Below are 223,409 nucleotides of genomic sequence, written 5' to 3'. Positions count from 1 at the left end.
TAGCTCTGCTTCAAAACCACATCTGTTACCATCATTGCTAAATAAATATAAGATTAATTTATGCAATCGAGTAAATTGCATTTACAATTGTCTGTTAGGTATAGCTATGTCATGAGGTCGTAACACGCACACACACACACACACACACACACACACACACACACACACACACACACACACACACACACACACACACACACACACACACACACACACACACACACACACACACACACACACACAGTTTAAATCTCTACTAATGGGGTGGTAAACCACCTGTTTTTGAAGGTTTAATTGTGTATATGGGGTGCACTGTAACATGTGTTCCGGCTTCGTTTGAATTTTTACTTATTTTACCTTTATTTTACACCGTTTTCCCATTATCCTAAAAACGGCAGTTGAGTTCCTAGTTCTGTGAAGCCCCTCCCTCAAAAATACGCAATATGCTTAGATTGGTTAGCCCTAATCTTTAACCACCTACTGCACTTTGTCCGAAAATGTCACGCCAGAATGAGTGTAATATCTGCTGCCAAAACTATGACCCCATAACAAAAACAAACCATGGCTTTACTTCAATGGCCAGTTGGGGTTTGTGATGTCACTAACCCAGGAAGAAGCTCACTATAGTTTATCCAGCCATTCATTTGTAGTTTAGGTGAAGCAATTAAAGAAAATATATCCCTTTGCATCAAACTTTGAGCGTTGTAACTTTGCAGATGTTGTTTATGCTCAAACAGCAACATTAAAATATGGTGTGTGTGTGCGTGTGTGTGTGTGTGTGTGTGTGTGTGCGTGCGTGTGTGACCTTGCTGTTGTAACTAGAGTTGTGCAGACTGGGCTGGTACATATATAGCTCTGAAACTCAACACTGTTGTAGTGTCTGCGGTTCCACACAGACAAGACAATGACACCAGCAGAAAAATGTGTGTGTTTGCGTGTATGGGACACAGCAGATGATGCTGTCCTTGACAACAATAGAAAAGCTGTGTGTGTGTACATTGTAGGAGAGTAAATGCACTTATGAGAAACACTGTAGAAGTTTATTACAAACAGTAAAAGTTCTGTATAATATCTGAACGGAATCATTTCCCACACTTGATTGATTCAATTGCCATTATATACATGCTAGTATTTATAACACAGGAAAGAACACTTTTAACACTTTTTAAATGTGTATATCGTACTGAACCAATTTTGATTGACCTTTATTTTGTGGCCAATTCTGTCCAAATAACGATTGCCATCCGGAGTTCAAGAGTGAGTAGGTGCCCAGTTTGGCCACCAGGGGTAGTTAAGTCAATGAACTAGTTTTAACCAGAAAAGCTGAAAGAATTAACAAACCATAGTACATTGAGTCTGCTAGAGTGCAATACTGTAATCCAAGAGCGTTTGAAAAGATATACTAGAGGCGCCTGTTTCAGTGGCCAAACTGTCTTTCAGCCCCGAGGCAGGGTATAGAAAGAGTATTTGGCTTTTTCATTCACCAAAATTAGTCTGAAAAGTTGGAGAGCTTCTGTTTAATCAGAGAGGGGAACTTGAGCACTGCTTTGGCGAAGGATTAGCCACACACACAAAAACCCATACACCGCAACTCCAAAATACCAGCAAAACCATCGGCCCCATCCCTCACCGAGTAATGTTACATGGGCTTAAACAAAACAACATAATGAGAGAAAAGCACTCCCACCTTACATCTACTGCAATTCTCTAAAATCAAGTTAAGGGGAATACAGATGCGAGTTTTGACATTAATTGATCAAAGCATAAATCAGAAGGGTCTTGAAATATCACAATATTGCGATAGCCATGAAATAAACAATCCTAAGGTCGAAGGGCCTTTAAACAGAACAGCCTTGTCAACAGCCAGAATTATGCAACAACAAATTCTTATATCTGCACTCTGTGTAAGAGACACGATGTCTGTGTAAATCAAAAACAAAAAAGACGCAAGCTGCAGTTTTTAAGGATCAAATGTTCAAACCTTTTTGAGGTGAAGATCTGAGCTGCCTTAATCATTTGTGTGCTCTGTAATTACCAATGCCTGCTTGTTTAAAAATCCCACTTTGTAAAAACACGCAAATAATAAAATCGACTTTGTCGTCTGGCTAGTATGGATGTATAGATGCTTTGTCTGTGTCCTGTATGAATCGGAGGTTTTGCTACGTCGCTCACCGTCCCTTCACCCCAAGACCTTGTACATTTACCCTTGTTGTTGTTTCTCAATCTTTTTTGTGTACTTGCAGAACATTTTATAGTATTATTTATTACTGGCAAGCCTTTGCATTTGCAAATAATAAAAAAAGAAAAAACAAGAAAGATGGTTCTTTGAACAGGGTAGCAAGTGGCAGCCAAGCTGTCCAATGAAAAGTCTGTATGTTTGTTTTTGTTTATTTGTTTGTTTTCTAAATTAAGGAAGGAAACAGCAAGAGCAAAAGAAAAAAGATTAACTTGTCTTTTGATTATGAAGTTGTTATAAAACTTGTTGCTTTAAAATGTATCATTTTTTGTGTTGTAACAGTATTTGTTTAATCCAGTGAATTGCTTATTAAAAAGAAATAAATAGAGGCACACTCCAGTTCTCATTTCTCCAAGAGTCTTCATTTTTTTTAAATGCAACAGAGCTACTAAGATTAATTATTTTGTTATTTCTTGATGTATACGTGTGGTAGTTGATTATCATTTGTATTGTATAGTTCTACTACATTCTGCATGGTTAAACTATGGTCCATGTAGCGAGACAATGGTACATTTTAGGTTTCTGGTTTTACTACAATTACCATGTGGTTCTTGTAGTAAAACCATGGTTAATTTTCATAAGGGTTGTACTGAATCCATAGTAAAACATTACAGCAAAAACAATGATGGGTTATTCAAAAGAGGCCCAAGCTCTTTATAGGATACAGATTTACTAAAAGCATAAAACAAAGCTACAGAGAAAAAATCTTGAATTTACATCAAGTCATTAATGCACATCTGCCCAACTAATGCCAATACAAACACACATAAATTTCAATCAGTTATCAATGAAACATACAAGGGTCATTCTACGGAAATGTCAATTTTTCTCTCCCTAGCATTTACAGAAATATTACACTTGAAACACCCTTTAGGGTTACAATTTTTTATATTTTAAAATGAGACAATATGTTATTTGAACAATTATATCTTCTTGAGCCATCAATGTAGCAATATTTGATTTTTAATAATTAATTAGAATTCCAAGCACCACAGAAGTGCTCGTCCCCACAGTCATATACAGAGGGAAAATGCTTTATTTTGAGATCAAAAACAGTGTTTTCTTCCATTTAAAATACAATAATGTGTCCATAACTATCAAATATATGATGTATATTACATTTAAAGACAAAATACTAAATAAATATTATAAAATATATAATGAAAGTAGTGGTCCCCTGGAGTTGTGTCACTGGTGTTACCGTTTAACAAAAAAGCTCTTATTGTCAAATAAAAATCACACTGATGACATAACTTGACTTCCTTCTTTCAATTTCCTGGGGATCTATGAAGAGACGCCCATATAAGTCAACTGACTCTTTTCACTTATCAGAAATCTTCTCATTTATCTCATGATTTCATATGAAGCTTTTAGTTTAAGTCACTGGTATGACCTCCCTTATTGTTTGGGACTTGCAAAAAACTAGAATACAAATGGATTAAACGACTTAATTTAGTGAATATACAATGATTGACAACCTGTGGTTTGACACTTTGCAGCAGAAATTTTGTAAAATGCAGTTTTTTCATGAAAATTGTCACTGGTGTTACTGTCATTGGTGTTACCTTCCTTATGGAATGAGATTCAAAGATCATTGAAACTGAGTGTATTTATCTCAATGAATGAGTTTAAGCTGTACCTCAACAGAACATTCCAAAATGTCTGCACTTGTTCTTAATCTTATTTTATTGTTGGGATTATTGTTCTATGTACTTAGTTTGTTTTTATGTTGTCTATTGTTCTGCTACCTTGGCCAGGGCCCACTTGTAAATGAGATATCTGTCTCAATGTGATTTTCTTCCCTGGTTAAATAAAGGTATAATAAGAAAAAGGGTAACAGCAGCAAAGATAGGTAACAGCAGCGAAGATCAGTAACACCAGTGACTGGTGATTTGTTGTGTCACTGGTGTTTTTTTTCTTTCACATTAAATAAAATCTTTCACATGTGACATGAATGATGATAATTATTAATTCATTGAATTCTGCTACACTTAAGAATTAAGCTTTAACACCTTCATAAACACATTTTAATATTGCTAAAAAAATAAGGTAACACCAGTGACAAAAAAGGTCTATGCAGTCTTGAAGTAAATGCACAAATTTTTTTAAAAATAATTAAGCTGTCATTTATGTGTACTTATAAAGTCAAAGAGTAATCTAATAATGTGGTCTTAGTTTAAATGTTAGAAAAATAAATAAATTTTAAGACATCTTGCCCTGCCAAAAGTGGACGTTTCTGTTGAATGACCCACAACACAAGCTAACGTTACCACCCAGTCCAGCCTTAATACAGAAAGACACTGGCTAACTTACCTTTGCCTTGGCTGCTACCTGCGGCTGATAAGGGAACTAATTGACATTTGTAGTAAAAAAACATTCATAAGGGGATGTGCTGGCGCATTTAAAATGAATTTAAAAATATTTTCAGTCATTAAAAAATGATTAATGACATGGGATGAATAGCCATGTAAAGCTGAGATCGTTACGGGTGCTGTAGAGGGCCACATTTCGCATCGCCAATGTGTGCGGAAGTGCTGCTGCCTTCCAGACGCTCACAGCTGGAGTCGCTTGGTACCGAAATCCGTAAACTCGATCAAACTACTGCGTTAAGTGCCAAGAGTTTACAAGATGGAGGGTAACGCAGCACTGCATTTTGCCAACTTTAGCACACTGTTTGTGTGCATGGTGTTGAAATTCCCGCAAATATTCGTGCTGATGCGGGCTAAAGCGACCACTGGGTTTAGTCTGAAGAGTCTACTGCTGGAGCTGGTAGGGTAAGAGTTGTACAGTTATCACAGGATGTGCATCCCTATTTGATGTTTGAAGATTTTGGTTTAAATGGACGCTTTGAATGAAGTTTCACCAGCATTTAATAAACGTCAATTTAATCACACGCACAACGATAAAACATGCAGCAGTATCGTGTGTGTGTGTTTCATGGTGGTCTGAACATTTTGGGCTTTATGTTTACAACTCTTTTCCTCTTCTTCCTGCGAGTTCAGTTTCATCGTGTTCATGTCGTACCAGATGTACTATGACTATCCACCTGTCACATACCTGGAGTATCCGATCCTTGTAGCACAAGGTGAGTTCAGACGAAGTTTTTAGACCTTCTAAGGACGCGACCTAAAAAGGCGAGCACTCGTTTGAAGGTGGCAGCAGAAGAGAACTAAAATGAGATCGTCTAGCCTTCGGAGGACCCATAATTTGCGTCACCTGCTGAATATGACACGTTGATGTAGACAGGGGCGCCGTTAGGGGGGGTGCAGAGTATGCAAGGCATATGGGCCCATGAGTACGCTAGGGGGCCCCACCGTCATCACTTTTCCATTTTTTTTGTTGTTGTACACGTTTAATTATTAACACTATAGTAAAATGTGAAGTAAATGAATATAAAACTAATGTAAATGACTTTGTGATAAGTCAAATTGAGACACTTTTTAAAACAGCGTGCAAGCATGACCTAGTAGATGCAATTACATATTTTGCGGTTCTGGTGGTTTTTAATTTGATTGTGCAGGTATGGATATGGGTGGGTAGGCAACATTTTGGTTTGGGATCAGGGATGCAAACCTTTTAAGTTACCACAAACAGTCGAAAGCCCTACTGTTTGGCATTTCAAGGTAAGATCTCACATGCCACTAAAAAGCGCTCATGCTGATCCGTAAACCGTAAAATGTTTCATGAAAAATAAAAATATTTGTGTTAAAACAAAAGGACAGCAAGGCCTTTATTTAAGGAAATATTAGGATAGCGACTGCTGAAAAATATGCCATTGCATTAAGACGGACAATTACTTAATAGGCGTAGTTAAAAATATTATTTTCTGCAATTGTGGACTCTTTATTAAATAAACATGAAATAGGAGAATTGTCTTAGCCATTGTAATTGAGTTAAATTTTAAATGACTAAGAGCTGGTTTTAATGTGACAGCGCATCATTTTCAAAGTGAAAGTGATTCATTTTTATTCAGGTTTGCAACGTAGGTTTTGCCCTTAGTGCAGCTATTATAAACGCTATATCAGATTGTTTTAACATGTATCCGAATAGAGAATGTCTGTTCTATATTTATGTTTAAGTATTGTTTTGTTAAAATATTGTTGTAATGTTGTTACTGTTTTGTTTCAATTTAATTCGATTATTAAGACTGTAATTTTAAATGCTATATATTGGGCGTTGTAATGGATTAAATGCTAATATGACGGTAAAAATAGAGTGAATCATAAGACATAATTTTCGAGTTTAATTTAAGTTTTGTTTGCTTCAAATGTTTGCTTAAAATAAATTTTGTTTAATATAATTAGTCTCTTAATTTTAATGAATGTTTTGTTGATAAGTGTTGTGAATATTAAAGAAAAAGAACATTAAAAAGAACACCGTGCATCATTACGTATATATAAACTACTGCAATATGCTATCAAATGCCAAAACATGCAGTATTATTTTTGTAATAATATAGTTGTTGTTGGATGTGCAAAATCATATTAGGGAGTATATCACTTTTATCGCTTTTCAAAAAACAGCCTTCAGTGCACAGAAATTAAATGCCCATAAGCAGCACATTTGATAAATTTGCGGCATGCTTTTGACTGAAAATCAACGTCATATTTAAAACTTTAGCCGATTGTGCTTTTTGCAATTTCTGTGTCACTGGCTAAGGGCGTGCGTGGGCGAGACTACGTCAAAAATCTACGTCATATTAATTTTTAAAACTTTTGCCGACCACGCTTTTTGTCATGAGCGGAGGACGCGTGTGGGGGTTGTGGGAAACACATACCACACGCACAGAGAACAACGACATAAAGAGAATATAAGTGGTGTTTTCTGATGAATACAATCGGTTTGTAAGAACATTTTTAAATGGACTAAATGGACTATAAAGATCATCAATATGAATTGAATTGAACTCTGAAGAATGAACTATTATAGGCTAAACATAAATGTACACATTTCGCTTCTAAAACCGCACAGAAAACTTGACTGCCCTGACTTTCAAAGCGCCTTCCATAGATTTCCATAGATTCAGAAATGCATCTCCATGCATTATTCTTCTTTTAGTGATCTCTTTAAAATCAGTCATGTAAATGTTTTTTGCAATTCCAGATTAAAATGGTATTCGTTTTTCGAATAGCCTAAATCTTTTTTTTTTCGCTTCATGCATTTATTTTTAGGTGCAAATGCGACTTGTAAAATTAAATAAACGCACTCAATTGAGTAATTTTCTATAGCTACACATTATAGTATGAAAATCAAACAATCATCTAAAGAAAGGGGCCCAAAATTCTGTCTCGCATACCCCCCTTGAAACTGTTCATTGCGCCCCTGGATGTAGATTAAACGAAACAACAGTTTCTAATCAACCTTAGAAATATACGCAACATACACAGAATAAAAACATAACTAAAGCAGTGACAATTACCTTATTTTTCTAAATACACACTTTTATTAATAAAGATATAAAATATGCAGCCGTCATATTCAGCCGTTACAGGTGCGTAATGAATCTTGGGATAGCCTAGGCCAGTGGTTTTCAAACTGGGGGCCGCAAGATGGTGCCAGGGGGGCCCCAGTTTTATGACATTTTATGAAATACATTCATTTATCATGAATTCTGTGTAATTAAACCTAAAAAAAATAAGGCTACTAACCAAAAGTACTACTTTTTTGTATAATCTAATGTATTTTTTATTAAAATGTTGAGTTTTAGAACAGTTTTTTGTCACAAATTTTCTTTGGGGGGGCCGCGAAGGAATGCACCGTACACAAGGGGGGCCACACGCTGAAAAAGTTTGGGAACCACTGGCCTAGGCTGTGAAGGATCCATTGGCCATTTCTCACAACGAAGGCTGCAGCCTCCGGAGGTCGCATTTGTAGTCTGTATACGTCATCAAATCTTATTTCAGAATACTAACAATTATAAACTTGACTGTTATTCTTAGTTAATCGTAAATTGTTGTAATATGTTTATGACTTGCGATTGTATTGCTCAGTTAACTTAAATAAACCAGGCTTAATGACCTCCGGAGGCTGCAGCCTTCGAATTGAGAAACGGCCTACATTGCGCTGCTGTGACCCAATCGGTCTTAGAATTCGTCCTTAGAAGGTCGCAGCCTTTGAATTGGGACACAGCTTTCATGTGGGAACAGTGACACGTGACAGTTTGTGTTAAACTCAATGTTTGCAGATGTCATTGTGCTGCTTTTGATCCTACATTACAACAGGAACCTGAAGCACAGCCTTATATACGCAGCAGTGTATCCTTGTTGTTCTCATCAAGATCATCATCAAGATGATGTAAAGAACATTCTGTGAAAATATAACCTTGATGTCTTTAATATTGTCTGAGTAAGGCGTGTCAAAAATTGAAATCAATAATTGAAATCAAACTTTAATCTTCCTAATCTCATTTAGATGATAAAACTTTAAACTGGAGTTCACAGACAAGGTCACATTTTTATGCACTGCACGTTTTGAACTGTGACAGGTGCACAGTTCACAACGGAGTCGGGAAGTGATTTTCGAGAAATAGAGTTCCACCTCAAAGTGATTAGAATTTTTGAAATGGTGGAATTTTGTCAATTTTGTTTTGTCTTTATCCAAATTTGTATATGTATTTAATGTATATGATATAATTTGATTGATCCCTAACTTAAAGAATCAGGTTTATTGGTGGATGGCAGCTGCTTACAGTTCAGAAGTGGGTGATTGATCTAGCCATGGTGAGAATACTCCACTACTGCTTTACCTGAGATTGAATTAGTTTCATAAAAGTCTATTTAAAAAGCAAAGGTATTTTTGTTCATTTGGAAAAAGCATAAGGTTTCTCAGTTTTTCCTCTTTTTCCTTTCAGAGTCTTTGCACATTTATTAGTGCAGGCAGTAAACTGGCGCAACTCCAGTGTCTGTGGCAATCTAAGGACTCCAGACAGGTCAGCGCTCTCACCTGGGGTCTGGCCACATATACATGTCTGGGTAAGTGACACAAAGAATTGTTTACACACAAGCAGGCTAATGCATTACATTCCGATACTTTGCTTTCTAACAGTTAATCATGTAGATATTGAATGTTTGCTCTATTTTTCAGCGAGGATCTTTACTACCACAATCACCACAGGAGACACACAAGGTGAGTAAGAGGTGATTAGATGTTGTTTGCTTTTGATTTTGGTTAACTCTTTCATACTTTTTATTGCAGTCCTTGTTCGGTTTGTCGTGATGAGCATGCTGAACTTGTGGGTCACAGCTACAGTCATCTATTACAAACCTCGGGCTGTGAAACAGGATTAAAACATGTTACTATGGTTACAAGGGCACTTCCTGTTACATGCAGTATTCCTATATGTGCAGTATACTTTAAGAGTGAACATCGGAATTGGATTCAGCCCAGATGTTATTTTTATAGCATTTTCTGTATTGCTGTGTAAAAGAGTGTTAAGGTTTACTGATTTGTGGTAAAAGTTTTACACAACTTTATATCATGATGCGTTCTTATACTCAGGGTTTTCATAACATATTGCTTTACGTAGGTTTCTCACTGGCAGTAAAATAGTCAAAAATAGTATGCATTTAATAATTAAAATCAGCCTTTTATCAATTTAACATAATTTCTAATCAGACATTCCCATGCAGGGAGAGGTCTTGCAACGTGTTTTTCCAGCAATAATTTTGTGATTTCAAAAATTTTGGATGCAAAAAATGTTCTGTTTAGATACATCTCTGACTCATAACAGTGTTATGAAAGTAAATACATTCTTACTGATAATCAGTTCCTGAATTTCCCTTTAAAGGGACACTCCACTTTTTTGAAAATATGCTCATTTCCAGCTCCCCTAGAGTTAAACATTTGATTTTTACCATTTTGGAATCCATTCAGCTAATCTCCAGTTCTGGAGGTACCATTTTTAGCATAGCTTAGCACAATCCATTGAATCCGATTAGACCATTAGCATCGCACAAAAAATAACCAAAGAGGTTCGATATTTTTCCTATTTAAAACTTGACTCTTCTGTAGTTACATTGTGTACTAAGACTGACGATTAAATGAAACTCTTTGGTTATTTTTTTAGCGCAATGCTAATGGTCTAATCAGATTCAATGGATTATGCTAAGCTATGCTAAAAGTGGTACCGCCAGACCCAGAAATCAGCTGAAAGAATCCCAAAACGGTAAAAATCTAATTAAAAAAAAGTGGAGTGTCCCTTTAACTCTTGACCTGTTCACACTTCCTGATCATTCCAATGAGATTTCTCTCCAATATTTACTTGTTTAAAAGTGTTTGCAGTGTTTATTGATGTACAATTAGTAACATGTACAATTTATATTATACCTTATTGGTTTAGTTAAATACTGCAGGAACTGTAAATTGTATTTTCCAATCAGTATATTCAAATAGTACTATAGTTTTTTGACAGGTGCACAGTTCACAATAAGAACATTTTTGATTATATACCATAGTTCACAATGGGATATGTTTGCTATTTGTATACTTTAGTATTGAGCAATATCTTTGTAGAGCAACATGCTAATATACTGAATACAGGGTTTCTGAACTGAACATTTCAAAAAGATTGCAGTTGATTTTCCAGGGGCACAAGTAATGTTTAAAAATTAAGTTATTTGATTTATCTGCCACCTTTTGCATTTTATAAACTACTGAATCTATAAACTACTTTTGTATGGTCTCTTTTTTTAACTATATGGACAAAATGAAACTGCTGATAGATTGAACACTATACACCAGTGGTTCTCAAACTGGGGTCCGGGGGGCCGCGAGATGGTGCCAGGGGGCCCCCAGTTTTATGACATTTTATAAAATACATTCATTTATCATGAATTCTGTGTAATTAAACCTAAAAAAAAATAAGGCTACTTACCAACAGCACTACTTTGTATAACTTAATGTTTTGTTTAATTAAAATGTAAAATTTTAGAACAGTTTCTTGTCATAAATTTTCTTTGGGGGGGCCGCAAAGGAATGCACCGTAAACAAGGGGGGCCGAAAATTTGAGAACCACTGCTATACACAACTATATCTGTTAAAGTGGCTTGGTTATATTGTAAAACACCCTAGAACATTGGTATACCCACAACTAATATTCCTTTAAATTTTAAGTGATGAAGATTAACATTTCAGAAAAACGTTTTATAAATTGTTCTCCAACTGTGAACTCCAATGTATATGCAGTGTGTGTGTGTGTGTGTGAGCATGTGATTGAAGAACGGTTACAGACCAAAAATTTATATTAAAACTTTACTTCCTTTACTACATTCACAGCTATATACTTCTTTAACTACTTTTGTGTACAAAAATAAGCAAATGTTATACAGGGTCTCCAAACAACACGGCTACATATGCTTCAATTTATGCTCAAACAGTACATCAATATAAAACATGCAAATCTGGAGGCAGCCTATCAAAATAAAAAAGTGCCCAGACCTGTATAAATAGCAAACCCACTGGTAGGATGGCAGGTCAAATATACGCTGTATATTCATATATATATATATGAATACACTTATATAAGTGTAAAAGAACACAAGGATTTGTATCCATAGCACACCCAGAGATACACAGCGTTTGCTAGAGTGACAATTCACACACACACACAAAAAAAATCGACCACTTCAAATCACCAATAAAAATAGTAGTGAACCTAAGCGTGTGGTTTACAGACATTCTTTCATCTTACGAATAGTTCAGTCATGTGCTTGCAAGGTTAATCAGTTTTTGGCCAAGTTCTTCTTTTAGGGTACGAGACTCTGTTTTGAATCACAAATGAGAGATGCATTTTACATTCCCAGATAGCAATAGACTCCGGGCGGATCGGATTTAAATCTCAATCCCTGTTACAGTACATTTACAGTTATGTTCTGCTCAGACTACATTCAACTCATGATGTGGTACACAACTCCGATCCTAAAAGGACACAATCCTGCAGAATTTAGTTCCAACCACTACTCAAACCAAGGTCTTCGATATTACTTTTGATTAAGGTTGAAGCTAAACTCTGCAGGACTGTGACCCTTCAGGATCTGAGCTGAACCCTGATGTTGGGAATCAGTACGGGATGCATTTATGATAAGAGAGAAAATAAACACACAATACATTGGGGTGGGGTAACCAAAGATGTAAAATAAAATACCTGTAAAACTCTACAATAACTAGTTTCATTGCATTATGAAAGTATTAAAATTTTTATATAGTGGTGTTTTGTAGCCACGTTTATCTTGTACTACTGTCTACATTCGGCCATTAAAGTCAAACCCCCCCCCCCAAAAAAAAACACTACGATCTGATCAGATCGGGTATAGTTGTCATCCACATTCTTTTGCGAGTCCCTAAGGCGGTCCGATGAGGTTCTGTCCAGCTGAACTCTGGCCTTCAGTGAATAAGATGTTTGGTGTGGTTCTGACCTCCTTGTTCTGTGTAGATCTGTTGTGCGCTCCGAGTAAAAGCAACCACATGCCCAGAAAATAAAAGTCTTATCACGACAGCAAACCTGCATCAACATTTGTGCATCTTTCACTTTTTTGGATATGCCAAAACGTGCGGAAAGTTATGACAAAGGTCTTTTGTTGGTGCGACAGGAAGAACCCCAAATCACCATGTAGCAGCACCAGATTCCCAAAATAAGGTTAACTAGAGAAGAGAAGGAAAATCGAGAAAAAAGAAAGGGAGAAAGTTAATTTCACCGCATTTAAACAACCCAAGAAGAAATAAATGAACCACAGCATGCATGCTTAAAAGAGGCATATTGAAACACCTGCAAATTCACACAAAACAGGGTCACAAATGTTTATTGCAAAAGGTAACAATAAAATAAAAAAATACTATTTTGATGCACATTCTCTCTTATTCTCTTTTCCTTTTACAGTACAGATGAAATTACTTCTTGACAGTTTGTTAAACACACACATATTCACACAGACTTATTTGTTCAGAATGCTGTTGGTGGAGTCTGCTCGCCTCATCTTTGGCACGTCCAGTCTGGTGGGACTAGGGCAAGAGGGTCAAAGGTCAAACAAGAAACAGGCCAAATTCCAATTCTCTGAACAAACCTCCCCTCCTTTCGAAGTAAGTAATACGATTACACTGAATGAATTGTTGGGGTCGATATTCAAGAGCATTTGAATTTTTTGAGGGTGGAGAGGGTGTTTATGAGCAGAGCAATTGGTATATGTTTGGTTTATGGCAAACTCTCCATTTCCCATCTTGGCCACACAAACAGAACACACACGCACATGCATACACATCTGCTTTAACAGCAACCAAATCCCACTGTACGCCAAAATAAGCGAGCACTCCATTGCCATGTCCCACAACCTAGTGAGCAACCTTGCTTTCTATAGCCTACTTAGGCAGCATCTTAACAGAACGGTTTAACCTGATGCTTAAATATTTATGTCATTTCTTTCTGTAGATTATCTTTTTTTTATTGAGTTCTTTGCAGTGCATCATGGGATTGTCTTCTTTGCATAATTCACATAGCTTGATACCTAAGAATTTAGCCAAAAATAGCTTTCATGCTGACCTAAAATGCTTCCTAGATAGGGAGCTGACTAGGTTTTGGAACAGAGCTTGTATGTGTTTACCCTGATACAACCCTACGCTCCTTAGAAATTAAATGTGTGGTCATAATCTACATCGTCCACGTCATCCAGAGCCCAGTGCCAGTCCTGAAGCTCTAAATCGGGATTCCTGCAGGTGGAGGAGAGAGAGCATTCAACTAAACCTTTATCGATCTCCCACAACACAAAGTTTACTGGTATGGTTTAGAGGTAGTTGAAGGTGAAGATACACCTTGGCACCTTAGAGGTAATCTGTGTAGTTGAGATGAACCATTTCACCTCCCAAAGCTTCCTGAGGTCAACCAATATGGTATTTGTAAAGGCAGCATATCTGTGCAATAAAGCTATAGGTCTATGTGAAAATGTGTAAAACCTGCACCAAATTTTATGATGCATACTTGAGTGCGTGAAATTGTTAGTGCACAAGCTGTGGCCTTGGATTCACATCCAACTCAGTATTCCCAGCAGTTTAATGCAATACTGTTCAAGCTTTTTGTATGACACCTGGTTAGCCGGAATTTGCAATAACAATGTGTTAACATGCGAGGCAAGCATCACGACTGTAACCTTTAAGACTTAAAGGTTTTTGCCGGTTCAGAAGCATCCTACAGCCATCCTGCCCAACAAAAAGCAATACGTCCCCATCCAATATCCAGGTCGGCCACGTTCTCCTCTCACCCAGCGGAGAACTGGGGGTTGAATTGGTCTGGAGAACATGGTCTGAGATCTTCCTCTTTCCTGTCCATGTGCTCTTTGTGGCATTTGATTTGACATCTCTGACATTCCAGGGCTAGAGGTGGTTTGAACATGTTCCACAGGGGTTTGGTACAGGCATCGCAGTTTGCAGGGAAGTGGTAGAATAAAGGCATAAACTCATGACCCTTGTGGTAGATGAAGCCAGATTTCTCCACGCACGCTGTAGGTTCCCTTACGGTGCTTACAAACCTGTGTATCATATAGAGTAGCGCTCTAGTCCGTAACCAGTGCCGAATACTGTTGCTACTAAAGGAAAGTTGCTATTTTATGTGTTGCCATGTTGGAACCAGATCAAGATGTTAAAAGAAAAGTTCACCCAAAAATGACATGTCACATACAAGTATAATTTGCTTTCATCCAGGAACACAAAAGTTAGACATTTGTGACCATCTGTGAACTCCAGGCTTAAGTCTCAATTATGTCTGAGACATAAAGGTGGGTGATAAACCAGTGCATATGATAAACTGGTAGAAATTTGTCAACCAGAAGAGTTTTTGAGCCTCTACTGAGGTTACGCGGCCACCGGGCCACGTCACATTGCTGTGAGCGTGGTCACGAAAACGTAACATTTGTACACATATTTAAGCACCACAGTTTTAAAACCACCTGGTGGATAATAGCGGTATTATGAATTGCCAGAAATACTCATTGGCAGGGAAGTGTTTTCTCTTAAAAGAGTTAACTCGTCAATGGCGGGGAAAGAGTTAAGGGAGTATCTGGCAAACGTGAGTGTCTAATATCATCGAAGTGTTTGCAGCAGGCACATATTTTGACATGATGCGTGACGCACATAGGTTAACATGACACGCCAAACACATATTTTGACATGACGAACCACACACATGAAGGGCTAAATACATGTTTTGACGAGCTTGGCATCGTGCGCCCTCAATAAAGAAGTCACCAGCCGCCACTGTCAGTCATACAGGTTCATATTAAAGGATTAGTCAATTTTCTTAAAAAATCCAGATAATTTACTCACCATCATGTCATACAAAATGTTGTCTTTTTTTGTTCAGTCGAGACAAAATTATGTTTTTTAAGGAAAACATTCCAGGATTTTTCTCATTTTAATGGACTTTAATGGACCCCAATACTTTTTAATACAGTTTTAATGCAGTTTAAAATTGCAGCTTCAAAGAACTCTAAACGATCTCAAATGAGGCATAAGGGTCTTATCTAGCGAAACAAATGCCATTTTTTTTAAATATGCACTTTTAAAGCACAACTTCTTGTCTTCCTCCGGCTATGTGACGAGACAGCACGACCCCACGTAATACGTCATCACGTCAAGAGGTCACGGATGACTTATCAGAACATACGCCCCAGAGGACCATTCCGAAGTTGTTGTATGTGGAATGATACTAATTAATGTCTGTGTGTAGGTTTATTGTTTTAAATGATCCGCAAATGTGCCTTTCATATATGTAACATATGACGTTTCCACTGCATTACGCAATTACGTGAGGTCGCACGTGACACTTCACACAGCCGGAGGAAGAAGAAAAGTTGTGGTTTAAAAGTGCATATTTTTTATTTTTCTTGCCGAAAATGACAATCGTTTCGCGAGATAAGACCCTTATGCCTCGTTTGGGATCGTTTAAAGTCCTTTGAAAGTGCAATTTTTAACTGCATTAAAACTGTTAAGTATTGGGGTCCATTAAAGTCCATTAAAATTAGAAAAATCCTGGAATGTTTTCTTCAAAAAACATAATTTCTTCTCAACTGAACCAAGAAAGACATCAACATTTTGGATGACATGGTGGTGAGTAAATTATCTGGATTTTTTTTTAAGAAAATTGACTAATCCTCTAACTATAGGGTGAGTAAATAATGCCAATTATCAATTTTGGGTCAACTATTCCTTTAAGAAATGTCATAGATCTGGCTGCCAGACATGTGCATAGTAGCTTTTATGTAAAGTTTTGGCTCAAGACACTGATGCACAACTGATGTTGTTCTGTACAATGTAACAGTACAGCCTAGGCTCTAATAGGCTAGACACAGGTGCTTACACAGAAATCAGGACATCAAAGCTTCATCCTCACCTGGGTTTGCTGGGTGGTATTTGTCGACTGGGTCTTCTCAAGGATTGACTGGCTTGTACTTTACTGGGAACTCTGGGTGAGGAGCGGTGAGGGGCATCCGGTGCCGGAGGTTTCTTAGGGATTTTCTTTATCAGTCGACCAACCCACTTTTGCTGTTCCTCTTGAGATGTGGCTAACAGCAGCAGGTTTTTAGCCGTAGACACATCGTAGTTGACTGGGAACCGAGAAGCAAAGAAAAACGTGTGAGGAGAAATGGGGAACGTTATGTCCTGTAGCTAAATTCACTATAATCGCTAGTAACGCCAAGGTCATGGATTTGATTCCCAAGCAATGCAACTGCTAATAAGATGTATAGTTTGAATACATTTTAAGTCATTTTGGCTAAAGGATAAATCAGGAGTTCAAATGCAAAACCCTCTAAGTGCATCCGACATGTTTTCTTATAAATGACCACCGTTTCCAATTTATCCTATTAATCTTTCGTGCACTGGTTTGTTGAAAAATCGATGCCAAGGATTAAGTGGATATGAAGCAAATGTATTTGATGAACATATAATACATGCCGAGAGCATTCGGTTTATAATCTAATTTTTGACGTAGGTGGTGTTTAGGAGCTTTTGCTTCTGAGCTTCTCAAGATTCTAATGCATTCAGGTATTAATCTAACAATGAATGAATAAACCTGGTGGTCTACCACTAAACTGACTATGTTAACCCAATATACTTTAAAAGACACGTTATATGTTTTTTGCCGCCAGATGACACAAAACACTGGCCTAACTTGATGATGCTATAAAGAAGCGTGGAAGGATAAAAGTTGTGGTCTTAACCATTTTAATGCAAAACCTTTATATTTTGTGCCAGTAAGACGTATTAAAACAACCCCTGCTTACCTTTGCAGGGAGCAATGATTTCTTCCTTCTTGTCCATGTGGTCTTTGTGGCACTTGATGTGGCATCTCCTGCACTCCAGGGCTGGAGGTGGTTTGAACATATTCCACAGGGGTTTGGTACAAGCTTCACAGTTAGTGGGAAAGTGGTAGAGGGTGGGAATGAACTCATGACCCTTATGGCAAATGTAGCTGGACTTGTCCCCAGGAAGAGCCTCTTCTTGTTCCTTCTTGCTCTCGCCCTCATTAGCATACAAGATCTGGGAAAACCAAGTGATTTAATGATGTCATACACAAACTAAAAGCCACCGGAATTGGAATTAGGAATATATTATGTTAAGGTGGGTCAATGGCTATACCTGGAATATTCTGGGGATCTCTTTGGCATCAGCACGATAAACGTCAGTCTGGGTTACCGATCGTACATGGAAAAGTTTACTGTCAGAAGAAAAGCAAAGAGGACACAAACCAAGATTAAAGAAAGCAATCCAATGCGTGTAAACAAAGACAACAACTAAACTGAGAACAGTACAGTATGTGTTCAAAGAAAATGATTCAACTTACTCTATGTCTAACACCATGTAAGGATTGGAATGCTCTTTGTCCTGTTCGCTGTTGTAGAACAGAATCTTCTTGCTGCTCACCACAACATACTTGAGGAATGAGAAGAAGTACAAGATTCACTCAATTTCGCTGTGATTAAGAACACATGGGATTTCTGATGCATGTGATCGGAATCATGGTACATGACTAGCTTGTAACTCTGCTGAGTTGGTTCTGTTGTTGTCAAAACTAGGGCTGCCAAACGATTAGTCGCAACTAATCATTTGCAGAATAAAAGTTTTTGTTTACATAATATATGTGGGTGTACTGTGTATAATAATTATGTAAATATAAATACACATACATGTATAATTTTAAGAAAAAATATATTTATATAATAAATTATATATAAATACAAACATGTATACACACATGCAAATGTTTCTTAAATATATTCATGCATGTGTGTATTTATACATAATTATTATACAGTACACCCACATTATGTAAACAAAAACTTTTATTCTGCAAACGATTAGTCATGAATAATCGTTAGTTTAAAGCTTTAAGTCCTGATAATTAATATGTCTTATGTTTGCACACACGATATAAGAAAAAATGTAAAATCTTATTTTATTCACTTTTATTACACATCTCGATGGAATAGTTGATACTGGTTGGCCAGTCGCAACATTTGCAGGTTTGTTTTTCCAGATAATAACCAATTAAAACTAATAACAGGCGGTAACCCGGATGCTGCAAATCATTTTGACAGGTAGAGTTTAATATTACAAAAAATTGTAAAAAAAAAATTATCTGTATCGGGGTTGAAATCAAAATGACATCAAACTGACATTTCCCACAAAATCATGCCCAACAGCTGATACTACAAATTATTATAATTATTATAAGCTTGCCAAATCGCTGTAATATGAGAAAATTATGGAGGTTTTATGTACTTGCTCAATAACTGAATTTACAAATTGCAGCTTTAAAGAAATGTTGACTCAAGAAATATTGTTATTATACTGAGAACTAAAAAAATACAAAAACATTAGTATTTGTGCTGACTTATATATTTTAAATGCATCTTCTTGGAGTCTCTTTAGAAAAGACACATCTGCACAGAGCATAAATGCAAAATGAATATCTAAAACAAACCTTTCTTTCCCATCCAAAGCGTTTTGTGTTGTTCCTCACTGGTAAAGACAACCAACCCTCCAACCTCGTCTCTGCACAGAGAAAAATAATGTATAATGCAACAGACAAGCTTTATAAAGAAATACACAAGCTCATGCGAAAAGCCTTCAAGGTTTGTTTTAAAAGAGTGAGGTCCAGTAAGGTCTTAATGTCAAAACGTCATGCACTGAACTCCATGCAGGTCACCTGTGTGTTCAGGCTGAGCAGTAAGGTGAAAGGTGAAAGATCAAGAGTTGCATTGAGAATCTGATCGAAACTGAACAAGGACAATAGATGGTGATATGGAATAATACAGAAAAACAAGAAGAAAGTGAACAAAGAAAATGTTGTGATGGAAAAAATATGCACATTTGTGCCAGAAACAATTCCTTACCTGCAAGTGACTCATCGGTGTCTATATCTGGACCACTGCTCATACTGACAGAATCAAGTGAGTGGACATTAAGAGAGTTCAGCAGGCTGCGAAGTTGCTCAATATCGCTGTCTTTACTATCCAGAGCCATCTGAAGCTCAATGCGCACCTGCGACTCATCTGCCAGTTGCTGCAGGAGATGAAGCAGAGTAAGAAATACAATATTTGTGGAAGAGAAGTCTGAAATGGAGGTCTTTGCTTAATGAATTTATGCTAATACACCTCGTAGGATGTAGCAAAATGTAAACAAACAAAGTACAGTATACTCGGGGCTGATGAAATGAAATAAATAAAGTAGCATAGTACCGCTTGCATGTCATTAATTTCTCTCTGGTATTTAATAATGGAGCTGTTGAGTTTCTCCCTCTCGGATCGAAGTTCCAGCTGCAACTTCCTGTTCTCTTTCTCCTTCCTTCTGACATCTGTATCATTTCCACGCCGACTGCCACCACCTCTGACCTCCTTCCTGTTCATAATCTCTGCCAGTTTATTCACCGCCTGAAAAGGCAAGGAGGATGAAATTAATATTTATATGTACCAATTACATAAGAATCACATTCCTGCAGCCATGTTAAAGCAGCAAACATCGATTATTACACCAGAATGAGAGTATAGTTCCTAGACATATCTGCCTAGAAAATCAAGTCAAGTTTTAAATAGGAAAAATATAAAAAACTCTTTGGTTATTTTTGAGCGCGATGCTAATGGTCTAATCAGATTCAATGGATTATGCTAAGCTATGCCAAAAGTGGAACAGCCAGACCCGGAGATCGGCTGAATGGATTTCAAAACGGTAAAAATCCAAAATTTACCTCTGGGGGAGCTGGAAAATGAGAATATTTTTTAAAAAAGTGGAGTGTCCCTTTAATGAAACAATTAGTATGTTGTGTGCAAGTCATGAAGTGTACCTGTGTTTTGAGAGTTTTCTCCACCTGCAGCTGTTTCTCAAGAGTGAGTTTTACTTGCGCAACGGACTGCTCTTCATTTCTAATATTCTGCATGTCTGAGAAATTTAACGAAAAATTTTCATTAATCACAATGATTCAAACTCACATCAGAGACATTACAGAGGCACTGTAAGAGCTGTTATCTAGCTTGAAATGAGATTTCTGTGAAAAACCTCTATTACACATTTAATACGTTAAAAGTACAACATGAAATGACTTACTGTCTTGCGCCTCCTTTAGCTTGTTGTTAAGTTCTTCCTTCTCATTGGCCAGGTTTGCCACATCATTCGTCAAAGTGCGATTCGCTTCTTCCAACTGTTTTAAAAACAAGACCATCAATATTGCTTATTAGAGAGAGACCGACCAGCATAGACCACTGAGATTACAGCGACACTGGTGTGTAACTCACAGAGGTGATGGTGGTGTCCTTCTCAGAGAGCTCCTGCCTGTGTCTGGCCATCATCTCTTTGATCTCCAGCTCCTTCATAATCTTCTCTTTCTCCAGGTCGGAATACTGTTCCTCCGCGATGGAGCGTGCCAGCTGCTCGGAGTCAGCTTTCGTGAGTGTGATCTCCAGCTGAGCTGCGAGAGAATCCCTGGGAGAGAGGTTCATAGAAATTAGACTCGCGCGCAAATCCAGGAAGATTTTCCAAACTGAAAATGTTATTTCTAGGGTTGCTCCGAAATGACCAATAATGGCCATGCATCTCACCTCTCCTCCTGCAACTCTTGTAGATTCTGCTGCATGTCTTTATATAGCTTATTTTTTTCTTCACACTCTTCTTTCAGCTCTCGCACCTGTGTCTTATACAACGTCTACAGAGACAGAAAGAGGGAGAGAGTCTGGTTAGATCTTTGTGCTTGGATGCTACATGGGTTTGAGATGTTAAATAATCTTACAGAGAAATACTGCTCGGCCTCCAACTGATCCTGAAGTTCCTTCATCTGCCCATCAGAGTCCTGACGCTCCCTAAACACACACACACATGTGCATGGTATGATTTTGGTTTCTTTAAATTAAATAAATTTTTTGCCTACATCACCCATCCCACATGAGAAAAGCATTAATGAACGCAAATGTTTGTCACGTACTTGCGCAGTTCCATGTTCTGTTTCTCCAGGCTGCGTTTGATGTCCAGAAGGTGGTTGATCTCCTGCTTTAGTTGTTTTTCTGACGTACGCAGAGTGATGAGCTGCTGGTTCTGAACCTTCAGGTCATTCTGAGTCAAAGAACGTTTCTGCACCTCCTGTTCGATCTTCAGAGACAGATTCTTCACCTAAACCACAGACAGAGATCAAATCTATGAGTCAAGAAACAAACACTACACAGTGTTATCCACACACAGAGCGCGCACACACACACCTCTTCTGTGAGTCTCTCCTTGTTTCTTCTCAGTTCCTCGAGCTTCTGCAGTGACTGTTTGTAGTCACAGTCGAGCATGGAGTTTTTCTTCTCCAATTCCAAAACCCTGTTCTCCACGCGCTGTTTAGAGGACCGTTCTTCCTGCAGCTTCTGCTCCAGATCTACACAAACACATACAATATGAAATTCCATCAAGCTTTGAAAGCCAGTCATCTTTCGAAGACCACCTGCTCCTCTTCTCTGCTACACCCTTTACATACCTTATTATTAAACATCCATAGAACCAAAATAAATTTTGTGGTTTTTAATCCATGTGTTACTTTTGGAACCACCTACTGTAGATGCTAGCACAGAGGTTTTCAAACTGGGGTACGGGGACCCCCAGTGGGCCTCCAGGAGATCCCCAGGAAAAAAAAACATTTGCTTTGTTCCTTTCTAGTTCCTTATAGGGATGCACCGATACTGGTATCGGCCTCGATACCACATTTTCTAAAGTACTCGTTAAAAGTCCCCCGATACCTGGAATCGATACCACGGTCTGAGAAATGTCTATGTTTGAGAGGCGTGTAAGGGGTTAATGCCTCTTGTGTTGTCCAAAGAGGCAGAGTTTACAACAAACTGGAAAACTAGTCCTTTGTTTTTTTGTTAAATTATATGACTAAAGCTTTTACCTGTAAATTAAAATCATGTTTTTTTATTAAGTACTCGGTATCGGCAATTACTGAAATGCAAGTACTCGTACTCATACTCGAATTCCAAAAAAGTGGTATCGGTGCATCCCTAGTTCCTTATTACAGTTACCTTTACCTCACATACTTGGGGTCTTAAAGGCAGAATTCCCTGTAAAGCTCCTATGAAACAAGATCTGAAGTACAAATAAATTTGAAATTGTATTATTTTCTTCAGGTTTATACATCCAGTGTAGCTCATCGTAGCTGGTTCATCATATTTGGGGGACCTTAGTATCACAAAGTTCAAAAACCCCTGTGCTAGCTTACTAGAATCTAACTAATTTAGAAAACACATTTAGATGAAAATTTTTTTTTACCTGGTAAAAGAAATTATACAAAACTATGGATACATTGACAATGACCTGTAAAATGACAATATATCTTTTCAAAAAGATATAAGCACCACCTGCCTACGAATAACACAACATGATCTCACAGAAAGTCGTGTTATAGTCACGGAAAGTCGTGTTATAGTCTTGAAAAATGTGATTAATTTATTCGTGTCCATGGCACGAAATTCAGCTTTTTTCGTGCCTTGAGCATTAATGTCTTTTTTGTGTCACGAATTTCATGTATTGTTTTGTCTTTTTTTCCTATTTTGGGGGTTAGATTTGGGGTTTGGGTTAGGATGTACTTTTATGTATTGGTTTCTAGATGTTTTTTTTTTTCACTTTTAGAACTACTCTGGCCTGGAGTTGAGGTTTGGGTTAGGATGTCTAAAAATGTAACAAGAAGTGATTCTAACCCCAACCCAAACGACAATGGTAAGAAAATAGAAAAAAACTGAGGAAAAAAAAGTTGTGCAACAGACACGAAAAAGTATTTATAGAAATTGACACGAAAAAGACATTCGTGCTCAAGGCACAAAAAAATCTGAACTTTGCGCCATGGACACGAATAAATTAATAAAAAAATTTGTGACTATAATAACACGACTTTCCATAATTTCAGTCTGGACTAACAATAGGTATTGGTGATAACAGATTTGGCAATTATGTAAATTAAACAATATTGGCCTTTAAGACAAGCCCTTCGATATTTAAATGGAAATGTGACATATAATAAGCTATAACACCGGGTTTAACACTAAACTCTCGTACCTTTCACAGCCTCAGATTTGGCTCCTTCGATAGACTCGCTGATCTTGTTTTTGTCTGCGAGTCGAGCTTTTGTTGCTTTGTGTGCCGCTTCCTCCTGCTCCAAGCCCTGCTGTAACACCTTCAGCTTATAGGTCATGTCAATCTCTTTATTGCTCTTCTCCTATTGGACACACACATGGAAAAGGAAGGGCATTAAAATTAATACATTTTTTATGATTTTCCAGAAAATATTCTTCTTTAAATATATAAACATACAATATATCAAATGAAAGAACAGACCCTTTGCTTTCAAACAAAGAAACATTCATTTGTTTTTATCACCTCTCAAATATGGGTAGATTTATAGAAAAATACCAAGTTTTGAGCAAAAGCTGAGATAATTGCATTTTTGTGAAAGAATTCTGATAGAAAGCCTATTCAAAGGCGATAATCAAAACATATGCTGTGCCTGAACTGTTTTGACATGAGCTGTTGCTTCCGGGTTGTACAAGTTGGATGAAAGCGGTATTGCGGAGTGCCGGAAAAACTTGTTATTGGCAGGGAAGCGTTGTCTTTTAATTGACGAGTTAACTCACATACAGAAGTACACATCAAGTCCATTTTTTCCTATAATTCATTGGCGTACACAACTTTTGTTGGGAAGTAAAGAATGCTGGGAATGCCAAACTTGACCTAGGATGAACGTCTTAAAGAGATACTTTCTAGACAGAGAGAGATTCTGGTTACCTTTTCCAGATCTGTAAGTTTCTCCTGAAGTTGTCTCTTTTCTGTCTCAGCTTTGGACAGAGCCTGTCTCACTTGTTTAACCTCATCCTCCAAACCAGAGATCCGTGCTACAAACACAGAGGGTACAAAAATTTGTATACAACAGGCTTGTGCCTACAAAGAAATCACATCCGTGCTGATATATTGAGTTTAAAAGCACTCCTGCTCATGTGAGTCGTGACATGCTTGAATACTTGAATGCATAGCACAGGTCCAAAAAGTCAGACCTGTAACTCTTACCTTGCAGATCAGAGATGGTCTCAGAGCCCTGGGTGTGCTCTCGTTTCTCTGCGTCCAGCGCGGCCTGCAGGGTGATATTTTCTCTCTCCAGGGTGAGCTTGCTGTTCTCCAGCATGCAGTATTTATCCTGCAGTTCTCTCACATTACCCTCCATCTGCTGCATCTGTTTGGAGCTCTCCGCTTGGGCTTTACGCAGTCGTGCAGCTGCGTCAGACTCGGCTCGCAGTAATGCGTTCGCCTCATCCAGCTGACATAAAGAGAGACAGGTTTGTGTATAGGGAATAACTCAACACTCACTTCGTGATGAGTCTTCGAAATGTCTCTTTTCACTAAATAACAGCATAAATGTTCACATTCTACACAGACTTTACTATTCTGATGTTCTGATGACCAGATGCTCTTAAATAAACTTTCCATGATGACCTGAACGATCTCAACGTGCCGCATACAAACCTGTTTCTGCAGGTGAATGTTCTTCTCATTGGAAATGTGCGAGTTCTGGTTCTTCTTTTTCATCTCATCCAGCTGATCTCTCAGACCGTTCACCTCATTTTCCAGGCAGCGTTTGCGGTCAGCTTCGCTTTCGGCTCTGCGGTGACTTTCCACGCTCTTGTGCTGCAGCAGAGCTTTCTCTCTCTCCAGCTGTCTCAGAGACGTCTCCAACACTTTCCTGCCATTTATCTACAAGCACATGTGCAAAAACACATTATAAAACCTGTGCTTTATTCTAATTGGATAAGTTATTGCTGATCTGTGATTTAACAATTGCTTCTGTGTTGATTGGCAACCATAGATAGCCTACAATAATACAATCGTGTATATTTCTAGAGGTGTAGCACACACCTCTTCATCAAGCTCTTTGGTGATCTTTTCCAGGCGGCTGAAGTTGCTTCTGTATTTTTGCTCCAGTTCATCTTTGGCCTGCATCTCAATATTGAGCTGCTCCTCCAGGGAGTGAAGTTTCTTCTGAAGCTGAGCAGAAAACACATAGGATGGTTTAAAAAACTCGTACAAAGTACGACATATGTGATGTTTATGTATGAAGATCAATACTTACAGCTAAATTGTCCTGTAGAGAGAGAAAAAAAGAGAAAAAGTTAAGATGAAGTTTCCAGAAAGTCTTATCATCAGCTTAGTGTCAGACCTACTACTAGAAATAGCTTCAGGTGTTGTTCAAGTCTAATATAAAAACTTGACCCAGTCAAATTAAGGCGCAGTCATAATATACCTAACGCAACCAAACAGTGCCCGATTGCAGTTGTCCCTCCTCTCTACTCCCCCAGAAGCACGCACTCACTGTACTTACTTACTTATTCATTTAGCTGACGCTTTTATCCAAAGCGACTTACAATTGCTATACATGTCAGAGGTTGCACGCCTCTGGAGCAGCTAGGGGTTAAGTGCCTTGCTCATGGACACAATGGTGTGTCACAGTGGATTCGAACCCGGGTCTCTCACACCAAAGGCGTGTGTCTTATCCACTGCGCCATCACCACCCCCTTTGACCGATCCAAGCATGCTTTCGTCATTAGGATGCAATGAAAACAAGAAATAAAGCACTTTCTTAGTCTGTGTTTTTTATTCGGAGTCGTTTGGGGCGTGATGACACACAGCCCTCTCACATGCCTACAATCATATTGCTTAGCTGATCTGTCCCTTGTGCAGCACAGACATTCATGTAACCCTCAGAAGTGTTTTTTACAAAGGTAGATAGGCAAGCGGTCACACAATTGACATCTCTCCTTTTGAACCGTGCTCTGGCACAATTTGCGATCACACTGCGCGTTCTGCGCCCAAGTAAACTGTGCCCGAGCCCACCTCTGCAAGAGGGCCAAAGCGTTATTAACCAAACCACACATTAGTCAATTGAAACAGGCTTAAGGAGTCAAACAAACTCGGGCGTGGTTTTGTTTAGATAATGTGAGTGTGCCCTTAGTGTCTACTGTAACAGTAAATAACATCAACTCCATTTCCTAAAGGCAGTGTTACAATGTCAACTTTACTGCGTGTTGGTAAGGGCAAGCAGTTGTGTGTACCTCTATATTGCTGGATGTGGGATGATCATTTCTCATTGCTGAACTGTTGACATCTTTCAACAACCTGCAACAAACACACGTCAGAAAATCTACAGCAGAATACATACAAAATGAAAACACTTTGTTTTGAAGAGTCGTTCTGTATCAGAGTAAAAGCCCAAGAGTTGTGTGGAGTAAGAGTTGCCTTACTGGTCTTCTTTAAAGTAGGTGAAGCCAACAAAGGGCAACTGATTGCCAACAAAGGCTTTGGTTGTAGGAAAGGTCTCAACTTCTCCTTTATCCTCTTCTATCTCATCAAAATTACTAGTGTCTATATCACTGCTTAGTTCTGGAACCACAGGAGCTGAAGCTGAGGAGAAAGATGGCAAGTTAAAAAAAAACTGCATATATTTAGCAAGTTACAGGGCACTGACTGAAGAAATTAAGCTCTTATTCAAAATGTTTACTTTCTTTTGAACTCAAATGCTTAAAGGAATAGTCTACTCATTTTCATTATTAAACTATGTTATTACCTTAACTAAGAAGAGTTGATACATCGCTCTATCATCTTAGTGCGTGCACGTAAGTGTTGTGGGTCGTAAAGCTTTTCTAAGCGTATTTAAAAGAGGAACTATATTTTATGGCAGAATAGCACTTTTGGGAGTACCTCGACTCGCCTGAAAAATCCGCTCCCCTTCTCCCTCTCATAATGGGAGAGGGAGAGTGTTACTGCGCCGAGTCGAAGTACTCCCAAAAGTGCTATTCCGCCATACAATATAGTTCCTCTTTTAAATCCGCTCAGAAAAGCGCTACGTTTTATTTTGTACCACCATACTTGCTCGTATAACTACTCGTCTTAAATAGGAAAAACGTTGATGTGTTTGGTCACTTCTAACTTTATCTCTGTTTGGTACCATTGAATGAATGGGGCTAAGCTAAATGCTATCGAAGTGTCGCAGCGCGCCCCAGCGCTTACGTGCACGCACTAAGATGATAGAGGGATGTATCAACTCTTCTTAGTTAAGGTAGTAACATAATTTAATATTGAAAATGGATAGACTATTCCTTTAATTTGGTTTCACACCAGTTGACAACAAAAAAACGAATATCTTTTTTTGTAATTCAATTTAGTTTATTGCATGTTTACAATATAATTTCTGTTCTTTTGTAAATTCTTGCTTTCATTTTTAGCTAACAAAAAATATATATTCTTTGTGATGAAATGGAAATGCATGTACACCAAAGCGTTTAAACATGGCTTAAACTCGCCACCCAGATGCCAACTTTAGGCGCCTGCCAGCTTTGGTTGCTATGATACTTCTGCTTTGTTTATCAGTTGTTAAACGAAGTGCCGGTTGGTTGTTGTGATATTTGTCCTGTCCTCCACTTGGATTGAAAGGCCGAGTGAGAAGTGACATTGACGAGTGTTTCAAACAATGTTGAAAATTTTTCAAATCTTGGCGCTCAAGCGTTGAAAAACCACTGAGTGCTTTTATTGGAAAGAATACAAAAATACGACAGCAGCTGGCGTAAGCGCCTTGGTGTGCACACCCCCTTACTCACTCTCTCTAATGGTGCTGAAGGTCCACTGGTCGTTTTTGAAGAAAGGGTGTTTTTTAATTTCCTCTACACCGCTTCGACCAAGCCGAATTTCTCTGTGACACACAAACATACTTTGTCAAACCGGTGTAAACTTCGAAAATCTAGAATTTAAGTAAGTACATGAGTGCATTTGTAAATGTGTGCATCCACGCAGGAACTTACCTGTCTGTTAGGAAGGCGCAGATGATGTTTTTGGCTTCTTGAGAGATCTCAACATCATCGGGGAAGTTAAGCGAGTTCTTATGATCCATAATCTTACTGTAGGTCCCCACCAGAGAATCAGCGTAAAATGGTGTATCACCTTCACACACAAAGAGCACAGAGCCATTTATCTTATCAAAATAAATATTGCAAACCCACACTTTAAACGAACACACACACTCACATTCCCGACTCACCGACCAGCATCTCGTAGATAAATACTCCTACTGACCACCAGTCACACTCCCGGCCGTAGCAACCATCCCCTCCTTGAGACTTGAGTACCTCTGGTGAGATGTAATCCGGGGTACCAACTGCAGTATCACAGTGAACCATCCCTGTCTGTAAACATTTGATCAAATATTGAGGTCTAGTACGAAGACATAACTTGTATCAGTAACCAATTCAAAAATCTTCTTAGTGTGTAGTACTGCATCTGTACTGTAGATGGCACCATATCCTCATACAACCAGTATGTCTGTGTGTGGAACTGAAAGAAGAGCTTAGTATTTAACCTCGGGGCAAAACCTCCTCTTTGACACTATCAAACTTATAATGCGTGCCAAAACAATGTCCTTTGAATGTCATATATGCAGCTTACATATGCAATGTTATATAAATACCACATGCAGAAAAAGCACTATATAGATGGGTCAAAATGCTGTCTTCAATAGATTAAACAAACACATGAACTCTTTTGTCTGTAATGTTGACTATAACACTAAAATAGATGAAAAATGTGTATTGCAACTGTCTGCAAATCTAAGGTTAAAGGTAGAGTGCGTCTAAACGTATGTCATTATTTATTAACCCCCCTTGTTCCCTTCAAACCCATATGACTTTCCTCTTTCAACTAAGCATTTTTTAAAGACGACAGCTTCTTAACCTCAGTCTGACTCTACGACCTTTGAACCAACCTGAAGACTTCCTCACTCGGACATTCAAGAATGAGAGGACAGAAAGTCGAGTACGGACAAGAACCGGCATGCATTCAAGGTATTTACCATGCAATTACACCCGGGCAGGGCTCTACAGTCCCAGTATTCATATCACCTGACACGCTCGAACTCTCACCTCATCCATTTTCATGCATGTCCCGAAGTCTGCGAGTTTAAGGTGCCCGTTGCGGTCCAGCAGCATGTTGTCCGGTTTGACGTCTCGATGAATGAAGCCCATGGAGTGAATGGCGTCCAAAGCCAACACGACCTCGGCCGTGTAGAACTTTGCCCACTTCTCAGGAACGTCATACGTGCTGGTGAGATTGACGAGATCTCCTCCTGGCATGTACTCCATAACCATATAGAGCGAGCGGTCATCCTGGAACGCACAGCACAGCTGAGGACCAGGAAGAGAGAGGAAAAGAAAGTGTGAGGGCGGAACAGATGGTTAGGAACGCATGTGTTTATCAGTTTATTGAGATCGAATGCTCTCTGCATATCTCACCTGTACGACCCACGGACTGTCTGCAAATGCCATGATGTCACGTTCCTCCCAGAAGAAGGCGGAGTCTGAACGTTTGATCATTTCAAACTTACTGAGCACCTTCATTGCATAGACCTTCTGAGAGGCTTTATGCCTAACCTACACACATATACACACACAAACAAAATGCTTACTTCATGCAACTTATATTTTACTAAAGCCTCATTCACATTGACTTGAGGTTACTGTTGGCCGTGAGTTATTGGTATGGCTGACCATAAGATCAAACCACATCACACAACTTCTGACAAGCCTTGTTCCTTACTGCTTCTAAACACCCATTGAGAATCTATTTGCCTTTTAAACAAAAAAAAGTCACATTTGAAAACGCCCTCTGTTGTTGTGTTTCAGGCGTAACGCACCCACACAGCCCGTCTGAAGACTGACGGAGGAGAATACTGTGTGATCATGTTGTTTGCGTGGACAGGCTTGTTCGGGCGCATCCCTCCTCTGACGGTCACAAACATACACCCAATATAAAACTACACACAGTAGCGTTTGTACCCATGACAGAATGTGTGACTGTTAGGTGCCATTTCACACAAGCTTTGATGATGAGTTGAATTACATTATTCAAACGTCTAAATGACTGCTAAATGTCCCATCTGGTTTTGATTCATAAATTACCAAGCCTTTCTACATCCATAAACAAATCTAAACAGAATTGAACCTGTTCAAAAAGTAGACACATTAACTGTAAAGTTTAACAGCAATTAACCTATTTACTTAATTTCACAAGTTATGTATGCAGTAAATTTACGTTTAAACCCCCAGTCGTTGTCCCAGCCTTTGTTCACACGGCACACATTCCGAGACAAATCCCACCAATATTACTAGGTCCCTATCCCTGGATCAATCCCAGGATGTGTTTGTATTCATACAGAATGCACTCTAGCACTTCTATGGCAATTTTCTGGGGGCTTTGTGTGAAAAGGGTTTGTGATGGGTTGTTATGGTCAGGGCAATGGCCCACATTCTTTATCCAAACAGGAAACAAGACATATTGTTTCTGTGAATCATTTTGCTAATTAAGGGGACAGAGTTGTTCATTTGTTACTTAAGTATAAATACTGATAAGACATTGCACATAGTTAACTCACCAGCTGAACTTCTCCAAATGCTCCTCTACCGATCACCTTCACTCTTTCGAAATCCTCCGGCTTCATCTGGAGTTCCCGAATACGACACATAACCTTCTCATCTGTACACACACAACAGCACAAGTCCTTTATTTATGTTTGGCATGTTAATTAACGATGTGCCACAATCCATCTTTAGTGAATTTCCAGGTTCCTTCATACAGGATTCAGAGTAACTTAAAGGAAAACACCACCATTTTACTATGTTCTTACCTAACTTAGATTAATTAATACATACCCATCTTTTTTCAATGCATGCATTTAATCTTTGCACAGCGTGTCGTGACTCTGTTAGCATTTAGCCTAGCACCTTTAATTCCTTAGGATAAAAAAATATGAATTTAGAAGCCACCACACACTTCCATGTTCCATGATGTGCAGGTTGATAAAAATGAGCGAGTGCCTGTGGTCACCTGAGGTTACGAGTCATCCAAAAAATATTTTTATGAATTTTATGAATATATATATAGTTGTTTATACATTGAACTCACTGATGAGCAAGTATGGTGGCACAAAACAAAACGTTGTATTTTTTAAGCGCCCGAGGTCGAAGTTCCGCAAACGAAGTGCTTTTCCGCCATACAATATAGTTCTCATTTTTATCCACTTAAAAAAAAAATCACCACGTTTTGGTGGTGTGACACGGCCATTACTCGTGTAACTACTCATGAAAGTGTCTTTACATAGGGAAAACATGGAAGTGTTTGATGGCTTCTAAATTCATCCCTGTTTAGATCCTAAGGAATGAATGGGGCTAGGCTAAATGCTAACACATTCAGGACACACTGTACAAAGATTAAGTGCACGCATTGAAAAAAAAAATAGGTATGTCAGTGTTTCCCACAGATCTGAAATTTACTTGTGGTGGTAGCTGGTGAAAAGGGCAAGCATTATTATCCACCGACAAAAAATGGTCTACTATACATGTAAAAAAGAACTAATAATGTGTGACACAACACAATACTTTGATTTATAAAACATTCATATTAATTTCACATTATAGTTCATTAATCTAACCACCCCAAACTTTTTTTGCCATAAACAAAGCTGACACTGTTTGTCAAAGCACCACGAAAACACTTTATGTTTTTGCACTGATATATGAAGCAATTTGATGACCCCTTTTATCAAACTCAATATATACAATACTATGTATACTATAGCCTATATAGACAGTGCAGGTCTATAGATTATAAATGTGACTGATGTTATAATGTTAATAACTTCTATAAGATGCACTTTTACTGCTTCTGCTTTCTATTTCTCTTTTGCCGATTAAAAAAAGCTTAATCCACTAATTATTTCAGATTTAAAAGTCTACTTGCTGTCCCGATGACAGACTTTACATTACAGCTTTGCGTTTTTTTATATCCTGAGTCAGCTAGAGCTTTGCTCGTTCAGTATTAGCATTGCTTTTTCTACAATCTCTGTGCAAACTGTTTAGATTTTAGTAAAGATATTTTCTATTAATAGTAAGAATATTAAAAAATGGGATAAAGAAAATGAAGCGGCGCGTGGTCGTCACAAGAGCCAGTTGCTATCGCCATAGAAACCGGAGGCACGCTAAAACAGCACTCGAGCTTTAGCGCGGTAGCGCTCACGGCCGTTCTCCGATCGACTCTGGTTTTACACACAATATTAATCAGACTTGGGACCCGAAGTAATGAACTAGGACCGACCCGGACCCATCTGACCATTTAAACTATAAACCCGGAACCGTACGGCTCCCGCGTCCTCAGTGAAGAAAGACCTCTAATGGTAAAACTCTGCTCAAGTTCAGAAACATGAAAGGATACAATGTGACACTGAGGTTGCTTCGCGTCGCGCCCAATTCATTGAGAAACAGAGAGCACGTGAACGGACACTCAACTGGAGAGACACGACGCGCTTGCACGCAAAATGAAGCCAACTTAGATGCTATAAACACATATGCACATAAGCATATGCGACCATTTTGGTCGCAGTGTGTTCCCTGGCTGCTCCGTATGTGCTGCTGCAGTTGATCCAGTTTGCCGCGCTGGATGATGAGTTTATGACGCGTGCATCATCTTCACGGTCACCCGACCCCCACCTCACCTCTCTCTTGCGCTCTCTCTTTCGCTCTCTCTCTCTCTCTCTCCAAAACACGGGTCATCCAGTCGAGTTCAGAAATACGGAAATTCGTAAAGTGATTTTTTTTACCTGGGCGGGTCGCAATTTACCTGGGCGCAGCGCCCAAGTAGAGCCTATGTATGGGAAACACTGTATGTATTTATTTGTCTAAGTTGAGGTTAAAACATAGTTAAATATTGACAAACGGTGGTGTTTTCCTTTAAAGATATAGCTTAGCAGAAAATGAAAATTACCCCATGATTTACTCACCCTCAAGCTATCCGAGATACATATTCCCATCATCTTTTAGATGAACACAATTTGAGTTATTACAGGTATGTCCTACTTAGGGGTGGGCGATAAACCGGTAGACAAAATTAACCGGTAGAAATTTGTCAACCGGTAGAGATTTTGGACTATCGTTTCTATCGAGGTTACGTGCCCACGTCACGCTCCTGTGTGTGTGGTCGCGAAAACGTAACGTTTGTACACGTATTTAAGCACTGCAGTTTTAAAACAAGTTATTTTAAGCCATTGAAACACAGACAACAGATCTGTATGCGTGCGTTCTTTCTGTGTGTCAGGAGCGGACAAGTCGCGCAACCGCTGCTCTTTCTGTCTGTGAGGAGCGCGCAAGTCGCGCGACCTCTGCTTATTAAGCTCGTGAGCATTTTTCCCGCTTTATTGGCCTTAAATACACATATGCGTCAAAATTCCCGTCTTTGCAAGCATCATCATAAACACGACCAGTAAGGTCTTAAGAGAAAGTAAACAGCTAAAAGAGAAAGCGCATGTGTAACAGTGTATTGGATCCGGACTTTGGTCTTAAAGGGGAAGTTACCTAATTTTGCTCCTGTCTGTCACTCGTGTTAATCAAACAGCATTGAGAAAAAAATCTCTCACTGCTCCTGATTTTAATCACTTTTCTACCTTAAATAAAAATATATATAGGCCTATACATACATGCATAATTATTTATTATCATTCTTATTGACTGTGTATCTTCAGAGAGCTTGAGTTTTGTTTGTTTTTATCTTCTTTCTATGCTTGTATATGTTTTTTGTGAGAATTATGAACATTTCTATGGTATTAAAGATTTAAACCTTATTAAAACATAAAAAACTCTACCGTGATACATATCGTTATCATGATATAAAATTAATCCTATCGTGATAGAAGATTTTGGTCATATCGCCCACCCCTAGTCCTACTTCTTTAAAGCTTTATAATAGTAAAAAACAGGGTCCACATCTTTCAAACAGCAAAAGTGCATATTCTTCAATGAAATAATCCACGTCTTCAGGGGGTTTATAAAGGCCTGCTGAGGGTAATCGAGGCAATTTTAAAGAAAAATATTTGTAAAAATATAATAACTAGCTTCCGGTAGCAGCCAATGCGCACTTCTGTGAAGGATGAATGCACTTTTTTGGCTTGAAAGTTGTGTACCCCGTTTCCTACAGCTATAAAGCTTGGACATTTTCTAAAATAACTCAAATTGTGGTTGTCTGAAAGACAATGGACATGTGTATCTTGGATAGCTTGAGGTTGAGTAAATCATGGGGTCTTTCATTTTTTACTAAACCATTCCTTTAATATCACAACACATGAGGTACAGTTATTTATTAAATGAATCAATGAGCACACTTTAATGTGACATCTGTATCAGAGGCAAGTTCAGAGAGAGTTCACAGTCTGGAAGAGAGGACTGTTGAATCACACTCTCCTTGCCAAACCACACATTATAACGTCCACACGACCCTATGGTCTCCATGGCAACAAGCAGAATTGAGAACAGATCGAGACTAAAAGTCATAATTAGCCAAAAGTTTAACAGCACATGAGTGGAAAACAAGTCATATAAAGGCAGACATATAAATCATATTATTTCACCATAACATTAGCAATGAACAACAGGTGACGCATGTAACAAGACAAAAAAATCCCAAGCCCTGATCTGCATTACACTGCATGGGAAGTGTATTAAAAACAACAGACTAAAATGTTGTTTTCACAGTATTGTTAGCCAAGTATTCACTTTCAAATGCTGACAAGATGTTGTGTTGTAACGGATCCAAGGTAAAGGAATATCAACTATTCAAGTAAAAAAAGGAAGCAGGAAGCAGCCTAACTTTAAAACATGATGACATCATTTCCCTCTTATATGGAGAACACCACAGACCCAAATCAGATAGAAAATCAGTGGGCACTTAAAATTTTAACAGATACTTACATCTGTTTAAGAAGGTCTCTATGTTCTTATTTTTACGTAAGGCCGGAAAGTCCAGGTCCAAGATCAAAGCATTCATGGAGTCCTGAAAACACAAAGACAAACACTTTGGGTCAAACATTGGACACAATCCTTAGAAAATAAATTCATTTAAGTACGTGTTTATCCATTTAAAAACACACTGAAAAATGTCAAAGAGATAAGTCTCTATTTAAGGCTTGAGTAGAATGTAAAAAAGGAAGTTAAATGACCAGGCAGAAATTCCAAATCCTTGGGATGACAGATCATCAAATAAGCTTTACAAAAAGTATGCAGAAGAACATCTGTCTGCCGATAAGGCTGGATCTGATAGGTCATTTATTATATTTTTATTAAGGTCTGTTACGCCTAGTAGTACACCCTTTTTTGGGTATCTGGATGACAGGCTGTCCAGAGGGTGTGCTCCGTATAATGAACGGAAATGCATTTAAAACAATTAAGAAGGCATGGACGAGACCACCAAGCCTGGGGATTTCTTTCTGCACATAGAGAGTGACATAAGGACTGGTTTGAAAAGTAAAGTGGTTTGAAGCAATACCATGTTATGACTGACATGCATGACAAGGTCTTGCTGGAAAAACCTTCTAGAAATTAGAGGTCGACTGATATTGGATTTTACTGATACAGATAACCAAGTTAGTCTCTACCTGCCGATAACAGATTAATCAACTGATACACTCTTAGAAAGGATGTGTTAATTTTTTACACATCATTGTGCGTAAGCTTTAAACACATTATATGTAATTTTAACACATAATGTGTCATTTTGTGTTGATTTTGTTAAAATATAACACATGTTGTGTTAAAAGTAACACAAAATGTGTTGTTTTAATAATAACACAGAGATGGGTGGATTCTGGGACAACGCATTTAGTGTGTTGTCCCAGAATCAACATTAATGTGTTGTTTTTTACACATTCGTTCTAAGAGTGTAGTTTTTAAAATGGATACTGGATAAAACTCAAATTGAAACAGTGCTGAAATGTATTACAACAGTACTAAACCATGAAAATGTGCTAAATTAAATAAATGTATAAATCAATTATATTAAGTAAATACTTCTGTGAAGTACGCCCACTGTTAAAATTCAATTGATGTAAATGTATATTATATGTGTAGTCTTGTGCTTTATTGTTCTGTTTTAACACTTTAACAAAAGATGTATTGCAGTGATCATAAAAAAGAACTGCGATCAGATTTTGATTTATTGGATATGTTTACGTAGACGACAGCTGCATACAGTTTGCTTTCTCTCGTTATTAATAAAAATATGGATGAAGTAACCACCTGGAAATAAACTAATGCACATCGATTGTAATAATCATGACATTTGGGTTGGATTTATCTGCGTGTATTTTTGTGTAACTGTTTGAGGTACTACTTATATTATTGTCCTGTCAGCCTTGATGACAAACAGGTTCCTGTTGTTGTTTCTCTGCTAATGCAGCATCTAGTCAGAAACTTAATTACTTCATAATGATATAAAGCAATGGATGCACTCAGAAAAACTATCAGCATGGATTTTTTGCTGATAGCCGATTGTTCCACCAATTAACTAACAGGTGCCGATTAATGCATTACTGCTGAAAATGCATTCCAAATGTCCAACAGCCACACCCACTTCTTTTCTCTATTTCTCAATTGTATTAACATTTATGCACATTTTATCCAAAGCCAGTTTCAGTGCATTTAAGGTTTCCACATATGCTCCCTGGGATTCAAACCCATGACCTTGGCATTGCTAGGTAAATGGGCTGCATTTATATAGCGCTTTTAGCAGACCCATGGCCATCCAAAGCGTTTTACAAGTTGTCTCACATTTACTTATTCAATCACTCATTCATACACTGACTGCGGTGTCAGCCATGCAAGGCGCCATCCAGCTTGTAGGAAGCAGCTGGGGTTAGGTGTCTTGCCCATGCCCATTTAGCTGACGCTTTTATCCAAAGCGACTTACATTTGTTAAATGTAACATGTCAGAGCTAGGGGTTAAGTGTCTTGCTCAGGGACACAATGGCGTGTCACAGTGGATTCGAACCCGGGTCTCTCACACCAAAGGCGAGTGTCTTATCCACTGCGCCATCACCATCAAATTATGCACTAAATTATGCACTTGTTACTAACCTCACTTTATCATGTATATTTTTCACCTACATACCTTGGGTCACTTGCAACAGCATAAAACGTTTACTTAAATGAATACATACCTCTCTTTTCTCAATGCGTGCACTTAATCATTGTACAGCGCGTCCATTTAGCCTAGCACCATTCATTCATTAGGATCCAAACAGGGATGTGCTCGTTTATCGGTCTGGCTAGTGACTAAACTGACCTCTGGAACACATATATTGTTGAAAAATGTTTTGCTTTCCTAAGCACGAGGGGTGATGGCGAGCATGGATCACTGCTGTGCGAAAAGAGATTTGGCACTTGGAAGCCAGGCAAGAATTAAGTGTAATAGTTGATACGCTTTAGCTATAATTTACTTTTTATTTATTTAGCTTGTTATGAGAAATAACCTGCTCTAAAAGGACTTGATTTTGTTGTAATTGATTCTATGCAGAAGTTAAGTTTGAACCACAAAAGCTGTTTATGTTGTTGCCGCTGAAACGGCCTATAATGATATTAAAATGTTCTAGCTACATCAAATCACACACAAACACACACAGGAAATGACACATGCCACCACAAGCTGTAGTTTCATCATCCAGTATAGCGTTGACATCATTTCCTCTTTCTGTTAAACAAATACAGACAGACATAAAAGGAAACATCCACATTAACTATCCACATACATCTAATGTGAGGTGCGCTAAAAACCTTACTTCTATGTCCAGCAATATTGAACTCATTCTAAAATGTAACCCACATAGCACATCCATACAAATATGCAATAAATTCCTCTAAAATCATCTAAAATGAATAAACCCCACTTGACAGGCACAAACCACGAAGTTATGAATAAAACCGTCTGCCATTGTTTAGAATTAAGAAAAACATGCAGTCCTGTGTCAAAATCAAGCCACTGGTTGAGCTTAATGTTGCTATGAAAGACTGTTCAAACAAACAGAGCAATGTTTTCCAAACACTAGAGCCGCAACCTACAATTGGCGTTCTCTCTGCACCATAAACAGGAAACAGAATTTTAACACTTTAAAATTAAATCTTACAAAACTGATCCTAGTAAAGTGCTGGGTGAACTTGACTTGACAAATTCTTGTCCTCTGCACAATAAACCTATCAATATAAACACATTCAGGTCTGGCTCCATTCAGTTTTAACATCTCAACAGTTCAAGGCTTGCTGAAATAAATAAACTACAACTATATAAATCTAAAAAATACCTGTGTCAGATTGTAATAACATCATTGCTTATTATTTTATTATGTTATTGGTCAAATAAGAGTTCAGAAAGTCGCACGAATGAAAAAAAAGATTGTTATGAAATATGGAAATGCATAACGTAAAGGCAACTGAAAGCAGTGAACAGGGAGTGGGAGTTAATATAGCTTCTCTATGCTTCAACATTACATCACATAGACACACAGACTGAGTCACGCTCTCCCACACATATACACACAAAAACAACCTCCACCAACACGAACACTGGCAAATGATTATCCAGCTTCACCAGACGCACTTTCACTGTTAGAAACATCTACATTTATTAGTTTGTCTGTGATTCACATTGATTTTAAGAATATTAAATCAATCAATATTTTGCATTTTGAGATTATAGGGATCCATCAACTAATCGTACATCTGAGATCAGGCAACTCCATACATCAAGTATATATTTTGTAAATATCATAGTCAATTTACAGTAAATAAGGACAAAAAAAGATATACTGTCAAAAACTGTGGTTTTATGTAAACTTAAATTACCCTACTTACCTCAGGATCAACTACTTGGCAAATTATATATTTATTTTTTATATTTTTATCTTTATTTAGACAGTGTAGTGGAGCACAGACAGGAAAGTGTTGGGTGGAGATCGACAAGGTAGCGGGATCGACAAAGGACCTCAAAGACCGTAATCCAACTCAGGTTCCCATCAGCACACTGGTGCTATATGTCAGCACACTTACCACGGGGCTATCTGCGATTTATTCTTTTTTTATTACACGGTTCTCTAAAATGCTAGATTCTGATTGGCCAGTAGAGATATTGCAATAACCCGGATGCTGCAAATCATTTTGACAGGAACAGGTTAACATTACATAAAATTTAGGGATGCGCCGATCAGGATTTTTGCAGCCAATACAGATTCAGATTTTTTTAAGCTGATATGCAAGCTCTTTGATGACTGTAACGGTTAACATTTTTTCTAGATAAAGTAATACCACAGATGTTGCTTATATATTACTTGCAGTAATTAGATATATTAGTGTTTTAATAGAGAATCAATTAAATATGCACAACAAATATTTCTTCTGCAAAGAGATATCTCTTTAAAATGGTTTATGTCCGTTAAAAGAAATAAAAATAAAACACATAACATCACAATCTTTACTGTATGAATTAAATATCAACGCTAGGGATGCTCCGATCGATCGGCCGCCGATCGGTATCGGTCGCCGATCGGTATCGGTCGATAATGGCATTAAATGACTCGATCGGTGCTCGCTAAATCTGCCGATCTCATAAACCGATCTTTCTGTTTACTTTTGTCATCAAAAGGATCCTGAATGCGGTTGCAATTAAATACATTTTTTACGTAGCGCGAGCTTTTTACAACCTGTTGCTCATGTGCAGCGTGCAGATTTGTATGTCTCTCTTTGCCTTTACAGAGATATGCGTATGAGGACGCGCTCCGGTAAACAGCGCGAGGCGTCTTCACATCCCCATCAAACAGCGTATACAACACATATCTATCACGGACAATTGCATCCTCATGCCAAAAGTTTCTTATTTGCATGCGTCTTAAAGTTTTGAGCGTTTAAACTTTTATTTTCCTCACAGCTGCTTGTCTGCGTTCAGCCGCCGCCCACACACAGCAGCTTGTCATCAGTGCACGTGAACAGAGCGATCTCTCTCTCTCATGTCTTAAAGCTGCAGTAACCTTATTCATCTCTCAATAAAATCACTCTCTGCTCTTGACTAAAGATTTTTTTTATACTTCATATGAATGCGTGTATATTTAATTAATACAGTAAAGTCTGTGAAGTGTTTTATTTTCAGTAATTTTAGGAGACATAAGCCTTTTTAAAGCCATATTACATTTATCTTTGCAGAATAAATATTTGTTGTGCTTATTTATTTGAGTCTCTATTAAAACAATAATATACCCAATTACTGCAAGTAATATAACAAAGGCAACATCCGTGTTATTATTTTATTTAGAAAGATTGTAACAGTTAGTCATCAAAGAGCTTGCATATCAGCTTTAAAAAAATCGGTATCGGAATCCGTATCGGCTGATCACGAAGATTACAAATCGGTGATCGGTATCGGCTGCAAAAATTCTGATCGGAGCATCCCTAATCAACGCACTCGTATGAAGTACAACAGTTCTTCAGTGAAGAGCAGAGAGTGATTTTATTAAGAAATTAATTAGGTGACTGTAGCCAAGACGTGAGAGAGATCGCGCTGTTCACGTGCACTGATGACAGGCTGTTGTGTGTGTGTGTGTGCGTTGGGTGTACGTGGACAAGATAAGCTGTGAGGAAAATGAAAGATTAAATTCTCAAAACTTTAAAACGCATGCAAATAATACACTTTTGGCATGAGGATGCAATTGTCTGCGATAGATATGTGTTGTATACGCTGTTTGATGGGGATGTGAAGACTGTTTGCGCTGTTGACCGGAGCGCTTCCTATTAGAAAATATACATATCTCTGTAAAGGCAGAGAGAAATCCAAATCTGCATGTCACACATGAGCAACAGGTTATAAAAATGCTCGCGCTACGTAAAAAAAATAGTCTCCAATTGCAGCCGCATTCAGGATCCCTATGATGACAAAAGTAAACCGAAAGATTCACGAGATTTGCAAATTTAGCGAGTACCAATTGAGTGCCTTTATCGGCCGATACCGATCAGCAGCCACTTGATCGGAGCATCCCTATTAAAATTAAATATATGTCTTTTAATAACATATCCGGCATTATATATACAGTACAAATTAATAAACCAAACAGTGTGTTGGTGACATTTGGACGTCTTGTGTTATCTTAAAACCGAAAGTAAACGTGTTTCACGGAAGGTCTGTATTCTGTATAACTAAGTAAATAAAATATTTCAGATCAATACTTAATGCTCCTTATCTTACTTGAGGTAAATAGCTGTGTATTAAGCAGGATAACGTACAGAATTATAGGGGATATGTCCGCAATAACGAATGCAAAATCGCCCAACTTGTCAGTGAACTATGGCTTTGTGTAGTAAATGCCGCTTCATCTGAAAGCAGGTGATTGCGATTAACTACTAATCAAGGAACCAGCTTTACCGACAAGATGCATCTCTCTTTTTGTGCAAAAAGAGATGTTTATGGTCATGGTCTAGGACAGAGGCGTTTAGCAAAGGTCTGGACCGTGTCATCCTGCGCACAAGCAAATGTCTCTGTGCACCTTCCAAACCATACCCAAGCATGGACCCACATGCAGTACAAATGATTTCTCATACAAATGATTACTTAACATACCATCAGGGCAGCAATAATATGCATCATTTACAGGCCATTCACAAATTAAGGATAAAAAAAAAAGAGTCGAAATGTCTCTAGGCAACATTTTTTTTCTTTTAACAGATAATAAAATCGTCATAAATTCTTACCTTCAGTTAACCTGTCAAAATGAATTTTTGTAGTAACACCTCAATTGAGGTTCCAAACGAGCAGTACCGATACTAATATGTGAGGTATAAACACTGCAGATCACCATTATTCTTCATTATGCAAACAAGAGAGCAAGGCAATGTGCTCAAATCATTATTATTAACATTGCAATGTGTGCACCTGTAATGAGTCACATCGCTGAATATGCAAAGCATTTAAAAACAAATGTTTTGGATACCTATCTCAGTGTTACACTATACAAGAACGGTTTGGAGTGGCAGAAAGAAATCACAGATTTAACATTTTACCTTGGGAATTGCATGGTGGTAAAAATTAATACGGTTCCAAAGAACATTTCAATAACATGATCAGGGCGCTAGACAAGTGTAAAACCATCGCACAACTATATTTCTCAAGTTGCCAATCCAGAACTAAACATAAATTCAAGGCAAAAGTCAAATCCTCTCCAACAGAGCTTTACAAGTCATCCAGTGAAGCCATCCTTTAGTTATCTTATCGCAATATCAGTTTCCACTGATATCATGCGGCCCTATTATGCATGCAAAAAAAAGTGTGGAAGAGTTCACATGAGTTTTCCTGGCATCTTAACAAGGTTAACATTGATAACTTAGATGAAAGCATACCTAAAATATTCACTAGAAAACAGAACATGATAAATGTAAGATTAAGACTACATGGAAGTAGATCAACTATAAGTACAGTATCCTAACGCGTTGAAGGCATATAGAAAAAGTGTCACAGAGGGCAGAACACTGGGAAAAGGTTTCCTGGTTGTTTTGACTGAGGGGGCGAAAGGAGCAGCTGCTGTTCCCGGGTAAAAATGGATAAGGCCACTATCACACCACCTTATATGGCAGTGTTTCTCCTATCTGACCAGAGAGAGAAAGAGAAAGAAAGAGAGAGAGACAGAGAGTGAGAGAGAAAGAGAGAGAGGAAGAATGAAAAGAAGGAGGGACATGATAACCTCTGGAAAGAATTAAATTCTGGAAGACTGCGAATTTTAATATTTTCATTTAAGGCAAACACACACACGCTTCACGGAGATCTGAAAACAAAACAAAAAAGCCCATTCTTGACATTCAGCCCGTTTAGAATCTATAAATAGCGTAAAGGATGTTTATTAATAGATTTTTTTGTATGTTTACATCTGTTAAACCAGTATTAGGGCAACTAGTACAGATTTACACTGCACCAGAAATTCCTTCAACTTCTCTACATCACGTGGAGAAGTAACACAAAGGTTGGCTGAAGTGACACTACTTCAAGTCAACCAAAAGATGAGAAAGCTTCAACTTTTCATCAACCTTTAAAAAGGTTATCATCAAACATCCTATTCGCTGTATTCCCACTTTATTTTAAACACAACTGACTCTCTCAAAATGGATCTTACGTAGTCTTATCCTTCAAACACTCCGTCACAGTATTCCCTTGTGTGTAAACATCCTTAGGACAAGAACCATGTGTAGTTCTTCTTATCCATGACTTTGTGGAGTATAATTTATAAATGAACCCAGGAACCATTTCTATTTGTGGCATAGTCTCCCTTAGAAGTAAAACACAATCATGCTGAGTAATGGAAATAAAGTGATCCACTCGTCTATCATTATGTAGTGGCTATTTAGTGGATTAAAAAGTACTGATGATAAATTGAAAGTGTTCCTGCTTCCCAGTAAAGCTAATGGATGCAGACAGACACAAATCAGCCACATGAGGCCCTGAGAGGACCAGTTTGTCCACCTGTAAAGAGCACAGTTATTTTAATGCACTGGCTCTGTCTAAAAACTAGTGAGCTGCCTGTGTCCCCAAGACTCCCAGCTTTCAGTTAAAAGATCCACACATTTCAGACAATTTGTTAATAACGTGCACATGCTTCATGCATTTGGATATACTTTAATGCAAAGTGACTTACTTTGTATTTTAGCTATAAACTTTTTCAGTATGTGTTGCCTTGAATTGAACTAACAAACACAAGCAATGCTCTACCAGTTGAGCTATATGGACAAGTAAATTAATGTCAAGTAGGGATGTTCACAATTAATTGATCTTTGATTAATTAAAATCAATAAACCTTAATGATGGTCGAAAAAGCAAGATCATGCACGTGCGACGCCTGCGCAAAACACATACGCAGGAGAAAAAAAATGAAGCAAGCGCATAGAAGTTAAACTAGCCATGATCACAACGATGCTTGATGACAAACACACACCTGAGATTTTTTTAACTTCATGTGAGACGAGGCTAACTGCGAACGCAACAAAATGGATTCCACAGCTGATAGGGTGCAATATAGAAAATGCTAATACGGTTAGCCTACTGAAAGCAAAGCCCCTCTGTAGGGAAGCCTGCAAGCTTAGCATTAAAGTGTTGCTAACGCTGCTGCTATACTAGGGATGCACCGATACCAATACTGGTATTGGGTATCGGCCTCGATACCACATTTTCTAAAGTACTCGTTAAAAGTCCCCCGATACCAGGGATCGATACCACGGTCTGAGAAATGTCTATGTTTGAGCGACGTGTAAGGGGTTAATGCCTCTTGTGTTGTCCAAAGAGGCAGAGTTTACGACAAACTGGAAAACTAGTCCCTTGTTTTTTTGTTAAATTATTTGAATAAAGCTGTTACCTGTAAATTTAAATCATGTTTTTTATTAAGTACTCGGTATCGGCAAGTACTGAAATGCAAGTACTCGTACTCGTATTCCAAAAAAGTGGTATCGGTGCATCCATATGCTATACACAAGGAAGGAGACCAAAGGTTGTTTTTTAAGGAAAAGATTCAAATATAAACTTAAATTTTTGCAAGAAACTGTAAAATATAAACTGTAACTGACTGTCGAATACTCTTGAATGCCGGCAACATATATCACGGATTATTATTGACTGGCTGAGGAGCTGCACGCTAGCAAAGTTGACTGTTGAGGGTTTTCTAATGGTAGAATAGCAAAGTTGCTTTAATGACGCGAATGGATTAATGGCATCAGTTTTAAGAAGGCTGCGGTCATGACAGTGTTGCCATTGGTTTTTTTTTGTCCACCAATCAAGTGACTTGTCATAAATGAGTAAAAATGAACAAATAAATAAACAAACAAGTAAACGACTGCCCCACCCCTGATCCTATGGTGTACCGGCGATCTCACAGGCTGACAATAGGACGATCTCAAAAGGGGGCATATCGCCCAACACTATCATGAATCATTTCAGATTCTGAAGTAACACTGCAAACTCAACAGTCCTGAATCACATACCAGCACTGACAAATCACTGAGGTGTTACATGCTCCATTACTCATTCAGACGGTTTCATTAGTTGAATTTCCTAATGCCAGCTGTCCCATTAAAATGTGCTTCATCATTGAACATCTGCTCATAAATAACATTAAGAAAGATCATTTTCAGCAATAATTCCAACTTTATATAAAATGTTAAAGAAAAATTTTAGTTAAATCTAAATATATTTTTTTATTTACTTATGTTAAACTTAAGATTAAGGTTTTATAACACACTCCCTTACTAATTAGGGCACATGTATTGTCCTGCATGCCAATCAGATAATACATAATGATAAACAAACAACCAGGGGTTGGGACTCTCAGCAGTACAATACCATAAAATAACACGGTACACCTGGTTGACAAGTGTGAAACAAAGTCCATAGAGAAAACTAAGAAGCTTGGATTGGAATACAGTGCACATCCTATTGCAATTTCCTTCAACCAAGAGCTCAATAGCTGGTTAGTTACCATGATGCTAGACACCACTACTCATTTTGGAGTGAAAAAGCATCTCTCTCTGTGTAGCGTAGGTTTGCTCGATGACGCACAAGGGTAAGCTAATGTTGCCAATCAAACAATGACACTAGTAGTGACGATTCTTTCTGATCAATCAGTGATCTGCATTGTTAAATGTCACTCTAAAAAGTATTAGGTATGGGAGAGCAGGGGCAAAAGTACTATTTTTTTTTAAAAGGTCATTTTAAAAGATAATGTTTAAAGCTGGGTACACACCACAAGATAATCGGGCTGAATTTGGGCCGATCCCCCTTATGACAATCCTAGGTAATGTCCCGATCATCTTCGTGGTTGCACCGATTTCTTAACAGATTTTCCAGTTGTGCATGATGTGTTAAAGGGACACAAGGCAGCATTTTTATGTTAATAAATCATCTTCGTAAGTCGGTATATGGTTAAATGACTCATTACATGACGAATGAAGACTCTCTCGCCCGCCCCTACCGTCTGTAGGAAGAATACCCCACTTGCAAGTTCGCTGTATCCGACCCGGTGTCCTTCAGTCTTGTATAGTCTTAGATATAGAACGCATTTACTCCCAGACACTAGGGGGAGCTAGTAGAGAAATAATACTCAGACTTGCCTTGTGTGCCTTTAAGAACGTCTAAATCTGCTCGGAAGCACGTCGGGACAGCTACGATCACAAATCATAACTATTAAACAAATTGAATATTTACAGACAAACGGCCACACACGCTGTAGATTGACACATGAAACGAAACGATACCCAATCAGAAAGCGAGCTGATGAAAGATGAAACCATATCAACTACATGATGGCGCAGCATGCACAGTCCAAAGTGAGATAGATCAGAGAGTCCATTATATTAATGCCATTTCTTTATGCCCATGTTCGCCACGTTTGGCCACCAGAAATATTCCGAGATCTCTGCAAGATTGTTTCTGTGATCTCAGCTGAGAGTCCCGTTGTTTGTAAAGTTAATCTGGTGCATGGTGTGCTGTGATGACCACATAGTGGCACTCCACACATTATAGGAACAAACGTGTTAAATCTTAGATTTTTTTTCATCATGTTTGCGGTCTCTCACATTTTGAAAATCTGATAAGATTTAAAAAATCTTTTGGTAAGGCCCTTGCTTAAGACAACTTCAGTATAACAACTTTACTACTTTGAACATCAGTAGCGCATTGTTACTTTTGACCCTGTCAGCTGGGATGAAAGTAACACAACAGAACAAGATAGATTTTTGTGTTACACTTATTTTTAGTAAATATACATGACTATGACCTTCTTAATATGCAACTTCAAACATAATTTGTCATTTATCTTTGCAACAAAAAATTATTAAATGACATTTTAATTTTAAATTTCAAAATGTTTACACTTTGAGTATGAAAATTAAATCGAATAAGCAAGAGTATAAATTTTCAATATAATGCAATACTATTAGCAACGGGACAAAAGTAACAAGTGTCGTCTGACAAGAACTCATCACATTTAAACCCGATTTACTTTTATTTTGAAAAAGTTTAAGAAGTTAAAACTTCAGGATGTGTTACAGCACTAAATAACCTGTAGATGAATTAGTACTGTGACACATGAAATGAGAAACACAACGTGTTATTAGAAAAAATATTGCATTAGGAATTTACTTTCAAGCCCTAAATGTTTGAAACGATAACAAAATAACGCAATATTTTTCAGCTCTGTCAAAGGTTGCGTGCTAAAGATGCTTTGAAGAGTTTGAAATGCAAATGTAGTCAGGGCTCCAAGAAAATGGCTTTGTTACTTTTGTCCCGCGTTTCGTTGCCCCGGTTCTCCCCTACTAGGCACTGTACACAGTGGAAACCCCCCAAAAGTGAGGAGTACCGAGCCGTACTATGCAATGGAAAGGACCAAAAGACATGATACAATATAAAAAACATCTTGCTCTGAAGAAACCATCTGTCCAACAGTTTGCTATACAGAAACACATTTGCAAAGCACTTAGAGGTTAAATATTAAATTGGTACTTCTGCAACCACTGTTGGGCAGTTTGCAATGTGGTTAAGGCATTCTGGCATAACGTATTACGAGTCTGGTGTTAAGAAACCACAGTGACCAAACTTTTCATTTCAGTCACCATTTCTATTCTAGAAAGGTTTTTTCTTATTTATGCAATAAAAAGCTACTTATTCAATGTACAAATCAAAAATCACATAAAGTCTAATTTACAGCAAGTGAATGCAAGACAATATTTTACCATATTTAAATATTACCACAACTTAAATTTATTGCATGCTATTCATTTCAATTTGTAAAATAAAAGTTTGCTCAATCCATTTGCAACAACATAATTCCTACTGCTTAAGTTGGATTGAGGATTTCCAGATCCCGGTATGTTTTACATGGGACTTGATGGTGAGAATAAATGTTTAAATTAAGTGTTATATGCAGGGTTCCCACACTTTAGTTAACTTCAAATTTAAGGACCTTTCAAGGACTTTCCAGGTCCAGTACCCTCAAATTCAAGGACTAAATGTGGGGACACATTTCATGTTAGAGCAAGGTTACATAATTTTACCTTTTAAGATACATTGTTACAGTTCCCTTTCGAGGTTACTGTGGTGACACTTTGGGGACGCCTTCAGGGATAAGTGCATCAGAGTGTGTATATCAAATTCAACCAATGGTGAGGCTTAAGTTAAGACAGGGTGACGCGGGAGCCAGGAAGTATATCGCTATCTGAAATATTGCCAAAGATGGCGTTACAGGGACGCAGGAAGTATGGCAAGGAAAATGCAGCGTCTCGTGGCCTCTCAGGGAACAACAGGTACAAACGTTACCGAGACGTTTTCGTTAACCCTTTCGTCCCGTATGAATGTACCATAACAGGAGCATTTGTAGTGTGTTACTTCAAACACCTAAAGAACAACAATGCTTTTGAGACTTCTAGTGTCATGTCTAAAACTGAAGAAATCGAAATATAAAACCCTGCTCAATAAACACACATCACTTTCTGCCTCCAGCCTAAAATGCCTTCAAAAACACAAACAGACAAAACATTACAGAAACACAACAGGTCTCATGAAAGAGCTCCTATGATTTTTTTGTCCAATCAAGCAGGGTCAAAATAGTAGCGGCTGCTAATGGTGTTGAGACATAAACAACACAATACCCAGCTTTACCAGCACAAGACAAAGGAAGTTTATAAGTATGTCATGTGGACTGTAGAGTAAAACATCCAATGATATTCAATATCCACCACACAGTGAGAAAAACCGGACAGGAATAGCATCGATGCTGTCCTCACAAAATCACGTGTCCTCTCCGGTTCCAGATGAGATTAAACCTGTTGTAGACTGATAAGATCCAACAATGACACCAAACAATAACAGTATCAAAGTACAGCCGGTCTTCAAATTATCCCAGATGTTCCTGGATAAACCTTACAAGTGAAACGGCTTTAACAGATGTGCGTGTTTGTGTCACAGGGAAGACCAACCATGTTCAATGTGGCCCTATTTCTGTGTCTAGTGCAAAACCATGCCAGTGATAAAGCTACAGTAAGGAAAAGATGATCTGATTTCAGCTAGACATTAGCAGACAGATACATTTACAGTAGACGGGCTTAGAAACTATACCATTGCAGGTGCCTGGTTGGCTTTTAAAGGTGATTAATTTGCTAGTTTTGCATTACTTCTAATGCGTGTATATGGAACGAAGGTGGGATTTGAAAACAGTTGACATCATCTCTACCGCAAGCACACAAACTACAGAAGCAACATAAGCAGACGCTATCCACACGCACCTCAAGGGAAGAAGGGAACACAGATAAGACCCATCAACATTCCAGCAAACAGCGTGACTGCCGGTTATCTTAGCCAGACCCGTTCAGGGTTGCAAACTAAGCACCTAAAAACACTCCACAACTTCTGGGGATCATTTTAATTTGACCAAATTTGAGTAGCAGGGGATGTAGAGATACTAACAATTTGGCATTTTCCTGGGTTTGTGTGCTGTAAAATTATCCGTATAAGCAGGGCATTGCCTGTCTGACAGTCTCAAAAAAATGACACAGAGGTTACTCATTAACCTTTCTCTCCTGAAGCAGACCTTTGCCCTTTTCTCAGCCCACGCTACCACCTGGCCATCTTAAAGGCAGAGTTAACCAAAAAAATGATGTTATTCCCCCATCAGCTTTTCATAATGCACAAGTAAAGAATAGCCAAATTTATAAGCTGCTGTAGCTGAAGACAAAAAAGCATCATACGAGTATACAACTATATATATATGCTATGTACAAAGTAAAGCAACATCTCCATTTTGGTTACACAGAAATAAGCCGTGAGGGTGAACCCATGATGACAATACGAAAATACGATAAAACGTGACCCTGTAGGGCTGTGAAAGTATTTAGGTGCGTGCAGTGGTGAGACGCAAAGAATTACTGGAGAAACAAATTGGTTTTGCTGTGTTTGTTGTCATGCAGCGTTCGACCAATCAGCATATGACATCAAAGTGTCGCAACAGTGAGACAAGACCAGCTTCCAGATCGAGTAGTGCTTAAATAAATCTTTATTAAAAGATGGTCTTAAAAGATTTAAAGAAACTGAAGTTCTGACTGAAACAGTCGACATTCAGGAGGAGATGGAGGAAAATTTTAAGCGCCTGTGATGTCAGTTCATCCATTGCCGGTAGGAAATACCATTTTAATCCGGAATGGGAGATAACTTTTCATTGTGTCCCTTAAATTAATTTTATGTGTTCCTAAGGTAGCAGATTTTCTCCTTGGAGGAAAGTAGTGAAAGAAGCTTTAACTGTACAATGATCGAGGCACAATATATTTCGGCATGCTGCTTAAGTAAAGAAGATTTGAAAAAACATGCAAGTGTTTGAAGTTTACACTTGGCATTAACATGCATTTTCATTGATCGGATTGATTAGACAACGTTAATTCCAGGTGTAAACGGTGTTCAAAACTTTTTGAACGCATCCAATTTCGACTAGCTTCAACCATATTCAGAGGTAGTCAAAACCCCTTTCGCTCGGCCCGCACTCGACCGCCTTCTCTCCGCCCATTTATCTAATCTGAGGTACTAAACACAAGTTTTACGTCTTTTCTGACTTCTGGCGCAAACACACTGTGTACAACGCTATTTTTAGCCATTCATTGATAAAACTAAAGCGTCTGATCTCCGTAGTTTCATTTTGAAAGCGTGTGAAGGTTGCCCGATCCTATTTTATCAATTGCGCCGAAAATTCTGAGATAGCTTTAACATATACAAGTAGAAAACACTGTGCAGCATGTTTACTTGCTAAATAAGCAGCGGACTCCGACATAATATTAGTTTGCGTCCATATAAACTCATCATTACTCCCGCTCGTGTTTGAATGACAGCAGAGAGACTCGCCCACCATCTCGACAGACCGCCCTTTCACAGTATTCAGGACAGAAGCGGTCGAATGTGGACAAAAGAGACGGATTTAAATACCAGGTGTAAACGTGATGTATTTCTCTCGTCCACTTGTGATCCGATCGATGAAAACACATCTTAATACCAAGTGTAAACAGCCCCTTAGAGAGAAAAACACTTTGAACAGTTGACTAATTTTTTAAACACACCTATTTTAATAGCTGCCCTCTAAATTTAGCAGAAACATTACATCATCTTCAGGTGATCCACTAGCCTCAGGAATGTCAGTAAGGAATGCTATCACAGGGAAATGTTAGGCCTCTGTTAACTGAACTAAATCTACAAACAACTAAGTGTTGGTTGCTGCATTTTCAGTCCATGGGTCTGGTTTGCACCACAATCTCATTTTAAAATCTGAATCAGGCTGAAAACTTATGGGAAACATTTTTGCAAGCCTATGGAGCAAGATCTCTGTACTCACGTACCCGGCTTACATTGCACAGTAAACGTAGGAAGAATGCCTTTGGAAAATTACCTGGAAAATTCCAAAAATTCCTTAATTCATTTGGCATCACATTGGCGCACACACACACTGGCTGAAGAGTGAATAACCTCAGGGTGAAATGCTTGGTTTAAAGACCCGAAAACAATCGCATTATGCTGGATGCATTACGCATAACTCACAGTAATCAGATTGAGCTGGAGTTAATGACAAGTTAAATGAGTTCATAAGCAGGTTAGATAAAAGCAAGCGGGTGAAAGACAGACAAGGAGGCAGAAACAGATAGAGTTTGGACAGGAAAGGTGGTGGCAATTCTTCCACTTATTGTAAGTCCAGACCAAGCATGGTTATGTCATAATGCTGTATTTTTTAGAAGTGTCTAGATCACCCTATTATAGCGAAACACACACAGAGCTATCTCCTGCCTTGAGCTACACCAGAAAACGACTTGAGCTATAAATGGCAGAAAGAGAGAGAGAGAGAGAGAGAGACCAAAAGAGATGTGTGCGGCCTGCTCACTCTCCCACCCACTGCTTCCCACTTCTCTCTGCTCATCTTCTTCTCAGGAAACACACATTCTTAAACTGTGGAAAAACTCTCAGTTTGTTACCAACACACTAAGGATGGACAGAACACAACACACGATTTATCTCAGAGTGGTTCATCTATCAGTCAGTCCATTGACAGTCGGATGGATATTACTTAGATTTAGTACATATTAACTTTCAAACAGATCCTTCTACCAGAAGACTTTACGTATTAAGGGTAGTTATTATTTCACACACTGTGCATCTGCTATAAAGCATGCACATAAAAAAAATGCTATTTTGCTTGTAAAGTCCGATGGTTTGACTAGATTACATAAATATCTGCATGTCAGTCAATCAATCACTAAAACTGACTTTCAATAATTACTGTTTTTCATAATAACTACCTACTAACTTTTAAAAACATTTTGAACATTTAGAAAACAACAAAATAAGAACATTTTGTATTTAGTGACTTTTAGATTTAACTATTTCGTCTCTTTGTAAAAGTTAAGGTCAAAAACAAGCACACCCACACCTCTGCATCAACTTACCAGCTAACCAAATGGCAGATTTGTTATGATGATGAGATATGTGCATGTTTCAACCATGGTATCTGCAGTAAAATAATGCAAATCAATCTGCAAAAACTCAATTTTGCCAAGACTTTTACTATAGTAAACCATACTCCAAAAAAAGTGTACTGCAGTATGCTTTAGCTGTAGTATGTTACAGTAATTACTGCACATTGTTAATGTACGCTAAAGTATTATGTGCTGTTAGTGAATTGTTAAACTGTAGAAAACAATTTAGTATACTGCAATTTTTACTATGGTAAAATTCAAAAACACTATTATATCTAGAAAAATAGCTACAGTTTATTATAGTAAATATTAAAGTATCCTATAGTATTTTTATGGAGAGATGGTCAAATGACTTCACCTGCACGAGCATGCCAGTTAATAGCAGTCTCCCTTTCCAGAACCAAACAACCCAGTAACAGCAGGAAGGGGGAATTACGAAATTGTCATGTTGCAGGCCAAGAATATTACTATATTTGGTGTGAGGCTACAGATGAAGTCAGAACTTGACGCAGCACAGTTATTCAAATATGGCAAGTCTACAGAAAACAGTTTAATAGATGATTAAGGCTTCTGCTTATCCAAGACTTGTTGACAGGGAGTCTAAGAGCAGGGTGCGATGCTTATGTCTAAACATCGAGCTTATGAAATAAGACATCCACATGCACACGAATCATGACACATTGTATTTCCCATTAGGTTAACGATGCAGTGCAACATTGGTAACATAAACTAACACGTCCATTGCTTCAAAGCAACACTGCAGTTACCGTTTCTTCTTCCCAGGCAACGGAGCTTTGAGGTGCATTAAACATTCATGAAACTTACCAGCAAACTTTCCAAGTTGATCGCAGACCGCGGGTCTTTGATCATGGCTTCCAGCTTTCTCAGCCGGTTTTCCATCCTTCTCTCCGCTCCCAGCGACATTTTTCTCTTCTCCTGGCGCCAGGCTGAGCGATGAGGAGCGATCTGCCCAACTTTTCTGGTTCACATGAAATATACAAGACCTTCGTTCAAGTTGTCGAGCGGTGGCCGTGGGCCTAGACAGCCTCGGACTCGCCGCCCTCCAAAAAAGATCCCCGGACTTGTCCAGAATAAAGCGGAAAAAATAATCCAATGGGAGCAGCGGAGGTTTTCCCAAACCTCCCTCGAGCAGTTTATAAAGTGGATTTGTAAAAAACCAAGCGCGTTCAAACTTTCCAACCCATCGTGACAGAGTTGTACCCTACAGTCAATGGCGCGATAAAGTTTTAATTTTTAGACGCTTCAGCAGCAGGGCGTTTTCTGGGCGCCCCTCTCCTCCCGCCTCTCACCCCTCTCTTCTCTCCTCCCCTCCTCCTGTCTCCCCTATTCTCCCCCTCTCCTCTCCTGGCTGATCCTGACTTCAAATCTTCCCAGTTCATAAACAACCCAGCAGTTTTCAAAAGTGATAATCTGTTGAGTTTAGCAGATCACAAACTCCAAACGCATTCCTGCAACACGCCAGCGCGTTTTATTTGATCCTGTACAAGGATTTCCGTATAAATTGGATTATTTTAAGTTCCTCGCAAGCGTTTTCCAAAGCATGTGTGTCCACATCTCGTCAGTAGAGTCGATAGATCCGTCTGCCGGTATTGCGGATCCGTTCTTCAATATTCCAGCTCGAGTTTGTGACTCTGACATCAACACGACGACAGCAGCGCTCTTTACCCATAAGCCTCTCTTCTCTCTGTCTCGCCCACGAGCGGCAGACACCGGAGAATAGGTGTGTTCGACTTTCATGATGCGCTGCGCAGATTTAGCGATATATGGCATCACAATACCGCGAGAGCGCTTCGATAGATGTGTTTTTGTGTTGAACTCGCGGTACTTTGAAGTCATGCACCAATCGTTCTGCGCAGCACCGCATAGAATCGAACTCACCTAATGTAAATAATCTCCTGTGGATTGTGTTCTGACCACCCACGACATAATAAAATGTTTATCACATTATTTTGCGATAAAGAGCGTAAACACTGAAGCAACGAAATAATTTAATTTAAGAATTTAATGTTTAATTTTTATAAAAAATATATATAAACGTGAATGGGGATTTATTTATTACATTATGAAATGGACGATTTTTTTTGTTTTAAAAAAGTGTGTCTCTTTGCCAGCCTCAAATCATACTGAATTCAGTCAGATTTTGGAGAAAAAGTGCACGAGGAGAATTGATTATGGGCAATAACTTCCTAATAAAAAGTGTAACAGTGACCTCTTGTGGCGGTAACTAATGCTGCCGATGAACACATTTTATCCACTAGAGGACGTGTTTTCCTTATAAGTTTTTTTTTTCAAATAGCTATAATCGACATATTTAGGTATAGTATGGGAAAAATTACAGTATTTACATGTTGTGGGAAAAGAACGTTAACACGTGTCAGCATTTTCCCTGCCGTGATGGACAAGTTAATGTGTACTAGGTTAAAACTTACAGGATATTATAGAGACAAAAATGTAACAGTATGTGACACATGTAAGCTTTCTTTTCTACTAAACAGGGAATACTATACATGAGAGTAGGCATATCATTTTCATCTGTCAGCCAGAATGTTTTTCCACTCACAATGGATCATTTTAGACAAAAATAAAAACTTAAAACTTTTGATCGTATCTACAAACTATTTTAACTATGTTAACAATTTTTTTTAGTAAACCACAGTAAAAAATTACATCAACTAGCTGAACCAAGGACAACACAAGTGGATAAATCAAGCAATTGGATGAAAACAACTAAGCACACATTTCTTACAAAAATCTACAATATTCAAATATTCTGTTTATTATTGCTAGAAATATTGTATTAAACACTTGAAAACAAACATAAATCTTGTGATTTAATTTTCTAAATATAGCAGTCATGAAATTAACCTTTCATTTCTAATACAACTTTATACATAAATTATAATTTGTTAAACAAATTTTAATCTAAACATAAACACACATTCAAGCACTCTTCAATATAAAACACACAATATATATATTTGTTTAAAAGAAAATAACTTTATTTGAAGAGGCAATTTGGCAAGATTTTACACATACATTTAAGTGGTATTGGCAAAAAATGTCTCCATTAGTTACTGCTATTTGTAAACTTTTAATAAATGTACATAGCTTTGTTTTTATAACATAACGAACACAACTAACACACCAAATGCATACAAACATACACAATGACTTATGCATTTATACATTAAAAAAGCAAAAATTGCATTTATCAAATTTGAATTTGATGTTCCTTTAAAAAACTGACAATGCAAATAGTCTTTTTTTATAGAAAATTCTTAATCAATCACCATAAATTACAGATTTTGAAACTCTTGAAAGATGCATTAATGACAACACAAAATGTTATTTAGCCACCCATAAATGCCTCTGCCAAGCATTAAAAAAAACCATACATACAATATACAACCAAATATTTAGAAGTTGGCAGAAAAGATTTGGTCTGTTTAAAAATATAGGGCTATACCAAAATTATATCATCATGAAAACTGCTGTATAACAAAAATCATCCACTAAAGCATCAAAATAAGGAAAGTTTGTCTAAGCACATGGGTGGAGGCAGGAAAACAAACAGAAAGTCCCACGAGAAGATTTCTAGAGAATGGAACAGATCTTTGCTAGAACATTAGAGAGTGTTACTTAACAGATCCTAAACTTAGCAGGGTTGCATCTCTGGATTCCTTTTGGACTTTCGGTGGTTTGCTGTCAGGGTTATCAGTTTGTCCATTCGAATCAGCTCCTTGCCCAGCTCAGTGTACAAGCCACTGCCGAACATTTGGTTACTGGTATTTGGGACTCTATCTGAATACAAAGACACAGAGGTGGGGAGAGGAGTTTCTGTACGCGGATGACCCTGTGTGAGCAGCAATTGAAAAAATAAACAAAAACATAATTCAGCAATTTAATTTGGTTTATTTGTCACACAAAAACTTGCAGTGAAGTGCAGGTAATGGAGGCCATTGGTTTGCTGTCATTGACATTTAAAAAAAATATTCCCCTCAAATTAAAGGATAGCTTTATCATTTTGGCATCTTTAATTTAGTTCCCTCTCTGTTTAGTTGGACCTTTCAAATGTGTCATCATTAAAACTGTTATTATAAGAATAACATATCACTGATAAGAGAGAAAGTTACCATCTGGTCAAAGTTCTTCAGAAAACTCCAGTTCTTCTCCCTGTTATAAAACAACCATTAAGCATTTTTACAACAGAATATGCTATACTATCTCTAGATCGTGCAAGGCAAAAAATTGTTTAGAAACGAAACAGTGATAGTTTGCGATAAAAGCTTTATGATTGTTTGTATACAGTAACCACGGCTTTATAATGTACTTTACTGTGTAAAGAACAGGAGCCGCGTAACGCACACCATCCAGGGGGCACCTGGTCAAATACCATCCGTATCAAATAACGGGGCAAACAATGGCACAGTTCAGTGGTGAAAGAGAAGATTTGTAACATAACTCCAGAGAAAGTCCGCGACAAGTAGGCAATTGCAATTATAATAAATTCAATAAAATTCGTTTCTTACCATTCCTTTACGCCGCTCCGCTCGGTGCGCACAAACTCTCTCCAGATCTGGTCCTGCTTTACCGGATCACGGGTATCATCGTGTTGCGCCGGAGTCTCACTGGTGTTTCGTGTCCTAACTGCTGAATGTCTAAACACTGAGACAGAAGACTGAGAAGCGAGAGGGCCGTTGGGTCGGTCCGGTAAACGATATCCAGCTGAAGTTGCGCGCCGCATGTTCCCTTTCTTATCCATCACTTACAGAAGATCTGTGAGCTTGTAAATCAAAAGCAAACGCACATTTAATGTAATCCACTGTGAAATAGTTTTCAGCAAAGAAACATTAACTATAGACTTAAATTCAATGACGTTTAAGCTTTGCCCCTCTTGTCTTGCTATGAGGCGCATGAAACTGTCGGGCGCGCCAATTCCCAGCAATCACGACGCAAGAGCTGCTGGCAGCAGCAGCCCGGTTGCGCGGAGATTCGTTGTCTTGTTTACGCGGGCCGTTTCCTCGGAAACATCCATGCGATTCAAGGATGTCCTCTTAAAAACTTTGGTAATTCACCAGAAGGCTAGACATCCGCTGCAACAATGAGAACAAAGTATGATCACAAAAGCCAGAGAGTGACAGTATGGTGACAAACAAACAATCCAGGCAACGCGTTTAAATCATTGTTAATCTCTGACTTTATGATGCTCACAGACACACAGTAAATTGGTTAAATCTTTATCATATGATGATATTTCATTGCCTCTCATGTAATATTTTGAGGTTTGGCCGGATGTTCTAAAAGCTATGAGCAATTATTTATTATTGTAGGGTTCAATAAGGATTTATCCAAGCTGGGCATAACACTGCAAAACTCACACAGGGATCAGAGATTAGTAGTTAATTCATGCAAACAAATACCAACTTTGTTTGTGATAAAAGATTTAAAAAAAAAATTAAACTCTAATGAATGAGGTTGTTTCTGTTGGAAAAAATATATTATTTAATCAAGTTCATATCTCCTACCTTAATGGCACCTTTGCAAGTCTTGTGTAATCGATTCATGTTTTTTTTTATTCACAATAAATTATTTTCTTTTATTCTTACAAAAAACAATCCACTGAAATAGCATCAAGAGTGGGCACTGTCTGTAAAGGTGTTGTGTAAATGTTTTAATCCTTTATAATATTTGAATATTTTTTTACATTTATCCTTTTATCAATGCCATACTTTGTATTTTTGTTTATGTCCTCAAGGGGGCGACATACTGCATTTTTTGCGTCTTCCAGCATGGTCTGAAAGAAGCAGCAGCAGGTTGATAAATCGCACAAATTAAATTGCAAAAAATCCATAATTAAACAAGCAAATTTAATTCAACTTTATAATTATAAATGTGTTGTATAATTAAACGAGTAGGATTATCAAATGCATTTTACTTGTACATTTTCAAAAAGCAGATATCTTTCTCTTTTGCGCTGTGGGCTGGAAATAATGTTAAATAATTTAACCAAGTCCAGTAAGTCTGTGATTTGCTGTGAAAGGAACATCTGACTATAGCTTTTGGGGTGCAGATTTTGTACCTGCAGTGAAGTCCAGTATTGAATACAAAAGAACATCTCTGAAAAAAAGTGTTTCCACATCAGAAAGAGAAATTTTCCCAAATATTTAAGATGAATCTATTTTACCAGTAACTTTGAAAGAAAACTTTGTAATTTATAATAAATAGAAACATAATTTAGTGAATAGTCTATAGTTTAGCAATTGTGAACACACAAACAACAAAATTTTCCACTGAATCAAATAAAGTATCCCATTATGTTACTGATGATGATGATGATGATGATGTGTAATTCAAATTATGAAGATACAAAGTTCCCAATACTTTGTTTGAATGTGTTGGCCTTTTGACTTTTATTCATGTACCCTATAGTGCTAAAATTTAGAGAGATTGTCATTGTTATCACCTTACTTCAGCAAGGTGCAAAAAATATTCAAGATTTAATAAAAACTTATTTAATTAGCATTTTCTTGTATAATATCAATTTATCTTGAAACAAGGTTAGTTGTAAATTAATGGTTTAAAAATTCTTATACCTCATTGACTTTACATTTTGTCAAATGTTTGCAAGAAAATATCGCTAGTATAAAAAAGAAACATAATTCAAGATATATTCCCTGAAGGTCATAATAGCTTATGGTCAATCATAGGCTGTACAGTCATACTCTTCAGCATTAAACACCCACCATATTAATTTGCAAGAGCTTTGTTTGGAGCAGTCTCATCACCCCCAACCAATAACCGCCTTTCACTGTGAACGCATTTAATGAAACGATTAGAGACTATTATTCCTATGGATAGATATCCGACTCCTGAGGCGCAACACCCACATACGTCTTCCCATAAGCATCACTTAAAGTGACAAAATTGTTGAGAAAGGTAAATTTCAAAAGAGTAAAGAGAGATTATATTCTTTGAACTTAATAATTAATTCAGGCTGGATTTACAAATGTAAAACTTTTATGGTCTGTTATTTAAACTTTGACAGATCCATAGTTTTGTCAGGAGAGTTCTTATCTGATTTAGTCTGTGGGTACTGCCAAATAAGTATTTCCTAGACTCAAAGGACCTCCTACACAATCACAGTGTAACTTTACACTCTTAAAAATAAGGGTGCTATAGAGTTCCATATAAAAGAAGAACTATGATAACCATTAAGTCAAAAGGCTTTAAAATAATAATTTTTTATCACCTTTTTATTGTCAGTAGAACCTTTCACACTACAATGCATCAAAAGTATATGCGTGTGTGTGTGTACCTGGGAATTATCACGTTGTGGGGACCAATTGTGGAATTTGAGGAAACAAGCTTATAAATCAAACAGAATGATGTTTATTGAAAATCTAGAACTTTTTCTTTGATGGTTGGGTTAGGAAATAAAATATACAGTTTGTACAGTATAAAATGCATTACGTCTATGGAATGTCCCCACAAAACATGTAAACCAGAATGTGTGTGTGTGTGTTTGTGTGTGTAAATTAAATATAAGCTTGAGAAATGTTCACTGGCATGAGAAATTGTGTGTGTGGGTGTTTGGAGAGAGATGCGCTTTCTTTTGTATCATTAATATCTCAGATATTTTAATTAAACATTACACCCAGAGCAAACCAGACACCTGACATAACCAGAAATATCCTACATCTTAATATCCTACATGATAATCATATAACTATGCATGAAATAAAGCAATAATATACATATCAGTTGATATGATCAATCTGATGAGGTGTCTTTTCTTTTTACTTGCATAAAAATACATTTAATACATTGTACCTATTGTGCACATGTGACCCTTGACCACAAAACCAGTCTTAAGTAGCATGGGTATATTTGCAGCAAAAGACAAAAATTCATTGTATGGGTTAAAATGAAATCTTTAGGATATTAAGTAAGGATCAGGGGTCTCATTTATAAAGCGTGCGTATGCACAAAACGGGGCTGGAAACGTGCATACGCCAGTTCCCATGTAGAGGTTGTGATCTATAAAAAACAAACTTAATGGGAGAATGGGCTTGCAGGGTGGGATCTGAGGATGATTCATGAATGCACACTTGCAGGTGATCTGTGATTTATAAAGGGAACATTGCTTTGTTTTATATGTTTTAATATTTTTTTGGCATATGCCATTTTGGCTTTTGTGTGTACACTTTTAGTTAGGATCGTACGCACAGGTTCCATGAATATATTTAGTAAATCTCCTATTATAAATATATACTTTTGTAAGTGAATGCAGTTTTATTTTTTGCACTCTCAGATTTTTTTAATAATTGTATCTCAGCTAAATATTGACCTATCCTAACAAACGTATTTATTCAGCTGCATATGATGTATAAATCTCAATTTCAAAGTATTGACCCAACTGTTTTTTGTGGTTTTGTTTAGAGTTATGAATTGGGGCAAGAGTGTATTTACATGAAAATACTTATAAATATATACAGCATGTATTTGTACAATAGTTACAGCGTATTAATTTGTCTTATATGTATAAATAGACATTATAGTAAAAGGCATGATAAATGGCCCCAAGCTGTCACCCTTTAAAAGTTCCTAATATGTACTATTTAGGGACCATTGTTTTGATTGTAAATGTGAAATTGTGAATTATTGTCCTGCAGGTTCTTGTTTAAAGTGTGATCATGTCTGACAGCAGGCAGCACTCTTATGGTAAACTAAATAACAATAATTAAATAAATCCTGAAGAGCACCTACGTGTAACCACTTAGTTGCAGAAGATCATTCGCAAAAAAACCTTCAATGCTTTTAAGTTGCTGATCACGTGGGTGTTGAACAGCGGTGGGTTCTCTCTTTATCCGCTTAAAGACCATCTGGAGGACGTGTTGTTCCTAGCTGCTCTCAGACACACAGTCTTAATATAAAACACCTCAGAACAGACAGTGAGAAAAATAAGAGATGGACAACTGAAAATGAACGGAAACTCCAGGAGTTCCTTCCCCATTTCCCATCATTTCCACCTGATCACAGGTCAGCCGACTGTAAGAGTGTGCTGACAGGCCTATCATTAAATTTACCTTGTTTTAAATCACTGATCTGGAACCTGTGATAAAAATACATTGGAAAATGGGTTTCAGTGGAGCAAAAAATAAACTGCATTTATTCTCAAGAACATAACATTGAAAAGTTGACACTGTATGTGAAATTTCACATCAAATGTTCAAACAACAACCGAATAATGATATTTGGCTTCCTATCACAGTTAGCGCAGAACTGCACAGCAGTGGCTCAGGGGGTAGCACTGTTGTGTCACAGCAAGAAGGTCCCGGTTCCGGCCCCGACTAGGTCAGGTGCCTTTCTGTGTGGAGTTTGCATGTGCTCCCATTGTCAGCAAGGGATTACTCTGGGTATTCCGGTTTCCTCCCAAATGTCAAAAATATGCAAGTTTGTTGAATTGGAGATACCAAATTCCCCTTTCCCCAACCTGTGTGTGAATCAGCTTGTGGATTAACCAGTTCTTGCCATGAATATAGCCATAGATGCTGGAATGCTGTGTAAAGAAATAATTTTTTTTTTAACAAAATTCAAATCTACCTTTGTTTTTCATTAAAACCAGACTATGATGAAAGTGCAAAAGGGTGGCACAAATCCCTGGCAATCAAAATCTCACTTGACTGGAAATCACTTGTCTTTTTATAGCAGCAGGAAAGCTTTTCGTTTTTAATCTCTGATGGAGCCCATCACTGAAGGCTTCCAAGCAGAATGTGTGGAAGCAAATAAAAAGGTCTATTCGAGAAACAGTTACTTTCACAGATTAAAAAAATATTTTGGGATCTAAATGATTTGTTCATCAATCTGAGTCAACTCACTGATTTGGTGACTGCATAAATAATTCATGCAACTGTTGCAGTTAACAGCTCACTGGAGGGGAACATTTAACATGAACATCAATTTAATTACAATCTGTTTCTCAAACAAAGCCACGTTGTGAATTTAGAAAAACTGTGAGAATATAGTGCACAAGTTATTTGCATTACTTTTATGAAACATGGTGCTTTTTGGACAGCCCTGGTCCTCATTTACCATCATTATATGGAAAAAAGTGAGAGGCCACATTTCATTCTTTTGTGATTCATAAAAGAAATTACAGGGGATTGACAAATTATTTCTTTTAAATAAAATTTATATGATTACTTTTCATAATAAAATTTGGTTGCCCAGATTTCAAAATGAACACCCCAGGATGACATCATGAAAGTGGGTCATTTATGCAATCGAAATTATGCGAGAGCAATCAAACACTTTTATCCAAAGTGACTTACAGTGCATTACAAAGTATCCAATTCTTTTTATCATTACGAGTATTCCCTGGGGATCAAACCCAATGACCTTGCACTGCTACCAATTAAGCTACATGATCACATCATTCCATCTTCTTCCATTTTCTAAGATTTTCTTCCCACTCACAAGATGGGGGCTTCTTCCACAGAAGACGCTGACCCTGACTGATGCTAATGAATCTGGGAAGGCCTCCTCAGTTATTTTTTTCAGCAAAATGGTCTCTCAGGGTTGCAGTCCATTGACCCAGTAAAGCTGTTATATAATTGCTATTTTTCTCTGCATTTTCTCCACTAAGAGATGGAGGCATGATGACTGTAATTATCCTGCCGCACAACAGACAAAACGGGCGAGCGCCTGCTGCCCGCCTGGCTGAGGATCGCTATTTACCGATGCATCTCACTTATTTTTACTAGACGTCTGTTTCATTCTGTCCGTTTCAAAGACAATGCAATGCCAATGTATATTACATATATTTGTGTGTGCGCGCACATTTAAGCCCTATATGTGTACATGAAAGATGTCTAATGTGTAAGATGTTGAAGTGTGTTTGTGATAAAGTAATGGGGTGGCACAGTGGGCAGCACTGGATTTTGCCATAAATATAGCAACAGAAGCTGGTATGGTGTTTAAATAGAAAATAAATTAGTAAATGTATTATTCTTACATGTGTAAATTCTTTGCAAAACTAATTTTTTTTTTTTTGCATTTTCCAGTGAAAACTTTCCAACTTGTTTTCAAACAAAATACAACAAGGTAGGCATATTATATATTTATGCTGTTATAACCAGGGTTTATTGGCAATGGGATAAGAAATTGAGAATAATTTATACATGTATTCTCAATATAATTATTTGCTTTAAAAAAACTAAATATACAGATTTAAACTTTTTGAACTGAACTGAATTAGTACACTATTCATACACTGTAAACCTGACAGTTAACTTAACTCAAACCATTTAAGTAAAATGGTTGCATTAGACCATTTAAGTTTTAAAACACATAAATTTAAGTACTGTGAACTTGAGTCATGTAGTGTAGTGTGAGCTTAAGTATAAGTGCATAACTGCATATGTTTAAGTTCACAGTACTTAAATGTATGTATTTTAAAACTAATGCAACCGTTTTACTTAAATGGTTTGAGTTGAGTTAACTTTTAGGTTTTACAGTGTATAGCTCATCAGGTCCATTGCACTAAAAGCACAAAATGTTTGATTCCTAGGGAACATACTGATAAAAATGTATAGCTGAATGCACTGTATGTCATTTTGAAAAAAAGTGCCTGCCAAATCCATAAATGTAAATAACCTTTGCAGTTGAATTTAGCTCCTGCTTCAAGCTTTGCCTTAGATACGACTGATTGACCATTTAATTACACAGGCCACTCTTTGTATTCAGCTTTTATGGGCTTTTACATGCTTGAAGACAGTAATTAAATAACAGCATGAGAGAGAGAGAGAGAGAGAGAGAGAGAGAGAGAGAGAGAGAGAGAGAGAGAGAGAGAGAGAGAGAGAGAGAGAGAGAGAGAGAGATTTAAATGAGGAGCATCGCATTTAAAACAACAACATTACAAGTGTATCATTTATTTTAAGGAGATTGTGAACGTGTGCATCTCTGAATTGAGTTTTAGCTCCTTATTTTCCTTCTAACGCCTCAAGTTACTTCAGGCGACAGGAAGCTTGAGCATACGACTCGGTAACCAAGCAACAACATACCAACCACGCTCTAAAATTAGGGAAGTGATGACGTCAAGGCGATCAAAACAAAATCATGAGAACATTAAAATGCACACGTATCAGTAAGGAGAACATTCAAATTGACCGCAGCCAGTTTTCAATCAACATCATGTACCTCCATCATTTTCCAACAAAAAGGACAAAAATAGATCTTCTGTAGAGCTGCACGGCACCTCACAAAAGAAATACCAACCGTCACAAAGGAAAAGCCACTGTTTTATTTTAGTAAATTGGCGATCAGATATTGCACCACTTATGGAACAAACAAGGTTTAATCTTCTGTTTCAAATTGCTGTAATTACTGTGTTAATCTCTCCAAATGAGATCTGCCCAGAGTGTTTGCTTTGTTAATCATTCAACAGTAAAATCAAAATACTAGATGATGGTTTTATTTAAATCTCAGGTAAAAGCAGGGACTTACTTTGTCAATTCTGAATATAAAATTGTTTGTCATGTTTTTTTCTAGTCCCTTTATATGCAGTAATGCTTACATTGTAAAAAATAATACGCTGACTTTACTTAAAAATATAGTGCATCATTTTTGCATCCACTTTTTTAAATACATTTAATATATTAAATTTTAAGTAATTGCATAAATAGATGCAAAGCATGCACTATATTCTTAAGTAAATCCAGCCTTAATTTTTTTGGTGTACCTGGCTTATATAGAGAACAACAACAAAAACATATGAACAAATGTATGTTTTACATTTATATAATCAGCTCCCTAAATCAGAATGTACACCATTCAGTTGGTTGCCATCACAGTTTTTGACAAGCCTTTACAGTGTGTTGGATTGTAAAATATCTTCTTATTCAAAGCTCCGATTGGGAATTTGGCGTTGTACAGCAAGTCAAAGTGTTTGTCTTTAAAATCAGTATGAAGGGAGCACCAATTAACAAGATATTTATTTTGCATATCAAACAGACACAAGAAACATTTTAGCTGAGCATCTCTTACTCCCACGTCATCAACTGCTGCACCTTTAAAAATAAAGGTGCTATAAAAGCACTTTCTTTGCAATGATGCCATAGAAAAAAACATTTTTGGTTCCTCAACGAACCATATTTTTTATCAGTTGCGGCTGGTGACTCCTTTTATCGAGGGCGCCAGATGCGAAGTTCGTCACAACATGTATGTAGCCCGTCATGTGTGTGGTTCGTAATTTCAAAATATGTGTTCTGCGCATCGAGTGATACTATGTGCATCACGTGTCTTGTCAAAATAAGTGCCTGCTGTAGATGCGTCTAAAGGGTTTATGATAAAATAGACGCTCATAGTTGCCAGATACTCGCATAACCTTATCCATAATCAGAGTTTACTGTTTAGGGAGTGCCATGCGAATGTTTTGTGAACGTGAGCGTCTCTTTTATCATAAACGGTTTTGACGCGTGTGCAGCAGGCATTTATTTTGACAAAACACGTGATGCACATAGCTCACATGATGCAACAAACACATATTTTGAAAACATGAGCAACACAAATGACACTCCAAACAAATATTTTGAATTTGCGCCCCTCGGATGAACAGTCACGAGCCGCCATTGTTTTTTTTTAAGAAGAACCTTACCTTTCTTACCTTTATAAGGAGTATTTTCCACTACAAATAACATTTTGTGAACAATTATGTTAAAGGTTCTTTATGGAACCATACAGCCAAAAATGGTTCTTCTATGGCATCATGTAGCACCTTTATTTTTAGAGATCACAGACTCACAATTTAGCTTTAGAAATCAAATGAAATGACTTTCCATTTCCAAGAATTTCAGACAGCAAAATCATGGCAAAAAATGCATGCTGTGCAAGCAACATTACATTCACAGATGGTTTAGCTGCCTAGTCTGACATTTTACCCAGTATGTGATCCAAAGTACATTGTAGGAGTTTGACCTTAACCCTTTATAATAACTCACAGTGGATAGAAAAGAGCTCTGCTGTACTTTACCTCAAAAAACCAAAGTGTTTTTTTTTTTTTTTTTGGACTGTATTGATCACACAATACCCATAAATGCCAAGTCTAGAGTCCTAACAGTTGGATACCGTATTCAGGATTCGCAGGGTAAAAGCACTAAGTAAAACCAGATGGCCACTAAAAGAGTTTTTCTATATTAAGGAAAGAGTGAATGTAATGTGTGTGTGTGTGTGTGTGTGTGTGTGTGTCTCCACCATTATAGAATATCAAATTGGTTGAGCATGTGTGTTGTGACGGTCAGATTTGAGAATAGGGGATAATTATAAGTCTGTTAAAAACACTAAAAGTGTATAAAATGAGGTGGCAGATGGTTTAATAGGGTCGGACTTGTAACCTGAAGATGACTGGTTCGAGTGTCACATCCGGCAGGTTGCTTTGGGGTGTCCTTGAACAATGCACCTTATCTCCAATTGCTCCCCGGGCACAAATTTTTTAAAGGTAAGTGGTCGCAATACAATTTATTTAAGCAACAATTAAACAAAAAAATTTGAAAAACAAAACAAAAAACTTTTGTTCAAATGTAGCTTAAATAAATTGATTGCAACAACTTAAAAAAAAAAAAAATGTAGTTAATTGAATGAATAATTTTTTCAGCGTAATAGTGTAGCTGCCCACTGCTCCGGGTGTGAGTGCTCAGTGTGTGTGTGTGTGTGTGTGTGTGTGCGTGCGTGCGTGCGTGTGTTCACTTACTTCTCACTGGGATGGGGTAAATGCAGAGGTCACTTTCACATGAGATAAGTAATAGTTAAACAAAGCTATGCGTGCATCTGTGTGTGCCCTTGACTTAGGCCCTTGACTCTCCCACTCTTTTGCGTTCTCTCTCTCTTTCTCTACAGTTAATCCTTTTAGAGTTTAGACCTTCACACCAGACCCCGCTCGGCTCCCGGCTCTACAACACAGAAGGAATCTTTCCCAAGACACAGAACAAACAGATTCACTCACAAGAGAGAGCAAACGATGCTCAGTTAGAGGACCGAAGGATGATGGAAAAGAAACCATGAAAAGATAAAGGATATTCAGAGGAGGAGAATTTTTTTTTTGGCGAACTGGTTAAGTGTATAATGTGATTTTAAAGGACATTTAAGGACTTCAAGGAGTGAGGACTATAAAGATCATTTACTCAATTTGTTAGCAAGTTTTTGCACTCAGGTTTTTCAAGTAAATTTCACACTTGTTAAATTAAGTAAAATTTACTTTAATTAAAAAAAGAAACTGATTTAAATCAACAAAGTAAACTCTAAAAACAAACGGTGCTAAATAGCACTAAAAGTGGTTCTTGGCTCGTAATCATAGAGGAACCATTTTAAGTTCTATATAGCACCTATGAATCACCTATGAAGAACCATAAAGGGGTCATATAGCACCACATATGGTTCTACACAGGTGCTACACTGGTACTTCATTGGTGCTATATGGCACTTAAAATGGTTCCTCTATGATTATGAGCCAAGAACCACTTTTAGTGCTACTTAGCACTGTTTGTTTTATAAATACATAATGAATTTTTTTTTACTTAAGATTACTGAAGTAGAATTACACTGTTAAAAACGTGATATTTACCTAAAAATATTTTAAGTACTTTTAAAGAGTTACCTCTTCCTGATTTAATCACGTAAAATGTCTTATTTTCTGTATATATTTATTATTATATACCACATTATGATAAGCAAGTAAGAAGAGACAGGTCTCATTGCTGGCATTAGCACAGTCATTGCTCATTGAGTGAATCACCACATCATGATTTTCATCGTGTCACCTACAGTCAAGCACCACTCTTCTGAATGATGATAACCACAAAACTCCAAGAAAAAACACAAACTCTTCTAAATCTCAAAGATAAATGAACATTAAACACTAACAAGTCTTTGTTTTTAATAAAAACACATAAATAGCATTTAATTTTAAATTTTGCTCTCCAAATGCCATCCCATGCAAAGCATGCTGGCAACTACAAGTCCACTGCCTAGTTATATGTAAAATCACTTAAACTAATACAAAAAGTATTATTTTTATATTTATGATAATATATATATATATATATATATATATATATATATATATATATATATATATATATATATATATATATATATATATATATATATATATATATATATATATATATATATAGGCCTATATATATATATATATATATATATATATATATATATATATATATATATATATATATATATATATCTTTCTGTTTTATAGTTATAAGCAACTGTCTGATCATGGCCATCATTGCACAATAATCTGTTTTAATGTAAGATCTTTTTGAGGTAGACTAGGGACATATAAAGTATATATTTGCTTTAAAATTCATAACAGATCTTACCTTTAACACTTTACGATAAGATTGTATTAGTTAACATTACAAACAATGAAACAATACTTCTTCAGCATTAATTGATCTTACTTTATGTCATTTCAGCATTTGTAACTGTTTACATAAGTTAGGGCACAGTAAACCAACAAAAAACAATTGCAATGCCATACATATAACATTAACAAGAATACATAAATGCTTACTAATGTTAACAAAACAATTTTGTTGTAAAGTGTTACCAAGAAATCTGTTTCTAGGCATTCAATTAGACTTTAAATTTAGACTAACTGCAAAAAGATCATTTCTTAATTTATAAATTTGCCTTTTTAGATCCTTCTTCCAATGGGAGCATTTTTTGAAATTAATTAAAATAGGTCTGAAATAAAAACAAGTACTAAAGAAAACATCAAATAGAACTGCAGATGGTCTCTTTACCGCATGATGTGGTTAACCTACTGTAGAGCACTCTCTGAAGACGTTTCTCATTAAAGTTTAATGTGCTAAAGTTACCAAAAGTATCCCGGGATCTGTCTTTGGGAGTTTTCCTTAGAAATAGGTGTCTGGACTATTCTGGAATAAATAAATAAATCTGCAACTGTAAACAGTACACATCTTAATAAGCAGTTTGCTTATTATACACAACCTCTGATCGCAAGATAAAAGCATTTTCAGCACATGCAAAGAAAGTGTAATATTTATAGTGCTCCTTTTGAAATATTGAGAGGCTTAAGACACAATTTTAGACTGTATAGCACGAGTACATGGGGGACGGATATTTTTACTCTTTTATAAACCACTCCAAAACTCCAGTATTTATATTTTATCAAAGTGTCCCATAAACAATAACTTTGCCATTTAAAAAGACACTAAAAGGCATCTGCCGCCTTCAGAACAGATCTGAGGTTCTTCTGTCAAACTCTCAGGAAACATTTATACACCAAACAATAAGGACACAGTCAAACAGACTGTTTGTGATGCAGCACAGATGGATTCAACAGGTTGTTGGTTATTAAAAGTTTGAAATGATGATTAGAGTATTTTTAGAGTAATGCAGCCTATTCAGGACAAGAACTAGGGACAAGATATTTTGTTTTTAGGGGTGCTTAAAAAGACAATAGTAAGCAATAGTTGTACAAAATACCATGAAATTAATAAAAATGTATGTGTATAGATCTAAATTTATTACAGTCATGAAAGTTTGTTCCTTCAAGCTTTCAAACATTAAAACTCAAATTGGATGCCAAATGTCAACACGATTCATTTCTAGGAAAACAGTTCATGTACTGTATTGATAGACGCTGCATTTAGTCTTTTTCTTGTGTTGGATGAGAGATGTTTACAGATTCTTAAATAAGTCTAAAGGTCTTCTTTTTATACTTTAAAATACTCACAAATATCTGACTCACTCACTCATTTTAAAATTGCCTGAGGTCTGTGAGACAACCAAATGTTTCTTTGCCAATAAGAGATGTACTGTATAATTTTGCACATATTTCATTGTCTTTCTGATGGTGGATGCCAGTTACCATCATGGATCTATCACGTTTTTTAAAATATTGTTGTTTGTTTTAATGAATTCCCCAAACACCTGCTTTATCTTTGTCTTCATTGACAAACTAATCGCAGTCAAAAATGATTGCCTTAGTTAATTTAACTAAATAAAATGAGTAAATTCTATTTAAAAAAATTAATTCTTGTGAGTCATTTAGGTAATTCTAACTGAACACATTATTGAGTAAATTCAACTAAATTGTATTATGTAAATCCACTTAAATTTGTAAGAAGGAAATTAACTTTACATTAAATATTTTGTTGAAACTACATACCATTTTTTGTAATGTTTAGGGATGAGCGGGGAATAAACTAACACGGGGTTAGTTGTAACGCAGTTGCTTTACATATTTCTACAGGGCCGAGAAATCTGTGGTTTTGGTCTTTTTCTCTTAAGCCCTTTTCACACAGACATTCCGGAAAATACACAGAAAATGCATCCTGGATTTTTCCGGGATCGTTAGATTTTTGTTCATTCACACTGCCATGATTTGCCGGCATCTGCAAGGTCCCGGAAAGACACGTGACCTGTTCAAAGTCCTGCCCTCTCTTCTACGCAGCGTCTGAAGTTTGCAAAGTATTTATTATTTCTCTCTCCAGAAACAACTCGCGTACATTTTGTTTATGATAAGACTATAAAGGTTTATATGAATTTAGTTTATATTAATTTAAAACCCGCGATTTGAGGAGCTGAACGATATATCTTGTTGGGATAACGCGCGGGCATTTTCGTTTATTATAAGCTCAAATGAGCATGTGACGCGATATTCATTTATGCTGCTGAATGATCTCCGTTTCAACGCAGTAAGTGACGAGCTAACTTACCTGATATCTGCTTAAGTCCAGTTTGCTGACATTTCTCATCGTGAATGTTGTAAATCTCTCATTTTAAAGAGTTGAACCAACTTCATGTTGCCATCCTCATTACGGCACATGCGTCATTGTTTATGCGTCTCATTTATAATTTCCTGATAACTACTTCAATCTAGTTTGTGACATTTCTCGTGGTGAATGTTTATATGCATGTCATCTCTCATTTAAAGGAGCTGAACCATAACTTTTGTTGTGATGACGCGTGCGTCCTTACTATGACACGCCCATTACGGCATTGTTTCGGCTTCTTGTTCACACAGAGGGTTTTTTGTATATCTTACTAGGTCCTCTTTCCGGCAACGTTCCCTGAAGATTAACGGACATGCTTGTGTTCGCACACACGCTTGTGTGGCTATTTTACAGGTATTTTCTGGGATCAAAGGTCTGTGTGAATGGGGTTTTACTGTCAGAAGAAGTAAAACTTTTTTGATGTGTTTTGGTTGCATACAAGTAAATTTCTTCATCATAAGTTTTTATTTATTTATTTATTTCTGAGTTGGGTGTGTAAGTCACCAAATCCAACCGTATATGATTTTAATCACTGTCTTAATTTCAATCTTAAAATGCTCCCATTGGAAGAAGGATAAACATAACACCATTGCTGAAACACTTCAGCAACTCCTAGTCACTGATAGTTGGGATTGAAATTATTTTTTACACAGCGGGATTAGTTTTAAAGGTGCAGTGTGTAATTTTTAGAAGGATCTCTTGACATAAATGAAAAATATTATACAAAACTATATGATCAGGGGTGTATAAAGACCTTTCATAATGCCCCGTTATGTTTTTATTACCTTAGAATGAGATGTTTTTATCTACATACACCGAGGGTCCCCTTACATGGAAGTCACCATTTTGTGCCGCCATGTTTCTACAGAAATCCTTAACGGACAAACTTTTTCTTACTTTGTCGTCTCAGACGATGACATTTTTCTGGGGGCGGCTAGCGTAGCTCTTCTATGCGTTTTAAAAGCGAGGGGTGAGCAGTGGACTTAGCCGTTGGTTGCAATGTGCAAACTCAACACTAGATGCCGCAAAAATGTACACACTGAACCTTTAACACAGTGTTACAACCAAGCCTCCAGTATACAATGATAATGAAATGAAAAAATGTAAATACTACTCACCAAAATGATAACTGTTAATACAATATCAGGGGGAAAAATGAATTTTTTTATTTTTTTGTCTTAATTGTGCAGCCCTTTCAAAAACATCTATTTATATACATTGATGCATAATACAAAGATGGTTTGATGAAGGATCATGGATGGATAAATATCCACACATTCATCTATTATAGGCAGATAAATAAACAATAGCCTACCCACTTTTTGTATATAGACAGAATTGTATTGAATTATTTGTCTTTTAACCAAATTTTCTAGCAGGTGTTACAATAAACCCTCTGTTTGTTACAATTAACTCTATATGGAATAAGTTGTTATGTTTGCACTCCTGTCACTTTCTGCGTAATTGTACGATAACAGTAGGTTCCACAAACAAACTTGAAGTGTTGATTTGTAGCAAAGATATGTATGATGATTGTGTAAAAAAATTATTTAGGCCTATCTAACTTAAATATTGTTTTAAAGGTAGAGCCAAAGTCAAAAAGCGTTGTGCCCCGCTCTCCCCTACTATCTACTTCATAATTTACTCATCTGCTACAATAACACGTTTTTTTAATGATCTCTATTTTGATTAATTTAATACAATTTAATTCACTCAATAGAGCAATAGAGGTTGATAGCTAATCAGTAACAAATGTAACCTTTTTAGAAACAGAAAAACATCTGAACATTGAAACACTTTTCATAAAAACTGACAAAAATGTATTCACCTTTATCCCTCCTCCCGACCATCACAGCATCCAAGTGACGTGTATAATCACTCCAAAATGGCGTTGTCCAGGCAACAAACCCCCCAACCCTTCTCTCTTCTGCCATGCATGCATGTTTTTTGTAAAGAGCTGTTATTTAAAGCCCTGGAACAAAAGGGAAAAACAGGGGGCAGTCATAACGGACCGTCTGCACTTTCTACATCCAGCCTCAAGAGTGTTGCATTTTTTAAAAAATGGTCGAGTTACATTACTTCTGACTCTCTTGTACTGAATTGTCTTTTAAATCCATCTCCTGGATACTCATTTTGTTATAATTTCAGATCTTGCATCGGTGAATCAGCATGTGATTCATTCACGCTACTCTTCCAGACTAAATACAGGAGACCTCACAATCCAGTCATCAGGTAACTGACTCCCACACACAGGTGAAAGACTCTCCTGTCTCTCTGCCTCTCTTTGCCTGTCTATCTACCTGTCAGACCAAGCAAACACCCGAACAGAAAAGCCATGAATGCCAGTAAGTTTATTTATATGGAGTACAGAAATAGAAAGAGAATATGGTTCACACAAAAATAAAAGATCTGTGCTAAATTACTCTAAAACCTTCATGTTGCTCCAAACTTCTGACTAGTTGTTTTCTGCAAAGTTAACTTTTGAAAGAATATGCTGACAGCTCCTTTTCATATAAGGAAAGTAAATAAAGAGTAAATGAGGCTGTCAAGGTCTAAAAGGACATAATCTACCACTCTCCAATGATCTGATATCATAAAAAAGTTGCATTGATGCCATTTCATAACATATTTTTATTAAAAGACATTTATTGATAAAGAAAAAGTACCAACATTAAAAGTTGATCCACACTTCTGCAAATTTTGCAAAAGTCTTGCCAGAAACCTTATCCTTTAGTTGCAGTCTGACTGCATTAAGCTCAAGTCAAATGTGTTTACTGGGGATAAACAAACACTTTAAAACTCAGTGTGTGACAGCATCTCTCCTCTTTTACCTCTGGTGACAAAGAATGTGTTTCCTCTCCGTCTCCTGTGCTTAATGATCACTTTATGGGCTGCACACACTGGTCGTTTTCTTTTAAATTATTCTGACCTTGACTTCAGCACTGTAGGCGTGCAACACGCTGAGATCTCATTTAAAGTTCCCCTAAACGGTCATTTTCTCTGAAGAGTTTGTTTTTCTAGTTATTGTTTTACAAATTCCAGCCCTTAAACGCAGTTTCCTAGCATTTGACGAAGTCTATACGACTGCATTGATCTAGCACAGTTAAAGTTCATGGTATACTCTTAAGAATGCTTAACTGTGTTTGTATTGATCCATCCATGTTGGCATGCTTCCTCTCACTTACGCTGTAATTTGTGTTGTCAGGGGCAAATCAATTTTAATGCAGGACTAGACACCTTAATCACAACAATGAACTTCAGATATAGATCCTATAGAAAGATACCGATAAGTCTCATGAGCTGAGTAAGGAGAGATAGAGAGGTTCGAGATAACATTAGTATATAGACCTTTTGTGAGTATACGTCACTGCAAGGTGCGCATGCAATGTGGTGGCAGAAAAACAGTGGAAATGAATTACAGTGAAACGAGAAAGATAACTCACTAGAAAATGTCTTGTTGTGCTGTTGAGTGTCAAAATAGAAATACCAAAAAAAAGATGGCCTTCATTTTTATAGAATGTCATCGTCGAAGACACCATTATAATCGTAAGTGTTTATGGTAGCAATAAGCCCTTAAACGGACAAACTGTAGTAATAAAATCATCTGAAAATTTTTTAATAATTAAATAGAAAATAATTAATGATGATGTCCGGTGTTTTGTTGATGTCTGTTCCCTTTATGTGTTTCTTGAATGGGTTATAATAAAAAGGCAATAATATCCCAATTTATTACATATTTCATAATTTTTCCATTTTCTATTATTTCTTTTTACCTTATATCTTAGCCTATGTCTTCTTCCTGTTTGTTCTAACATTATTATGTTTACATACTAAATAAATATATAAATATAGCACACACATGATGTAAAGTGTTATTCATATATAAACAGGCCTATGCATATTAATTTGTATGTTAACATAATAGTTTTATAATAACAAAGTTTTAGTTTAGAACAAACATGTAGGCTATATATATATGGAAGAAACATGAAAATTATGAAATATTTAATAAATGGTATTATATAGAATACATGATAGTATTGCTTTTATATATACTTTAGCGATTCATTTTGTAAAAATATTTTTTTTGATTTACCAATAAAGAACAATAAATATACATTACATGCATGCACATATATCAGTAACCAAGTCATTTAAACTTTTATTTTTTTTAAAGGTCTAGACATGAGAAGCTCTGATACAGTAGAAAAAACGAACAGTATAAGTGACTTTTAATAAGAGAATAAAACATAAAAGAATATTTTTTATGTTTACGCTTACATAAAGGAAAATATTCTGTCAATGGAGAATTAAACAAAAAGAGACGGTTGTTGTTTAAGCAAATTTAAATACATGTATAAATAAGAGGCAAAGATGATGTCCAAAATTTAAATTTCGAGGGAAGATTAGTAAACATGATTTTGCTTGTATGTGTTAAAGAGAAAAATATATGCAGTGATAAAATAAATTAACATGGCTCTTAGAGACTGCAAAAATCACACACTATTGGAAAAAATGGTCAAAAAATGGACCTAAGCTGTCACTTGGGTGGCATCCTTTCAAAGGTCCTACATTTGCACATCTTTGGTACCAATATGTCCTTCTGAGGTACTAGTATAAACCCTAGGTGCAAATGTGTATGGTACTGCCTCAGTGACACGGGATTGCATTTTTTTATAATTTTTTTGAGACCCTACATGAGACTAAACATGAGATAAATACTAAAAACCTTCAACAAATTCAAAATAGATCAAACACATAATTACCTATCGACTGGTTTTATTAGTATCATGTTTAATTAAATTAATTGAATTTTTTCTGTGTGTGAACCATTCAAACTACAAATGGCATGTTAAGAGAAACCTAAAAAGCACTTTTGAATGTGAAGAAATGTTTTTTCCAGAAGTGGTTGAAATGTTACACTGTTGCCCAAGGGATTCCTGTTAGTTTACAAGCGATATCGCTCAAACAAAAGTAAGTGCCCTTATAAACCGCAGCAGTGTTAAGAGGGAAAATACTCGAAGCCGCACAAAGATGGGTGGCCTTCACTCTCTCCACAGTCACTTCAGAGCTGTTAAAAAGCCATTTAGAGTCTAACTGCTGAGAAGTGAAATGTTAACCACACCAGAAGAAATAATGGTAGAAGTTAAACGTTGTAACAGTTGCATGGGCTGCAGTTAAGATTAGTTAACAGGTAAAAATTTGGGGTAATGCTATAGACACAGACTTAAAAAAAAATGTGACCCATGATGTGACTACAGTTTACTGAGATTCACTGTCATTTCATGATAAATAATTATTTTATTTGATTAATTCTTAAAAAAGCTTAAAAAAATAAAAAGTTGCAAACACTATGCAGATATACTCTTTCATTTACGTTTTCCTGGTGCAAATAGAAAATATATCAAATCTGCATCAAAAATCCTGCAAATCACTTTGAAACATGACTGCTCAACCAGATGTAAATTTTTTGCCACAAAAAAAACTTCTATTTCTATTTGCTTTAAAATAGAAAATGCATTCTGTATAGGTCACTATAAGGAGTCCCATGACTCTCTCAAAGCCCCTAAAAATACACAGAGATTAAAGATGAACTCCGAGTCCTTTCACAAAGACTCTACTCACAGTGAAACCCTACGGTCTTTTACTTATCTTCCTGCAGTACCTGTGCCTCAGGCCCAGTATAAATATGAACAAAATCTGTAGCATCCGTATTGAAGTGGATATTTTATACATTTTCAATGAACTTCAACACTCATATGTCACAGATCAAAGTGCTCCATTCTTCACTTAAAACTCTTATAGCTTGTATTGAAAAATAAAACCGCCCAAAAGCTGTTTAGTAATGATGAACAACACACAGCCCTCTCTCAAACCTACACAGCGAACTACCTTATAGCAGTGCTCAACATATGTATAATTTATGTAAGATTAATAAATCAAATGTAAACAGCTAGTCTTTTTACACAGCTCTTGGAAACGGTATCGCAGAAAATGTTTTTAAAACCTCAGTATTGAAACTGTTAACTGACCCATGCCTAATAATATATATATATAGTAAAGTATTAATACCAGTGGGTAATTAGAGCAGAGGTAGAGGTCAGTGATAAATTGATGAAGGACTGGCGATGTGTGAGTAATTTAGCCGTGTCTTAACTTCCTTCATTAACCTCTTGCCTTGCAGACCTGCTTGACCAAACCCTACTGAAAATAGGCAGACAGTCTTATTAAACGCACATCGCGATACACACACATAGCATCTCAGCCATATACATGCACAGACTCTTGTTCTTAATGGTTTATTTTCAAGCATCAATTTACTGGTTGTGTGAAAAGAAGACACAGTGCGTAACCCTGCAAATCATCAGGAATAGATCAAATAGGAAATGGATGGACTTTAACCTGAAAAATGTGTAAACGTTCTCGAAATTTTATCATATACCTATAGCCTATACGTTCATTTTTATTCACTCTTGTATATTCGTCTCTGCAGCTTGAAAATGGAGTGGTAAAATGAAAGAGTGTAATAAGCTCTCCATATAGTGAATAATAATTATGGATTGAAAAATCACTTTCCTGCCAAGTAAAGCAACATGATCATGGAGCTCTGATGTCACAGATCGGCTGTTGAGTCATTCATCTCCCACATACTGCTTGCAAATCTCCTGCATCACAGACATAGCTCTTAAAGTTAGATCAGCAGTTTATAACGGCGTGTGTCTATGTGTGTGAGTGCTTTAATTACTGATTCATGTCTATTACGGGTGATGCTTTGAACTGTGGCAGCAAAAAGGTCAGAAAGAGAGAGAGGTAAAAAGAGAGAGTTAAAGGCACACTCCACTTTTTTTGAAAATAGGCTCATTTTCCAGCTCCCCTAGAGTGAAACATTTGAGTTTTACCGTTTTGGAATCCATTCAGCTGATATCCAGGACTGGTGGTACCACTTTTAGCATAATCCATTGAATCTGATTAGACCATTAGCATCGTGCTAAAATTAACCAAAGAGTTTTGATATTTTCCTATTTAAAACTTGAATCTTCTGTAGTTACATCGTGTACTAAGACCGACAGAAAATTAAAAGTTGCGATTTTCTAGGCAGATATGGCTAGGAACTATACTCTCATTCCTAATAATCAAGGACTTTGCTGCCGTAACATGGCTGCAGCAGGCGCACTGATATTACGCAGCACCTGAAAATATTCCCTTAGGCAACTTTCAATTTTAAAACAGTAAAAATCAAATGTTTAACTCTAGGGGAGCTGTAAAATGAGCATATTTTCAAAAAAAGTGGAGTGTCCCTTTAAACATTCTTGAAAGATTATAAAACTATAAAGCCAAAACTGGTTCTTCTATGGCATCGTGTAGCACCTTTATTTTTTATTTGTTGTTTTTCACACATAAGGCTAGCTTTATGTGCACTTTTTATGTTTGGGTAGAAATAGATGTAGTATGACTGCAAAAAGTAATGATTTCTAGTGAGCTGCACCAGTCACCAACAAAATTCCTCTGAAACTCAAATATTAAGACCATGAGACAAACCAAAACTAAAGCTATGAGACAGCATAATAATTTCGTTAACATAAGGATGAGTGGACTGGCAGAAGGCCTCCTGCAGCTCCCCACGTCCATCTGCAAGAGAAAATTCTGTCTTTATCTTTTTCACCGAACACGCACACATACACCATCATACAGAGACCTCTCCCCTGAGCCCATGGATTATTGATCAATGTAAAGAGCACAGGCTAGAAAACATACACCCTTTCATGAAAAAGAATGAAAAGGCACTTTCTTTTCTAACATATTCCATCTTCTTCGGCCCAGCAGGAATCTTCAAATGCCACCAGACCGTTCAGCAGAGAAATTAAATGGAAAGAGAGGCAGGGTGGAAGAGACAGAGTGAAGAATGTTGTTAAAGGGTTCTGAGAGAGGACAACTAAAGGTCAAAATAAAATAGCCATTCGGTTTCACTACTTTCCTCTGACAGACCATATAAATAACACAGATGGAAAACAGAGAGAAGATTGATACTGTATTATCCATAATACTGTTTCAGATCAACATAAAATAAAAAATGAACCCATTTTAGATTAATTCCCCATTAAAAAAAGATTTATGCATTGTTTCTGATATTGTGTAATTCTGGGTGACATCACAAATCATCCATTTTCCATCTTAAACCCCTCCCACCACTTGGCTCCAGATCACCAATCATGTTTCCTTACTAAATATCCTGTTAAAATATGTCAGATCATGGAAATAAAAGTGGTTGTAATCAAAGCCATTATTTACTCATCCATATGTTTGTGCCAAACCAGTAAGACTGTATACAGAAACAGCATTTTACCCATAATTTAACTACAAACGTAACATTGAAATATGGTTAATGTTACAGTTGTAAATTTGTAGTTTACTACAAACACTAAAGCTGAGTTATGGTACTGCAGTAAAACTATGTTTTTATGGAAGAGAGTTTACTGTTGAAGAGGAGAGGGGAGAATAAAGATCCCGAGCAGATGAACAGAGCAAGACATTTGTTCATGTTCTCCTGCTGTCATTAATAATGTAACACATGGCATCTTATAAATCAATCCCTCTCCCACAATCACTCTATCACATAGTAACGAAAACTATGTATATTCAGAGATTAGACAAATTTGTGTAAGTGGCGTGTAAGAGGCAGTTTGTGTTGTGATCGATGACTAATGACTGATTAATTATAATCAATACAATAATTACAGAGAGTGAGCAGTGTGGAAAGGTGAATCAATATCACTGGTCATTGTGGTACACATGGTGATTTAAAGGGATAGTTCGGCCAAAAATGATATTAAACCCATGATTTACACACCCCCAAGCCGTCCGGGATGCATATGTCCATCGTTTTTCAGACGAACACATTTTCAGTTATTTTAGAAAATGTTTTAGATCTTTCAGTTAATCAAATGTAAAGTTACAGGGTCAACTCCTTCAAGTCCAATAAATGTACATCCATAAAATAAATCCAATCTGCTCCACGTTGATAAACAAAGGCCTTCTGAGGGTAACCCGCGCCGCTTGTTGTAGAAATATCTATAATTGAAACTTTATAAACGAAAATAACTAGCTTCCGGTAACGCCACCATCTTAGATGCGTCCGCATTCAAGATAAGAGCGTATGCAGTTTACGGAGGGTTCTGTGCTGCTGCTCTGTGCCTCCGCCCTCCGAATTTGTCATACGTCACTAAGAAAAAATGCGTACACTACACTGACACTCTCTCCTGAATACAGAGTCTAAGATGGTGGCATTACCGGAAGCTAGTTATTTTCGTTTACAAAGTTTTAAAAATTGATATTTCTACAACAAAACAGCGGATTACCGCCAGAAGGTCTTTGTTAATCATTATGGAGCCGTTTGGATTTATTTTGTGAAGGATGGATGCACATTTATTTAACTTGAAGGAATGGACCGTGTAACTTTACATTTGATTAACTGAAAGATCTAAAACATTTTCTAAAATAACTGAAAATGTGCTCGTCTGAAAAATGAAGGACATATGCATCTCGGACGGCTTGGGGTTGAGTAAATCATGGGTTGAATATCATTTTTGGCCAAACTATCCCTTTAATGAAAATCTGTTGGTTTTCATATCTCAATCCTGCAAAGACATTATTTTACCGAATAAGTTCAGAAAGGACATCAAATGTGTTGCATTGTGGGTAGTGTATATTAAGCGTGTGATGGGTTTAATGTAACGATCTAAAATGAACTCTATGATGTAGAAACTCATTCACAGAACAATCACCTGAGATAAAATCATCAAAGCATTCAGTGAAATGTCTGTTCTGGGCCTAACACAAGCTCAGAGAAAGCATTATAAAAGCATCATCATCAAAATTCAATAGGTCCACCTCATGAAACTCTTGATTTAAATGATTCACCGGCACTTTCACTTATTTTATCTACAGATGGCCTGGGGGAATGTTAATGACCTAGCACTTTATTCTGCAATAAATAAAAGAAAGTATTGCATTTACATTCACATACATACTCAAACACCGCATTGCAGCAGGACTTGCCATGTTAGAGCTGTTATACTGCAGAAATCTGCATCGCACACATCCAAACAAACAAACATACTGACGCACAGACCCTGCCTTCAAGAAACACAAACACACACACACACACACACACACACACACACACACACACACACACACACACAGGATGCTGTATGGAAACCTCTGCCGGCTTGACCGCTTTGCTTATCAAAGTAATTAACCTTCAGATAAACAAACTGAACCACGCTCTCTCTATCTCTACAGTATGTCAATCTCTCTCTTCCACCTCTGCCCATGTCTAGAACTCCCAAGGGTGCTAAACAATTTTACTTTATCATAGTTTGGTACAGTAAATTTGTTTACTGAGGGTAAAGATAGATGGACAGAGAGAAACATTTAATATACCTTTTATTTAACAAAATGCATTACTGCTTCAAATAAATAAGAAAATGTACTACAGAACAATGATGGAATCAGATAATCCACATAAAACGAAAAAATTAAGTTTAATTGATGTTTTAAATGTTTGAGCAATATCAAAGTGGTTCCAAAGTGACAGCCTGCAGTCATAATTTCATTCATTTAATTTTATAACCACATTGAATATTATTTAAGGGACACTCCACTTTTTTGGAAAATATGCAAATTTTCCAGCTACCCTAGAGTTAAACATTAAACCGTTTTGGAATCCATTCAGCTGATCTCCGGGTCCGATGCTACCATTTTTAGCATAACTTAGCATAATCCATTAAACCTGATTAGATCATTAGCCTTGTGCTAAAAATTAACCAAAGAGTCATGATTTTTTTCCTAGTTTAAACTTGACTTTTCTGTGGTTACATCGTGTACTAAGACCGACAGAAAATAAAAAAATTTCTAGGCAGATATGGCTAGGAACAATACTTTCATTCGGGCATAATAATCAAGAACTTTGCTGCAGGAGGCACAATGATATTACGCAGTGCCCGAAAATAGTTCCCTGCTATTGAAAGTAACCAAAGGGATTATTAAGAACACCTGATCAATTTCTCATTAATGCAATTATCTAATCAACCAATCACATGGCAGTTGCTTTAATGCATTTAGGTCAAGACATTCCTGGTCAAGACAATCTCTTGAACTCCAAACTGAATGTCAGAATGGGAAAGAAAGGTGAATTAAGCAAATTTGAGCGTGGCATGGTTGTTGGTGCCAATCTGCTCAGTTACTGGGATTTTCACACACAACCATTTCTAGGGTTTACAAAGAATGGTGTAAAGGGAAAAACATCCAGTATGCGGCAGTTCTGTGGGCGAAAATGCCTTGTTGATGCTAGAGCTCAGAGGAGAATGGGCCGACTGATATAAGCTGATAGAAGAGCAACTTTGACTGAAATAACCACTTGTTACAACAGAGGTATGCAGCAAAGCATTTGTGAAGCCACAACACGCACAACTTGAGGCGGATGGGCTACAACAGCAGATGACCCCACCGGGTACCACTCATCTCCACTACAAATATGAAAAGAGGTGACAATATGCACGAGTTTACCAAAATTGGTAGACTGGAAAAATGTTGCCTGGTCTGATGAGTCTCGATTTCTGTTGAGACAATTCAGATGATAGAGTCAGAATTTGACGTAAACAGAATGAGAACATGGATCCATCATGCCTTGTTACCACAGTGCAGGCTGGTGGTGGTGGTGTAATGGTGTGGGGGATGTTTTCTTGGCACACTTTAGGCCCCTTAGTGTCAATTGGGCATCATTTAAATGCCACAGCCTACCTGAGCATTGTTTCTGAGCATGTCCATCTGTTTATGACGACCATGTACCCATCCTCTGATGGCTACTTCAGACTAACTACAGAAGAGTCAAGTTTTAAATAGAAAACATATCGAAACTCTTTGATTATTTTTTAGCGCAATGCTAATAGTCTAATCAGATTCAATGGATAGTGCTAAGCTATGCTAAAAGTGGTAGCGCCAGACACAGAGATCAGCTGAATGGATTTCAAAAAGGTAAAAATCAAATGTTTTACTCTAGGAGAGCTGGAAAATTAGTATATTTTCAAAAAAAAGTGGAGCGTCCCTTTAAAACTCTGAAAACAGATTTTATGCCCACATAAACAGATAGAAAAATGTTAATAGCATAATGGTGACAAAGTACCATAGGGCTGCACAGTTTATATATATATATATGTGTTTATACCAGGTATTAAGATGCATCTTGGCTGATCAGATCACAAGTGTACAATGCTAAATACTGGTGTAAACGAAGTGTGAAACGTTTAGAGGTCGACCATTGTCGAATATATTCAGAGGTATTCATCCGGATTGCTTTTGTGGTATAGATGCGCGTGTGGTCGAATGTGTTTGAACAGCCAATCGACCAAAACCCATCTTAATTCGCGGTGTAAACAGCCTCTTAGCTCAAAGCTGATGTTATTTGAAGAGTCACTTTGAAGATAAATGAGAAATTTTTTTGGCTCTACGTGACATAAGCAAAAACAAGTTTACGATCCAGAAACTGCAGCTATGCCCTTGAAATTAATTTTCTGGAACAGCTGGAGCTGTTGTCTATGTCTTAATGAAGTTATCGGCCCTTGTGGAAATGAATTCAGACACTTAAATTTTTGTCATAACCATGAGGTGTCCCCTAGAGTATAGATTAGTGTCTGCTGGACTGGACTTCAGTACAGTTTCACCAACTCCGCACTGATCATTAAAGTTATAATGTTGGACATAAAAACAGATTCTACGGCATTTAAGCAAATGTCCAATCTGTTCGTTTGAATATAACATTTAGTTTTAATACCTTTCTTAGTGGACCTGAGGATTTTTATGGTGATCAGCTCTCTGGAGAATATGGTGCAGAGTTAAATTATGCTTATATGGGAAGACTGAAAGCACATCTAAGAAACTAAGAAAGAGATGATCTCCATTGCTTTTATAACCCCATAAACCACATGCAAATTTCTCTGTTTTTCTTCCATCACTGAACCAAAACAGCAGCTCAGTTTGGCCCCTCTGGCTGTCGGTGCTGTGGGGAAGATCATTTATTTTTCTTTTAATTTTGTGCACAGCTTTTTAGTTTCTTAGTGAGAGAGATGAGTCGTCTTATTAGCTTCTGGCTATATTGGCTTCATGGGGTGAAAGTAAAACATTGGAAGAAATTTGAAAGTAAAGAGAAAAAAAGAAAGATGTGATGAAAGACCAAAAAGATGGAGGGAGTCCACATTTTCCTCCAATTATCTCAAACAGCCTTTAGACATTTAAGTCTGATACACTTCCACAAAAAAGCAACATGGTTCAGTGATGTCCCCACAGCATGTTTAGAGCTTGAGAGAAACATTTACCACTCTTTATCAGAGGTCAGAGTTAGGTCGGTTTGAGATATGTGATTAAATTTCCTAGGTTGCTTTGTCGCATTGAAGTGCAGAAGCGGTCGTGCACCTTATTGGAATTGATCTATATGGTGCCATTGATCTGTTTCCCACTCACTCATTATGGTCATCAAACACAAACCACCAACAATCTGATTAAAGACTGCGTAAGAAACGAGATTAGTAATCACTTTAAGTTAGGGTTGACTGTACATTAACTTCCAGGTCTCCAGAGACTCCGCTGTCAATTGAAATAAAATTACAACATCCCTGTAAATTCCTTTAAGACGCTCTAACTAAATCAACTGGTGGTTATTACTTTACTCACAAGGTAAGCATGCAAGTTTTAGAAAAGTTAATATTGTCCAATATACAATCTAAAAAAAATGCAGGATTATTTTTAATACAGTATTGGGTCAAAAAGGGGTGAACCCAGCCGCTGGGTTTATATTAAATTACAACCCATCGAGCTGGGTTCATCCCCCTTGGACCCAATGCTGGGTTGAAAATAACCCATCAATTTGAACATGGCATTTTAGCATCTAAAAATATACTGCAACTGTTATACCAAATTGATAATAAAAATGAAATGATAAACTATGTGTAATCACTTCTCAAAGAACCAAGAAAGTAATTAAGCTACTAAACACTAACAGCATTTCTAACTATTAAAATGACAAAAACAGTAATTGCATTGTGTTGGGTAGAACAAATGACATTCATTAAATCTGATGTGTGAAGAAGCACAAGATACACAATACAAGTTAGAGAAAACATACAAGTACTACATCGCAAACTCTGTTACACATACAGAAATGCCACGTTGCCAATTTTTCCAATCTTTGCACATGACAAGCTGCATGTAATTATTTAAACAAAGATTGAAGGTACTAGTCCAGGCGGGGTGAGCACATACTACAGTAATATCAGACACGGTTGAATTTACCCCTCTTCAGCACCTACACTAAAAAATGTTCAGTTATTTCAACCCAGTGTTGGGTTAAAAAGGGACCTTGTGTTAGAGCTGTAATCGGGCCTTAAAAGTTAGGCCCGAAATGTCCGGAGCCCGACAGAATGCAGCCCGAACCCGAACGTACATTTAGATTGACAGCTTTTTAAAAGCCCGAACCCGTTTACAGCCCGACATTATTTAAATGTGCGCACACACACAGCTTTTGTCAAAAATGAGAAATTTACACAGGTTTTAACATTATTTATTCATGACTAATAATCTACACGCCACTTGGAAGTTGAAACAAAGAAATAAGTAATATGTAACATTGTAACATCTCATTCTAAATAGGCTTATGCAATACACTATAAATATGCCAATAAAATTATTATTTCTTAACGAATTAAATTAAGATAATACATTCTGAATTAAGATGGGTATTTGGCAATAACGAAATTAAGAGGCAGGCTCCGCGGAATTTGCGTCGGCACTTCTCTCCATTACTGCCAACATTAGTCTATATCCTCTGTCTAAATTATGTAAGACTCGATTAATATTTAGTTATACATTGAAAAACCTACTCACCAAGATTAGGCTACATGTTTTTGATGAGGAAAATCATTAAATCCACTGTAAATGAATTCAGCGCGATCCTGCGCTACTGATTTGAACTTGACCGGTCATTTACCTCACAAAGCCGGAGCGGAAGCCCGAGCCCGTGTAAAATGTTAGAAATGAAGCCCGAACCCGCCGGAGCCCGTCGGGTCCCGACGGGTCCCGTCGGGTTCGGGCAAAGATCTTCAGCTCTACCTTGTGTTGTAATTTAACCTATGCTGGTTGTTTCACTACAAAATGCTGGGCTGTTTTTCCCCACTGTTGGGTCAAATAAACATTTTCTGGGTTAATTTAACCCAGCGTCTATGCTCATCCTTTTTTGACCCAATGCTGGGTTGAAAATGACCCAGATGCATAATCTTAGATTATGTCCTGAGATCCTGTGGCCATGAATTATGTTAATTATTGAAGAAACACAGTTGTATTGTCATGACATCGACAGACTGATCTAAAGGAAAGTCGTGTTATAGTCATGACTTTTTTATTTTTTTATTTATGTCCGTGGCACGAAATTCAGCTTTTTTGTGCCTTGAGCACGAAAGTCTTTTTCGTGTCCATTGCAAGACTTTCTTTTTCGTTTAATTTTATGTATTGTTTTCTCATTGTTATGTATTTTCTTACCATTGTCATTTGGGGTCAACTCTAACCCCAGGCGAGAATAGTTTTAAAAGCGGAAAAAAAACATGTAGAAACCAATATATAAAAGTATATCCTAACCCAAACCCCAAATCTAACCCCAAGCGACAATGATTTAAAAATAGTGGAAAAAATGAGAAAACAATACATAAAATGCCACGAAAAAGAAAGTTGTGCTACGGACACACAAAACTATTCATAGAAATTTGTGTGCGTGACATGAAAAAGACATTTGTGTTCAAGGCACAAAAAAGCTTAATTTAATGCCATGGACACAAATAAATTAATAAAAATTTTCGTAAATTTAACACAATTTTCCGTGAGATCATGTTGGACATAGAATGAATTTAAGCATGTGGGTCTTTTCTAAATACAAAAAAATTGCGAAGAGTATTGAAGACTTACTGGTAAATATTACAGATGTTTTTATAGATTTCTCCATCTGTTCTCCGTATCCTGTTTAATTTGTTTGCAGTGTAAAGGATGAAGCTGTATTTTAGCCTGTAGAATGTCAGAAACAAAAACATCGGATTATTCATAAACCTGTATTATAATGCGACTTCTCTCAAATGTCACAGTAAGATGAAAAACTTGTAAACATCAACTAACACACAAACACCATTAAAAACAAAAACATTCTATAGATTTCTATAGTTTTTATAGAGCACTAGTTAGAGTGAGTTGCCCTAAAGTGGGACACTGCCTTATGTAGGACACCTAAGTTGTAGTGTTTGGAGGTCACCCAAAAATACATAAATGCTAGTAAAACTATAATATCACAAAAATAAAAATTGCATGACCTCTTAAATGACCAGTCATGGATGAGGGTGAGCAATCATCAAATAGGAATTTCATTTCACAGATGTCTAAAAATCTAAAATTGTCCCACATTAGGGCAATTAACTATAACCTAACCCACACTCTAACCCTAAGAGACAACTGGCATTTTGACCATTTAAAAAATGTAACTTTATTTACTTTATTTTTATAAAGATTGAGGATGTCCCCAAAGGGATGTATTGATAAGGTTTTGCTCACATTTGGGTTCAAATCCATCCCCAAAATATAGTTCAGTACTTTGCCTGCGCATTCAGAATCTTATGATTAATGGTAAACGAACTTGGCTTGCTGTCCTCAAAGGGAGCTCTGTACCTGAGCTCTGAACTTTCAGAGAAACCTGAGCGAGCCCCAAGTTCAACGCCCCTGCAACAGAACTGCACAGAGGAAGAAAGAGAGCAGTGAAGGAAAAGATGGGGAGGAGGAGGGATAATTGCAGCTATACGCTCATAACAATGATTGACAGGCCTGAATGTTTAGGCTCCTCCCGAACCTACGTTTAGAACTACATTTAAGGGGGTACTTCAGTGAATAGTGAAAATTACCCCATGATTTACCCATCACCCTCAAGCTATCCTCAATGTGCACATGCACTCTTAGAAAGGATGTGTTAATTTTTTTACACATCTTTGTGCATTAAGGTTTTAACACATTGTGTGTAATTTTAACACATTTTGTGTTGAACTTGTGTTTAAATAAAACACAAGTTGTGTTAATTTGTTGTTTCAATAATAACACAGAGATGGGTGGATTCTGGGACAACGCATTTATTGTGTTGTCCCAGAATCAACAGTAATGTGTTGTTTTTAACGCATTCGTTCTAAGAGTGTGAATATCTTTTTAAGACAAACACAAACAAAGTTATTTAAAAAAAAGTCCTTGCTCTTCCAAGCTTTATAACATTAGGAAACAGGAACAACAAGATCTCATGGCAAATCGTGTTATAGTCACAAAAAATGTGACTAATTTATTCATGTCCATGGCCAGGGCCGGTGCTACCTATAGGCAGAGTAGGAAAATGCCTAGGGCCTCAAGCTTGGAAGGGGGGCCTCCATAACTGCTAAGTCCATGTGCGCTAGTTCGACAATCACTACTGACAGCATTAAATAAAGTTTTAAGGTGAGTTCAACTTTATGCTGCGCTGACACCGCAAGAACCGCAGGCAGATGACTCGTGAAGTTAAAGAAGCCTAGATAAACAGCATTCAAATCGCTGCAGCTGACCGACTTTAAGTGACTGAAAGCGGCTATCACGTCTTTTGTTTCCTGCTTCGCAAAAGCGTCATGCAAAGACAGTGCAGTATATGATGCAGGTATTTTGAAATAATGCATTTTAAAAATAAACTTGGCTTTGTTCTGTGTATCAATGTAATTTCAGGACAGATCAAACTTGAGTGTTGCTGACTCTGTTTAGACACTTTGAATGCGTGTGCACGATAGCATTGCATTGGGAGCTGACTATCAAAATAGTCAAGTTAAAAATGGTGGTATTTAAAGTCAAACAGCAAACAAAAATGGCGTTACCTAAAGTAAACTGTCTGTGTATCTTTTAAGTCCTCTACCCTTTATTTTAGTTTTGAAATCATGAAAGTAGTTTGTATGTTTAACTTCTAGTGGCAGCTGATTTGTATGGATATTTAAGGTAGCCTATAAAAAGGTATTGCCATCTATGAACATAGTCTGATAGATAACTTTATACTGTATATTGGTTCAGTAAGAGGGAAATTCTTTTTTATACCCAGCTAAAATAAAAAACAATAAAACTTTTCTAGGAGGTGTTCACCTGTATTTTTTTTACGGTTAGGGTTTTTGCAATGTACTGTTGTCTTTTTAATTTTACTCTTTGGAAATTATCCCAAAAAGGTGTTTTTAATAAATTTGACTGCTTTAAAATGTTTAATACATGTGGTTTTGCATAATTTCTAATAAAATTTTAACATAAAGTTAATCAATTTGTTGCTAAAAACATAAAAAGGAAAAGTAATGGGGAAAAAAAATTTTAATAACTGTAGTGCTTAAATGATTTCTTACGAGGTAGAAAAACACGTTCTCATATTATTCTGACAATTAGAGGGGTGTATAGGGCCTCCAACATAAATTTTGCCTAGGCCCTCCAAATATCTAGAACCGGCCCTGTCCATGGCACAAAATTCTAACACAGTCTCACCCCATTTCGTCAATATTTGACGACACTTGACCATTCGTCATATGTTGACGTGAAGGGTATACCTTTCGCGTCATTTTTTGACGAACTGGGGACTTCAATACTATTACGTCCGTTGCATTCTTTTTCCTATTTTATTACCATTTGCGCGTCGGTTTAGGGTTAGATTACGCAAAATTAAACAGTGTACGCGAAATTAAACAGTGTACGCGAAATTAAACAGTTGTCACCTGGCGTTGGGGTTAGAAACAGTTGTCACCTGGCGTTGGGGTTAGAGTTAGGTTTGGGTAGGGATGCCATTATGTAAATCTAACCCTAAACCGACGCGCAAATGGTAATAAAATAGGAAAGAGAATGCAACGGACGTAATAGTATTGAAGTCCCCAGTTCGTCAAAAAATGACGCGAAAGGTATACCCTTCACGTCAACATATGACGAATGGTCAAGTGTTGTCAAATATTGACGAAATGGGGTGAGACTGGGTTGAAAATTCAGCTTTTTTCATGCCTTGAGCATGAATGCTTTTTTCTTCATGTCCGTGGCATGACTTTCTTTTTCGTGTCATTTTATGTATTGTTTTTAAATCATTGTCGCTTGAAGTTTGGGTTAGATTTGGGGTTTGGGATGTCTAAAAATGTAACAGAAAGTGATTCTAACCCCAACCCCAAGCGACAATGCTAAGAAAATAGGAAAAACCAATGAGAAAACAAGGCCTTCTGAGTGTAATAGATAAATATCCATATTTAAAACTTTAGAAACTATAACAACTAGCTTCCAGTGACGTAAGAGAATTGCTTTAAGTAGGTTCTCTCACACACACACACACTCCAACACAATGCACTGCTTTAATCTTGTCTTTACTGCTAAATATTAAAAAAATTATTGTAACAGTAAAACTCTACTTGCATTAAAACATCTAACTGCTGTGATGCAGAATCACAGATTTAAAATTGTCTGACAAAAATTCAAATTAACTTTATACTGCACCCTCTCGGTCTTTTCCTGCTGCTTTCATCTTTAATAAAAGCTCCAGACTAATTAACTTAGAAAAGTGAATTACAATGACAGTGTTTGAGCTAGGACATGTTTCTCATATACAGCACTTCTGCAATCAAATAGAGCAAAATACATTTTGAATTTGCTTTTGTTCTTCCCATTTGATTGTTTCAATTGTTTTAGTTTCTGATGTTGTACATCAAGGTTCCTTTTGCAACACTCTAGGCACTTGTGTAATGTAATGAAGAAAAATGTAAAATCACACCATATGTTTCAAAAGATTCAAACACATTATGCCAAGATCGACATGAGACGCACAATAGCATTTGATATCATCAAAGCCAAACATGGTGAAATGATAACAATTTAAATTAAGTTTTAATATTTTTTTATATTTCATGGGAGTAGTTCATTGAAGAACCCCATGTATAACCAAAACAACAACTTCTTTAAAAGTTTAAAATGTCATAGAAAATCACATACAGTGAATCTCAGAGCCTCAACACTGAGCCTTTTATAATATGAAAGTCATACAGTACATACAGAAGACTTCTCAAGAGAAAGTGCTTTGAAAAAGTGACTGAGACAGGAAAAGAGTATACGAACTGAGGGTTTAGAGAACTTCAGACTAAAATGTCACAGCCTGAATATTTCAGCAGAAAGGAGAACTAAGAAAGATTCACATCGTGGAGATTGATGTTTTCTGTTGTGTGTTAATCACTATTCCCTTGTGAATACAGCACTAGATCTGCCTGTATGTCATTGGCAACAATCATTTTCAATGAGAAACAATCATTTCTCTTTTCTCGCTCTAACAGGAATGTATTTGTTTTCAGTGCAAGCGGATTTACTGTGTGAAACCACTTTGTGTTTGTTAGTTCAAAAGAATATAAATGAGGCAGGAGTTCAAAGCCAGAACACAAGCCGGATAATTTATTTTATGTCTTATGGCTTGTTTTTTGTGCATTGTACTTCCAAAGCAATGTTTTCATTCTCTCAGTGTTATTATTAAGTTAGTAATGATATTACTCATATTTCTAATTTTCACTTACTTTTTGGATTTTAATTTGTTTGTTATTGCTGTTATTTTTGTTATACACAATACACACACTTTTGTTTAATCAACTCAGACTTACAAGTTACAAGTCGTTTTTGTTAGGATCCTGTCAGAATCATGTCGTGAATTATATCTAGTCTTTGTGACAGGGTCCTGGCAGTATGTTTTATGTGGGAGATGCGTGGTTTTAGTATTGGTTGATTCTGACCACGCATTTCCCGGGTCTCGTCACTTTTTCCCCGATCCTACTTGTAATGATTTCCAGGTGTATGTAATTTATTTTGTCCCTATTTAAAGTCCTTGTGCTTGATGTTCTTTGCTTGTGCGTTTGTCTTTCTTATTGTGAGTATCGTGTCCTGAAACGATCCTGTTTAGTTTATTGTTATTTTAGTAGAGTTTGTTTGTAAGTTTCTAGTTTAGTCAGTGTTTTGTTATCTTGTATTTGTGATGTTTTGCCCCCTCGTGGGTTTTGTTTTTCTGTTTTGTCTCTTTAATTAAACTCATCAGTGTTTTTTTGTATACATCCGTCTGCACCTGGGTTCTTGTCTTGACACCCGTGACAGTTTTAACTTATTTATATTGAGTTATTACAGCTTATAAAATGAAGTTGACTTATTTCAACTATATTTTATAAGTTATAAAAAACCTAATCTCTAGTCAAAATAAATAATATTAAGCTTAAACATCTTACATATTGCCCTGACATATAGATCTGTGCAAAAGTATTAGCCACTACCACCAGCTTTGTTGTTTTAGCAAAGGTTTAATGTCCATCCATATTTATTTTTTAATACAAACAGAAAATACAGGAAATATGTACACAAATTGAAACAAAACAGAATTACATTTTTTTTCTGGCATCAGTCAGTATTTAGTGCGACTTCTCTTGGCACGAAACACATCTTGAGCTTTTTTCAGAAGACTGAAGTCCTGAAGTCATTTGATTAGAATTAGAAATTAGGATTTAATTTTATTAAGGTGAAAGGGGAGTTTACCCTGAATACTTGACACTTCAGCTTATACTTTTATACAGTATTTTGAAACTACAAATGTGCTGTATTCTCTGGTTGTATTTTAATAAAGAGACTGAGAAATAATTATATGATCACTATACAATTGCAAAAACAACAAATGCATGATGGCCTAAGACTTTTGCACAGTACTGCATCTTAATATACATCAGTGACATTGTTTTGTCTCAAGATGCACACCAGTATTGTTTTTGGTGAAATTATGTTTGTATAAACTACTTAATGTCCTAATATAACTGAGACCTAGTCCTGGATCATGATGTTAAAACATGATTAGAGCTTAACTTGTCTTAAACCATGAACATTTCCCTGATGTTAATGCACGGAGAGAGATAGGCTATGCAGTTACCACACAGACTCTGAGAGCTGTCATGTTTTATACAAGCGAGTCTATTAAGTCTGCTGTAGTCTCAGTGAAATAGTTCACTCTCTCATAGTCTGTCTTTCTGTCTGTTTAGTCTTTTTAACAGATTCAGATAAATTGAAGTTCCTCTATTTCACTCACCCATAAGTGAGGCGGTACCACTCACAGGCTCGTGTGGGACACAATGCCTTGTAAGTTGGGATGTCACAGACAACCCACTGCGTTGTCAGACGTTTTGAGGAGGCACAGAGGCATTATTATCTTGACATTACCATGGAAACAGAAAGAAACAAGTCCTCATTAAATGAGAAAATGACACACAAAAAGCCTGCACACACTGACAGAGAAAAATAACATTAGTTGATGGAATTGGATGCTGACAAATAGGCACGCATATTTTACACAAACAAACACAATTGCAAAGTCAGGTAGAGAAAGAGAGCGGTGATAGAGAGATAAGAGTTGATACAATGAAAAAGGTATAAAACCATCAAATCTAAATCTGTTTTGGCCCTTCAAATGCTATTATTTTTATTACTCAATTTCAAAGTTTTTAAATGATAAATGCTTCAAAGCTGAATTCTGATTGGTTAAGCCGTGCTGTTGTAGATATAAATGTTAATGAAGCCGATATAAATGTATCAATTTGCCAAGCTGCAATGTTGCTTGGCAACATAAACAGCTAACACACTCTCAGAAAAAAATGGTACAAAAGCTGTCACTGGGACGATACCCTTTAAAAAGGTCCTTATATGTGCTATTTAGGTACAGATGTGTATATATTTGGTACCATTATCTTACCTTTGAGCTACTAATATGCACAATAATTTAGGTGCAATGTGTAATTTAGAAAATTAAAGAAATACAGATTTGGATTAACTTGAGGGTATGAGTAAATAATAACAATTTAAATTTTTCAGTGAACTATCCCTTTAAGTCCAAAATTTAAATTGTTGAAATGTAATAAAATTTTATTTACACCTCAAAGAAAACAATTACCAGTTTAAACAGCCTGTCAAAACATTTTATGTAACAAAAATCCAACTGTGTCAGTATAAATTCACTTTGTCTACATCTTTTAAAAAAGAAAAAAAACTCTTTCAACCCCTATAAACGTTAAGAAACATGTCTTACAAAATACTTGAAATAGTCACGCATTATTTTGCCTTAGTTTTGCGTGCCGTTGTCACGTATTTCCACCATTTTACGTGCCCGTGCCATGCATTTCTTTGCCGTGCCAGTGTCACGTATTGGTTACTCAACTGTTTTTCCTATTTTCTTACAATTGTCGCTTCGGTTTGGGATTAGAACAACTTTCTGTTACATAAAATGACATCCTTACCCAACTCTAACCCTAACGTCAGGTGACAATGGTTAAAAAAGCATACGAAAAAAATTGTATAAACCAAAACTTAAAGTGACATCCTAACGCAAACAGCAAATCTAACCCCAAACCGAAGCGACAATTGTTTAAAAATAGGAAAAACAGTTGAGTAACCAATACGTGAAACTGACACGGAAACTAAATGCGTGGCACGGGCACGTAACTTGGTGGAAATATGTGACACGCAAAACTGAGCAAAATAATGTGTGACTATTTCACGTAAATTTGTGTGATCGTGCTGACGTTAAGTCTTCATAGAACTTTTCCAAAATACAAAATACTCTTACAACTGCGTGATAGTTTTTTTTTTTATGGGGTTTAGCGTTTTAGTCTGTCATTTTAAAATACTGTCATTGAGTTCCTGTGACATTACTGCAACATTACACATTACTAGGTAAGACAACACAGTCTGTCTCATGGAAAATGGCAAGTATAAGGTATACACACACAACAAACCATCCCACATCACAAGTCTTAAATTCACACTGAGAGAGTGAAACGTGTGTCTCCTATTGTGTCATTTATGTAGTGTGTGTCTAAGCTTACTGTCTTCACAGGGTTTAGAGGGGTGATCACAGCTACACACTCCATTGGAGCAGCAGACGTCTGTATACACACCCTGCTCAGAAGCATCAGGGATCTGCCCGCACATAAAAAGACATTAGCACCCCACTGAGCCAACAAACGCTTCTCCAGAAACCTGCTGCTCCCTGATCTCACCAGAGAGAAATCGGTGGACTGTGAGCATCAGGTATGTCTGAGTCCTACACAGGTTTGTATTAAAACGCACCTGTGTTTCTGAATGGGTAATTAGTTTGAAAATAGAATCTGAAACCACATTAAAAATGTCATGATTTTCAAAGACAGAACCCAAATGCAGACAGCTCTCAACAAAAATTAGTTTTAGAAAATAACAGAAAGCACTCGAGGAAGCAAACAAGACAAACCGTAATGTGACCAAAGTAGCAAAACACATTGAAGACAATGAACGAGTACAAGACAGAAAACACATTAAATAGGGAAACTAATCAAGGTAAACAGGTAAGAGGAGTAACTAATAATGAATCATTAATTGATAACAATGGGGCGGGGCCAGACTCAAAACTGGGAAACACTTCGCCCACAAGACATCATTACAGAGAGGTACCAATGCCATGATCCTGTCACAATAAACAAGACACAAAAATATATGAAAGCTGACAGGATTGTGACAGTTTCTTCATTTTAACCTTGATTTAAAGAGAAAATATGTTTTAAAAACCACTAGTGTTATATATTTGTATGTTTTACATTATCCCAAATGTTTTCAGCAATGTTTGAATTAAGAGAATTTGCACTAGCAAAACACCCCTGTTCAGACACTGTCAGGAAAAAAAGGTAAAAAGCTACCACTGGGTTTATATCTGTACATAAATTGAACATATTTGGACCTTATTAAAGTGTACGTCCCAGTGACAGGCTTTTGTCCCTTTTTTATTGACATTTTAGGATCGCTTGTCAATAGTATTATGTTCGGTTTATCCTCAGTTTCTGCTTTTTCTGCCTGATTGGTGTGTTTGACTTCATGTGGCACTGCACAGACAGATCAGCGTGTGACATCAAAATATCGCAATTCAAAAGCTTACCGTTGCGTGGCTATGTGATACTTACTGTAGCGTTATGAAGCTACGCCATTGTTGTTGTTTAGGGGTGACCATACGTGCCATTCTACCCGGACGCATCCTGTCCAGGATTTCGGTGCGTCTTCCGGAAGTCGTAATTGTTGACCGCATACGCCATTCAGTAAAAAACAGAAGACATACAATCGTAGTTTCATTCTTACCTTAAAATGTAACAGTTGGTTTTCTGTAATAACAATAATAATAATCCTATATGACGTATGCGGTCGACAAATACAACTTCCGGAAGACGCACCCAAAATCTTGGACAGGACGCGTCTGGGAAGAATGGCACGAATGGCACCCTATTGTTGTTTAGCTAATTCTATAATGGCGAAAATGACATATTGTGCCTTTAAAAACAGGTTTGTTCCTGCAATATCCATAGGTCACTGACTCGTCAAATTTCAGATCTTGATTTTGTTAACTCCATTGTAAAGGTCTTTTTGAAGATTTCCTATTTCCTTACTGTCACACATGACCATCTTTTGAGCATTCTCAATTCATGGTGAAAAAACACGAAGTTTTAACACCAATTTGTTTAGCTTGAATACAAACAGTTAAAATGGTGATAATATAATTTGTAAAAAATATTTGTAAGATATAAAAAAACAATACACAGGAGCCTGACCATAAGTAAATAACTCACTAACGCAGATCTACACAAATCATACATCTTTGTGATTGTGAATATAAGCCAGTACACTTTTTTTTCGAGGAAAGAAAGGAGGAAGAACTGCGTAAACAGCTTTAGCAAATACACACCAATCAGACCACTTGCTTCCACGAAATAAATGTGCATTAGGGCGGACAGAAACCCTGCAGGCAGAATTGCTTCAAAGCTTATTTACTGTGTGCGTGTGCGTGTGCGTGTGCGTGTGCGTGTGCGTGTGCGTGTGTGTGTGTGTGTGTGTGTGTGTGTGTGTGTGTGTGTGTGTGTGTGTGTGTGTGTGTGTGTGTGTGTCAGTGCCTTTCGCCCACATACTGTCATTTTCACACCTGTTTCTATGTGATAAGAGTCTTCTCTTTAATTTTACTCTCATGATAATAAGGGCTTGTGTCTTGTAAAAATTGACAAACACATGACAATACAGTTACCTAAACCTAAATAAAATACATAATCTAAATATAATCATATTTGATTAGTTTACTGTTTTTGAATGAATTAAGTTGTATATCCAGCTTAAAGCTTTAACAAAAAATACGCTGGATGCCGGAAAAACACTTTCATAGAAACACCGCCTAATGCAATGATTTAGCTTTCTTACAATCCTTAAAATAAAGGTGGTAAAGCAGTGAGGCCCTAAAATTATCTTTTTTGGTTTTCTAAGAAAATCTTCAGTCAAAGGTTCTTAAAATAACCATTTGTTTCTTTAGGAGGTCGCATACCGAGCAGCGCTGCATCATGTCGCAGTCAGGCATCGCACATCGAACACGCACATTCTCAGCCTATGTTAGTTAACGATTCGGGACAAATATGATTTGCATCATAATTTTTTGCATTTTATTTGTGCAATAGGAAGGTTCTGTGGTGTTAAAGGTTCTTGATGGAACCATACAGCATGACAAAGAACCCTTTGATAAACCTTATTTTTTTAATGGTGTAGGCAGCTGAATGTCCTTATACAAAAACGCTTAAATGCACAAACACACACCACCGATGAACTCATTCTCTTACCTCATTGCCTGATTACAGAGCATTTCATCTTTTAATCTAATAGCAGTTTCAACAGAATGCACACTCTTTGGCATGTGACTTACACGTGTGCGTTTGTGTCTAAGTGATTAATGGTTTATCAATATAAGTGTTTGACTGACTGTACTCCATTTACATTTAGCAGACGCTAAAGCGACTTACAAAAACTAGGAAACAATAAAGGGATTTGTCATAGGGAGACAATAATACAAGAAGTGCTTATACTACCAAGTAAAAGATTTCACAATTCCAAAACAATACTTGGAGGGAAAAAGAGCGAGAGAGAGAGAGAGAGAGAGAGAGAGAGAGTTAGTGCTATGAGAGATGTGGTTGACCGCACTACCATTGGAAGATCACCAGCAAGGAGTAATGAAGGAGAATGAGTTGGAAAGTGATTTAGTGCCCTTTCGGGAAGGTATCACAAGGTGCCGCTCATTTGCTGAGGTTCTGGATGGGGTGTAGGAATGTAGGAAGGTGTAAAAGTATACTGGTGCAGTGCCAGTGGTAGTTCTGTAAGCAGTAGTGACTACACAGTATTTCTCTTTCTGTTAGCATTCAATTAATCTCTGTGATGTATTAGTGGGACACAGTTTTGTCAACATTGCTCTATGATTAACACAAATGTAAGTAAATTATGCATTAAATGAGATACCAAAAAATGACACAATAAAGATGGATAAGGTCAATACTTTAAAGACAAACATTAAATACATCTCAGTCGGTTTCAGCACATAAAACAAAGAACGCTCTCAGAATGAGACACCAGTGCAACCAAATTTCAAAAGCATCACTGCTCCCAAATAAATTTGTTTTCGGTGAAGCACAAACCTACACTTTATCTCCTCTCCAACCTATTCTCCAGTGGTGGCCAGTGACATATTTTTTAGAGGGCACTTGATGGAAGTTCGTCAAAACATGTATGTAGCCCGTTATGTGTGTGGTTCCTTTTTACAAAATATGTGCGTGTCAAGTGATCCTATGTGAATCACATGTCTTGTCAAAATAAGTGCCTGCTGCAGATGCGTCTAAAGGGTTTTTGATAAAAGAGACGCTTTATTGCACTGCTCACATTGTAAAAACTGACATGGGCTGTTTATTTTTGTTCTCAGTCTATTCCTGTATAGGGGCAACAGAAAATGTTTATTTTTCACAGCACATATGACTATAGCCAGCTGTCTAGCATCCTTTTCTCTCTTTAGAACCTACACACACTCGCACAAGTCTTTGAAAGGCTGAAGATGCAGATCACAACCTGGAAAGGGATTATGGGATGCCACCCACTCCACTCAGACTTAAGGAGAAGCACAAAGGAGAGCAAAGCAGTGCTTCAGGTTCAGCATAGAGAATGTTCAACTTTCAACAAAGTAAACAAGGAGCACTGATACATTAAAAAACTATACGACGTAATGCAGATTATAATAACTAATTTTACTATTTACGCAACATTAACACCACAGATTACTACAACGACTATACTTCAAAGAAAAGTCAGAATCAATGAAAGTCACCAGTGGAAAAACTAAAGAATAACAATTTATTGATTTACCATAAATCCACTGTAATCTTATATTAACAAAGGTACAGCTGCGCTTAAAAGATTTCATACATCTTGCAAAATGTAAATAAATAAGAAATTATCTATTTAACTTTTCAACAGTGGTTATATGATGTTGAGATCCATATAACACTTTGTTAAGTGACTCTTTGTTTAAAGAGGAGAAACATGTTGACTGTCAGATTATATTGATCTAACTGGATTAATGGTTTCCAGTAAATACTACTGCGAGACAGACACACTCAGGGAGAAATATAGATAAATTTAACCAGATCAATCAGCCTTAAACAATTCTAAACAAATCATATATAATTGTCATTGCCAGATAAGTCCCGCCCACCGCCCCACCCTCCACAAGCACTTACAGATCAAATCAACAAAAAACAAAGCTCCACGTCAAAATAAGTCTGGAAAAGATGCCAGCATTGGTTGCAAGACTGTTCAATTGTCTTTTGTCAGCCGATTACTGATGTGAGTAACTACACAGTCCTTATGACCAATTAAATGGGACCATTCATCTTTCCTTCCAGCAGTTTCAATTCCTGCACCATTAAACAGGTTAATCGAAATGAATAAAAAGTTATTCATTGTTCTTCATCCCTTCAACCCTCTCTCTGTTATTTCTAACCTTAGCAGATTTATAGTTAGATACATAATAAATTGCTTTTTTTCTTTTCAGTCGTCTGTTGCTTCCTATCCATGCTGTGTCAACAGCAACATTAGTAGTTATAACGGGCCACCATTCGTCAAACTTTTATGACCCCCTCCCCCACCCCGCTGACAGGTCGTGTTTTATGACCCTTTGACAGGGGGGCGGGCCCATCAATCAAAATCTGTACAAGTTGTCAACTTTAGACAGAAAGTATTTAATGGTTTTATTGCCGGTCATTTAGAGTGATTGTTTTTCCTGAGTGTGTTTTATGTCACGCGTATGCTGTTATGTTTAATGACGGCTCGTGTTTCGACATTTGCTGTTTATTGACATTTGATGTCAGATCTCAACCATCCTCCCTCCTGTGCTCGCCCCGTGCGCTTCTCAATACTGACTGTCACACCGCGGGTGTGTTGTTGAATCTAAAGTTTTGCAACAGCATAAGTTTATTTAAAGGCAATCACGAAATATATATATATATATATATATATATATATATATATATATATATATATATATATTAGATGTACCTGGCTACGCTTAAAGCCGATATTTTCTATCGAACTAGTCTATTTTCTGTTCAGACACAAAGTTTTCTGATGATGATATTATGTCAGTGTGTGTTTGTGTGGGGTTCGTGTGATGTAATCTTTGAAAGTTTATGACCGAACTTTTATTGGGGAGCGACAAGAGATCTCCCGGACTCAGGTTGGATGGAGCAGAACTGTTATACTCAAGTCTATTGGTATGTATGTGTTTCGCTGTGTTCGTTCCAGTATTTTGTCTGATTTATTTAAAAACTAAAAATTCGATCTCTGGTATTGCAGCGAAATTGTCTAAACTGGTATTAACTATTCCTGGTAAATCGCGGTGAAGAGTGGAATGAACAAAAAAGTCAGACCGAGACTAGAACCACCAGCAGCGTAACACGGAAATCTTGGAACAAAGAGACACCGAGTGGTTCGTGTTGTCCGGTGTGTATTTATTTAATCATGTTACAATAGATTTAAACAAACTGGTTTGTTTTAATATTTTCTAATAACATGTGTTATCTGTTTTAAAGGTTTGGATATCAGCGGTAAAGCGAACGTTGTGTGTACTATTGCAAAATATATAGCGGATCTCCACGGTACGTTTATATTGTATAAGAAAAAAGTTTTAATTGTTTTATTTAGATATTTGTCCTAATAACTTGTTTTTATCTGTTTACAGGTTAGGATACAGACCACAACGCTTTGGACGTATCTTTAAAAAAGAGAAAAATCAGAGACTTTTTGGATTTGTCTGGGGGACATTTTAAACATTTTGTGACAAATTGGATTTAAAACATTTCGGATATTGGATACCTAGTTTGATATGTCCACAGAGATTGTTTAAGACGTTTTCACCTCATTTTAGGGTTTATTTTTAATTAAAGGCTTCTTAAAACATGTATGAAAATGTGTATATTATACAATGAGTCTTATATTGTCTGCTCTGACAAAAATAAATTATTATTTTAGATTTTAGGTCAAATGACTGCGTGTGTTTTATGTCAAGCGTATGCTGTTATGTTTAATGACGGCTCGTGTGTGACAGCTCGTGTTTTGGCATTCGATGTCAGCACTCACCCCTCCTCCCTACTGTCTCACAAGCCATGCATTCATTCACAGGGGTACGTGTTGTAAAGCGAGTAAAGATTTCTAAAACCCATTACGGGGGTCAAAAAAGTAAATGTTTATTTTAGATTTAGACAAATCATGAACAATGCTATAATTAAAACTTTTGTTTGTAACATCACAAGTTATTTAATTAAATATTCCATATACGGGTATAGTTTAAGCAAAGACCTGAGTCATTACTACAATCTTTAGACGATAGTCTAAACTAAATAAAATTTTAAACGGTTTCAGGAACTCTGTGAACCTTTTCATAACCTGCTCTATAGTTTCACGAGTATTAAAGATCCGGCGGAGCCTGACAAAGCGCCGGGTGTGTGTTCATATATGCCGTTTTAAAATAACCTTAATAAAATGTAATTTTGTCCACTATGGCAAAATAGGGGTTTTATTTTAGATTTAGGGGATTCTTTAACCAAGGATCTGATTAACACATGCACCGATGGTGTCAGAGAACTTGTATCTGACGTTAATAAACTTTTTAAATGTTTTTAAGACGTCTTAACCACATTTTAGGGTTTATTTTTAATTAAAGTATTCTTAAAACATGTGTGAATATGCGCATATTATACAAAGAGTCTTATATTGTCTGCTCTGACAAAAACATAAATTATTATTTTAGATTTTAGGACAAATGTCTGCGTGTATCTTATAAATACAACTTGATAATACGTTTGTTTTGTCAAGAGACTTTTTAAAGTCACACAAGAATAAAATATTTTAGTTGTAACTGGTTACCCTTAAATGTACTATTATCTATTTAACTATAAGCTATATTTTTCTGATAAGCCTTAAACAGAAGCTGCTCTGTGAGCGTCTGGGTGTTTGAGATAATTCACATTAGGGGGCTGCTTGTAAACTAATGTCTTTTAAAACTGCCGTGGTAATGTGTAATATGATAACTCTGTCAAAAAGTAAAAGGTTTATTTTAGATCACAACCTATTTTATGGCAAACAATGCAGTATCTAAAAGTTTGTAACAACACAATTTTATTTAATGAAATATTCAGCATGGGTATAGCACTGTGCCAAAACCACCGGGGTCCGCCAATAACACATTCTTTAGATTAAGGCTTTTTATTTTTAACTAAATAAAATCTTAATCTTTTCATGCACAATATTCTGTTCACACCATTAGATTGCGGTCCTGCGCTTACAATAGAGAACATAAGCGGATGCGTGTTCATATCCATACGTTAAGAAACTTTTTTAAACGATTAAAGACATTGTCAATTCATCTTCTGGGGTTTGTTTTTAAAAAATGACACCTTAAAATCAACTGTGAATATGTGTTTATTACACAATAAAATGTAATTCTGTCCGCACCGTTATAATAAGGGTTTTATTTTAGATTTGGGACTTTCTTTAACCAAATGCGTGTACCAAAGTTGTCAGAAAACGTAGGCTGATGCTCTCTTATATATGGTGTTAAGACCCTTTTAAACGTTTTAAGATATTTCACACCCTCTTCTGGGTTGAATTCATTAAAGTCATCTAACATCCACATGTGTACATGTGTATTTACGATAAATGTAACACGGTAGGCATTGTCAAAATAAAAGGTTTCTTGAACATGTTATTCCAGCGTGTGTTTCTCGTCTTGCGAATGTTCGACATATTTATTGATGTGGAAAAAAGTTTGTTGTTTTGGACGATCAGTTTCAGTCTCTCTCTATCACAATCCGTTAGCAACCAGCAGACAACCCCAGCTGTCTGAACAGCGATGATGTTCAGCGGACCGTATAGCCTACTGTTTCTAAAAATCTGTGTTGGTAAAATAAGTGTAATTCACCCCACCCATTGACAATAACTAAATGGGTTATTTAAGATTTTAGATAGAGCACCAGAGCCTATTTTTTTATTGCCAAACACGGGGGATCTAATAGTTTGTAACAGTACAAAATTATTTAATGAAATATTCAGTACGTTTATATTTAAGCAATGAATTGTACCAAAACCTCCATAGGTCTACTATTCTTTAGACATAAGTCTATTTATTTTAAACTAAATAAAAGCTGATTCGCATCACGAGATCTGTGAAGCATTTCAAGCAGAGGGTTCTGTTCAAGCCATTAAAGATCGGGGCTCCGGCGTTCACAATAGAATATACGCAGATCCGTGCATATATCGGCCATTAAGAAACTTTTAAACGATTAAAGACATTTTCATCTCATATTCTGGGTCTGTTTTAATATCATGACACCTTAAAACCAATTGTGAATATGTGTTTATTACACAATAAATGTAATACTGAGAGCTATGGCTATATAAAGTTATTTTAGGCATATCATTATCTCATACTAATAAGATAATGATTAAAGCATGTTATTGCATAGCGCAATAAACACATGCACTCACATATCTATGGTTTTAAAAACAAAACTTTTTAATGTTTAAGACATTTGGACCCCATTTCCTGGTTTTTTGTCCGCTGTGGATACCAACCTCTATGTGTTTATTATACAACAAATGCAATTCTGTCAGCATTTCTAGTTTTAGAACGCCTCTGATTTAAACATGCGGGTTTTTAAAATGAAACGGCCATGTGACTTTTATGACAAAAGCTATTCGATCTTAATTTTTTGTTTTAACATCCAAAAGTTTTTATACACATTCCATAATTAAACATCTAGGTGTGTATGAGTAAGTTTATATCTAATGTCACACGAGCGGTACCAAGTCGCGCTTGTGTCTGTGTGTGTGTGTGCATCCAGTCTGTTTTTGTGGGGGCGTGTTTATGAGCCCGTGTCTTTGCAAGGTGTGTGTGTGTGGGTGTGTGTGTGTGTTTGCATGGGGGTCTATGATGTCTCTGTTTGTTACTAAAACTTTGATATTAAGTCTGTGTCCTCATTGACAATAAGTAAGGGTTTTTAGATGCAGGCTTCATTACACAGATACTGATTAAATCATGTTATCCATTATTTGCGATTTAAAGAAACTTAAAAGGTTTAAGACATTTTATCTCACATTGTGGTGTTGTTTTTAATTAATGTAACCTTAAACCCCCTCTGTTATCCATTTAGGGAACAATAAAATGTTAGCAAATATTATTTATCAAAGTTGACGATGTTATAAGCCAGGATGTCACTAACGTGACAACAAACATTTTCTTTAAAGACAAAACATCTAACAAAATTGCCAAGGCTTACAGAGACACACTAGACTTTTTTTTTTTTTGTTGTGTGTGTGTGTGTGTGTGTGTGTGTGTGTGTGTGTGTGTGTGTGTGTATGGTTTTTGTTAAACATGATTGTGTGCTACCATTAAACTATCTATATCAACAACACCAGATAGGATGTACCTCTACATAACAGTAAAATCATGTACATATATTAATTAGGTAAACCTTAACACTTATTTAAAAAATAAAAATATACTATTCGAACATCCTAACCTGATATAGGATAGATTAGGTTTTAAGGTCAACCAGTGTGTATAGCTTTACGACTTACAGCACAAAACACCCCTCAATGACAGGAGCAATGACAGGATCTTTATGATGTGGAGCAGACCATTGTTTTGTCTGAGGGATAGGTTCAACTTAGGTTAACATCTATCATTGCATAATAAGCAAACATGAAATTATATTTCACCTATGGTTTGTTACTGATGTTCCTAGTTTCGCGTATTTTTTCTGAAACAAACTTTTCTTTTCAATCTTAGACAGCTTTCATAGGTTTGTCTTTCGATAAGTTGTTCATAGTTTTTATGTGGTAGTGTCAACTTATGTCTGAGATTTTGTAAATTCATCAGATGTTTCTTACGTGTATATTTTCTTAAACAAACATTTTTCTGTTTTTCCAAACTTAGTTAGGATACAACCCTTTGTCGCCTCAAACACATGATCAAAGTTTTTTCTTCGCTAGCGTCAACTAATGTCTGAGATTTTGTAAATTCATCAGAGGTTTCTTACGTGTATATTTTCTTAAACAATCATTTTTCTGTTTTTCCAAACTTAGTTAGGATACACATCTTTGTCACCTCAAACACATGATCAAAGTTTTTTCTTCGCTAGCGTCAACTAATGTCTGAGATTTTGTAATTTCATCAGATGGTCTTACGTGTGTATTTCTTAAACAAACATGTTGCGTTTCAATCTTAGGCAGAGTTCATACGTTTGTTTTTCATAAGTTGTTCATAGTTTTTCTACGCTAGTGTCAACTTATGTCTGAGATTTTTGTAAATTCAACAGATGTTGCTTACTTGTGTATTTTCTTAAACAAACTTTTCTTTTCAATCTTAGGTAGTCATCATACTTTTCGGCTCTACATACATTTGTTCAAAGTTTCTCGTAGCTAGTGTCAACTCATGTCTGAGATTTGTAAATTCATCAGATGTTCTTACATGTGTATTTTCTGAAACAAACTTTTCTTTTCAATCTTAGACAGTCTTCATACGTTTGTCTTTCGATAAGTTGCTCATAGTTTTTATGTGGTAGTGTCAACTAATGACAGAGATTTTGTAAACTCATCAGATGTTCATAGTTGTGTCTGTACAGACAATATTATACTTATAACAGTCGTCTTGTTTTCTTTTGTACGTGACAACATATATCTGTGATTGTTTTATGAACACAGATGGTTTCATTTCTGTAGTTTATGTAACACTTTGTCAAACTCTTAAAAGTAGTACTAACTGTTTAAAACAACAATGCAAAGTGTTTTAGATTCACTTGATAAAACTTTTACATCATAACAAACTAGGATAGCAATATGTTTGAATCTGTAACAGGTGATACCACCATTAGCGTGATGTACATAACAAAGTCTGCAAATAATAAAGTTTGATTAGGTTTTTATTTAGTAAACCTTTTAACATAAAGTGTAGAGTCTATTGTATGTAACAACAAAGATGCGATGAAACAACGCAAAACAAGAGAGGATGCGTTTGTTAAACCACATATAAATTAAGATGCATACATCTACAAATGGGGGCAATGTTTGAAATACTTTGGCCGTATAGCCTTTAAATTCGGGACCATTAGATTAAAAACATTGTCCCCATTTGTAGATGTATGCATCTTAATTTATATGTGGTTTAACAAACGCATCCTCTCTTGTTTTGCGTTGTTTCATCGCATCTTTGTTGTTACATACAATAGACTCTACACTTTATGTTAAAAGGTTTACTAAATAAAAACCTAATCAAACTTTATTATTTGCAGACTTTGTTATGTACATCACGCTAATGGTGGTATCACCTGTTACAGATTCAAACATATTGCTATCCTAGTTTGTTATGATGTAAAAGTTTTATCAAGTGAATCTAAAACACTTTGCATTGTTGTTTTAAACAGTTAGTACTACTTTTAAGAGTTTGACAAAGTGTTACATAAACTACAGAAATGAAACCATCTGTGTTCATAAAACAATCACAGATATATGTTGTCACGTACAAAAGAAAACAAGACGACTGTTATAAGTATAATATTGTCTGTACAGACACAACTATGAACATCTGATGAGTTTACAAAATCTCTGTCATTAGTTGACACTACCACATAAAAACTATGAGCAACTTATCGAAAGACAAACGTATGAAGACTGTCTAAGATTGAAAAGAAAAGTTTGTTTCAGAAAATACACATGTAAGAACATCTGATGAATTTACAAATCTCAGACATGAGTTGACACTAGCTACGAGAAACTTTGAACAAATGTATGTAGAGCCGAAAAGTATGATGACTACCTAAGATTGAAAAGAAAAGTTTGTTTAAGAAAATACACAAGTAAGCAACATCTGTTGAATTTACAAAAATCTCAGACATAAGTTGACACTAGCGTAGAAAAACTATGAACAACTTATGAAAAACAAACGTATGAACTCTGCCTAAGATTGAAACGCAACATGTTTGTTTAAGAAATACACACGTAAGACCATCTGATGAATTTACAAATCTCAGACATGAGTTGACACTAGCTACGAGAAACTTTGAACAAATGTATGTAGAGCCGAAAAGTATGATGACTACCTAAGATTGAAAAGAAAAGTTTGTTTAAGAAAATACACAAGTAAGCAACATCTGTTGAATTTACAAAAATCTCAGACATAAGTTGACACTAGCGTAGAAAAACTATGAACAACTTATGAAAAACAAACGTATGAACTCTGCCTAAGATTGAAACGCAACATGTTTGTTTAAGAAATACACACGTAAGACCATCTGATGAAATTACAAAATCTCAGACATTAGTTGACGCTAGCGAAGAAAAAACAATGGTCTGCTCCACATCATAAAGATCTTGTCATTGCTCCTGTCATTGAGGGGTGTTTTGTGCTGTAAGTCGTAAAGCTATACACACTGGTTGACCTTAAAACCTAATCTATCCTATATCAGGTTAGGATGTTCGAATAGTATATTTTTATTTTTTAAATAAGTGTTAAGGTTTACCTAATTAATATATGTACATGATTTTACTGTTATGTAGAGGTACATCCTATCTGGTGTTGTTGATATAGATAGTTTAATGGTAGCACACAATCATGTTTAACAAAAACCATACACACACACACACACACACACACACACACACACACACACACACACACACACACACACACACACACACAACAAAAAAAAAAAAAGTCTAGTGTGTCTCTGTAAGCCTTGGCAATTTTGTTAGATGTTTTGTCTTTAAAGAAAATGTTTGTTGTCACGTTAGTGACATCCTGGCTTATAACATCGTCAACTTTGATAAATAATATTTGCTAACATTTTATTGTTCCCTAAATGGATAACAGAGGGGGTTTAAGGTTACATTAATTAAAAACAACACCACAATGTGAGATAAAATGTCTTAAACCTTTTAAGTTTCTTTAAATCGCAAATAATGGATAACATGATTTAATCAGTATCTGTGTAATGAAGCCTGCATCTAAAAACCCTTACTTATTGTCAATGAGGACACAGACTTAATATCAAAGTTTTAGTAACAAACAGAGACATCATAGACCCCCATGCAAACACACACACACACCCACACACACACACCTTGCAAAGACACGGGCTCATAAACACGCCCCCACAAAAACAGACTGGATGCACACACACACACAGACACAAGCGCGACTTGGTACCGCTCGTGTGACATTAGATATAAACTTACTCATACACACCTAGATGTTTAATTATGGAATGTGTATAAAAACTTTTGGATGTTAAAACAAAAAATTAAGATCGAATAGCTTTTGTCATAAAAGTCACATGGCCGTTTCATTTTAAAAACCCGCATGTTTAAATCAGAGGCGTTCTAAAACTAGAAATGCTGACAGAATTGCATTTGTTGTATAATAAACACATAGAGGTTGGTATCCACAGCGGACAAAAAACCAGGAAATGGGGTCCAAATGTCTTAAACATTAAAAAGTTTTGTTTTTAAAACCATAGATATGTGAGTGCATGTGTTTATTGCGCTATGCAATAACATGCTTTAATCATTATCTTATTAGTATGAGATAATGATATGCCTAAAATAACTTTATATAGCCATAGCTCTCAGTATTACATTTATTGTGTAATAAACACATATTCACAATTGGTTTTAAGGTGTCATGATATTAAAACAGACCCAGAATATGAGATGAAAATGTCTTTAATCGTTTAAAAGTTTCTTAATGGCCGATATATGCACGGATCTGCGTATATTCTATTGTGAACGCCGGAGCCCCGATCTTTAATGGCTTGAACAGAACCCTCTGCTTGAAATGCTTCACAGATCTCGTGATGCGAATCAGCTTTTATTTAGTTTAAAATAAATAGACTTATGTCTAAAGAATAGTAGACCTATGGAGGTTTTGGTACAATTCATTGCTTAAATATAAACGTACTGAATATTTCATTAAATAATTTTGTACTGTTACAAACTATTAGATCCCCCGTGTTTGGCAATAAAAAAATAGGCTCTGGTGCTCTATCTAAAATCTTAAATAACCCATTTAGTTATTGTCAATGGGTGGGGTGAATTACACTTATTTTACCAACACAGATTTTTAGAAACAGTAGGCTATACGGTCCGCTGAACATCATCGCTGTTCAGACAGCTGGGGTTGTCTGCTGGTTGCTAACGGATTGTGATAGAGAGAGACTGAAACTGATCGTCCAAAACAACAAACTTTTTTCCACATCAATAAATATGTCGAACATTCGCAAGACGAGAAACACACGCTGGAATAACATGTTCAAGAAACCTTTTATTTTGACAATGCCTACCGTGTTACATTTATCGTAAATACACATGTACACATGTGGATGTTAGATGACTTTAATGAATTCAACCCAGAAGAGGGTGTGAAATATCTTAAAACGTTTAAAAGGGTCTTAACACCATATATAAGAGAGCATCAGCCTACGTTTTCTGACAACTTTGGTACACGCATTTGGTTAAAGAAAGTCCCAAATCTAAAATAAAACCCTTATTATAACGGTGCGGACAGAATTACATTTTATTGTGTAATAAACACATATTCACAGTTGATTTTAAGGTGTCATTTTTTAAAAACAAACCCCAGAAGATGAATTGACAATGTCTTTAATCGTTTAAAAAAGTTTCTTAACGTATGGATATGAACACGCATCCGCTTATGTTCTCTATTGTAAGCGCAGGACCGCAATCTAATGGTGTGAACAGAATATTGTGCATGAAAAGATTAAGATTTTATTTAGTTAAAAATAAAAAGCCTTAATCTAAAGAATGTGTTATTGGCGGACCCCGGTGGTTTTGGCACAGTGCTATACCCATGCTGAATATTTCATTAAATAAAATTGTGTTGTTACAAACTTTTAGATACTGCATTGTTTGCCATAAAATAGGTTGTGATCTAAAATAAACCTTTTACTTTTTGACAGAGTTATCATATTACACATTACCACGGCAGTTTTAAAAGACATTAGTTTACAAGCAGCCCCCTAATGTGAATTATCTCAAACACCCAGACGCTCACAGAGCAGCTTCTGTTTAAGGCTTATCAGAAAAATATAGCTTATAGTTAAATAGATAATAGTACATTTAAGGGTAACCAGTTACAACTAAAATATTTTATTCTTGTGTGACTTTAAAAAGTCTCTTGACAAAACAAACGTATTATCAAGTTGTATTTATAAGATACACGCAGACATTTGTCCTAAAATCTAAAATAATAATTTATGTTTTTGTCAGAGCAGACAATATAAGACTCTTTGTATAATATGCGCATATTCACACATGTTTTAAGAATACTTTAATTAAAAATAAACCCTAAAATGTGGTTAAGACGTCTTAAAAACATTTAAAAAGTTTATTAACGTCAGATACAAGTTCTCTGACACCATCGGTGCATGTGTTAATCAGATCCTTGGTTAAAGAATCCCCTAAATCTAAAATAAAACCCCTATTTTGCCATAGTGGACAAAATTACATTTTATTAAGGTTATTTTAAAACGGCATATATGAACACACACCCGGCGCTTTGTCAGGCTCCGCCGGATCTTTAATACTCGTGAAACTATAGAGCAGGTTATGAAAAGGTTCACAGAGTTCCTGAAACCGTTTAAAATTTTATTTAGTTTAGACTATCGTCTAAAGATTGTAGTAATGACTCAGGTCTTTGCTTAAACTATACCCGTATATGGAATATTTAATTAAATAACTTGTGATGTTACAAACAAAAGTTTTAATTATAGCATTGTTCATGATTTGTCTAAATCTAAAATAAACATTTACTTTTTTGACCCCCGTAATGGGTTTTAGAAATCTTTACTCGCTTTACAACACGTACCCCTGTGAATGAATGCATGGCTTGTGAGACAGTAGGGAGGAGGGGTGAGTGCTGACATCGAATGCCAAAACACGAGCTGTCACACACGAGCCGTCATTAAACATAACAGCATACGCTTGACATAAAACACACGCAGTCATTTGACCTAAAATCTAAAATAATAATTTATTTTTGTCAGAGCAGACAATATAAGACTCATTGTATAATATACACATTTTCATACATGTTTTAAGAAGCCTTTAATTAAAAATAAACCCTAAAATGAGGTGAAAACGTCTTAAACAATCTCTGTGGACATATCAAACTAGGTATCCAATATCCGAAATGTTTTAAATCCAATTTGTCACAAAATGTTTAAAATGTCCCCCAGACAAATCCAAAAAGTCTCTGATTTTTCTCTTTTTTAAAGATACGTCCAAAGCGTTGTGGTCTGTATCCTAACCTGTAAACAGATAAAAACAAGTTATTAGGACAAATATCTAAATAAAACAATTAAAACTTTTTTCTTATACAATATAAACGTACCGTGGAGATCCGCTATATATTTTGCAATAGTACACACAACGTTCGCTTTACCGCTGATATCCAAACCTTTAAAACAGATAACACATGTTATTAGAAAATATTAAAACAAACCAGTTTGTTTAAATCTATTGTAACATGATTAAATAAATACACACCGGACAACACGAACCACTCGGTGTCTCTTTGTTCCAAGATTTCCGTGTTACGCTGCTGGTGGTTCTAGTCTCGGTCTGACTTTTTTGTTCATTCCACTCTTCACCGCGATTTACCAGGAATAGTTAATACCAGTTTAGACAATTTCGCTGCAATACCAGAGATCGAATTTTTAGTTTTTAAATAAATCAGACAAAATACTGGAACGAACACAGCGAAACACATACATACCAATAGACTTGAGTATAACAGTTCTGCTCCATCCAACCTGAGTCCGGGAGATCTCTTGTCGCTCCCCAATAAAAGTTCGGTCATAAACTTTCAAAGATTACATCACACGAACCCCACACAAACACACACTGACATAATATCATCATCAGAAAACTTTGTGTCTGAACAGAAAATAGACTAGTTCGATAGAAAATATCGGCTTTAAGCGTAGCCAGGTACATCTAATATATATATATATATATATATATATATATATATATATATATATATATATATTTCGTGATTGCCTTTAAATAAACTTATGCTGTTGCAAAACTTTAGATTCAACAACACACCCGCGGTGTGACAGTCAGTATTGAGAAGCGCACGGGGCGAGCACAGGAGGGAGGATGGTTGAGATCTGACATCAAATGTCAATAAACAGCAAATGTCGAAACACGAGCCGTCATTAAACATAACAGCATACGCGTGACATAAAACACACTCAGGAAAAACAATCACTCTAAATGACCGGCAATAAAACCATTAAATACTTTCTGTCTAAAGTTGACAACTTGTACAGATTTTGATTGATGGGCCCGCCCCCCTGTCAAAGGGTCATAAAACACGACCTGTCAGCGGGGTGGGGGAGGGGGTCATAAAAGTTTGACGAATGGTGGCCCGTTATAACTACTAACATTATTATCTATCTATTTGTCCTCAGACGATAAATCCATGAGTTAAATCTCCTGCTTGTTTTTCCTCTCATAGCCCACACACACACTCCCATCTATCTTGCCATCTAACATGCATTAGATCTCTGTGGCACACAATTCAAACCCATCTGAACCATTCCTTCAAACAGAATCAGCCTTAACACCCTTGAAGAGAATAAAGATGGTACCCATAATGCCTCTGTGTGGTATCTTTTGCACAAACTAAAGAAAAATGAATTAGGCAAACTAGGATGATTTTAATCCATCCATGCATCTCTTCATTTATCTACTTATTTCCTTTATGGGCAAAATGTGGCCGAGCAATTATTTCCATATTAAAATTATTATTATTATTACTGCTTTCTCTCTGGCGCTCTTTGAAGTTAAAGGTCACGTTGTTCTGTCTGTGTGAAGGACTGCTCTGTGTTTGAGTAATGATCTCGAACTGGAATTGCTGGAGTGTTGGTCTAATTATTTTTTTGCTGGTAGAACCCTAATGAGCAGCAGAACCGTAGGCGTGTGCTGGCGACAGCTACCAGAATAACCATCACCAATTACAAATGAACACAAACAATCAGACACACATTCCTACAATTGCGCATTCAGTGAAAAAATCTTAATCACATAAAAGCAAACGCCCAGCTGTGCTAGAATGACACCTTTGGGGCAAAGGCGCGTTGTATAGTCTGATCACACTAACCTTACATTCCCAAAGGAAATACTTATGGCACTTACAGGAAGCGTAAAGAAACCCAAAAATACAATTTGGTTTTTCACTCTATACCATTTTATTCCTGCATGTTAAGGGATTTTTAAAGGATTTCTGTGTGGATCAGTTCATACACTCTATAATGTTATTTCCATTGGGTCAAAAAGGAACAAACCCAAACTGATGGGCTGTAATTTAACCTATGCTGGGTTGTTTTAACTCATTGTTAAGAAAAAGTATAAACATTTTCTGGGTTAATTTAACCTAAATGCTGGCTTCGTCCCTTTTTAACATAATGTTAAAAAAGGCATCTGCGGGTCTGTGTGAACAGTTTAAGGGAGTGTGCACACCAAAGCTTTTAAACGCAGCTGAAAACGCCAGGCAGACGCCGACTCACAGCTTTTTTCAGCTGAGCGCTTTGGTTGCTGTGATGCGTTTGCTTTGTTTATGAACGCCGGTTGGATGTTGTGATGTTTATCCCGCCCCTCCTCCACTGTGATTGGACGGCTGTGTGACAACTGACACTGACGAGCTGAGCTTTTCACCCAAATTTTAATATTTTCGGAAAAACCACAGAGTGCCAACTTTCAGCGCAAAAAAAAACGCCAGCTGCTGGCTTTTTTTTAAAGCGCTCTGCTTCCACTGAAAACAATTGAAAATAACTAGCTTCTGGTAATGGCGCCATCTTGGTGGTGTCCGCATTCAAGATGAGAGCAGAGCGTATGCAGTTTATGGAGGGTTCTGTTTTGCTGCTCTGTGCCCCTGCCCTACGGATTTGTCATATGTCACTAAGAAAAGTGCGTACACTACGCTGATACTCTCTCCTGAATACAGAGGAGTCTATGATGGCGTCGTTACCGGAAGCTAGTTATTTTAGTTTATAAAGTTTTAAATATGGATATTTCTACAACAAAACAGCGCGGATTACCCTCAGAAGGCCTTTGTTTATCATTGTGGAGCCGTTTGAATTTATTTTGTGAAGGATGGATGCACATTTTTTGGACTTGAAAAAGTGGACCCCGTAACTTTACATTTGATTAACTGAATCTAAGACATTTTCTAAAATAACTGAAAATATGTTCGTCTAAAATGATGAACATATGCATCTCGGACAGCTTGGAGGTGAGTAAATCATGGATTTAATATAATATCATTTTTAACATTTTAACACGCAGACTTTAAGAAGGATGTTTTAGATTATACCAGATCCAGTTTGGATCCAGACTTTTATGAAGATTTCAAGCGGCCCAACACTTGTTGAGAGATTACACTAAACCCTATATTTAAGACACAAAAGAGCTAGATTTTCCATATATTGTAATTATGATCACATCATGTTATCATTGCTTTAACATGTTCATTGTTTCTGCATACATGAATACATAATGCATCATATCTCAATAGTACATGTAATCATTGCTAAATTATACCCCAATATATAATTTCTTGATGACTGTGGCAAAGGTTTCACTTGCTGCCGGTAGAGGCGCTAATTTAGTAACACATCCGTGGGATGTATTTGGGGAAATGGACAAACCACCTAAACAGTCATTTGGGTTGGAGGATAGGTTGGTATTATTAAAACTGTTATTTCTGCAATATGGACATTGGTTACTTCATACATAACAGTGTGGCCAGTCCCCTCTGATTACTATTTCTGTAACATAAAAACATGCTTTGCTGTAAATTTTTGAAACGGTAAGAATTATGAAGAATTATACAAATAAATAAAAAAAGAGAAACTTGCAAAACGTTTCATTATCTCACAAAACGGACAAAATTTTAATCTACAAATTTTATACCAAAAACTAGATTAGATAACCTCTATGTTGGTGGGGGTTTTTTTTTACATTTTATTCAGCATAAATCCAAAACTAAATCCACATGAAACACTGAGTTTTATTTATAGCTACCTATTAAAAGCCATTAAGTGCTTGAGTGCACAAAATTGGGGATGTTTAAATGTCAGCAAACACTTAAGCTTCATAATGGCAGGTACAGTAATGCTTCCAGGAGTGGAAAGTACAGACAGGAATGATTAAAATGCAAGTGGTATGGTTAGGATTTGTTTAGCTATGACAATTAATTAAATGATGGAGGGAATTTAAGATTAAGATTTCGGCAGGGCACCATTCAATCACAGCCTTCAAAAACACCTTCTGCATTAAGCATTCGATGCAATCTGGTGTAACTTAATATATAACTGAACTGAATAAATTTATTAATTTACAGGTGTATTATTAAATATATCAACTACCAATTCAGTATGAGCAAAATTGTCCAACAATTAAAAAAATCCAAATAAATATAGCCATTTGTATAGATTGTAAAATAGCCAACACTTGGTCGGTAAAGGTTTGTTACACGTAAACTCACACATTCAGTGAATCTATTGCAAAGTGCTCCCAGCTGCTCTCTTTAAACACACACGCAAATGCATTTTCATGTTTTTCTCATGTGTGCACTCAAAGAGGAATGGAGGGATGTTGACCACATGCAGGCACACACACTTTAATATACTGTAACAAGGGGAGCAGCTGTAATCATGTTTGCATTAACTGGAAGATGAAATCTTTAAATATAAAGCATGCATGCACTTTCTATGAGGACGAAAGAAGTGTTAATGTTCTTATGTCTGCAGGGATTACAGCACAAGAAACACTGTCACTCAATCTCACAGTCCAATGCACAGCTCAGACATGCAACCCACACATAGACCCACAGAGATACATACATATATTTCAACGTAAATCATATTTTATAGCACTTTCCACAATGCAAAATGTTTCACAGCAGCAAAAAAACATGTATTGCTAGTTTCATATGGCATTTAAGGCTTTACACAGTCAAATGTATAATGCACAGGCTTTGTGCATATGATATTTTGTTTTGTATTCCAGAAAAAAAAAACAGACTATTAAAACAATTTATATTAAAATTTTGACCATTAGCAAATAAAATAAAAAAATGCTGGGGTGTTTTCAACCCACTTTGGGTCCAAAAGGGACGAATCCAGCCTTTGGTTTGAATAAACACAGAAAATGTTTATATTTGACCCAACATTTTTGGTTTTTGTAATATTTAGATTTTTACTTTTTACTTTAAACTTATTTTTTATAAACCATAGTCCTTTATGTTCCCATGGTGATGTCTGAGATAGCTGATTGGCTTACTGATAAAACACCCAGGCAGATGACAGCAAAAACAGGTGAGCTCAGAATCAGATGTATGCTGTACACAGGGGCCTGTGTGTGGCAAACTGTTGAAATAATACTACAGAGTAATTTTTTTATTAAATGTGAGGCCTAATCAGTTTGGCACTAAAGAACTTTCCAACTTGCATTAACAATATTCCATATAAACTTAAATATTTAATATATTAAAAATACCCTAAACAGTTCACACAGACCCACACAGATGCATACCCATATTCCTCATGTTGTGAATATAAACAGAGCTCTCTCACCATGCTTTCAGGTGCCAGGGCCGCAATCTTGTCTGAGCGTTTCGAGGGTGTGTGTGAGAAACCCCACTGTGCAGACATGTTCAAATGACTCGCTATAAAAACCAGACACCGATTCCCTCTGTATTAGTTCATATGACTGACACCAGCCCACATTATCCTGATGCTCCTATTCTTAGACCCCCAATAGCTCTCCATAGAATTTCTGTGAGTCATTTGTTTTTATCTCTGTCCTGGAATACTGCGTCCATAATAACATGAAACAGAATTTAAAAGATGTGAAGATAGTTAAAAAGATTGAAAGTAAAATAGTGTGTGGGGAGTAAACCTTTAACGATAGATAGATAGATAGATAGATAGATAGATAGATAGATAGATAGATAGATAGATAGATAGATAGATAGATAGATAGATAGATAGATAGATAGATAGGGAGTTTGGAAAACAAGACTCACCTGTAGCTCTGCACCTGACCTCACCTGCCTCTCTTCTTTAAGCCCCAAAGAAGCAAAAAGAAGTAAAGTAAGAAAATATTGTGTGTCTATTTACAAGATTATAAATTGTTATAAAAATTTTGATTGTTAAAATGTGAAAGTGAACATTTAGACAGTTGCTACCTGGCAACCAAAAATATACACGTGTCAGGTTTATCATGCATTTTATTTTATTAAAGACTAAATTAACACTTTAAAGAGATTTTTCAATGAAATTGCGTTCAGTCAGTAAAAACAACAAGCAGGTTGAAAGTCACACTCTTTGGACGAGCACAGCAGTTAAGAGCGCACAATAAACATAAAAACACAATTTCTTGTAAAACCTATAAAGTGCTTTTCGAGTTCTTTTTTCTGTGCTTGTCTTAGGTAGAGTTTTTCTTCTTCACGGCCTCCTTCTCAGTTCTGTGCACTCCCGAAAGAAGCGGAATGTATGTATCGCTACGCGACGCGCGCATGGCACCCTCCCACGCTCTCCTGGGCGCGTCAGACCTGCGCGAGGCGCTCTTCATGGCGAGCTCGAGCGCGCGCAGCTCCATGAGTTCAAGCTCGTGCTTGGCAGCGGTCTCTAGCACTCTCTGCTTGTTGTAATAAATGACAAAGTTGTTGATGATGGGGTGTATGGGCAGCGCTATGGCGATCACACCGCACAGAAAGCTGATGGCCGCGTTGCACCTGCCCAGGGTGGTCTTTGGGTATATATCCCCATAACCGACGGTGGTCATGGTGATGATGGCCCACCAGAAGGATTGTGGGATGCTTCTAAAGAGCGTCTCTGGGTGACTCTGCTCCATTGTGTACCCGAGGGCTGAAAACACAAATATGCCCACACCCATATACATAAGAAGCAAACCCAACTCCTTAAAGCTTCGTTTTAGTGCGTAAGTAAGAGTTTGCAAGCCAGATGAATGGCGCGCTAGCTTGAAGATGCGCGCAATGCGCATGATGCGCAGCGCCTGTACCGCCTGTTGCACATTGGCCAGCTCCATCATGGCCGTGCCCAGGTATGTGAGAATCAGCACGACGTAAAACGGCAAGATGGCCATGAAGTCTATAATATTCATGAAGGAGAGAGCGAAGCGCACCTTGTTAGGGGAGGACGCGAAGCGCAGCGCGTATTCCACCGTGAACCAGCCGATGCATGCCGTTTCAATAGCGTCCAGGGTCGGGTGTTCAACTCGATTCCCTTCTGAGTCTTCCACCTGAAGGTCCGGCAATGTCCCGAGACACATAACGACCGATGACACTAGGATGAAGAGGAAGGACATAACTGCAATTACGCGCGCGGGAAGCGATGACTCGGGTTTCTCCATGAGCTTCCAGATGAACTTCTGCCACCTCTCCGTGCGGCTCACAACAGGGTCACAGTCCATATCATCCAAAATCATTTTCACCTTGTCAGCAATCTCTGCCAGCTCTTCCTCCTTCTCACTCAAGTTGCTCTTGCAGCATTCATCCAAATAGCTTAAGTCAATCTTCCAAAACTCCATTTCTTTGATGAAACAAATAGGGCAAATACCTCGCTTCATATGGATCTCACCAAAGTAGTACACTTCAACGATGCATTTAAACGAGTCTGGATCTCTGTCGAAGTAAAATTCTCTTTTCCCTGGGTCGTAGTCATCACAAAGTGCGGAAATCACATCAAAACTCCGGGTTGAAATGTTCACAAGTTCGGCGAGCCTGCTCTCCGGATAACGGTTCAAGAGATCCCCGCACAACACCAGGCGCACGCCGCCGATATTAACGGCAATTTCTTTCTCATCACTGCTCGACGAACCGTTACAGTGTGCGAACCGGGTCCTCGGTAACGTCCACATGCTCGCGGTACAATCCTCAAAACATTTAAAAGGCGTTTTAATGGCGTTAGGAGCGTTATGAAATAAGGCGCATGGAGACGCAAGTGCCCTTTGTGTCAAAAGAGGACGCTCGTTCACTTCAAAATACTAATAAATGAAATAAAAGCATTTTCTTGCAAACCTCATAAAAGTAAGAATCAGGATGTTGGTATTTTGATTCGAGCAGAGAATATTTATGTGCGCTTGTGAACGCGCGCAGTTGGCACAGCAGTAAGTAACAGGTCTTCCCCTCCTCTCTGCGCACCCATATCTCTCTCTCTCTCTCTCTCTCTCTCTCTCTCTCTCTCTCTCTCTCTCTCTCTCTCTCTCTCTCTCTCTCTCTCTCTCTCTCTCTCTCTCTCTCTCTCTCTCTCTCTCTCTCTCTCTCTCTCTCTCTCTCTTTCTTTCACCCCAACCCTCTTTTATATTCCCCGGTGTTTCCTTTTCTATTTATCAACTTTTCTGTGCAAAACAAAAAAATCACGAAGACAAACTCCCACTTTGAAACAAATCGATGGTTGTGGATTTTCCTAATTGGATTTACTTACAGCATTTCGCTTATTTTCCGTCAAGTAGAAAGTTGATTCATACATCACAGCCATGGCTTGTTAAGAAATAGATAACACATAAACACAAAATAAAAACTAAAATACTGTACTTAAAACAGTTAATTAATTGCTTCCCCCGCTTCTCGAGGATTGATGGCCTTAAGCCCGTATCACAGAGAAACTGCGCCCCCTGTAGGATTTGGACTAGAACTACAGGACATATGCTCCAAATTACACTTCTCTACAAATAAAAGCCTCAGAAATAAAGCAGCTACATTTTTACCATAATTGTATAAAATGAATATAAAGTAAAATCAATTTTTCAGTGTTAACTGGCTCCGGTACACTTTAGGTCAAAATTACATCAGAATAATTTATTTTGTGCGATTATGCTCCATAACTTTTCTGCAATATGTGATACAGAAATGAGATTGGTTCCACACCAATCATTATATATCTTTTTATTGATGCCAATAACATAAATTTCCATTTATTTATTTTTGTTGGTCATGCATTTTTCGTGAAAAATTGACCTAATTATTTCTGAGGGAAAATATCACACGACAGGCTTCAGTGGCAACATCATATTAAAAGTGGCTTTTGTGGCCCCAACTTAACTTCCGGTGGACTTCTTCAAAGAATCAATAACAACAGAGTCCTTCTAGAGTAGATAATTTTTTTAAAACAAATCATATTCATAGCTAAAGCGTTTCAACTACACCAAGTACGGTTTGTTTGGGTCGGTGTGAACAGAACAGCTGCACTCTGGTGCGCACTAAAAAACCTGATCCCACAAATTGCATGAAATAGTCAAGAAATATTTTTCCATGTCATTGTCACATATTTTCACCATTTTGTGAATGGTGTCAGTGCCACGACTATCTTTTTTTTTAGAGTTAGGTTTTGGTAAGGATGTCATTTTATCTAACAGAAAGTCTGTTGGGTAACCAATACGTGAAACTGACGGCGAAAAATAAAGTCGTAGCACGGACACGTAAAATGGCGGAAATACGTGACACTTAACGGCCGCTTCGAGACCGCTCTACACAGGTGGTCTCGGAGCGGCTGTCATCGAACTCTAGTGCGGTCCATCTGTGGTGTGACCGCTGCTCGTCCTCGGGCCGAATCAATTACAGGAAGTTCTTTTTTTGAGCCATTGCTTCCGTCGTGACATCGTGGAGGTATGAGCTGATGATTTCAAAAATACACAGCTGTCCTCTACATACAAAAATAGTGACATTTACAGTATTTTTTAGCAAACGGCTCCGCGAGAAGGGCTTTAATAGATCAATTGTGCGAGTTCGTGTTAAAGCAAAAAAAAAAAACTTCCCAAAGACGTGCATTGTTTATCTCCAAATCTTGCTAGCTTCGCTCTTTGTGTCAGACAAGGAAACATGTGGGGGATGGTCATAGGGGTTAGAGCTGTCAGAGACCAATAACAGCGCTGACAGTTGTCACATGGTGTATCATGCGGCGTTTCGAGTACGGTAAAAACAACATATGTGAACACAAACCGCACTAACTGAAAAATTATACAGATCTAGTGCACTGCGAGGCTGGCCCACGGTGTGCACCAACACGTGTCAAAGCACCCCTAAACAACAACACATTTACAACACTAGTAAAGGACAATTGCGCTTATCAACCACATGGGGAAACTGTGAGCCAGAGTTACACAGTGTTGCTTTAAACTGCTTAGACTTGTCTTATGAAGTTAGTCATACATTTTTTTCCTTTACACTGATCAATGATCATAACTTAAAAAAGTAGATTGATCTAATTGCTAGTTTGTCAGATATGTTCTTGACACAGCAGGAGTGTTGCTGGACATAAAGCTCTACTGAAGCACAGTTTCTGACTTTTAATTTAAGTATAATTTTTATATACTTAACATTATTAACATGTTTGAAATAATGACAGCAGCATTAATGTCATATCTAAAAAATACCGAACAGAATAACAAATATATGTTGATGATTTTGTCAAAACAATGCAATTCTATAGACTTGACAGAGGTTTTCCAGAGATTTTACCTCAAATGTTTGAAACCTGACTGGATGTTGTTTGTCTTACCTGCCTTAAACTCATCATCTCTCCTTTCTGCTTCCCTTTCCCTACTTCGCACAAAACATTTCTGATATCCATCTACAGGTGCAAATGGTGATCGAGTAAAAAAAAGATTATCGTTATTATTTTGAAACATACTGCGTTTCGTCATATTTTCATAAGCTAACTCAATCGCGTGGCCTCACCTGGACTATGCGGCTGCGCACGTGCACAGCTGAACACACAGACGCGCGCAGACATGGATTTGTACGTGTGCGCGTCAGCGACTGCGGAGTCGTTTTTACAAGGGTTTTTACACTTTGCATATAGATCCGTTTTGCCCCAATTATCTTTGTAAATGAAAACACTAGTTAACTGCTTAAATTTGAACTTGAAATTTACACTGGGGCACATGCCCCAGTAAATTTAAAGGCACAATCTAGTGACTTTGTTTATGCAACTGGCTCGTTTACAACCACTTGAACAGAAATGTCATGACATATAATTTATTTTATATAAAGTCTGGACAAGTTATTATTAATATATGACTAACAGATTAATAGGTCATTAAAAACTGTATTTAATATTATAAAATGTAACCTATTATTTGTATCTACCACGTACAAGCACATAAAGGATATTTCTAACACATATGTTCACTTTTTTTCTATTGGAACTTGTATTAAATCTCTAGCTAACCATATTTATCTAAACAGAAATGAAAGTTTAAGTGAGATAAGCAAAAATACCCTCTGGTTTAGAAAATCGAACATTTTAATTTTTAAAGTTAAAACAATCACAATGGAAACAGATCTGCAACTTGTCTGGTATGTGCAAAATACACTGCATTCAAAAGCCTCCCATATCTTCATTTGTATGTATGGCTTCATTCAGCCTGTTTATAGGGGCTAAGAAGGGTTTCATCCTCATTTAAACAGTGTTTCTCATAAATACAACCCTCAAGAATGTCATCCGATTCTGTTAATTAAACCAAGAAGCCAAGAGTCCAGATTAAACTTTGTAACACAAAAGAGAATTCAATAAAATCTTAATTAAAATAAAAACTTCCTATTCAACGAATCAAATGAAAAAGAGCCAGCCAAAATAAACAGTCCATTTAAACATAAAAGCAGCCTTTAACTTTTACAATTTTGGCAATGCTGTCGGACAACACATGCAGACACACGCAAACCAGTTTCTCCCACACACACACACACACACACACAAGAGAATAGGAAGAGCGGAAGTGCAGCAGTCTGTATAACTGTGGTGTTCATCCACCGTACTTTAATTTAAAGGCATTAAAGCAGGAGAGAGAGAGAGAGAGCAGTCAGGTCACTTAAAACTCTCCTGCTTCTTTCTAACCCTCTCAGTTCAGCAGATCTTGGTGTTATTTCACCAGGCCGCTTTTCTTCGCCTCCGTTTCATAGATGAGAAGTCTCCACATTTTTACTATAAACACTTCTGCCTCTTCATCCAACACCTGAAAGAAAAACATACCTGATTATTGTAAGTGAAATAAAATAAATAAAATAAAAAACATAGAAAACAGTTCCCCCTAAACTCCTGGAAATGTTTTACCATAGTCCCAGATTAAAATGGATATTACTGTGTTTGACCAACTTTCACCTTCAGAACTGCCTTAATTCTACGTGACATTGATTCAACAAGGTGCTGAAAGCATTCTTTAGAAATGTTGGCCCATATTGATAGGATAGTTGATGGAGATTTGTGGGATGCACATCCAGGGCATGAAGCTCCCGTTCCACCACATCCCAAAGATGCTCTATTGGGTTGAGATCTGGTGACTGTGGGGGCCATTTTAGTACAGTGAACTCATTGTCATGTTCAAGAAACCAAACTGAAATGATTTGACCTTGTGACATGGTGGGTTATCCTGCTGGAAGTAGCCATCAGAGGATGAGTACATGGTGGTCATAAAGGGATGGACATGGTCAGAAACAATGCTCAGGTAGGCTGTGGCATTTAAACGATCCCCAATTGGCACTAAGGGGCCTAAAGTGTGCCAAGAAAATACACCCCACATCATTACACCACCACCAGCAGCCTGCACAGTGGTAACAAGGCATGATGGATCCATGTTCTCATTCTGTTTATGCCAAAATCGGACTCTACCATCTGAATGTCTCTACAGAAATCGAGACTAATCAGACCAGGCAACATTTTTCCAGTCTTCAACTGTCCAATTTTGGTGAGCTTGTGCAAATTGTAGAGACTTTATCCTATTTGTAGTGGAGATGAGTGGTACCCGGTGGGGTCTTCTGCTGTTGTAGCCCATCCGCCTCAAGGTTGTGCGTGTTGTGGCTTCACAAATGCTTTGCTGCATACCTCGGTTGTAACGAGTGGTTATATCAGTCAAAGTTGCTTTTTGGGGGGGATATACATTTTTGTGAATTATGGCATTGGATATATATATCTTAAATGAAATTGAGAGCAGAATGTGTACTTTCAGTAATTTTTATAAATTATTGATAATACAAAAAAGCAAACTAAACTTAGTTTTAAGACATTTAAGGAAAACGGCTTGTATTTAGGTTTATAATATAACCTTGACATGTTTTTGACTTGTTTCATGACATTTGCCCAATAACTAAAGCATAAATGTGTTCATACTCAGAATAAAGTATGTGTGTAAATATCAAGATATTTTTAAAAGTGCTACTTTCCATGGCAACATCATCCAGAATGCCCTCTGGTGTGCTGTGAGCCATGACCTGCAAAAGAGAGAACACAAATTAACACGGGAAAAAACCCTGAAAATTACAAACCTATCGAGATATTGACACCAACACACACCTTTGAACACACAAAGTCAACAAGCGTGGCTTCTTCCTCTCCAATGTACTCTATGATTTTTTTATTGATCCATGGACGGATCCTTCTGTCCATTAAAGTCTGTGTGTAAAAAAAAAGAGTCATCAATATTTCCAAGGGCTTTACATTCATCAACATCATAGTCATTTCTTACCATATCCACCATGGTCCAATCCAGTGGATAGTTAAACAGCTCTTGTTTGACTGTGGGGATTTTTTCAATCAAGCTCCTGACATGTTTTCGTTTCTCTTCTGTGTTAACGCCAGGCCGTGACCCCGTGCCCTCCGTCCCATCTAGGCCCAGGCCTCCCCTTTCATCCTCACTGTAATCCAAGGGTACCAGCTTTCTCTTTTTTGGTGCCTCCTCCACCTCCTCGTCATCATCAAACTTATTAAAGACACTGTCCACTGCAAGAGCTTTTCGTCTTCCTGTCTGTGGCATTTTTGGACTACCTACAGCACCTAACAGAGAGCAGTTTCATGTCGAAGAGGAAGAAAAATCACAGTTAAGACCACAGTTTGTGCATTATTTGTAGGTAACAAATACAGACTTCATCTAGTTTCATATCTATATACTCAAAAAGTTGGCTCAAATGTTCAACGTTTAAAAAAAGGGGGGGAGAAATAAATAAAACACATACCTAGTTTGAGACTAAGGCCTATTTTAGGCCTGTGCTCCTCTGTGGGTGCCGCCACAAGCAAAGAGTTCTCATGTAAAGGAATGATAGCCCTGGGCGATTCGCTGCCAGGTGAGAGGGGTGTGGCATTGCCACTAGCAGAAGAGATGGAGGTTGCCGTGGTAACAGGCCTGAGTGTGGGCTTCAAGCATGGCTTTGCTTCTCTGTCATCATCGTCATCCTCATCTTCCTCTCGGTCTGTGATGTTATTATCAGAGGAGCACGCATCCGGTTCTGCAGCTTCTTTTCTTTGATGCTCCTCACAGGAGACCTCCAGTACCTTCTCATTCTGTTCCTGCTTTAGAGAATGCTGACGTTCCCTTAATGCCTCCTGCTCTATCTTTAAAGCAAGAAACAATGAATGAATATATAAGTATACACAAACACACACAAACAAACACACAGACACACACCCTTTGAAGTTCAGCATCAGGGTCTGGATGTCCCTCTGCTAGAAGTCTCTGCCTGATCTCCTCCAGCTCATCTTTTTCTCTCTTTCTGTCTCTCTCATCCAATTCTACCTCTTTCTCTCGGTCCCTCAACCGCTTCTGTAATGCACTACCCCTGAGAAACAGAGAGAAAAAATAAAAGAGGATGGAGATTTGACCGTATATTATTCATTTGTAAGAAGTGAACAGATTTGCAGAATTCATCAGTATAACCAAATGAACCTGACAGTATTTGTATGGGTTTTTACCTGTAGTATTTTGGATCATCTCGGTCATCATCATAGTCCTCCAGGAATTCTTTCAGACGCTTGGCTTCTTTTGTCTGCAAGATCGCAAATAATAAATCGCACCTGCTAATAGTGTCATTTATTTGCATGTGCTGTCTGCATTGGTTTTGCACCAAATTTCCTTAAAGCGTCTACATCAGATAACTGAAATATAGATTTGTAGGCTTGCTCTAAGTACTGGGTTGTGAATATTGCAATGACTTCAGTATGATTTTTATTAGCTCATTATAGGAATAGTTTATCCAAAAATTCTCTCATAAGTTACTTAAGTTATCTTCACCATCTAATCAATAGTACTGTACCATCTCTCTGTGTTTGTCCTCTTCTCTCTCCGCTTCTTTACTGTAATCTCTTGATTTTTTTCTCTCTCTGATCTCCCAGTTCTTTAAGCACTGTGAAAGACAAAATGTTCAATATTTTACAGTTCAGTGTGTGCTGTTTTTTAAAATGAAGGCAGATGATCTAAAAGCAGCTGCCGAGATTGAAGCAGTGATCCGGAAGGCCACAGGCTTTCTCTTAGCAGCTTTGGCAAAAAACAAATAAAATTTAGAGTTCTTTAAAGTGGCCATATACTACACTATAAAAAAAGTGTTGGGTTGTTTTGTTTTGTGTTGGGTAAGTATTGGACAGAACCAACCGCTGGGTTATAAATAAACCTATGCATACAAAATGCATATTTTGAGTCAGGAACAATATGTTAAAAATGTTTTGTTTATTGAACAACATTTCAGTATTTTTTAAATTTTTTCACATTTCTGATATACCAGTTTAAAAAAAAAGGTCTTCTGGTACAAACAATCATTGTCAATCTGCCAGTTACAGTAAGTTTGAATGTGCTCCCTGTGTCATATGCTGATTGTTTGTTTATTTGATAGTGACATTTAAAATTATAATCCTGAAAATAGTTTGAAAGTGTAAAACAACTTTACCATAAAAGTAACATTTGAGAAGTATTAACGTAAGAACAATAATTTAATAAAAAAGCATAATAACAATAATAGACAACCTTAGGGGTTGTGTACACCAAAACTTTTACGCCCGCGGCCGGCGCATGTTTTCAATTGTTTCCAATGGAAGCTCTGCGTTTTTCAAATAAGCCAGCAGCTAGCGGGTTTTTTCCGCGCTGAAAACCGGCGCTCGGCGGTTTTTTCCGCGCTCTGCGCTGAGCGTCGAGAGTTGAAAGAGATTCAACTTGGGGAGAAAAGCTCCGCTCGTCAATGTCAGTTCTCACACGGCCGCCCAATCACAGTGGAGGAGGGGCGGGACATTACCACAGCAACCAACCGGCTCGCAGCTGAAGTATCACAGCTACCAAAACGCTCAGCTGAAGAAAGCTGTCACTCAGCTGAAAAACAGCTGGCATTCGGCGTCCTCAAGGCGTTTTCAGCCGCGTTTAAAAGTTTTGGTGTGCACAACCCCTTAGCTTGCATTTATTAAAACCATTAAAATGATTCGCTTATTAAAATTACTTAGTTAATGTTTTTGATCTCTAAACGGCTTTCAAAGCAGTTGCACCCTTTGACTTTCTGGTTGTACCACCTGACCTCTGCGATTTAACTGACTTCTACATGGATGCTGGTACTGTACAGCATAAGCCTTTGCCTTAACTTCTTAATAAAAGGCCCATAATTCAGTTGTACTAAATTGACATTTGAGAGAATATTCAAATTGTTGGACAAAAGTTTTTTCAATTTGTAATAATTTAAAGCGTCATGAAACCCGTCAGTTTCAGCTCCAGTCTACCTCACTGTCATTTTGAAAAAAGCTACTTAAATGGGTATGGACGCTGCGAGAAGGGCGATGAGTGGGCGGGGCAACTGATATAAGATTTACTAAGAATAGCAGTATTACAGAAATAATTCAACGAATATAATATTTAATTTAAACAAAGGTCAAGTAAAACTGTTATAATTGAAATAATAGCGTGTTGAAGACAATAAAAAGTCCTCAGGAAATGGTACCTCAGAACAGATCAAAGTCCACCTGCCTACTGCAGCTTTCCCGAGCAAATTCAGGGGATGGTGAGTCTAGTCTTGACAGAATCGCGGGGAAAATCATCCAACGTATTTACAGAGTGTGTGTAATGGCGCAGTCACATTTACTTTATTATACAGAACCGTATCCATATGCGATTATCCTGAGCCCCAGACACCCCTGCCCCGGCTGACCTGGCCGCAAGGATCACATGCATGCGCGCACACACAGAAAAGCAAAACCTCTCCGCATTGGATAAGAACACGCAGCTTATAAATATTAATGAGACACTGACAGTAATGAGGTACTACAGTAATTTGCCAAGTCACAGCCCATGACGTTTACACGATATGGAGTTTAAACCCGTATCAAGTTATTTTTATAGTACATACTGCCCCGGACACAAAAATGCATGCCATGTTATTGACCCCTAGATTTAAACTTATCAGAGTGGGCTGAGCAATAAATAGTCACAGACATATAAAGGTGCATGTAAAGATTAAAAACCTCCTGATAGGCTGCTTCTTTATCACGTAGCTTTCTCTCCAGCTTGCGGCGTTCGTATGCTTCCTCCTCATCCTCTTCTCGCTCTTTTTTCTTCTCTTCTCGACTTCTCTCCCTTCAAAACAAAAATGCGCCCACACACAACATTCATTGTGCACATTAGAAACATGCAATTACACTGCTTACAAAAGATAAACAACACCTTTAAGAGTTTCTAGATTCTAGAATGTTCTAAACACGAGTTTAGTACACACTTTTCTTTAATAGTCAATAGCTTTTTAGTTTTAGTTTTCTAGGCTGCAAAATTCAAGAAGAAATATTCTTATAATCTTTAAATAGTTTTTAATTGCATATATCAAGTTCATCTAAATTTTACAGATTGTTACAGAAATGTTACAACTTTTTTTATTACATGGCATCTTTAAAAACAACATCAATTAGGTCAAGAGCACCTTGATATGCTTCTGTCTTTACTGTGATCACGACTTTTCTCTCTCTCTTTCTCCTTCGTTCTCTCACGGTCTCGCTCTCTGTCTCTCTCCTTCTCTCTTTCCTTCTGCCTCTCTTTCTCACGTTCCTCTCTATCCCGATCGCGCCGTTCTTTCTCTCGTTCTCTCTCTTTGTCTCGTTCTTTCCTCTCTTTCTCGGTCTGCAGTCGTTCTCTCTCCTTCTCCTCCTCTAGTTTCTGCAGGGTTCCAATGGGGAGAAAGAGAGAATAGAAAGATTAGTTCGCAAAAGCGCGAGAAAACACATTTAGAACAAGGCCAAAGTTCAAGAATCTCCCTGGAAACAGAGTTAAAATAATGACGCCAGTGTCTCAGTTTGATGAAATCCTATAATATTAAGAAACAGTATTATAGAGACTGGAAAAAGACTGCTTGCAATTCCAGGGTTGTTTTCGCATAACTCACACAAAAATCATTTTATTTTGTAGAGACACGTCAACAAACTGTAATACATAGCATTTCATACAAATTCATTGACTTTGGTAAAATGAATGAAACAGAGAGGCGGAGTCTCACCCATGTGCTGTCTTCTGTTTCTCATCAGGCCCCAGCAGACTTAACAAATATAAACAAATAGCAAAACACACAGACGCTGACCGTTCAGAAACAGAGATGCTACAGAACAAACTGAAAGTTACAAATGCACAAATAAGCCATCTGCTTTACTAAATGACTGCAGTGTTTCTCAGCTCTGAAGGGTGAACATTGGAAAGACAAAACAACATGCAATGAGAAACAGAAAAATAGAAATGGAGAAAAATATTGTATGGAGGCAAATGAAAAATAAATGGTAGAGTATTTTTGGTGAACTTACCTCTGAATAATCACCAACTATAGATTTGCACAGTTCTTTTTGTTTATATTTTAGCGTTAATTTAACAGGGTCATGGTATTCAATTATTTTTGTGACCTGGGAACAGCTTAAATTAAAAATTAAATAAACAGAAAGCAGTTTTAACCTATCAATATGTATCAGTACCACACAGAAACACAGAGAGACAAAGGGAAAGAGAAGTAATAAAAATATCTTACCTGAAAATCTTCAGTACTTCATGTGCTGTGAAAGGGCGCCCCCTTCAGACTGCAGTGAAAAGTACTGCAGTGGTTATTCAGTACTGCATTTTTCGACATGATGGAGGACTCACAAAAGTTCACTCGTTGCAAGGTTTCAAATGTTCACATATGTGGCATAGTAAACCTGAACTGAACTCATTCTTAATATTACAATTTCCTTATTTCGGTCTATTGAGGTCAATACATTCAAGTGAATTTTAGTAGACTATTTTTATACAATATATTTGCATTTTCAGTGATTTGTTATTTATCTGTGGCCCAGAGACAGTTGCATCTTTGCAAGTCCTCCAGAAGGGGGCGCCCAAGATATGTAGAATAATAAAAGAGGCTCAACTTACATCTCTATTCCAGCATCTCTATTTCCAAATCTCTTGTGATTCATCTCGCTTTAGTCACCATATGACTTCTACCGTAATGGTGGGGTTTAATGAATAGATTAGCTTTAGAGGGAGGTTTACAGTTTGTTCATGCACTTTTTGTGTGGTAAATTTAAACTGAAGTGATTTGTTGATTCAACTACAACTAACTACTTTTTCTACAATCATGTTTTTTTTTGCATGACATGTCAACGTTTCTATTGTTGAATTTTATGCTGAGCCAGCCAGAAGGAAAAGCAGTAGAGGCAATATATGTTTCTTGGTTAAGAAAAATAAAGCAAGTGAACTCTAGGATTCACCATGGAAATCTGCACCAATTGGTCAAAAAAAAATTGTGTGTTTACAATTTTTAAATCCATGGTACATCCACGGATCAAATGTATTTGTGTGAATCCTATAATCTAATAAGGTGCTTAAAAAGTCTTAATTACATTAATGTGGATTTAGAGAACACTAGATATGACTGATCTCAGTCCACAGGCGGAGAGAGAGAGAAAGGAGGAGAAAAGTACTGCATTACCTTTTGTGTGTCTCTGAATTTGCTAATCTCCCTGGAAATCAGGTCCCGCTTGTCCTCTTCCAATCCCATTGCATTTATATCATCCTGGGGTAAAAAGAGAAAAAAAATAATAATTTCATCCCAGCTGACAAAATCAACCTTAAAACACATAATAGCAAAGACATGAGATGGTTCAGTAACTATTAGAGCATCTTGGTTGTGGACGGATTCTGCCAACATATTCGCATTTCTAAATGGCCTGAAGCCGGGATTAAGCAGATTGGAAGTGAAAGTATTTGATTATCATATAATACGTGCAGAGTGCATGCGGTCAGTATCATTATCTAATTTTTGACAGAGTTGGCCGGTTTTGGGTTTTACATCTGAACTATTTATGTGGTTTTGGAGCTGCAAGATATTAAAAGAATAAAATGACAGCATTTTATTTGTTTGTGTTTTACTGAAAAAAATGAAGTTATACATATCTGGTATGACATGAGGGTGAATAAATTAGAGAATTTTCACTTAAGTGTAAACTCCAGATTATTACACATAGTAATGAGAAAGATGTCAAGATGGAAAGGGGTGTCAGTACAGTTACCATTGTACCAAAATACCTCCTTCTTATCTTTACGTTTCTTGCGTTGATGGCCTTCAGCATCCTGTGAGGAAGCAGTGAGCTCTCCGGAGTACTCCCGCATCAGGCCATCTATAGTAACCTTAACTATCTGATCACGCCGTTTTGTCTCCTCATCCAGAACCTCATCTTCCTCCTGAGCCTCTTCAGCAGTTTGAGGGGCCTGTATGAAAGATATGTTTTGTATTACATGTAATATTTATCCGTTAACCAACACAACCTAAGCTACACAAGTAGCTAATTCTATCACTGATATTAAACATTAAATACATAGAGCCCATATCATACACCTGGCGCAATGCACAACGCAAGTGTTTTTTGCTAGTTTCAGACCGACGCAGTTATCATTTTCACATCCAGCGTCGTGTTGTTTAAATAGCAAATGCATTTGCACCTATATGTGAGCCAAAGGCCGTGCTGGTCTGAAAATGAGGTGTGTGCGGTACAATGCGCCTGAACAAGTATAAAGTCAATGGCGCAATATTATTTTTGTTATTTAAAGGGCGCGTTAGTAATATGCACCTATAAACAGGACGACACATTTTTACGCTTATTACACACATTTTTGGGTTTTTTTTGCTTTTAAAAAGTGCCAATATATATTGCATTTATTTGGATTTTTTAAAATGTTAACCCACAGATTTTATGTGTGATTACTTTGTTCCCCTGGATATGGTGAGATGAGAACCATTTTTAAGTAATGCTTTTTTAAAACACACACAGCGTTGTTCCAGTGAACTCTCCATACGTTTGTAAATTCTTTATTGTTACAAATAAAGTATTTTTACTTATGCAAACCTTTTTTAGCATATTTATAAAGTATTCTTATGGAAACCTTTTTGAGATTACAGTGATCATGCATCATACTTTATCAGCTTATTTTACTTAATACTCCATGACAGAAATAATGACTTTTAAGAGAATTAAAGTCTTAAATACACAAATAACCATTATAATAATTAAAACACAATGCCATTTTTAACATCAATCTTAAACTGGTGGTCTTCTTCCTGCTTACAGTTTTTCAGGCTACAAACTTAGCCATGTAAATTGGGAATCGGCTTGACACAGGCACAGATAGCTTTTAAAGGGGATGGGAGATGAGAATCTTATTGGTTTATTGCACATTATGTTTAAAACACACCAATTACTTATTACGAGAATAGGAACAACCCTTTTAGACTGTGTGCCAGGCACATAGACCATTTTTCCCGTCGTTAAACTAGCAAACGTGGATTCTGATATGCCTTAAGCGCACTTGCGCCGTTCAAATAAACACACATACATGTAAAATGATATAAATGTAAAGAATGTATTGTGTGTGTGAGGCCAGCTTACTCCATTTGCTTTCTTCTGAGTAGCCTTCCAGGTTTCCAGCTGAGCTTTGGTCTTTGCATCCACCTTTACAAGTAGCTTCTTATCACCCACTTGCATCTCATGAAGCAGTCGGAGGGCTCTCAGCGTGGACTCTGGCTCTTTGTACTCACAAAAACCAAATGCTACACACACAAAAAATAACATTCATACCATACAATATTGGCAGATAATGTACATTTAAAAAACTATGATGTAAAGTTCTTTTTAAACATACTTGCTTGTTACCTAGAGTTATGTTACCAAAAAAAGGTTAGGAAATGGGGGTGGACGATGGAAGATTGACAGGTCATAGTCTACACCGAAAATTAATATACAATTTACCTTGCAGCTTTCCAGAAGCCCCCTGGACTCTTTTCCAGCTGAGGACCAAACCACATTTCTGCAGAAAAGTAGAAAAAGAAAGAGCAAACCCTCACTGTGACAGGCTAACTAAAGAAACCTTGTCAGATTAACTTACAGCTTACTTATAATTGTCTATTAACATTAGGTTTTACATACTGTAACTTCATTAAACACACCACCTTCTAATACTTTACAGCAGTGGTTCCCAACCCCTCCCAAATTACATATATGACAGTCTGAGCCCCCAAACCCTATACATGTATCTCTCCGTTTGATTTTGCCATTACGCTGACAAGCATGTTGAGATTGGGCAAAATTGAAATAATTATTTTACAAAAGAATATTTAACTACCTTATACCGGCTTTGTTAGCATATATGATTAAAATATTTTTCTAAAATGATTAGCGGAACATTTTGAACATCTTAATTTGATCCACATCCGATCCAGCGCCCCCTGTAAACTCTGGCACCCCCTAAGGGGGGGCCCGGAGCCCAGGTTTGGAACCACTGCTCTACAGCAGTCACACTTACCGCCAGTAACTGTCGAACAAGCATATCAGAGGCCTTTTCTGAGATATTCCCCACAAACACTGTGGTGGTCGGTCCGGTACCATCCTCTGTTTCCGTTGTACGAGTGGGTAAAGCTTTCTTAATCTGCCCTGTCAGTTTCTGAACCACTGGCACTGAAGTCTGTACAAAAACCTGTGGTGCATTTCAGCAACAAACAGTAGCACATTTTTAAACATATATATATATAATGTAGTGTAATGCAATGTAACCTGATCTTAATGCATCTAATTTGTGTGAAAACCTTGCTCGCACACAAAGGATAACATTATATCGTATGATAAGTGATTCTGGTCAATTCGTTTTTCCAGACTAAAATTACAATATTATTATATTTGACCCTGTTTGTAAAATCTAAGATAGGGTGTCATATATGTTTTTAAGAATTTTCAGGTCTTTCGAGACCATGGGAACCTGACTAACTTATTGCATTCCTGCTCCAAGGAAACTAAATGTTTTAGAGGTCTCTGTTCATACCGCAGGGGAGGGAGGCATCATTCCCATAGGCACTGGTATCATTGGACCTGCTGAGCAAAAACAAAAATATTTAAATCAATTAAACAAGTTTATCAAAAGATGTAACTGAATAATTATTTCAGATTTGTTAAGAGAGCAGTGAACTGACTCCATCTCTTATCTGTATGACATACCTGGAGGAAGGGTAGTGGGAAACCCTGCAAACTGTGTGGGGGAAATGCCAGGGGGTAACTGGGGTATCTGGTTCAGATGAGGTGGGAATGACATCTTGTGCTTATAAACTGATCTGTGAACATTTTAACAGTCAGTTCCACCAGAAAAGAATGCTTGTGAGTAATGATCTTCTTCATCCATAATGAAACAATGTTCAGAGGAAAAATAAACATTGCAGGAAACATTGTATTAACCTTCTTCTGTATAAATTGATTTGCATTACTTCTGTCCAACATAATGTGGTGAAGGCAAACTGTACTAAAACCAACAATCGCTGTAACTACATACACAGTATAAGAGAAAAATCAATTACTGCACTCCTATAAAGACAACTTGACAAACATTTCTGCTTTATAGTTACACAATTACTGATGATTCAGACTCACCAATTTCGTTTTAGCATCAACGTTGCGGCCGGGTCCATGTACCCGTAGCAGGTCTGTGTATATATAATCCCACGTAACGTTACAGTAAGGTACTTAACGTTTCTAAATTTGGTCAGGCGTACCTCCGATAATAAATTGTACCTATGGACAAACCACAGAAATAAAACAAACAGGTTTAGAATGTCTCGTGAATTAGCGGTTACACGGTGGGCGTGACTAACTGGCCCATTCTTTATCTGATTGGTCAGTTTCTGTGGGTCAAAAGAAAAATTCACTTATTTTAACTCTATGTTGTACATTTTGTAATTCTAGCGATTGTTTAATTCTTTATATCATCGATATTTGTGGTGCGCGTGTTTGTTTAGGTACGAAACAATTTATTCGTTAACCGTTTAACTTAAACGTGTATGTGTTCTGAGCACAGACTGTAAAAAATAGGTTATGAGCTACCAAGCGCCCCCTTGAGAAAGTATGGAACGTGTGCCATAATAAAAGTCATTTAGCTAATAACATTTGCCGCCCAATGAGAAAAACACGTGTCCCGGAACTACTCTGATATATAACGTTACAACGATGCTACAGCGCCACATACTGACCTTAATGTATGCAGGAATAGTAACCTATTTCAAAGAAGCAATAATTTTCCCAAACCATTACTAATGCAGTTTTATATAAACACAAAATATACCACATGATTTTGAAGAGATCAACAAATTAACCTCACAAAACGCCAGAGGGAGCCAAAGTGCCAAGAATATAAACTTGGTAACCAGTAACTGTTATAATATTATGCTTCAAAATTAAAGTAGCCTGCAAAAAAATAACTAAATAACTAAATAAAGTTTGCTTTGCCTGATTTTGTATTTTCAGTTGTATTTTCATTTATGGATTTATGTAAGTTGGTTGTTCTCGTATATGTCTTTATATTTGTAGGATTTCAGAATTTAAAATAAAAAAATAAGAAATAACCTTTTTGAAAAATGTTTTGATGGCACACGCCATGTAATACCAATCCATGTGGAAACCTTAATAAAAGAGTTCTAGAAATAAACACTGAAAGTAGGTCAAAATTTTCTGTTGTCAACAACTTAACGTCTCCCTCGTCATGCCTATTTGTATTCCAGGCATTTCTATATGACATAGATCTTCTGCCATAAAGTCATGGTATGGATACAGGATCTGTTTTTCACTAAGCAAGATTAACTTGGCACGCTAAAAACACTCAGATGACAGTGCACAGATGGAAATTTCCAACACTGAAGGCAGGCACACCATCTAATTCCACTCTCTTTCACCTAAGCCACGCCCCTCAAAACAAACCCACGCTGTGAGAGCATTCGATTTGCTGGAGGAAAGGTGTGTCATTGGGTCTGACGCAGGATGGGCGCTCCATGAATAGAAAAACGTGGTTCGCGCCGCTGTGAGCGGAAACAATCACTTTTATAACCAAGGCTCGCAACAAACAATTGGATGGTGGAGAGCTGTTAGATTTGGGGGGCGTTTTTGAGCCTTCACACAAAGCGTTTAGCCGAGCTTAATCTTCCGCTATTCACCGCCTCATGAATATGAATTGAAAGTGAAAGACTTAAAGAAAACGGCGTTAAGATTCAATACTCACTTGAGAGGACGAGCGAAACCAGCGACACTATTGTTTCAAGTCAAGCCTTGTATCTATTTTTTTGTATCATTGTCTAACTTTTCGGTTAAATCATCATGGCATTGAGAGTGCCACTGTCCAGGTTATTGAGATCTACCCTAAGTTCCTGTCAGCAGAACCGATCGCATTCTGTTGCGATTTTGGGAGCTCCTTTTTCCAAAGGACAGGTAAGAACGGATCTGATTAAAGTTAACACTTTTAAAAGGCGTTAAAGTTGTATAACATTGTGATGTGATTCTATATGATTCAGAAAAGGAGAGGGGTGGAGCATGGACCCAAAGCCATCCGGGATGCTGGTTTGGTGGAAAGACTTTCTAATCTTGGTAAGTACATTATTTTTTATTTTTTGTACACTTTTGTATTCATTGTATTCCTTCTTGCCTGTAACATTAGCAATTAGCCTTCGGCAAGCTTTTAATAACATTTGAAATGATAAAGGAAGTAGCCTACTTGATTAGCTGTTACATCATCCTGCGGTCCCACAGACTGACCCGCGGCTACCAAAATGCGATGGATTTCACAGCTCACATTTTGTTTCACTGAGAGAGAGAGATAACATCTTTCTTTCGGTGTTTAAATGAAAATGTTCGCATAAATGAAAGAATTTAGATGTGTGTGTGTGTGTGTGTGTACCCAGAACGGCAGATTTACAGTAGCCTATCTGCGTGCGTCACTGCAGTTCATGGCTGCGCTGAGATGGCATCGCATCATACAAAAGTCTGGGGCTGGTTCAGTCTGGATTTTGTTGGATATTTAGTAGGGTAGCTAAATGGTGGCCTAGTTACAGATTCAGCTACAGACTCCTGTAAAATTGTGGCTTTTAGCACAGTTCCAGAATGTGATGTGGACAGACGTTTCTTGGGTCGTCTGTGGTCAGGAATGGATGAGGTCATGGATTTCTTTTGCGGTTAATTAACCGCTGTCACTGGTTGCGCTACAAATACTTATTGTAAAATTTCAGTCGTGTTACCAATTCCCATTTTTGTTTTATTGTCCCCTTTCTAATTATATACGTAAAGCACTTTGTATGAAAAGAAGAACGTTCTCCTCGTCTATTGGCTGAGTTTTTCCTCTCTCTCTGTCTCTCTCATTCGCATCACTTGTGCGCTCACGCGAGCGGGAGAGAGGCCGAAGTACGGTGTAAAGATGTTTAAAATAAAAATTAATGGGGTAGATGTAAATAGTTTTTTATATTTTTTGACGGGCAACACTTATGATTATCAGCTACTGTTTAAAACATTCTGTAAATGACTGGAAAGTTTCGTTTGAGCAAACTTTGGATGCAATCAACGTCTGGGGCAGTTGGCTTCAGATTACTTTCCATCTTTAATATTCGTGGCTAAAATTACACGTTTCTATAATTAATTACTAGTTATAAACTAAATAATTAATGTAACTTCATTGTTTTATTTCTCTTCCTGAGAAAAAAATCGATGGGCTTGAAATCAAACTGCAATTAAAATACATTAGCCTACAGCTCAATTGGAGGAGTTTTGTACTTTAGCCTGGATATTACAGGTAGTGTCACTTATAATAATTTAAAAATATGTATCTTAAATGTACTGGAAGTCGCCTTGGGGGGAAAGCGTCTGCCAAATGCATTAATTAAAATGTAAATATATCATGTCACAGATCGTGTTAAAAGAAATTCCTCTTTAATGTCTTTGCTTATGTCACGAGATTCCTAAAGGAGGAATGTGCAAGTCACTCCATAGTGTCTCGTCTGCTGTCAGCTGTTTTTCATATAAACAGTGTACAGAGCCGTTACGTAATCCCACAAACTGCATGTAATGCGATCGTCCTGCTATCTTAAGCCTGAGATTTTTCCGTCGGCGCATATGAAGGAGTGGCAATCTTTCGAGAGCGCATCGGACGATCTCGCTTCACTTTAGTTGTGGAGGATTTACTCATATTTTCGCTGAAAAGAGGATGCTGTATATATTTTGTCCTTTGGCTCAGCTATTTTAGCCCTCTTAATGTTGCATAAACGGTAGGACATGTGAATGCCTGTGAGGAATAATCAAAGCATAGCCAAAAATACATGCAGCATGTTATTTCAATGTTATATGCACACTTTTTTAACGATTTAGGGGTGTAACCATGTTTTCATGAAATTCACGTACTGTCATTTGCCTTTGCTAACTTAGTGATGCAACGTCTGGTTGTTTTGCATCAAGCTTGGCACGTGCTTAGTGCTGTGAAAATAACCCTTAGCACCCTATATGGCAGGAATTCTTGGCCAAACTATATCAGCACTTATCCAATGCAACAAATATAGATGTCTTGCAACCGTTCGCAACTTTTGGTTGTAAATATCAAATGCATGTGATAAAACATTTGAAAAATGAGAAGATATGGCCTTTTACTTTTGAGGCACTTCAGGGTTTGATGCTCCTTGCTCACCGAAAAGACTTGGTGCTGAAAATGGTGTCAATACCAAACTAAGTTTTGATAAAGCTATTACATAACGTATGGCAAGATATAATTGGCCTATCTGTCATGCAGAAATGTAAGTATTTTATGGATACATGTTTTGAAAGCCTAAATATGGCTGTAGTTTTCAATCTATTCCTGTTAGGAGGTCACTGAATGGTACAGGAGACTATCATTGATAGCTTTAGGATCTCACAGGTAATTTAACACTGTCAGTGGAGCTGTTCTGGTTCTGTCGAGCTGGGCCCCATCACCTGTTTAAATCTTCATCAGTGTCTGGCTATTGGAGTTTACATAAGATCCTTTATATGTCTACTACATGGCTTGGTCAGCTCCATAATAAGATTGAGTGACACAAACAGATTCTGCAAAAACAACTTGTACTGCACTTTTCACTAACTTTTATTTCTTAAATCAGCATCGTCTACCTAATAAAACATTTTTTTTTTTTTTTAAGTTTAAAAGTATAAAATATATTTGTATGAAAATAGTTGCTTTACAAATATGACTTGTTTATTTATTTAACTTTGCTGTATTGTTGTAGATTACCCTGTGCATGATTTTGGAGACCTGAACTTCCAGCACCTGGAAAAGGATGAGCCCTTTATGCGCGTCCCAAACCCACGGACAGTCGGGCGAGCCAGTAAGCTTCTGTCAGGAGGTGTGAGCAGTGCTGTGGGTGCAGGACACACCTGCGTCATGCTTGGTGGAGACCACAGGTACATACAGTTTCATTATGGATAAAGTATTTGTTGTCCAATCCCTCAGTTGGGTTATAAATTACAATATTGTTCATAAACTACTAGTATATGATAAAAAACTTTATGAAATAAACAATGTATTTGTGAAACATTCATTCCTACAGCTTAGCGATTGGTTCAGTGGAAGGCCACGCCCAGCAGTGTCCTGATCTGTGTCTGATCTGGGTTGATGCTCATGCAGATGTCAACACACCTCTGACTTCACCTTCTGGAAACCTTCACGGCCAGTCTGTTGCATTCTTACTTAAAGAGCTGCAAGACAAGGTGAATAGATGTCATTCATAAAATCACTTATTCAATGTAAACAACTCTGACTTTAATCCCTTGGTTTGTTCCCCCCGACACTGATAAAACTTTTTTTAATCTTAGATGCCAGAGGTTCCTGGATTTTCTTGGATGAAGCCTTTTCTGGCTGCCAGAGATCTGGTCTACATCGGACTCAGAGATGTTGATCCGGGCGAGCAGTAAGAACATCATGTTCTGTCCTTGTTTAAAATGCCGTCTAAAATGTTGACAGCTGTAGTCTATGGTCTGTTTATATCTATCTGAAATGACCTGTCAACTGGAAAATGGTTTCCTTTTGTGATGTCTAAATATAGTTTAGGGTGTAGCCAGTGAAACTACAATTGAAATGCATTTGATCTTACTGGTAAATCACCTTTACTCAGTTGTCAAGAAAATACAGACAGCATAATGATATGTCTTTCTCTTTCTCAGTATAATTCTGAAGACCCTTGGAATTCAGTACTTCTCCATGCGTGATATTGACAGAATGGGCATTCAAAGGGTAATGGAGGTCACGCTGGATCACCTTCTGTCAAGGTATGATGATATTGCCGAAACAGCCACATTATATAACAGACTCTGTAAATAGGGGTATAGTAATTTCTTTTCTAAAAGAAATCATGATACCTAATTATACCACAAGCAGGTCCTTCTGCCTTAACTTGACTAGCAAGTTTGATGTCACTTTAAACAGATGACAGGTGCTGAGAAATCATGACACCTAAAACCACAAGCAGGTCCATCTACCTAACCTTGACTAGGAGGTTTGATGTCACTTTAAACCATGGTCTCAAACTCCCAGCCAGCGGGCCATTTGTAGCCCTCCCTCCCTCCCCCTCTCTGCGACCCGCATCTGCTGTTAAAACTATTATATAATCCGGCGGGCAAACATTTTTTGTTTCATATTTGTTTGATTAATAATGTAAACGTTTAAGGGGCCGTTCACAACCATGTCTAAAACGTGTGTTAAACACAAGTCAAGGCTTTCTTCTTTGCAAAAAATTCGGGAGGTTGCGCATCTTATGCAGCTACGCAACCATGAGCCGCGCTGTTCGTGGCAGCAAGGATAACGGAATACATGATCAGATTTTAATTGCTCATCTGCACCTCACGTCAAACATATCATTGTCACAGCTTCATATAGGGAGGAGAGGTGGAGATTTAATGCAACACATATTGAACTACAATCTGGTGCCCACGTTAGGAAAAAAAAATATGAGGAGAAACGTGCAAAAGATAAAAGTATGAATGCAGCTGACTCATTTCAATAGAAAAATAGTATGAAGAACATCATTGTTGCTTGCTATGCAGTGAGACATAAAGCTATAGCCTAATATTAATTTGTACAGAGATGGAACATAATCAAGTCAAAAAATAAATACATCAAAAGATATATTATTTTTGGGTGTGGGTTAAAATGCAAATGAGCTGATCTCTGCAATAAATGGCAGTGCCATGGTTGGATAGCGCAGATTAACGGGCGGTATTATCCCCTTCTGAAATCACAAGGGGAGCCAGATTTCAATGACCTATTTTTTCACATGCTTGCAGAGAATGGTTTACCACAATTTTTCTAGCTTGACAGAAGCACCAGACACCCAATTATAGCACTTAAACTTGAAAAATTCAGATTTTCATGATATGTCCCCTTTAAGATTTTAAGTATGATTATGTTAAATAACAGATAAACAGCATATTTACAAAAATATTGTTGGCCCTCTGAAGAGATGTTAATCTCAGGAATGGCCCCAAGCCAGATTAAGTTTGAGACCCCTGCTTTAAACAGATGACAGGTGCTGAGAAATCATGAATCCTAATACTATAACCAGCTCAATTAACACGTCTCATCTGTTTAAAGTGACATTAAACTTGCTAGTCAAGTTAAGGTAGATGGAGCTGCTTGTGGTATTAGGTGTCATGATTTTTTCAAGAAAAGAAAACACTTAGCCCCCATTTACAAAGTTTTAAAGTACACCTGTCATCACAGGTGTGTGAATCTTTTTATAATCAGACAGCCAACATAATTTTTCACTGATTCTTAATTTTATTTTAGGAAGCAGAGGGCTGTTCACCTGAGCTTTGACATTGATGCGTTTGACCCAACTCTGGCTCCTGCTACTGGAACTCCTGTTAACGGTGGACTGACCTATAGAGAAGGCATTTACATCACAGAGGAGGTCCACAACACAGGTACATTTACACCCCTGCAAAATGCTGGGCTATTTTCAAACCAGCATTGGGTCAAAAAGGGAAAAACACAGTCCGTGGTGCTGTGCTGGGATATTTCGACCAAAAATGCTTGGTTGAAAATAACCCATCATTTATTAGTGTATATCATTCAAGTCTTTGAAATCTGTTTAGTTCATGTCACAATTTATTTATTGTGCCCTGAAGGCATGTAAACTGAGAAGTATTCACATAGAGTTTTAAGTTCATATTAATTCTAAAACCTAATTTCATAATATAACTTTGTTTAAGGTTTACTTTCTGTGATGGACCTGGTTGAAGTGAACCCCACACTAGGAGCAACACCCGAGGCAGTTGAAGCCACAGCTAGCCTAGCCGTTGACGTCATTGCATCCGCTCTCGGACAGACGCGCGAGGGAGCACATGTCGCCTTCCAGAAAATCCCAGAACCAAAACAGGACACTGAACTACGGCTGTAGTGCGCTGGCTAATCATTGAGGACAAAATAATATGAACCACTTTTGAGGACAAATGAACGACTTTGCATTCCAAAGCCTAAAATAACAAAACGAGAGGTTTGCAGAGACTATGCGCCAGACTAAAGCTTTAATTTCAAGGCTTCTGTAGTCTTGGTCAAAAACATTTTTCTCATTTGTAAAGTGTTAAGTACACGGGTGAAGTTTGTAATATTCTCCTGATTAGCCCAGGTAGGGTTATGCAGAGAGACCAGTCACAACCCCCCTGCTGATTTTATCTTGTCTAAAAAATAAATAGCAATGCCAAGATTCAATTTCAAGGCTGATGTGGGGGCTTGACTGTGGGTAAAATTTAGTAGCAGGCTTTGTGAATTTTACTAATTGAAACATTTTTTGCACTTTTGGACCAGTTCTGGTTTTTATTGTATTTGTATGTTTGCTTTGTTTTTCGTTGTAGTAGAAACGCTTTTAATGGATAATCTAATCCTATGAGTTGGTTCAGTTGAACTGAGTGATTTTTTTAACGGTGTGTTTAAAGTAAGTTATTAGAGTATGTATTTAAATCTTTCATAGAAAAATATGTAATAAATTTTTTGTACTCATTCAGATTTCAATCCATAACCACAAACAAGTGTTTTCTAGTAATAAAGTGAAGTTCAGTTTGTTGCATTTACTATTTCTGTGAAAAACAGAATAAATAATAAACTATTTTACTGGAGATAGATGGAATTGTGAGTTGCTATATTGCTGTGATTTGCTACCTTTTGATGACCTCCCAAGTACAAACTGTTTGAGAAGGTAATTATCTGGTTGATAAAAAATTATATTTTTTATGATATACTACCATCATTGTGATCAGTATTTGCATTTTATCCACTCATTTGCATTTAAAAGGACACACCCAAAACGGCACATTTTTGTTTTAACATGCTATAATAAATTATCTATATAGTATTTTGAGCTAAAACTTCACATGTGTACTCTGGGGACACCAAAGATTTATTTTACATCTTAAAAATTTTTTGTGACATGTCCCCTTTAACTATAAAGTAAATGACAATTGAAAAAAATGCTTGTTGAGGAAAAGAGAAACTGACCCTGGTAGCAACAGACTTTGAGGTGTATTTGCTCTGAAGTCGGCAGCTCTGGTGTGGATTCGCACCGCAGTCTATTGCTATCTAGGGAGGTAAATTAAGGTAAACAAACTATAAATCCTTTTCTATGAAACGAAGATTTGCTAAACAGTGTGAGTTTGGAATTGATTTAAACCAGCCCTACGAGTTCACCTGAAATGCACCATTACAACTTTTATCACATAGCCCTATGCTATGCCCTATGCTATGCCTTATCCTTCTGCACATGACTGCTGTGCCCTGAAATGAAACTGAATTCTGTTTTGGTCCAACACAAATAAAGATATCGCAAGACAGCTGATAAAATGTCACATCAAGGTGACCTGAGAATACAGGGCTTTGACATTTCTGCCATAGCAGGTGCTCCTACCACCTCATTCTCAGTGATGTTTATCCTATAAACGCCTACACCCTTATTTAAGGAGGTTAAACACACCCTTTTCTCATCCAACCAGGGCTTACGAAACAAGTGACGCTTGTGTTTACTGCTATCTCTCTATCTCTCTCTCACTTGGCCTGGGGTACCTGCAGTTCCATGAAAACAAACACACCCTCTTCAAAGAAAACCCCCTGAGCTGTTACGATTTAATTTTACAGGTTAAAGGGTATAATAGGTGATTCTCTACTAAAATATTTTTGGTTATGCTGGTTGTAGGTCTCATATCCTGATAGCAATGTCAAGTGATTTAAATGTATTATTATAAATATATGAAGAGTTCAGATGCAAAACCCTCAAAGTATGTCTAAATTTTTTCTTGTAAATAGGCATTTTTTATCAAGCTCTTATGTTTAGGTTCAGCAATTTCCCTTTCATGACAATGAAATGGTTATTAATGAGTAATTGAAAATCCTTATTTTCACAAATGTCAACAATTTTGACTGTCTTTCGCTGCAAAACCCTATAAGTTTATGCAAGTTTTTTTTGGCAAAAACTCCAAAAAATCGGTTGTAGTCAGGTCTGAATTTGGTCCACCGCACAGTCACCATCTTTCTCATACTGAGAGCAGTACTTATGCTAGTACAGCTTAAAATAACCTCCCTTACATAAACGTGACCCTCAGAGTCACAAAAGATTCCTGCACATTGTCATCAGGTCAGACACGAGTGAACATCCAAAAAAAAAAAAAAAAAAAAAAAGAGGAAGATGTTAGTTTTTTAGGGTCTTTTCTGTCTTATTATCAGAAGAACTGAAGAGCTCTTTTCCAAAACGCTATAAATCCATTTCAATAGTTTTCAGAAAATGTAAATTTTTTACCTAGACCCACACATTTTATAATTATTCAATTTATTCTGTTAAAAAATTTTTTTTTGTTCAGTCTGAACATGTTCAGTACACAGCCAAATGACATGACAAACTCATTTTTTTTAATAGATAATGACTAAAGATAAGTTTCATTACTCTGTAATAGAAAGAGGAAGCTTTACAAACAGATTCAATATATTCTCAGAAATGTTACAGTTACTTTAATGATGAGAAATATGTTGCACATCTCATATCCGAGACATCGCTTGCAAGATTTTCCTGCGGCTCAGATTTTAATCAACTAAGGTGATTAGTGTTAATCAACTAAGGGTGAAAGGAGAATGAAGAGAGGGGATTTATTAATTCAATGTATTAATTTGCCAATGTTATTAAACTATGCGCATACACTGAAAAAAAAAAGTATTAATTCAATTTACTAATTTTTTTAAGGTAAGTGGTCGCAATCAATGTAAAAGCTACATTTAAACAAAAAGCTTAAATAAATTGATTGCAACCACTTACCTTAAAAAAATTGAGTAAATTGAATGAATAATTTTTTTTCACTGTAACACTGTAAAAACATTGCTGTAATTATGCAGCTGGTTGCCAGTAACTTACTGTAGAAGATAAAGACTAAAAATGTTTCATATTCATTTAACTTGGAATAAACTGTTGCCAGTAAATAACATAAATGTTAAATCTACAGTAAGTTACTGGCAGCTAGTTGCTACAGAAATTTTTTACAGTGTAATTTTTTAAAAATAAAATGACGTGATAATTTAATGATTTTTGAAAGAAGACTTTTTCAAAAAAGGTTTCTCGCAGGCAGTGACATTACCTCATATGGCCTATAGTCATTCAAAAAGCTGGCAGTAAATCTGTCAAAAGCTATACTGTTGTATCTTTTTTTATGTCTGTCGAACCTGGAAATGTAACAAGTTTTACAGTTTCTCCGTCAACTCCATGAGTCAAGTGCAGACTTGTATGCATTACCCTTACCTTCCGTTTAACTTACATGTGGAGACATGCACACCTTAAAACTGGGAGAAAGCCGATTAAGGCGTAAACATGTTATGCAAAATCGTGGTAATGGGAAGAAATCTACCTGTATTGAATTTACTTTAGCCATTTATGACCTTTTCCCCAATAAACGAATTAAGAAATCTGTTCCCTGGATGAGCAAAGCATGCTGGGATTTAAGATAAGTCGATCAAAACAAACAAACAAAATAGTCACAGCAGTTAGTAACTGTTTAACAATTCGATGCTGTCTCCGTATCCTGTAGCATACTCTCTCATAAAAAGTATTTCAATGCTGAATTTTCAGGGTAGTACTATACGCACAATCCGAAAGCAAGATACACTTTTTTAAAGTTGCTGAGTGGCTGAGCAAAAACGTCAACAGCCCTACTTTCATAAAGCAGTGTGACTTACAGTATGACATTTGACAAAACAAGGCCTCAGAAAAGTAGGTAGTCACTGTTCCCCCCTATTGCACATAAAGATGTCATAATTCTGAAAAGTCCACTCAACAGGAAGCATGTGCTCATCTTTCTGTTTCTTTTTAAAATGACTTTCAAGCGTTGAGTTTTAAATACAGAAGCATGACTCAGAAACATTGGGTCACACTCCATAACCTTGCTCTGATTTCATAAATCATTTCCAGTAAAACAGATGTCTTTATTTGTACAGTAGCAAGGATAAACGTCATACTGAAAGGTCAAAAAACATTCACAGTGCTTTCTTAAATACAACTATTAATTGAACTGAGTGTGCACACATGCCTATACACATGTTAATAATGTGCTAAAAACACCTGCCTATATTTTTTCTGCCTGTGTTCTTGTGCCTCAATGGTTAGAGCAATGCAAAGGTCAGAAATTCAATCCCAGTGAACACATACTGATAAAAGAATAGTTTAGACTGAGTGTACTGCAAGTCGCTTTGGATAAAAGTGTCTGCCATGTGCATAAATTAAAATCAAAAAGATTAATTTTTACAGAGTGTGAACACGTTCCAGTACATGATGTGCTGTGAAACATAACCTGTCTGTATTTCTGCTTTAAAATTTCCATAACAGACAGAGTACATAAGCACACAATGAACACAAAAAGTCAAGCCTTGTGTGTAGGATTAAACTGAGATTCATTTGGTTATCTGTTTTTTTAGGTAAAACAGAAAGATTATCTGAACTGATCTGCAATAAGAATGAATTGTACCTTTAGGGTGAATATGTAACACTTGTGGAATGCAGAGCTAAGGACATTCAAACATAAAACACACAGTGACGATAGAGATCTCTTGTGTTGTGTAAAACAAGTATTTACCTCTTACGCACTTCCTGTACGATTCACTATGATTCGCTGTGTTGCAAAGAGGGAGGTATAGCCGGTTCTAGCTTGATCTATCCCGAGCTTACTAGATCACACTACAGCCATGTACTCTAGAGATTTTGACATTGGGTAATAATTTTATCTTTTTAATAATATTTAAAGATCTTTTCCAAAAAAAAAAAAAATCATCATTTTCTCACCCCCATGCCAGCCAATGGTGTATATGACTTTCTTTTATCAAATTTTAAGTATAAAATAATAATAGTTATGTTAAATAATTTATGTTTCTTTATTGCGTTGTCACTCCATTGAAGCTCAAAAAGAATATCCTATAGGAGTGGGGGATCTTCCCCCCCAAAAAAAACATCATATTACATTATAGAATCAGTTATGCTATACAGAGTTACTCTTTATTTTAAATATTAAAGTTGAATCAGCAGTCAATAGATAATACACCAAGTACTCAAAACTAAACCCACAAAAAAAAGACAAATGTAAGTAAAAATATTCAAACTGTTTCACAACATCACTAGTAATAATATAAAATTCAAATTAAATAAAATTCAAATATTTAACAGTGAAATTCTGTTAGGACAGAATTACATATTTTTTAACGATCATACTGAGCCATAGTTAGTTATCAATATGAGATTTATTTAAATGGACAATATGAGTCAAGTACATTTAACTGCATGTAGGCACACATAGGTAAAAAAACAATGACCCAATCAAATTCGAAGTTAATCTATGTGGTGCCAGAGTCTGGGCACATTAAATATACTTCACACATTTTGCCCATTTCATTAACACACATCATATGGATCGCTTAATAAGCTCAAAATATGAAATGCTTTCTCTCAGTGTATCATTTCGCTTCAGAAGATATTTATTAACCCACTGGAGTCGCACAAATTTCATTTATAATGGATGGATGCGCTTTTTGTAGCTTGGACTTACTGTATGCTCATGTTCATTCTGTACAGCATAAATCCCTTGACTCCAATCTCCAAAGTGACTAAGGAACCCTGATGATCCAGCTGAGGAAGGTTGCTTCAGAATAGACAGCTCCTTAAAGCTGGAAGACATAACATACTTACACTTATGGACTTAGAAGTAGCAAAACAAATTCCATTTATTTATTTTTTATTAGTGCAACTAGGCCTACTCGAAATAATATGCCAAATAAGTACCAAGTAAAATCTAAAATTAAAGTTTGTCTAAGGAAGTATTTTTTTAAGGTTCATTAAGGTTTGGAAGTATCGATCATCTGGATAATTTGTATAATTTTAAATAACATTGAACTAAATATTAAAACAAAATTGCAAATATGTTATTACTTATGTCACCCTGCTCTACTAGTTGACTTAGAGGAACCTATAAACAGAATAACCTCTAAGTAGATTCGAATAACATTTAGTGATTAGAATAAGTATTGTGAAAATTGTTTTAAGACACTAACTGCTGAAATCATCTGTTCTACACTACAATACACTCAAAATTAGTTTTTGGCTTGGTTATGGTTACTCAGAACGTTATTGGTGTTCTACTGCCACCTGGTGTCTCAACAACATACTTTAAAGGGGACATTTCAAAAGACTTTTTTAAGATATAAAATAAATCTTTGGTGTCCCCAGAGTACATATGTGCAGTTTTAACTCAAAATACCATATAGATGTATAGTATTATAGCGTGTTAAAATGGCCACTTTGTAGGTGTGAGCAAAAATGTGCCATTTTGGGTGTGTCCTATAAAAATGCAAATGAGTTGATCTCTGCACTAAGTGACAGTGTCATGGTTAGATTAAGGGGCGGTACTATCCATTACCTATTTACCTACCTATTTATATAATTTACAAATTTTTCACATTCTTGCAAAGAATAGTTTACCAAAACTAAGTTACTGGGTTGATCTTTAAAGGTCGCTGTAGGCTTTGAAAGGGGACTTCTGTTAAAGAAAATATATCGCCTGGCAGTGAACTTTGAGCTTTATCATTTTGCAGGTATTACATTTATGCTATTATAGCAACATTACACACTAACTAGGGTTTAAAAAATGAGATCAGAAAGAAAGTGACCATTAATCACATTTTCTAGGTTAATAAAAGCACTGGGGACCCAATTATAGCACTTATAGAAAAAGTCAGAAGAGTTCATGATATGTCCCCTTTAACACCTTCACAAGATTTCCATTTTTGCAAAGAAAAATTATCTTCCACAATGGTTTGTCACTATTATTTATAATATTTAAGTTATTGACTGGGCACAGCCATGTCAATAACCACAAAATAGTATAAGCTCATAGTATAACAAAAGTGTGATTTCTTTAATAAATCATAAGTACTATAAGTAATGTGTCAGCTCAAATAAATACTGCAGTGTCATTATTAGCATTGCTTTCGATCCTCCATGATACAAAAAAAGGTGTCCCGTAGTTATACTGTTGACAAATTAAATAATTACCATTTACGGTTTCATCCATCAATGTGACTTTCCTATTCAACTTCTTCAGCAGCCTCAAAGACCCTCACCATCCTCTTCCTTTCCTTTAAAAAAAAACAATAACAGTATTCATGACAGGTTTGGTTCTGCGACCTTATTTCACTTTTATCTTAATTTTCTAATACTTACTTACAATACCAAATATCATATTTTTTCATAGAAATAATAACGGCAGCAATAACATATATTAATGACATTAATATATGTTATTAATGTCATTTAAACCTTTCTCTTTAAATCAGATAAATTAATGTTGTTTATTCACCTCACACACCTCTGCATCAAAAATAGACGTCACTTCGTCATTCAGAAACCAATACCTCATGCAGATTTTCAGAATCCTTTTCAAAATTCATTTTAAAGGAGTTAAAAACAAAAAAGTACTGATTTGAAATAATTTCTTGAAAATAACTGAACGATAAACAAAAGAACAAACGCACAAATTCAGCACATGTTTACAGGCTGAGGCTTCGTGATATTGGGTGCTTTAGGTTTTGCCTGACAAAAAAAAAGAGTGCGTAAGATGTAAAGCAGCATATTTCAGGAAAAAAAGCCTCTAAAAATCACTCATGGAAAATTGTATTGATATTAGTTAATTTTATGTAAGCCGTGTTTCAAAATATATTGAAACTGTGTGCACATTTTGCAAGCAAACAAACACCTTGCGTGAATAGTGCATTGTGGGATTTGTAGTTCACATTTTCTTAAAATTACCTGACGTTGCTTTTTCAAATATAATCAGCCATTCATTTTTTTTTTTTACTTAAAGGAAAAAGCGCGCACACACATCCATAATTATTTTTCATAAAGGATATCTACATATAGGCTATGTATAAAAATACTATAACAAATATTCTGTGCATAAGACTTTGCCATGCAATTGAGAATGTTACAAATGTTTTAAACATATTTGCCACATTTCGACTTTTTAATATTTATATGGGTTCAGATTTTTCTGGAAAAACTACAATCCCGTCATTCCTTTGGAGCACAGCTGTGAGTGGGAGGCTCAACACATTTCGCACCGACAGAGACGCACAGGTTTATAACAGTCAGGTCAATGATGATGCTGATAATGATGATAATCGTTTATATTTCCGCTGGTTTAGGAGTATTTGCGCTGATATTGCGGTTGCTGTCTTCACGTATCAGGTAAGTGTCGCTTTAAAAGGGGATTGTTTAAAAGACTATCCTTTATTATGCTAGCTTTAAAGGGCGATTCATGCATGTATGCACAGAACCGTAGAATATCTGTTGGGTACAGAACCGCGGTGTGGAGAAGATTTAGAAAAATTGTGTAGAAAAACTAAGACGGAAATTTTATTGTGGCGTTGCAGCCACTAAGCGTAGCCCAATAAGAACTATTATAAAATCATGTTCATTTGAACTCAGGCTTTAATTAATGGTAATAACGCTAAACGTCCAGTCCAAATTATTTTTCGAGTGTGCAATGCTCGCAGTGGACCCGCCTCCACTTGACACGATCTGCTGCTTTGAACACTGACCAATGAAATGTCTCTATGGGCGGAGTCGCCCCGCCCCATCACTTGATAGCTTTGTTGGATGAAGGAAAAATAATTTGTGTGTCATGATTAAAAGCTACAATTAAAAATTTATTGGAAATTCTAAGTCAACTTCTAAATTTTTCACTTAGCACAGAACGCCTGCCAGGTTTTATCCACATCTATGTGCTTTATTCATTAACTTGATGACTTTTGTGTTTAATGATTGTGCAGGAAATATGCAGTGGGAGGAACATGTCGATCCACAGTACGGTTAGATGGAAAGGTTGCCCTGATCACAGGTGCAAACACGGGAATCGGGAAGGAAACTGCTGTTGATTTGGCTTCTCGTGGTATGTCCAGCTCCAAAACACTTTTAATTTACATTTTAGGCATTTAGCAGAGGCTTTCATCTAAAGTGACTTTCAAAGATCAGGAAACAATAAAGTGATTTGTCATATTAAGGAAACTTTTTTTATAGAGGATAGAAGAGAGCAGTCAGCATCTACTTGAGAAGCGTTTATTTTTAAGAAAACTAAATTCTACTTTTGAACTTTTTTATTGTAAATCTGACATTAAGTGTGGACATACTGGCAGCTGATGTTACAGTTAACATGTGTTCAACAGGTGCACGTGTGATCTTGGCGTGCCGTGATGTGCAGAAAGGAGAAGAGGCGGCGATAGAGATCCGTACACGAGTGGGTGGGGCTCAGGTGGAGGTGAGAGAGCTGGACTTGGCTGACACCTGCTCCATCCGAGCCTTCGCACAGAGATTTCTACGAGGTACTGCCTTTATGATGTCATTTCATTCATCACTGCTTTGTAGAGCCACCAGAAAATAATATCAATAAAAATGCAGAGACTAAATTATTAGGGCCTGACTTAAACAAGAACCCCAAATGATGACCAGTTCTTTCACTGTGACAAGATATTTAGGTTAATAAATATTTCTTTCTTTATTCAGAGGTTGATCACCTGCATATCCTCATCAATAATGCCGGTGTCATGATGTGTCCTTATATGAAAACTGCTGATGGCTTTGAGATGCACATTGGGGTCAATCATCTGGGTAAGTCTGAGTAACACTTCTATTATTCTGTTCTTCAGTATTAAAGGTGCCATAAGTGATTTGGACCATATTGCTAACTTCAGTTAAGCCAAATCCCACCCTATGATGTCAACAAACTTTAACAAAGAATGGCAGGCATAGAGCATTTTATGTTTTTGAATAACCAATGGAGCATGCCTGTGCATCACTGTCTTCCTCATGTCTTTCCTACAATAATCTTATTAAAAACTCCCTTTACCTCTTCTTTTTATTTAGGTCACTTCTTGTTGACATACCTTCTCATTGGTCTATTAAAGCGCAGCGCGCCAGCACGAATTGTGGTTGTTTCCTCATTCGGTCATAATTTTGGCTGGATTCGATTTCATGACCTGCACAGTCAGGGCAGCTACAACAGCGGCCTTGCCTACTGCCAGAGCAAGTTGGCTAATGTGCTTTTCGTACGTGAACTTGCACGCAGGCTCCATGGTGAGGAACCATGCAAAACTAAAGTAATAATTCCCTTTAAATCCTGTTGCAGAAAATTTCATTTAAAATGGTATTTTGTAGGGTCAAACGTGACTGTGAATTCTGTGCATCCGGGCACAGTGAGGTCAGAACTGGTGCGACATTCTACCATGATGTCGCTGCTGTTTGCTCTATTCTCCATGTTTTTAAAGACACCAAAGGAAGGAGCTCAGACATCCATCTATTGCTCTGTTGCAGAGGAGCTTCAGTCCATCTCAGGCAAACATTTCAGGTACAACATACATCAGAACTGTGCACATGCATGATCCTGTAGGGTACAAATTTAGATTTTAGCAGTATATATTGTAACTAAAAGCCTCTCTCTCTTTCTCTCATACAGTGACTGTGCTCCTGCTTTTGTGGCTCCTCAGGGAAGGAGCGAAGAGACAGCACGTAAACTATGGGATGCAAGCTGTGAATTATTAGGTGTTGAGTGGGACTGAGTCTTTCTTTTGACTTGTTCAAGTCAGTCCATACCTTTTTATTGATATTTTTAGTGATCAGATTGTCATCTTTTTGGTTTTGTTCAGTTTCTGTTTAGTTTGAGTTTTAACAGTACAACCTTCTTTTCTGCCTTTAAATATTTTTTTTCAATTATGCCATTGTGACAAGTATGAATTGTTTTTATTATACCACAGGGCTGTTGAATGCTTTATTCTGATAGGTTGAGAAATGTTTCACGGGTATGCATTATTTTTTGATAAACGTACACCTGACCTGTCAAATGTATTGAAATAATAACCAGAGCAATGTGTTAGCAATGTCTGTCGTAAGCGTGGTATAAGCAGAATAATTGACTCCGGTCCTTTGAATTATTTGAAAATAATGCACATCCGCGGTGTACGGCATTACCACCTTGGGGGTGCATTATATTTTAATAATTCAAAGGCCCGTCGACAGTTATTCCTTTTGTATTTGATTCTAGTATTTTGATTGTTTTTAGTATTTGATTCTGAACTCCATTCTAGTATTTTTGCTTGTATTTTAAACACTGCTTTAATTCTGCGTTCTTACACAAAACTGCACATAAATATTTTATACAGAGAACATTTTAAATACTGTGATACATTCATGCTCAGAAAAATGTTTAAATATATACACTAGAAAAAAATTATAATTTTAGTTTTCTTCTTTATTTGTGTAAACGTACAAATATAAATCTAAGAATTTGTTTGTGCATAATAACAGTTTATTGGTAGTCGAATTACGAGATTCATTTTCAACAGTTATTTAAAGGAACAGTATGTAAGAAATTTATATCAATTAATCATTAAATGGCCCTGAAATGTCACTAGACATTAAGAAATCCTTTTCATTTCAAATACTTATATCACTGACAACAGCAGTCCGGCCAGGATATTGTCATTTAAAAAGTGGAGTTGCAGCCCTCAACTGATGTTTATGTTGTCGTTTGGTATATTGGCCACCAGCTGTGTGATTGCAGCACCAGTTTCAGCCACACGTTTTGTGATTGCAATACCAGTTTTGGCCACAATCCTACATACTGTTCCTTTAAAAACAGCTTTATCAAATCATAGTAACAGACAATGGTGCTTTTAGTAAGACTTAGTGAGTATTTTTGAAAATAATATTTATATATAAAAAAAATGCTATTTAAACTGATTTAAGAAATCTCTAATGGGTTTGAGATTATATGTACATCTGTTTATAGGCTCTTTGGAAACAGTCTGAAAGACACATAGTCTTGTTTCTTTATTTCAGGGAGACCTGCAAAGCTGTAACAGTTTCATAATTTTACATGAGCATAGGCTTAGAAAACAAAAACTAAAAATGGCTTAGATTTAAGGGTTTTTTCTGGGGTCTTGGGCCCCCAGAAGGTTCTCCAGAAAATTTCAGAGAAAAAAAGACAAACCAAAAATTGTAGAAATCTACTATAAAAAGATAATTATTTGGAAACAATACACTGTCTTTATTATATCAAAATGAATTATTTATCTAACAGAGTTTAAATGTTTTTATACTAAAAATATGTAAATGGATATATATTTTAGGATAGGGTCCCTCATATAAGGTGCATCATATTTGGGGGTCCTTGCCCCTCGTTTAAATCATATGTAAAATAGAGTGGACCCCTCCCTTTCTAACTTTTGTTTTAGTGAACACAAGACCATATGCACATTAATACACATTTATAAAGAGATTGCACATTATGGATGATTGCACAGGATGATCACAGACATATAACCTTACATACAAACACACTTTGTGTATTTATAAACAGTGCACAAAATTAGGATGGGAATTACTAGAGTAAAGAATGCATAATTACTGTATAGGCTTACATGTAAGCAATGTTGCATTGATACAGTATATTGCAAAATGCCACGTTATACCCCAAATCCCTTACAGATAATATCTTTTGTTCATGAGAGTGTTTATGTTTGTTCAAAGTTTTGAAATATAAGACCTCGCTCATATTAATGCCTATAAATCACATTTCCCTTTTAAAAGCATGATTTTTATATCTCGGATACAATCCCTCACCGAGGACCTAACAGAAACAGCGCTGTTTCATTTTAAGGTCACAGTGAAAAGAGGAAAATCCCTTTCCTGAGAACAATCCCATTCTAATACTCAGTTACAGACATATGAACTCTGTGACTATCAGAGAATCACTTTAACAAGTTTCAAGAGGAAACAGTCGACTTTTGAGAGTTGGGGGGGTTGAATTAGTCCCAAACTGACATATCACAATAGGGGCACATTGGTGAATTAGAGTACAGTATAACAAACGTACTCCTACCAGAGCAAAGCTGAACACTTTGGTGACCAATAGGAGTAAGAGTGCATGATGTGATGTTGGTAGTGGTTATCAGTTGTTGCCTCGTCGTTGTCGTGATCGTTCTTGATGCTCTGAGAGCCATTGTCGACAGATATCTTGCATGACAGAGTCACCTGAGCTCTCAGCTGCTCGCATCACGTCTTGAACGAATGGAGCCGCCTTTGCCAGCTCAAGCTTCACAGACAGAAGATATGCAGCTCGCAGCTTGTTACACTGCAGATATGCCTTTATCTGAAAAAAAGGGAGTGTGAGAAACAGACTGAAGGAAAATGTCTAATAGAAACTGATAGAAACTTCACCTTGTTTTCTGCACTTTTAGACTCCAGAATCAGGATCTCTAGATCTTTAGCCTGAGCAGAGAGAGGAAAATTTCATCAGGTAAAAAGCAAGCAACATTAAAGGAATAGTCATTTTTCTTAAAAAAAATCCAGACAATTTACTCACCATCATGTCATCCAAAATGTTGATGTCTGTCTTTGTTCAGTCGAGAAGAAATAGTTTTTTGAGGAAAACATTCCAGGATTTTTCTCATTTTAATGGACCCCAACACTTAACAGTTTTAATGCAGTTTAAAATTGCAGTTTCAAAGGACTCTAAACGATCCCAAACGAGGCATAAGAGTCTTATCTAGTGAAAGATTGTCAATTTTGGCAAGAAAAATAAAATATATGCACTTTTAAACCACAACTTCTCGCCAGCGCGACCTCACGTAATTGCGTAATGACGTCGAAAGGTCACTTGTTACATATGTGAAACGCACATTTACGGACCATTTTAAACAATACACTGACACAAAGACATTAATAAGTATCATTCCCCATACAACAACACTTGTAAACACTGGGGCGTAGTTTCGATATGTCATCCGTGACCTCTTGACGTGATGACGTATTACATGAGGTCGAGCTGGTGCGTCACAGGACCGGAGATAGAAGAGAAGTTGCGGTTTAAAAGTGCATATTGTTTATTTGTCTTGCCAAAAATGACAATCTTTTACTAGATAAGACCCTTATGCCTCGTTTGAGATCATTTAGAGTCCTTTGAAACTGCAATTTTAAACTGCATTTAAAACTGTTAAGTGTTGGGGTCCATTAAAGTCCATTATAATTAGAAAAATCCTGGAATGTTTTCCCTTTAAAAAACAAAATTTCTTCTGGACTGAACAAAAAAAGACATCAACATTATGGATGACATGGTGGTGAGTAAATTATCTGGATTTTTTTTAAGAAAATGGACTAATCCTTTAAAAATGATTACAAGCACATCTTTCAGTTTCATAGCAGTTATCTTAAATTGCTCATATTTAGAGATCAGGAATACAATGGATGGATTAGCCGGCTGTAGTTTTGATATTGTGACAAATAACAGCAGCTGTGTTGTCTATCAGTTATCATCATGCTACTGCCTACACAAGAAAGATTAGTATATTTACCTACCAAGTATTTGGTTAATTTAAATATGCATTCAAGGGATGTGTCCTTGCACAACACAAAAGAAGATATTTTGTTAAATGATGGTAATCACACAGTTGGCAGTACCCATTGACTTCCATAGTATTTGTTTTTCCTACTGTACCATGCAAGTCAATGGGTACTGTCAAGTTTGCAGCGACCTTCCTCTTTAAAATATATTTTTTGTGTTCATCAGAATAAAGAGAACAACATGAGGGTAATTATATGATTGAATTTTCATATGCATGATTTTTGAAAAACACTTGAGAAGGGAGACGGGCCGACTACCAAAACACACTTGTAGCCAATCAGCTATAAGGGGCATGTCTACTAACCGACATCATTGCATGGGTTGCGTATGTGTGGGGTGGGTCTTTCAAAAGAAGGTCCAGATTCTTTTAGGTAGGGGCGTGTTTGTGTAGGTGATTTCAAATGTCAACACTGGCTTTTAGAGATCATGCACCCCACCTTTAAGATACCAATTGGAGTATGGTGTTATGCTGTATTTAACACATTATAACATGTTTAGATCCACTCCTCTGAAATCTACATTTGCTAGATTGCATTCAATGCAAAATATTCAGATTCACAGATTCAGTGCCAGAATGAAGTGCCTTGCCTAAAGATAGTGGTATATCATAAAACCCCTTTTGAGAATTCATAAAGCCTGCCTAGAAAGAAATTAATAGGTGGGGACTCACATCAGCAGGATTCTTGTCAGCTACAGACACACAACTGAGCACAATGGCATCACAGTCATGTTTAGAAGCTGTGCCGGACTCCCCAACACACTTCAGCAACTGCCGCACAGACGAGTACTGACGCTGGCGGATCAGTCGTTGTCCTGCCCTTATGTACACCGCCAATGCCTCCAGCTGGAAGTCCTGTTTGACATGAGCAAAAAAAAAATGGTAGTCATGTAAATGAGAAAGGACCAAAACAGACAGAGTCTAACAACTTACCTGTATTACACGATAGGCAATGCCAAAACCTTCCTCGATGTTCTTCCCTCCCAGCATCACCTGGCCAAAGTGCAGAGTTGTTATTGTTACATCAGATTTTGTTTTGTTTTAGTAAGACATACTTTAGTTTTAGTCTTTGGTTAGATGTAGGCCATATATACACATACGGGGTGGTTTCCCGGATAGGGCTTATCCTAGTCCCAGACTAAAATTACTTAAAAACACCTTGCACTGACATATCTTAACGCATATCAGTGCCATTGTTTTGTCTCGAGATGCAAATTAGTTTATTTTAAAACTACTTAAATGTCCTAATATAACTAAGGCCTAGTCCTGGATTAATCTAAACCCTGTCCGGGAAACTGCCCCACAGTGTCAACCGGTTATAAATTCTGGCACTGTTAGCATGGTGCATCAACATGATATTGAAATACAGTGTGAGTGTTTAATGCAGCATCAGTATAATCATTTCTGGTTAATGGATTAACATTGGGTTTCATTTTGGATAAATGTTAATGCTGTCAACAGCATGCATGCCTTTATCCCTACATAATATGCATAACAAACACGTTTCTCATTGTGGCATGATTCAATACAAACAATGACAAACAAATGTGTGTACTTACAGTTAAACACTTATAAAACAACATACAGTATGACAAAGAAATGAGACAAAAGAATATGAAATGGAAATGTATTAACATAAATGAAACTCAAATAAATTTTACATTAAGTAAAAAAAATTTTTATGAACAACCAATACAATGGTAAAAGGCAAATGGTTAAAAAAAGACAAGCATATTTTCCTAGTTTACCTTGCAGGCCACATCCACTTTCATGGGGCTGTTTCCAAACAGAGTGGGCGGAGCACTGTTCACTGTAGGGGTGGGGCCTATGGCTGTCTTTGAAGGAGAGGAGCTTTCACAGCGATGCAGGAAGCGCGTCACCTCTAACTGCAGCTCGACTGTGTGTATATGTCTGCAATGTACCATGGTAACAGCTTAAAACTCATTTTCTTTAAAGGGACATTCCACGTTTTTGAAAATATGCCCAAAAATAGTCCCCTTGGTCTTAGTACACGATGTAACTACAGAAGAAGTTTTAAATAGGAAAAATATTGAAACTCTTTGGTTATTTTTTTGCCCGATGCTAATGGTCTAATCAGATTCAATGTATTGTGCTAAGCTATGCTAAAAGTGCTAGCGCCAGACCCAGAGATCAGCCGAATGGATTCCAAAACGCTAAGAATCAAATGTATAACTCAAGGGGAGCTGGAAAATTAGCTTATTAAAAAAAAAAAAAGTGGAACGTCCCTTTAAAACAAATTCGACTGAAACCATTTCAGTGTTCAATACCTGGAGACATCAGTAGAGCTCATTTTCTTCCTGAACGAGGAGCTGTGCGATTTTCGTCGGCTTTGCTGTTCTTGCAGGTAAGTTCTCAGGTGCTCCTTTGCTCGGATCAGCCAGCGCTGCTGTTCCCCCAGCTGCAGGTACGACTGAGCACCGTGAGAGAAGAATCGTATGCACGTCATAGCGGCACGAACGTGATCCTACAGAGAGAGAGAAAGTGCACTGGTTACTATAATATATACACAATATGCATCTATACCTTTATAATTCGCTGTTCAGTACCATCATGAACTGCTGGAGTTGGTACAAAGAGTGGTAATGTCCCCGGCGCTGGAGTAACTGACAGGCTGAGAGAAGGAAACGACCCCAGGTCTCCAGTGTTGGGTCTAAAGTCTCCAACAGACTTTGCAAAGCCCCTAAACGCCCACGTTCAAGACAGGGCTGAAACACGCCCTCCAGAAACACCTCCTCTGAACACTCCTACAAACAGAGTAAGCTTGATCAATCAATACGTACATGTTCTTTATTTAATACTGTACAGAATAGATCAAATCTGTGAGAGGTGCATTAGCCCTAGAGAGCGCATGGCACCTTGTTTTGTATGTGGGTGAGTGCATCCTTTAGGCAGTCGTGGCGCAGGTAAAAGCTAATGAGGCTCAGATGTGTCCCGTAGTTGAGCAGATAAGACAGACACTCCTGATAGTAGCCAGAGCGTTGAACTTTGCTTTCTGCACCATCCAAAGGAGCAGAATCAGAGAGAGCATCTTCCAGCTCACGTAAAGAGGCCAGAATGTCCTCTTCCACCGCCTATAAAAAACAAAATCCCACACACACAATGACTTTAAAAAACATTATGTACGGAGGACTTCAAATCTCCATCTTGGCAAAAATCTTCATCCTTTATGTGCTCTTCTGTTAAAGCTTGTTGTTTTTGGCATATGTGGAAATTACACAAATAAACAGCTTTAACTGTGAGAAAGCACAACATGAAGGATTCTTTATTATGGTTTTCCAATAGCTTTCCTATTCTGTGAAAAGTATTTTCGTTAAAACACAGGGCTATCCTCCAAGTGAAGATATAGTTTTTGTAACACAAACCCAGCTTCTTGCGTCATTAAGCTATAAAACCAGAGTTGGTGAATAAATCTTTACCACACAGTTTGGAAAGCCTAACTCACTGAAAATCACAAATGGAGAAGAGCATCTGAATAGGCCATCAAATCAATCCACAGTTGTGCCAGACTCTCACGAATGCCAAGAACTGAAGATCACAGGACATTGACTTTGTGTCACAGCTCTAACAGGAGCAGAGGTTTTAATCTTCCTTAAAGGAACACGCTGAGTTTTAGGTACTTAAGCTTATTCACCATGTCCCCCAGAGTTAGATAAGTCCGTACATACCTTTTTCATCTCTGTGTGTGCCGTAACTCTGGCTGACGCACCCACCGCTAACAGCTTAGCATAGCACAAAGACTGGAAGTAAATGGCTTCAGCTAGCATACTGCTCACAATAAGTGACAAAATAATGCCAACATTTTTCTATTTATATGTTGGGATTAGTATAGTCGCAACGTGTACAAATAACAAGGTCATATGAGACACAGCCATCTTTTAACCATATACATACTGGGAACTATATTCTCAGAAGGCAAAGTACTGCTACTTGGGCGAAGTGATTTGCTCGCATTACCTAAGAAGCCCCGTGGTGAGGAGCAGAGAGTTCGCACAAGTGCTAAACTAAATCCCATGTCGCCCAAGTAGCGTAGGAAATAGGAAAATGTTGGCATTATTTTGTCACTTATTGGGAGCAGTATGCTAGCGGGAGCCATTTACTTCCAGTCTTTGTGCTAAGCTAGGCTAGCGGTTGGTGCATTACAGCAAGCACGGAGATGAAAAGGGTATGTATGGACTTATCTAACTCTGGAGGATACAGTGAATAAGCTAAAGTCCCAGAAAGTTGGTGTGTTCCTTTAAGGTTTTACCTTTTTAATCACATTTAAACTTCTGATGGTATGCCACCATCAGAAGAAAGGAAAACCCAAAATGGTTTTAAAATTAGGGCACCACCACTTAAAGTCAAAGCATTGATATCTTTGTCATTATCTAGACCAATTTAGTTATGCAAATGTCTCACCACCTGAGAAAATGCGTGTTGTTTATTGTGTAGATTACCGTGTTTAGTGTGGGTTTGACTGAGGACTCCAAGTGCTGAACAATCTCCTGCAGAAGTCTTGCTCCATGGTTTAGCTGGTTCCGATCTACTGGTGCCTTGAGACACCGAGCAAACTTCTCCCTGGCCCCTTTGAGATTTCCAGCCTTGAGAGTTGCCATACCCCACGCTTGCCAGACCCCACTCGGGTCCAGTCCACTCTTAGTCGACACCTGATGTGGAGACACACCAAACAAATCAAAATCCCAATGTATCCGAATATCGTGAGATGTATCCAAATATAAAATCTACAAAAAGAATCTATTCTCACCTCCACAGCCAGCTGATAGTATTCAGCTTCTAGCAACTGATTGCGCAGACGCGTTACTGCAGTCGTTTCTTGAATATCATCCAAAGATGGAACATACTTGTAGTTTGCACTGACTAAGATCTTCAACACATCCACCTTACTGATGTAGCTATGGATAGAAACAAGTACGAAGTGAAAAATTGACTCGTCACCGTTTCCCATTTCATTCTTGCAGTGTGCATAAACATTTAATTTTTTTAAATATCTCAGGTTTAAAATGAAAACAGATATTGTGTACTTCTCTGTATCTTACTTGTCACAAAGTGCCGGCTCTTGTGTACATCCTGCGTTAACAAACATGAGTTTGGCACTAAACAGTAGCTGACGCATCACATCTGTCAGTAAACGTGCATCCACCTCGGGATTGGTCAGTTTGCGGGAGAGTGAGCGGCAGTGGCCAATCAGCTGCTGCCCACAGGCTGCGTGATCACTGTGCAGTGTCAGTATAGCGACACATAGGGACGCACTGGGTGCCTGTAACAGAGAGAAAGCATTGTGGGGGAAAAATAAAGATTTAATTGATCCAGTCACTATAATTAAAAAAATAATTTTGCCCTATTGTGAGAAAATTAAAAAGAATTGACAGATGACAGTCAAACCTGTTCATAATAAAACTCGGTCTTTAGCTGCTGGTTTTCTGCTGGGTTTGGACTCAGACGGTACTGCTTTCGTTGAACCTCGGGTAGACTTAAAACTCCATTCAGGACTCCATCAATGGACGTCGGGCTGCCAGCTACTGAGAAAGATTTTGTTTAAATCCATGTATTCATCAACTATTACAAACAGAAGAAATTTATTTATAAGTCACATAGTGAGACATTACAATTTATAGCCACATATAAGACTATACAGTTAAAAATTAGACAAGAAGTAAACAGGACAACCCAAAAAAAGCATAATTTTACCTTCCCTTTCCTCAAGCTCCTCGTCTGAGCTGCAACGAAAACCAAAACTATATTAGAAACTACAGCAAACTACATTAGAGCTAATAAGTGAGATGAAGTGAGCTTACTCTAAGTGGAAGAAGTTATAGCATTGGTCACAAACTCTGACAGGCTCTTCAGAACCGTCCAATGTCATTTTCTTGCTTGAGCAGGAATTACACACCAGCCTGCCACACCGTCTGCAGTGGTGCCGTCTGTTAAACTAACATGGGAGAATATTTCTGTTATGGGCAGGAAATCAAGCAAGAGCCTTTTTATGAAATTCATAATCCTTTTCATGCATTCCCTCTCTATACATTGTCTCCCTTACCATGGTAAATCGCTCTCGCTGGCACACCATACAGATGTGCCGTTTGTGATCTGGGATCCAGTCCTTGCGGTCGGGAGTTTTCTCCGGAGGGGTGAAAGGGGTCGCCATGTGGCGGCTCTTCTTTGCACTGGGACGTCTCTCACTGGAGGGCGTGTGCATGGGAGTGCTGCCTGAAAAAACACTTCGAACATGACTTCTAAAGTAATAAGGCCATTTAGCCGACAGTTTAAACACTGCTACATAATAACCACATATTATACTATTTAAACTTTTTAAGTGTTGTTTGCCACCCGTATATGCAAAATGGGCTGTTGCCGGGAGTAAAAAGGTGTGGCAAAGTCCCAGAGTTGTGGCTTTTTGGTCCATATATCTTATTTTGCCCATCATGACAACTGTGAGGGGGGAAGTTTTTTTAAACTATATAGTCTTACAGTTATGCACAATTAAAGGTGTGGCCACTTGAGTGACTGGTGAACTGCCACTGCTTTCGCTACCATCAAGCTTAGTGGGTGTGGTTTCAAACAGGCACCTCAGCTCCACCCATGTCTCGCCTCTTTGCCCATTTTCAGGTTATCTGTGAGTGATGCACGGTGACGTGCTTCCAAGGTGGCGAGGGCAGGCTCCGCCAACTATTGGCTTTAAAAAAGCTCTTCACAAACCTATGGGTGATGTCACAGTCTCACACATTCTACGTCCATATTTTTTACATACCTGATGATGGAGGAGGGGTGTGGCTTGGGGAGGGGGGACAACTTCCTTGGGCTGGACACTGCAGAAATGCATCCTGCAGACTAATGACAGAGTCTAAGACAGAAAAAGGAGAGGGTGATATATCTGAAAAGACAAACTGCACAGCAAAATACAATCATCTTAAAGGTCACGTTCTTTCTGATCCTATTTTTAAACCTTAGTTAGTGTGTAATGTTGCTATAATAGCATAAATAATACCTGTAAAATGATAAAGCTTAAAAGTCACTGCCAAGCGATATATTTTCTTTAACAGAATTCGCCTTTCAAAGCCTACAGCGAACAGCCAGTTTGGACTACAGCCCTCTACTTCCTGCTTTAATGACGTCACTAGAACAGTTTTAAGCTAAGCTAACAGCAAGCTAACAGTCACCAGTTAAGCTAACAGCAAGCTAAGCTGCTATCAAATCACAACACACTAAACAAGCTACACAATCAGAACTCCATACGAATTTCTGAAGGAGGGACTTCATAAAACAAGGTAGACATCATCCTGTTTTGAGGACAGTGCAAACAGCGTTATACAGAGAAGTTAATTGGGTGAAAAATAACAAGTACTGTAAACACAATCAAAGCTTCAAAAACACAGAAAGAACGGGACCTTTAAACTTTCTTTAAGAACACAGTGCAGAAATGCTGTTAGTCATAGTATATCGATGTTACAACAATCTTGACACACAACACCAATATAATTCAGTATCAGTGACCTCAAACCTGATGCATCTATTGGCGGCATTCCAACTAAATATCTCATGGAGAACTTTATTCAAATAGTTGGAAAACAAAGTGGTTAGAGTAAATAATAATTTGATTAATGCTGATCAAGTGGGACTGAACTCACCAGACCGTGACCACTCTCTGGGAGCATAGGGGAAATCAAGAGCCTTCTGTGCATAATCTGCCAGTATTGTGTCTATGTGTTGGTTGGTGATGCCGGCATCCTGAGCAGGCAATAGGCTCCGGAGAGTCCCAACAGCAACAGTGGCCCAGTCCACTTTTAAGTTCATCAGCAGCTGCTCCAGCATGAGAAGCGGATCAGACAGCAAGGAAAAATAATCCTGACGAGATGCTTCCGGGAGAGTCAGTAACACCTGCCACAGGTACACACACACACACAAGGACAATTGTTTTATAAACACTTTGATACACAAATCAAAGTTTCTTATATGTTCGACATTTAGTTACTTTAGAGCCAAGGTGCAGGGCGTGGATGTGGCGTCTCCGCGTTGGGGTCATCTGACTCTGGAAGTGTAGGGTGAGGTAATCAGACAGGAAGTGGCAGGCAGCCAACCCAGGCCTTCGATCCAGAGCTTGCTCACTGACCTCCAAACCCACTGAACCAGACAAAGCCTCCAGGAGCTAGGAAACAGGTAGGAGAGAGAAGAATGCAACAGTCAAAGATCATGTTCAACCAACTGACAGCATAAAAACACTCTACCATCAGAGTCACATAATTTGTTTTGTTAAGATGATTAATAACTTGCGTGTTATAATCGAAATTATACACATTTTACAAGGTCATACAAACATACCTGGAAAGCATCTTCTGTGTGACCCTGTTCTAGCAGGTGTAGCAGGTGTTCAGTCTGCAGCTGCAGTCGAGACTGATCTGAGACTGTGTACAGCTGCACCCACCGATTACACAACTCAAACTCCTAAACACACAAATCTATTCACAATCTTCATAATATTGTACTAACATTATTTCATTATTAAAGGGACATTGCACTTTTTTGAAAATAGGCTCATTTTCCAGCTCCCCTAGAGTTAAACATTAAACTTTTATCGTTTTGGAATCTATTCAGCTGATCTCTGGGTCTGGCGGTACCACTTTTAACATACCTTAGCACAATCCATTTAATCTGATTACACCATTAGCATCGCACTAAAAAATAACCAAAGAGTTTCGATATTTTTCCTATTTAAAACTTGACTCTTCTGTGGTTACATTGTGTACTAAAACCGGCAGAAAATTTAGAGTTGCGATTTTCTAGGCAGATATGGGTAGGAACTATACTCTCATTCTGGCCTAATAATCAAAGACTTTGCTGCTGTACCATGGCTGCAGCAGGCGTAGTGATATTACGGACTGCCCAAAAATAGTCCCCTGCTTTTGAAAGTAACTAAGTGGACTATTATCGGGCAGTGCGTTATATCACTGCCTGCTGCAGCCATGTTACAGCAGCAAAGTCTTTGATTATTACGCCAGTTTAAATAGGAAAAATATCAAAACTCTGTCGTTATGGTCTAATCAGATTCAATGGGTTGTGCTAAGCTATGCTAAAAGTGCTAGCACCAGACCCGGAAATCAGCTGAATGGATTCCAAAACAGTAAGAATCAAATGTTTAACTCTAGGGGAGCTGGAAAATGAGCAGATTTTCAAAAAAAGTGGAATGTCCCTTTATGTATTTAATTCAATAATCATTATTGCTCTCTGAAAACTCCAATATTCTCCTAAATTCTATATTAATGCATATAAATAACCTCCAGTTAAAATATAGCAGAATATTCACCAGTAGCTTTTAACTAAACCGAAAATGATCACTACAGAGTGGTGTTTGTTTTTTTTAACTCACCCTGGCATCCAGCATCAGAGCAAAAACAGATTCTGGATTCTTCACAGACTCCTCCCTCAGCTCCTGCCACATCTCCCACGGCAACGGAGGCTGCAAACTCAGCATCTGTCATGGCAACAAGGAACTGTTATAATTTGATCAGTCAATGTCTAGAATGTGCACAAGCCGTGGCGCTGTGATTAACATCTAAGTGCAAGAGTCCAGAACTGACCTGCTGGTACATGTCCAGTTCCTGTTTCCTCTGCTGAAGCTGCTCTCTGAGTGGATCTTGAGTGCCTGGGTCACTGAGACAGAACTGTAGCAGCTCTAAACACACATCTAAAGTCCAGCGATCCAAACCTTCCAGAACCACACGGCCACGCAGCTCCCAGTCCCTTACACGGAACAACTGCATCACACCACTGCTGCCTTTACAAATAGAGACCAATATAGATACAAAGATAAATTGAATGTTAACAAGTATTTTCCTAAGTACCTCTTCTCAAGAAGAGACTCAGAAAGTGTGTCCTGCTGAATAAATACAATAAATCTTACCTTGCAGCGCAGTGCATGCCAGTAGTTTGTCCCGGAGCGCCCCCTCCTGGCTGCAGGGTTGAGCGTACAACTCCAGCAGGTCTAACGCTCTGTTCAAATCCTTGCTGTTTAAGGCTTGCTGGAATGCCTCTGCAGCAATAGTTTGTCCCACACTGCCCTGCAGGCCAGAAAACAGCATCCCCACGACAGGCTTCCCGCACAGAGCCGTCCCAAGACCCTCCTCTGCTTCAAAAGTGACCCCTTGAACTGGCTCAGCCATGACCCGCAGGTACATTCTAAGAATAGGAAAGTTTTTAAGCAAGTCTTCCCCTTCCCTAGCAATCTGTTCTCCATCCAGAACCGCTTCTTTACGCCCGGACCCACGAAAATAGGATGGTAAGCCTGACCACCCGGAGGAGGTCGCTCGGGTCACTCCACCCCGACTGGCACTGAGGCACGCGAGGGCGGCGATGAGCGAAGACCGGGACTTCAGGAAAGACAGCGCAGATGGAGTCAGTAGAAAAGTTGAAGGAGGGCATGAAGACGGTGATGGCGGGGAGGTGGAGAGGTTGGTGGATGTCGCAGACATGTCCTCCAATGAGACCTCGGACTCAGAGCTGGGGTCAGACAGGTCAAGGGATGGAGCGCACTCCTGAGCACACTGCTGGAGAAGAGCGGCAATGCTGACTGGGCAGAACGCCCCTCCGTTAAGTCCTGCGATCTTTGGTTGCCCCTGAGACAAGGCTACAGTCTGTGAATCCCAGAAAGGAAGAGCTTCACAACAGCGCTGAATGACAACCTGCTGCACACTTAAACGCAATCCTTCCTGTTGGAGGAGAGACAGAACCCTGTATAGAGGGAAGAGAAAGCAATGACTAATCCAACCAAAAACGGTCATGGGAAATAATCTGGAGGCACATGTAAATTCAAGGTCTAATAGCAATGCACCAAAGATAAATATTAATGCAGGTTTTAAAAGAACCAGAGAGAAAACCTTCCATACCTGTCAGGTGATACCTGTCTGTCAAACAGCAAAAGTGAGAGGAGCTGGGAGGGTGACTGAAGCAACACTAAAAGAGGATTGCCTAACTTCACCCCTGTGCACTGATCTAAAATCAGATCATAAATACCACAAGTATCAGACCCGTCTCAGACACAGTACTTTACAGACATGACATTCCAATGAACCAGTTTAGATTGAATTATTGAAATATTTTGTCTTACCGTCTGATCCCAGACTGCGAACCAGTACTGAAGCCAGCAAATTGACATAATCTAAGAAGTTGCGTATGTAATCTGGTCTGCCAGGTGCACTGTCATGCTCAAATGGGCAGAGTTGGTCCAAATACTGTAGGAGCTGTTTCATAGCAGTTCTCACCGGATGGGAATCCAGTTCAGACTGTTTGAGACCAGCCTGTTCAACCAGAGCCGTCAGGAGAGAACTCGCTGTCAGAGCATCTACTGCAAATGCCAAAACTCCGAATTAGAGTTTAAACATACTACAGGACAATTTTTAGTACATCTTAAGCACAGAGGCTATTTCGCCTGGAAATTTGGCCTAACCCATTTCAAAAGCTTCTCATACCCACATACAGAGGTGTACAAACAAACGTTTTGTATCATTTTACTGGAAAGCCTTTGAAATTACATAAAACACATGGTTGTGTGTGTTGTCAGTCCTCTAATAAACACAAAAATAAAAAATCGTTTTTTGATGTTTTTTTTTAAAGTCTGTATTTGAAAGTGTATAACTCTGGACCTGGGTGCTCCAGCAGACAGTTTTGTTTGATTCCAGCAAATGTCAGCTTACAGAGGAAAAAGGATTTTTTTCTCTACCATAGTGTTGGGAAAGTTCACTTTCTACATGAACTAGTTCAGTTCACAGTTCACAAATTTTAAAATGAACAAGTTCACAGTTCCAAAAATGAACTAATTTATAGTTCTTTTTCCCCATATTATTTTTTTAATTATTGCAATTATAGCCCATATAGAACCACAGACAGCAATTATTTTATCAGTTTTAACACTGAAGCTAAATGCGTCGGATTTCATCTTCATATCCAACTTTAAATCCTTATCCAACCAGGGTTTACATTAGCATTGACTGTCTTTTAATTTTTGAATTTGCTTGCAGATACCTTGAAAGGCTAGGCGGGTGCTTCAAGGGGGTCGCACATCGGGCGAGAAGCGCTGCGAGGCGTCGCGTGTAAGACAACTCGCAGGTATTGCACACTGCATGTGCACGTTAAATAGCGTGAGGTTAGTCAGAGTCTATTTCAAGATCCAGAATATGCGTTAGCAGCCTATGTTAATCGTTAACCGTTTAGGACTAATATGATGTTATTTAATGTTAAACTATGTGAGTGGCGGGGCAGGGATTTTAGCAGCGTCTAGAGTCAGTGTTGTTTTGATGACGCATACAGCCGTGAAACGCTGGTGTTGCCAGATTGGGGTTTTTTCCCGCTACACATTAAGGCCTGTTTACAGTGTGTTTAGCCCGGTTTTCGCCTGGAAGACTCTATAGAAATCTGGCACCCTATTGAACGACTTTAAACTGAGAGAGCGTGCCGTTCACAAGCACCAGAATGAACAAGTTCACAGTAACGTTCATCAGGCAGTAATACAGTATGTTCAGTTCGTGTTCGCCCAAAATATGAACGAGTTCATGAACTTTCGTTTTTGTTGAGAATAGTTGCACTTGCCTTGTTGTGTACAGTAGAATTCTGATGCATCGCAATGCATCGTAGAATCGAATTGAATTGAATCGTTACCTGATGAATCGTAACTGAATCGAATTGTGAGGACAGTGCCAATGCACACCCCTAGTAAACACCCACAAAAAAAGATTTCTTTAGCATGTCGAATTCAAAAGATATTCTTATTTTACTGAAGGGTGTGAAAATACATTTTTCATATAAAAATACTTTGTTTTGTTTTGCACAAATAATAAATAACAAGGGATTATTCATGCACACAACCAAAGAAAATGCCATTTTTTACCTTATTATTCATTTGCTGATTGTTGGATTAGTGATGATAATAGAACAAAAAGATAGTGAAAGCTTTAATTTGATATAAGACTTCTCCATGTTTGTCATACTTGAAAAATATTACATTTGTGAATAATAAATTATATAAAAAAATGTTGGGGGTGATAGTGTAAATTAAGTGTAAATAACTAGGGGTGGGACGGTTGTCATGACCACCGCACCACCGCGGTGGTGCAATGCCACCGCAGTGGTGAAGTGCCACCGGCGGTTGTGTGACGTCACATATCAAGTGAATGATTAAACAAAATAATAAGTAAACATTGCAGTTTTTTTTACACATGAAATAATAATAACAAAAGTTGTACAGTAATTTAAAGCCTAATATACAAATTTATAACATTGTTTTATGTTAATACACAAATCTCCGCTACATTACCATGTGTGGCGTTTCCACTAAACTGGTGGATTTTAGCATAACTCAGCACGTTGGAGTTTAGCCATGTCACTGTGTTGTGCGTCTGCTTTAGTTTCTTTTGGTCTCCAGTGACAGTGATACATACACATCACGTTTGTCTTTTGTTGTGAAATAAAAATTTTACCAGGTTAAAGTCGCGCGCATCAGGAAGCGCATTTAGTGAAACTTTATTTTCTTTCACCATTTAAACCACCCTAACCCCCCCATGGACCCCACCACCGCAACACCGGCGGTTGTTGTTGATGGTTCCACCGCGGTGGTAAAAATTTGCCACCGTCACAGCCCTATAAATAACTTCCTTACAGTAAAATATATCTCAAAGTGATGCATATCTGCAGAAAGTAGAGATTCTAAGCTTTCCAACAGTATCTCATAGGTGGTAATGGGTCCATGACAGACCATTAAAAATTAAAGGAATATTTTATATTAAGTCATAATAAGTAATTTTGGTCCTGGTACAGGGTCCGCCGTGTAGAGGAGGTTAATTGTATGCTTAAAAAAACAAAACAATACATGAATAATACCTGTCGTGTTGGTTGCAGAGGTCAGGGTTTGAAGCGTGACCTCCAGGCGCTGGTGCAGGTTTAAGCGAGAGGCGATACTCTCTTCTGTTAATATCGAATGACAACACAGCAGCACTTCCTGGGCACTAGAGCCAAAGGGGCTGAGTACAACATTCTCCTCTCCATTACAATCTGGTAAAGAGAGGCTACGTCATATGTCAATTCTGAAAATATTAGTGTGTGTATGTGTGTGGGTATTGCAGACCTGTTTTACTTGTGGCTTTACTGGCGGAGGTTCTGTTGAGGACCTTGCTGATTTGTTGCAGTACTGAAGAAAAACCTTTAATACCATTGATGTGAGGAACCTTTGGATCTACTCGTAAGCCTGTTAAAAAATGTATCTTTCATATAAAACCTCATTTGGTTTTTAATTAGTGCTAATAAACAAAGCAGCTGATCTAAAATGCCAACACATTTCATCTCTCACCTCTTGTCTCAAGAAAGCTGCTGAGTCTTCGCTCTGCTGTCTCAAGCAGCTGCCGTGAGGTCTTCCATAGCTTGCACTTACAGCAGGAAAGGTCAAAGGCTGCCATGGCTGCAGGACTTAACTCTTCTAGCAGTGGGCGAAGAAGGTCAGAGGAGTCTACAGGGCACTGGGAGAGCCAGTAGTCCTCCTCTAGACAGGGTACCGGCCGGGCCGGGGTACTTAGTAAACGATCAGCCACATCGGAGATGGTATAGAAGGCAATGCCTGGTGAGAGAAACATTAGTACCAGTACATTTGAACTTACTGTGATGTCAGCTAGTAGTAGGTCAAGCTTGTGTTACCTGCGGCGGCTGCACTCCCAATGCTCTTAAGTGTTAATCTGCTGCTGCTGCCCATTCTTGTCCTGCTCGTGGGGGCCACGCCAACTGACCCTTCTGATGATGATGAAGATGAAGACAGCGATTGACTCTCTATTTTCTGCTCCACCTGAGTCAGCTCTGACAAAACGTCCCGGTAGAGATCCATAAATACCAGTTCACCTGAACACTCAGAGTTCTCCAAACCATACATCGCAATTACCTAACAAACACACACAAAAACATTTATTACCGCATAAACAAGTTTTATAACAAACTTAAGAATCTGAAACACAATAGACAGAACTCTGAAACAGTGACATCATCATTGAAATATCTGTGTGTAATATAACATCATATCTCACTTGCTGGGCCTCTATGTAGTTGCCTCTGCGTATGCAGGCAATAAGAAGGGATTCAGGAGGAGAGAGCATCGCAGGAACCAGCCAGCTGTGTGATCCACCACACGGACACACTTCATTCCCACGACACACGGCTCCAACACAAACCCCACCATCTGCAAGATGGCATAAAACCAATCACATACATTATGTGCTTAGCAACGACTGCAAACAGTATTTTGCAGACATGCATGCTCGCTCTTACCTGAGGCACTAGTGCTGACCTCTCCGTTCTGTCGCTCAGAGGAGACGTGGCGTTCAGATCGATGCCGATAGTTTTTTCTTCTCCTTCGAACACCTGAACCGCTGTTGCTGTTCCCGCTACCTTGACGTTTCAGAGGAAGTGCCGGACTAGGAAGTGGGGAAGGGAGGTAAAGGCCACCTACACTCACATATACGGATAAACATTAAACATTGCCAGTATGAATACTTTTTAAATCCCTCATCACACACCCATTGCTCACCATTTCCACTGCCATTGTTACTAGTAACAATCTGCAGTCTCCATTGGGCCTCTGCTGTATATTTAGATAGTCTCTTTAAACGAGTGCTGAAGGTTTCCGTGGTAACAGAGCATCCCAGACTTTCCGCCAATTCCACGTCAGCCGCGAGTGCCCTGCCATCCTCCTGGCCGACCCCACACACGCCCTCCAAGCCCTCCCTCACCAACCGCAAAATCCTCTCCATCACACACAAATCCACGAGAAATCCCTGACACGCTGGCGTTTGGTGGCCCAACTCGGGGTTAACTTGATCAGACTCAAAGTCAAATTTAGGCTTGTTCACTTCCTCCATCTGTTCACCTTCTTTTTCCACTTTTAAGACACTGTCCTCTTTGGTACTGTTTGGTTTCATTTTCTCGGCAGTGTTTGTGTTGTGGATTGCATCTTGTTGAGTTTCTGTGCTGGTGCTGCTCAGATCTGATTGCGGGATGAAGTCAGTGTCAGAAAGGAACAGGAGGGAGAAGATGTTCTCTAGGAGCTCCAGGCGGAACAATGGAGGAACAGCTTCCAGATACAACTGGCATTCCGATAGGTAGTGCTGAAACAGGTCAGAGGATTCTGGGAGGGGAAAAGAAATAAACCTTTCATATTACCTTGCTTACACTAAACATGATCCTCCACCATAGTAAATGTCAAAAAAAAATATATATAATTTATTGTTAATTTACTAAAGCTATTAATAAACATTAACACAATTAAAATCCATATGAGAGTGATCGATAATAGGAATAGAAATATAAAACAACAGCAACGTCACCTGCAGTTGGCTCCTCCCACTGACCCGCCTCTGTTTGCTGCACAGGCTCACACTCTTGGAAGCTGGTATGTATGCATGCTTTAACACAGATGGCATACAGAGCATACTTCATCGCACAAAAGCCTTGAAACAGAGTGACGTTCCGCTGGACAGAGGTACTGGGTGCTTCCACGGATGAAGAATCTCCTAAAAAAAAGGAACAAAAATGTTAAGGCTTGATTTAATAAAGGTGTCCTCAGATCTGTCTTCGTATAGCAGTGTGCATCCTATACCTGTCCTCTGCAGTAGTTCCAGCACTTTGTGTTCCTCATACTTGGCGAGGGGTGTTAGGGAATGCAGCACATACAGGGCAGAGTGATGGTCTAGCATGTGCAGTTGACTTTGCAGAGTATCGTGGGATATCCCTCTGTACACATACATATACCAAAAAACATAAGAATTGCACATTTAATCATTTGATTTATATGTATTATTAATATAACAATACACAATGCACGCACACACACAGGGGCTTATGAGATTTATAGGTGATTTACTCACGGGTTGTTCTGGTCACACCACTCGAGAACATCAAGCTGAGAGGACAAAGTGCAAGCTAACTGACTTAATACTGAATCGTTGTTCTGGGGCTACACAGAGAGAGGAAAAAAGAGAAAGCCTTCTTCATTTATTTATACACATTTGAAAGTTATTTATGCTTATACACAATACTTTTAATGCACGGACACAGCTGACTCACATGATGAGATCATTTCCACCTCTCTAACTATTAACAACTGATATCTCACATCTTCACGTCTAAGGTTCTCACCAAGTGAAAGGTCATCATCACACTTTAGATGGAGGGGATTTTTAGTAGATGTTATGTGGTTCTCAAGATCACAATCAGTGAACAGAACGACAGCTGGACTGAGTATCAGACACAGATAGCACAAGAGATTGAAAATGAGAGCTCTTTCCCCGCTATTGACAAGCTATCTTTTTTTGCATATTAAAAAAATTTGTCCTGATGAGGTTTTATGTTAATCTGTAATACCGAGATTATTTGGCGCACTTACCCAATTTATACAAAAAATTGAACAAATTATTTACTAATTTTAAACTCTGTGTATGTTTTGATAATCGTCCTGAATCTGATTTCTAACAAAATTCCCTTTTTAAGGAATTTAAGGAGTTTATAGGCAGAGAAAAAAATATAGATAGGATGAAATGTTTTTTTCCCGTTTTGTTTGTTTGTTTGAAAGCAGATGGTCTGTTCTTTCATTTTGAAATATTTGTATGTTTACATTTTAGAAGGTATTTTGTTAAACTTTTGTGAAAATCACAAAAAATGCTGGCGGGCAACTTTTCAAAGAATGGCTGGTGGGGAATGAGTTAAAAAGTAATGCCTGGTGATCTTCTGTTTATGTCTCAAACTCAGGCACATCCATGGATAGCCCACTACTTTATTTAGGCACTAAGCAGCAAGTACACTAGATATCCACAAAGCAATTTGTATATTCCACTTTGCAAAAATAAGTCAAGTTGGACAAGAACTTTATCGGTTCTTTCACTATATAAAATTACTAACCTGTTGGTGATGAAGGACTCTAAGAAGGGTCTTTGCAGAATCCAGGCTTTGACAATGCATCCAGCCTAACAACAACAAGAGGCGGGACAAAGGCTGAAACTCAGCCTGTAATAATGCCTCTAGTTTGGTGAACTCCTCCCTCTTTATGAGATCTAAACCAGTAAGCTGCAATAAAAAGCACAAGAAGCAAATACACATTCACAAACTGGACACCAGAGTATGCATTAGTGAAAAAATACAAATAAAGGAGATTTGTTTTTATTGGTTTAATTCAATATAAACAATATTGATTATATGAAAGAAAACATAATTAACCTTGCATTTTTTCTTTGACCAGCTATAGGACATAAACAGATTGCATTCATACAGACTACCATGAAAAGGGTTTCAAAATCCCTGCATGCACTTACTGTATATGCATGCATTAGTTGCTTGGTTGCATATACCTACCAAGACCTGCTCTAAAAAGTGCTTTCCACTGCTCAAACACTCAAAGTAAATGGCTTTCCAGACCAGGCGTTTGTCATCATGACAGCACAAGCCAAGCATAACTCTCTCGTGATCGGGTAAGTCAGCTATAAAAGAACACAGAGTTTTAGATACGTATTAAAACAAACTCAATGATATCAGCTAAAAAACAGCATAATCAGAAGCAAATAGTGTGACAACGGAGATTGTTTTGGAGGGAACTGTGACCACATGAGCAGAAGTGTTAACAGCTGGGTATAACGTAACTGTGTGTGGAGACACAACAAAAAACTTACTTCCTTAAAAGATAAACTGCCTTAAAATTAATACCAACTACAGTTTTTACAATGGCATTTTTATTTTAAGTCTAAGATGGGGCAGCACAGTGGCTCACAGCAAGAAGGTGCCTGGCTAGGTCAGGTGGCCTTTCTTTGTAGAGTTTGCATGTTCTCCGTGTGTCAGCGTGGGTTTACTCTGGGTACTTTGGTTTCCTCCCACAGGCGAAAAACATGTGATAGGTGAAATGGAAATACCCAATTGCATCCTAACCTATGCATGGTGTTTTGAGTAACCAGATATTCAAGGGCTACTGTCCATTAATAAAGGACAGCTAATACTATAGCAATGGTTCAGTTTAGTTCAGTTTTACTGCAGTAAATTTTTCTTACCCTGCATATGTGGAGCCTCTTTCAACAGTTTCTCTTTGAGAAGTTTGAGCGCTGTGGCGCAGTATGTTTTCAACAAAGCTTGATTCTGTGGCCTCGGCAGACAACCCAAAATCCTTTCCTCTGTCATCGGCCCATCTCTCAATGACCACAAACCCTTCCACAGGGTCTCCAGCTGAACTCCCGACCTCTCTGACCCCCAAGGTGCCAAGGCCAATGCTGCACACACATCTTCCACCCATCTCTCATTCCTCTTCTCCACAGAAACGTTCACCTGCTCGGTGAGGTGCTGGATGAAGATGTCATGTAAAGTGTAGTCTCTGGTGCGATCTACGTGCTGAAGAAAGCTAATGAGAGAATGGACAAGGCGTGGCTGATTACGGGATAATAGGGAACGGAGGCAGGACAGAACGGCAGCACTCAGTGGAGGGGCATGATAAGTTGGACTCTTTTCTTTTACTTGCTCAGATTGCAGGAAGGCTTCATGGAGCTCCTATAGTAGATACAGGATGGAGGACAAATTAGAGAAACAAGAAGGGCAAATTATTATTTGTTTTGGATGTAAGTTGTGCCTGTTTGGTTATGTTATTGATGGACTCTGTTTAAGAGTTTTTAACATGGATGCAGAGTTGGGGTAAAAACGGGAAAACATAAAATAGGTAATTCCAAGCAAGTGTCAAACTTACCGTGAAAAAGAAATACACTTTTACCAAAAGTTTTCAGCAAACAGATAATTTGGATGTCATTAACTTCTCATTTACATACCCATGTAAGGTCTTTAAAGCATATTTATATTTTTATTTTATTAAAGTATGATTTTCCATAGTCAGGTAAGTGCTGCTTTCATAATCATCACATGTATAACAGTCCGAATTACTCATAAATGGGAAAATAGGTTTTGTGCTCTTCACAGTGTTGAAACCATTTCGCATCTTATACTCCTTAACAGACTGGAATGTATTGGAATCACTGGTACAGCTTGATTTCATTCCTATCTCACAGATCGTATTCAATTTGTACAACTTAAACAGTTTTAATCAAAGCCTACTAATGTTGTCACTGGTGTTCCCCAGGGCTCGGTTTTAGGACCCCTTCTGTTTATTATTTATCTTCTACCAATTGGTAGCATTTTTAGGAAATATGATATTCAATTTCATGGTTATGCCGATGACATCCAACTTTACTTGTCTTCTAAACCTTCTTCAAAGTTTTCATTTTCTGCTGTTGGTGAGTGCTTATGTGAATTAAAAAAAATTGGATTACAAGTAATTTCCTAAAACTGAACACCAGTAAAACAGAAATTATTTTTAAATAAAATGTATAATAAAAAAATATAATAACTATTTTATGTCCTGAGAGGAGCCATCCCATCTCCATTTGTTGGGTATTATTGCGCATTTTAATTTACAGAAATCGTACAAAGTATGTGGTCTCTAAAAAAATATTTGTACTGTTTGTTACATCTATAATACAAGTGTATTTTCCTCATCTTAAATGAATTTTTTTAAAGATTTTTCTGAGGTATGGAATCTATCAGTAGGGATTTAAGAAAACATAAACAGATTATTTAATTAACTATATTAGTTACAAATACATTCTCTGAGAGCTTATATTCAGGTTTGACAGCAAATGCCACATGCATGTGCACACAACAACTGATTAGAGTGAAATCTTATCTGAATTTAACGAAACATGTTTTGAGGTTTTTTAAAGGAAAACTAGTAGCATAAAAATGTTTGTGCATTTACAAAAGTTATATCTTAAAGGTCTTTTTGCACACATGTCAATGAGTACAAGAAATAATGTGAAACCAATATGAGATCACTGTGAACTGTGATCATATTTGATTTGAATGAACTTGAGAATAAGAATAAAATTAAATGACTCGAATAACACAAAGCAAAGATGTGAATGGGGAACACTCATGGGTTATCCAATACGTACCTCAAGTACAGTCTGTGAAACATCTCCCAGTTCCTCTAAGAGCAACAGGAACTCCAGTTCTTTCTTCACAGATGCACTCACCTGCAGAGACGATAACTATGCTCAAAACAGGATCAGGAAAAAAGCATGCGTATACATTAAAAGCACTGTAAGTTGCTTTCGTGCCAAGTAATGTAAAACATACCTTTATTTTAGTCTGTTTCTCTAGCACTTGAAGCCAATACCAGGCCAGTCGGTGAGGACTGCCCACTGTTTCCCACCTGTGTAAACAAACCGGAAGTTATCTTTTCACAATGTTGAGCATCCCATATAAGAACTTCCCAAGATACAAATACTGTAAAATCTACAACAAAGCAGTGACAATTTTGCCATGACTGACATTCCAAAAATTAAACACTAACTATGTTTACCAAAACAAGAAATATATAGGGGATGATTTAGGATTAACAAAAAGATAAAAAATTGAGAGTTTGAAAGGTTTACTCACTTTAGCGGGTACGGGTGTGTAACGATGGCTTTAACAATGTCGCTCGGTTTGAGCGAATCATCTTCTCCAAGTTGACACACACAGGCTGCCGCGAGCTCCCACTCCCCGCGCTGCAAACAACGCGTGAAGAAACCGAAGAGCTCGCGTCTGGAGGTTTCCTCCTCACGGCCAAACGGATGCATGATAAATAATCCACTTTTATTCACTGCCCGGTGCAATCAGTCAGATCCCTGACCCCAATTGTGTTGTTAAGAGTTCCACATCTGACATAAGAATTTGGCAAGTTTAACTGACAAATACAAGAAGAGTCTAAAACAACATTAAAAAAACCGAGGCGTTTGAGTTAGCGGTTTTGACATTGCGCAACGGATGTCCATCTCATGACCGTCATCCATTGTCACGTTAAACTGTGAGAAAGCAATATATCAAATATTGTTATACGTTATATAAACCAATAAACTAAAATAACAGATTTAAATCCAAGGATGTGAGAACTGGGAGAAAAGCTTTAACATCAACAAGACATGCAAAAGCATAATTGAATTTGCAGATTAAAGTGAGACTTAAATACCAACCTATCCCAGATTTGCGATGGGTTTCGTAAACTCGAGTGCAAACTTTTGTGTTTGTAATAGCACTTTAAAGTGAAAGAATAACAACTCGACTCTGTCCACATCATGAAAACAGTTTTAATGGTAGACGCGCGAATTGTCCACATCCTGAAACTCTTCAAAGCGTTTTAACACTACATCTGTAAGTATGAATTAAATTTACACTTACGATTTAGGTTTTGTCCTTTATAGCTCAGTCTAAAGACTTTATCTGCGCTTCACATCAACTGTATGTAGTGCGCTTCCCATCAGCTGTATGTAGCCATGAGAGAGCCGAGTCATGTGACATGACCAGCTGATTCAGGAGCTGTCAGTTCAAGGGTCAAAACAATACAAAGGCGGGGCTTATTGTCCCAGACGCTAAAGAATGTATTCAAAATAAGAAATGGCATATTCTCACTGTTAACTGGACATTTCTGTCACAATTCAGTGGCTTTACTCATGATTTACGTGTAAATATTCAGACCGTTGCTTTGGAAACACGGCGGAGTATCACGTGATACTTTATCAATTTTTGCAGGACTATTTAAATGAGACTGCAGGGGAAATTTTTACTTTATGTAAAGTACTAAACATTTGGATTTTAGATAAATATTTTAGAATTTAAATATGTTAGTATATAAATTTTTTCTTTACACATTTCTGGAAGTAACAAAAGCAAGCTTTGAACACTTTAGCCGAAAGGCGCCCCCTGGCGGGAGACACTGTAGTCGCGTTATTGGGGTCTATGCAGGTCCTGACAGACATTCAAAACAAATTATAATCCTGAAATAATTTGAAAATATAACATTTTAAATCAACATTTAATTTGATTTTGAATGATTTCTCTAATTACTTTAATCACTAATCAACCTTCTGGAAAACAAGAAGACTTTGGAAGTCAACTGGTCGATTTTGGCTGTAGTTCCAGACATAGAACCATACTAACCTCCTGAAGTCCTTATCAAAGATAAATTTATCATGGAAAGCATCAGTGTAGTCCCTGGGGATGCTGTTGTTCGGAATGAAGTGTGGCCATTTTCCATTTGCTTATGCAAGAATATGGCACCTGGGCCGAACAGGGCCTGTGTAAGTAACCCTGCAAACTGATATGCCCACTGATATGATATTGCATCAGTTCAAAGAATAATAATTACTTCTTTTGATAAGACTCACAAAAATGACAGGTTTAAATAAATGCCTGTAGACTTAAGAAAACAAAAATATGATTTGTGATGTCTCTGTAAATAAAATTGTTTTTAAATGATCCCTTTGTTAGCTGTCAGTCAGTTGTACAAAAAAATTAGCAAAAATTGTTAAAAACATATATTGGAAAAATAAATATAAACATGTCCCTATGCAGTAATGTAATGCTATCAACAGCCTAAAGTCGGGGACATGACTAGTGGCTCCTCCTTAAGGAACCTTTCTGTTACACCACTCCTGCCTGCATTCAAAAGTAGTTTGATTATGAATGGGCAAATAACAACAGGCTTAGGCTATGCAAAATAGTGCTGATGATTCCACAATTATGATTTTGCAAGATAAGAAGAATAGGTACATTTCATTGAATTGTATTCATTTGTACAGGGAAAGCACTGATAAATAGTTTTGAACTGATAGAGTAAAGCATGCTAAACTGGTAACTGTTCTTGTGCATGAGAATAATACAGGGAAATGTAGGCTAATCATTAATTTTATGCTTATATGCCATGGAAACTCTCACTGGGTGGTATTGCAGTGCTGGACTGGTTGGATGGGAATGTGAAACAATACACCAGGAGCTAATTGTGTCTCTTGAGTATGTTGTCATTGTTTGCAATTTCACCACCATATGAACCAGATATTCCCAGTTGGTATTATGTTGTGATACCATAGTATAAATTATTCCAGACAACCAGGACCTTTTGTCTATACCTTGCCTCATTTGTAGTCTATTTCTGGAATCATGCAGCAGATCAGGTTTATTTGATCCATAAAGCCTCTCAGAATAATAATTATAAGCCCTGGATGTAAATTGTGGATTTTATGAGGAGGAGGTATTCATTTCAATTGAAATGTATATTTGGTGTGTGTGCTTACTTTACATTGTTGTAAAGCAGCTTTACAGAAAACACAGGCAAACATTTTAAAGGTAGGCCTAAACATTTAAAAAGAAGGCTAGTACTGTAGCGGCTAATGTTCACACTTTAAATAGGCGAACTTTTCACTTTGAATAGTGTTAAAGTCACCACTGTATTTTTGACATCATCACTGCCCAGAGTGAGACGGTTTCTATAGCAACGCGCGGCCGCGAGGCGGGGTTCGCCCATTCAGCGTCGGTCTCGCGCACTGTGATGATCAATCGGGTTCGTGACAGCTATTGTCCTCGCGCTTTAAACGCAACACCATAAAGCCGCTGCGACAGAAGAAATCATGACAGATAAAGGAAATGTGAGTAGGATGATAATTATTTTCGAGTTTATCTGTCATAATGCGATTAATTGAATGAGTTGTAATAGCTAATGCTTATTTATTTATTTAACTACATTGATAAATGTATGGGCCAATGCGTATAGCTTTATTCATGAATTGCAAGGTTAAGGATATTTGCAAATTGCGCTACATTGTAAATCAATAAATTGAGCAAGGGCTGAAGGTTTTACTCACTGCCCGGTAGGAGGACCTTTAGGAAGGACAATTTTCCTTCTGATCTTGCAGTGGTTGGTTTTAACTAAGGTCTGGGATTTCGGTGTGGTTTTATAATCAGTTATTTTATGTTAATTCTGATCATTTTTACTTGCGCATGGGCTAGCAGACATTTGAATGATTGACAAATATTCTTACAGGAGGAGGACTATGTCGGGGAGATCAAAGGGGGGCTACGGCCGACGATGAGGCTTACAGTAATGGGTATTGTTCACAAGCATCCCAAAAGGTTTGTATCAGACACACCTGCATTAATTGCACCAACACTTGCGTTTGTTTTGTTTACTGTCACATTGCGCACCATGAATGACTCGGTTCATGAGTCTCGCCTTGTCTGCGGTAAAACAATAGGCCGGTTGTATCAGAGATTATCGTCTCCAGTTTACACAGGACGAGAAGGAAACATGACAGACACCATCAAAGAATAATGAACTAGTTTGAATGCATTAACTTAAAAAATGCAAACTCAACTGCAATGTTATGCTGGGATAGATTAGATTTTTTAAGCATGTGTCCACTAATACTTGCCAGCGTGAGAAAGGGTAAATTCCCATGAAGGTTTTGGATGTGAAAGAGAGATGTGAAAAAGAGATTGGACTATTCTGGCCATATTTGGCATAGGGGGTATCAACAAAACAAAATAGACTAACACGTGACTTAAAGTATCTCAAAGGTTATATCACAGACTCCCAGTTAGGTATGCAGTAGGCTATTTTAGAGATCAACAAATGAATAATCTAAACTGATTGACCAATAATCTAATGTCTTTGTATCCATATGCAAGTGGTGATAAATGATGCACAATTCAGTGTTACAAAAATGCACAAATCTCTTTTTGTCTGTCTTTTAGCATGGTAGTGTTAGTGTCGTGCCAGTCTAAGATTGAGGAAGATGAGGAAATCGAGGGTGATGTTGCTCTGGAGCTGAAGGTAAACTTTGCAGAAAGAGCTGTAATTCGCAACGCCCGTCTGTCAGGGCAGTGGGGTGCTTCGGAGACCGCCCTCTCTTTCTTCCCCTTTGAATCAGGGGAGCCCTTTAAGGTAGAGTGTGTATGTGCGTTTGGTGATCTGATTATAAAGATGATATCAGCAGAAATATCAGTGTCTTGAAATGTTTTGTCTTATGTCTTGCTCTTGTCTTACAGTATATTGAATAGGCTACTTTTCTAAAATGTTCATTTCTTTTAGATGGAGATTGTGTGTGAGCACCAGCAGTTTCGGATTCTGGTGGATGGGAGGCCCTTGTGTGGTTTTGCTCACAGATTTACTCAGCTATCATCTCTCACTGCTCTTAGAGTCCATGGAGACCTACAGCTCACCAAAGTGGCCTGAACAGGAGGGGATGTGCCTGCCATGATAACAGATCATTCATAGAGCAAACTTACAGATTGGGGTTTTAGAAACCTTCAGTACAGTACTGTACACATTTGTCTTAAAAGTTCCAGAACTCCAAGTTGGTTTAAAATTGATTTGGATTTGTTTTGGTAGTGGCAGTTTCTACAGTGATTTCCAATGACGGTGTGAAAAAAACAGACTTTGTCTGTTCAGTATTTGAATTTGATTCTTCCTTCTAAAGGGCTTTGGTATATTTATGGAAACATTCATAAGAGGGACTCTCTGAAGAAGCTGTGCACCTTTAAATTTCAAATAATTATCATTTTTTTAATAAACTCAAGATTGAAACGTTTTGTTTAAGTAACCTGTTAAATACAAAATTACATAATCTGTATACCTTTCCATTAATAATTCTGGAGAGGTGTTAATTTTGTCATAATTTTTAGCTTGATGCTTGAGTTCTCATGACAGAATCTTTAATATCTTTTAAAAATTATAATGTACTACCTAACATAGTTAGTTTATGTGGCTCTTTAATACAGCAGCAAAAGTGCCTTCATTTGTTCCTGTAGATCAGTGGTTCTCAAACTGTGTAGGCGGGCCCCCCTTGGTGGCGTGAGATGGTACCAGGGGGCCCTCGTTTTAAACCATTTATAAAAAACATTAATTCATCATAAATTGTGTGCAATTAAACCTCAGAAAAGTAAAGCTACCAACAAACAGCACTACACTAGACTTTTATACATTTTAAGTTTGAGATTGTTTTATGTCATGAATGAGATGCACCCTACACAAGGGGGCGCACGTTGAAAAGTTTGTGATCCACTGCTATAGATGCACTTACACAGCAGGATTTGGGTGTGTTTGTAGTTATAATTGATGTAGTGGAAATTCATTTGTAACCTCATCTTTTTTGCCTGTTCTAGATTTACATAAACCATTTTCTCAGTTTTCTGTCAGTTTGCTGAACAAGTGGTTCAATAATTATTAAACAAGCAGTTTAATAATTCAAAAGATCATCATTATTTCTTCATCTTTTTTTGTTCACCTAAGATCTGACACCTAAATTTTCACTTTCAATGCCTTGCAATATATAGGACTCGAAAGTCCTTTTAAAACCATCATGTGCTCTGTCTGCATTCATAATGGTGCTATCAATATACATTCTGATGCTGCAAATTCAGCATGTACTAAATAACTTTGTTCATAGTTTACTTTTAGACCGACGTTTACTTGGTACATAAAATAATGGCAATATGTAATCATTAAACTTTTATTAAAGAACTTCTTTTATTTGAGTAATGTATTTTAAAGTGTGTGTTGTGAGAGAGAGACAATATTTGGGCATGTACAGTATTGAAGAGATACCCACCCAGGCATGTGTCTGTGTGTTGTTTTGAACCATAGCAACAAACCAACAAACTTGTGCAAGCAATGAAGTCAGTTTGTTAAATAACCTGGCAGCTAAAGGAGAGACAGGTAAAAACATGCCAAAGGTCCTTTACAAAGCATCAGGCATGCATATTAAAGACATACAGTATTTCAAAGAAGACATCTTTATTTTACATTAAAAAAGCACATACAAAAAACATAGATTGACTCTTTTATCAGACATTCACTGAATGTATAAACTCACTTGCATACCCTAATATATATAAAAATAAATTATTTACTATTTTTATTGTAATTCATAAAATTCTAACACAATGGGGCAGTTTCCCGGACAGGGATTAGACTAGTCCTAGACTAAAATAAATGTAAGAAGTGTCCAAACCTAAAACAACTTGCACTGACATATCTTAAAATACATCGGTGCGCTTTGTTTTGTCTCAAAATGCACACAAATAATGTTTTTAGTAAGGCATATTTGTTAAAACTAGTTTTATTTCCTAATTAAACTAAGACCTAGTCCTGGCTTAAGCTAATCCCTGTCCGGGAAACCACCCCTAGATGTTTTGCTTGTACATACACAAATAAAAAGCTTGCAATTGTTAAACAGAACACGCATGTCAAATCTTTATCACTTAAAGGGATACTTCATCGATTTAGCATTCAGCTTTGTATCTGTAGAAACCCGGCAGTATTACTGAATGACCATGTTTCCCTCCATCATTTCCCCCTGAGAGGAGAGATATCTGCATTTTGGTTCTGCAAAAAAGTCCTCCGATGATGCAAAAATCGTCATATTACATCATGGGAGGACTTTTTTGCAGAACCAAAATGCAGATATCTCTCCTCTCAGGGGGAAATGAGGGAGGGAAACATGGTCATTCAGTAATACTGCCGGGTTTCTACAGATACAAAGCTGAATGCTAAATCGGTGAAGTATCCCTTTAATGGTTTCACATTGATTTCCATTTTTGACATGACCTTACTTAGTCAATATTAAAAATAATAAGGTTATATTGTCACAGAATGTTTTTTACACAATGTAGGTTGAGTTTATGTAGAAAACAGTAAATCACCAAAAAATGACTTTAGGCGGGTTTTCACTGACAAAGTCCCATATAAAAAACAGATTTGTTTGTAAACCATCAGATAAATATAAAATTTGTTGACTTTGGATTTTCAGTGTAGAGACAATTAAACCACTTGTCTAATAGCTTTAATCCAGTCCATTCTCTCCTCATCTGTTGGAGCCTGGATGTAATAGTGTGTATCCGCCTGAGTGATGATCTTAAAGAGGTTTCCTTGTACTTTACCTTTAACACCTGAAAATTACAAGAAAGCCATTATCATTAACTTTTGCATGTTTACAAGACCCGGTAAACATCACACTGTTACCATAAAAGCCCAAATCTTTCCTTAATATAATCACTGTGTATATAGTTGTTGTAAAAACACAGCTTTACACACAGTATTAGTAATCCAGCAGTAATCACAGACTTCCATAGGTGAATCATGAGGCAGGTGTTACTCACCTGATGGTATGCCATTATCATCCAAAGCCGACACCAGACAGCCACGCAAAGCTATACTGCCAACTGGGGTTATGTCATCCTGCGGAGGGTGACCATCACAGGAAGTAGACATGTCAGCACAATAATAAACCACAAATAAATCACATGATTTTCTAAAATACACCTTGGTTATGCAATATGTAGCAACACATCGATGTGCAACTGTCTGTACCATAAGCACTCTCACCTTGCTGGGGTCATAGTAGTGCAGAAAGGCAGGCTCCGCTCTCAGCACAAACAATCTCACCTTCCAGTTCTTCACCTTGTGCCCCTGACAAACAAATGTACATGTGAGTGCATAAACAGACAGATGACTCAAAAAACTAGCTCTGATATGAACAAAGTGCTCACCTGTTTGAGCAAGTAACCTCTCTTTACCACCTTGCCACTCAGCTCCACCGCAGACACAGTCTTTTCTGCTTTCACACTACCTTTCTTCTGTAAGCTTTGAGACTGTGGAAAAAGTAAAATTGTTTTAGTATCACTTGGTTTTTTTATTTACATACGGTTCTAGCACAACATGTGCATAACGCAATATTCTAAAGATGCACAGAGATATCGTTCAATAAACATAATTGGTCGATGAAAGCCATTTTTACACTATCAGCTATTGGGCGATAGTTTCAAAGTCGATATTCAAGGCCAATATATCGAAAAGAGAACAGGCAGATGCAATGAGTTCACTAGTTTAACATCCAATATTAATGGTCATTGTATGAATGACATTTAGAATATTAAATCTTCAGAATTTTGTTAATGCAAGTTAATGTAACCACTAAACTATCTGTGTTGACTGATATCAGTTGTAATCGGCTATCATATCAGTGGAAAAATGTTATATTGGTAGATCTCTACAAGTGGCGGCCGGTGACTTCTTTTTCTAGGGCGCACGATGTAAAGCTCGTCACAACATGTATGTAGCGCTCACGTCATGTAAACTTATGTGCATCGTGTATCATGTCAAAATACAAGCCTGTTGCAGATGCTTTAAAGGGGTTCATGATAAAGAGACACTTGCATTTGCCCAATACTCGTTTTAACTCATGAATAATCAAAGTTTATTGTTAAGTTAGTGTCTTGCGAGTATCTTTTATCATAAACTGTTTTAACGCATGTGCAGCAGGCATGTTTTTTGACAAGACACATGATGCACATGGTTCACATGACGCAACAAACACATATTTTAAATTTCAGCCCTCAGAAGAGAAGTCACCGGCCGCCACTGATCTCTACAATATGCATATAGCCATAGTTTGCAATAACTGAATGATTTTAATACTTCATAAGGTTGTGTGTAGTCATTCAGAGACTACATACGATTGTTAGTGTTTTTTTGTGAATCACAATAGCCCAAATAGAACAAAGAAAAAACTATTTTATACATTATAAGGTTTTTATATTGCTTATCCTCATGCAAATATGCATATCTCGCATGTGCAATTTTGTTGACAATAACGTTCAAAGAAGAAAAGAAGGACAACTTACAAAGCAATATAGTGCTGTTGAATCATCAAGAAACTGCTCTCCTAAAGCAGCGTTACGTAGAGCATCTGCACTTCTCACTCCGACAGGCCGCAGAGAGCCTTCATCCAGGAGTGCAGAAGATAATGTTACCGCCTCCACGCGGGTCAGAGCCAGCTTATTAAACACAATCCAATCCACCACTGCTGAGCCTGTGCAAACACACATATTCAAATCGGTTTAAATGATGTAGTTGTACACACAACAACAAATGAAGATACATGATAAATGCACATTTATAGATAGATTAGTGTGTTTTTACCAGAGAAACAGTTGGTGTATATGCTGCCCTGCTCAACAAGATTGCCGAGTCGAATACCAGTGTGCACATCGTACATGGAGTCGACCACCTGACTGATTAGAGAACAGACACATCTTTAGCTCTGACGATATAAAATAAAAAAGCAAAAACACACATACCTGTATACAGACGAAAGACTTATATAGTTACCTTAGATTGACATTGTGAAGTTGGAGGGACTTTGAACCTTTATCTTGTGTTTGGGATGGGGTCTGTGTATCTTGTGGGTTGAGTTTCTGTACAGCTTTACCAATTGCTGCAGCCCATTCGTCTCGCTCCTCCCTTGTGCACGCCTCCAAGAAGTGTTCTTCAGAGGTGCTGGTCTGCAACCTAAGCACCAACTGTGAGATAGAAATTTAGTTTTTTAAGCATTTACCTTAACATTTATGCAATTGGCAAACCCTTTAATTCAAGCAACATACAATGTATTTAAGCTACAGCCTATATTTATCAGTAGGCCTGTGTGTGTTCCCTGGGAATCAAACCCATGACCTTTGTGATATGATTTTTTTTACATTTTCTAATAAATGTTAATGTTAAATAAGTTTACAAGGCTTCATGTCACATCAGCACAGCCAATCAGAAGACAAGATTCACAGATTTAACATCAATCACAAGCTATCATGGTTTAAAACACTTTTTGTTGATGGTATTAAGAAGCACAGTTGTTGGTATCAAATAAATGTATAAATGAAGTTGCCTAAACATTTAGTAAGATGCCACAGAAATCTACTGCAATAAAAAATTTATTCCAATGAATTTGTGTTGAATTGCAGCTAAAGGCCTACACAATAAAATAAATAAATCAGATAAACCTAAATGACCATAAAGCCATTTGGGAAATGGGAGTGATCCTGACATGCTAAAGCAGGCAACGACTACAAAATATAACAATAAAAAGCCATGAAACATTTGTTAAGAACATTAATAACCTAAGGCTATAAACATTTACCACATATACAGAGACACTCCCATCAGTGGTGTTCAGGGTTTAATCTGCACTAAACCAATGATAACAAGGGTGGAGATCAAGTCTATCATATAAAATTAACTGTATTGTTAAAAAACTGTGTTTTCATAATTTGCAGTTAAAAGTAAATAAAACTACACAGTATATTAAATGTGCCCACTTACTGGTCGGTTCTCATACTCCAGGTAAGGACAGGTGATGGTGCAGTTGTTTAGTGGTATCGTCCCTCGATGGCGTGAATCGCGTTTTCCTCCCTCGTATTTATAATACATAAGTCTGTCCTGTTTAAGTACAAACCATCGCACTTTCCAGTTGTGAACCACGTGACCCTAAAAATAACATCAAACAATATTAATTCAATTTTCGGTGATTTTAAATTTGCATGTACAGAGAAATGCGTCTTACCCTTTTCACCAAAAAGCCATCTTTAAGAACTGATTTATTTTCTGATTCTGTGCCCATGTTAACGTTTGCAGTCTTGAAGTGATTGTGAACTGGGCTGGTGAGAGCTTCACGTGTTTTATAGCTGCTGAGGGATAGGGGAATACCTTTGTGAAAGCGTCACTGTCTGCTCAACATCCCACGTAATTTAACGCCTCCGGGTGTACAAATCCCGATACATACCTAAGACACACAAAGTGGGCTTGTAAAAAAGTTAAAAACGCTAAAAACTGATATTTAATTGAACATTAATGTTTCATGTATGTCAAACATAGTTAAATTAAAAACATTATTTTAAAATTACAATAAGGGTTGTGAATAATACAGAATTCCTGAAGGGGAGCTGCTTTAATGAATCACCAATACGATGTCAAAACTGAGTCATAAATCTGAGCCAGAGTAACTGTTATTGACCGGATGTTTGTTGCTATGGCAATGCAATTTTGCAATAAAAATAAATGTTTGTGTGTAAAAATCTAAAGATGACTCATATGCTATTTTAAATAACTTATAATAATTAAAAAATAAAAATAGTAATTTTACAAAATAATTTAATAGTACTTGTTGCTGTATCTCATTGTTAAAGCATTGTGGTCACGTCATGGGTTCATATACCTAAAAAAGATAACATTAAATGAAGGAAAACATGGTTATTATCACCATATAAATACTGTATACCAAATAGAGTAAAAAAATGCACTTTAAAATTTTGCATACCCTGTAAAAAAGTGAAGATATTTGCCATTTACTTTTTCATGTAATGTTTCAGCATTTTCTGGAAAGATCTGGGTTTCTAAAGTTAATGTGAATTGAAATTTACACATTAAGGATGTTGTTTGCTTTTTTAAAAACCAAAACAAATCTTTAGAATCAACTGTTTACTTTTTTTATCCTTGTGGTAACGTTCTAATTCCACAAACAAGGATTTCTTAAGAAAAGACCTACTTTTATAGATGTCTTATGTGAAGTAAAACATTTAAGAGTAATTAATCACAAAATTTTTTTTCTTTTTTGAAGAGATGTGATGAGATCTTTCATTTACTGTGATTAATACCTTCCGTTTGTTCAGATGAATTTGGATGTATTGTTAACACATTCTATGTAATGTATGCAAAGTTGTATTTTAATTAATTTAATTTCTTAATTTGCAATAAAAAATAGGCTACAATAAAATGCTCCAAAAGTCTCTTTATTAAAATGTCTGCAAACCAGGTCCGGCTCTAGATATGAGATAAAAGGTGGGCCAAGTGATATTCCAGGTGGGCCGGTCGGATTGGGGGGGGGTCTTTATAATGCTTTAATCTCACATATCTATAGTTTTAATATAAGACAATTGTTAGGGTTGTTTGTTATTGTTGTGTTTTCTTCATTTTTAATAATCTTTTTGTACATATTTTGGAACTATTTAGTAACTTTATATATATAAAAAATGTCTTTTTACATTCTCTCTTTTTGCATTTGTAATATTTTTTGACCCCTTAACAGATCTTGTATCAATTAAGTAACTTTAGATTTGATAAAAGGGGCAGTTCTTTTAAAATAACTATTTACATCAACTAAAACAAACTTGTTACAACCTAAAAATGTTAATTTTATCAGAAATGCATCAACTAAAACAAACTTGTTACAAACTAAAAAATGTTAATTTTATCTGAAATGCTGTTTTTCTTAAAAATTATTATCATGTCTGTTAATATAGTATAACATTGCAGAGTTTTGGCCAAAAGATTGGCTGTTATGTGGTGTGGGGCCAAGGTTGGCCAAGCCTCTGATTGGGTGGGCCAGGCCTACTTTGGCCCCCCGTGGAGCCGGGACGCTGCAAACGCAAATGTATACTGTTGTCAAAAATGTTTTCAAAATAGGATTGTTTCGTCTCACATAGAAATCTTAAAAATCAAAATCAAAAATAAATACATACATATAAAAATATTAAACGCACAAGTTCACGGCAATATTTTAAAGGTGACAGAGAATGAAAAACCATTTTTACCTTGTCTTTGTTGAACAATGGTAGTCGCATTCACAAACATACAAAAAGTTCTAGACATGCTAAACATCTCAGTCTCATAGAAATTCCTCTTTTAGAAATGTCAGCCAGAAAACAGCCCAATCTGAAAAACTGATGCTTATGACATCACAGGCATCTCACTGCCCCTCCACTTTAAAATAATTGGCTACATTTTTTGAGTGGCAGCAAAGTCAGCCAATCAGTAATGAGATTGCAAGTTAAGCCAGTAGGGGGAGCAAAATAGGTGCAAAACCACTTGTTTAAAATCCCCCACCCTAATAGAGCTATCTGAGAGAGGTTTTTAGGAAGCTTCTAAGGCATTACAGACCCAAACAAAAACATTTTTGTCTACATGTCACATCACAGAACAAGGATAAATACCCCGTTCAATCATTCTATGTCACCTTTAAGTTTCTGTACAGGATAATAAAACAACACTTAGGCCTATACGATTTTCAACATTAATTTAGAAACATGTAATATAATATAATATAATAGAACACAACACAACAACACAACACAATACAGTACAATACAATTATTTTAGAGATAATACAGTAATCTTAGAGATAATATAATAATATAAATGAATAACCTATAAAAAATGGAATTAAAATGATTAAAAATGGAATTTGCCCGCTGGCAATTGTTGCGGTGAGACATTCTTGTGTGTGGATAATGGGGCAATGTTTCTACCTAAAAAAAAGGATGGGACAAAAGCCAAGCATCATTTAAATAAAGCAGTCTCCAGTGTCCATAAAGCAGACGCATCTCAGTATTTTCTCCTATAGGTCAGTAGATGGCGATCTTGCGCTAAATTTAAATACAGTACTTATGTCCAGGTGTCAGTGAGAATGATTTTCTTCTTTCCTTTTTAAGAAAGTGAATCTAAAACTATAATAGCTAAGAATATAACATCCTGTTAGCCTGGGTTTCCCCATGCTTCCTTGCGTGCAAGACTGGTCTGGTGTTAGCCAGGCTAACATCCTGTAGCAATGCATTAAAATTTATATGTGGATGTGAATTCATGTTTAACATAAAATGCCCTGATAATATATTTATAAATGTCAAGAAAGAGAATGAATTGAGGTAAAGGCATGGTTAAATGGTTTATCACCATTGTTTATTGTGATTAAGCTGTAAGAATACTGTTAAAGACAAGGTCCATTCAAAGCTCTGATGGCAGTTTGTATTTTATAGACTTATCTTTTAGACCTTATTGAAAACAGACCTCTGTGTGGAGATATGGTGATGATGCAGATAAGTGAAATCTCTGTGTAACCCAGTTTGAGGAAGTTTGTGAGGAATCTGGATCCTGGAGACGGTGCTGAAATCCAGGACCTGTTGATCCTGTTTTAATTAAAGCACACATAGGCACCAGACACATCCAAGTCCTTATGGTCACAGCTGTTAGGGTGTGAATATTACTGAGAGAGATTACTGACACAACCAAAAACATTTATGACTCCAAATGATTTAACAGGTCTTAAAGCTTCTCACTGTTCAAATTTTTAGGTTCTTTCTTTGCATACATGTTAGAAATTAGCTTTGTATAAACATAAATGTAATTTTACAACTATCATGGTTCCTTAACATTGGGTTTAATTTAGTACATGTTTGACAAGAGACTTGCAAATTAGGGTGAGGACATGTTGGTGTATCCTATTTAATATTTTAATTCCTCGACCATTTATCAACTGATTGTATGACCCAAACGCACGCCTCCACAGACACAATATACTTTAACACACAAAGATCAGCTGTTTAATTGGGATTTGCTATCGCAGTAACCCAGAGAGGTGGAGGTGTGTCTTAAAGAATAACCATTAACACTGTTCAAACAGCGAACAATCCCATAACAATCCTGTGAATTATGACGCAAATATGACGTCAATTAAATCAAACATCCGGATGAAGAAGCAGCCCCTAAATGTCTTTAACCCCTTGACTGTCAGAAACAGTAATTTATAAATTTGTGACAATAGTATGCAGCAAACCAATGACACCTAGTGGCCATTGTTGGTAAAACCTGTGCTTTGAATCAAATACTGTGATTCAATACCTTAAACAGTTTTTGAATGATGAAGCTGTCATTAAACTGTATAGAACTGCATTATTGTTAAGCCATCAGCCAGGTTGGCATAGTTGCACAATTTTGTTATAATAGACAGTGAATACAGCACAAATGATCAATTACTTAAAATAAATTTACTGCAACATTGCTGTTTACACAATGACAAACAATAAAACAGCATATAAAAAAGTTTAGGTGTTTTATAAAATGTCCATAAAAATTGGAAATGTCAAATTCTTTTATCCAGGGTGATTTGATCAGGTTTTTTTGCACAAACACGTTCAGACAAGATCTTTGTGTACACGCACACAAAAATGCAATCAATAAAAAATAAATGTTGCTTCTTCATGTCTGTTAAAACACTTCAATGTCTAACTACAGCAACCCATACAATATTCCTGCTTAAATATGAAGACTAGTTACTTACTGTCATCTATGCAAAACTTTATTCTTAGAAAATTAGGTCACCTTGAATTAAGAGCAGCAGAAAACATGCAGGAAAACAAAATGCCAGTGTAAACAAAAGTCTCTTTGTTGCAGTCTCTCTCTTTCGTTTGTCTTCTCTTCCTCTGTGAAAGGAACTAGGAGGCATTGAATTGAAGGATTGAGTTCCACATGAACGGGAATGTAACTCAAGCCCTCCTAAACTTTTAAAAGTTTTTACCTTTAGCCTCAGCATGGGAAAAACATTACATTTAAACAAGTTTGTCTTTATCTAACAGTAAGTGAACATGCATTAATCATCACCATAATCACTTGGCATCAGAAACTGTAGAGATCTATTTTCAATGAACATTAACTTAGCTGTCCTGATGTTGCATGGAGAAGAAGAATACTGAACTTCATACTTCACTTATGAATTCTCAAAGGATATTAACTGACAGTCTTGTATATCTGCACTATTTTAATTGCTGCTACACTAATAATAGTACTGCTTTGTTTAATTTAAGGTTTGTTTAACCTGATGCTTAAGTGATATATGACCAAAGACTATAAAAACATGTTAAATACTAAATTCTTTAAGATATGTAAGCAATGCTTCAGTTTTTGTTTGGCGAATGTAATATAGTTTTGAAAAATCTAAAATTAAAAGTCATATCATCATTGTATACGAAACAGCCGCCTTTATATTTCTTTTGCCTTTTACAGGAGAGGTTTTGAGCAACATGAGGGTGGGTAGATGATGAAAAAAAAAATCTACGATAATTGTGTAACTGAATGATCAAATACACAAAGCATTTACATAATTAAATGTTGCAATAGTTAGCCTTTACGGAACAAAACATTCACATAACTCGTCTGGGTAATATACTAATGTCGCAATAGCTAGCCTGTCTGGAACTGAGCAGATTTTAAACCACAACACTGTGTGACACTTGAATTACATGCGAACGGCCCCTATGCTAATAGGATTTTGTTTCTCTCTCCCTGTCTCGTCTTTGATCCCGAGGACATTGAGACAAACAGACCCAGTTCCGGCTGCCGTGAAGGTCAACACACCACTGATCTACTGGCCGTCCTTCAACCTGTCCAATGCCCGACAAAAGACAACTGGCGGAACCCATCTAATCTCCTTAAGAAAGTCCTAAAAAAGGTTTTTTATCTAGGGGGTTTTTCAACCCCAGGGAGTCAGCCTACATTGGCTTAATTTAGCACCCTCTTCTATATGTTAAATTATTAATACGCTCGCTTATAAAGTTTATTCATTGCCGCTGTATTTTTCTAATTATGTTGTCTGTCGGTTTTTCTGTGTTTTCCCCTGCCTCTTTTAATGTAAAGCTGCTTTGAACAATTAACATTTGTGAAAAATAAAATTGAATTGAATATTTTTTGGAAGTTGTCTATTTGGCTCAAAAATCTGAGGGGCAAGTAAACATATTATATCTGATTGGATCAGCCTTCTCCACCACCACTTTTATAGTCATTCTCGCTTTCTCATTCAATTTCTTCGTTCTTTCAGGGTCGACTGAGTCTGTGCCATGAAGTCACTACTTTTTCTGGATGAGTTGTGGAATCTCTCCACTGTTCCACCGCCTCTGAAGAACTGCTGTCAAAACCCAAGAGCATCTAGAAATTGAAGGATACATCACTGAAACGAAATAACTTCTGCATACAGTAAAACATAAACTTACAAACTTAATACATAAGTTTATATGGTCTGGCCAATGGACAAAGGATAAAACATTATTTAATTTTTTTGGAATTCTGTTTGATAAAGATGCAGAAAACAGACACTTCACTTTATGCGTGTTAATAATGTAGTTATTATATGTAATTTGATATAAATTCTGCTCCAAACTGACCTGTCCAAGCAGATTTTTTCTCCGTACAGAGGCACATTTGTAGAGTTTGACTGACAGCTGAAGATTCTTGTCCTGATTGGTGATCGGGAAATACAGCACCTCCCCCCACTGTACATGCCCCCCTGATGACTTCATCGCCTTTGTCTTTCTCTTCAGCAAGAACTTGCCATCACTAAGCATGTCCACCTTCACAAAGAAACCTATGGAGGACATCCATCAATGTAGAGAACAAAACAAAAACATTACATGTAGAAATTCTGAAGCACTTTTTCTCATAAAGGGCCAACGCCCAAGAAATTAAAAAACATACAAAATGTTTCATAAGCTTTCTCAGGGTTCTCCTGAAGAAATACTGTATGTCTTTGAGGAGAGGTTCATTCTCCTTAAGCACCTGTTTGTTTTAAAGGGGACATTGCATAAGAATATTTTAAGATGTCAAATAAACCACCTGATCTCATGAATTTCCGTGGCATAGTCACAGAATTATTTGCTATTTTTTCACATGCTTGCAGAGAATGGTTTACCAAAACTAAGTTGCTGGGTTGATCTTTTTCACATTTTCTAGATTTATACAAGCACTGGGGACCCAATCATAGCTTTAACACATGGAAAAAGTCAGATTTTCATGATATGTCCCCTTTAATGTTGTCTTATGTTAACAAGGGGGTTTGAATGATGATAAAGGCTGAGAGACTCACTCTGTGTGAGTGGTGAGGATGATGATGGGAGGTTTTGAGCACTGAGGATCTGGAGTTGCATTCTACTGCTCACTGGCTGAAAGCACAAACCTAGCTGAAGCTCAGCACGGCACACCTAGAAATAAAAGAAAATACACAAATCTTTAACTGTTAGCCTAGTGTTATTCAAAACTGTTTGTTGAGTATGTTTGTGTTTTTTGTGGCAAAGTCCTTATTATGAATAGTTTGTCCAATTTGTTACACATATCAAACAGTAGCATGCACGCACACTTAGCTGTTGTTATTAAAAAATACATTTTTACCCAATAACAATGACCTTTATTAATTTTGCAACACAAGCTAGAACAAAAATACTTTCTGTGTATTTTTCAAGCAATTTTGTGTTTGATATGGATCACTGGCATGTGATTTATTTAGGTCACATGCATAGACACAAACATATATAAACAGTGGCTGCTGGTGACTGCACTAACTAGGGGTGCAAATTCAAAATATGTGTTTGGAGTGTCGTGTGTTGATTGTGTTTTCAAAATATGGTTTGTTGCTTCATGTGAATCATGTGAATCACGTGTTTTGTCACAATAAGTGCCTGCTGTGCACGCATCAAAACCGTTTATGATAAAAGAGACGCTCACGTTCACAAAATACACGCAAGACACTCCCTTAACAGTAAACTCTGATTATGCATGATATTATGAGCATTTTTCGCAAACGCAAGCATCTTTTTTATCATAAACCATTTAGACACGTCTGCGTGATGCACATAGGATCACTCGACACACGAACACATATTTTGAAATGACAAACCACACACATGACGGGCTACATACAGTACATGTTGTGACGAACTTGGCATCGAGCGCTCTCGAATAAAGAAGTCACCGGCCGCAACTGTATATAATGTCTTTCTTTGCCCAAAAACATATAGGCCCTATCTTGCACCCAGCGCAATTGACTTTGTCAGTGACGCATGTCTCATTCGTATTTTGCACCGGCACACAGCGGGTTTTTCCCTCAACAGACGCACGTCGGCAAACTAGGGAATGAACTTGCGCTCCCTGGGCGGTTCAGCGCAAAAAAGAAGGCGTGTTCCGGCGCAAACCATCCCTGATGTTATTTGGCAGTTTCAAAAAACAATTGCGCCACTGACCAGAAAAAACTATTCAAAAGTCAGTGGCGCGTTGCGCGTTGTTCATTATACTATTTTAATGGCGCATGCTTGACCATAATGCACAACGCGCACACACTTTGCTTTTCTAATCTACAAGATGCAACAGTTATTTTTGCAAATCATAAATTGTTACAATAAAAAATATTAACACATGAGATAAGGGAAATCATTGTGGTGAGCATTGTGGTGATATTTTTATTTATTGTGTGGCTGCGTTAAAAATCATCATGCAAATAACGATTAAAATATTTTCATAAGTTTGTTGTGTGGCTGTATTACGTTTATTTTATGTAAATAATTTTTAAATGTTTTCATAAGAAACCTTAATGTATGTGAACTTGATTTATAAGTGTACTTTGGGATTGGACTGCTTGCGTTTCTTGGCTTTCAGCGGTCAGGTCCTGTGTAGAGGCAGATCCATCTCCCGTTACACGGCGTGGCCGATTTATGCTGGCAAGCTTGGGATTCCCCCGTCTCCTGACATCATTGTAGCGCTTGCGGCGCAACGTCCTGGGGATGCCAGCTGATGAGACAATTGCGGCTATTTCCTCCCACGCCTGTTTAAACGATGCTGATTTGGGCGGGTTTCTCCCATCCCCATACAAAACAACTTCTTTGCCTTTGACTGCTCTTACAAGAAGTCGGTCTCCTCGGCTGTGAACTGCTCCTGGCGTGCGCCTGGTAAATCCGTCATAATAATAGCAACCCGCCATGGAACTTGCACACTTGTGTTTAAAGGGAATGTTGGATGACGTTCTGATTGGTTTATTTGACGTTACGCCCAAACCACACCTATGAATAATGAACCTACTTCAGACCAACCCCTTATTGATTTGCGCCTGGCGCAAGAGTTATTTCTCCCGCCGGGAAAATAGCAACAGCTCCCAAGATCCGCCCACAAACTCACTTTCGCTTTGCGCTCCGCACTTGCGTTTCAGATCGTTAAAATAGGGCCCATAAAGTTATTTGCTGGGAAATATGCTTGGTCAACATGGTTGTATAAATAAAACTGACATTGTCATATTAACTTTGCCTGTCTGTGTGTGTATGGAGTCAAACAAAGTTTAATTCAAGTGGCCTAAGATTTTTACAATGAGAAAAGATGTACCTTTCACCAGATGATGTAGTAGAAATTAAACAGACGAGAACCTGATATATTGTTTTACAGTAATATAATTATGTTTTCTAAAATTTTACGGAAGAAGCCAATCCTACATCTGGAAATGCAACAGCTGGCCCACAAAATAACAGAGCTATAATACAGAGTACAAGGTTACAGTTTTATAATGCAATATTTTGTGTATTAACAATCACAAACTGATGACCGAGGCATTATAGATGGAAAAGTTTAAGATTGCTTTTAAAAGAATCTTACAGGCAGGATCTGTAGGGGAGGCATTTGGCATCTGATAAAATGCAGAAAGTCAGAGACTCACATGTGTTTTACTGTGGCTCCTGAACACCAGCCAGTGCTGTGTTTCCTGCGGGCCAAGGGTTCGGAGAGATAACACACACTCTCCGATTGTACGTTTGCGTGGTGTGTAAGCCTGCAGACGCAGCACCAGCGCAGACCTGCGTATTTGCTCTAAGTTTAGAGTGAATACAAATGTCTCCATGAAGTCTGTGTCCTGAGAAAGACAAGAAAATATCATTATTTTTATTTTTGATTGGAGAGATATGTTTTAATGCATCATTGATTGAGGAGCTCTTATGCAAATGCAGCCAAACGCCACCTCCATTAACAATGAGATAATGATATATTAAATGAATGCCCTCTGCACATATTCTATGTTCATAAAATACTTTCCCTTCATTAATCCCAGACATTAAGCTATTCAGAAATACCATTTTGTTCACAAAATCTATTAAGTCTGATAAAAATGTTTCATCTACACAAAAAAATTGTTGGCTCAACTTAAAAAATAATTTAACTCAAAAATATGAGTTGCCACAACATTTGTACCCAACTTTTTTGATTTTTGAGTCAACTGATATTTTTAAGTAAAATTAACTTAAAATTTTAAAGCAACCATCATTCTTTTTTTAAGTTGAACCAACAAATCATTACACTTTTATTACAGTGCAAGGAAAACATGTAAGACACACTTAGAGGGTTTTGCATCTGAGCTCTTCAATTATAAAGGATAAGCAACTGAAGCACAGCTGCTTACTACTGAGCCCCTAAGGGGACATGGGGCAAAAATTTAATAAAGTTTAGATTTTATGTGCTCACGTGAATCTTTCATGTGCTCACGCGAAACATTCATGTGCAGATTTTTTTTTTATGTTTAGTTTCGCGTGCTCACGTGAAACTATCGCATGCTCACATGAAACTATCGTGCGCGCATGTGAAAGAGAAAGTTTCAGGTGAGCACGCAAAACTAAACGTAAAAAAATTCTGCACATGAATGTTTCGATTGAGCACATGAAAGTTTCACGTGAGCACATAAAAACTAAACTTTATTAAATTTTTGCCCCATGTCCCCTTAGGGGCTCCGTAGTAAGCAGCTGTGCTTCATGCTGTGTGAGCACATGAAAGTTTCACGTGAGCACATGAAACTAAACTTTAGATTTTTTTACTCCAATATCACCTTAGGGGCTCGGTAGCTTACAAAGAAAAGTATGCAAAAAAAAATTTCTTTTTAACAACTGTAGGCAATACTGCCACATGAATTGACTTTTAGGTTCACTCACAGCTGATGCTTCTTTGACCGTACTTTTAAACCGCACTTGCTTCGTCATAGTGATGACCCCTTTGACCCCAATCCTCTGAGGCTCAACCCCTTCAGTGTACGCATTTAGGCCTGTACACTAAACAGAAAAAATAATGATAGGTAAATAGAGACAAGGGCAAAATGAATATACACTGTTTATGAGCATTTATGACCAACTAATAAAGCTTACTGTATGTATGGCTGACAACTAAGGAACTTAAGATATAGAGAGACATATACTGACATATGGAGATGTTTTGAATTTTAAACGATTTTAGAAAGGGACTATTTAAGCTTAAAAGCTCAAGTCTGCATTCCTTTTCAATGTGTATATAAAAGGCTTTTATTTTTCTTTTTTTCATCTAAAGAACAAAATGATGTCGTTTGATTTTTAACATAATGGCAAATAATTGTAATTTTTTTTGGGTGAACTATTCCTTTAAAGGTTTCTTTAGACTCAGACACAGTGGGTCCATTCATCTGGATTAGAGATGAAACACAATGGCCTGTTGTAGATTAGTAAAGCCTGGATGAAATTGTACCTTTACCAAGGTGATCCACACCTGCTCCACCGCCTCCTCATACCTCAGCTGCACACACACGTTTCCTATCTCGTATTCCCTCTCATCTCCAGACGGGGTGATCGACTCTGTAAACAAACACAAATAAATGTCAAAATAACAATGAATGGTGCAATTCAATTTACAGGGAATGCATAACTGTATAACTGTAATGCAATGTGAAATGCTTAGGATATAAAACATCTGGCAAATGCATACATTTAAACATGAAATATGCATATAGTGATTATTTGTCCATGTGTCTTTCAGTAAACATGTGCTAGATTTATATAGTGTGGTAAAAAGAATCTGATCTGAGGTCATTTTGAAAATCCGGTATTAAAAATCTAAACACGGATATGAACAGACAGTTTCACGGCTTGAAGTAAATTTAAGACACATTCGACATTCATTTAGACATTCCTTACATCAGACTTTTTGAACCCACCATATAAACATACAACATGGTAGATATACTGTATAGGTTTGTTTGTTTGTTTGTGTGTGTTTGTAAAGATTTCCTTATTTCCTTAAGTTATCTGAGGATACATGCATACTGGACCTCAGGGAAAACATTTGGAAGTAATTACAGCATCTGCCCTTTCATGATTTCACAATCGACAGTAAGTCAGTTGTGTGTGTGAGTTTGTTTGAGAGTTTATGTGTGTAGTTGGTGGGGAGAGAGGGGGTAAGATTGTTGGAAAATAAAGGGTCCGAAAAAGTGAAAGAAAACCAAACAAATAAAACCGTAGTGGAAATTCTGGGTAAAACTGAAGCGGAACCCTTTCCAAACAGTTCTACTGGAATGGAACTTTGAGTGTTCCTTTGGAATGCTGCTGTTTGCGGTTACTACTTGAATGATCCGTCATGAATGGTTACCTAGACTATGGCTGCTCCCAAAGGAATCCGGAATGGAGGATGTGCTGCTCAGGACACTGGATACCGAATCATACCGCTTAGAGAAACCAGAGAAAGAGAAATGTTACAGCACAGCATTACTAAGTCTTGTTCTGGAATTTAAATTGGGCTTTCTCTGATTTTTGTGTGTTTGTTTATTTGCACTACAGCTCGTTGATGTGGCCACGCAATAATACACCATCATTGACAACCAGGAGACACAAGGTGACTGAGTTTCTTTATTTACCTTAATAAATATGGACCTCGCCCAGCTCGGATCAAACACCATTGTGTTAAATGCTAAATAGCAGCGTGGTGAACTTGCAAATCATATTGACAAGCAAGTATACTTTTAGCCAAATGAAACTTAGTAACTTTAAAGTTACAGAAGTTAATATGAACTTTTTTGTAGCGTTATTCTTCAGTAACAAAATAATCAAAATGGGATGAAAAAAAGCAGAATGAAGAAAGTTTACTGTGAATTTACACCAAAAGTTTAATATTCACAAATTCATGATCCTCTAAAATATTAATACAGTTATAGACGGTTTCATCGGACGCACGTGCGCTGACGCGATACATGTCTGAATCCGAACTTCACTTCCGGTTTCTTTTTTTTAATGGTCTGACTAGTTGCTTAACTGATCTTTTGAACAAATACCTTGTCGAAAATAACAAATGTTTTGGTTTCCTATGTAATCTACGCATTGTTTTTTTGCTTGTTATATAAATAAACTACGTTTAAAGGACTTTTTTGTTATTTATTCTTAGCGGAGTTTCCCGGAAGTTACGTGCGGACCACTACAGCCGCTTGTGTATGTTGTTACTGCTGAAACCGTCTATAGCTTGAAGAAGTACTGTTTTTATGTGTTGTTTATTATCTTTCTGTTTATATATTATTATAAATATATAGCTAGTGTTGGGGAAAGTTACTTTTAAAAGTAATGCATTACAATTTTAAGTTACTTCCCAAAAAAGTTATTAATTGCGTTACTTAGTTACTTTTCGTGGAAAGTAATACTTACATTACTTAAAAGTTACTTTTGCGTTACATTTTTCTTACTTGACTGATCTCTTTCAGGCCTTGCAGGTGTTTTTTATGACTGAGAATTATTATCTGCATTATTATAAATAATCTACATATATCATCTACAAAATGTACTATGCATCTAAATTAATATAATCTACTTCTTTCATATACAGATACAATAATGGGCTGTTAAGTGAGGTGTGTACTGTGTGCACTCACCTGTACATGGCCCTGGGGATTTGACAAATCGAACATGGAGTGACTGAGTCTCTGTTTGCTATTCCTTTCCCAACCTTTGCAAAACAGACAAAAATCATTTCACTGATTCAGGGGCTGAGTCTAAAACATTTCCAAGAATAACTCTGCTGTTGTTTTGTTTTATTCTGTTTCAAATTATTTAACTTTGAAGACCATGCTAAAATTACGTTTTTAATATTAATTATAGCCTGATAATCACTATTGCGTCATGCTCAAATGTTACATTGTTTGTTCTGATAAGAGCCCAATACTGTAAACCAACCAAATCATGAATCAATAAAAAAAACCTTTCACCAACATGATCTGAGGCATTATAAAAATGCAAGTGCGCCATAAACAATAGGGATTTAGGAGTGGGAAAAAAATAAAAAGATGACAGGCAGGTAGTTTATAGGGTAAATATTTGATATGAAGTTGCGTGCCAAATGATGCTATGAGGAAGTAATATTTTACAGTAAATCCACTCCTTAAGATGCATACAATGTGCAAAGATGATAAACAGAAGATATGTTAGTCTCTATTAAGTCTGGCTTTACTTATCAACAAGTATAACTATCCTATATCAGAAAAATCTGAATGTATCTCACCTGAGTCGGGGCAATTGTTGGTTTTTGTCTTCAGATTGGGGCGTCTCAATGAACCTGGTGACATGTAGCTGATTATCTGACTGTTGTTTAAGGTTAAATCAGGGTCGTACACAATTTGACCGGGTCCTGCAAGCTCTGCCTTCCTTTCAGCATATGTGGTCCTTGTAGGACCTAAAATTGTCAAATTTGTATATTGGTTAAATTTGTAAATAAACCCAGCAAACAATAGTTGTTATTTCACCATCTAGGTAGACCCAACAGTCTGGCTATGAGTAAATGACTTCTAGCCAAAATAAACTTGGATTTGGTTACATAATAACTTGCGAGATGTATGACATTCATGTAAGCAAAGACAACAGTGATAACAATGTGTTTAGTTTCATTATTGTAGTTTCATTCTTTTTTGGCTATGTCTATAAAATTTCCCTATCAGTGACGGTCCAAATTTTGGCTTGTTTTAGCCTAGATGGGCTGTGTTTGAACAACCTTTAAAACAAAAAATCCTGCTGGTACCTAAAATATTTCCATAGCCTCCTATAATGCAAGTTTATAAACACATTATGCATCAATATTGTCATTGACTGATAAAAATTACAGATTAAATGCTGACATGACCTCCTTCATCTAAAAGAGACAATTTACCATGTTGTCTAACATTGTAGTCGGAGTACTGTGCGTCTTTCGGCTGAACATAGGAAGGCTTAAACGTCGGAAGGACGAAGGGAATCTCCCGGCCGTCAGGAGGGAGTTTGGACAGTAGATAATCCTCTGACACTCCAATACTTTTGTTCACATTACACTCAAGTGTTAATTTACGAAGAGGCTGAACCTTAATTACTGCAAAACACATGAAATAATTGTATCTTAACGTAGGATTGAATGTGCATTTTATATGTGTTTTTGTATTATGAAAAGAAGAAGATGAGGAAGGAGGAGAGAGAGAGAGAGAGAGAGAGAGAGAGAGAGAGAGAGAGAGAGAGAGAGAGAGAGACTCACTCTGAGTCTCTGGTTCTTTCCTCTTCGGCACAAACGTCCTGCAACAGTCTTTTAAACATTCCATCATGTTGTTTATCTACACAAAAATCACAAAACAAATAAAAAAGAGAAAAGGTCAAATAATGACTCTTGTCATCTAAAAACATTTAACAAGTACTAAACATACTACATAAACCTGTTGATGTTATCTCTGATGCTTTTAAAAATTTACATTTATGACCTTGTCTGTGAAAACTATCTAAAGTCATTTTAACTCTCATGTTTTCTGCATAAAATCATCCTATAATACAAAAATATTTTGTAAAAATATAACCTTGAAATTTTTAATATTGACAAATTAAGGCAATGTCAAAGATTGAAATTAAACCTTGATGCTCTTTATCTCATAATTAGATTATGAGACTGTAGCCTGGATTTCACAGACAAGGTCACATTTAGACAAATGCTTTTAACTAAAGTGACTTATACATTGCATTCAAGCTAATCAAAAGTAACTTGGGAGGGTTACTTTTTTAATGTATTCCATTACAATTACAAATTACTTCATGAAAAAAGCATTCAGTAACTTAATACAAACACCAAAATATAAAAGTAATGTAATCTGATTACTTTTTGATTCCTCCTTCTGCATTATTCCTTCTGTTCCACATTTACAATGCTATGAAATCGGCTGAAGTAGTAACTTAGAAGTAACTTTAATGACACTTAAATGACTTAGGGGAGGTTTCCCGGAGAGAGATTAGACTAGTCCTAGACTAAAATAAATGTAAGAGCTGTCCAAACTAAAAACAACTTGCACTGACATATCTTAAATACATCAATGCCCTTTGTTTTGCCTCAAAATGCATTAAAGTAATATTTTTAGTAAGGCATGTTTGTTAAAACTAGTTATATTTTCTAATTAAACTAAGGTCAAGTCCTGGTTTAAGCTAATCTCTGTCTGGGAAACCACCCCTTAATGTCATATCTGTCCATTGTAAAAAGGAAAAAAGTGATTTACAGAAATGAATTGAATTAGTAACCCAACAACAAAAAAATGACAAAAACAAGACAAAAGGTTTTGTCCTCGTTTTTTTGTTTGTGCGTAATAACAAATAAGATTTCAATTATATTTTAACTATTGAACTTGGAAATGTCCCCGTTTTTATTTGAAAAATCTGTTCACATTACTGTACAGTCAAGCGGTGCTTGAAAATCAGAACCTTTGTAATCCTAAAAGTAGGGATGCTAAACAATTAATCGCGATTAATCGTTAGCAGAATAAAAGTTTTTGTTTACATCACATATGTGTGTAAACTGTGTATAATAAATATGTATATATATATACATATGAACACATTCATGTATAATTTTAAGGAAAAAAATTTATATATTAAGTATTTATATTTATATATAATATAAATTATACATAAATATACAAATGTATATACACATGTAAACATTTCTAAAACATATACATGCATGTGTGTACATTTATTTATACAAAGTTATTATACACAGTTCACACACATATATGATGTAAACAAAAACTTTTATTCTGCTAACGTTTAATCACGATAAATCGTTAAGCATCCCTACAAGTATTCCCATTTTTTACAGAATGTAACTGTAATCTGATTACATAATGTTTTTTTACGTAACTGTAACGGATTACAGTTACTAGATTTTTGTATCCTGATTATGTAATCCTGTTACATGTAATCCGTTACTCCCCAATCCTGTTAATCAATATATAAATGTACTTTGTTTAAACTTTTAAAAGGCTATAATGCAATGCTAAAACACTTTGAGTTGTCTAAACAAGTAATGTTAATAATATTAATAACATCTAACAAATGATTAATTAAATGCTCCTTATAAATCAGAAAATTTAGTTTAGTTTGTATAATTTTTGCCAGTAAAGTTGAAACCACATTAGTAGATCAGGTTGTACATACCTTTGTTGTTGTCCACAGGGAGCTGATAGCAGACTGAACTCATGGATACAGCAAGTGAATGTGAAAGCCTCCAGTCAGTGAAAACCTCTGCCTCTGTTAAGGTCATAGTGCCCGCCAGTTTACAACCTCCTGCCTAATACCTTTGCAAGAAGATAAAAATGTATTATAGTATACAGTATAACACATCAATGTTCACATTAAATCTATTGTTAAGAAATGGTTGTTTCATAATCACATGGTTATTTAATATTTCAATGAATGACATCATTGTTTTCTCTTATGTATTTACTTATTTTAAAATAAACACACAAGAAATTGTTCAGGTCATCAAATTTGTTTTTATTCATTGACCAGGCTCTCTTTAGCGGTCATAAAACCAGATACACAACAGAGGACGTTCTGCACAGATGCAATGGCAAGAAAATACCCAGCCGAAAGAATGATGCAGTACTTCCCTGGTGAACATTTGCTGACGGTTTGGCGCAAGCAAGCTCCTGTTATTTAGACCATCTTACAATCATGATGTAGCATGTGCAAGCTTGGCAGACGTTTGGAGTCTGACAACATCTGAGCTCGAATGCTCACGGTCACAGACAGAAATCATGACACAACCGACAAACAAATTCAGCTTTAGAGGAATTTCATTTTCATGGACAAAAACTCACAAACAAACACAACATAAATATTGTTCTGTGTATGGGTACATGCGTGTGAATACAATGACAGCCAGGCAGCCAAATCAAAAACCTGCATTATGGATATAAAAGATCAACACTTCCTCCAATCACTAAAAAACAGACTGGGAGAACGTTGACCACACAGAAGTCCAAAACCACAGAACCAAGGTGAAGAAATGCAGCTGCCTGACGGATAGTGCAGTAACAGAAGTCCATGATGGAGGTATGGGTCCATGAAGAGGTGAGAGGTCAAAGGTTAAAATTTAGAATGGATGTTCAGAGACAAATACTGTGAGACGGATGATGGAACTGCCTCGGAAGTTGATGACGTTGTTGACGGTAACCATCTCCAGGTCAAGAACAATCGTCTTTGGTCCTTTAATGGGTCGGGCCAGAACCAGTGTTGCGCTGATATTACTGGTTTGCTGTAATAGGGCGAAAGAGAGAGAAAGAGATGTTACCAATCCATATTTAATAAAGAAACGATTTTAATAAAAAACATGAATGAATAATGATCAATATATTTTTTCATTGGGTGGTCCTTATTTTTCAACTTGAATAAATAAATAAATAAAAATTTCAATATTAATTAATATTCAGAGGTTGCTCATGACCTTTGAAGTTTAACACATTTGCATATTATGTAACACTTTGTGCTAGCATCTATAATTGTTTAATAATATATACTTATGGCAGCAATGGATTTCTTTGACCATGCTCCATGCAATTAAAATTCCTGTTTTAGTTGTGATATGTTTTCAAAGCAAGAAAGCTTCAATGTGAATGATGCACAATAGACAATATACACTGAGACAATGGCTAAAGCAACACAAAGCAAGTCCACTATATGGTTACTCGGATCAGAGGAGACTGAAATAACTGGAAAAAAGTTACCCTCCAAGAAGCAAGTTTTATGTGTATTGTGCATTTTTAAATGGTACAGTTTTTGCAAAAATATGTGATTTCAGAAATATTCAAAGGCTTTGAGCAACCTATAGATATTGTAGGAACAATTCAAAATTTTGCACAGTGTGTTTTTATTGATATCCTAACACATTTAGGGGGTGAGAGTTGAACATGAAAAATTGACCTATTATAAGGACCACCCTAATATTGTCAGCGTTTATTAATCTTTGTTAATGCAAAAACAGATGTTCATGTTAGTTCACTCTGCATTAACTACTGTTAAAAGTTACAACTTTTTCTTGTTTAAATGTATTAGTAAATGCTAAAATTAACATGAACTAAAATTAATAAATGCTGTAGAATTATTGTTCACTATTAGTTCATGTTAGCTATTGATTAATTATTGTTAACAAATACAATCTCATTGTAAAGTGTTACTAACTTTACTGATTATGTTTTTCTCTCCTTATAGATAAATTATTGTTTGCAGACACTTTTTTATTGTTTGCAGACAACTAATTATTTGCAAACAAACCCAAAACTTACAACTTTCTACCAGCTATTCATTAGCTAAGGGATTTGCAAGCCCAATAAAGACTTTATGGTTTGGCTTCTATTCTACATGCCTCTCTCAGCATGCCAACAGCCCCCTCTAGTGGAGCTATTTATATATATCTACTGAATTTGCTGCTGAAGAGGTTACCAAAAATAGCTTTAGTCATAATAAAAAAATATTTTATAGCATTAATCATATTACACATTATAGCATTAGTCATAATAATCAAACATATTTACATTAAAAAAATATTTGGACTTTTCAATAAAAGCTTTGATGCAAGCAGACACAAAGTAACAGCCATCAGATACAGTATATAGAGACAGTAGATTTAAATACCCGCATGTAAAACTCTCGCCCCTCATTTCCAGACTTGATCTGAAAGATGTAAAATGCTCCAGGATAGCGTGTGGTGGCCTGCATCTGAAATATATCGACAGGAACGCTGCGACCGGAAGACAAATCCATATGCCTGTATAGGATAGTAAAGGGCCGTTCCCGACAGGCTGGGTTTTCCGCAGAACACATGCACTGACTGAGAAAAAAAAAGATGTTAACCAAAGGTTGCATCTGTTCGTAATTACATTAATAAGTCAAATAGCTGGTTTTATGAACTCACTTATCACTAAGCTCTATGTAAGGTGGATCACATCTCAGAGGGTTCAGACATGTGTAGCCTCCCTGGAAATTGAAACACACTTGCTCTGCCAGACAAGTGTTGTTACCGGACTCACATTCATTGTGGTCTTAAAAATCAAAGACAGGCAGTAGTCAGCGGCAGTAAATAAAAGATATTCAATGGTGCAATATATATATATATATATATATATATATATATATATATATATATATATATATATATATATATATATATATATATATATATATATATATATATATATATATATATATATATATAAATAATAATTGTTAATTTTAATGTCTATATTAGCTCCAAGGCTGTTTCTAAATGAGGTTGGCAAAGAAAAATAGGCTATATAAAATTAAAAATAAACTAAAAATGTACAGATACCTTCACAAGTCCTTCCATCCTCATACACATAATATCCAGGTGGACAGACACAGGAGTATGAACCAGGTGTGTTAATGCACGTGTGCTGGCACAGAAAGTCGGAGAAACTGCACTCGTCCAGATCTGAGACCAACAGAGATGTAAAACACATCAGATCGTTCTCAAAACTGTTCTAGAAATGATTCACTGCCCGGCACTCCCATGCATTCGTGCACTGCCAAGTGAACTAAAGAGCTGATCGATTTACACTCATCTTCCCTCCAAACATCCCTCCTTTCTTCTCCCCCTTACCGTTACAGGTGGTTCCATCAGAGGCGAGCTCGAACCCCTCATCACAGGTACACATGAAAGAACCGTATGTGTTCAAACAGCCGTGAGCACAACGGTCTGATTCACACTCGTCCACATCTAGTGAAACGGAGAAAAAATGGAATTAAGTACTTCTGTAAGACAAGAATTGCCCCTTTTTTTTTTACCATTTTTGTGACTTGGCATCCTATATACAGTATGTGCAAAAAATCCGTTTAGTGGAATTTGCATTTTGCATTTAGCAGCCATTGTTATACCAAGCGACTTGTATATTTTATTCGATGCAACACAAATTAAGCAAAGCCATGAATGTGTGCACCTTGGCAAGTTCGGACATCACTGTTGAGGAGATACCCAGGGCCACAGGAGCAGGAGTATGAACCAGGGTGGTTAGCACACAACTGCTGGCAGTAACCATAGCGACACTCATCAATGTCTAAAGAAAGATTTGTTAGAGAGCACTAAATGCATAGACAGTTTTAATGTCAAAAAGTAAAAGATGGTAAAATAACATTACATGATTTAAATGTCAATTTAAACTCTTAAAAAAAGAAAAGCTGAATTATTGCATCAATTCCTGGATTATTATATACTTCATTATTGATGAAATAACTAAAACATGTAACTATAAACAACAAGGTTATTAAATAATTTACTAACAATGATTAGGCACATAGACTTCTTTAATAATCTTTAATAATTTCTAAATCTTACCTTGGCACTGTCCACTCACCAGCCAGTAACCCTCAGTGCACGAGCAAGTGTATCCACCGGCTGTATTTATACATACCTGAGTCGGGTTACACTGGTGTGATTCAGCTTCACATTCATCAACATCTATAAGAAAAGATCATTGTCAGTTTTTCATGTAATTATACTAATCTATCCCAGTTGATAAAGCTGTGAATCTGTCCTTCTCTACCATCCTTCTTTAATGGCACAGGCAGCTTGATTCAGAATTCATAGCGGTTGGCACCTCACTGATAGCTTGTCTTCATTGGTATACAGTTTATCAATATTACTGTATGGCTATCCCATTCTGGACTGCTACAATTCTAAATCCATCCCTGAAGTCATGAACACAATCACATCTTCACATCTTACACAAATAGCTAGTCTCACACAACATTTTTCCAAATCAGGAATGCATTTCTCCCTGTTCCACTCGTATATTATCAGCACAATTCCTTATGAGGACATAACATCCCTTAAAATATCCAAACAAGCACCCTTGGTTCTCAGACCATGAAGTCAGATGTTTGAAAAGAAAGCAAACTACTATATAAAAGTAGTGAGGTGATTGCGAGTGGTGGGGGAGAATGTGAAAGCGAGATAAGTACTGTTTCTTTTGGACAAAATAGAGTCTGACTGTTGTAATGTAAAGGTTAATGGGCAAAAATGAGCAAATATGTAATAATAAATAACTTGTCAGTCTCCAAGTGACCCAGGAGCTTGCATTTAGCAGATGCATTAGATTGAGGGTGTAATGTGAGTTTTTAGCGGCATCTAGTGGTGAGCTTGCAAATTACAAACAAGCTCAATTACGAAAACGCAATGAGAAGCTACTGTAGCTGCCACAGGACAAACATATCGTCCTCTGAGACAACACAGGGATGAATCGAGCTCTGTAGAAATGACGACTTCCATGTAAGGAGATCTGCGGTGTGTGTAGAAAAAATGGCTCAATGTAAGATAATAAAAACAATACAGTTCATTATGTAAGATCTTTATACACCATTGATAATATAGTTATGCATATTATATTGCATTTCTGTCAAGAGATCCTTCTAAAACTTACACATTGCCCCTTTATCAGGTCAGTGCATTACATCTACTGTACCAGGAACTGAACCTGCAATTTCTGTGTTGGCACCCCAGATCCTTAAAGGACAAGTTCGGTATTTTAGACTTAAAGCCCTTATTTCAGATTGTTTATGGTGAAATAGAATGGTTTTGACTGAAATTTCGACATTTGCAGCTGCCCTGAGATTTTTCGCGTGTTTGTGTTTCACCTCACACCTCTACAATGGGTTTAATGGTGCACTGGAACAATCCTTCCTAAAATGCATTAAACTTTCGTTTACAAAGACGTGAAACTCACCGAGTGGTCAGGGGTGTTCATTGATATGCTCACACAAAAATCGCTGCAAAAGATGCTTTCCAACAGCTGTTTTAGCATTCGTTAACTTGTGGACCTATTTTTCAAAACGGCTCACACCCGTACATTCTTCCGCTTAGAGCTTGAATGATAGACACTCCAGCCCATGTGGTGGCGCTAATCCGCCATTGCCAATTGCAAGAATAGAAAAAAAGTTCCCGGCGCGGAGTAATACCGTACCTCACAGGACATCTAATACAAGTCAATGGAGTTGGCAAAAACTACGATAAAACCTGTTGGAATGCGTCTTTTGCAGCGATTTTTGTGTGAGCATATCAATGAACACCCCTGACCACTCGTGAGTTTCACGTCTTTGTAAACGAAAGTTTAATGCATTTTAGGAAGGATTGTTCCTGTGCACCATTAAACCCATTGTAGAGGTGTGAGGTGAAACACAAACACGCGAAAAATCTCAGGGCAGCCGCAAATGTCGAAATTTCAGTCAAAACCGTTCTATTTCACAATAAACAATCTGAAAACAGGGCTTTAAGTCTAAAATACCGAACTTGTCCTTTAAATATTACGCTTCCTTTATTCTCAGGTACAAGGTGTTTTATAGCAAATAAAACTAATATCCCACACCACAAAACATTACGAGGTGAAATACAGCTCTGTTAAGTGCCAGGTATGCTGGCAGAGATGAGGGCCACGTTGAAAACCTGCCTTTGCCCTTGCTGGGCCCCAGAAAGTAAGAGCATCTGGATTACATGTGTACAATTAAAGGCACACGTCTGGACTGAGGTGAAACGATCTAGGGCATTCTGGCAATCCCAACATTTTAAGGATTGGATTCAGGAACAGAAGATTCAGGTACATTTAACTTTGCACTTGATTGAAACACAGGTCAGAGGAAAATATGTGTCTGCATGTGAAACAGGTTATACTAACTACTGGTAGATGACATCATTTATGTGGTTAGAGTGGTGACTTTTACAGCACCTTAATATAAACGTTTAATAAGTCACAAATCATTAACAGACTTCATAAGGGGGCCATAAAACTAGATTTTACTGAGGTAATTAAATACGGTCTTTACACCAAAGATGTCTACCTTGTAAGTAGGCTCTGATAGTTTCTTAGTAAATGCACATTTTCGGTTGATTTTATCAAAGAAATTAATCAAACATACTGTATACACAAACTATTTGCATGGAGGTACTTACAGTCCACTTAGTCAAGCAACACTTTCACAATGTTTGTGGATTAGGCGAGGTTGTTGCAGTCGGTCCACTAACATGAGATCTACAACATATACTGTCTGAAAAAATGGTCAGAAAATAGTCCCAAGCTGTCATTTGGTGCACTACCCCTTAAAAAGTACCTAAAATACAGTATATACAATTTAGGTATACAGAATACCTTCAGGAACTAATATGCACTCTTTAGTACCAGTGTGTAACTCTGAGGTACTAAAAATAACATTAACAAAGGTATACTTTTTGAAAGGGAACCACAGTGACCATTTATTTACTTATTCATTTAGCTGACGCTTTTATCCAAAGCAACTTACAATTGCTATATATGTCAGAGGTCGCACGCCTCTGGAGCAATTAGGGGTTAAGTGTCTTGCTCAAAGACACAATGGTGTGTTACAGTGGATTCGAACCCGGGTCTCTCACACCAAAGGCATGTGTCTTATACACTGGGCCATCACCACCCAATTTTATTTACAATGTACTGTAAACATTCTCACAGACAGTGCTACGAGCAGATGAAAATAAAAAAAATGGAAAAACATGCAGCTTTGCAGACAGATCACAAACTTTAATGCTATAGCAAATGAGTAAAATTCTTATTCGCTGTTGAATAAAAAAATGAAGCATTACATTTAAAGTTTAATGTAACAACAATGACATCACACCTTATTTTTAGACATCCCATGAGTCATTAATAAGTCTACAATCCTAAAGCCACTCTTCATTTGCTGACGGACACACAATCTCACAGTCTGAATAAGCAAGTCCTTACTTGACAAATTAAGAAATGTTGGAAGCTCTCCCAGCCTCTCCAAACCAGGCCAACAAGGTTACTAAATACAAAAGACAGTTCTGTTTTTTTATTTGACAAAAAACAGTAAGGCCTTGTATCGCAGACAAACCTATTCCCAGCCTAAAATGCATGTTTAAGGTGTCTTAGTAAAAACAACTTACCCTGATATATATATATATATATATATATATATATATATATATATATATATATATATATATATATATATATATATATATATATATATATATATATGTTCTGGTGGCTGTAAGTAGCATTACAACACATGTGTTTGAAACACATGATTGATGGCATTTATGATGGGCATATTTGAGTCATTCACTTGGCCAACATTCACGCCTTTGGTGGGCATTCCTAAGCTTCAACAAACATACAAACTGGACAAAAGCAATATGTGTATGATGGATGTTATAATAGTTTAGAAAAGCATACCCAGAAGACTTTCTGCTCCATAACATCATCCCTTACAGCGACACTCCACTTTTTTTGAAAATATGCTCATTTTTCAGCTCCCCTAGAGTTAAACATTTGATTTTTACCGTTTTGGAATCCATTCAGATGATCTACGGGTCTGGCGCTAGCACTTTTACAATGTCAGAAATAAAGGTACAAAACTGTATCTTTTCTGTCACTGTACCCTAAGTTTTTGTTTGGTACCTTTTCAGGAATACAAAATAGAATACAATTTGGGTAGATTACCGGACCTTAAGGACCTACATTGTTAGAAAAAAGTCAAAATATGTAACCTAGCTGTCAGTGGGGCAGCACTCTTTAAGAAGGTAATTGTATGGACCATTAGGTACAGATGTGTAAACATTTAGTATTAATATGTACCTTTAAGATACTAATATGTACTTTTTGAATACTTTTTGAAAGGGTACAGCCCCACTGACAGAAAATGTACAGTTTTGTACCTTTATTTCTGAGAGTGTAGCATAGCTTAGCACAATCCATTGAATCTGACTAGACCGTTAGCCTCACGCTAAAAAATAACCAAAGAGTTTGGATATTTTTCCTATTTAACACTTGACTGTTCTTGAATCTTCTTTTGAGACTCTCATTCTGGCGTAATTATCAAGGACTTTGCCCCTGCCATTGAAAGTTCCTAAGGGGACTATTTTCAGGCACATAATATTATTGCGCCTCTTGTAGCAATGGTACATAGGGTGGCCGTTCGTGCCAGTTCCTCCGGACACTTCCCGAACATGTTTTCGGATGCGTTCTCCGGAAGTCGCGTTGGTCGACCGCATGCATCATCAAGGATTAATATTACGGGTTCAATTTCAGAACAGCAACCATTACATTTCAAGGTAAGAATGAAACTACAATGACTGTATGTCTTAAAAGAAATAAATATTAATTTTCTAATGTATTTTAACTGAAATGTGAGAACCTCGATGACGTATGCGGTCGAGCAACGCGACTTCCGGAGAACGCAGCCGAAAACATGTTCGGGACGTGTCCGGCGGAACTGGCACGAATGGCCACCCTAATGGTACGGTAGCAAAGTATTTGATTATTACGCCAGAATGAGAGTATAGTCCTAACCATATCTGCCTAGAAAATCGCAACTTTTCATTTTCTGTCAGTCTTAGTACACGATGTAACTACAAGTCAAGTTTTAAATAGGAAAAATATCGCAACTCTTTGGTTATTTTTTTGCGAGATGATGCTAATGGTCTAATCAAGATTCTGTGGATTGTGCTGCTAAACTATGCTAAAAGTGCTAGCGCCAGACCCAGATATCAGCTGAATGGATTCCAAAACGGTAAAAATCAAATGTTTAACACTATGGGAGCTGGAAAATGAGAATATTTTTAAAAAAAGGGGAATGTCCCTTTAATATACAGTACACACACATGAATACTGTATAAAATAGTGTGCTTAATAAAAAAGCCCCATGCAAAGGAAACTCACAAGTAGCCCAGTTGGTCAATAATGGATCTAATATACCAACCAATGACCTCACATTTGGCAGCCATTATGCTGAGAAAGCAATGGTTTGAATTTAATTTTTTGCAAGCAAAGCATACAATACCCTGTTTACAGACCTTCAACGTGTTTCTTCAAATCAACTATCAGATTTTTGAGACAATTCTTTTTTTATTACTAAGTCCAACTGATGTGTGTTAGATTGAGTCGATTGGTTTATTTATGAGTGTATCTTTATAACACAGCCTTCCTGTGCCCCAAAGTGCAACAAATCTATCACTGTGTGTCCTTGCAAAGCAATAGGAGAGATGACTGGAGAATACATTAACTTTAAAGACTGGCACCAACTCGAGACAAATCTGCAGACCATATCGAAAAACTAGAGCAAGGAGTCCTACAATGGCATGTGGTATTCTATGTTGGAGCAATAAAATATTGGTGATATAACAGACACCAAATTCAGCTCATCAACAGAAGCGGACCAATTCCAACCTGATGATTTATTACAGCGAATAAACAGTCTAATGCTGTCTCTTATAAAGTTGGATCATAGTAAGTGGGGCCGAATTCCAGTTCCTGTTGTTTAGGATTATATTGTCCATCAGGAGATGTAGTTTGTTCTGGGGTCCCGCAGCACTTGTGGCTCCACACTAACAACTGATTCAGTCCAAATGATGAGATTTGTTCTGCTGAAGTCTTCAAGATACCACTCAGCCCACCACAGACATTACATAAATTACAGCCCGGCACAGAACCCAGTCTTTGCGTCATCTCAGAATCAGAGGACCCATGGCCCATTGCAGAAAATGAAGTAAACATGAGACCACAACCTGATCTGACCCAGAAAGTGCAGACCACATCACCCAGCACTTTTTTAGCATGTGTTATGTAGGTTAAAGTCCTAAATATAAAGGCTTTATGTGATTCTAAACTAAACTTGAACTTGAATGTTCAACAAAATCTATATAAAATACATTTTAATAACTGCTAGGCTGCATAAGCGAATGCAGTTAAAACAGAAGTACATCATACTTTGTTAAATTGTTATTTAATTGACAAATATTTTTAGCATAAATATTTAAAATTAAAAAGAGTTACCCTAGAATAAAATATCGTACACCAAACTGTTAAAAATAGTCCAGAGCTGTACCCTTTAAAAGGTCCTAAAATACATAATTTATGTATAGATATGTATGCATGTGGTACCAATACTGTATGTACTTTTAAAGAGATAGTTCACCTTAAAATGAATATTCTGTTATCATACTCATCCTTTTATCTTATGAACACAAAAGAAGATATTTTGAGAAATGATGGTAAACACACAGCAGTGACCATTGACTTACATAGTAGGAATAAAAAATATGATGGAATTGAATGGGTGCTGTCAACTGTGTGCTTATCATCAGTTATCAAAATATTTTCTTTATCATTTATCATAATACTTCCAAAAAATGTTTTTCCTACTATGGAAGTCAATGGTCACTATCTGCTGTGTGTTCACTATCATTTCTCAAAATATCTTCTTTTGTGTTCATCAGAAAAAAGAAATTAATACAGGTTTAGAAATGATGACAGATTTTCATTTTAAGGTGAACTATCCCTTTAAGGTACTAATATGCCCTCTGTGGTACATAAACCTTTAATGTACTAACAGGAACTATTTAGTAAGAAGAGTGCAGCTTTTTAAAATGTACAGCGAGGGACCATTTTTTCGGAAAGTATAGTATATTATAACATATGGTAATATACAGTACCAATCAAAAGCTTAAACAGACCAACTTGAATTAATGTTCCTTGTTTTCAAAACTTTTGATCTAAAGATTGTTGTGCCTATGTATGAATGTACCCACTGGTTAAAAAAGTGGTTTTAAAGTAGAAGTCATCAAATAAAAAAGTGGGTATCCTCTGGATACCTGCATATACCCTGCACTACCCCACTGAACGTACCCTAAAGGTGTTACCCAATGCCACAAAAGAAATTTTTTTCAAAAAACGTGTGAATAAAGGTAATAAAAAGTGCACCTATTTCACTGCTAAAAAACTTATTTTGTGTATTTGGTATAATACAGTGTGTCCGCGTGGTTTATGGTTTTGTAGCTCCAGATTTCCTTCTCTTCCTGAAACGCAATGATTTTTTTACAAAACTCATTGATTTGAAATGCGCGCATGCGCTCACTGCCCATAGAATATCATTAAAAAAAGGCGTCTGCAACTGCCATAAACGTGTTTGGTGTGATTGGCCCCTTAAACTGGTTCTTTGGAAAACCAAAAATGGTTCTTTCATTACATCACGGTGAAGAACCTTCTGTAGCACTGTTGTTTTTAAAATTGCATTTACAAAACTAAATTTACAAAGATCCTTTTAGAATGAATGAGTTATATGAATAGTAAAGTAAGGCAGCCAGCCTGCATGGGAACTCATTCAAGATGAATACCGTGCCATCAAAAAGCGTGCCAGGCGAATACCTCATTATGTTTGCTAAGAGAATGCCAAGAGTGTGCAGAGCTGGATAAAGGGGGACTACTTTTAGGAATTTTAAATAAAGGATAGTTTTGATTTGTTTAACATTTTGCATCACTGCATAATTCCATTCAAGCTCTTCAATAGACTTCATCTTTTTTCCACAATTTAAAAAATAGACAAAATGAAAAACACTTTCATAGTACACTCTTAAAATAAAGGTGCTTAAAAGGTTCCTTTACGGCGATGCCATTGAAGAACCATTTTTTGTTCCTTAAAGAACCATTCAGTAAAAGGTTTTCAGAAGAACCATTTCTTTCATAGCTTTTTCTAAACTAATCCATTTTTTACACATTTTTTTTTAACAGAAAGGTTATTTGGATGTTAAAAGTTCATTATCGAACCATTCAACCAAAAATGTTTCTTCTATGGCCTGGTGAAGCACCTTTATTTTTATAATCTGTATTATACAGTAATTTCCCTTGCACAGTTCATCAGCTTAACCCAACAACCATTACATTACCACTCATCTTTAACCACACCATAGAAACGTACAGGATACAATACAAGTAACAAACTCACCAACACAAGTGCCATCAGCACCGATCGTGTATCCAAGGACGCAGGGCGCCGACCGGCTCACTATTGGATAGCTCGGACCAGGGACAGGTCCAGGTAACACAGGAGGAGGATTAGGAGCAAACGGTTCTGAATATCCCGCTGATCTATCAACAGGGTATGACTCTTCAGGATAGGATGGCTCAGGATATGAACGCGGACTGGCGCGTGCATAGGATTGTGAGTAAAGGCCGCGCGGCATGCACAGGTAACCACCGTTTTGATTTACGCACAGCATGTCACCCCGGCACGGGTCTGGCAGCGTCCTGCATTCATCAACGTCTGAAAACAGATGGGACAGGTGACATTTACAGCCGTGTTTAAAACGTGTGAAACATATTTTGACAGCTAGTGTGCCACTAACCAATGCACTGTCTGGTGCGGCGGTCATAAGCAAATCCATCTGAGCACGTCTGTAAAGAAATGAGATTATTACAATGTAACGACATTAGATTATGATTGCTCTCATAAATATTTATCTGAACGATACAAACGCAAATATATATGGCCAAGTACTGAGGTAAGATAGCATGCTAAATAAATAAATGCAAAAGTATTGGAATGGTACAGTTGTATGGGCGCAATACGTAAACCAAAAGCAATCTTGTTATTACGATACATGGAGAGTATCGGTGCCAAGTTTAAATAAATCATAGACAAAACAAATTATTTTCAATGCAAAGTAACTTACCTGACTTATACCGGAGTGAATACAGGACATCATACATATTAAAACTGTCAACATTCTACAAAAACAAAAAATATTGCAGTAAACAAATCTAAAATCAATAAAGACATTACAAACCCCAAAATCCATTCATTCATATGACCACTATAAATACCCATTCAAGGCCAAGAATTTCTGTAAAAAGTGGACTCAAACCTTTTCTCAAACTTATTCTCATATGCACATAACCCATAATCGTTTAAAAGTAGCAGCTAACTAATTAAACTCACCTTTTGTTTGTCGACCAACTCAAGCCACGTAGTTCAAATAACATGTTTAAATGGATCCTTATGGTTCCCGAAGGACCGTCACACCACCAACCCCAGTCTGCTCGCAACAGGAAAGAGTTGATTTTTGTGGATTTGCTACCTTTACGGGTTTGCAGGACCCGAAGCGCAAAACGACGCGCTCAAACCGACCCCTCCGCGTACGCGCGTTCACTTGGCTTTGGTCACCCGCTGCAGCCGCCCTGTTCATCGACGGCAATAACGCGTGAAAACGTTGACCAATAGTGAGGGGAGGGTCGTTTAGCAAAAAGAAAGAACTTGCTCCATTTCTTCGTACTCGGCCCACTCCACGGATTGTTTAGCAATGCAAATAAACGGGCCCCTGGAGTACTTGGCCAACAGCTGGATCCCATCAAAGACAGACGGCCCTTTTTGGAAAGGAAAGCGCGTTCGGGGAGCAAAAAAAAAAAAGGGAAGACGATGAGGAAAATCGAGCTAGGAATCTGTGAAAATTACCCATAATTAATTTCTGCTTAAATTTATGTACGCTCACTTACAGTCATCACTTCATGCATCAAATCCTATCAACCATCAAATCATTTAGGCTACTTGTAAAGCAAGATGAGGTTTATTCAATGGTACAATTAAAACCTACTCACTTTTAATGGAAGCTTTAGAAAATCTCCCTGTAGCTTTGTGTTAGCAAAACAAACTTTTTTCCTAATGCAACAGTTAAAATGACTTGTTCAGACAATTTGAATAGACTGCAAGTCACTTTGGATAAAAGTGTTTGTCAAACAAGTAAATAAAAAACTTTGGAAATAGCAAGAGAGACTTTACTACCATTAGAATTGACTACCATCGTATTAAATCAGAGCATGACTGTCACAATGATATGTCAACCTGCCCTGCAGTGTAAATATACTGAAATTGCCTTGTATGAACCTCTAAGATGTTGACACATTCAGTCCACATAGTTGAAATGAAGGCTGCACATTCACAAAAACACAACATTTGTTTTTATTGACATTTTATATAAACTTGCTTGTCTTGTCTGTTTGTCTGTTGATTAATTGCTGTTTATTGCAGAATGACTTTGGCATATCTAGCAGACCAGATGTGACTGCAAAAGAGGAAGATGCAGTGAGTTACTTTTAACCCAGCGTTGGTCCAATTAGGCACGAGCAAAACAGCGTGGTTGAAATTATCCCAGAAAATGTTTATATTTGACTCAACAATGGGTTATAACAACCCAACATTTTCGGATTAAATAACCCATCATGGGTTTAATATTAACCCAACAGGCTTTTTGACCCAGCATTGGGTTGAAAATAAGTTTAAGAGTGTATTTATTTATGAAACCCTTCAACAGGTTGCTTAAAGGGCACCTATTATGGCCTTTTCACAAGATGTACACTCTAAAAATGGCTGGGTTATTTTTGATACAAGTGCTGGGTTAAAAATGATCCTGTGCTGGGTTAAAATGACCCAATGTTGGGTTGTTGTTGTGCATCCATGGGTTATAATAACCCAGAAGTTGGGTTTAAATAACCCAGCTTGGGTCAATTTTTAACCCAGCACGTGTTCTGTCCAATATTTACCCATTATGGGTCAAAAATA

General features: G+C 37.2%; 12 protein-coding genes and 3 long non-coding RNA genes across 26 annotated transcripts; 5 read left to right on the top strand and 10 right to left on the bottom strand.

The window, feature by feature from the left end:
- Window positions 1-4,742: 4,742 nt before the first annotated feature.
- slc66a3 (solute carrier family 66 member 3) lies at window positions 4,743-10,122 on the top strand. The gene is made up of 7 exons (XM_065296480.2): window positions 4,743-5,010; window positions 5,239-5,321; window positions 8,421-8,490; window positions 8,898-8,955; window positions 9,087-9,207; window positions 9,320-9,361; window positions 9,431-10,122. Exons 1-7 carry the CDS (start codon window positions 4,865-4,867, stop codon window positions 9,520-9,522), a joined length of 612 nt encoding a protein of 203 aa, XP_065152552.1. The 5' UTR covers window positions 4,743-4,864; the 3' UTR covers window positions 9,523-10,122.
- A 1,146-nt stretch (window positions 10,123-11,268) lies between these two features.
- rock2a (rho-associated, coiled-coil containing protein kinase 2a) lies at window positions 11,269-54,836 on the bottom strand. Its single transcript, XM_065296479.2, has 31 exons — window positions 53,971-54,836; window positions 35,557-35,638; window positions 31,197-31,297; window positions 30,058-30,195; window positions 29,689-29,949; window positions 28,812-28,956; window positions 28,576-28,714; window positions 28,375-28,466; window positions 27,022-27,181; window positions 26,833-26,896; window positions 25,854-25,865; window positions 25,640-25,768; window positions 25,250-25,477; window positions 24,797-25,043; window positions 24,518-24,624; window positions 23,792-23,951; window positions 21,961-22,121; window positions 21,690-21,874; window positions 21,498-21,567; window positions 21,310-21,413; window positions 21,007-21,193; window positions 20,819-20,912; window positions 20,559-20,653; window positions 19,957-20,148; window positions 19,612-19,780; window positions 19,200-19,270; window positions 18,060-18,148; window positions 17,855-17,933; window positions 17,500-17,755; window positions 16,608-16,821; window positions 11,269-14,748 (listed from the first exon to the last, which is right to left on the bottom strand). Exons 1-31 carry the CDS (start codon window positions 54,067-54,069, stop codon window positions 14,478-14,480), a joined length of 4,401 nt encoding a protein of 1,466 aa, XP_065152551.1. The 5' UTR covers window positions 54,070-54,836; the 3' UTR covers window positions 11,269-14,477.
- A 1,322-nt stretch (window positions 54,837-56,158) lies between these two features.
- Window positions 56,159-73,929, bottom strand: cimip5 (ciliary microtubule inner protein 5). Of its 2 annotated transcripts, XM_065296478.2 has the most exons (4): window positions 73,813-73,929; window positions 57,696-57,949; window positions 57,300-57,339; window positions 56,159-57,019 (listed from the first exon to the last, which is right to left on the bottom strand). In XM_065296478.2, exons 2-4 carry the CDS (start codon window positions 57,926-57,928, stop codon window positions 56,822-56,824), a joined length of 471 nt encoding a protein of 156 aa, XP_065152550.1. In that variant the 5' UTR covers window positions 57,929-57,949; window positions 73,813-73,929; the 3' UTR covers window positions 56,159-56,821. The 2 variants fall into 2 exon arrangements, with proteins under 2 accessions (XP_065152550.1, XP_073669012.1); XM_073812911.1 differs by lacking the exon at window positions 73,813-73,929 and having other exon boundaries at window positions 57,696-58,863.
- On the bottom strand, window positions 73,821-120,741 carry kcnf1b (potassium voltage-gated channel, subfamily F, member 1b). Of its 3 annotated transcripts, none has more exons than XR_010547007.1 (3): window positions 118,983-120,741; window positions 118,621-118,655; window positions 73,821-73,956 (listed from the first exon to the last, which is right to left on the bottom strand). XR_010547007.1 is itself a non-coding variant. In XM_065296477.1 (2 exons), exon 1 carries the CDS (start codon window positions 120,474-120,476, stop codon window positions 119,022-119,024), a length of 1,455 nt encoding a protein of 484 aa, XP_065152549.1. In that variant the 5' UTR covers window positions 120,477-120,741; the 3' UTR covers window positions 118,104-118,655; window positions 118,983-119,021. The 3 variants fall into 3 exon arrangements, 1 of the variants encoding a protein (XP_065152549.1); XR_010547008.2 differs by lacking the exon at window positions 73,821-73,956 and adding an exon at window positions 88,751-88,801; XM_065296477.1 differs by lacking the exon at window positions 73,821-73,956 and having other exon boundaries at window positions 118,104-118,655.
- On the top strand, window positions 101,517-102,488 carry LOC135787560 (uncharacterized). 2 transcript variants are annotated; one of them, XR_010547105.2, is made up of 4 exons: window positions 101,517-101,725; window positions 101,808-101,954; window positions 102,044-102,109; window positions 102,193-102,488. It is a non-coding gene; the product is annotated as an uncharacterized lncRNA (long non-coding RNA). The 2 variants fall into 2 exon arrangements; XR_010547104.2 differs by having other exon boundaries at window positions 101,517-101,954.
- On the bottom strand, window positions 112,536-113,507 carry LOC135787559 (uncharacterized). Of its 2 annotated transcripts, XR_010547103.2 has the most exons (4): window positions 113,299-113,507; window positions 113,070-113,216; window positions 112,915-112,980; window positions 112,536-112,831 (listed from the first exon to the last, which is right to left on the bottom strand). It is a non-coding gene; the product is annotated as an uncharacterized lncRNA (long non-coding RNA). The 2 variants fall into 2 exon arrangements; XR_010547102.2 differs by having other exon boundaries at window positions 113,070-113,507.
- A 2,891-nt stretch (window positions 120,742-123,632) lies between the features above and the next one.
- Window positions 123,633-139,917, bottom strand: rbm25a (RNA binding motif protein 25a). 4 transcript variants are annotated; one of them, XM_065296475.2, is made up of 19 exons: window positions 138,378-139,917; window positions 136,271-136,411; window positions 135,845-135,957; window positions 135,672-135,721; window positions 135,159-135,329; window positions 134,606-134,663; window positions 134,249-134,406; window positions 132,888-133,070; window positions 132,292-132,375; window positions 130,267-130,499; window positions 129,818-129,929; window positions 127,639-127,728; window positions 127,298-127,371; window positions 127,014-127,164; window positions 126,565-126,940; window positions 126,078-126,385; window positions 125,906-126,004; window positions 125,777-125,823; window positions 123,633-124,572 (listed from the first exon to the last, which is right to left on the bottom strand). In XM_065296475.2, the coding sequence occupies exons 3-19, from the start codon at window positions 135,936-135,938 to the stop codon at window positions 124,479-124,481; spliced, it is 2,382 nt and encodes a 793-aa protein (XP_065152547.1). In that variant the 5' UTR covers window positions 135,939-135,957; window positions 136,271-136,411; window positions 138,378-139,917; the 3' UTR covers window positions 123,633-124,478. The 4 variants fall into 4 exon arrangements, with proteins under 4 accessions (XP_065152547.1, XP_065152544.1, XP_065152546.1 ...); XM_065296472.2 differs by having other exon boundaries at window positions 123,635-124,572; window positions 134,246-134,406; XM_065296474.2 differs by having other exon boundaries at window positions 123,635-124,572; window positions 134,246-134,406; window positions 135,672-135,718.
- Window positions 137,661-144,793, top strand: arg2 (arginase 2). Its single transcript, XM_065296476.2, has 8 exons — window positions 137,661-138,094; window positions 138,178-138,250; window positions 140,905-141,079; window positions 141,226-141,385; window positions 141,491-141,585; window positions 141,839-141,943; window positions 143,460-143,596; window positions 143,885-144,793. Exons 1-8 carry the CDS (start codon window positions 137,984-137,986, stop codon window positions 144,070-144,072), a joined length of 1,044 nt encoding a protein of 347 aa, XP_065152548.1. The 5' UTR covers window positions 137,661-137,983; the 3' UTR covers window positions 144,073-144,793.
- Window positions 144,794-149,261: 4,468 nt separating this feature from the next.
- Window positions 149,262-151,750, bottom strand: LOC135786870 (uncharacterized). The gene is made up of 3 exons (XR_010547006.2): window positions 151,541-151,750; window positions 151,237-151,319; window positions 149,262-149,852 (listed from the first exon to the last, which is right to left on the bottom strand). It is a non-coding gene; the product is annotated as an uncharacterized lncRNA (long non-coding RNA).
- A 518-nt stretch (window positions 151,751-152,268) lies between these two features.
- On the top strand, window positions 152,269-155,399 carry rdh12 (retinol dehydrogenase 12). Its single transcript, XM_065296470.2, has 7 exons — window positions 152,269-152,427; window positions 153,012-153,130; window positions 153,405-153,560; window positions 153,742-153,846; window positions 154,102-154,311; window positions 154,393-154,582; window positions 154,691-155,399. Exons 1-7 carry the CDS (start codon window positions 152,336-152,338, stop codon window positions 154,791-154,793), a joined length of 975 nt encoding a protein of 324 aa, XP_065152542.1. The 5' UTR covers window positions 152,269-152,335; the 3' UTR covers window positions 154,794-155,399.
- A 584-nt stretch (window positions 155,400-155,983) lies between these two features.
- On the bottom strand, window positions 155,984-181,042 carry zfyve26 (zinc finger, FYVE domain containing 26). Of its 2 annotated transcripts, none has more exons than XM_065296468.2 (41): window positions 180,915-181,042; window positions 180,135-180,397; window positions 179,832-179,907; window positions 179,648-179,728; window positions 177,707-178,196; window positions 177,021-177,145; window positions 176,571-176,735; window positions 175,541-175,629; window positions 175,273-175,406; window positions 175,001-175,186; window positions 174,205-174,801; window positions 173,946-174,122; window positions 173,705-173,856; window positions 173,325-173,562; window positions 172,984-173,247; window positions 172,762-172,881; window positions 172,518-172,688; window positions 169,753-169,989; window positions 169,532-169,637; window positions 168,550-169,376; window positions 168,227-168,423; window positions 168,016-168,120; window positions 166,971-167,093; window positions 166,624-166,797; window positions 166,280-166,529; window positions 165,403-165,495; window positions 164,692-164,861; window positions 164,450-164,583; window positions 164,343-164,371; window positions 164,037-164,173; window positions 163,691-163,911; window positions 163,399-163,546; window positions 163,091-163,300; window positions 161,510-161,725; window positions 161,201-161,398; window positions 160,922-161,118; window positions 160,382-160,544; window positions 159,567-159,626; window positions 159,306-159,488; window positions 157,453-157,503; window positions 155,984-157,384 (listed from the first exon to the last, which is right to left on the bottom strand). In XM_065296468.2, the coding sequence occupies exons 2-41, from the start codon at window positions 180,314-180,316 to the stop codon at window positions 157,184-157,186; spliced, it is 7,677 nt and encodes a 2,558-aa protein (XP_065152540.1). In that variant the 5' UTR covers window positions 180,317-180,397; window positions 180,915-181,042; the 3' UTR covers window positions 155,984-157,183. The 2 variants fall into 2 exon arrangements, with proteins under 2 accessions (XP_065152540.1, XP_065152541.1); XM_065296469.2 differs by having other exon boundaries at window positions 164,037-164,170.
- A 1,985-nt stretch (window positions 181,043-183,027) lies between these two features.
- LOC135786869 (galectin-related protein A) lies at window positions 183,028-186,044 on the top strand. The gene is made up of 4 exons (XM_065296471.1): window positions 183,028-183,157; window positions 183,553-183,641; window positions 184,263-184,452; window positions 184,600-186,044. The coding sequence occupies exons 1-4, from the start codon at window positions 183,140-183,142 to the stop codon at window positions 184,741-184,743; spliced, it is 441 nt and encodes a 146-aa protein (XP_065152543.1). The 5' UTR covers window positions 183,028-183,139; the 3' UTR covers window positions 184,744-186,044.
- A 1,006-nt stretch (window positions 186,045-187,050) lies between these two features.
- On the bottom strand, window positions 187,051-191,041 carry plek2 (pleckstrin 2). The gene is made up of 9 exons (XM_065297517.2): window positions 190,904-191,041; window positions 190,663-190,827; window positions 189,679-189,869; window positions 189,490-189,581; window positions 189,192-189,379; window positions 188,058-188,159; window positions 187,894-187,977; window positions 187,668-187,746; window positions 187,051-187,457 (listed from the first exon to the last, which is right to left on the bottom strand). Exons 1-9 carry the CDS (start codon window positions 190,958-190,960, stop codon window positions 187,330-187,332), a joined length of 1,086 nt encoding a protein of 361 aa, XP_065153589.1. The 5' UTR covers window positions 190,961-191,041; the 3' UTR covers window positions 187,051-187,329.
- Window positions 191,042-195,138: 4,097 nt separating this feature from the next.
- Window positions 195,139-208,389, bottom strand: LOC135786865 (tandem C2 domains nuclear protein). 3 transcript variants are annotated; one of them, XM_065296465.1, is made up of 12 exons: window positions 208,173-208,389; window positions 206,236-206,311; window positions 205,882-206,076; window positions 205,240-205,413; window positions 204,614-204,687; window positions 203,347-203,422; window positions 202,450-202,556; window positions 201,888-202,004; window positions 200,630-200,821; window positions 198,023-198,137; window positions 197,325-197,524; window positions 195,139-197,088 (listed from the first exon to the last, which is right to left on the bottom strand). In XM_065296465.1, the coding sequence occupies exons 2-12, from the start codon at window positions 206,300-206,302 to the stop codon at window positions 196,978-196,980; spliced, it is 1,428 nt and encodes a 475-aa protein (XP_065152537.1). In that variant the 5' UTR covers window positions 206,303-206,311; window positions 208,173-208,389; the 3' UTR covers window positions 195,139-196,977. The 3 variants fall into 3 exon arrangements, with proteins under 3 accessions (XP_065152537.1, XP_065152538.1, XP_065152539.1); XM_065296466.1 differs by having other exon boundaries at window positions 205,240-205,410; XM_065296467.1 differs by lacking the exon at window positions 205,882-206,076 and having other exon boundaries at window positions 205,240-205,410.
- A 98-nt stretch (window positions 208,390-208,487) lies between these two features.
- fbln5 (fibulin 5) lies at window positions 208,488-222,197 on the bottom strand. Its single transcript, XM_065296464.1, has 11 exons — window positions 221,793-222,197; window positions 221,527-221,581; window positions 221,200-221,248; window positions 220,800-221,117; window positions 212,368-212,490; window positions 211,973-212,089; window positions 211,636-211,752; window positions 211,345-211,467; window positions 210,931-211,057; window positions 210,651-210,846; window positions 208,488-209,274 (listed from the first exon to the last, which is right to left on the bottom strand). The coding sequence occupies exons 1-11, from the start codon at window positions 221,834-221,836 to the stop codon at window positions 209,113-209,115; spliced, it is 1,431 nt and encodes a 476-aa protein (XP_065152536.1). The 5' UTR covers window positions 221,837-222,197; the 3' UTR covers window positions 208,488-209,112.
- Between the last annotated feature and the right edge of the window lie 1,212 nt (window positions 222,198-223,409).

This window comes from Paramisgurnus dabryanus, chromosome 20 (assembly GCF_030506205.2).
Source record: "Paramisgurnus dabryanus chromosome 20, PD_genome_1.1, whole genome shotgun sequence".
In the NCBI taxonomy this organism is placed as follows: Eukaryota; Metazoa; Chordata; class Actinopteri; order Cypriniformes; family Cobitidae; genus Paramisgurnus; species Paramisgurnus dabryanus.
This window is presented reverse-complemented; position numbering and strand designations above follow the sequence as displayed.

Excerpts from the sequence above, each read along its gene's own strand:
- slc66a3 (XM_065296480.2), top strand. The coding sequence starts at position 4,865 with ATGGAGGGTAACGCAGCACTGCATTTTGCCAACTTTAGCACACTGTTT. Across the intron at positions 9,208-9,319 it reads GGCCACATATACATGTCTGG|CGAGGATCTTTACTACCACA; the intron begins GTAAGTGACACA and ends TCTATTTTTCAG. Across the intron at positions 9,362-9,430 it reads CACCACAGGAGACACACAAG|TCCTTGTTCGGTTTGTCGTG; the intron begins GTGAGTAAGAGG and ends TTTTTATTGCAG.
- rock2a (XM_065296479.2), bottom strand. The coding sequence starts at position 54,069 with ATGTCGCTGGGAGCGGAGAGAAGGATGGAAAACCGGCTGAGAAAGCTG. Across the intron at positions 26,897-27,021 it reads ACCTACTTTAAAGAAGACCA|GTTGTTGAAAGATGTCAACA; the intron begins GTAAGGCAACTC and ends TGTTTGTTGCAG. Across the intron at positions 19,271-19,611 it reads CACCGATGAGTCACTTGCAG|AGACGAGGTTGGAGGGTTGG; the intron begins GTAAGGAATTGT and ends TTCTCTGTGCAG.
- cimip5 (XM_065296478.2), bottom strand. The coding sequence starts at position 57,928 with ATGGATAAGAAAGGGAACATGCGGCGCGCAACTTCAGCTGGATATCGT. Across the intron at positions 57,340-57,695 it reads CGGAGCGGCGTAAAGGAATG|GGAGAAGAACTGGAGTTTTC; the intron begins GTAAGAAACGAA and ends GTTTTATAACAG. Across the intron at positions 57,020-57,299 it reads TGAAGAACTTTGACCAGATG|GGTCATCCGCGTACAGAAAC; the intron begins GTAACTTTCTCT and ends CTGCTCACACAG.
- kcnf1b (XM_065296477.1), bottom strand. The coding sequence starts at position 120,476 with ATGTGGACGTTACCGAGGACCCGGTTCGCACACTGTAACGGTTCGTCG.
- rbm25a (XM_065296472.2), bottom strand. The coding sequence starts at position 135,938 with ATGTCATTCCCACCTCATCTGAACCAGATACCCCAGTTACCCCCTGGC. Across the intron at positions 135,722-135,844 it reads TCCCACTACCCTTCCTCCAG|CAGGTCCAATGATACCAGTG; the intron begins GTATGTCATACA and ends GTTTTTGCTCAG. Across the intron at positions 133,071-134,245 it reads CTCAGAAGAAAGCAAATGGA|GCCCCTCAAACTGCTGAAGA; the intron begins GTAAGCTGGCCT and ends TCTTTCATACAG.
- arg2 (XM_065296476.2), top strand. The coding sequence starts at position 137,984 with ATGGCATTGAGAGTGCCACTGTCCAGGTTATTGAGATCTACCCTAAGT. Across the intron at positions 141,080-141,225 it reads ATGCTTGGTGGAGACCACAG|CTTAGCGATTGGTTCAGTGG; the intron begins GTACATACAGTT and ends TCATTCCTACAG. Across the intron at positions 141,944-143,459 it reads CTGGATCACCTTCTGTCAAG|GAAGCAGAGGGCTGTTCACC; the intron begins GTATGATGATAT and ends ATTTTATTTTAG.
- rdh12 (XM_065296470.2), top strand. The coding sequence starts at position 152,336 with ATGATGATGCTGATAATGATGATAATCGTTTATATTTCCGCTGGTTTA. Across the intron at positions 153,847-154,101 it reads CATTGGGGTCAATCATCTGG|GTCACTTCTTGTTGACATAC; the intron begins GTAAGTCTGAGT and ends CTTTTTATTTAG. Across the intron at positions 154,312-154,392 it reads ACTTGCACGCAGGCTCCATG|GGTCAAACGTGACTGTGAAT; the intron begins GTGAGGAACCAT and ends GGTATTTTGTAG.
- zfyve26 (XM_065296468.2), bottom strand. The coding sequence starts at position 180,316 with ATGCATCCGTTTGGCCGTGAGGAGGAAACCTCCAGACGCGAGCTCTTC. Across the intron at positions 176,736-177,020 it reads ACTTTTTAGAGCAGGTCTTG|CTTACTGGTTTAGATCTCAT; the intron begins GTAGGTATATGC and ends TTTTTATTGCAG. Across the intron at positions 172,882-172,983 it reads CAGCTTTCTTGAGACAAGAG|GCTTACGAGTAGATCCAAAG; the intron begins GTGAGAGATGAA and ends ATTTTTTAACAG.
- LOC135786869 (XM_065296471.1), top strand. Across the intron at positions 183,642-184,262 it reads GTTCACAAGCATCCCAAAAG|CATGGTAGTGTTAGTGTCGT; the intron begins GTTTGTATCAGA and ends TCTGTCTTTTAG. Across the intron at positions 184,453-184,599 it reads AATCAGGGGAGCCCTTTAAG|ATGGAGATTGTGTGTGAGCA; the intron begins GTAGAGTGTGTA and ends CATTTCTTTTAG.
- plek2 (XM_065297517.2), bottom strand. The coding sequence starts at position 190,960 with ATGGGCACAGAATCAGAAAATAAATCAGTTCTTAAAGATGGCTTTTTG. Across the intron at positions 190,828-190,903 it reads ATGGCTTTTTGGTGAAAAGG|GGTCACGTGGTTCACAACTG; the intron begins GTAAGACGCATT and ends TGTTATTTTTAG. Across the intron at positions 187,458-187,667 it reads TGATAATGGCATACCATCAG|GTGTTAAAGGTAAAGTACAA; the intron begins GTGAGTAACACC and ends TGTAATTTTCAG.
- LOC135786865 (XM_065296465.1), bottom strand. The coding sequence starts at position 206,302 with ATGATGGAATGTTTAAAAGACTGTTGCAGGACGTTTGTGCCGAAGAGG. Across the intron at positions 202,005-202,449 it reads TGTGGATCACCTTGGTAAAG|TGTACAGGCCTAAATGCGTA; the intron begins GTACAATTTCAT and ends TTTTCTGTTTAG. Across the intron at positions 198,138-200,629 it reads GGAGCCACAGTAAAACACAT|GTGTGCCGTGCTGAGCTTCA; the intron begins GTGAGTCTCTGA and ends TTTTATTTCTAG.
- fbln5 (XM_065296464.1), bottom strand. The coding sequence starts at position 221,836 with ATGTTATTTGAACTACGTGGCTTGAGTTGGTCGACAAACAAAAG. Across the intron at positions 211,468-211,635 it reads TGATGGAACCACCTGTAACG|ATCTGGACGAGTGCAGTTTC; the intron begins GTAAGGGGGAGA and ends TGTTGGTCTCAG. Across the intron at positions 211,058-211,344 it reads GGATGGAAGGACTTGTGAAG|ACCACAATGAATGTGAGTCC; the intron begins GTATCTGTACAT and ends TTGATTTTTAAG.